Source organism: Narcine bancroftii, chromosome 14 (assembly GCF_036971445.1).
Source record: "Narcine bancroftii isolate sNarBan1 chromosome 14, sNarBan1.hap1, whole genome shotgun sequence".
NCBI lineage: Eukaryota > Metazoa > Chordata > Chondrichthyes > Torpediniformes > Narcinidae > Narcine > Narcine bancroftii.
Window position 1 is genome coordinate 26,917,143 of NC_091482.1, and position 288,358 is coordinate 27,205,500.

The following is a 288,358-nucleotide window of genomic DNA, read 5'->3' on the forward strand; positions in this document are numbered from 1 at the left end:
ACGAACTATTCCGTTGAAGAGTGCAAACTTGCTCAAACTCCGTTTCAAACTTTTATTAAACCAATCTTGCGCCAGGAATCTAACACTGCTCACCAAAAAACAGGTGAAACCCGGACCGTCTCACCAATATCTCAGGGCTTGGGTTTGACCTCCTAACTTGCAGGTGGCTGTTCAACTGTGAATATTAACCCCGCGGTGGTGAGATCCACCTTCACGTGGTGCCCGCGCCCACTGCGGCCAGTGAGCGAGTCCAAGGAGGGGCAGCTCCCTGGCCCCCCACATTGTGGCGAGATGCCCTGCCCTTTGTGATGAGGGCCGGCTATGGGCAAGAAAGCCGCCTCCTCCCGGGCGTTAAAGCCGGGGTTTCACTCGGAGCTGAGAATATTGTCCGGGCCAGCAGAAGGGCGGGGGAGGCGAGCTCGGAGGTGGGGGAAGAAGATGAGCGACGAGGTGTTGCAGAAGGCGTTGCTGAGTATGGGTAAGTCCCCGCACACTTGGCCCTGCTCCCCTAACGTCCAGCGAACACGCCGCTTCAACAGCTCTTTCTTCTCTCTCCTGCTTGGCCGACGCTCCGCCCGATTGCACCTTCCATCTCCACCGGTCGCCGCCTGCTCTCTGTGATCGGACGTCCCAGATTGCGAGGTAAGGGCCAGCTTCCCAACTGGTTTCTTTTGTTGGCGAGTGACGGAGGTTGTTATTACTCCAAGGTCAGGCGGAAATCCCACCCCTGAATATTATTGCAGCGTTAGAGGGGGGGGGGGGGGGGGGAGATGGGACAACGGGCTGGAGGGGAGGGAGGTGGGACAACGGGCTGGAGGTGGGACAACGGGCTGGAGGGGGGGGGGAGGTGGGACAACGGGCTGGAGGGGGGGGGGAGGTGGGACAACGGGCTGGAGGGGAGGGAGGTGGGACAACGGGCTGGAGGGGAGGGAGGTGGGACAACGGGCTGGAGGGGAGGGAGGTGGGACAACGGGCTGGAGGGGGGGAGCGGAAAACGGCCTGGAGGGGCGGAGCGGAAAACGGCCCGGAGGGGAGGGAGGTGGGGCTGGAGGGGGGGGAGGTGGGACAACGGCCTGGAGGGGGGGGGAGGTGGGACAACGGCGGAGGGGGGGTGGGAAAACGGGCTGGAGGGGGGGAGGTGGGAAAACGGGCTGGAGGGGAGGGAGGTGGGAAAACGGGCTGGAGGGGGGAGCGGAAAACGGGCTGGAGGGGGGAGCGGAAAACGGGCTGGAGGGGAGGGAGGTGGGAAAACGGGCTGGAGGGGAGGGAGGTGGGGAAACGGGCTGGAGGGGGGGAGGTGGGAAAACGGGCTGGAGGGGAGGGAGGTGGGAAAACGGGCTGGAGGGGAGGGAGGTGGGAAAACGGGCTGGAGGGGAGGGAGGTGGGAAAACGGGCTGGAGGGGAGGGAGGTGGGAAAACGGGCTGGAGGGGGGGAGGTGGGAAAACGGGCTGGAGGGGGGGAGGTGAGAAAACGGGCTGGAGGGGGGGAGGTGGGAAAACGGGCTGGAGGGGGGGAGGTGAGAAAACGGGCTGGTGGGGGGGGAGGTGGGAAAACGGGCTGGAGGGGAGGGAGGTGGGAAAACGGCCTGGAGGGGAGGGAGGTGGGAAAACGGCCTTAAGGACAGGTGTCCAAGCAGCTCCCACCTTGACCCGACCAAGCTCACAACATCGCCTGCGTTTCCCCGGCACCACGCGTGCCTATTCAGAGGGTGTCGGAATCCACAGGGCGACTGAATCGGGGCGAAAACTCAGAAATGCTTGAGGTCTCTCACCATTCGTAGGAGATGAACCCTCTCCATATAACCGGGGTTTTGCCGGAGTCCTCCTTCAAGGTAGAAAAGGTCCCGAAACGCCAGTTGTCTCGTTTAGCTCCCACGGATGCTGCGAGACCCGCTGACTTGCTACAGTCTGCAGACTTCCGTGTTTCACCCTGATTGTGAAGCTGCAACGTCCCACCACCACCACCAAGAAAAAAAGGTGGAGGGGGGGGTCCATTTCAAACATTGCAGTGCACGCTAACCTGGACTTTGGTGCTGAGCAAGAGCTCCATTTGACAGAAATAATAAAAAAAGATATTTGCTGGAAGACATTCCTCATAATTTAATATTTATAATGATCTTGCAACAATCTGTTTTCCAGTTCTTAAGCCACAGGTGAGCTGAATGAAAAAAAAATACAGAGCTGTAGCAGAACAAGTCACGAAATTTTGCAGCAGAGCCGGTTCCAAACGTTACTATAAAAAAATTAAAATAATAGTGCTTGAAAAGTAAATCTTTGGTCATTCAGGAACCTGGCGGCAGCGGGGAATAAACTGTCCTTGTGCCACTGAGGCCTCTCGTTAGGCTCCTGTACCTTTTCCCCGATGGTAGCAGAGTGATGTTGGTATTTCTTTAAAAAAAAAGTTGGGAAATGTGCTTTTCCATTTTTTTCTCAGCACTTTTTGTTCTGTTATAAATCTTTGAGAATGAATCCTCTGTAATTTTTTAATGGAAAGATCAACTAAATATGTTGAAATCATTGAATAAAAAAATCATGAGGTGCGATAAATGATCAGATAAAATATACATTGTAATTACTTTGTCCAGTGATGTAATGAATCACTACATTACAGTGCTGTTTATTTATCGTGATTTTGCTATATCAGCAAACACCAACCATTATGTTTATTTCATTACATTTATCTCAGACTCGAGCTAATTTTCTGATTGAAGCCACAAGTGCACCTCTGTAAATGAGGATGCTCTCTGAAGTCATTTTAAGTGGATGAGCAGGTTAGCAAAAGCCAAAGGCAAGCATGGAAGTGCGTGGACTCTGAATACTTAGCTGATTACATGGTGAGGGGGAGAGAGTGTGTGGGGGTGGCAGAGATTTTACAGGGTCTGAGGGGCAACCTTTTCGCATAGCGGGTGCTGTGGAGATGGAACAAACTGCCAGAGGTGGTTACAATTGTATATTTTTTTTAAAAATATTGATAGCCAGGGACATGGGAAAGTTTAGAGCAGCATTTCTCATCCTGTGATTTGTTGACCACTGGTGGCCTATTGTTTTGATTCAGATGATCTGCACAATGTGGCGTAGACAAATGTTACTGATAGAAAAGTAATGTGTGTTTAAAAAAAAAGATGTAAATTTGACGATAAAAACAAAAATTCTCAAAATAAAAATCCTGTTTGTGGCTGAGACAAGAGGGATCTCTTTTCACAGTGGGTGGTGAATCTTTGAAGTTCTCTTTATGACAGGACTGTGGAGGTTCTGTTGTTTTCGTTTAAGGATACAGATTGATTTCCTTACTCTTCAGATAGATTTCTGAACAGGAAGGGAATCAATGGATATGGGAATAGAGCAGGGAATATTGGTGATCCCATCATGACTTCACTACCAATGGTCTTTCTTTTGAATGATAGCCGGGTGACCAATGAATTGAATATGAATGTGAATTGGAATTTTTTTTTGTATTCAAGAATGATACCATATACCATATATAATTATGGATAGACCATGTGTGGAACAGGTGACCAGGTGGTTTATGAAAAGAACGGAGTTTGCTGGTCTGGGATATGGTTCATTACCACTTAACTAAGAACATTAAAAGTAGATTAGTACTACATGGCAGTTTGATGTCTATTGCAACTTCTTGATCTTTGCTTGAACCAGCCATTCAAAGACTATGTGCACGAGGAATGGAATACATGGATGTCAAGTGCAGAAAAGTAGTTTACAAAAGGTGGGGCAATGCGAGCTGCATCACTGATGTGCTGTGTAACTTCATGCTCAAGGAATGGGACAAAGTTAATAGAGTCTGTGATAAAATTGCTCAGAAAGTATGTTATCTCTTGGGAAACTGACGGCATGGAGAATGATTTATTGTGGGACACTGATGACGAAGCTGAATCCATCTCATCAGATACAGACTGGGACCCATATGATTGTTTAAACAGTGAGAGTGTGGATGTGCTTCCCACCATCTTTGCTTCAGATGATGATATTGAGAGTGATTTTGAAGTGTTCTAATTGTGTTGTTGTTTTCAATAAAAATCTCAATGAAAATCTGTTGCAGTTGGGGTTTTTTATTGGGGTCGATTTATATGCCAAATTGTTTTTTTTCCCAGGTTGACATGTATGCAGAATTGGCGTGGATTGGATTTTGAGCTGAATTTAAGGTCTCTAAAGTATATCTAGCATATAAGTTGACCCCTATTTTTTGAGAGATTTTTTTTGGGTTTCATGGCTTCACATATGCCAAAATATATGGTAATTAAGCGATACTGGGATTGAGATAGGTTGGGGAATTTTCATTTTCTTTATTTATTGATGGGATGTGAACAAGCTAGACTGTTCTGTATTTAATTGTTCAGAACCACTCTGCATAGTACATTGGAGACAGACATTGGAATAGAAACATAGAAGATAGGAGCAGGAGTAGGTCATTCGACCCTTCGAGCCAGCAACAACGATCTGCTGGAAGAACTCAGGAGGCATGGCAGCATTAGACCTGATGCTATGATTAGCCAGGGAATCAAAGGTTTGTGGAGAAGGCTAGGTAGTGGGGCTGAGTGGGAAAATGGATCAGATCATGACTGAATAGCAGGGAAGACAATGGGCTGAATGGCCTATTTCTGCTCAATGGTCTTTTTATCAATAGAAAAAAAAAGAAATGTTAATGTTTTGGGCTGGAGCCCTTCGTGGATCTTGATGAAGAATTCCGGCCCAAAATGTTGACTTCTTTCTCTCAAACAGATGCTGTTCGACCCCCGAGTTCCCCCAGCACCATGCTTGCTGCTGAATGGTGCATTGTCTTGCTATAAACAAAGGTACTGTCGTAGAGGTAGTAGGGGATTGCAAATGCTGGCATCCCTTGAGCAGACAGCTCACTTTCCACAGTGTACCTCAACAGTCCAAATCAGCTGCTGGTCTTTGAATAGATGAAGCACCATGACATCTAGCTCCCTTGGGGGAGAATTGTGATGATGTGGGTTCTATGACAAGTGCTGATTTTGAAGCTTCATTGATTCGTATATTTTGAGGTAGTCCGAACTTGGAACATTTTTGGGAAGATCTTTTCCAAACTTTATCAACGATTCTTAAGACTAAATTAGAACCATGCCCTTTGATGACTCTTCTCTAGAAGAGGATCTATCTCTGTCCTCGACCCAGAAGAGAATCCTAGCTTTTGCTTCATTGATAGCCAGACGAGCAATTTTGATGAAGTGGAAAGATAACATTTCACCCACTCACATTCAATGGTCACATGATGTCATGTCTTATTTAAGTTTAGATCTAATATTAAAGTTGCAGAGGCTGCTTTCTTAAGACACCACCTCTTGTAATATCCTCAAAGGAGTGAAATCTGGTGCCTGTGATGTCGCAGACCGAGTGAACAATCTTCTGGAGTTTATTCTTGGCCTGAGAGTTGGCACCTTTGTACCAGGCAGTGATGCAACCAGCCAGAATACTCTCCACGGTCCACCGGTAGAGGTTTTTGAGAGTCTTGAGTGACGTACCGAATCTCCTCAAACACCTCATAGAAGTATAGCCGCTGGCGAATTGTGAGTGCATCGACATGGATCTTACAGACTAATCGGAACAGGTCAAACTTCCTTCTCTTCCAGATGACCATTGTATGGAATTTGTATGGGTGTGCATGTTACTTGCCATTTTTCAGCTCAAACCCAAATATTGTTTGACTTGTGTTGCACAACAGGCACGGGGCTATCGCGTGGTGCACGGTGATTGGTTTATTCATAAATTGGAACCTAACAACTGTTGTGAGGTAAAAAGCATCGGAAAGAAACATATTTATTTCTATCAGCTGTTTGTTTCTCTCATAACTTTTCAGATTCCAGTTCAAATTTGAAAGGTTTCCCTTCCATTTATGGAATATATTCTCTGTAAAATTTGCTTGTCAACCAGTTTGCCTTTGGATTTTTTTTAAATTTCAAAGGGTAAGGCTATGTAATTAATTACTTGAGCTATATGTACCATTTGGTTTCACTATCGACATTAATGCTTTGTGTAATCCCTTTCTGAAGAGTGTAAATCTGTATGGGCCTGAAATGCTGGCAATAAGCACTTACATAGATCCCACACAGTATTTAACCCAATGAGATTACAGTGCTCAGAAGGCTCTGATAGCTACCTGGTAGATGAATCCTCAGCTGTTATTTTGCTGATGCTGGAGATGTAATATCTTTGTTTGTCTGAATGGATTCAGCTTGGTGGCAATGGTATTGCAGCTGAGGGAGGTCTGTGGGCTGCTTTCTTCTACCATCTGCTGATGCCATTGTGCATCAAGGTCATGTTAACTGCCGTGGATATAATACTGCTTGCATTGTGCATTGGTTGGTGCTTGGTTTTTATAGCAGTGCTTTATATAATATTTGTATCTTTTTTTTAAAAACCTAGCAAATCAACTCTTTTGTGAGGTTTTGTTATGTAAATGTGGATAATCACTTTGAGAGGGTTATTTTGAAAATCTTTTTGTCTTTAAGGTTTACAATGAGGAATTGATGTTCTCAGTATTTTTGCTGTGGTATGCAGAATATTCTGATCTTTGTTAAGTGTTGTCACAAAATTATAGTCAACGAAACAGTATTTATCTGGATCACCGTGAACACATATACACAGTACTTAGTAATTACATAGAACGTCAGTATAGAAATGCTTTGCGATGCTTTACTCCGTTATAGGATATTGTTCATCGATCTCACATTCTGCGGCGGGAAAAAGCTATTTCTCAGTCTGGAAATTCTGATTTTGATGCTTCTGTTCTTGCTCCTTGATGATAGTGGGTCAAAGATACTGAGTGCTGGATGGAAACTGTCTTTTATAATTGTTTGATGCCTACTGAAGCAAAATTCCCACTAAATGTCATCATTTAAGGAAATGGAATAGTCCAGAAGATCATTTCAACTGAAAAGAGTGGCCTAGATTTTTTTTTCAAAATCCAAAGTTTAGATTTATTGTCAGAGTACACATATGACATCACATACCACCCTGAGATTCTTTTTCCTGCGGACCAAGCAGAATTTCTACTTACTATTTTTTTAAAACTGTACTCAAGAAAATACAGTATATGTATACAAAAGGAAGAAATGTAAACTAGGAAATAAAGATTGTTGAGGAGTCAGATGGTGGAGGGGTAGCAACTGTTCCTGAACCTCGTGGTACGAGTCTCGTGGTACCTTCTTTCCTGATGGCAGCAGCGAGAACGGAGCATGTCCTGGGTGGTGTGGATCCTTGATGATTGCTGCTGTTCTCCAATGGCAACATTCATGCAGATTTTCTCGATGGTGGGGAGAGTTTTGCTTGTAACCTACTGGCCTGTGTCCATTATCTTATGCAGAGCTTTCTGCTCCAAGGTAGTGGTGTCCCCATGCCAGGCAGTGATGCAGCCGGTCAGCACACTTTCCACTACACATCTGCAGAAGTTTTCCAAGGTTTTCAGTGTCATACCAAACCTCAACAAACTCCAAGAAAGTAGAGATGCTGACTTGGTTTCTTTGCAGTGACATTTACGTGTTGGGTCCATGAAAGATCCTCTGAAATAGTGACTCCCAGGAATTTAAATTTGCTAATTTTCTCCACCTCTGATCCCCCAATGATCACGGGATTATACACATATGGTTTTCCCCTCTTGAAGTCCACAATCAGCTTCTTGGTTATGGGGACATTGAGTGCAAGATTGTTGTTAGTCCACACTTCAGTCAAGTTTTCAATCTTCCTCCTGTAAGCTGACTCATTGCCCCCTTTTGTACAACTCACTAACATGGTATCGTCAGCAAATTTGTAGAAGCTGTTATTGTTGCACCAAGTCACACAGTCAGAGGTTTAAAGCAAGTAGAGCAGTGGGCCAAGAGCGTAGTCCTGTGGTGCTCCCATGCTGATGGAGATTGTGAGGGAGATGTTCTTAAAATTCCTCACTGATGTGGTCTGGAGGTGAGGAAATCCAGGATCCAATTACACAGTAGGGTGTTAACTCCCGGGTCTTGGAATTTGCTGATCAGTTTTGAAGGGATAATGGTGTTGAATGCCGAACTGTAGTTGATTAAGAGCATCCTGATGTCTTTGCTGTCCAGGTGCTCCGGGGATTTGTGTAGAGCCAGCAAGATAGCATCTGCCCTGGACCTGTTGCTGCAGTATGCAAATTGGAACAAATCCATGTCATAACCCAATCAGGAGCTGATGTGCTTCAACGTCACCCTTTCAAAGCACTTTATCCCTGTGGATGTGAGTACCAGTGATCGGTAGTCACTGAGGCAGGAGATCAGATGGTTTTTGGAGAAGATGGGACATGGACTCATTGGGATTAGAGTGAAACACAGAAGTCTTCAGACTCTGTAATTGTAGTAAAAGCACAAAATGCTGGAGGAACTCATCAGGTCCCAAATCATCAATAGGAGATAAAGATATATAATCAATGTTTCAGGTTTAAGCCCCTCCAGGTTTCGGGCAAAATGCAGACAGGTATCTGAATAAAACACAGGGGGTGGGGGGTGAGGGAAGAAAGAGCAAGGGGAGGAGTACAAAAATGGAAAGGTGAGAGTTGATCGGGGCAGAGGAGACTCTGTGAATACAGAGATGGAGGAAAGGAGACATAAGGATAGGGTGAAGAAGAGGAGGGAGGGACCATCAGAAACCAGACTGAATATGCAGTTGTTACTCCAATTTGTGGGTGGTGTTAGATTGGCAAACGCTTGAGGCTGTGGACAGACATGTCAGCAAAGGACTGGGGTGGAGAACTGACATAGGAGATGGACTGAGTGAAGATGCTTAACAAAGTGATCACCCAGTCTGCATCCAGTCTCTCCAATGGAGAAGAGACCACAACAGGATACAGTAGATGGCCCATGCATGTTTATAAGTGTTACTCCATCTTGAAAGACCTTTTGGGCCCCTCAGTGGTGGTGAGGGAGGAGGTGTGGGTGTATTCCTTGTGCCAAGGAAGTGACTGGTGGGAAGGGAGGTGTTGTTGACGGAGTCACGGAAGAGCAGTCCACGTGGAAGGTGGAGAGGGGAGGAGAAGGGAAGATGCGTCTGGTGGTGGGAATCACGAAATAGGTGGTAGAAATGACGGAGGATATGTTGGGTCCAGAGGCTGGTGGGGAACTTTGTCCTTGTTGTCTGTGGGGGCAAAGTGGCCAGAGCAGGTGTGCGGGTAATGTAGGATAAGCAAGTTAGGGCTGAGTTGATGGTAGTAGAGGGCAAGCCATGATTTTGTTTTATGAAGAATGAGGTAATCTAGGATGATCTCGCATAGAAGATCTCATCTGGGAGCAGAAATGATGAAGTTGGAAGAATTGCGAGAAATAAATGGAATCCGTCCAGGGGACATGGCACGAAGAGATGTAGTTGTAGGAGTCGGTGGGTTTGATGAAAATGTCTGTTGAGAAAGGGGGTAATGTTGCTAGAGATGGGCCAAGTGAATTTGAGGTTAGGGTGGAAGTTGGCAGCAAAGTGGATAAAGTCAACGAGCTCAGCATGAGGTATCACCAATGTTTTTATCAGTGAATCAGAGGAAGAGTTGAGGGGCCTTGTCTGTGTAAGCTTGTAGCATGGATTGTTCCACATAGCCAACAAAAAGCCAGGCAACAAAAAGCAAGCCTTTGACTTGGAGAAAGTGGGATGAGGCGAAGGAGAAGTAAATGATGGTGAGGGCAAGTTCTGCCAGCGCAGGAGGGTGGTGGTGGAAGGGAATTGGTTGGACCTTTGAGGTATTTGGAATGGTGGAGAATGGATTGGATGTCCATGGTAAAGATGAGGTGGTCAAGTTCAAGGAACTGAAAGTGGTTCAAGTGATGTAAAATATCATGGATGTAGGTAGATACATATTTAGGTTGGAGACAGCAACTGCAAATGGTGCCCAAACAGGTCTCACAAAGGCCTTGTACCATCTTGGAATGATTTCTTTATTCTTGCATTCCTTGCAATTAAAGCTTATACATTATTTGTCTTCCAAATGATCACTGTAGCTCCATTGTGTCTCTTATCCCTCCCAGTATTAATGGGCCCTTTAAGTTCCTCAGCATCAATAGATTTTTTTAAAATGTTTTCTCTTTAAAGAGCTTAACCTTGCACTATTGCAGATTATATTCCACCTGCTGATCACCCAGTACTTATAATGTCTGACAACTTGAAACCAATACATTTATTTCTAAACTTCTCTAGCCTTTAATCAATCTATCATCCTTGTTTACCTTATTTATGTGACAATCCTTTGAGCTTTTCTCTGGTAACTTAAAAAATGGATTTTGAAGATCAAAACATTCCAAACTTCTTCCTTTGATTAAACACCATTAATTTTCTATGATGGATTTTCTAAGTGTTTTTTTTAACTGTCTTTATAGATAACAAGAAACTGATTAGGATATTTCTTTACTGGATGACAGGGGTGCAGTGCTGTGGAAGTTCATGGGAGTGCCCCTGGGTGGGGGGGTGGGGCGGGGGGGCGCTGCTCCAGGCACCTCCTTGTCACTGTTTTCGGTGAACTGGATGGCAGAAAATCTTTTAAAAATATAGAGAAGCTTATGTTCCAAGGTGGGAGACAACATAGCACCGAGATGTAGTTATTAGGAGTTCAAGTGTATGATTTTTACAGAAAGCAAAAGCAGATATAGGAAGTTATAAGGGAAGCTAATGGAATATTATTGTTTATTGCTTGGGGATTGGACAAATTATTGAGAGGTTCTGCTTCGAGGTGTTGGTAAAACCACATCTGGTGCATTGAATGCAGGGTTGTTAAGGATGTTAAGATGTTGTAAGCTGTTCAGAGAAGATTTGGTTCGACTGCTACCTAGAACGAGCAGCTTGCCTTGTGAGAAAATGCTGGGCATTTTAGGTTTCTGCTAGATTTTGGAAAAAAAAATTAGAAGGGACTTGTTTGAAATATTCAACACCGAGTTGTCGAGGAAGGGTGGATGTGTAGAGAATGTTTAATATTATGGTAGAATCTGGAACCAGGGTTCACTGTTTAAAAATAAGAGGACAGAATTATTTATCTTGGAGAGTGGGCGACACATTTTTTTGAATGCTTTTAAGACAGAGATAGGTTCTTGTTAAGAGAGCAAACGCTTATTGAGCTAGGTGGGAATAATGAGTTGAGATTAGAATCAGATGAATGATGATCTTCTTCAAAGATGGAACATGCTTGAGTGGTGTTTGTATGGTTTCAGCATTTGCTGACAGCAGGTTGACTAGTCAACGGATCCCTGTATCTTCTCTTGCTTCTTTTCCATTCAATCTAATCTGCTGAGCCTGTTCCCAAATCTGGGGCGCTTTTTGAAAATCATTGTTAATAAAAACTGCTGAATATCTCTCCAGTTATTCTCTGTTCTTGGAGTGCAGAGTGTTAAATCCTGAAGATTTGTCCAGTTTAGTCCTGCTAATTACTTCAGCACTTTTATGGTGAAGATGGCATTTGGCACGCATGCCTTCATTGTTGCTCAGGGCACGGAGTACAGGATCTGGGACATCATGCTACAACTGTACAGGAGGTTGGTGAGATGGCACCTGGAGTATCATTTGCCATTCTGGTCTATACAGCAATAAGAAACATCATTAAGCTGGAAAGGTTGCAGGAAAGATTTGCATGAATGTAATGGAGTACTGTTGGGCTTGAACTATAGGGAAAGGTCGGATGGGCTGAAGCATTTATACCCTGTGTATAGGAGAGATCTTTTTATAGGAGTTTATAAAATGAAGAGGAGCATCGATAAAGGTAAATAATCAGTCTTTTCCCCAGCGTGAGAGGTCTACTTGGTGCGCCGTTATTTTGTTGGTTTCAGTTTGAGCATCTGAATCTAACAATGTAAGAAGGAGGTGAAGAAATTGACCAGCCCACCCTTCAAATGAGGTCTGTCACTCATCCGTCATGGCTGACTTCTACCTCCCCACTGGTTTTACTATTATTCTCACTTGATTTTATTCCCTGCAAACCAGAAATCTATAGACTTCTCTTATGAATAATGAATATTACAACTACCATTGGGTGGACTATTAGAAAAGAACAGCGTAGTTTTCACTTTTCACTGGGGGTTGGTGGGGGGAAGGATAAGAATTATTGAATGGGAAGATGAGAGGAAGGATAATCCCCAGGAAGGAGAGGTGTTCCTCATGATGGAAGGGGTGGGGGGGGAGGAAGAGGTGTTCCCCATGATGGAGGGAGGGGGAGAGGTGTTCCCCATGATGAAGGGAGGGGGAGAGGTGTTCCCCATTAGGGTGGGAGGCGTGAGAGGTGTTTTCCAGGAGGAAGGGTGGTAGGTGGGAGAGGTATTCCCCATTAGGGAGGGTGAGAGGTGGGAGAGGTGTTCCCCACGAGGGAGGGTGGGAGGTGCTCCCCAGGAGGGAGGGTGGGAGGTGAGAGAGGTATTCCCCATTAGGCAGGGTGGGAGGTGGGAGAGGTGTTCCCCAGGAGGGAGGGTGGGAGGTGTTCCCCAGGAGGGAGGGTGGGAGGTGTTCCCCAGGAGGGAGGGTGGGAGGTGTTCCCCAGGAGGGAGGGTGGGAGGTGTTCCCCAGGAGGGAGGGTGGGAGGTGTTCCCCAGGAGGGAGGGTGGGAGGTGTTCCCCAGGAGGGAGGGTGGGAGGTGTTCCCCAGGAGGGAGGGTGGGAGGTGTTCCCCAGGAGGGAGGGTGGGAGGTGTTCCCCAGGAGGGAGGGTGGGAGGTGTTCCCCAGGAGGGAGGGTGGGAGGTGTTCCCCAGGAGGGAGGGTGGGAGGTGTTCCCCAGGAGGGAGGGTGGGAGGTGTTCCCCAGGAGGGAGGGTGGGAGGTGTTCCCCAGGAGGGAGGGTGGGAGGTGTTCCCCAGGAGGGAGGGTGGGAGGTGGGAGAGGTGTTCGCCAGCAGGGATGGAGGAGAGGAGTTCCTTGGAAATTGTGAGTGGAGAGATATTTCCTTGGAGTGCATGAAAGAGGGAGGAGAGGTGCTGCCTGGGAAGGAAGGAGGAGGGATATTCCGGGAAGGAAGAGGGGAGAGGTTTTTCTCAGGAGAAGGGTAGAAGGAGGGGTGATCCCCGATTGGGTGGGTAGGAGATGTGTTCCCTGAGGGAGGGAAGGGGGAAAGATATGTCCCAGGTAGGAGGGAAGAGAGGTGTTCTCAGGAGAGACAGTAGCAGGACAGGTGTTCACCAGGAGGGGGCAGAGTTGTTCTGATGAACAAAGGAGGGACAAAAAGGTAATTCCCAGGAGGGTGGGAATGAGGAAGGGAAGGGGGAGAGGTGTTCCCTGGGTAGGAGAGAAGAAAGGTATTCCCTGGGTGGGAGGGTAAGAGGTGAGTTGTTCCCCAGGAGGGAGGGAGGAAGGAGAAGAGTTCCCTGGGAGAGAGAGCAGAGAGGTGTTCGCTGGGAGGGAGGGTGTTCCCCAGGAGTGAGGGAAGAGAGGTGTGCTCCTTAGGAGGGAGGGGAGCATAGGTGTACACCGAGGGAGGGTGGAGTATTATTCGCCAGGAGAGAGGGAGGGGGAGGTGTTCCCTCATAGGGAATGTTGGCAAGAGGGAGGTGAGGTATTCCCCAGGTGGGAGTGAGGGAGAATGGGAGGGTGATGAGAGGATAGGTGTTTCCTAGGACAGAGCAATGGTATTCCCAGAGGAAGGTGGAGAGATGTTCCCTATGAGGAAAGCAGGTAGGGATAGTGGGAGGGGTGGTGTTTCCCTTGAGGGAGGGAAGGAAAGAGGTATTCCCCAGGAGCAAGAGAGTGAGTGAGGGAGGTGTTCCTCTGGAGGGTGGGAGCAGATGAGAGGTGTTCTCTGTAGGGAGGAGAGGATTCCCCTTCAGGGAAGGAGGATGGGGAGAGGTATTCCCCTGGAAGGAAGAAATTAGGGGAGGAGGTGTTCTTGGGAAGCAGGGAGGGAGGAGTTGTCACTGCAGGAGGGGAGGGTGGACAGGCATTCCACAGGAGGAAGGGAGATGTTCCCTGGGAGGGAGGTAAGAAAGGAGAAGGGTTTCCCAAGGGGGAGGCAGGAGATTTTTTTTCCCCAGAAGGGAGGGGGGGAAGAGAGGTGTACCCAATAAGGGAGGGTGGAATGCGAGGTGATCTCCGGTCGATCGAGAGGAGGGAACTGTGGTGTTCTTAGGTAGGGAGGGAGGGACAGAGGTAGGAGAGTAGTTCCCTGAGGGAGGAAGGAAAGGTGATCCCCAGGTTTTAGGGAGGAGAGATGTTCCACAAAAGGGACGGAGGGCAAGAGAGGAATGTGACCCCCTAGGATGGAGGTAGGAGAGGAGAAATGATCCCCAGAAAGGAGGGAGGGACAGAAAGGTTTTCCCCGACAGAGGGAGGGAGGGAGGAAACGTGCTTCTTATGAGGGAGGGAGGAGAGGTGTTCTCTAAAAGGGAGGGTGGGAGGAGTGGTGAGGTGTTCCTCAGGAGGTATAGATGAGGGGAGGTGAAATGTATTTCCCAGGGTGTGGGAGAAGGGGAGAGGAGAAGGGGTGTTCTCCAGGAAGGAGTAGTGGAAAGGTATTCACAGGGAGGGAGGGGAGGAGACGTGTTCCTGAGAGGGGGGGAGGAGTGGTGCTCTCCAGGATGGCGGAGAGGATATATGTTCCCTGGAAAGGAGGGAGGAGAGGTGTATCTCAGATGTGAGCAAAGACAGGGGAGGTTTTCTCTGGGACTGAGAGAAGAGAGTGTTCCCAGCGAGAGAGGTGACGCGTTCTTCTGGAGGGAGGTGATGTATTCCCCAGGAGGGAGGGAGGGAGTGAGATGTTCCCAGGAGAGAGGGGAGGAGAAGAGGGGAGGTATTCTTCAGGAGCAATGTTGTTCCCTAGGAAGAATGGGAAAGGAGGAGAGAGGAGAGGTATTTCCCCAGGAGGGCATGGGATGGGGGAAAGAAGAGGTATTTCACTGGAGGGCAGGGAGAGGGAAGAGGTGTTCCCCCAGGAAGGCAGGGGAGGTGGGGGGGGGGGGTAAGAGGTGTTTCCCTGGAGGACAGAAAAGTGGGAAGAGGTGCACCCCTGGCATGCGAGAGAGTCCGAATGTCCTGTCCAGCTGTGCAAATGACAGCTGTGCTGCCTGTTTCACAGTGTGAAGCAGCATGGAGGTGTGTGGTGTTTCACGGAGAGGCCAGACATGATGCAAAATAGAAACAATCCGTCTGGACGGTGAGGTGCACAACTACCCGCTGATGCTTCCTGTCAGGGTTATGCCTTTGCAAGGCAGGGGAGAGTCCCACAGTGCATTGCATCTGTCATCCCCTATAGTACTTCAGCAGGTAATGTTCAAGCAGCTCAGCGTGCTTGCCCTCCTTCACCATGCTTCTACATATTAATGACTATTTATATCACTCCCCTTTGACAAGCGAGGCACTGTCATGTGATCTCAGAGTCTTCCAATAGAACTGTTGCAGGCTGGCTTTATGGTTTATTTCCTCTCTGTGTGTGTGTGTGTGTGTGTGTAGCAAGACTGGGGACTGCAGTTTATATTCAGCATCTCAGCCAAGGAGAGTATCCAAATTCCCTGCATCCTACAGATCTGCTGAAGCGATAGCAGCTGCAACAGTGAAGATCCTGGGCATGGTAAGTGAGGCATTTTGCTCTATTCAGGAGAGAGAAAATTCAGCAAAGACTGTACTTTGTCCAACTTTAATAGGATTCAACAGCATTCAGATGGTCACTGAAAGCCCATTAAATCGGGCATCTTTCAAGAATATTATTGTCGCTCTCCACCCATGGAAAGCGCATTAAAAGCAATCCAATGATGTCGTATTGTTCCAGCCCCTCCCTCCAACCCTCCCTTCCCCTCACTCTCCTCTGTGCAACCCCCCCCCTCCCCACCTGCCCCACTCTCCTTTGCCCTCCCTCTTCACATAAGAAGGGTGTGGAAATTCACTCTTGCAAGAAGCATTGATTGTGATGCTGTGGGGTTACTGCTAGTGGACTCGTTTCTAGGGAATTGGGAACCAGGCAAAAGCTGGTGCTCAGATTGTGACCACATCTCCAAATTACCCTTTTTGCAGTGTGGCTGTAATAACATTTAAAATGTTGATGAAGAATCATTAAAAGAGGGAAGAGGTACACATTTTCCATTGTCCGTCTAGTGATTCTTCTGAGGGCATTTGACTGATGATTCAATAGTTTAGAGGAAGATTACAATTACAGACTTTCCTTGTCAAAACAAAACTGCTGCCAGTTTTCAGTTCCCACATTATATGTGGGTACAGTGGAGAAATATGATGTGTTTAGATTTTGTTAAAATTTTTAAATTGTGTTAGATTTTGCTAAAATAGTGACAGTTGATCATTGCTAACTGTAACTGATATTGGGGAGGAGAAGAGTTTCTTTGAATTATGAATCTCTGGATAAAGACCTATTTCGTGCTCATGGACTTTTAGCTTTGCACAAACATCTCTCCTTAACTTTTTCTGTTGTTTTCCCAAAGTGGCTGCAATGCATCCTACCTGCAGAAAATTGTCCAATTAACAGCATCCATCCTTGGGATTTGAATGTTTTTCACTGCTGAGCTTAATGTCCAAAGAAACAATTTCTCAATCTCTCTCTTTCTCTGTCTCTCGCTCTCTCTCTCTCCCCCCCTTTCTCTCCCTCTCATTCTTTTCTTTTTTTCTTTTCAGACTGCTCTCTCTCGCGCTCTCTCGCGCTCTCTCGCGCTCTCTCGCGCTCTCTCGCGCTCTCTCGCGCTCTCTCGCGCTCTCTCGCGCTCTCTCGCGCTCTCTCGCACTCTCTCATAGTTGTAGGATAGTTAATGAACAGAGCAATAATAAATGGATTTGATCCTGATAAGTGCTAAACTATGCGAACATTGAGGAGCCTATATAAGTTTAAGAACCTGAGTGTGCTTGTGTAAGAAGATAACATAGTGAAGAAGACACACACGCTACTTTAGCCAGAGGAAAGAATAAAAGAACAAGGAGATTATAGTCCAACTTTACGAAACTTTGGTTCGGCTCTAGATGGAGTTCTGATGGCCAAAACCTAGAAAGGCTATGATTGCAAAGGAAATGCTTTAGAGCAGGTTCACCACAATGTTGCCTAGATTGGAGTGTCTTATTTTTGAGAGGACTGGATAGGCTGGAAGCTGAGGGGTAGATTCATAGCACAGAACAGGCCCTTTGGCCCAATTCATCCATGCTAACCATGTTGGCATTCTGAGCTTGTCTTATTTGCCTGCATTTTGTCCATAATCCTTCTGATCCTATCCTATCTGTAGATCCAAATGTCTTCTGAACATCAAAATTGAGGCTGGTTCTACTGCTTCCTTTGACAGCTCATTCCATGCACAAGCTTGCCCTCTGAGCGAAAACTTTGCCCTTCAGGTCCCTCTTAAATCTCTCTCCTCTCACCATAAACCTATGTCTTCTAATTCTAGAATCATCTCATCTCCACTGAGGTAAAAGACTGCGGGCATTCATTTTACCCATGTCCATCATGATTTTATAAACCTTTATCAGGCCACCCTTCAGCCTTCTATGCCCTAGAGAATAAAACCCTGGTTGATTTGACTTCTCTCCCTATGACTCAAGCCCTCTAGTCCTGTCAACATCCTGGTGATTCTCCTTTACACCCGTCTTTGAGGTAGGACCTGAGGGAGGTATACAAAATTATCAGGGACATTGATATGGTAGATAGAAGGTCATTTTTTTTCCCCACAGCTGAGTTATCTAAAATAAAGTGTTTAGGTTTAGTGAGAATTAGAATGGAACTGACGAAAGATTTTGTTTGTCCAAAGAATAGTTGGAACCAGGAAACTATGAGGGGGTAATAGAGGCAGGTGTTTTTCTCAATATCTAAATACTTGGATGAACTATTGAATCATCAAGGCAAAAGACCAAGTGGTGATTGATAAGAATGAGACTTGAGAGTAAACATGGATGTGGGAGGCAAAGAGCATGTTTCTATGCTGTATATTCTATGATACCAACTCGGCCCCAGGGAGAATCAGCACCTTTGGAGACTTTAATTTAGTTGTTGGCTTATTGAAGATAAACCTTGTATCTCCTGAGCCAATGTGGAAAGCAAAATGACATGTGAAACTAGTTTGAGGAAGATATTGGAAAATTCCTGCTACCATTCAAAACATATTGGGGTGTTGTAGGTCAATTGGGTGTAATTGGGCGGTATGGGCCGAAAGGGCCTGTTACTGCACTGAATATCGAAATGTACATTTAAATTTACAATTACAAAATCCTGTGAATGCAAGGTATGTGGGGTAAAAGCACAAAACTCTCATCAGGCTGAGGCATTAACTTTTACCTGCTGCCCAACTTGCTGAGTAATTCCATTCATTTATATTTTTATTTCCAAATAAACAATAAAGTTTTTTTTGAAAATGGGATGGATTCTTGTAAAAAATAACCGCAAAATGCTGGAAAAACTCAAACCTTTTATATAGCAAAGATAAAAATGCATAAATAACGATTTGGGCGTGAGCCCTCCATCAAGGTATGGTTTCTTGTGACATGCTAGCTTTCCAGTTTTCTCTTTTAGGGCTGTACCTTGATGAGTCAATATTTAGGATTGGAAAACCTGCCCTCTCGTGCATGTATCTGGTATAATAAAACTTTTAAGGCCGTGTGATAGTGCATGGCAACAAAACTTAGAAACAAATGGTTTTCATTTAATTTTATCCTTTGCAATTGCTTGTCCCTTGGACTTCCACTGGAGTTCTAAAGGAAATTTTTAAAAAAATCCTGTGTGTAAATTTCAGGTGTTTGCCGAACAAATGTTATTCCACTTTTTTTCAGCTCAAACGTGAAAGTCGAGCATTAAGAAGGACACTGTTTCACAGGGTTAAGCCTCCTCTGGTATCATTCTGCTGTACGGCCAACTCTGCACTGCCAGTCCTCGCTCAGGGAGCCCACCAAAATTTGGCCTTTGTATTATCATCCGGACCACCATGGTCAGTTAAAAAGGATACTGCCCATTCGGAATAAGTATTCTGCTACTCGCTTGGTTAAATTAAAGTGGTGGGTGGTCTAGTCCTGTCAGATACAAGATGTAGGGTTAAGGGTATGAGGTAGGGAAAAATTAGATTGTTGTGACGTAGGTTTACAAAGGTCAGCACAACATTATGGGCTGAAGGGCCTCTGCTGTGCTGTTCTATGTTATATCTGGCTGAATTTAATTACATAGTTACATACGGCTCAAATTGTTCCTCCTCCAACAAAAGATTTGTTAAACAGCGATGTAGTCAGTGTGTTGGAAGCTTATGTCAACTTTGACCATCTGCTGAATTGGGATGCTTCCATTGCTTTTGTTAAGCCTCAAGGAATTTAAGGGCTTATACTCATCCTAGAGGTTTTATTGACCAATAAGCATACACTTCCTGACCTAGAACGGCAAACTATTTATATAATTAATATTGTATTAGTGGACCATTTTCATGGATCTGTGTTTCCATTCCCACAATGTAAATCAAATGTATTAATAATGTAAGAACCTCATAACCAAATAAATTTGGACAGTCAATACGACATATGATATGCTTTTATGCCCCATACTCTCACAAATACTTAGTCTCATTAATCTCATGTCTGGCTGATCTTTATTCTAGTAATTCTGGCATTGTGATTCCCACAATTCTACCTTGTTTTTTTGTTCTTACTGCAATATGAATACCATCCTTTCTAATTCTACCTGATTATTCTTTCCCCCCCCCCACCCCCCACACCACTTCTGACTGTTTGTTTATTCCACCAGTTCCTGCTTGGTAAATCCCTCCTGTTATATTAATATTCAAGCATTTCAAATCCTGCTCTTCCTTGCTGTAATTCCTTATTCAAGCTCTGCCAATCTCACCCCTTCAAATTCTGTCTGTTTAATTAAGGCTGTTCACCTCAGCCCTGTGATGCTCCCAAATCTTAGGCAAGGGCACACAGCAAATTCGTTTTAATAGTAATACATACATCTTTGTTTCTATTATCTTCTGGTTCTTCTTGCACTTTCCAATTTAATCCTAACTGAACAGTACATTTTTTACCAGCTTGGAAGTAAAAACAATCTGTTATTAATCCTGGAAATCTGAAATTTTTTTAAAAAAGCAAAACAAATAGGAAGTATTTGGAAAAGAACATCATCAGAGTTGGAAAATATTAATAAAAGTTAATAATCTGTACGTTTAGCCCTCGTCACCTGTAGTCTCAGCCCTTTGCTTTAATGCCTAAAACTGTCAATTGTAGGAGCTTGCCTAAACTGAGATGCATTACTAATCTGTGGTTATCAGAAATGCTGATCAAAGTATTGGGATTTAATATCCAATTTTAGCTATTCAAAATCTTCCCAATGCCAAATTGTTTATGGTGCTCTTTGAACAAATGTGAACTGCCAGTTGTTCTTCCACATATCTAGACTTTGATGGTGGCTTTACTGCAGAGCATAGTCTTACAATTACTGAGATGTATATTCACCGTACATGAAGCAGGCAAGTGAAGAATCCCAATCTATATGGTTTCTACATCATAACATAGCTATTTCATGGCAACCAACAGAGCAATCCCATTCCCCCATTAATTTTCCCTTTCACCCATTCTCTCCGTATTCCCGGGCTCTTGCATTCACTTGCATACCAGAGCCAATTTACAGGGGGCAATTAAACTACCGACTCATGTCTTTGAAATGTGGAAGGAAATTGAAGCGCCCTGGGGAAACCCGCATGTTCACAGGAGAACGTGAGAGCACTGCATGGGTAGAAGCAGTCAAGGTAGGACTGAATTTGGAGCGCTGGAGAGATGAGGCTGCCCTACCCATGCATCAGCACTTCCCTGGGAGGAGAGATTTCTTGGGTTCACTACTCTCCGAAATACTGTTGCCAATTTTCCTGTGGGACTGCTTTCAGATTCATAATGATCAAGGCTTGGGAGCGGTTCATGTGATGTTGGACCATGGCAAGACAGTCTACCTATTGTACTGAGCACAAATGTACACCAATGCATCAGTAACAGGAAGGAAATGAGCAAACATGTCACCAATGATGGCCAGCAAGCTTTTAGAAGTTTTTAATTATGCAACTTTAGTATGATGTGTTAAACTGGTTTTGGAGCCCTTGTAGACATGTGCATTGAACGTTCGGACAGTGCTGGGATATTTGTGATATTATCAGTATTTTATCTGCTGCACAAGTAAAGGTCGGGTTCGAGAGAGAGAGAGGGAGAAACGGAACTGTTTGTCCACAGATGCTAACTGGCCTGCTGGACCATTGCAGCATTTCCCAGTTAATTTGGCGGACTGATGAGGCTCTGGGATCTCAGGCTCAGTATCTCCCAGACCAAAGGACTGAGGGCTGCATGTCGTGTGGTTTTGCTACCAGATGTAATGCTGTGGACTGTGCATAGAATACCCTGGAACTGCTTGTTGAGTGGAAACCTGCCCATTATATCTTTGGCATTGCTACCCCTGTAACTTTGGGTTATATATGATCGTGGTTAAACAGCTACTCTGGACAGAAATGCCTTTTGATGATGAAAAATTATATCAATGAAAATATATATTTTATAATTATTCATTATACTCTTTCAAAAAATAGAATTACATATCTATAATATGTAATGGGAACTACAGCCCAACACATCTGCAGTAAGAGATAAGCAAGCTGAGGTAGGCAGAGACAAGTTGGGCAAAGGAGGTGTTTCAGAGCTGTGACTCGTTAATGTGACCTGAAACACAAGTCAGTTAATCTTTCCACAGATGCTCGCTGGACTGTGTCCTTTTTCATCAGATTCTGAGGTATTTTGCTTTTGAGAAGAAAATGAAAAGTTTACATGGCATCTCCAATTATATGATGTTGTCCAGGCTTTCGTGCAACCAGCAGTTCGAGGGTATCCATGACCAGTCCACGGCACCTCAGCTTGTGTAGACAGATGTATGCCAAACTGTACTACATGGCGTACCGATCAGCAGCCAGGTTTTTGGGTCCAGCCTGTGTTCAGCCCTTTGGCCCGGCGGACATGGAAACTGTGAATCCAGAGCCTCATCAACCAGCCAAATAAGATGGAAACTGCTGTAATTGTTAGCAGGTCCGTCAGCATCTATGGAGGTGTAAACAGATTTATGTTTCAGATTACATTAACTGATTTTTGCTCAGAGACTCATTGCTTCCAGCACTGATAGAAAAATCTACAGATTAGAGATTTTTTGTGATGTCAATTCCATATATTTCCTAAGAGGATTGATAAGAATTTAATTGATGCAGTTTTTAATTCACAACCTTTTTTATAACAATTCAGTATTTGTGATATGTTGTTGGGAATAAGAGAGGCTCCCTCAGATAAAATTTAAAAAAAAGCCTGGGAACAGGACCTACTGCTTTTAATTACTGAAGAAACTTTAAATGCAATTTTCAAATTGGTTAATACCTTCTCTTTATGTGCTCGCCGCTCTCTCCCACAATTTATAGTAGTCCATAGGACTCACGCCCAAAGTCAAACTACCTCACTTTTATGAGGATGTATCTCCTCATTGTGATAAATGCAACAATGGAGATACTTCATTGGTCATGTCAGAGTCTTGAGAAATATTGGAATGAAGTATTTCAAACTTTCTCTGTACTTTTTAAAGTTAATCTTAAACTTAATCCTTTAACTGCTTTATTTGGTATTGTTGGAGAGAGTGGCATAACTTTCATAGCATCTGATTTGCATGTACTAGCTTTTATTTCTCATGGCTAGGTGGGCGGTGTTACTCAGATGGAGGGACATTGCTCCACCTACTCATGTTCAATGGTTACTTTATGTTATGTCATGTTTAAATTCAGAGAAGATGATCAATTTCCGAGTGGGAACCCTTCTTGAATTATTTTCATAATCTCTGATTTGCTTTGAAGTGTTGACCATTAAGGTAATTTATTACACATTGATAAGAATTCTATCTTTTTTTTCCAAACAGCTTCTCTTTTGATAGAGGGTTTAGGTCTTTTTTCATATAACAAAATATTAATACAATATAATTAGTTTGATTGGCAATGTGGGGTACCTTGAATGAAATGATAGGATTTAAGTGTAATTATCTTTTTGACTTTTAACATCTATTCTTATGTACTCTGTATTTTTTGATGTGCAAATTTCAACGTTTTTTAAAAAATAGAAAAATAAAGAAATAAATAACCAAATATTCAGAGGTGAATCACAGTGAAAAATGCAAGTCTGACAATCGATGGTACCAGGTTTTTTTTTATATTGCTAGCACATTTCTTTTCTAGAATGAAAAAGCCAATGGGGAAAATAAAAAATCACAGAACTCTCTCCATGTTGCAACTGCTTTTCCAGCAGTATAAATTAAACTGGTAGGTGCATGTGTTTGAACCCAGTTTGGAGCAGTTTTGTTGCATTTATTTCATCCTGCTTGTTTCAACTTTTCTTGTTACGAGGGCAGTCTGTTCTGATTGTGCAGCTATTTATTTTTCAGGAATATTTAACTGCTCTTTATCCTCAAACCTTTTTCTTTGTCAGCTTTGATCATTGAATGTAATTATGAGCCTGTTTGAAGGAAAAGTTAAGACTTGGCATTCGAGGGGTTAAAAATGTTTGCTTCCTCGATAATTCAATTCGGATTTAAAGAATCCAGATGCTAACAATGTTCACATCCCAGCCTTACCATAGGGATGTATTCGGATTCTCCAACAGTCTGTGTGGATACACAGACAATGCTGATGGTGGGTGGGAATGATGTTGAGTGACAGCATGTGGAGGATGCAGTCATTGCAGTGTTAGGGAACCAGCAGGCACTGTCTCTGAAGAGTGCCCATTGATTATTGCTGAGATTGACTTGGGATATGGCCTGTCACACAAAGACGCCTGAAACTGCTGAGGTATGAGCCTGTGTTTATGAATTCTCTCTTGTATCACGAGCACTGGCTGTTCTCTAAACATGGGCATGGAACCTCCTGAGGGCAGGATGCAGATATTTCCACTAACCCTCGTAAACCTGGGACAGATTTTTTTTAATTTGTGGTTAATCCTCATCTGCAGTTCCAATTATTTTTAAAAAATCTAATGCACAAAGTGGCAGGATTTAATGGCAAGCACTGATGATCTGACTTTAAGATCTAAAGTTTTGGTTGAGATTTGCTTGGTGTGATATGAGGATTCATTCTGTGTGTTTCTTGCTATTGTGCCCACTTTATAATAATTTGAAACAGTGCAGTATAAGCATGTCTCACAGCTCAGTAATCCTTGAAATACTTGGCAGACACTACTTAAATATTGATCAATTGCTCTTATAAAATCTCTTCCACTTCATCATGAGGCCCTGGCCAGTACTAAACTAACTGGGGTTGCTATTGCTTAACTAATATTACTGCTGGAAACCTAACTGAATGGGCAAATTGAGCTCTTGCGTTGATGCAAGTAGTGCCAAATGATACACGTGCTTTGAACACTTGTCAAACAAGACCATAGTGACTTTGGTAATGTGATCAGCGCTAGGGTGCAAGCTGACATCATTGGGCTAGAAAGATATCAAAGAACTGGAAGCAATTTTCAGAGAGGAAATGTGTACATGTTGAAGAGCTAAACAGGGGATCTGTTTCTTCATTGTGAACTCATTGGGAACTCAATGCACCATTTTTATAGGGTACCAACCATTTTCTTGCAGCAAGGCCCCTGGAACCTGATGGATTAAATTTTTAGTCGCTATTGTTTTGAGTTGTGGAGCGGAAAAGATTAATGAAGTCCAAAGTCTTGCAGGTTCTTGTGTCCATCAAATAGTTGACAAGGACATAATGGGCAGAATCACCTTCTTTCTGACCTGTTTTCTGGGACTGAAGTACTCATGTTCGGCTGATGCCTCCTTCGAGTGAAGGGAGGTTCTAGATAGCATTGTATCTGGAATGAGTTGTTTTGGAACAGGGAAGGTTAATTTCATGGTGTTTTTATGTGGGATTACTGTGGCGGCACAGTTGGCGTAGCGGTTAGCGCAACGCCTTTACAGCGCCAGTGATCAGGGCCAGACTTGGATTCGAATCCCCCGGTGTCTGTAAGGAGTTTGTACGTTCTCCCCATGTCTGCGTGGGTTTTCTCCAGCGGCTCTGGTTTCTTCCCACCCTTCAAAAAAGTACCGGGGGTGTAGGTTAATGGGGGTGTAAATTGGCAGCACGGACTCATAATATTGAGTTGGTCTGTTACAGTGCTGTATGTCTTAATTTTTAAAAAAAATGTATTAATTCTTTGTGTCATAGTTAGCACAGCAATAGGTCCTCCAACCCAACTCATCCAAGATGTCTTCCTGAGCTAGTCCAATTAGCCTGCATTTGGCTATGACCCCCAAAATTTTTGCTGTCCACCTACCTGCCCATATGCTTTTAAAAGTAGTAGTTGTACCCTGCTCTAATACTTTCTTTGGCCGTTCATTCCAAATACCTTCCACTCACTGAGAGTCAAACTTGCCTCTCGTGTCCCCTTTAAATCTTTCCCCTCTCACCTTCACCCTATGCCCTCCCCTGTCCTTGGGGAAGGGGGGGGGGTTTAAAAAAAGACAGTGATCATCATGGTTATCTTAGCTTATGATTTTGTAAACCCCTCAGCTTGCTATATTCCCAGCTAAATAAGTCAAGCCTTGTAACTCGAGCCATCCAGTCCCAGCAACATCTTTTCTGCAACCTCTCTGGGTTGATCGCTCCCTGCTTGTAATATGGCAACCAGAATTGTGCACTATGTTATTTATCCTGGTGCGACGTTGCCAATGTCTTGGCCAGCCGGAATTAGTCTACGTTGTATAATTTTGGTAAAGGTGTTGTGGACATTCAGAGGTCCCATTTGATTAGATTGGAATTCTGACAGGATATAGAAAAGTTGTAATTCAATTAGAGCTGACTTCTGGTGTAAACAAACGAGCTGTCCAGGCTTTGATTGTTCAAGGTGACTTGGTGTTGCCTGACTGCTTCTTGTGATTAATTGAACTGATCTGATTGTGCCATTGGCAACTGTCTCATCAGTTTCATTAAGATGTTGTATCTGACAGCGTTTGTTCATCCTGTCAATAACTCTCCATGTGTTTGATATAACACTGGAAGCATTAAACAGACCAGGCAGGATCTATGGGGAAAGGTAAGTTGGAAGTTCAGATTTATTGTCAGAGTACATACATGACATCACATACAGGCCTAAGATTCTTCTTCCTGGTACTACTTAAGGTGGTGAGGCCACCATTTACAGGCCCGTCCCTGATGATCCTTGTATAGGTGGTGGTAAAACACAGGATTCTGTTGACACCGTGGTTAAGTGAAAAAAAAACACACAAATGCTGGAGAAACACTGCAGGTCAAACAGTGTCTTTATGTCGCAAAAGTAAAGATACATCACCAACGTTTTGGGCTTGAGGCCTTCACCAAGGTGTGGAGGAACATGAGATATGTCTTGTTTTGGTGCGAGTGAGCTGCCTTCTTGAACCAATCAGCCGTTCAGCTGAAGGAGCTCTCATTCTGCTATTGGGTGGGAGTCCCTGGATTAAGTCCCAGCAACAATAAAGGGCTAATGAAATCTTTCCAAGTCGGGATAGTGTACAACTTTGAAATAGTTATGAGGCACTCTCTCTCCATGATACCAAATGTCGAAAACCGATTCTTTACAGAAATAAAGTGTGCTACATACTTCGTTAATCAAGTGCTGGATTTGAGGGCCAACAGAACTTAATTAATGGCAATGTTATATTTATATGTAATATTGGAAACGTTCCTATTGTTCATTATGGACAAAATGAATATTTGTACTATGTTAATCTCCAGGGGGTTTGGGTGCTACGCTGTCTTTGTCACACCAGACGTGTTTGTGTGTAAGTCACAACCTGTAATAGTAAGTTGGGTGGTGTTTTAAGCTCATCTCTTAACACTCATCAGGAGGAATTTAAGTTTTGTTTTGATTTTTTTTTAATAAATAGATATGAAAATATCTACATCTCTATTTCTATATACTCTTCTCTCCAATCTTTTTTATAGGAACTGTCAGTGAATTTGGGTCCAGCAGTGGAGGAAAAAGAGATTTGGATCTCTTGAGGAAGGGGTGTGGATAGATGGGATGAAGGGTAACAGAAATCGAAACAAGGATAATCTGTGATAATGGGAAATGTGGTAAAGTCTGTTAGTATCAATCTTAGTGGTTTAAATAACCCTGTGAAAAGGAAGAGACTACTCTCGCATATTTTTTTTTTTTTAAAAATGGGAGTTGACCTGGCCTGCCTTCAAGAAACACATTTAGTTGATAAGGAACATCAAAAATTAAAAAGGAATTGGGTAGGCCAGGTCCTAGCATCGTCCTTCAATTCTAAAGCAAGAGGAGTAGTGATTTTTAATAATCTTCTTCCAGTTGTAATACAGAATGTTGCAACTAATCTGGCAGGTGGGTATGTGAAGGTACAATGTTCAATATGTTCTGAATCGTGGATATGTTAAATCTATATGCCCCAAATGTAGATGATGAAAGGTTTATCAAGGAAACCTTTTTTTCAATTGGCTGATGCGTATCAAAATGTAATGGGGAGGGGGCAGAATTTTAATTATTTTCTGGATCGCACTCTGGATGAATCAACAAGAGCAGTGGCCAGAACAAAGGTGGCTAGAGCTGAATTTAATAGACATGGAGGAAATTACATCCAAGGCAAAGAGATTGTTCCTTCTACTCTAGTAGATGTGATTCATACTCCAGGATAGGTTTATTATTACTATCAGTGCATTTGCAGTATAGAATTATTGAAACTGAATATAAAGTGATAGTCTTGTCAGACCATTCACTTCTATTATTATCAATTGTTAAGCCTGTTAAGCAGAATAGGGTATATAAATGACATTTCAATCCATTGTTGTGATTTTATTAGAAGATATATTGGATCTTCTGTGAGTCTAATTGCCATTCTACTGCCAATAAATTTATCATATGGGATACTTTAAAGGCATATTTAAGGGGTCAAATAATTAATTGTACCATTGGCAACTGAAAACAGAACAGGTCTCTAGAACAATTAATGCAATTGGAACAGAAGCCACAGGAAATTAATGAGGCCTTTAAAATTATTCTATTCCAAATAATATAAATCTGAGTCTCAAGGGGATAATAAATGATTATTTGTCACAATTGGTCTTCCCGAATTTGGACTTGGTAGAGCAAAGGGAACTCAATGCATCTTTTACTCAAATGGAGATAGAGGAAGCACTGAATTCATTGCATGTTAATAAATCTCCCAGTGAGGATGTTTTTCCACTGGAATTCTATAAAGAATTTAATGATTTGTTAATGTCTCTTTTCATGGAGGTATTAAATTAAGTGGTTGGATCACATACCCTGCCAGAGTCCTTCTCAACAGCAATAACAACAATAATTCCCCAAAAAAAAGATAGAAATACATTGAAACCATCATCATACAGACCAATTTCTTTATTGAAGGCAGACTATAAAATACTATCCAAAGCTTTGGCAAACAGATTGGGAAAATTTTGCCAAAATTAATAAATAAGGATCAAACAGATTTGTTAAGAAAAGGCAATCAGCAGACAATTTAACCAGATTGCTTAATATAATTCATTTGCCCCAGAAAAGAGGTGACTTAAGTGTGGCAGTTGCCTTGGATGCAGAAAAGGCTTTTGATATACTGGAGTAGAATTTTCTATTTAAAGTGCTGGAAAGATTTGGATTCGAGCCCTATACAATGAACCTAAGGTAAGAGTTGTGGCAAATGGGCATATCTGTAGCATTCCCACTGACCAGATCTAGGATGTGGATTATCTCCTGCTCTTTTTATATTGGCTATAGAACCTATAGCGGAAATTATTTGACGAGATCTAGACATCAAAGGGTTCAGGGCTGACCAAGATGACCATAAGATCAGTCTGTTTTCAGATTATGTATTAATATATCTGACAGAACCAGAAACTTCTTTGCAAAAGCTGCATTTGCAACTGGACGATTATGGGAGGATCTCTGGGACAAAAGTAAGATTATGTCATTAATTGATGGCGATTATACAAAATGTCAAAGAAATATATAATGCTGAAGAATGGGATTAAATATTCGGGAATTACATCAGATAATGATTTGAAAAATTTATATAGAATGAACTGTGTCTCCTTGCTTAAAAAGGTTGAAGAAGATTTGAATAAATAGATAACTCTTCCAATAACTTTGATTGGAAGAGTTAATTGTGTCAAAATGAATATATTCCCGCATATACAGTATCTCTTCCAGACTCTTCCAATACCATTACCACAGAAGTTTTTTTCAAAATCTGATTAAATTGGTTAGGAACTTTCTTTGGAAAGGTAAGTTAGTCAGAATCTTCATGGAAATATTAACTTGGAAATACCATATGGGGGATTTGCAACTCCCAAACTTTAAATATTACTATTGTTTGGCCCAAATGAAATTTGTCACTTCCCTCTTAGATGGAAGAGATAAGCCTTCATGGGTGGAATTTAAACTGCACAAAGTCAGAAAGAGAGTAGCAGAAGATCTTGTAATAAATGGGACATTAAATCTATTTCTGGTGGGAAAAGAAACACCTCTAACAAAGCATATTTTGAATATTTGATATAAATTAATTTCAACAAAAAGAAAAGTATTTCCAAAAATGTCCTGGACTCAAAATAAATTAATTCATTTAACGATGGATAATAAGATTCCACATGCCTGGCCCCAGAAAAGGATCAGGTATATAGAAGATGGTTATGTGCAAGGGCAACTTATGTTATTTGAGCAGTTTTTAAAAAAAAGATATTATATTCTTAATTACACAACATTCTGCTACTTTCAATTAAGAGCTTTTTTCAAAGATGAATTAGAACTGGCCATGATGTTATCAAAGTTCAGTGAAATGGAGATTTTAATTCAAAAGGGGATCACAAGGAAGTTTACATCTGCAATGTATTCCTTACTCCAGTCGGGAACTCCCAAGCGGGAGTTAAATAAATCGAAACAAGGCTGAGAATCAAATTGAATATTGATATCTGATAAAAACTGGTCTGATTTATGTCAGGACAGCATGACCAATACAATTAATTTAAGATATAGATTGGTGCAATATAACTTCTTGCATCAGCTATACCTTACCCCGCAGAAATTACATAAATTGAATTCTAATATATTGGATATATGTTTTAGATGCAGTGTAGAAACGGGAACCTTTTAACATTCCACCTGGTCGTGTTCTAAAGTGAAACCATTTTGGGAAAATTTAAGAATTTTATTAGACCAGATTATTGGAAAACAATTGCCACAAAGTCCAGAATCGTTTCTCCTAGGAAATATTGTGGACATAAGATCTAAACTGAAACTGTCCAACTACCAATTAGAATTTCTTAAAATTACATTGGGGTTGGCCAGGAAATGTATCGTGGTTACCAGGAAGTCTGATTCCCCTCTGGATATAGCCTGATGGAATGCAGAAATGTGTTCCCCTGGAGAAAATTACTCAACAATCAAAGGAGAAGTGTAACATGTTTTTGCAGGTATGGCAGCCATAGTTACAGAATGCAGAACTGAATATTTAGGGACACTCAGTCCCTGAGTTCTATATCCTAGTTCTTTCCCCTACTAGAGATTGAGGAAAGAAAAGACATTAGATCCTCTGAAATGGATACCAGATCCCAACACTTCTTCCTCTTTCCTGCTTTTCTGTTTCTTTCTCTTGTCTATTTTCTCCTTCTTTCTTTTCTATTTTTTCTATTATGGTGTTTTTTTGGGGAAGGGGGATGGAGCTGTTTGGAGATGTTTGGAGATGACTTTCTCATTTCAATTTATGTATTTAGCTAATAGTTATTTCTTGATACATGTTTTACCACAAAATTAAAATAATGTATTCAAAAAGACTACATTGATGTCCAGAACTGAGTAGTTGTTGTAAAGATGTTCTCCTTCGAAAGATGTGGGTTTCCCTCTACCATCATCAACTCAGCACTCAACCACATATCCTCCATTACTTGTACATCTACCCTAGACCCTCCACCCCAATGTGCAACAAGGACCGCATTCCACACCCTCACCTACCACTCCACCAGCCTCTGCATCCAGCACATCCTCCTCCACCATTTCCACCACCTACTACGTGATCCCACCACTAGACATGTATTCCCCTCTCCGTCCTCCACAGGGACCACTCCCTCTGTTAATCCCTTATCCATTCCTCACTCCCCATGAATCATTCCCTTAGAACCTACCCCTGTGACTGCAGGAGATGCTCCACTTGCACCCACACTTCCTCCTTCACCACCATTTGGGGCCCCAAACAGTCCTACTAAGTGAAGCAACATTTCACTTGTGAATTTGCAGGGGTCATCTACTGCATCCGGTGCTCCCGATTGGGTTTCCTCTACATCGGAGAGACTGGAAACAGTCTGGGATATTGCTTTGTTGAGCTCTGGATCTCCCAGTAGCCACCCATTTCATTTTCCTGCCCCATTCCTTGCTAACATTTTTGTTAATGGTCTTGTGCGCTGCCGGACTGAGACCATCCCTAAAGTGGAGAAACGACACCCCATCCAATTGGATGGCATTATATATTGACTCTCTGGCTTTCGTTTAAACCCATCCCCTCCTCCTCCTCCCCCATCACCTTTCCCAAGTTCTGTCTCTCCATTCCATCTCCTTTCTCACAAACATAAATTCTTACCTTGCCCCTTATCGTTATCCAATTAACACCTTTTGTTGGATTCCTCCCCCATTGTCTGAATTCTGAGACTCTCTGTGATTTCGTGCTTCTGGCTCCTTTTGCTTATTCCTTGAAGAAGGGCTCAGGCCCGAAACGTTGGTAATATATCTTTGTCTCCTATAGTCGCTGAAAAGACCGGTTGATTCTTCCAGTATTACAGTATGTTTTTAGTAAAATCCACATGTGTGAGTTATTGGTGAGTAAATGGCATTTGTTGAAGACTTTGATGACTGAGAGGAAGCTGATTGGATGGTAATTGGCTAGATTGGATTTGTGCTGCTTCTTGTGAACAGGATTTACCTGAGCAATTTCCCATGTTTCCAGGTAGATGTCAGTATTGCTACTGTATTGAGACATCTTGGTTAGAGGCACAGCTAGTTCTGGAGTGAAAATTTTATACAAAGTACTGGTGTGCAGATCCTGGGTTCTACAGTTAGGAAGCCGTCTGGTCCCACAACCCTTGCTGTAACCAGAGCATTCAGCTGTTTCTTGATATCAGCTGGAGTGAATCAAATTGGCTTTTGTGATACTGAAGATCTTGGAGGGAAATCAAGGTGGCTCATCCATTTGGTGTTCCTAGCAGAACATGGTTGTAAATGCTTCAGTTTTTTAAACTAGCGTGTTAGGCCATACCAACACTGATGGGGATATTCTTGGAGCTGTTGCCTCATTTTGTTTGCTTCATTGTGTCCCACTGATATGGTGGGACAGCAGAGCTTTGATCTGGGGCAGGACACTGGCACAGGAATTCAGGCTGATGCACAGTTCCAGTGACTGTTAGGTCTGCTTTGTTCGAGAATGAGTGAGTTGAAATCAAGGTTCTTTATTACTGGATTGTAACACTTGCAACTAACAGTGTTAGTTGGAGAAGGCGCATTCTCCCGATATCAGCAAGTGGTGTTTTTTTTATACCTCAGGACAAGCACTTAGTAAATTATCATACCATTACATTGTCCAATGAATAAGCTGTTGCTACCCTTCTCTGTTAGTCTGCTGCACATCATCTTGTTATTGCCACATTTATCTTGAGCGTACAAGGTCACACCTGTATCCTGTTACTCCTTAGTACTGGGTGACTCCTTCTCCGGTCCCAACTCATGATGTTTTTACCTTACAGTGACCCAGGCTCACTTCTGGCCTTTATTGTTGTCTGTTCCATGTTCTCCTCTTTCTGCATCGTTTTCTCCCAGGATATCCCAACATACGCCTTGGAATTTAATTGGATGATGTACTTTACTTCTAGAGCTGGTGAATGGCAGAAGATTTGGAAGGAATAGATGGCATGTGAGAGAGATAATAGTTTGCAGGTCAATAGGAGTGATGGGATTACTCTGACAGCCAGCATGAAGTTGAAGAAACATATACCCTCCTTCCATGCTATCAGAAAATGTGAAAATTTAATATAATCTGATTCATTGGATACAAGATTGCTTGGCTTTATTTGTTCCATGCTATATTCTGATGTGTAGCAGGCTCACTGAGCGAGCATATCTCGAATCCCTGAAAAGCCTCAGGACCCTGTGATATCTGTCTCTGAGGGTGTCGACAGAACATCTTTCAAGAGGGTGACCCCTCACAAGGTGTCAGGCCCTGCCGGCATACCTGGCAGGGTACTGAAAATTTGCACCAGCCAACTAGCCAGAGTGTTCACGGACATTTTCAGCCTCCCATTACTGCAGTCAGAGGTTCCCACCAGCTTGAAAAGGGCATTAATCATTCCGGTACCCAAATAAAGTAGTATGAGTGGCCTCAATACTATTTCCCAGTAGCACTAACTTCTACTGTGATGAAATGTTTTTAGAGGCTGGTCATGGCCAAAGTTAACATGTACCTAAGCAAAGATCTGGATCCAGTGCAATTTGCCTATTATCACAACTGTTCCAGAGCAGATGCAATATCGTTGGCTCTCCACTCAGCTCTGGATCAAAAGCAGCAATTCATACATACGGCTGCTCTTCATAGACTACAGCTTGGCCCTCAATACCATTAGTCCCTCACTGCTGGACAAGAAGCTACAAACTCTAGGCCTCTGTACCCCCCTCTGCAACTGGTTCCTTGACTTTCTCATCGCAAGACCACAGTCAGTACAAGTTGGAAACACTGTCTCTTCCTCACTTATTATCAACACAGGTGCACCCCAAGGATGTGTGCTTAGCCCACTGCTCTACTTGTTATCCACCCATGACTGTGCAGCCAGGCACAATTCCAATGCTATCTTCAGTTTTGCCGATGACACCATAATTTGACAGAATCACAAATGGCAATGAGGAAATGAACAGGAGGGAGATGGATCAGCTCGTTGAATGGTATAACGTTAACAACCTTGCTGGTTGACCGTTTTGAGTTTTGTGTGCCCGATGGAGATGTGGGGGGGCTGGTAGTCATGGTGGGGAGCTGGCTGATGGAGGACCTCAGTTTTCTTCAGGCTGACTTCCAGGCCAAACATTTTGGCAGTGCCATTTCATCAGATGCAAGGATCGACAATGAGATAGACAACAGACTCGCCAAGGCAAATAGCGCCTTTGGAAGACTACACAAAAGAGTCTGGAAAAACAACCAACTGAAAAACCTCACAAAGATAAGCGTATACAGAGCCGTTGTCATACCCACACTCCTGTTCGGCTCCGAATCATGGGTCCTCTACCGGCATCACCTACGGCTCCTAGAACGCTTCCACCAGCGTTGTCTCCGCTCCATCCTCAACATCCATTGGAGCGCTCACACCCCTAACGTCGAGGTACTCGAGATGGCAGAGGTCGACAGCATCGAGTCCACGCTGCTGAAGATCCAGCTGCGCTGGATGGGTCACGTCTCCAGAATGGAGGACCATCGCCTTCCCAAGATCGTATTATATGGCGAGCTCTCCACTGGCCACCGTGACAGAGGTGCACCAAAGAAAAGGTACAAGGACTGCCTAAAGAAATCTCTTGGTGCCTGCCACATTGACCACCGCCAGTGGGCTGATAACGCCTCAAACCGTGCATCTTGGCGCCTCACAGTTTGGCGGGCAGCAGCCTCCTTTGAAGAAGACCGCAGAGCCCACCTCACTGACAAAAGGCAAAGGAGGAAAAACCCAACACCCAACCCCAACCAACCAATTTTCCCTTGCAACCGCTGCAATCGTGTCTGCCTGTCCCGCATCGGACTGGTCAGCCACAAACGAGCCTGCAGCTGACGTGGACTTTTTACCCCCTCCATAAATCTTCGTCCGCGAAGCCAAGCCAAAGAAAAAAAAACAACCTTGCACTCAATGTTAGCAAAACCAAGGAGATGATTGTGGACTTCAGAAGGGCTCAGTAATGAAGAGGGGTCAAAAACTTCAAATTCCTGGGTGTCAACATCTTCATGGATCTGTCCTGGAGCCTCCACGTTGAAGCAAAGAAGGCTCACTAGTGGTTAAACTTTGTGAGGTGTCTGAGGAAATTCAGTATATCACTGAAAACATCTACCGGTGAACCGTGGAGAGCATTCTGGCCGATTGCATCACTGTCTGGTATGGAGGCGCCAAATCTCAGGACAAGAATAAATTCCAGAGGGTTGTTAACTCAGCCTGCGACATCACAGGCACCAGACTTCACTCCATCGAGGACATCTACATGAGGCGGTGTCTTAAAAAAGCAGCCTCTATCCTCAAAGACCCCCCTCCACCCAGACCACGCCCTCTTCACTCTGCTACCATCAGGGAAAAGGTGCAGGAGCCTAAAGACGAGCACTCAGTGGCACAAGGACAGCTTTTTCCCCAGTGCCATCAGATTCCTGAATAATCAATGATCCAAAGGCACTGCCTTGCTTTTCATGCACTATTTTTTAAAAATATTTATTGTTATAAAATGATTATAATGTGAATGTTTGCACTTTGATGCTGCGGCAAAACACTGAATTTCATGACTTGTTCATGTTGTTTATGGGTGCCAACATTTGAGCTGCCAGATCTGGTCTGAGTCTGACCCTGTGCTGTTCATTCATCCCTATTTACATTTTCTTTCTTCTGGAGAACAGAATTCTTACTTATTTCCTGGGTGAAGCCTTGTACTCCCTTATTTATCCTACCCCAGGTTTTGTTAATGTGCTTTTTGTCTTTTCTATTACTTAAACAATGGAATACGTCTTTAGTAAAGTGTTTCTTTCTCCCAAATCCCACTTTCTCTGCTCCTTCCCAGTTCTCATACTCAGATTCATTTTGCCTATAGATTGCTCTGATTGATTGTACTACTGGCAGAGCTAATAGAGACTTTCGCCTAGGGTTCGCTATAGATTCGTGAAGCAAATGTTTTTTACCATTAATGGGAATCGTTCCAACTTGATCAATTGTATCCCCTGGGCTTCAATGAGGACTTCCTCTACACTTTATTTAAGCTGCACACAGGCACAACCTCTCAGGCTCTGTGAGAAGTCACCCTTCAGAGCAAGACAAACAACATTCCTTGGAATGGCACGATCTTTGGGTGAGAAAAGAGAGATGTTTCTTAGATATTACATACATTTTCACTATGCTTCAAAAGTTGAAAAATCAGATGCATGTAGGCTTCTGCCGGTTGTTTATTAATGTATAAGATTATTTCCAGGCATGGATGTGTACCAACAGGTTTTTACAGATGGATGTGCATTAGGATTTTGAGTTTATGTGCGCAATATTATATGGTCGATCTGGGAACGTGCTTGGAATGTAGTAAAATGTGCATGTTATTTCAATGAACCTATATGGCAATGTAGTAAATTATACATAGTGTAGCTAAGAGATTGAGTTATGTGGATAAGAGATTGAGTTATGTGGATAAGAGATTGAGTTATGTGGATAAGAGATTGAGCTATGTGGATAAGAGATTGAGCTATGTGGATAAGAGCTATGTGGATAAGAGCTATGTGGATAAGAGCTATGTGGATAAGAGCTATGTGGATAAGAGCTATGTGGATAAGAGCTATGTGGATAAGAGCTATGTGGATAAGAGCTATGTGGATAAGAGCTATGTGGATAAGAGCTATGTGGATAAGAGCTATGTGGATAAGAGCTATGTGGATAAGAGCTATGTGGATAAGAGCTATGTGGATAAGAGCTATGTGGATAAGAGCTATGTGGATAAGAGCTATGTGGATAAGAGCTATGTGGATAAGAGCTATGTGGATAAGAGCTATGTGGATAAGAGCTATGTGGATAAGAGCTATGTGGATAAGAGCTATGTGGATAAGAGCTATGTGGATAAGAGCTATGTGGATAAGAGCTATGTGGATAAGAGCTATGTGGATAAGAGCTATGTGGATAAGAGCTATGTGGATAAGAGCTATGTGGATAAGAGCTATGTGGATAAGAGCTATGTGGATAAGAGCTATGTGGATAAGAGCTATGTGGATAAGAGCTATGTGGATAAGAGCTATGTGGATAAGAGCTATGTGGATAAGAGCTATGTGGATAAGAGCTATGTGGATAAGAGCTATGTGGATAAGAGCTATGTGGATAAGAGCTATGTGGATAAGAGCTATGTGGATAAGAGCTATGTGGATAAGAGCTATGTGGATAAGAGCTATGTGGATAAGAGCTATGTGGATAAGAGCTATGTGGATAAGAGCTATGTGGATAAGAGCTATGTGGATAAGAGCTCGAATTATGTGGATAAGAGCTCGAATTATGTGGATAAGAGCTCGAATTATGTGGATAAGAGCTCGAATTATGTGGATAAGAGCTCGAATTATAATGCTGAAAAATTGAAAGGTGATCAAACGTGGCTGGAAGTAACAAATTGGCCAGTATCTGCAAAGTGATTTCTGATCTTTCATTTCAACTGAAGGGCATTATTATGCATCATAGGTTTTAATCAAGAGAAAATATGGGGGAGGTGAGGAGAAGGGGAGAAGGCAGGTGTACCTCAATGAACAAGCATTGAAACAGCGAGGATCGAGTTTATGATCTGAAATGATCAAGCTCGATGCTTCATTGGGAAGGCAGTGGAACACTCAGCGTTGTAGATAAACATACAGGAGCAAGGAAGTGGGCGAGGATCTGGAAAATTTGGAGTGGGCGCAGAAGAGATTTAGTAAATCGATTCTCAAGACAATGGACTTCAGTTACCTTGATGGACCAAAAAAAATCAGTATGTTCTCTTTGGATCAGTGGATGTGTTAGAGCCATTTAAAATCCTAAAGAAAATGGTGAAGATGGAGAGAAAATTTAGACATCACAGTGACAGGCCCTTTCGGCCCAGAAGCCCAGGCCGCCCAATTACACCTACAATGCCTGGTACATTTTGAAGGGTGGGAGAGCAAAATGTTAAAATTTGCTGATGACTTCTATCTTGGGCATGGTATGGGAGTTAGGTCAATACTAGAAGACTACAGGAGAACACCCAATTGTCAGAATTGAAAAACTAGCAACAGGTGAAATATGATGGGCAAAAGATTGACGAAAATTAGCACTCATTAAATGGCACCGTTCTGTCTGGGGTATGCAGGAGCAGAGGTGATCTATCTGTAGGTTATGATGGGATGGATGTGTTGGCAGGATGTGTTGGGAGCGTGATTAATAATGCTTCATAAAAGTTCATAGTATACAGAACAGGGAGTTTATATTCTGAAGGGTTAATTAGGCTACAACCTGAAGTCTGGTCGCCTCACTTCAGAAAGGATCTCTGGAAAAATTATTTTGGAAATATTCCAGGAATGAAAGATTTCCTCAAAAGAGTGAGACCGGGAGAACCTTGGCGGAAAAAAGGTTGAGGGATGACTTTGGAAACGCAGGCACAAGTTTCCAAATGGGGATTTGATGGATCTAAGAGAAAATAAATTGGAAGGCTGCAGATAAAGAGCGGACGATTTGGGATAATTGGATTTCTGTATGAAGAGCTGGAAAATACTCTCTGAGCCAAATGGCCTCCTGTACCAAAATAATTCTATGAATCTTTGTTGGAATAAAGGCAGTGATAACCTCTAAAGCTGAGAGATTCTGACTTAAAATAATCGCCCCATAACCAACTTATTATTGAGAGGAAACTCTGTTGTACATAGAAAAGCTCTTAGAATAGTCCAAATCAGAATTTATTATCAAGAACATGTCACAAAATTCATTGTTTTGAGGCAGCGTCACAGGTGGAAATTACTATTTTAAACATTAAATAAATTAGTGCAGAAAAGAGGAGAAAGTGAGGCAGTGTCTGTGGTTCATTGTGCATTCAGAAATCTGACAGGAGATGGGAAGAAGTTGTTTTTGTACCTTTGGGTCTTCATCTTCAGGCTCCTTTACCTCCTCCCTGATGGTAGCTGTGAGAAGAGGGCTTGGCTTGGGTGGTGACGGTCCTTGGAGATAGAGGCTACTTTCTTGGAACACAACCTCTTGTAGACTTCCTCAGTGGAGTGAAGATGTTGTATATGCCTGTCCTGTTCATTGGTAACTTCAGTCGAAACAGTAGCCCCTTTCAAACTTGCAAATGGACCTAGAAATTAACGGCTAACCGGCCTAAAAAGGGCCTAGTGTGGAATGAAAATCGTCTCAATGTCAGAGTGAGATGACATCATCTCACGCCGGGGATTGATGGCCTCGATCCCCAGTACCATCCCTGGCATCTGCAGACACCAGCATTATAATCAGGCAAGTGTAGAACAGGCAATTACATTCTAGGACAGAAATGACGCAACTTTTTCCATGAGCACAGGAACATGAAGGAAGAAAAGATTACAGTCAAGGTACGAACTTTGCCGAGGGAAAGTCGCAGCGGGAGAGAGAGAGAGAGAAGTAGGTGCTAGCAATAAATAGCAATAGCAGACAATTTATAAACAGCACGGGAAAGTAAGTCCGTGGGAAAAAAGCAATAACATAACAATTACAGCACGGAAACAGGCCATTAGGCCCATCTAGTCCGCACCGAACCAAACACCCCTTTCAAGTCCCACCTCCCTGCACAATGCCCATCACCCTCCATCTTCTTCTCATCCATATACCTGTCCAACCTTTTCTTAAATAATACAATTGACTCCACCGCCACTATTTCTCCCGGAAGATCATTCCACACAGCTACCACTCTCTGAGTAAAGAAGTTCCCCCTCATGTTACCTCTAAACCTCTGCCCCTTAATTCTTAACTCATGTCCTCTTGTTTTAATCTTTCCTCCTCTTAACGGAAATAGTCTATCCACATCCACTCTGTCTATCCCTTTCATAATCTTAAATACTTCTATCAAATCCCCTCTCAACCTTCTACGCTCCAAAGAATAAAGACCTAATCTGTCCAATCTCTCCCTATACTCTAGATGCTTAAACCCAGGTAACATTCTGGTAAACCTTCTCTGCACTCTCTCCACTCTGTTTATATCCTTCCTATAATTAGGCGACCAGAACTGCACACAGAACTCCAAATTAGGCTGCACCAACGTCTTATACAATCTCAACATCACCTCCCAACTCCTTTATCAATCAATGATTGATAAAGGCCAGCATACTAAAAGCCTTCTTCACCACCCTATTCACGTGAGTTTCTACCTTCAGGAACGATGTACCGTTACTCCTAAATCTTTCTGCTCTTCTGTATTCCTCAATGCTCTCCCATTTACCACGTATGTCCTATTCTGATTCTTCTTACCAAAATGAAGCACCTCACACTTATCAGCATTAAATTCCATTTGCCATTTTTCAGCCCACTTTTCTAAGCAGCCCAAATCCCTCTGCAATCCTTGAAAACCTTCTTCATTATCCACTATTCCACCTATCTTAGTATCGTCTGCATATTTACTAATCCAATTCACCACCCCATCATCTAGATCATTAATGTATATAACGAACAACAATGGGCCCAATACAGATCCTTGAGGCACACCACTGGTCATCGGCCTCCAACCTGACAGACAATTATCCACTACCACTCTCTGGCCTCTCCCTTTCAGCCAATGTTCAATCCATTTGACTATCTTAAAATTTATACCTAAAGACTGCACCTTCCTAACTAATCTTCCATGTGGTACCTTATCGAAGGCCTTACTGAAGTCCATATAGACAACATCCACTGCGCTACCCTCATCCACATTCCTAGTCACCTCTTCAAAAAATTCAATCAGATTGGTCAAACATGACCTTCCTCCCACAAATCCATGTTGAGTGCTCCTGATCAGACCCTGTCTATCCAGATGTTTATAAGTACTATCTCTAAGAATTTTCTCCATTAATTTACCTACCACAGACGTCAAACTTACAGGCCGATAGTTGCCAGGCTTCCTCCTTGAACCCTTTTTAAATAACGGAACCACATGTGCAATGCGCCAATCCTCCGGCACTATCCCCATATCTAATGACATTTGGAAAATTACCGCCAGAGCCTCTGCTATTTCCTCCTTCACTTCTCTCAATGTCCTGGGGAAGATCCCATCTGGTCCCGGAGACTTATCCACCTTTATATTCTTCAAAAGCCTTAAAACTACACCTTTTGTAATCTCTATATTCCCCATATTTACCCAATTTGCTTTTTTTTATCTCACATCTCCCAATATCCTTCTCCTTAGTGAATACCGAAGAAAAGAAACTGTTCAATATCTCCCCCATTTCTCTAGGCTCCACACACAGTTTTCCGCTCTGATTTTCTAAGGGACCAATTTTGTCTCTAGCTTTCCTCTTACCATTAACATATTTGTAGAACTCTTTTGGATTAGTTTTCACCCTGCTTGCCATAGTTTTCTCGTACCTTCTTTTAGCTTTCCTAATTCCTCTCTTAAGATTCCTCTTACATTCAATGTATCTTTCAAACATCTCCTTAACTCCATGCTTCTTATATCTGATGTACGCCTCCCTTTTTCTTCGAACCAAGTTTCCAATATTCCTTGAAAACCATGGCTCTCTCAAACCTTTTGCCCCTCCTTTTAACCTAACAGGAACATAAAGCTTTTGCACTCTCAAAATCTGATCTTTAAAAGACTTCCATCTCTCTACTACATCCTGCCCATAAAACAAATTGTCCCAATGCACACCCTGCAAGTCCTTTTGCATCTCCTCAAATCTAGCTTTTCCCCAATCAAAAACCTCAACCCTTGGCCCTGACTTCTCTCTTTCCATAATGACATTGAAGCTGATGGCATTATGATCACTGGACCCGAAGTGCTCGCCAACACTAACCTCCGTCACTTGACCCATCCCATTTGCCAACAGTAGATATAACACTGCTCCTTCTCTGGTCGGCACCTCTACATATTGTTGTAAAAAACTATCTTGCACACATTTCACTAACTCTAACCCATCCAGTCCTTTCACAGAATGTGTTTCCCAATCTATATGTGGAAAATTAAAATCTCCCATAATTACAACCCTGTGCTTATCACAAATATCTACTATCTCCCTACAGATTTGCTCCTCTAGGTCTCGGTCCCCTCCGGGTGGTCTATAATACATCCCTACAAGTGTAACCTCTCCTTTCCTACTCCTCAGTTCCACCCAAATAGCCTTCGTGGATGTGCCCTCTAATCTATCCTTCCTAGGCACCGCTGTAATATTTTCCCTGACAAGCAATGCAACCCCACCTCCTCTTGCCCCTCCGACTCTATCACACCTAAAACAACGAAACCCAGGGATATTCAGTTGCCAGTCACATCCCTCCTGCAACCATGTCTCACTAATCGCTACCACATCATACTTCCAAGTATTAGTCCACACCTTCAGCTCATCCACCTTTTTTACAATACTCCTGGCATTAAAATATATGAATTTCAGAGATTTCCCAATTTTTAATCCCTGTTTTCCCTCATCGTTAAGAACAACATTATTTACTTTTGCTGCCAATTGCCCTTCATCTTCTTCCAGAGCATTTCCCTTCTCTATCACCTGCCCATCCATATTCAAATACTTACTACAAACTTTCTTTGTTTGCATTCTAACCTTCTCCTTACTGCTCTGTACTATTTTGTTCCCTCCCCCCAACCATTCTAGTTTAAAGGATTCTGAGTAGCCCTAGCAAATACCTCTGCCAGGATTCTGGTCCCCCTGGGATTTAAGTGTAATCCGTCCTTACTGTACAGGTCACATCTCCCCCAAAAAAGGTCCCAGTTATCCCAGAGGCGGACCTGCCATCCCAGAATGCCATGTGGCAGAGAAACCCCTCCATGAATGCTCCATGCATGCTGCACAGCATTTTGGGAGGACAGATCTGCCATTGCTTTTTCCCTCGGTCTTTATAAATTGTGCATGATAACGCAACCAACTTTCCCATGCTGTTTAAAAATTTTCCACTATTGCTATAAAAGTTTGTATAGGTCGACACATCAGCAACAGGGGCGGAAGGGCTCATACTGATCTGTACATAAAGCTTATAATTAGGCATGATTAATTTTGTTCAAATATAAGATCATAATACATTTATCAGGATTTAGGGCAGGTCCATCGTCGCTCGATGCGTCATGACATCACTGGTAGAACGTAGAATAGTCCTAAGCCTGGGGATGGGTCCTTGCAAGTATGAATGCGTTCACTGTCCCAGTTAGGAGTGATCAAGTGTGAACAGCAAAAGTGCCATTCCTACCCCGGGACACTGAATGGCCAATTTAGTGAGATGCAAATGTTAAAGGGGCTAGTGATGCCACCAGTCAGAATGTTCTCCACAGTTCACCTATAGCAACTTGCAAGAGTCTTTGGTGACAAACCAGATCTCCTCAAACTCCTCATGAGGTATAAATGCTGGCCAGCCACCTTTGTGATTGCATTGACCTGGAGACCCCAGGATAGATGTGCAGAGATACTGACACCAAGGAATTTCTTAACCCCTTCCATTACTGATCTCTCAATGAAAACTGGTTTGTCTTCTCCCGATTTCCCACTCCTGAAGTCCACAATCTCTTCCTTAGGTTTGCTCACATTGAATGCAAGGCTATTGTGGCACAATCAATTCCTTAGTGAGGTTCAGAGTGCCCCTGCTCGGGGGAAGTGAATAATTGTTTTTGAGTGAGGTTTGGAAGAAGTCTTGCACCTAACAGGGATGTGTTGATAATTTAAAGGGCAGATTTTATTGCCCTCAAACCTCGTGCTTGTAATTCAGGTGTGCTCATCTTGATTGAGAAACATGGATGATACTTCCATGTGTCTTCTGATAAATATTTAATTAATTTGAAAAGTGGGCCTAGTAAAACAAGAGGGTGTACATTGAAGGTGAGAGAAAGGAATTTTAAATGGAGTTTGAGGTTTTTTTTTTCTGCAGAGTGGCTGATATCTGCAACTCAGTCAGATACAATCACTACCTGAGGAGGCATTGAGGCAGACACTTGAACAGGCGAGTTTTAATGAGGGTAGACGGAATCTTTCTCCCAAAACAAAACAAAAAGTCAGCTACTAATGGACGTGTTTTGGGTGAGGGGAGGAAAGCTTAAAGGAGATGTACAGAGCATGTTCTTTACTCGGGTAGGTGCCTGGAACAGGTTGCTATGAGTAGCGGGTAAAAGCAGATCAAATAATACTGTTTATGAAGCTTAATCTAGATAGGCATGTAAATCCACAGGGAATGGAAGGATATGGATCATGTAGAAGCAGAAGAGGATGCATTTACTCTGGCATCCAAACAGGCTGAAGGGCCTATTCCAGTACTGAGGGATTCATACAGATGGAGAAAAGGAATGGCATGAATAGGTCGGGCTGAAGGGCCTATTTCTCTGTTGTACAAACATGTTATTGGCAGTACTTCTGCCCTGGTAAAGCAACATAATTGGGTGAAGAGCCATTCGATGGCTCTTATTATAATGATGTGGATTAATTTTGCTGAAACTTTTTAATATGCTGCCACCATTGTTTTAACCAGATCTCATTTAATTTTTCTGTTTTTGCATACTCCTTTCCTTTGGCATGTTCCCTTTTGTTCCACTTTCACTGTGCACTTGTTTGCCCCGTGCCCTTGCTTACACTGCACTCTCCTCCTGTGCTGAGATGGCAGAATCTGACATGCCTCAGGCAAACTCTGAAGATGGTGAGCACTCTGGGCATTTGCACACAAAGGATCCCAAGTACAATTACCACCGCATCAGGAGGACAAGCTCCGCGCGGTCCACAGTGGATCAGAAGCAGGTAACAATCATGCGGACTCATCTTGTAATGCCTGGGAATTGATCATTGACTCTTTCACCCTTTCCATGTGCTACACACGGTGGTAATTCCCACTCTATGCCTTGCCCTTACTTTCAGTTAACAATTCCCACTCAATACTTAACCATTGCGATCAATCAGTTGGTTTAAAAAAAATGAGCAGGCATGACTCATGGTAACTGTTATCAGTGCCATTTCCTCCTTTACAAGTCTCGTTGATAGTATTGGATTGTAGTATTTATTTGCTTGTGGTATATTATCACGTAGTTACATATCTTGGATATTTGCACACAATTTTATCTTCTTGTTTTGAACCACTCTTAGATAATATTTTACTAAAGCAAATACTTTGAATGCAATAAAAATCATGAAAAAAAAATCAGAAATATTGGGGAAGCTCCATAGTTTTAAGCAGCCTTTGTCAAGGAAAAAAAAAGTTAATGATTCAAATCACATTTGCTGTTTCTCTCATCACAGATGCTGAATGACCTGGGGGATATTTCCAGCCATTTTTTTTTAAAAGAGTTAATTAACAGTATAGTATTTTGACAAGTTATTTTTCATATGGGAACGTTCTGTGAAATAAAATCCGAGAGTGTAGTTACACGACAGAAAGAGCTTCTATTTAAATTATGGTCTTGTAGCAAGGTCGCTGTGCTACAGCTAGGCTATAGCTCTCGGTTATAAGCGTAAGGCTGTAGCTTGAATCTGCAGGAGAGGAAAGACACACACACCAGTAGAGTTTATTCAGTGGTAGCGCTGCCTATTATAGTCAGCTCAGCAGCGTCACCACTGGGGCGTGGCTGCCGATTGGTTACCTTGGATACCCGGGCCCCGATTGGGCCCCCTGTGATCCACCCGCGGTGACTGGCCAGTTTCACCGCTCTGCCGGCGGCCTATTGGAAACGAGCGTTTCAGCCCACACGATGCTTTGCTGGTCGCCGCAACAGTCGACAGTAATCGCAGGTTGGAAGGGAAAACGTTTATATTGCAGCTTTGTAATTGGTTCACATCACTGCTTCTTGTTTTAGGTCAATTAAAATATTTAAATTAGTCAAATGTTAATGGGCAGAGAGCAGGAGAAGGTGATTGGAGAGATTGAATGGCAAGAAGAATGCTGATACAAAGTAAATGACTCAAAATAAAACAGAGAAACAGAACAGGACCAGAGGAGATGTAACTGGAAATACGATAATCATTATCCAAAGTTGCAGAGATGCTTGAATCTGGCAGGCTCTGATGTTAAAAATGGGCAGTTGTTCATTAAATTGGATTTACAATGGTGCTGGGTGGGAGCTGAGGACCAAGGGATGAACAAGCGAGATGGAGAGAGAATGCGAGAGACTAACACCTTGTCTTTGTATAACCCAGTGATTCTCAACCTTTTTCTTTCCACTCACATACCATTTTAAGTAATCCCTATGCCATAGGTGCTCTGTGATTAGTAAGGGATTGCTTAAGGTGGTATGTGAATGCGAAGGGAAGGTTGAGAACCAATACTCTCGACCCAATTGCTACTGAAATATTTTGCTTGAGAAAAATTGTCATTGGCCCCTTTCCTTTGGAGTTCTGAAACTGTGCACATAACGAGTCAATTAGGTACGATTAAAACGGGGTTTTCAAACTTTTTTCTTTCCACCCACATGAAGAACTGTAAACAGATAACAAATGTAAACCATCTGCGATATCGAGAGAATTAATGAAGTGCACAGGCAAGAATCCTTAAAGGAGTCCCTGATTGAGTTTGTCGTTGAGGAGTCTGGTGGTGGAGGGGCAGCAGCTGTTCCTGAACCTGGTGGTGTGATTGTTAGACTATATATTGCAACCCAACTGCAACTATTATTCCTGCCTGACCACTGTGCATTCTTTCACCATACCTCAATACAATCGATTATGGATGCAAAAAGCCACTTGGCTTTTTTTTATTCATCTATCCAGAAAGGAGCTATTCAGTTCCTACTCCACCATCTGTAGCATCCTATCTTCTATTTAATTATTGTAATGACTTCTATTCATTTAGGGTCTAGAAGTTCATCGATGTTTTCATGTGGAAATATTTCCTGATGTCCTCACTGTAACAAACAAGAAACAGGTGGCCATGCTTTTCTTTCCTCATCTGAACTCATTTATTAAACCAATTACTCAGTTAACTCAGCATTCTGGAAATGATCGTGGAGCATTTGTTGTACATATGTTAATATTTCCCTGATGTTGATTAATGCCAATCATGTGGGGAAATTTAAATGATTAATACTGAAAACTCTTTGAGCCTTCCAGGAAATCCCAGTCTGCACATTCTTAAGCATGAACACAGGTTATGAGATTTATTGAAACTGATTCACATTATCGGGCTTGAATGCTTTATATTATGAAGTTTAAGGTCAGAGTTTTACAATTTTACATTAATTAACAAGTTCATGTTCACATACTGTGGTGGAGGTTGTTTTGCAAGCAGATCAATTAAACATTCAAACATAGTACAACAATCTCATTCAGAGCAGCAGAGAGAGATCCAGGGCAGCGGAGAGAGATCCAGGGCAGCGGAGAGAGATCCGGGGCAGCGGAGAGAGATCCGGGGCAGCGGAGAGAGATCCGGGGCAGCGGAGAGAGATCCGGGGCAGCGGAGAGAGATCCGGGGCAGCGGAGAGAGATCCGGGGCAGCGGAGAGAGATCCGGGGCAGCGGAGAGAGATCCGGGGCAGCGGAGAGAGATCCGGGGCAGCGGAGAGAGCTCCGGGGCAGCGGAGAGAGCTCCGGGGCAGCGGAGAGAGCTCCGGGGCAGCGGCGGGGAGAGAGGGCTCCAGAGCAGCGGCGGGGAGAGGGGGCTCCAGAGCAGCGGCGGGGAGAGGGGGCTCCAGAGCAGCGGCGGGGAGAGGGGGCTCCAGAGCAGCGGCGGGGAGAGGGGGCTCCAGAGCAGCGGCGGGGAGAGGGGGCTCCAGAGCAGCGGCGGGGAGAGGGGGCTCCAGAGCAGCGGCGGGGAGAGGGGGCTCCAGAGCAGCGGCGGGGAGAGGGGGCTCCAGAGCAGCGGCGGGGAGAGGGGGCTCCAGAGCAGCGGCGGGGAGAGGGGGCTCCAGAGCAGCGGCGGGGAGAGGGGGCTCCAGAGCAGCGGCGGGGAGAGGGGGCTCCAGAGCAGCGGCGGGGAGAGGGGGCTCCAGAGCAGCGGCGGGGAGAGGGGGCTCCAGAGCAGCGGCGGGGAGAGGGGGCTCCAGAGGTGCGGCGGGGAGAGGGGGCTCCAGAGCAGCGGCGGGGAGAGGGGGCTCCAGAGCAGCGGCGGGGAGAGGGGGCTCCAGAGCAGCGGCGGGGAGAGGGGGCTCCAGAGCAGCGGCGGGGAGAGGGGGCTCCAGAGCAGCGGCGGGGAGAGGGGGCTCCAGAGCAGCGGCGGGGAGAGGGAGCTCCAGAGCAGCGGCGGGGAGAGGGAGCTCCAGAGCAGCGGCGGGGAGAGGGAGCTCCAGAGCAGCGGCGGGGAGAGGGAGCTCCAGAGCAGCGGCGGGGAGAGGGAGCGATCCAGAGCAGCGGCGGGGAGAGGGAGCGATCCAGAGCAGCGGCGGGGAGAGGGAGAGATCCAGAGCAGCGGCGGGGAGAGGGAGAGATCCAGAGCAGCGGCGGGGAGAGATCCAGAGCAGCGGCGGGGAGAGATCCAGAGCAGCGGCGGGGAGAGATCCAGAGCAGCAGCGGGGAGAGATCCAGAGCAGCAGCGGGGGGAGATCCAGAGCAGCAGCGGGGGGAGATCCAGAGCAGCAGCGGGGGGCGATCCAGAGCAGCAGCGGGGGGAGATCCAGAGCAGCAGCGGGGGGGGGGGAGATCCAGAGCAGCAGCGGGGGGGAGATCCAGAGCAGCAGCGGGGGGAGATCCAGAGCAGCAGCGGGGGGAGATCCAGAGCAGCAGCGGGGGGAGATCCAGAGCAGCAGCGGGGGGAGATCCAGAGCAGCAGCGGGGGGGGGTCTAGAGCAGCAGCGGGGGGGGATCCAGAGCAGCAGCGGGGGGGGATCCAGAGCAGCAGCGGGGGGAGATCCAGAGCAGCAGCGGGGGGAGATCCAGAGCAGCAGCCGGGGGGGGAGATCCAGAGCAGCAGCCGGGGGGGAGATCCAGAGCAGCAGCCGGGGGGGGGGGGAGATCCAGAGCAGCAGCGGGGAGAGATCCAGAGCAGCAGCGGGGAGAGATCCAGAGCAGCAGCGGGGAGAGATCCAGAGCAGCAGCGGGGAGAGATCCAGAGCAGCAGCGGGGAGAGATCCAGAGCAGCAGCGGGGAGAGATCCAGAGCAGCAGCGGGGAGAGATCCAGAGCAGCAGCGGGGAGAGATCCAGAGCAGCAGCAGGGAGAGATCAAAGGCAACATCATTTTACTCTTTTGGGTTTATCAGGGGCCTGATAAAGGTGGGAAAGGGACTTTCTTGATTCTGTGATGCATGATCTCATACTCGTGAATCTTGTTTCAGACGAGAGGAAGGTGAAGAGATTGTGGATGGGGGCGGGGTGGGGGGGTGGGAATGAGAGTCTTTTAATATGTTGGCTGCTTTTCCTAGTGCATGGAAGGGGAAGTGTGCAATAGCCTGAGCCGTGTTTATTAATTGAGAGAATTACTCCTGCTTTAGTGTAACAGTAAGGATCCTGGTGTCACTCCAGAACAACTTACTAAAGATGCTGTCCTTCATTAAAAATAACAATGAGTCTAGTGTTATACTGTACACACCCTGATTCAAGAGGGGCATTGGTCAGGTTTCATGGCAAATGGTCAAATCATTTTGTTTTTTGGCATTATCACATTGTTTATTTATGATTTTGGTTCTATGTCTTAGCTTCTTCCATCCTTTCTCAATTTGCTTTCCTCTCTTTTTTCATAACCTCTCATCATGTGACCATCCATTTTCCTCACTAGCTTGCACATTTTCTGCAAGAAGACTCCGATGACTCGGAAGTAGAATGGATAATGAAAGAGAGTGCCAGTGAAAAGCACCCTGTGTCTGTTATCCAAAGGAATTCTCCAATAAATGTAATCTACCAAGAAAATATAGAAAACAAACCTGGATTGGGAATCGCAGAACAGTTCAGTTCAAGTTCACCAGGAACGTCAGATAGAGAGAAAGGGCAGCTCTGGAAGCAGCCACTCCAAAAACAACAGTGTGATAGCCTGCTTGTTGCTGTGGAGTCGATGCCACATAAATCCACATCCAGGCCAAAAAGTCCGTGGGGGAAATTGGACCCATACGACTCATCTGAGGTAATGTTCAAAGAACAAACATTTTTAGCTATGATTAACATGAATCTGTAGTCAAAGTGTAGGTTCGTGTGTGGATCCAAGTCCAAGCTAATAGCCCCAAAACCCAGCAACTTGGCTCCCTACAATTTTATCTGTGCTGATTTCTTTGAATGGTGTTTGAATGTCTTCTTTTTGCTGATCAGTGCATAGATCAGACTCTAAAATCTATACCCAGAACTTTGAAATAGATACATATAAATTCTAATAAATACTTGCAGCAATAGAATTGTATTTTTTATTGCTGAAAAATGGACTTGAATTTCTAGGTTATTAATTAGTAACAATCTAAAGCCTGCATTAAATAACAATCCTATCTGTATAAGCGTAGTTCTTGCTCACATACAAATGGTTACATGATCATAAAAACATCAGTTCTGTGAGAAGCAGAAGTAGTAACATCCACCAAGAATGTTCGATTTTCTTCTTCGTGTGCCAGATAGACGATATATGGAGTCTTTGAGACCACATGTAGTCTGTAAAACTACAGTGGTTCTCATTGTGTAGCTGTAATTTATTGTCATGAACAAGTCACGAAATTCAGTGTTCTGCCGCACCCATCATAGTGCAAACGTTCACTTTTACAACAATAAATTTTTTTTAAAGTGCATGAAAAGTGAGACAGTCTCTTTTGGTTCATTGATCATTCAGAAATCTGACAGCAGCAGGGAAGAAGCTGTCCTTATGCCGCTGAGTGCTCGTCTTCAGGCCCCTGTACCTTTCTCCTGTTGGTAACAGAGTGAAGAGGTCATGGTCTGGGTGGTGGGGGGTCTTTGAGGATAGAGGCTGCTTTTTTAAGACACTGCCTCATGTAGATGTCCTCGATGGAGTGGTCTGGTGCCTGTGATGTCGCAGGCCTCTGGAGTTTATTCTTGTCCTGGGAATTGGTGCCTCCATACCAGACAGTGACACAACCAGCCAGAATGCTCTCCACGGTATACCGGTAGAAGTTTTCGAGAGTGATGACATACTGAATCTCCTCAAGCACATCACAAAGTATAGCCACTGGTGAGCCTTCTTCATGATTGCATCGACATGGAGGCTCCAGGACAGCTTCTCGGAGATGTTAACACCCAGGAATTTGATCCCTACTGACCTCGCGATGAGGACTCGGTCATGTTCTTCCGACTTCCTCCTGAAGTCCACAGTCATCTCCTTGGTTTTGCTGACGTTGAACGCAATGGTCTGTACACCATTCAACAAGCTGATCCGTCTCCCTCCTGTATGCTTCCTCGTTGCCATTTGTGATTCTGCCAACAACTGTGGTGTCATCGGAATACTTGTAGATAGCATTGGAATTGTGCCTGGCCACACAGTCGTGGATGTATAGTGAACAGAGTAGTGGGCTAAGCCACATCCTTGGGGTGCGCCTATGTTGATAATCAGTGAGGAGACATTGTTTCCAATTTGTACTGACTGTGGTCTTCCAATGAGAAAGTCAAGGATCCAGTTGCAGAGGGGGGTACAGAGGCCTAGAATTCTTGACTAATGCTGAGGAAATAATGGTATTGAAGGCTGAGCTGTTGTCGATGAAGTGCAGCCGAATGCATGTATTGCTGAGTGACATTGCATCTGCTGCGGAGCGATTGTGACGACAGGTGAATTGCAGCGGGTGAAGATCTTTTACTTCTGGCCATGGCCAGCCTCTCAAAGCATTTCATCACAGTGGAAGTTAGTGCTACTGGGCAGTAGTCGTTGAGGCAGCTCCCGCTACTCACAATATATGATACGTCTTGTTGAAATTCATTCATTCATTTTATAAAAAACAAAAGTGAGAATAAATGGGAGGAAAGGCCTGCTTGTTTAATTTCAAAGTTCGGATTTATTGTTAGACGACATACCACCCTGAGATTCTTTTACCTGTGGGCCAGGCAGAATTTCTACTTGTCAGTAGTGGGGACAAAACTGTACACAAGGAAAGATTCATATTTTAAAAAGAGAGAGAAAACAAAGATAAGTACAAACAAACTAACCAGGTAAATACCAAAAAAAACATTCAATAATAAATAATATGCAAAGTAAGAGCCCTTAAATGCGTCTCCAAGTTTGTCGTTGAGGAGTCTGATGGTGGACAGGTAGCAGCTATACCTGGACCTGGTGGTGCAAGTCTTGTGGTGCCTGTACCTCTTTCATGATGGCAGCAGTGAGACCAGAGCCTGTGCTGGGTAGTGTGAGTCTTTGTTGCAGCCCTCTGGCAGCAATGTTCCATATAGATGTTCGCGATGGTGGGGAGGGTTTTGCCTGTGATGTCCTGGGCTGTGACCTCTACCTTTTGCAGGGCTTTCCAGTCTGAGATATTGGTGTCCCCGTAACCAGGCCATAATGCACACCTTCCTCCACACATCTGTAGAAGTTTACCAAGGCTTTCAAGGTCATACCAAACCTTGATAAAGAAATGATATCAAAGTTTTACAGAGATAGGGCAAGTATCCAAAATATTTGTCTAAGGGAGATGTTTCGGACTATCACAAAGGAAATAAGAGGAGGGATTTGGGGAAGGAATTGCAAATCTTGTAGCCTGGGTCATCTAGACATTCTCACTAATAGTATGGAATTAAAATTGGGAATAATGAGACCAGAATTGCAAGAGCCTGGTGTTTCAGGGTTGAAGGAAGGTCGAGGTCGGGTGGAGTTTTGAAGTCTGAGAGACTGCAGGTCAACATACTCCTGAGTAAAAAGGGAAGAGCCAGCAGAATCTTGGATTAATTCAGGTTAATGAAGAGCTCGTGGTAACATGCAGAAAAGAGAAAAGAGGAGCAGTATAAAAAGGCAGGAAGGAAGAGCAGCATGAAAGGTAAACTCTGTACCAGTGAGGGCAGGAGGGCGTGTGTGATTCAAAGAGCCAGGGAAATCCACGGAGATGCCCAACTGCGTGCCCATGAGAAAATAACATGTAATTTAAGAAATAAATGCAATGCTTTTGTCAAAATAGAGCAACCTTATCTAGAGCACTTTGGTGCACAGCTATAATAACAGCCCATAGTTCTAAAAAGCTTACAAAATACATAAAGATAACAGCAGTGAAGCCCCTCGAGGAGTGGAAGTCGATTAGAAAGACGGGCAAGATGTTGAAGTTTTCTTCTTTTTACCATTTTTTGTCACATTTTTTTTAGGTGTTGTTTAATTTTCAAAGTTCTGTGGGGAAGGAGGAAATTGTAAGTTAGCTGACATGGTATTTGTACCTGAGAAGTGAATTACACCAAAAGAAAGTGTAAATTTGTTAAAAAATATTTTTTTTTCAGATGTGATACTATGTTTGTTTTGTAAAAAATTGAAAAATAAAAGAGCCAGGGAGGGAGTTTACCCAGCATTAGCAATACCTTCAAGTGTGGTTCTGGCCATGCAAGGTGTGGGAATTAATGGACACTGTGCGAAAGGGCAAATTCTGAGTACAGGAGGGAAAACACTGTTGGAAGCAAATGGAGCAGGTAAAAAGCGGGAATAAAAAGGTTTGAAAGGTGTATCAAAGGAATGAAATCAGTGATGATGAAAGTTATTGTTAGAGGGTGGGAAGCAAAGAGGTTTGAATGAGGTGTGAACTGAAGGTCAAGCAAAGATTTTAGATACAGGAGAATCAAAGCACTATGTAAATGAAAAGATGACTGGATGTTTGTCAGCACGTGTAGGATTCGATCTCTGTGAATTAGCGAGCAAACTCATCCTGTTTTATTCCACAGGACCAGGAGAAGGAGTACGTCGGTTTTGCGACATTGCCCAGCCAGGTTCACCGTAAGTCTGTCAAGAAAGGATTTGATTTCACACTGTTGGTCGCAGGTAAAAGAACTGTTATTGTTAGATTTTGTTCATTACATCGTTTGTGAATGTTATGATGAATGTAATGTAACATCGAAAATCATCTGTAATCTTGTCCTGTACCTTAGGATGTAAACAAAAAACAAGTTAGGTGATAAATGAACCCGGCCAATGCTGTAAGTACTAAATAAATCTAACATGGGATACGTACCTGACCAGTATAAAGGCCCAAACTGAACTTGATCCACATAACAGTAGACGTAAATCCAACCCATGTAAATAGTTCCCAAACAAACAGAACCTCCGTAAAATATCGATTCCTTGAACTAAGCATTCCTTTTTGCATGCCCTCTTGAACGCTCTCCTGGACCTGTTGCTATGGTCAAGGTTTCATCCTTGTCACAGCCTTGTTAACACCTGTACTGACAGCAGGTGTTTTGTTTGTATCTTTTGAACTAGGTCAACGGCTGCAGCTCCAGCCACACTGCTTCCTTAATTTTCACTTCTGTTGATTCACAGTCACAGAAAACTTGATGAATCCAAACCACTGCATGATGGAACTGTGTGGGTAACCGTCCCCTCCCTTGACGCATCATCATTTAATTATAATTTAAAGATATAGCGCAGCAACGGCCCTTCCAAAGAACGACAAACTCCTTACGGACAGCGTCGGATTCGAACCCAGGTCACTGGCACTAATAGCGCAACTCCACTCCAGTTCAACAGCTGAACTAACATTCTTCATGATGTGGGCATTTAGTGCAGATGCTGGGGCATGAGATCTCTGTGAACCCTTGTCAGTTCCCACATGTCAAGGGACAGATCTTAGTTAGAGTGGGACCGCCCCCTATTGGTTCATTTGTGGCCTCCCTCATTAACAGACCTCCATTACACTTTGACTCTCTCCCTTCATCCCAGGAATAGAGCACTACTAAGAACATGTTCAATTTTTTTCTCCCCCTGCCCTCCCCCCTACACTCCATCACCCCAATGTATTAAATTATTTATATTAATTATATTTTGTTGTATATTTTAGGAAAACACTAACTTCCATTAGCACTAGACATAATGTAACTACTGGAATAGAAATGAAGATAAATTTAAATTATTATGAATAGTGAAAACACTAAACACATCTATTCTCCTCCACACTGAATACACCCACTGACTAAATTCCTGGCTCTAATCACTCTGTGTACACTGCACTTTAAATTGTCCTCTGTGGGACTCACACATTGTGTCATCAAAACCTAATTACAGATGTGCATTCATTAAACTCGTGCAAATTACTCATTTATTCAGCCTTTGATTACAGTAATTACCAGTTAGAACTGGCCATCTGCTTGTTAATCTTCACTGGCATGCATCTTATTTGATATTGACTAAAACTATAAAGAACACTACAATTTCAAAGTTAACATCTAAATACCCAACCAGTCTGAGGCCACTTACTCAACAATTCCTGAGCTAGTTAAATTCCTAACTCTGTTGTACCCTGCATTTTTTTTAATTTTATTTTTAAATTTTTCACACTATGAACCATACTAACCAAGGTACACACAAACATTTCCCTCTTGAAAATACACAGTATCATTTTCTCCCCTTCCCCCCCCCCCCACCCCCACTCAACGTTCAACATTATACAATACAATAAACCAATTAAACAATGTCATCACTCAATGAAAATAAACAAGAAATTTGTGTCATCTAATTTTATACACTGGGTCAGTTCATTTCGTCTTCTTCTCATTCTATCATTTTAGGTGGTGGAGGTCCACGGTAGGACCTCTCTGTTGTGTTCCATGTACGGTTCCCAAATTTGTTTGAATACTGTGATGTTGTTTCTTAAATTATATGTTCTTTTTTCCAATGGAATACATTTATTCATTTCTATGTACCATTGCTCTATTCTCAGGCTATCTTCTAATTTCCAGGTTGACATAATACATTTTTTTGCTACAGCCAAGGCTATCATAATAAATCTTTTTGAACAAATGAAGGACAAATATGGTATAACTCACGGTACAAAGTTTGCATACCACCAACTGAAAATCTACTTGAAGGACAAATTGGGAAGCAGGCTGAGGTTACCAGAAGGAAGCAGCTTTGAATATGTGATTAGAGACACAATGATAATTAAAAGATTTATAACAAACATGTACATCAAACTGCAAGAGAAAGAGAATGAGGAAACAAGCTATAAACCCAAACAAAAATGGGAACAAGATCTAAATATAAAGATAAAGAATTAAACATGGGAAAAACTATGCTCCGGAACTATGAGAAATACAATAAACACAAGGTTACGCATGATGCAATATAATTGGTTGCACAGGCGATACACCACGTCCCAAAAGTTTAAATAAATGGGACCCATCAGTATCAGACAGATGTTTTCGTTGCAAGAAGGAAACGGGAACAACAGTACATGCAATTTGGGCATGTGAGAAAGTGGAAAAGTTTTGGGAAGATCTAAATCAGGTATTAAATAAAATCACAAAAAGCAACATACCAAAAAATCCAGAGATCTTTCTTCTGAGTAATATAACAAGTAAAGAACTTGGACTCGATTTGGATGGAGCACAAAGAAGATTTAGTACCATGCATTCTTTAGGCATTTACTGAGATCCTTGTTGAATTGGTACTAGTTTTGGGCACTGGCATATTTTATGGGAAATAGCAAGAAAGAGAAAGAGAATTCTTTAAATGATGGGCGACATGAAATATCAAAACTTTATTTCAAGCCAAAAATAAGTCAAGTATATACAGGGAAAGGGTCCACAGGACCTGAAAATATACAAATATAACTCTTGCTCCATGGTATTGTCATGAGTGGCATAAAGAAGAACATGAAGATGAGAAAGAATGGTCACTGATAATGGTGTGCGTATACACACATACCATGATCCAGAGAAACACTGTTTAGTCCGTTTGTATGTGCATATCTGATTTAATAATAAACTTGAACTCAAAATTGGTTCTGCATTTGGAGGAGCTTATTCAGATGCAATGGTGTCCATAAATCGGGTATTTTATTACCCTGGAGTGGCCTGCACTACGAAAACTAGTTTTTAACAATATGATTGCCCCAAAACGTGTATCAGTCTGAACTAGTTGCATTTTGGATGACTTTCAGGAGAATCGGGCCTTGGGAAATCAACTCTAGTCAACAGTCTTTTCCTCACAGACTTGTACAAGGAGAAGGACTTCCTCAACACGGAAGGTTGGTGCTAGTCTCTGTCAGGATAAACCATTTATGCTGTTTGTTTTGTGAACTAGATTGATTGAACTTTTACACTCAAAAAATCAATGGGAATGGAAATGTCAGCAGCTTTGGAAATTATCAGTGCTATAAATTATAGCCATGGAGTACAACACAAAAACTGGCCACTTCATCTGACTAAACATTTACTGATGCTAAATTCATTTGCCTGCCTAAGCCTCATATCTATTACCTCCTCTCCTATCAAGTACCTCTTCGAGTGGCTTTTAAACATTGTAATTGTATTTGCCTTTGGCAGCCCATTCCTTATACCTACCAATCTCTCTGATCTCATTTAAATCATCCTCCCCTTCCACGGGGTCAAAGAGAATGATTATCCACTGTCTGTGCCCTTCCTAATTTTATTATAAGGTCATGCCCCTGCCTCCTACACTGCAGAGAGAGAAAAAACCCAGTCTTTCCAAACTCTCCTTGTAACTAAAGCACTCGTGGATGGGGTGAATGGTCCCAGTGGTAATGGAGTCTTAAACTAGGTTTAAAGTGAAGGGGAAAGGGGAAGGTTTGAAGAGGATAGAAAAGGTTCAGAGGGGTATGGGTCTAGCTGAAGGCCCTGTTTCCATGCTGTAAAACTGTCTAGACTCGACAACTAAATTTCAGGCAATGTGCTGGGAATCTCTTCTGCATTCTTTCTAAAGCTACCACATCCTTTCTAAAGTGTGGCTGCCAGAACTGTACCCAATAAATACACTGTGCTGCCAAACTAATGTTATTCAGCATCAATATGACATGCTAACTTGTACTCGATGCCTCAGCCAATACCGAATGCTTTCTTGGGTAGGTTCAGATGCAAAATAAATTTGTCACCACACTGGGCAATTCCTGTTATAAATTGAGAAGAATTTCATTATAAGACTATATTTTCAATTTCCCTAATTTGGACTTTGAGAAAAGTTAGCACTGATTCATTATGATACTGGTTGTATTTTGGAAAGATCCACATTGTACAACAGTGCAAGGAATAGAAAGAGGAATCCCTAAAAATGAATAATAAGGAATTTAGTGGCCAATTCAAATCTATCACAGTTCAAGGGAATATCACCAGCTCTAACGCAGCTTTCGCTTGTGCCCAGAGAGAATCACACAGACAGTTGAGATCACCAAGCATTCTGTGGAAATTGAGGAGAAAGGAATCCGACTTCGTCTCACGATTGTGGACACGCCAGGATTTGGTGATGCGGTCAATAACCAGGAGTGGTATGTGAAACTGGCTGCTCAAGGATAAAACTGTAATTAAATATCCTTGTTAGATGCTGTCTGTGTGAAATTGAAGGTCTGAGTTTTGTTCTTGGATCAGGCTGAGTCCATTGTTCTCACCTAGAACACGTACAAGGGGATCGTGACTGGCCTCAGCAACATTGGTTCAGGAGTAAAAAAAAAATCACTACTGCTCTTAAACAGAATGTGCACATATGGGCATTTGTTTGGGAACCAGGGCAGTCTTCACTATCATGCCTTCCATGCTGGTGTAATGTGCTGGGAGGCCATGACAATCAACTGGGCAAATGAAGTCATTAGAAAAGGAATGGCGCCCCTCTCAAACTGTGACCCAGCAAGAGCCAAAGCATGCAATGGTGAGGGTAATCTGGCCCAGTTTTCCACTCATTCCCCCTCATGTACAGTAAATAAATAATGACGATAGCTATGTGCCGAGGCAAAAATCAGAACCATTACTACACCTGGCCAGCCCCCAATTTGACTTCTGTCAAAGGAATGTTTCCCCCCTCTCCACAAAAAGGGCTTTTGGGAAATCTCCGGCTAGTTCCTAATGCCAGGGCAAGATCTCAGCACTTCGGAGTAGCTGGTGGTTAAATAATGTGTTTTTTTAAAAAATGGAAACTTGGGTCACCCATCCAGCAGAAATGTTGTCAGTGTGGGAAGACAGAACTCGTGATGTTTCTGATGCAAAATTGGTACCAAAACCTTGGTGGGAGAGAGGGGAGGTAAGTGGTGCCCATCATCATGCCCAGATCTAGTAGACTGGGGTGCCGAGGGCTGGGGAGGGGACATGGTCCCACCATTTTCTTTTGTCCTCGTTGAGGGCATAAGCAAACTTTGGAAAATCAACAGAAAGGGGAGGGTGATTGGCAAATTGCCTGTATGTGGGGCATGATGATGTAGGAGATTAAAATCTGTTTGTCCTGAATGAACTTTCAGAGATGAGTCGTCACATTTTGCTGAGGTGTTTTCTGTTTTGAGCGTCACTTATACCCTTCCTCACCAAATGAGGTTGCATCACCCAATGATAGATCATTATCAATGTGACATTGAACTCGTGTGATTATAATTTTTCACTTGCCTTGTCCTGTGGTTATTCACATTTGTATTCTTGTTACCCGTTGAGTAATTTACAAAACTTAAGTTACACGTAATAACCCTTCCATGTCGTTCTCCTTCCTTCGCTACAATGTTATTGATATTTTCAACATTCCACGAGCATGTCCTGATCCTGTGTCACATGACTGAGAGCCACTGACTTTCACTGTCCCCAGTTGGTGCAGTACTATAGATATCCTCTCTCTCTTGTAACAATATCACTCGCCTTTCCCCTTCCTCAGTAAACTAGTGACGCCAGAGGCACTTTCAAATCCACGTGACTGTTAACTTTCCTTCATCCTCAGTCCACAGAATTCTGGGTGTCTTCTATTTCCCTCTCCCACGTCACTCAAGAGATATCGGTCAGATTGTCCAATGTCGCATTTTGTCAATCAATTTCATTTTCTCAGCTGGAAACCAGTTGCAGATTACCTGGACCAACAGTTTGAGCAATACTTCCGTGACGAGAGTGGATTGAACAGGAAAAACATTGTAGACAATCGAGTTCACTGCTGCCTTTACTTCATCTCTTCTTTTGGACATGGGTAAGCAGAAAAATCTTCACAACAAATGTTGGTGTCGTTCAGCTCTTTTTTAATAGGCCTATCACTCTGCTGAGCTAGCTACCATCAGAGAACGAAGCCGACTTCCTGTCCATTATATCTTCTGTGTGTTGGGATGAGGTAATAGAGAAATTAGTTACTTCCCCATTTTGACACGCAAAAGGTAAATTGTGAGTTCATTGTCAAATGGATGTAAAACTAGCAGCATGCAGAAATAGCCAATTCTCTGACTAACTCTGACAGGGCAATGCTCTGTGATAACCCCCAGGTCAGGTATCAGAACTATTTAGTACTAGAACATTCAGATCGTGTGCAGGCATAGATTTCTTGTGGTACAGTGGTGCAGCACATAGCATTATGGCTCTTGGATTTAATTCTGACCTGCAGTGCTGTCTGTGTAGAGTTTTCACGTTCTTTCTGTAACCTGATGGATTTCCTCCAGAAGCAAGTGGAGAGATTCGGGGAAATTTAAGGTTAGGTTAAGTAAATCTGAAGGGTGGGGGACAGGCATAAAAAGTGTCGGGCCACTCAAGGGCAAAGGAGGGAATTTATGCCTGGAGCCAGGGGATGTGCGATATAAAAATGACTATTTGGCATCCGTATTCACCAAGGTAGGGGGTTGAGTTAGCTGCAAAAAGATCGCAAACATTGGCAAAATTGAGATAGGGAATTAAAGGATAGAGAAGTATATAGATCAGATGGAAATTTGGGCAGATGGGCTTGAATACAGGTAAGTGTGAGGTGAAATATTTTGGGAGATGAAATGTATGAGGAAAGCATGCCGTAAGTATCAGGACCTTTCGGAGCCTGGATGGGCAGAAAATCTTGCAGTGCAAAATCTTCTAGCTACTCCTGTTTGGGGAAAAAAGATGCAGGAGTATCAGAGCCAGAGCCACCAGGCTGAGGAACAGCTTCTTCCCACAGGCCATGAGACTCCATGACTCTACTTGTTTTAATATATGTACTGTGTATATTTATTGTTTGTCTGTATGTGTGTGTGATGACATGACTATATGCATGTTTTGCACTGTTCAGCCCCATGAACCAGAGAAAGCTGTTTTGTTAGGTTGCACTGGTACAATCAGATGACAAATAAACTTGAAAGTGGCCACATAGGCTGATTAAGAAGGCATGTGGCATCTTTCCTTCATCAGTCAGGGATATGAATGTAAAAGTTGAGCTCAGGTGAGAACATTTAGACTATTTTGCCCAGTTCTGGTTGCTGCATTACAGAATTAGAGGCTTTGAAGAGATTCACCTGGATATTACTGGAGAGAAGTAACCATGAGGGAAGGTTACACAGACTTGAATTATTTTCTGTGGAGTTTGAGGTTGAGGAGAATCCTGATGGAAGTTTATAAAGATATGAGGCGTACAGAAGTTAGATAGTCTTTTTCCCAGGGTGAAAGTGTCAAATATTAGATGACACAGGTTTAAATTGAGAAGGGGAAGTTTAAAAAAAAAAGATTTTCAAGGATTCCTTTTACACAGAAACACACTGATGGGGAAGAAGATGTGATAACAATGTTTACGAACCATTTAAGCAGGCACATGTACAGTCAGGGCATGGAAGGAAATAGTCAATGTAGAGGTGAAAGAGATTAGTTTAACACCATCGTGATTGGCACAGAGATCATGAGCTAAAGGGCCTGTTCAAGAGCTGAACTCTTTCATGGTCTATGAGTTTTGGCTACTTCCTAACCTCATTACTTACACAAGCAGAAGCTATCAAAACTTCTCACCTTCCTGTGTCAAACAGAGGCCTCTGGGGCACACGGGACGACCACCGAAGCAAGGATGACTCACAGAAAAGAGTTAATGCCCCGTAAGCTTCATCTACTTCACAAGTAAACAACGGTTCCAGTTACCCACCTGCGATATGCCTAGAAATGTACCAATCCAGCCCTTGGCCTTAAACACGTACCCGATATTATGGTCAACAGGTTCACTTCTGTAATACCATAAAATGTGCACAATCCCAAATATTGGAAGCAGTGACCTCACAATACCTGTGGGATCAATCAATATCCCTAGCCAAGTCACGGCCATTAGGAAATACTGTCAGTGCCCTGTAAATTCTTACTTTGAATCAATTATCAGCTCAAACCATTGTGGGCTATGATCAGTGATTTTAATTGACCGATTGATTTATTTACCTAATCAAGTTCATTTGGAAATAGGTTTTACCAGCTGTGTTTACACTTTCGTCCATTTGAAGGCTGCCTTTGAGAAGACTGTAACTAAGGTTTGTGTACCACCCTTGACCTGCGCTTCACATGAGACCGGCACAATTGGCGTAGCGATCAGTGCAACGCGTTTACAGCATGAGTGATTGGGACCAGGGTTCGAATCCCACGCGGTCTGTAAGGAGTTTGTACGTTTTCCCCATGTCTGCGTGGGTTTTCCCAAGGGCTCCAGTTTCCTCCCACTGTCCGAAGCGTACGGGGGTGGGGGGGGGGGGGTGGTATAGGTTAATTGGTTGTAAATTGGCCAGCACGGACTCGTGGGCCAAAATGGCCTGTTACTAAATTTTAAACATTTAAGAAGTTTCCCTTCATCCTCACAAAGGCAAAATAGACAAAAGGCACCAGACGAAAACAGATGTTCCAACCAACCAACTTTGCACTTGCAGGCCTTCCTATTTTGTGATATTAGAGGAATAAGAGTAATTTGGTCAGTGAAGTAAAGTGAGGCTGTGATAGAAGATCAGTCCCGAACCTATTGAAAGGTGCAGTAGGCAAAAAAAATGGCAGTTCTTCTGCTGGTGCGGACTGGTGGGGAGCAAAATCTCGAGAGCTCACCGCTGGGTCCAACCACCTAGTCCGACTGCAATTCACTCTCCACAGCCTTTAAGCGGCCTGTTAAAGGAACCGACGATGGTTTACTTTAAAATCCCGTGACTGCGGGATCTGGCCCAAGATGGCGGTGCCTATGATTGGCAACAGCCCATTGGAGTTGCAGAGGGGACTGGTGCAAGGCACCAGAAAACAGGGGGACCGCAGCCCTCCCCCACCTGTTTGAGAAGAAGAAGCAGAGGAGGCGACCCATTAGAATGGTGACCTTGGTGGTGGTCCAGTGAGGGGCTCAGAGGCTGAAGAACACACTGGAGGTAGGCTCTTGGTGACTTGAGGTGAGGTATCTTTGTAGGATGTGGGCTGCTGGTGACTGAGGTCAAAGGACTCACCCTAGGCTGCCGCCTGCTGGAGATGGGATGAAGGGAACATAGGAACATAGGAAGTAGAAACAGGAGTAGGCCAAAAATGGCCCATCAAGCCTGCTCTGCCATTCAATACGATCATGGTTGATCTAATTTATGACCTAACTCCACCTACCTGCCTTCTCCCCATATCCCCTAATTCCTCTATCATGTAAACATTTATCTAACTGAATTTTAAATATGTTTAATGAGGCAGCCTCAACCACTTCCCTGGTAAGAGAATTCCAAACATTCACTACTCTCTGGGAAAAACTATTTTTCCTCATCTCTGTCCTAAATCTACTCCCCCGAATCTTGAGACTGTGTCCTCTCGTTTTAGTTTCCCCGGCCAGCTCAAAAAACCTTCCTACATCTATCCTATCCATACCCTTCATAATCCTATATGTTTCTATAAGATCTCCTCTCATTCTTCTGAACTCGAGCGAATACAATCCTAGACGATTTAATCTTTCATCATGTCAACCCCTTCATCCCAGGGATCAACCTAATAAACCTCCTCTGGACCGTCTCCAAAGCCAGTATATCCTTCCTCAAATATGGAGACCAGAACTGGACACAGTACTCCAGGTGCGGTCTCACCAGTACCTTATACAGTTGCAACATTACCTCCCTACTCCTGAATTCAATTCCTCTAGCGATGAAGGCCAACATTCCATTTGCCTTCTTAATAACCTGCTGCACCTGCAACCTAACTTTTTGCGATTCATGCACAAGCCCTCCCAAGTCCCTCTGCACAACAGCATGCTGTAGTTTTTCACCCTTTAAATAATATTCAGCTCTTTTATTTTTCTTGCCAAAGTGGATAACCTCACACTTACTAACATTGTACTCCATCTGCCAGACCTTTGCCCACTCATCCAGCTTAACTCTATCCCTCTGCAGACTCTCCACATCCTCATTACAATTTGCTCTTCCATTCAATTTGGTGTCATCTGCAAACTTGGCTACACCACATTTTGTCCCCTCCTCCAAGTCATCATTGTAAATGATGAACAGTTGTGGGCCTAACACCGACCCCTGCGGCACCCCACTTACCACTCTCTGCCAACCTGAAAAACTCCCATTTATCCCGACTCTCTGCCTCCTGTCAGACAACCAATTTTCAATCCAGGCCAATATACTTCCCTGGACTCCACTTGCCTGTAATTTATTGATAAGTCTTTTGTGCAGCACCTTATCAAACACTTTCTGGAAATCCAAATATACAACATCAACCTGTTCACCTCTATCCACCGCACCCATTATATCTTCAAAGAATCCTAACAAGTTTGTCAAACAAGATCTTCCCTTTCTAAAACCATGCTGCGTCTGCCTGATTGAACCCTTACGTTCCAAAAGTTTCACTATTTCATCTTTAATGACGCCTTCAAGCATTTTTCCAACTACAGACGTCAGGCTAATTGGCCGATAATTTCCAGTCTTCTGCCTATATCCCTTCTTAAAAAATGGCGTGACATTTGCTGTCTTCCAGTCTGCCGGGACCTGCCCAGAATCCAAGGAATTTTGGTATATGACTATAACTTCTGCCATTTCCTTCAGAACCCTTGGATGCATATCATCAGGACCAGGTGATTTGTCTGGCTTTAGTCCCATATTAGTTTCTCCATCACTACTTCCTTTGTAACAACTATTTTATTAAGGCCCTCCCCAACATTCGCATCCTTAACTCCTCACTTGGGCATGCTGGACGTGTCTTCCACCGTGAAGACTGAGACAAAATATTGGTTTAATGCCTCGGCCATTTGCTCATTTTTTGCTCCCAGTTTTCCTTTCTCATCCTCCAAGGGTCCTATGTTAACTCTGGCCACCCTCTTCTGTTTTATATATTGATAAAATGTTTTGCTTTCTGTTTTTATATTTTGTGCCAATTTACTTTCATAATCCTTTTTCCCATTTCTTATTACCTGCTTTGTAACCCCTTGTTGTCTCTTAAAGTTTTCCCAATCTTCCAGTTTCCCACTGCTCTTTGCAGCTTTGTACACCTGCGTCTTCAATTTTATACTCTCCTTTATTTCCTTTGTTAACCACGGTTGATTTTTTTCCCTCCCTTGCTGCCCTTTTTCCTGACCGGAATATATTTTTATATTACAAAATATTTCTTTGAAAATCTTCCACTGTTCCTCAACTGTTTCATCAATTAGCCTGTGCTCCCTGTCCACTCTGCCCAATTCCTCCCTCATCCTATGGTAGTCACCCCTGTTTAAGCATAATATATTAATTTTAGATCTCTTCCATCTGAATGAGAAATTCAATCACACTATGATCACTATTTCCCAGATGGTCTCTGACGATTACATCATTTACTCTACCTATCATCGGAGTCAGGACGCGAGAGGGTGCTGGAAGCTCCCTGATTTGTTTCAGAGGTTTGGGTCTGGAATTTGTGCTGCCGATGATTCGGACTGAAGGCTGTGCGGCTGCGGAAGCTGCAGGAATTCTGGAGGCAAAGCCATGGACCTTCAATGACTTTGGGTGGGGGAACTTCCTGCTTCACTTTCCCTGGCTGTAAGGGGCGCTTGGCAATTTTTGCTGATGGTGAACCTTATGGTGAACTTAAGGAAATTTTGTAGAAAATCACATTTTCTGTTTTATTACCTGACAATAAAATAATCTTAAATCTTGAGTAGGTGTGATGGTCAAATACCAATGTTCCCTTTGTTTTTAAGAAGTATTTACTTAAATGAATCGTGCAGTGCGGACTTCTGCACAAACTTTGAGCCCATTATTTTTCGGTGGTTCGTTTCCTGAAGTTGCTTTAATTTTAGTATATTGTCTGGCATACTCTTGGAGATTGAACACCTCACCAGTTTTTCCTTCACCTTGGGCTTCAGTTGTTCCAACATCCATGAGAAGGATTAATGTGTGGACCTGGTTATGTGTACGAGGTTGGAGTGTTTGGTCGAGTGTCAGTTTGTGTGTGTGTGTGTGTGTGTGTGTGTGTGTGTGTGTGTGTGTGTGTGTGTGTGTGTGTGTGTGTGTGTGTTTGTGGGCAGCAGTCCTGTGATAGGGCCATTTCAAGCTGATGGAAGATCTTTGAAGATAAATGAATAGAGATTCTACCACTTAAATGCCAGAAAATGGTGCAGACAAATTTCTAGGCTATTTCGAAGGATGGGACATGTTAATTCAAGTTGTGATAAGTTTTTGTTCTATCTCTTATCAAACACCAAGAGAATGAGTTTTTCTTTTGATTCAGCTTTGTTTGGTTTTGAAGGTTACGTCCATTGGATGTGGAATTTATGAAAGCTGTGCACGACAAGGTGAACATTGTACCGATCCTCGCCAAGGCTGATACGCTGACTCCTGCAGAGGTTAACAAAATGAAAGCAAAGGTGATTGGATTGCACACATTGGTTCCTATATTAGTACATGTCTGCAACATGCCTTGTTTGTGACCATCTCTTCCACTGTTGGTAAAGGCTGACCGGTTTAGATTTTCTCTTGCTAACTATTGAGGAGATGATGCCCCTGGTCCTGGATGTGTGTCAAGCATCAGCCTGCCTTGCTTCTGAGTCAGATGGCTGCAAGCTCAAGATGGTGTTGCCAACACCAGTTTCATCAATTCCTGGAGATCACATTGCTGGAATATTGAGTATCATGAGGTATTTGCACCAAGTTCCCTCTGTGTCAGATGAAACCTGTCCTTTCCCCTTCAGGGACTTATCTGCTTGTTCATTTCAGTTTCTGTTTTATTTAGAATGATAGAATACAACAACATAAGAAAATCAAGGTTCCTTTTATTGTCATGTAATAATACATTAAAAATGTAATCTACATTACATCTAATGGTCAAGTTTTTTGGACTAAATCTTCAGGTCAAATTTGGGGGGACGAGTCAATCTTTTTGAGGGGCTAAAATTCATCAAGAATCCAAAAGTACTGTATAATAGTCGAGATTTGGGGCCCAATTTTCAGATCATATTTGTGTGTGGTACTACTTTTGACCTCGGTAAGTACCTGCGTCGTTCAAGGTGTCGAGTGCAGATAGCCGGGACCATGCAGTAAGTCCTCATCCGGGGTCTTGGGAGCTTGGATGGGTGAGGCCTCGGTGAGTGTCTGTGGCCAGGATGTCGGGAGCTCTGGTTATGGGCAGCTGGGGAGAGGGGCCATGTCAGGAGCTCTGGTGGCTGGGGCAACGGTTCACAGTTAGAGCCTCAGGAGTTCAGGTCGGGGTGGGGGGGGGGGGAGTCTGGACATCAGGAGCTCAGATGGGCTGCTGGTTGAGGCGAGGGTTTGCGGTTGGGGCGTCGAGAGCTTGAGTGGGCAGGCGGTCAGGGCATCTGGAGCTTGGGCAGGCAGGTGGTCAGAGCATTGGGAACTCAGATGTACATGCAGTCAGGGCCAAATATTGGGAGGGGTTGACTTTTATATGGGTCATATTGAAAACACTATTTTAGAGCCAAAAAGAGGATGTCGACTATTATATGAGCATATATGATACATGAGCTTTTGAATGGCATTGCCCAGTGCCCCCAACAATGAGAGAAAGAGAAGCAAAAGGGAGTCCCTTCACAGGCACAGAGTGTCAGTGGATTCCCATCCAGCACTCCTGAAGTCACTGTCCTTCAGACCAGTGGCACCCCAGCTCCAGATCCAAACCTCAACATGATCAGGAGGCCTTCAGCATCCAAGGCCCTTTGGGAGCCCTTCTTGACCTCGACACCCTGTGGAACCCCAGTTCCAATATCCCGTTCCCATGAGCCAGTCTCCAGCAGCCTGCAACCTGTGTGAGTCCTTCAGCCGCTAAGCCCCTTGCTGGTCTACTGCTGTGGTCACCTTCCCTGTAGGGTCATCTCCCATGATCCTCCTTCTTAAAAGGGTCGGTGGGATGGGGTGTTCTCCCTATTTCTCTGCACTGGTCTGCTGCTTCCCTGGTGTCTGCTGAGGCACCGCCACTTTGGGCGCAGACGTCTGAGGCTGAATGATTAAATAAAAAAACCAGTGAAGCCTATATGAAAGCTGCGGGGTCTGGGTAGCAGGGCCCTGCAGAGCACTGCTGTATCTCTCCTCCCTGCTCTCCCAGGTCTGCATCAGCATCAGGGTCGCTGTTACAGCAGCTCTGGCAGGGATACCAATTTTTAAATTTTGGCCCATCAAGTCTGCACTAGCTCATTCGGTCCAATGTCCTTGAAGACCACCTAATATTCCTCTATTAACCAAGGACCGCCAAGTATGATTGTGTTTGCAGAAAATATATTGAAATAAACCTTCAAAACACATACAGGGGTGTAGTTAATGGGGTGTAAATTGGGCGGCACGGACTCAGGGCTGGATTGGCCTGTTACAGTGCTGCTGTACGTCTAAACAAATTTTTTTAAAAATGCAGTCTCTGTTTAGTTAACACAACGGAATGGCTTCTCCACCTCTTTAAAGTATCACTAGTCTGATGGACATTTGGTCACATGGTGAACCCTTTGGTTGGAAGCCACTGCTTTGGACTAAGTCCCACTCTAGAACTTGAACATGTCATTTTAGGTGATAGAGACCAAAACGTGACTGGCCATTTCTCTCAATGCATGCTGCCTCCATGAATGCTGTTCCTCCAGCTCTCTTTCTCACTCAATTTCTGGTGATATTTCAGTGTACTGAAGAGGGAGCCCTACATCACTTGTATTCGACTGTAACACCAAGAGTTGATGACCTCATCATTATTCTCCCTTTTGTAGCCACCAACAAAATAGTTGATGTAACATTTTTGCACTGAATTTAGTTGCTGCACTGACCTCTACCAGTAATTGTAATGTACTTCAAAGAAAGTGGTTGGAAGTGGTGTGTTCCTTGATCAGAATCAGGTTTATTGGATTGAATGTGAAATTTGTTGCTTTGCGACAGCAGTTAATGTCCACTGCAGGCGTAAAAGTGCAATAAATTACAGTTCCGTAAATACCATATTTAAAAATAAATAATTAGTGCAAAAAGAGAAAAAGAGAAAAAAAATGAGGAAGCGCCTATCAGTTCATCGTCTGCTCAGAGATACGATGGCGGAGGTGAAGAAGCTGTTTTTTGAACTGTTGGATGTTCATTTTCAGCCTCCTTCACCTCCTCCCTGATGATAACAATGAAAAAATGGCGTGGGAAACCCCCTCTGTATCTGCGTGTAAATTGTGATGTTCCTTGACAGTTTCCCTATTCCATATTTTTGCATAAACATTATTGCAACACATCACGATAAAGATTTTCACTGGTGAAAATTTAAAATTAGTTAAATCTACTATTAAGACTGGCTATAAAGCTTTGAAGTCAGCTTGACACAGTGAGACAGCGATAAGGTGAGTGTTGCGGTTGGCACAACGCTGCTTCAGCGCCAACAGCCTGGGTTCGAATCTGGCACTGTCTGTAAGGAGTGCGTACATCCTCCCCGTGATTGTCTGGGTTTCCTCTGGGTGCTTTGGTGTCCTCCCACATTCCAAAGACGTATGGGGTTAGTAGGTTAATTGCGCAGCGTGGTCTGGAAGGGCCTGTTACTGTGCTATGCCTCTAAATAAAGTTTAAAAAAAAACGTTTAAATGTTTGGTAAAATAGTCACTGCAGATCACGCATTATTTGTTCCCAAAGATGTTAGTTTGATGCCTTCAACTTGCTTCGGTGGGTCTATTTGGCTTCCGATAGCTCAGTGGGTTAGAGCACTGGTCTTGTAACCCAGGGATCGCAAGTTAGTTCCTCACTGGGGCCTTATTTCTGCGAGGGGCACTGGTCAAAGTGACGACTTCTGTCTTCCTTACGGTAGACAAAATTGAAGAATTTCATGTACGATACATTCTAAATTTAGTGTTGCATGGTAATAATAGAACCTTCACCTTTAACAATAAAATCAGAAGACAGGTACATTTTGGGTGAACATTGTGAGCTGGTTCATCTCTTATCAATACAGAATAAATCCCCTCCTTACTTTATTAGCGTATCCAATTCCTATCATGTCACCAATGTGACATTGCTCTAACCTTTCATTTACAGATCCGTGAAGAAATCAAATCCTACGAGATCAAAATCTATCAATTCCCAGACTGTGACTCTGATGAGGACGAGGAATTTAAGCAGCAGGATCAGGAATTGAAGGTGACCAAGAGCTGTGGTGTAATATGACAAATTTTTATGCGATCTTATCAATACTCTGCAATGAGGGATAAATATGGACACATCAGGCATGAAAGGGGCTATAAATCTCTTTGCATTTAATGCTACCATGCACCAGATGTGTCGATCTATCCTATCACACAACCTGCGCTCATGATATTTTCATTTAAATGATGAACTCCCTGCCGATTCTCCTCCAGGCCTGCCCAACCTAAATAAGCACTGCTCTCATGCTCTCCCTGGTTTTTCTAAAATTAAAACCAAAAATGCTGGAGAGATTGAGCAGCTCAGCAGGCTGCATCTGTGGGAAGAGAAAGACCCTTCATCAGAAATGGGATGGAGGTGATAAAAGCTTGTTGATCTGAAGGTGGGTAGGAGAGGAGCGAGAATTTGTCTTGAGGGGAAGCTGGGGTGACCGGGGATTGAGCTAAGTCAAGGTTGCCAGGTCAGTGAATGAATGGGGGCAGATAGAGGGTGAGAACATTGACCAAGACCACAGATGAAAGAATGTAGAAGCTGTGAAGTGTGGACCAAGAAGGCAGGTTAGGCTGCATGTCCTTCACTTCCAGAGAGAAAAATGGGGTGGGGTGGTGGGAACCCCAATTGCCTGTCAACATCACAGATGGATGATTAATACAGACAAATATTAAGTCATCTGTAACTCTAAGGCTCAAAATTAAATTCGGTTTAAGGAATTTTATGAACAATTATACCAAACTGAGAACGAGGGGAAAAATGATAAAATAGAAGAGTTTTTAGCTAAAATTGAACTGCTGAGATTGCAAGAAGAGGAACAAAACAAACTGATAAAACCATTTGAAATAGAGGAAGTACAGGATATATTAAAAAAAACCTGCCGAACAATAAAACACCAGGAGAGGATGGGTTTCCAATAGAATTCTATAAAACATTTAAAGAGTTATTAATTCCTCCTCTCCTGGAAGTAATGAACCAGATAGAAGAAACACAAAACTTGCCAGATTCATGTAAGACAGCAATAATTACAGTAATACCAAAGACGAAAGGATCCATTAACACCAGCATCATATAGACCAATATCTCTATTTAACTCAGATTATAAGATAATAGCTAAACTATTAGCAGATTGGCCAACTGTGTACCAAAAATAGTAAAACAAGATCAAACTGGATTTATTAAGAAAAGATGGACAGCAGATAATGTCTGTAAACTTATTAATCTAATTCATGCAGTTCAAGGAATTAAGAAACCAACAGTGGCTGTTGCTTTAGATGCAGAAAAAGCCTTTGACAGAGTAGAGTGGAACTATTTATTTAAAGTATTACAGAGGTTCAATCAACCAGAAAAATATATTAATTGGATTAAAGCATTATATAATGGACCGTTGGCGAAGGTAACAGTAAATGGATATGTATCGAGCCAATTTAAATTAAGTAGGTCAACTAGACAGGGATGTTCATTATCAACCAAGGTGGTTTGCAGTTACCAAACTTTAAAAATTATTATAGAGCAGCACAATTGAGGTATTTATCAGACTTTTACCAGACAAGGGAAAAACCAGACTGGACTAAGATAGAACTAGATAAAATAGGGGAGAAGGTACCGGAACACATACTTTATAAGTGGGATGAAAAACTGGTGCAATATAAAAGCTCACCAGTATTGCATCATTAACTTAATATATGGAAGAAGATCCACTTAGAAAGGGAAAAAATGAATTACCAAATACCAAAATTGTTATTGCCACAATACCCATTAATCCCTTTTACAATAGATAACCTTTCGAGAATGGGAGAGAAAAGGAATCAAAAGAATAGAAAATTGTTTTTTTGGGAAATAATTTATTAACATTTGAACAGTTGAAGTACAAATATGGAATAACTCATGGTACAATGTTTGCATATCATCAATTGAAAGCTTATTTAAAGGATAAATTGGGAAACAGATTGAGATTACCAGAAGGAAGCAGCTTTGAATATGTGATTACAGACACAATGATAATTAAAAGATTTATAACTATCATGTATATTAAGCTGCAAGATAAAGAACATGATGAAATAAGCTATAAACCTAAACAAAAGTTGGAAAAGGATTTAAACATAAAGATAAAAATGAAGTATGGGAAAAGTTATATTTTGGAACTATGAAGAATACAATAAACACAAGGTTACGCATGATACAGTATAATTGGTTACACAGGTTATATATCACGCCTCAAAAGTTAAAAGAATGGGATCCAACATTATCAGATAGATGTTTTCGCTGTAAGAAGGAAGTGGGAACAACAATACATGCAATTTGGGCATGTACGAAAGTGAATACGTTTTGGGAAGATCTAAATCATATATTAAATAAAATCACAAAAAATAACATACCAAAAAATCCAGAGATCTTTCTTTTCAGTAACATAAGAAGAAATGAATTAGGCCTCAAATTAGATAAAGTGCAAAAAAGATTCATTATGATAGCCTTAGCAGGAGCAAAAGAAATGAATAATGTTAACTTGGAAAATGGAAGAGAGCCTGAGAATACAGCAATGGTACATGGAAATGAATAAATGTATTCCATTGGAAAAACTAACATATAATTAAAAAAAATAAAGTCACATTATTTGAACAAATTTGGGAACCATACATGGAACATGACAGAGAGAGCTTGCCTCGAACCTCCACCCCCTAAAATGATAAGAAGACAAAACGATTTGATTCAGTGTGTAAAAACAGATGATGCATTTTTCTTGTTTATTTTTCATTGTTTTATGGTTTTATTGTGTTGTATACGTTGAATATTTATTGGTCTTGGAGGGGGGTGGGAAGAGGGGAGGGAGGGTAGGGGGGAAATAAAGGGAGAAAATGCCACTGTGTATATTTAATGAGAAACATTTGTATATATTTTGGTTGATATGGTTCATAGTGTGAAAAATAAAAAATTATTTAAAAAAAATAAATTCGGAAGGCTGAAAGTTGTCCACACACTGACCAGGATGTCTTCCTAAGCTCTTTCCATCTGCCTCCATTTCATTCCTATCCCTCGAAGCCATTCCTATCCATCAACCTCTCCAACTACCTTAAATGGTGTAAATGTGCCTGCTTCTGCTAATTCCTCTGGCAGCTTATTTCCTGAATGCACCACCATCTGTGTAGAGAAACCTTCCCAGGTCCCTTTGAAATCTCAACTCAACGAAAGGTTGTTAGCGCAATGGCTTTAGAGCGCCAGTGATTGGGACTAGGGTTCGAATCCCACACTGCCTGTTTGTACGTTCTATCCATGTCTGCATGGGTTTTCCTGGGGAGGATCCTGGGGTGTAGGTTAATTGGGTGTAAATTGACTCGTGGGTCAAAATTGTCTTTTTCCATGCTGTATGTCTACATTTTTTTAAAAATCAACCTATGCTTTCTACTTATAGGCTCTCCTCCCCTGATTAAAAGATTGTGTCCATCCACCTGATCTGTACCCCCTCATGATTTTATAAACCTCTAGAACAGGGTTTCCAAAACTTGTTTCTTTCCACTCACATACCACCTTAAGTAATCCCTATGCCATAAGTGCTCTGTGATTAGAGGGGGATTGCTTAAGGTGGTGTGTGGGTGGGAAAGAAAGGTTGAGAATTGCTGCCCAATTGTTAATGAAATATTTTGCTTGAGAAAAATTGTCATTGGCCCGCTTCCTTTGGTGTTATGAAACTGTGCACTTAACGAGTCATTTAGGTACGATTAAAACAGTGGTTTTCAAACTTTTTCTTTCCACCCACATACCACCCAACTTAAGCAATCCCTTACTAATCACAGAGCACCTATGGTATTTCTTTTTTTTTTTTCTTTTTTTTTCTTTGGCTTGGCTTCGCGGACGAAGATTTATGGAGGGGGTAAAAAGTCCAGTCAGCTGCAGGCTCGTTTGTGGCTGACCAGTCCGATGCGGGACAGGCAGACACGATTGCAGCGGTTGCAAGGGAAAATTGGTTGGTTGGGGTTGGGTGTTGGGTTTTTCCTCCTTTGCCTTTTGTCAGTGAGGTGGGCTCTGCGGTCTTCTTCAAAGGAGGCTGCTGCCCGCCAAACTGTGAGGCGCCAAGATGCACGGTTTGAGGCGTTATCAGCCCACTGGCGGTGGTCAATGTGGCAGGCACCAAGAGATTTCTTTAGGCAGTCCTTGTACCTTTTCTTTGGTGCACCTCTGTCACGGTGGCCAGTGGAGAGCTCGCCATATAATACGATCTTGGGAAGGCGATGGTCCTCCATTCTGGAGACGTGACCCATCCAGCGCAGCTGGATCTTCAGCAGCGTGGACTCGATGCTGTCGACCTCTGCCATCTCGAGTACCTCGACGTTAGGGGTGTGAGCGCTCCAATGGATGTTGAGGATGGAGCGGAGACAACGCTGGTGGAAGCGTTCTAGGAGCCGTAGGTGGTGCCGGTAGAGGACCCATGATTCGGAGCCGAACAGGAGTGTGGGTATGACAACGGCTCTGTATACGCTTATCTTTGTGAGGTTTTTCAGTTGGTTGTTTTTCCAGACTCTTTTGTGTAGTCTTCCAAAGGCGCTATTTGCCTTGGCGAGTCTGTTGTCTATCTCATTGTCGATCCTTGCATCTGATGAAATGGTGCAGCCGAGATAGGTAAACTGGTTGACCGTTTTGAGTTTTGTGTGCCCGATGGAGATGTGGGGGGGCTGGTAGTCATGGTGGGGAGCTGGCTGATGGAGGACCTCAGTTTTCTTCAGGCTGGTATAAGGAATACTTAAAGTGGTATGTGAGTGGAAAGAGAAAAGTTTGGGAAACCCTGCTCTAGAAGGTCATCCCCAAGTTTTCTTTGCTGCAGGGATAACAGTTGCAGCCTCTCAGCATCCTCTCTAATTACAGGCATGGCTTCAATAGAATTCCATTGAGCATCACTTTGAGAAGACGTGACCTCATGAAAGATGCTCTATAAATGTGTCTTATTTTTAAAATACTTTATTGAAAAAATGTCCATACATGTAGTAATCAAAGGTTTAATATAATAATACTTGTTCCAGAAATAAACATTAAAAATTACATACATTATGGTATTTACCCCACCCCCAACCCCCCTCCCTCAAAATAACCAATATATAAGTATAATATAGTCATATAAAAAAGAGAAAAAGAAAAAAGAATTTTCAAGATCGCACATAGGCATGCCACCTAGCACACTCATTTAAAATATTCATGAACATAATTCAGAGGAGAAATGCAAGTCCTTACCTGCAGACGATGCCTGTCATTCAAGGTAGATTCTGGGTGAAGATCCTGCCAGAACATGTTTCAGTTTTCAGGAGTGGGTGGGTTCAGAGCTCCACATTCCCAGCTGAAAACCTCACCCCTACAAAAATTGGCGTCACTCTTTTTGTTGACTGAGAATTTGTAATACATTTGTCGTCTTCGTGTGACTTTTCCTGCAGCCTGAGCCCAGTTCCCATCCAAAGGATCCTCGATGCTTGGCGTTTGGTTTATCTTAAACTTGATCCTTCCCTCAGTTTTACTTGCTGCTCATTTACCAGTGCTGTAGGTTCCATCTTTGAACAGGTAGCATCACCTTTAATTAATGCACCTTCACCTGGCCTCTGATTACTTACTCCAGGATAGCGTCCCCTTCACCGTGATTGGTAGCAACACTGTGGTTGAAGCCAAAGGAAGGCGGGTTCGAGGGCGAATGTATCCCTGGGGAATTGTGGAAGGTAATGCACAATTGTAGTCTTTTCTATTACTCCTTGAATCTTGGCACTGCCTTGCCCTGTTGGTCTAAAGGTTGTGGGAAGGGAGGTTTTCCCAAATCGATATCTCTGGCGTCAAAGTGTATACAGCTTCAAATTTTGCATTTCCAAATTGGATATGAGCTGTTTCTGAAAACAATGTCATAAAACTCTTCCTCTTTAAAACAAGAAGTCTGATTTGGGGGGGTAAATTGAATGCAAAGCTGTAGATTTTTTTCTCTGCACCTTCAGTATTTACAGATTAATATGGAGGTGGCAGAGTTTCTGGCAACACCATGTTGCCAATCTAAGAAAGATCATTGCGATGAGCACACAGTGTAATTCGAATCCTGGAATCTCGAGCCACCACATTCTGAAATCTTTAATCCAGACCAAAACCACAATGGGGAGCAGCGAGTGGGGGACCCACGGAAGTCTCCTTGACGAAAGGAGGAAAACTTGAATGTCGAAGAGACTTCTCAGTGGAATAGTAAACTGGAGGTGTACAAAAAACTGCAAGTGCTGGTGTGGATGAGGGGTTTCCGCAATGATTATTCAACACCCCCAATATTGACTTTTCTTTATCTCCCACTGATGCTGTTTGACTCACTGAGTTCCTCCAGCGGGACATATAAGCTTCAGATTCCAGAATTTGCATTCTCCTGTATGCCTCCGAGGTTAATTCGCTCTTCGTGAAGTGCTTTGGAGCACGTTGAGTTTTTTTTAAGAAGAGGCTGTTAACCACATTCTTGTCTCCCTCTAGTGGAGAACCCAGCTCACTGTGACTTTGTGAAGCTACGAAACATGTTGATTCGAACACACATGCAGGACCTGAAGGATGTGACCCGTGATGTGCACTATGAAAACTACCGAGCACACTGCATCCAAAGCATGACCAGGAAGGTTGTGAAAGAGAGGAACAGGAAGTAAGTGGAGTCATTTCTGGCTGGTTAAAATTACTATGCGGACATGTGCGTGCACATGCATGAGATTTAGTAAATGCAGAGGGGGTAAGTTCAATACGTCAAGGCAAGGTTTGAAAGTAAGTTCAACAAATTTGATCATCCACCTTGGATGTTGCTGGATTAGCAGACTTTCCAGTCTATTGTATATTCTAGTCCTGTTTTTATTTTTTTTTTGCATGTTACACAGAATTATAATGTTTCCCAGTGAACTCAGAATTTAAAGGAAGTGACAAGATTGATAATATTCTGGTCCATGGCTGCAGCCACAAAACTACCCCATTTCCAGAGCCCCACATGCTCTAGATCCCAACCCCTGCTCAGGCCATGCACTCCGATCCCTGGCCCCAGCTGCACACCCTGCTTGCATTCCAGACCTCCAACCCCAGCTAAAGAATGTGTCAGTTGCTGGACCATCAGAATTTCTGAACAATCATTGAATGGATTGTCGAAAGTTTACTGCACCTGCTGAGGAAGAAAACTGATAGTTCTTACAAAAAAATATATTATCCTTCTATTTGCCATAACTATCGGGACTGGCAGAGTTTCACCTTTCTGTTGAATATGGGTTGGACAATGCTTTGTCCTGTGCCTCGATCTGTTTGCATGATTCCAGTGATTGGAACACATTTCCACAAAGGCAGATCTGTCACTGTTACTCCCCCCACCCCCCCCCCCCCCCACACCTCCATCCTGCAGTCTAATGAAATAAAATGGCCATTCATTGGTGCTTGCTTTGGGCTTGATAATAGCCCTTGGAGTCGCGGCAAAAGCAAGACTGTGGTGGTGTCTGGACACTGGTTATTCACGTCGGAAATTTGTTTTTATCTCACCAAGAGGTCCATAATGTTAGTAGGTGAAAGGAAGAGATTGTTTTTCTCACACTTTCCATCAGGTAGCAGTTGCACTGCTGAGGTCAAGGACAAAATGTTGTAAGTGAGCACAAGGAACAGAATTATTTATCCAAGCCTGGACTTTGAGAACTACAGTATCCAACCAGTGAATTATGACTGTGAGAGAAGTCATTGACTCAAAGAAACTTGTATCATTTCTGCCTTTCTAAAACTGCTGCAGAATTATCTTAAAAGGTCCAAATTCTCACCTCCCATTTCTATAGACTCCAAGGAATTCCAAACATTGTCATTTCTACTTTTGCAGACAGGTTATTGGGGAAAATAGTTTTCATGTGGCATTTAGGTTATTGTTAAGAGAATAAAGATGTCAAATCAGACGCTTGGCCCCTCACCTGTGCTCCATCATTCAATAAGATCAAAGCTAATCGTTTACCCAACTCTTATAATAATTCCATTAAGATTTTAAAGCCTTGAATGCCTGGCCCTTGTTTGAGGCTGTGATCTCTGATTCAAGACATCTACACGGTGAAGCTCTGGAAGAATTTTGTATATTTGAAAGAGCACTACGCCCCCCCCACCCCACCACTCCCCCCCCCACCCCCCCCCAGGAGTGCGTGCTCAGCCCACTGCTGTTCACTCTGTTGACTCATGACTGTGCTGCTAAATGCAGTTCGGACCACATCAAGTTCATGGCCGTGGTGGGCCTTATTAGTACAAATGATGAATCGGCCTACAGAGATGAGGTGCAATCACTAAAGCCAACAACCTGTAACAAAAGAGATGGTTGTCGACTTCAGGAGGCCCCGGGGGATCACTCTCTGCTGAATATTGACGGCTTGACCGTTGAGGTCGTCAAGAGTATCAAGTTCCCTGGAGTGCACTTGGCGGAGAATCTCATCAGGCCCCATAGCCAAGAAAGCCCAGCAGCGCCTCTACTTCCTGCGAAGGCTGAGGAAAGTTCATCTCCCACCCTCCATCCTCACTACATTCTATAGAGGATGTATTGAGAGCATCCTGTGCAACTGCATCACCACCTGGTTTGAAAGCTGTATCACCTTAGACCGTAAAACGCTGCAAATGATAGTGAAGTCCGTGGAAAAAATTAATGGGGTCTTTCTTCCTACCATGACAGATATCTGCAATACATGATGCATGTGGAAAGCAATAAGCATTGTGAAGGACTCCACACACACCTCATGTAAACTCTTCTCCCTTCTTCCATCTGGTAGGAGGTACTGTTGCACCAGGTCCAGATTGGGCAACAGTTTTTTCCCCAGAACATTTGTGGATAGTGTACCATGGACTTTTACTGTATACATCTAAATATTTTATTAAGTTTAACTTCTATTTTAACATATTTATATAAATCTGCTCCGTGGTCCTGAAGAACACTATCTCGTCTTTACCATGTGATGCATGGATTGAATGGCAAATAAAGGTGACCTGACGTGATCTGTTCTTTTAAGTTCAGGAGGTTACAGGCAGACTGTTGTGATAATCATGAAATATCAGGAATCAATCTGGTGAACTTGTAATATAGAGTGCATCGATGCAAAATTGTGAGGCCATCATAATGGAATGTTCCAGATGTAGTCTTATGAGGGATTCATGTGATTGGGACAAAACATCCTTGTTCTTCTCAAATCCTATTGGAATAAAGCTCTTTCTCTTCTAAATGGCTTGCTTTCTCAGTGGCATTTATCGTAGAGTTGCCATATGGGATTGAGACACAGTTAAATTCAAATCAATTAGCTTAGTTGATCTAAAAAGGGCAATTATAGGATTTATGTATCAAATTCACTGAAAACTAAAGTATGAAAGATATCTTCACAAAAAATGGAAAGAGTACAAGCTCCAAAGAGATGAGATCTGAGGCTTGAATTAAGTCTATCATTCAGTGTTCATCTTACAAAATAGTGAGCATCTCAAGCCTCAAATAATTCTCCACCTCTCCCAAGGTCTTGCTCTGAATGATATCCTCAGTAATCTTTGTATGTGGTCATCTGCATGAAGATAATGACTATAATTCCTCTACTAGGAATGGCATAACTGAACCAAGGCTGCTTCCAAGGGCCTGACCCTAAAATCCATTGGAGCTCCAGCAGATATGGCAGCAACTGTAATATTGCCCAAGGAAAGAAGCTACATGCCTTCAGTCAAGGCAAGTTGTTATTTTGCGGAAGGGCAAAGCAATTCTTGATTTTTGTGAAGAAAAGATAGAGAAACAATCCATTACCGAGGACCTGGTTATCTTTTCAAAGCTGATTGCAGGATATTCGGTTGTCCCATGTGACCCTGAATATTGAACTTGCTGCTCTGTAGTCAGTATGTTGTAAATCTCTTTGAAGTTTCCCCAGTGCGTGAAGGAGAATTCAATGCTGAAGACTCCTCTTTTTCACTATTGCTTGAGTTTACCTCTCTTTTGGGATCCAGAGATAAACAAATTGCCTAATTGTCCCAAAAGGCTTCTGTTCCTGGATGTTACAAGGACACACCATATTAGATTATGAATGCTAACAATTACAGGGCACTGTTCTAAGAGGACCTCTCACCAGATGGGCAAGGCTCCACCCCTTAGTATGTGGTGAGGTATTCTCATTCAGTATATGGACCCTGTACACATTTGCTGTCACTTTTTTGATATTTAAAAAATCATAATAAAATGTCAAGCTGCCAGAATGAACAGATGTCATTTAATTTTATTTCCAGAACGATGAGTTGTTGCATTGGCAGAAAGGGTTGGGCAGAGGCCACTTTCTAACAAGTGTGCAGCAACAAGAGTATCGGGATTTGTATCTGGCCACACAAGTTGAGAGGGGAGTTGCCAAACAAATGGGGTCTTTAGCTCCCAGCTTATGTTGGAGAAGCTGGGCTGTTCTCATTGGAACAAAAGAAATACAGGAAGATTTGACTGTGGAACATGAGGCTCTGGTTAATTAAAATAATAGACATAGAACCACAGAACATTGTAGCAGACAGACTAAGAGTTTTCCTACAAGATTCCCATCATATGATGATTAATTACCGAGTTATTTTTGGTTATTTCTCAACTTTCTTTTGGGGATAGAGGGCTTTAGAGGTTAAGGGTTGGGATGTTGGGAAAAGAGGGATTAGTACAAGGGGTTGGGGAGGTGTAAGGGGAGGGTTCTTTTTTCTTCTTTCTTTTTCTTATTATGTTAGCCATGTTTGTTTTTTTTTTTTTTTTATTTTTTTTTTCACACCATAAATCACATTAGCCATGATATACACTTTTTCTTTTTCACACATATACAGTGACTTTTTCTCCCCCCCCCCTCCCTCCTCCCAAGCCACCCCCCCACCCCCCCCCCCCTCATCCATTTTAGGTATACAATCTAGGTTGCATTAAGCCAGTCAGACAATGTTGTCATTCAATAAAAATACACCAGAAATTCTACTGAGTCCATTCTTTTCTTTCTTTCTCCTTCCATCAACTTAGGTAATGTTTGTCCCCGGTAGGTTTTCGCTATTGTATTTAATGTAAGGCTCCCATACTTGTTCGAATATTTCAATGTTATTTCTTAAACTATATGTTATTTTTTCTAATGGAATACATTTATTCATTTCTATATACCATAGTTGTATTTTCAAATTATCTTCCAATTTCCAGGTTGATATAATACATTTTTTTGCTATGGCTAGGGCTATCTTAACAAATCTTTTTTGTGCATCCTCCAAATCAATTCCAAATTCTTTGTTTGTTATGTTACTTAGGAGAAAGATCTCTGGATTCTTTGGTATATTGTTTTCTGTTATTTTATTTAATATCTGACTGAGATCATCCCAAAATTTTTCTACTCTCTCACATGTCCAGATTGCATGAATTGTTGTTCCCATTTCTTTTTTACATCGAAAACATCTATCAGATACTGTTGGGTCCCATTCATTTAACTTTTGCGGTGTAATGTATAGTCTGTGTAACCAATTATATTGTATCATACGTAGCCTCGTATTTATTGTATTTCTCATCGTTCCAGAACATAATTTCTCCCATGTTTCCTTTTTTATCTTTATATTTAAATCTTGTTCCCATTTTTGTTTAGTTTTACCATTTGTTTCCTCATTCTCCTTTTCTTGCAGTTTAATATACATATTTGTTATAAATCTTTTGATTAACATTGTATCTGTAATCACATATTCAAGGTTACTTCCCTCTGGTAAACTCAAATTGCTTCCTAATTTATCTTTCAAGTAGGATCTCAGTTGGTAATATGCCAGCGCTGTATCTCCAGTTATATTGTACTTATCTCTCATTTGTTCAAAGGATAAGAATCTACTTCCTGAAAAACAATTTTCTATTCTTTTAATCCCTTTTTCTCCCCATTTTCTAAAGGAAAGGTTGTCTATTGTAAAAGGGAGTAGTTTATTTTGCGTCAATATTAGTTTTGGTAATTGATAATTTATTTTATTTCTTTCTACATGAATCTTCTTCCAAATATTGAGGAGATGATGTAATACTGGAGAAGTTCTATGTTGTACCAATTTTTCGTCCCATTTATATAATATGTGTTCAGGTATCTTTTCCCCTATTTTATCTAATTCTAATCTCGTCCAGTCTGGTTTTTCCCTTGTTTGATAAAAATCTGATAGGTATCTTAATTGTGCGGCTCTATAATAATTTTTGAAGTTTGGAAATTGTAAGCCTCCTTGTTTATACCATTCTGTTAATTTATCTAGTGCTATCCTCGGTTTCCCCCCTCTCCATAAAAATTTCCTTATTATTTTCTTTAACTCTTTGAAGAATTTTTCTGTCAGTTGTATTGGCAATGCCTGAAATAAGTATAGTATCCTTGGAAAAATGTTCATTTTAATACAGTTTATCCTTCCTATCAGTGTTAGTGGTAGATCTTTCCAATGCTCTAAATCGTCCTGTAATTTTTTCATTAGTGGATTGTAATTGAGTTTATATAATTGGCCTAGATTTTTGTTTATTTGTACACCTAGGTATCTTATTGCCTGCATTTGCCATCTGAATGGAGATTCCTTCTTAAATTTTGTGAAATCCGCATTATTCATAGGCATTGCTTCACTTTTATTTACGTTTATCTTGTAACCCGACACTTCTCCATATTCCTTCAATTTCTTATATAATTCTTTTATTGATAGTTCTGGTTCTGTTAAATACACTATAACATCATCTGCAAATAGACTGATTTTATATTCCCTGTCTTTTATTTTTATTCCTTTTATATTATTATCTATTCTTATCAATTCTGCTAGTGGTTCTATAGCTAGTGCAAACAATAAAGGTGATAGTGGGCATCCCTGCCGCGTTGACCTGCTTAAGTTAAATTCCTTTGATACATGTCCATTTACTGTCACTTTCGCTAACGGTCCTTTATATAATGCTTTAATCCAATTAATATACTTCTCCGGTAAACTGAATTTTTGCAATACTTTGAACAAATAATTCCATTCTACTCTGTCGAAGGCCTTCTCTGCATCTAAAGCAACTGCTACTGTAGGTGCTTTATTCCCTTCTACTGCATGAATTAAGTTACAACAGACAATATTTGTAAATTTATTAGCCATGTTTGTTTTGAAGATGTACTTTGTCTAATTATCTTGTATGTTGTTAAATTTAAATAAAATATTCCAAAAAATAATTTATAAAAAAAAAAAAAAAAAAAATTCTCCTCCAAAATTAGAAGATGTAGGGTTATGTTTTGGGCAAGAGAGAGACAGGCAGACGGGGAATAAGATTTTATGCAGCAAAGCTCATGGCCTCCAATTAATGTCTGTGCTGGAAGTTTGATCAAACTGAATATGGACAAGAGGATAAACCTGCAAGGCTTTGGGTAAAGGTAGAGGACAAATATGGGGCTCTTGAGCCAAGTGGCCTCCTCCTTTTGTCACAATGACTCTACAAGGAGAAACTGAGTGTCTATCAACTGCCGTAGAATGTCCAAAGGGTGAACTGTAAATGCAAGTGTTTCAAAGCTTGTCACTAGATTCAGCCCCCTGGTTCGAAAGATACGCACATAGTCACAGTGCCAGCCTAACAAGCTTTTGGCTTCTGTGTTCATGGTGTGACCCTCAATTGTTACTATAAGGTGATCCAAGAAAACTGAGAGATAACAGACTTTATGCAAGGAAACGTAGTTCTGATTAAGGGTTTCATCCCTGAACCATTGATCCCACCTGACCATATGAGTGTTTCCAGCATTTTCTGCTTTTATATTTATAGTTCATCTGGTCACATTTTTTGATGCTAAATTCCATTAATTTGAGTATGAACCTATTATGTGTTTAAAAATAAATCAGGAAATAGTGCAGATAAAATCAATAAAATGCCAAAAATGCTTGAAGCACTGAGCAGATCAGACAGCATCTATGGAAAGAGAAAGGTCAGAAACAGTTCAACATATTCATTGTTTGCCCGACCTACTACAACAGACTAATCTACTGAATATCAATCCAGTTACAACAGACATAAATACCTTACAGATACAAGCCCACCTCACTGACAAAAGGCAAAGGAGGAAAAACCCAACACCCAACCCCAACCAACCAATTTTCCCCTGCAGCCGCTGCAACCGTGTCTGCCTGTCCCGCATCAGACTTGTCAGCCACAAACGAGCCTGCAGCTGACGTGGACTTTTACCCCCTCCATAAATCTTCGTCCGCGAAGCCAAGCCAAAGAAAGAAAATACCTTACAGATACAAGTTACTTCTCTGCACAGTACAGTAGACAAGACTATGATCGATGCAATCAACCCAGTGTTCAAGAATAACGTGCAGTTGTTCAGAGAACAGTAATTAAGCAAATCCTAATGATAGAGCAGACCCAGGTTTCTGCCGTCCAAGCTGTGGGATTAATCAGTAAATCAGTGGTCAGTTGGAAATGTGGCCGGGGAACTGTAACGATGTAATTGAGGTGCCATGCAATTACAGCTTCAAACTTTGTATGAACACTTTGAGGCAGTGTGATTAAGTATTGAGGCTGATCAAACCCAATGCTGCTTCTTTTCTTGCCTCACCTAAGAACTTGGATGTATTCAGGATTGTTCGTAGTTAGAATGGAAATGTATAAACTTAGCACATAACCACAGTTTTCCTCGGGGAAGCTGGAGACCATTGAGAAAATGGTGATGAGAAATAGCAACTCACTTAAGACATAATGACATTTCACATGACATCAGCCAGTCAGCAAAGTGATATTAGGTAAGTAGACACAATGTCTACTTATGGTTAGCACAACACTGTTACAGCACCAGTGAATGGAACCGGGATTCGAATCTCGCGCTGTCTGTAAGGAGTTGGTACAGTCTCCCCGTGTCTGCGTGGATTTTCTCTGGGGCCTCTGGTTTCCTCCCACTGTTTGAAGTATACTGGGGTGTATAGGGTATTTGGGTGGCACTGGCTTGTGGGCCAAAATGGCCTGTTACCGTGCTGAATGTCTAATTTTTTTTAAATGAAAATTTAATGTGTAAATGTACTAGGAATTGAAAAGTTAAATTAATTGCAACTCCAGGATTCTGCCAGGAGTGATTTTGTTTGGAGTTCATGTGGACATCAAGAAACCAGCTCATTTCTCTAAAATATGCTGATTTTTAAAAAAAATTCTGGAGATGTTCTTGGTTCAAACCTGTTGCTAAATTACTTGGTTGATTGAAAAGAGAAGCTGGAGTGGAGCAAAGATGGCTTGAGCTATATATGGATGGGATCTATGGGCATATTATGCTCTTACTTTGGACACTTACCTCCACACCAATAAGGTCAGCTCCATTACATTACAATAGTAAAATGACACAGTCAAATTCAGTGTGTGAACCAAATTATCATTGATGCCGTCAACCTACTCAGCATGAGAAAGGAGTAAATTAGATAGCACTCCCCCACCCCTCCACATTGATTCAAGGGATTGCACTGCACAGTTGACCTCATGCATTGAGTGGAAAGCCATAAGCTCAACTAAGTGCAAAGACAAGCTGGAGGCTGGGTTAGTTTGGACTCTGCAATTGCTGGATCCAGCGAAACCCAGCCTTCAACTCTAATAAGGGAGAATTGTATTGTCCGATGTAATTAATAGTGGATAGTGGTTGAGTGGATAGTGAACCTTTCATTGAAAATGTGGAAAAATTAGAACAGCTAAGAAGCAGTTTTCTGGCTTGGAGGACTTGGTAGTGAAAATGGAGGCCTTCTCTTTCTCAGGGGATCAAGGGATATGGGGTAAAGGTGAGATATTTGAAAAGATTCAGGTTCAGTGGGTTCACAGAGGGATGAGCCTGGACACCAGTGTTACAATCAAAGGTAACTTTATTGAACACACGGGAGACAAACAGGGGAAGCCGTCAAATGACATTTACTCTCAACTAATTATCTCTATAGACATCCACATCGGACCCAGACTGGACTCAGATACCAGTGGCTACCCATCTTCTATATGTATACACAGTTCACAGACAGGGACCTTCAAACGTTCCAGATTCCCTATACCAACAGGGGTGTAGCACTCTGCAAGCAATAATCTTTTGCAGTACTATGGGCACACCTTATCCATGACTCCTCCAGCAATGTCCACTGTAGGGACCTGGTGTGGACTGATGTCCAGGACTTGGACCATGAGGCAGAGAGAAAGAGATATAGTATCCATCAATGTTTTATACTGTTCTGAACTGGGCATCTGCTCAATGATGACAATGAATCATTTAAATGATGTAAGATGTGGACTAGTGGGTGGCTGGAGTCCAACCTTAATTGGCAGGTGATGAGACTTCCAAAAAAGTTTCAGACATGGAGGCCACATGACACTCCACAATCCACAATGTTTCAGACAGGGAGCCCTGATTGTGGATTCCTCCACAATCCATGTACAATATATATAACTCAGATATGTCATTTGAATGGGAGTGAGGCTGAAAGACCAACTTCGTGTGTGACACTATGGTGCGAGTTCCCCACCACCATTTCTGAAAAGGAAAAGATTTGGAGTCGGCATTCTCAGTTGCACTGGGGAAACCCTGTCTCCACCTTTCACTATTTGGATTAAAAATAAGTGCCTGGAATCTGTAAGTGCCTTAGAATCGATAAAGCATGTTGAAATCAGCATTAAAAACTTAAAAATGTTTCTTGTTCTGTTGCAGGTTGAGATAGGTTGAGTATCCCAGAAATCGTCATTTTTCAGACAAGTTTTACTCAAGAACCTTTAGAGACCGCAACTTGTTCATGTTAAAACCATAAATAAACAAAAGAACTTGATATGAGAGTTTTGTAGTCCCTTAGTTATTTATTCAAAATAGCATCATAGGTTAGCTTTGATTAAATTATTTTGTCATAAGGAAAGTCAGATTCACAGTATGAATCAAAAGCTATAAAATGTATGTTACCCTCAGGATAAGCTGCTCAGGTGTTTTTTTGGTTAGTCTTTTTCCAAATAGAGTAGGTTGGGTAGACTTTTTTTAAAATATAAATAAATAATAATAGAAATAACATTCCCAGTGTAATGGAGGGGGAAACTGCGTTTATACTGTTTGAAGTTTTATCCTGATTATATATATACATTTGTGATATTGTACAGTGAAACCCCAATTTAACGCAAACGCGGATATAATGTGATCAGCCCACGGAACCCTTTTTCCCTCTCTTTCTGAATTGAAATTGTTTTCAGGTCATAATGGAATGCACCATTAGAAGCGAAAAATCTTTTTTCCGTGAAAGATGAGCTTCATGCGCTTGACATGATCAAGAATAAAAGTCAAATCCAAGTTGCGCGAGACCTTGGCGAACCTGAATCAACACTTTGTGGCTGGAAATCTCAGGAAGATAAGTTAGGCCTGTTGCTTTGGAAAGTCGAGGAAGAGGTGGGACTAAAGGCCAAACGCATGAAGACAACCAAAGATGTCAACCTCTGACTCTCTGTATGAGTGGTTCGTTCAAGCGTGTTCAGAAGGCCTTCCGATTTCCGGGTATATTCTCAAAGCTCAAGCTGAGAAGTTTGAGCAACAGAGAAACCTTACAGTTCAAAGCTCGTAATGGATGGGTGAAACGCCATCACAGGATTTCTTAAGAGTTAGTGTCTGGAGAAATTTGCTCAGCTGACGGTGTCGCTGCCAGCGAATTCCCGACAGAACTAAAACTCTCTTAGAAGAAAGTGACTAAGTTGAAGAACAAGTGTACAACTGTGACGAAACAGGCCTCTGCCACAAGATGATCCCAAATCGCACAATGTCTAGCAAAGATGACGCCCATCGACACGAAGGGTTCAAACAACACAAAGATTGTGTGACGTTATTGTTTTGTGTTAACAAGACTGGAACACACAAGTTAAAACCACTCACGATTGGCAAATTCCATTTGCCCCACTATTTCCACCATGTCAACATGAACTCATTACCGTTCAAGTACACACATAACAGCAATGCTTGGATGACCAATGTCATCTTTGAGGATTGGTTTTACCTGCTGTCCATGCTTATTTGTATAAGTAAATACTAGAATCCAAAGCTCTTCTTTTGCTTGACTACTGACCCCCCAGCCTCATAAGCCGCAATGGAAAGCTTCAAGTTTCTTACCTCCCAGAGAACATTACATCTAAGATCCAGCCCCTAGGTCAGGGGATCATCTCTAAGCAGAATTACAAGCGTAAATTAATTTGTAGAATTCTAGACGAATCAACAACGCTGGAAGACTATCTGAAAAGCATGAACTTTAAGGAAGCTTGCCACTTAGGTGGGAAGGGCTGGGCAGCAGACAGCTCTTTGGGTGTGGAAAACTGCTGGGTGAAGAGTCTGGGTTCAGCCTTTTCATCCACCAAGGAAGATGAAGATGATGATGAGTAAGAATTCGACGGCTTCACAGTGAAGAGCTGGGTGAGGCACAGAGACTGTTTCAAATTAGCAGAGAGGATTTTCACCAGTGGTATTCTGCCGATGACGAACACCCGACATATGAGCATCTGACAGACTTCGAGACCATCCGTAACCTTACTATAGCACCAGTTCCCGAACCACAGGAGAGTGACAATAAGGAGCCTTCAGCCCCACCCCCAAAAGAGTCTGAAGCCATTGAGCACCTTGAATCTAGCCTTCGTTGCCTGGAGGCCCTGGATGTAGACAACATAAAAATCCTCCATCTCAGAGGCATTTTGGATTTCGCTCACTGCCGGTGACCTGCTGCGTTCAGGCAACGAACACTCGATTGCTTTTTTTTAAAGACATAAAATGATGATTGTAAGAAATAAAAAGATGATTGCAAATACAGGTATTGTGCATATATTCTTTTTTTTAGAAAAAGCTGTTTCGTGTCCGCAATTTAGTGTGACCCTGCTTTTTCCGCGGTCCAAATTTTTTTGACCCGAACCACCGCATTATAATGGGGTTCCACTGTATTTTCAATTTTGTTTTTCATTGTACTGTATTTATTATAAAAACCAATTTTTAAGAAAGATTGAAAAAGGAAAGGAAGGATTTTACCTGCATTTGAATAATGAAATTACTGCTTCAGATTTAATCCACATTATTCAGTAACAAACCAGATCTTGAAAAGGAATGTGAAATGTTAAAAAAAAACAACTCGTGCACTGTCGTATGACTGAAAAAAATTACATCTAATATATTTTTCAGGAATCGATGTGGAAGTAACATTTTAATCTTGTTAAATCACCCCCTCCCCCTTTTACTGTGATGGTGAGACCATGTTAGAAGCTCAACACCAAATAATTGAAGGATTCAGACTCAAAACATCCAACGTCTGTTTCTCCTGCCTGATACCGTTCAACCCACTGAATTCCTCCAGCAAGCTGTTTTTAACTTTAACCAAAATAACCCAAGGGAACAAGAACTGGCCATTTGATCTTTTGGCCATATGAAGCCCAGATGATCTGCATGTCATTTCCATTTACTTGCTGCAGAAACACATGCCTTGATGTACCAAGCCGATTTAAACCTGCCTCTCGGTCTTGACTAAACACCCTCAGCGTTTGCAGAAGAGAGCCGATCGTGTCCACCTCCACCTCTGTTCTAAAGGTTTTTACACTTTTGAATGGCCTTGCTCTAGTTTTGAGATTGTACTCCTTTATTCTGGATCCCTTCACCATAGAACAACATTATGTCCAAAAGCTGAGCTAATTGAAGTCTTTAAACAGCTTGTCAGCTTTAAAAAAAAACCCCACAAGTAAACAATTTTGGTGTGTGGTATGTTTTTAGATAAAATATTAAGTAAGACCAAGTCTGCCCTTTTGAGGTAAATAAACTATTCAACATTAAAACACAGAGGAGGTTTGCCTTGCCTTCTGGGTGTTCCAGCCAACCAACAACTTACATTACAGCAAGTTAAGTCAGTAATTAAACACTTAGACACACATGCAAGGAACATCATAAGGGGGTGAAGTAAGGCATTAAAGCAAAGGAGAGAACTCCAGTGGTAACCTTTTGGCACCTAAAGACATACCCCAAGTAGTTAGGGAATGATCCAGGGTCTGCAACTGGAGAACAGTGATGTCTCCCCAAAAAATCTTGGAGAATTAGAATCACAGAAATAGGTTATCTTATCATTTTTCTATTTTGTGGGTCCTTTCTGTAACTTGAGTAAGACATTTCAGAAGTATCTTCTTTCCATTTATATAATCTGAGGTCAAGGAAGGTCAACTTAGAAATGCACATTTTTATTTCAAACCTCTCCTCACAAACCTGAACCACCGTAACGTGATGGTCTGTGGAAACGGTGTCTGACAAAGGTCTAAATGTAATTACCTCCCATGTGTTCTGCAACCCTCAAGATAAAAGCCAACATACACAAAATACAATTTTGTGATTTTTAAAAAAAAATATAAATGAGCTTTTCTGGGCACTCAAATCACTTGGTCCCTTGTTTTTAATCCCTGACTATTACAAAAGATTGTTTTAAAATTTGATTACACTGTAAAGGGGGGGAAAAAATAAAAACCTGCAGATGCTGGAATCTTGAGTGATCAAAATGAAGGTTGAGAGACTCAGCAGGGCAGACATCGTCTGTGGGTTCCAGCTTGAAAAGTTGACTATTTCTCTCCATGGAGGCTGCTTGAGCTGGTGAGTCTCTCCATCTTTTCCTTAAATGGAAAATCTTGATTGACTAAACCTTGTGAGGAGTTAACAGAGAGAGTATAAATGTTAATGCAGAATATGTAAATATCTGCATTCTTCATTCAAGTATTGCATTATAACATCAAAAAAAATACAGAATATCTAGTTACTGAGTTCGTCAACATGGATAATCTTTGAGCTGAGATCTGAGAGCAGCTTCCATCATCCAGCAGGTGGTGATGAAGAGTCTGTAGGATCTGTCCACATGTGGAGAATAGTTGCCAGTTTCCATTCATAGCCTACATCACCCTGCTGGCCAGGCCACAGCCCCAAGCCCACACCACAGCAACGGGTAATGGGACGCTTAACCCACTTGCTGCCAGTCATCACGGCCAGTCTCTCCAAACATTGACAAGTGGGGGATTCATTGGCATGTGACCCCGGCAGAGCCCAGGACTTTGTGCCAAATTACCAGCACAGGCATGCACAGTTCATTTGTGAAGTATTGGGAGTTTGGGTGGTCATTCAGGGTCCAAGAGCACTGGAGGGAATCATTGCTCTGTGAGTTGGGGCTTGGTGGGGTGGAGTACCAGTGTACTCAACAACTCAGGAGAAGTGATGGAAGTCAATGATGCCTAGGCACTCTTTAAGCCTTGTTCATTATTCACTTCAACAGACAGAAGTGCTTATCATGCATTTTGTACTTTGATCTGAGCTTGGTGCTCCACCCAGTTTTCTAATTCGTCTTCTCGCCCAGAATCTGACTCAGATTTTTGATCTGTCATTCCATCCAAAATTCAACGTTGTTGTCCTGCCCAGAAACCCAGGCCGTCATCCCACCCAGATTCCCAACCCTTCTTCCTGCCCAGAAACCCAGGCCGTCATCCCGCCCAGATTCCACCCTTCTTCCTGCCCAGAAACCCAGCTGACATCCCTCCCAGATTCCCAACCCTTCTTCCTGCCCAGAAACCCAGGCCGTCATCCTGCCTAGATTCCAAAACTTTCTTCCTGCCCAGAAACCCAGGCCGTCATCCTGCCTAGATTCCCAACCCTTCTTCCTGCCCAGATTTCCAACTCGACATCCACCCCCCCGACCACCCCCCCCCCCCCCCCCCCCCCAGAATCCCGGGCTGTCACCTTGCCCAGATTCTCGCTCTGTCATCCAACCCAGATTCCTGTGACATTGTTCTCCCCGCCTGGGTTTACCTTTCCACTCTTGCTTCTTTCTTATCTTTCTACTTCTGAACTCCCCTCAATTCTGTCCACGTACATATTTTTAAATTTTTAACTATTTATGGAATTGCACCTCATGAGGAGTTGAGGAGTTGTCATGTTTTGGATTCTTCTTTGTGATCTGTGTTCCCACCACTTATTCACTTGCTCCAGCATTTTTGTGTACTGATAACAAATCTCTCTGTATTGAGAAATCACCACACACGGGTGGGATGTTACCTGGACTGCCGAAGGAAGCAAAGTCAGAAATAACAAAGTCCGCCTTGGAAGTGGGAGCAATGGAATGCATATGTTACCCCCCTGTTCACTGCAGGAGTGATGCATAATCCAGTTGACTGCCAATCCACCCTGGGTCAATGGGGAATCTTTTAGTGATGGCTTTCAAATAGAAAATAATTGTAACTTAGATGAATATGTTTTTGTTGATTGTTTTTTTCACTGAAAGTTTTTAGAGGGTTGATGAAACAAAACCAGTTCATGTTGTGGATATGGGCTTTGAAATGATGTACAATAAACATGCACTCAAAACGTCCAACAATTTGTTTCAGCAAACTTACAAGGCAGAGCGGCACAGATTTCCCGATTCCCATTGTATCAGGACTGACGGATAATGAAACCGAGAAAATAATCCGGGAGAAGGATGAGGAGGTAGGAAATTATCTCTACTGCAGTTAACCCCTCTTTTATTGACCGGCTGCATTGAGACCTGCAGGTTCTTCAGGGAAATGTAACCTTGCCCATGGATGGAATGGGTTAAGAGGGATAGGGGCAGGTGGGACCTGTGTGGGTAGGATGAATCCCATGGATGGGATGGGTTTAGAGGGGTAGGGAGGTGGGACCCATGTGGGTGGGATGAATCCATGGATAGGATGGATTTTGAGGGATAAGGGCAGGTGGGACTCATGTGGGTGGGATGAATCCATGGATAGGATGGATTTTGAGGGATAAGGGCAGGTGGGACTCATGTGGGTGGGATGAATCCATGGATAGGATGGGTCTGGAGGGATAGGGGCAGGTGGGACCCATGTGTGTGGGATGAATCCATGGATAGGATGGGTGTTCATTAATGTGTGTTGAGGGAAGTCAGCAGGCTCTCCTTTGGTTTACTTCATCTCTTCACAGAACCCCCCCACCAAGACATTTAGTGAAGATTTTAACAATAGAATAGCGGTATTAAAATGTGGGAGGATGTCGTGAACATCACGAAATTCATTGTTTTTCATCAGCTTCACAGTGCAAACATTTGCAGTGTCCTCCATAATGTTTGTGGCAAAGACACCCTTTTCTTTTATTTCCCCCTGTGCTCCACAGTTTCAAATTTGTGATCAAACAATTCACAGGTAATTAAAGTGCACATTCCAGATTTTATTCATATGTTTATATTTTGGTTTGACCATGTAGAAATTGCAACACTTTTTATACATAGTCCCCTCATTTCAGGGCACCATAATGTTTGGCATCACAGATGAGTACTCAGGTATGTTTATTTGCTTCATTGGTGCAAGTATTTGACTTGATTCTAAGCTTTTGATCACCTTTGGAGTCTAGTTGCCGTTTTTCAACGTGAGGACCAGTTGTGCCAATGAAAGTAAAAGAAGCCATTATGAGACTGAAAAACAAGAATAAAACAGTAAGAGACATCACTCAAACCGATGATTACAAAATTCAACAGTTTGGAACATCATAAAGAAGAAATTGTGTACTGGTGAGCTCATTTATCACAAAGGGTCTGGTGTTCCAAGGAAGACCTCCACTGCTGATGGCAAAAGAATTCTCATCATAATGAAGAAAAATCCCCAAATGTAGGTCCGATAGATTAGAAACACTCTTCAAAAGGCATTAAATTCCATCTGCCATTTTCAGCCCATTTTTGCCAGCTGGTCCAGATCCCTCTGCAAGCTTGGAAAACCTTCTTCACTGTCCACAACACCTCCAACCTTAATGTTATATGCAAACTTGCTGATCCAGTTCACCGCATTATCATCCAGATCATTGATATAGATGACAATCAACACCGATCCCTGAGGCACACCACTAGTTGTAGGCCTCCAGTCTGAGAAACAATCATCCACCACTACTCTCTGGCTTCCCCCATCCAGCCATTTTCGATCCAGTTCATTACTTCACCTTTCCTTCGTCAATTTTCTGGTAACCTCCTTGAAAAACTCTAAAAAAAATTGGTTAAACACAACCTACCATGCATAAAGCCACATTGACTATTCCTAATCAGTTTCTAGATATCCAAATAATTGTATGTCCAATCTCAGAACACCTTCCAATAATTGACCTACTACTGACGTCAGGCTCATTCCCTATAATTTCCAGTGTTTCTTTTGGAGCCTTTTTTAAACAACGGAACAACATGAACTACCCTCCAATCCTTCAGCACCTCACCTGTGGCAAAGGGCATTTTAAATATTTTTGTCAGAGCCCCTGTGATTTCTACACTAGCCTCCCTCAATGACCTTGGGAATATCATGTCAGGTCCTGGGGTCTTATTTGCATTAAGACAGCAAGCATCTCCTCCTCTTTAATCTGTATAGGGCTCATGACCTCACTCCTTGTTTTCTTTACTTCCTACAACTCTGCCTATTTCCTGAGTGAACACTGATGAAGAGAAAACATTTAAGATCTCACCCGTCTCTTTTGGCTCCATTCAAAGCCGACCACTCTGATCTTCTGGGAGACCAATTTTGTCCCCTATCCTTTTGCTCTTAATATAACTGTATAAACCCTTACAATTTTCCTTCACGTGGTCTGCCAGATCAACCTCATGTCATCTTTTAGCCTTCCTGTTTCTTTCTTGAGGTTTTTTTTTGCATTTTTTAATACTCCTCAAGGACCTCATTTTCTCCATGTTGCCTATACCTGCTATACACCTCTCTCTTCTTCCAAACCAGGTCCCCAACATACCCTATGCTTGCTAACCTTGCCCTTAATCGTGACAGGAACATACAAACTCTGTACTTTCAAAATTTTATCTTTTGAAGGTCCTCCACTTGCACATCCTTGCCCGAAAACAACTTAACCCAGTCCACGCATACGTTTGTGGAATTTTCTTCATTTAGATAAGAATTCTTCTGTCCTCTGCATTAGAGGTCTTCTTTGGAATACCCGTCCCTTTGAGATTACTGGGCACACCAGTACGCTCTTTCTCTTAATCATTTTCCAAACTGTTGATTTTGGTATATCAATGGCTTGGATCATATTTCTTACTGTTTTATTCCTTTTTTTTTTTCGGTCATGTAATGGCTTCTTTGACTTTCATTGGCACATCTCTGATTCCAAAGGTGATCAAAAGCTTAGAAGTATGTCTACCTCTCATATACCTTCATATCTTAATAGAGGGTCAAAAGCTCAGTGGTTAGAGAGCTGGTCTTGTAAACCAAGGGCCACGAGTTCTGTGAGGGGCGCTTTACAAAGCGGCGACTTGCTGTCTTTCTTATGGTAGAAAAAACTAAAGGATTTAATGTCAGTTATATTCTAAATGTAGTATTATGGAATCTTTACCTGCACCAATGAAGCAATTAAACATACCCGAGTACTCTCAAACACCTGTGAAGCCAAATGTCTCAAACTTTATGGTGCCATGAAATTGGGATCTATTTATAAAAATTGCTGTAATTTATGCATGGTCAACCCAAAATGTATAAAAATAACTGTGGTGATACACCACTAGCCTACTGAAGGGGGTGATCTCTGTACCTGCAGAAGATCACCGGAGGACAGACCACACCTGGCTGGCTGTCAATCAGCCGACCTGAATAGCCCTAACTCCACCTGGCCAGCTGTCAATCAACCGCCCGGGATATAATCCTGAGCTGGCCCCTCATGAGCCAGTCACTCAGGAGTTACCAGTACAGCTACCATTGTAGCAGAGACTTTTAACTGAATAAAGCCCATTGTACAGTCTTTCTCGAGTTTTGTGTCTGCTTCCTGCTGGAGCAGTGCATCACAATAACCTTGAATAAATCTGGAATGTGCTCTTTAATTACAAGTGATTACAAATTTTAAACTCTGGTGCACAGGGGAAAATAAAGGAAAAAAATGTCTTTGTTCCAAACATTATGGAGGGCAATGTATGTAAACTACATTTCAAAATAAATAAAATAATGTAATAAAAAGTAAAATATAAAGTAAGGCAGTGTCTTTGCTTCGTTGTTTATTCAAGTATCTGATGGCAGAGGGGAAGAAACTGACCTACAGCTGCTAGTGCTCGTCTTCAGACCCCTGAACCTTTTTCCTGATGGTAGTGGTGAAGGGGCCATGGCCTAGGTGATGTGGGTCCATGAGGCTGCTCTTTTAAGATACCACCTCTTGTAGATGTCCTTGATGGAATGGTCTGGTGTCTGTGATGTCGCAGGCTGAGTTAACAACCCTCTGGAGTTTATTCCTGTCCTGAGAGTTGGTACCTCCGTACCAGGCAGTGATGCAGCCAGCGAGAATGCTCTCCATGGTACACCTGTAGAAGTTTTTGAGAGTTTTTTTGGTGGCGTACCGAAACTCCTCACCAAGTATAGCCACTGGCGAGCCTTCTTCATGATTACATCAACGTGGAGGCTCCGGGACAGATCCTCTAAGATGTTGACACCCAGAAATTTGAAGTTCTTGACCTTCTCCACTGCTGACCCCATGATTAAGGACTGGTTCATGTTATCCTGACATCCTCCTGAAGTCCACTATCATCTCCTTGGTTTTGCTCAGGTTGACTCCACTTAACTAGATTTAAAAAGTCGGTGGAACAAACTCCGGATGCTATCATCACTCCTTATCGAAAGTTCAACACCAGTTTGTCACCTTCTAAGTTTCTCAATGGGAAGGGTGAGGGAGGGGGTAGTGTTGAAACATTCCATATCTGTCTCAGCCTCTGGCTCATTGGTTGTAGTGGGGTGTCCTTTGGGTAGATCACGTAATGTCCATATCAAAGGAAACAAGAAAAAATATCATTCAATTCAGTCTGTGAAGCTTGTCTTGTTGGATTACATATAGACTATGATTTGGTCGTGAGGCTTAAACTTTAATCAAAACAGTCTAGCTAGTGTTAAATCTATAAATTTGAATATTATTTTCATAAACTATTTGAATGGAGCTGCTTATCCACACCCGAATGCCAAACCCAGAACAATTGCCTCCCTAATGACCCTAACTAATAAAGAGAACTTGATTTGAAGAACAGGAAGTGGATAGATCAGTGGAAAAAGTTACTCAGTGCAGGCTTCATCAATTTACAATCAATTTTCTAGCTTTCTCCAATCAGTAATGCATGGGCATTCAAGGCACTCTATAAATGAAAGCTATTATTTCCGGTAGCAGAGTGTGACAATTACTCAGCTATCAAATGGAGGGTGAGGGATAAATCAATGTCAAGGATTCTGTCACTCTTTTGTTAAAATAACCTCTGCTGGAAATGGATGTGTGGGTCTACTGGGAAATCCTGGCCATTATGGGCAAGACAGGAGAGAGTTTTCTCTCAGGGGCCTCATCTCCCTTGTAAAATAATGGCATTGTTGCCTCTTTTTTGTATTGCAGTTGCGGAGAATGCAAGAGATGCTCCAGAAGATTCAGCAACAAATGCATGACCAGAATCCTGAAGGATTGTAGCACATGGAGCTCACTGGTCACTTCAGGTTCATTGAGATGTTTACAGTCTTCATCCTTGCTCAAGAGCAGGGAGACTGTTCCTGCAAATAACGCTTTGGCTTGGAGCTCCGCCTGTCTAAATAATTAGCCTCGATATCCCACATATCACTGGGAAGAAATGCATCCAGTTTATTAGTTCCACTAATTCAAAGCATTTAAAAGAGTAGGAAATTAATAACTACAATAAATGTTGGGTGTTGTGTTAATCTGAGCCATTTTCAACATGCTTTAATTATCCAATTTTGCTTTGCTGAAGGCAGGCCTGATCTTTCTTTTCAAAGACAAATAGCTATGATCTATTCCAATGGGAAAAAAATTAATTATACTGTAATTATCTTCGTAGGGTGTCTAATGCGGCTAGATCTAAAACTGCACCAATCTGAACATTCGTGCTCAGTCTTTGTCATAGATAGAACCCAGCAGAGATTTCTACAACACATTGACGGCATAAACGTTCTGTTCATTGACTTAAATTTGAAATTAGTACTGTGACACTAGTGAAGTCAAGAATTCATCCTCACATCTTTAGAGCTTGCTAGGCGATAACTACTGGAAGGTCCAAAGCCCTGAGAAGCTTGCTAATCCAATGGGAATGAAAACAAAAGACGTGCCAGAGTTTGCCACGATGTGGAGCAAAATTAAGGTGAGACTTGCTGGAGGTATGAAAAAATGCCAAAAGTCAGAGACGAGGAGATTAATATTTAAGAGGAAAACAGATACGTAGCAAGTCGGGCAGCATCGGTGTAGAGAGAAACCACCTTCTTCAGAACAAAGACACGTGAAATGGGATGAGCTTTGGAAGACAACTTGATCAGCATGGACAAGTTGGGCCAAGGGCCTGTGGCCATGCTGTGAAACTCTGACTCTAAGATCACATAGCAAAGTAGAGAGCAACTTAAAGTTTCTACTTGAATAATTTTTGTTATTTTTCTGAGATATTAAAAATTATGCATTGTTTAAAATGTTTTTTGAATCCTATTATCTATACTTAAAGTTGTTATTATTATAAGATGTACACAAAGGTTACAATGATCTCCTTCAAAGAGGCATGGACTTGCTTGGCAATAGATTCAGAAATACAGTGGTCCTTGAGAAGGCAAGTAATCCGAGGTTGGGTTAGCCCATTGCTCAGTGGTGAGATGGACAACCTGGTGCGATCCATAACCATGCAGGTTCATTTCTGGATTTTTTTCCACGTTTTCTACTCTCAGTGGGAAAGGGGCTCCTGATTTTAAAAGGAGCACTTTGCCGTTCTTGGATCAGGAGAATTGAGCTGAGGTTTCATTGCATCCTGCTGCAGTGACAGAAATTTGGCCAGGCTCATTTGTTATTCTCAAATTTACTGCCTTTTCTGAAGAATGACTATTTGAATAATCGAGAGCAGCCACTCCCTTTGGAACAGAACTCCATAAGCTAATAACGCAAGGAGAATGAGGACTGATAACTGAGGATAATAAAATATACTGCTTCAAAGGATTACCCGAATGAAATGGTTGTTGGGTGGGAGACATGTTCACAACCAAGCATGTACTAGTCATTAGCTCTATGTGTTGAATTACTGTGTGTTTTTCAATTCAGTGAGATTACTCGCTGGCACATTGCTACAATTTGAATAAATACAGCTGTTAAAATACTGCATTGTTCACATTTGTTCTTTGTTCCTCTTGATTATAAACAACTCTCGGTTACTCAACTGTGATTAGATAAATCAGATCCAGATACAATACTAACCTTGCTATTGGCTATAATCACTAAAACAAGATTATGTTTTGACAAACTCCTCCTTTCTCCCAATTATTAAAATTTTTGAATGATTCGAGATGTCTGAATTTAAATGAACAGACATAATAATTGTTAATTATTGGAAACTCAAACATCTGTTTAAATAGGGTGGCACTGTTAGCGCAATGTCTGTGGGGGTATCCTCTGGGGTCTCTGGTTTCCTCTCACCCTTCAAAAACGTACCAGGTTGTAGGCCAATTGGAAGTAATTGTGCAGTATGTCTAATTTTTTAAAAATTAAATTTAAAAATGTTAAAAAAAAGCATCTCTGGTGATCCAACATTTTTTTAAATTCTCACATTTCAGTCCAAAAAGTTATTCACCCTACGGGGTCCATAACAGTTTCCAGAAAGATCTCATGAATCATATTTGTTTGCATGATGCAAGGTCCTTCATCCAGAACCCCTTGCCCCACAAAGTTTACATCATCACCATGGAGACGTTGCTTTTCCCCCTCCCCCCCAATGAAATGGAAGCAACGTATGTAATTCACTGGGAAAATGCATCATTAAACATGTCCAGTTTGTGTCAGGACTAACTTACAAAATATGTGTTTGGACTATATATTACAACAGCAGTGTTCCTTTATAGAAGAAAACTCATTTAGTCCAATTTAGTACTTCCTAACCCGAATACTACTCCCTTCTCTTGCTCCCCAATGCCCTGTTGCAGAACATATTTTAAATTTAGACATACGGTAACAGGCCCTTCCAGCCCACAAGCCTGTGCCGCCCAATTGACCTTCCACCCTTGTACATTTTGAAGAGTGCGAGGCATCCGGAGGAAGCCCATGTAGAAATGAGGCTCAAACTCCTTACAGACAGCACCTAGGTCATTGGCTCTTTCAAAATGGAATCAGCTATCTAGGCGTTTGTTCCAAGTGTTGAAAATGCTTTGATAAAGTAAGTATTTCATTTTTTTGTTAATTGAACATTTTACCCTTGTTCTTCAGTTTGTTTTATCTAATATTCTAACCTTACTTTTCCTTACACTTAACATCTGATAGACCCAAGAAACCTCCCCCTCTCTCTCACCTGTATCAAAATCCTCTTTTCTCATTTTGTTGACAACGAGAAGTTTTACTGCTTTTTTGATCCGTGTCCAGCATCTGAATCTCTTCCTTGTTTCAGAAACCTGCATTTAATTTCAGTAAAGTACAGTGTGATAGTACAGATTCTATCACCAATGTGTCTATGTACAGATGGTAGTATAGGATGACTGTGATTGGCTGAGAGTGTAGCCACACCTACTGGCAGGTCTTAAAGGATTGCTCCTAGCCAGACCAGGTCATTCTGGACTGGTCAACCTACTTGTGATATGCTCCAGTCTTTTAGTTAATAAAAGCCTGGGTTTGGATCAACAAGTCTTCCATTCTTTTGACGCGCATTACATACAGTCTTAACAACATAATTTCCTCTGACTCATTGTCCCATACCTTGTGCTTTTGTTGTTCATTACTTTTCTGCAGTGACAGAATATGTTAAACAGCGAATAAAATAGAACTTAACATTTCTCTGTTCCAATAATTGCAAAAGGGGATGAAGGCCTTGATGAAGGCCTTGATGATTAGAGACTAATGCAAGGGAGGAACTGAAAGAAATCAACATCTCTAAGGACATGGTCTTGGGGAAATTGATGGGATTGAAGGCAGATAAATCCCAAGGGCCTGATAATCTACATCCTAGGGTACTCAAGGAAGTGGCCATTCAGATAGACTCAGAACTCGATAGACTCAGGATCAGTACCCATGGATTGGAGGGTAGCTAATGTTACCCCACTATTTAAAAAGGGGGGTAGAGAAAAAGCGGGGAATTATCGGCCTGTGAGCCTTACATCAGTAGTGAGCAAAATTATGGAATCCATTATTAAGGATGTAATAGCGGAGCATATGACTAGCAGAGAAGGGATCGGACGGAGTCAACATGGATTTACAAAAGGTAAATCGTGCTTGACAAATCTACTGGAATTCTTTGAGATGGTGACAGGTAAAATAGATGGGGGAGAGCCAGTGGATGTGGTGTACCTGGACTTCCAAAAGGCCTTCGATAAGGTCCCGCATAAACGACTGGCTTCCAAAATCAAGGCTCATGGGATTGGGGGAAAAGTATTCATGTGGATTGAGAACTGGTTGGCAGGTAGAAGACAGAGTTGGGATAAATGGCTCGTTTTCTGAGTGGCAGGCGGTGACCAGTGGGGTACCACAGGGATCTGTACTGGGACCCCAGCTGTTCACAATTTACATTAATGATCTGGATGAGGGGATTGGATGTAATATCTCCAAATTTGCAGATGACACTAAGCTAGGAGGGGTTGTGTGCACGGAAGAGGGGGTCAGGAAGCTCCAGTGTGATTTGGATAAATTGAGGGACTGGGCAGATACATGGCAAATGCATTACAATGTGGATAAATGTGAGGTTATCCACTTTGGTAATACAAACCGGAGGGCAGATTACTATTTGAATGGCAATAGATTAAGAGATGGGGAAGTGCAGAGAGACCTAGGGGTACTTGTACATCAGTCTCTGAAGGCGAGCATGCAGGTACAGCAGGCGGTTAAAAAGGAAAATGGTATGTTGGCCTTCATATCAAGAGGGTTTGAGTCTAGGAACAAGGATACCTTACTGCAGCTGTACAGGGCCTTGGTGAGACCCCACCCGGAGTATTGTGTGCAGTTTTGGTCACCTTATCTAAGGATGTTCTTGCAATGGAGGGAGTGCAGAGGCGATTCACCAGGCTGATACCTGGAATGGCAGGAATGACTTATGAGGAAAGAATGCACAAATTGGGATTGTACTCGCTGGAGTTTAGAAGATTGAGAGGGGATCTCATAGAGACATATAAAATTCTGGCAGGACTGGACAGAGTGGATGCAGATGGGATGTTTCCAATGATGGGAAAATCCAGAACCCGGGGCCATGGTTTGAGGATAATAGGCAAACCATTTAGGACCGAGATGAGGAGGAATTTCTTGACCCAGAGGGTGGTGAATCTGTGGAATTCATTGCCACAGAGGGCAGTGGAGGCAGGTTCATTAAATATATTTAAGAGGGAATGAGATATATTTCTTCAGTATAAGGGTATTAAAGGTTACGGAGAGAAGGCGGGGACGGGGTACTGAACTTTAAGATCAGCCACGATCTCGTTGAATGGCGGAGCAGGCTTGAAGGGTCGAATGACCTACTCCTGCTCCTATCTTCTATGTTTCTATGTTAAGGGCTTGAACCCGAAAGGTTAATATGTATCTTTATCTTTGCTCTATAAAGTATACTGTTTGACCTGCTGAGTTTCTCCAGCTTTGTGTTTTTCCTTTTTTTTTAAATTGCAAAAGGGAATAGTTTTCTTCTTTCTATTTCATATCTTTTTACGAAGCTTTCATCATATATAACTTGTATTTGTGGACTGCATTGTGCAGAATGAAAGATACCAGGGCCCTTCACAAGGGTTAATCCCTTTTCCCTGGGATTAACCAATGTTTATGCTTTGAAAACTCAAAAGAACTGTAGATTATGAAATGTGAGATGCAGAGAAAACTCGGCAGGTAAGATAGCATCTGTGGAGACAGAAGCTGAGTTGTTTCAATAGTCAATAGTTTTGGCTTTGTCGGATTGGAGAGTGTGCAGCAAGTATACAAAATTATATAAATGTATAGAATCATGGACGTGCAATATGAGACTGGAATCACATACATTGGAGCATATGGCAAAGAACTCACAAATTATAGACCTGAGTGCTTTGGGGGAAAAACCTGAAGATACATTGAGCAGAGTATGATTCTGCAATGCAGCATTGCCCTCTGTTGCCCAAGGACAGTAGTATCTCCTTGCGTTCAACATTTTATCCTCAACCGAAAACAATTCTCAACAATATTGTAACAAATTATTACCAGCCAGAGTTGGGTGCACTTCACGTGTCTTTGTAGCCCAGTAGTTGTCGCCTGGAACCATTTTTGTCTGCTAGGCTGTCATTTGGTGCAAGCCCTCAATCGTCACCATAAGAAGGTGAGTTGAAAGAGTGCTATTATGGAAGCATGCTCAAATAGGTGCTGTTGCAGTCATCAAGATTCAGGCAGAGATCTATTTTCATTGTCAAGTTTTTGCTGAACTGTATGCAAGGGAGGTCATCGGATCTTAAATATGATCCCGTGGTGGCCACAGTTGCAAGAAGGGTGCCGAGGAGATGAGGGAATACATTGAGGGAAGGTGGATCGCATAACAATGTCTGTGATTTGCTGCCCTGGTAAGGCACGAAATGCTCAGCGAGGAAGTGATCATTTCATCAAGGGTGGAAGTGATTAACAGCCTTCAAACAGTGAGGGGAGTGGAAAAATATTTTAACAGAAACCAGAAGCACAAAAATTGCAGATGTGGGAAACCTGAACAAACAATAAGCTGCTGAAGGAACTCAGCGGGTCAGGCAGCGTCCTTGAGTGGAAATCATCGGTCAACTAGGTCCTGATCCGAAACATTGACTGGCTGTTTCTCGCCATAGATGCTGGCTGATTCACTGAGTTCCTCCAGAAGCTCATGGTTTGCATAGGAACCAGTGAAATACAATTCTATCAGATGTTTTGATCAACACCTTGATGTCTGAATGAAGGCATTGATTGTGATTGCCTTGTGAGTTGCCTATTTTGTGACTCACACAACCAGTGTTAGCTTGCTCTGCTAACCTCAAGTTTATATTGTAAAGGGAAAAAAATGGGCAATGTCAATTGTGTGAATTAAGTGCATTGGAAAAAGGAATGGTCCCCGAGTTAAACCTTCACACATGTAAAGACGGTGCAAATCACCACCAGAGGAAAGAACATCCTAGATAGGATGTACATGGACAACCCCCTGCGTGGATACTCAGATCATCCATCCTGCTAACCCCAGCATATAGATTGCTGGCAGAATGAACAAAGCCAGTTTGCAGGGAGATCAGGACGTGGCTGGGGTGGGGGGGAGGGGGTGCACAGCAACATTACAGTGGCTTTGAGACCACGAAATGGAGCTGTTTCAGGGAGGAGACCAACAGCAATGGCCATGTAAACATCAAGGAGTACACATGCTCACTGACTGGCTACATTGGCAAGTCTTCGAGGATGTCATGGAGATCGAATGCTACACAACCAGAGCTAAACAGAAACCATGGTTGGGTGCAGACATCTGTGCAAATCTCAGAACTGTGATCCTGCTTTCAGAACAGGAGACAAGATGGCACTAAGATCAGCGAGGACAGAGCAATCTGGAAGGCAAAGCATGGGTATGCACAGAAGATCCATAAACAGCTGTGAGTCACCGGTGACATGAGAGCACGTGGCAAGGGATCCAAACTATAACAATTCAAGACAACTCCGCAAGTCAAAGATAATGGTACCTCCCAGCCAGAATGAACATCTTTTATGCATGATCCGACAAGAAGAACAGATAGGTCCGTGTTCCCCTGATGAATAGGCCCCCTATATAGCCTCATCCCAGGTGAGGAGAACCCTATCCAAGGAGAACCCTATCCAACGGGACCAGACAATCTACCTGGTCAGGTACAGAAGGACTGCGCAGACCAACTGACAGGCCTTTACAGACGTCTTCAACATGGCATTGCAGCAGTGCATTGTCCACATGGGTTTCAAGGCAGCCACCATCATCCCATTACCAAAGATGGCGACAGGTACAGGCCTCAATGACTACTGCCCAGTGGCACCGACTTCCACCATTATGAAATGCTTTTGAGCGTCTGGTGATGGAAAGCATCAAAGCACACCTCCCAAAGACACTGGACCCATTTCAGTTCACCTGCAGATGGAAGTATTCCACTGATGATGCAATAGCATTGTCCCTCCACTCCATCCTGACCCACCTGGAGAACCTTCAGCACGGTGTTTAATTTGATCATTAGCCTGAGGCTGGCATTGAAGCAGTCCTCACTGGGACTCGATACCTTTCTCTGTAACTGGATTCTGGACTTCCGACCGGAAAGACCACAGTCTGTCTGGGGTGGCAGCAGGACACTGTCACAATGAGCACTGGCACGCCTCAGGGCTGGGTGCTCAGCCCACTCCTGTTCACGCTACTGACACACGACTGCATGGCCAGATCCAGCTCCAACTGTGTCATCAAGTTTTCAGGTGATACAACAATAGTTGGCCTCACCTGCAACCACGATAAATCGCACTACTGAGAAGAGGTGGAAAATCTCGTGAAATGGTGCGAAAATAAGATTGAGCCTGTCGGACTCTGGCTTTAACTTACTCTTAATTTTAGTCTATGTGTAGTCTGAGTCCAGCGCGTTCTTTGAATGAAGTGATAGGAGAAGGTATTCGGTTCAACAGTCAATTTATTACACAGCACAAGAATAAAACTTAACAGAGCTCTGGGTCAGTCTGTTAGTTCATAGGTCACCTGCCAGTGAGCTACTCCCCGAGACTGACCCCTATTGTCCAGTTGGCACAGTTTATATAGGTCAATCTTATCACACAGAACAAAAGTTGTTTTCCCTGCTAGATCTTTTTGCATAAGGGTTATCACAAGTCATCTCCTGTTTTGCAGATTTCTGGGGTGTAGCATTCCCATGTTAATCCTCCAGGCCAGACTATCCTGTTGTTTAGATCTGAAATTAATTCATCCCCAGATATTTCTAATCACCATTTGGTCCCTGTCTGGCCAATTTCTGCTGTTCTCTTTAACACCTCCTCGTGCCTTAATCTTCCTCCTAGACTGGTTTTCCATTCCCTTTGATTCTTGTGGGCCATTCTTTGTTCTGATCTGGCCTGTGTCTCCTGTGCTACTTCCCACCTCCTTCAGTTGAGCATTCCTCCTAAATCGTTTTATGCATATCCTCTCCCTGTATCTTGGGAGCAACCAATTTTGTTCAGCCAACTTTGCTCCATGCTGTGACAGCCACTTAGCCACATTCCTCTTTCCCTGACTCATGCAGTACAAATGAACTTATTGATTAATCATTTATTTCTTACTGTTTTAACCCCTAGATTCCATGCAGTAAATATACACTTATTAATTTATCATTTATTTCATACTGTTTTAACCCCTAGATTCCAACAGTCCCCCTTTTGGTCTCATGAAAATGAGACCAATCACCAGTTAATTTATTAGATAGTAAAGAGCCCTTATTGAATTTAACATCATACACTTGTCCATTATGCACACACTTACGTCCTGTGTGAGCCCCCACACAGTGTTCAGGAAAGTTAGTCCAATCAGTAAAGTACTGTTCTTTTTCGTTGTGCGACCCCCAGGCCGAGTGCACACACTTTGTACAGTGGTTTTCTACTCCAGCCCCTTCAAGGGCTCGGAATACCAGTACCCATAGTCCCCACATAGTATTCATCCCTGCTTTTTTCGTTGTTTTGATGCCAATAACTTGATTATGCCGTCAACCACTGATACACAGTCACTGTAGTCCAATAGTCTCTTTAAAAAGGACTTTAAGTGTTCTTAGTCCGTGGTTGCTTCACAGGTTCTCAGTCACCTCCGTTCAAATCTGTTCCAGTGTCCGTGTCGGTGGGTCCGTTGCTGCACACTGACTCCAATGATACCACGTCTCGCCTTTTCCTTGTAGTCGAACCGCGTGGGACGTCCTCTCCACCACTCTGTAGGGTCCTGTCCACCTGGGCTCCGACCACTTTCTTTTGATGACCTTTAGCAGAACCCACTCCGCGACTGAAGGTATCGGTGTTTCCCCTTCTCTGATGGGACTTGTGACCTGTTGTGAAAAATCTGACACCAGAGCCGTTAGTTTTTCATAATAAAGCTTGCATCCCATTGAGCTTACCTCATTCTTCGTTGTCTGAATTCCGGCTCCCGGTCCTGGAAACTGGTGCCCTGTTTGTAGTTCATATGGAGTAAATCCTGTCACAGAACTTACCGAACTCCTTACTGACATTAATGCCAGGGGCAACGCATCCACCCAATTTAGTTTGGTCCGTGCCTGTACTTTCCCGATCTTACTTTTTATTGTTTGGTTCATCCTCTCCACTATTTTCTGCCATGTTAATGCCTTCATGGGTAAACGTAACATTTGGAGCATTCAGGATCTTTTCTAGTCTCGTCTGCCTTAACGAAGTCATTGTAAATGCTGTGGAGCTCACAAATGCTACAATACTATGTGTTGTTAATACTGTCAGGCCATGTCCCATTACTATGTGTGCCACCTTTTGTAGAATCTTTGCTACTCCTGCTGCATGTCTTGTACATGGTGGGTGTCTGTCTTCCGTTGGGTCTAGTGTGATACTCACATACATCAGCACACATCTTCCACCCCCTTTTTTCTGAAAAAGAACACCATCAATTGTGTGTGCTTTTTCAGAAACATCCAAAAAGAAAGGTAGTTTATAATTTGGAATCGCCAAATCTGTAGCTGTTGTAAGAGCTTGCTTCAATAGAATAAAACTCATCTCAGCCTGTGCAGTCCAATCCAGTGTAGCTCCCAGGTTCCTCATCCCCTGCTCATTCACCAAAGTTCGCAGTGGATGTGTTAACTCACCATACGATGGGATAAACTGCCTACTATACCCTGACAAACCCAAAAAGGAAAGCATCTCTTTAACTGTCTTTGGTTTTGGATGATGTAGTATTGCATCTGCCAAATAGGGGTGTAATCTGACAGTTCGAAGGTCATGGAATCAACCTGCTGACAAAGCCCACATCTGCTGATCCCACTGACCACAGGTTCTCAGGGAGAGAGTCTAGCATAGGGGCCGAGTCGGGGTGATCCATCTTCTCCCTACCATGAAATCGTTCAATCTGTCTATGCTCAAGGAGGACTTGATCATGTGTCGGAGACAAAATTCTGTATGCCTGACCAGATGAGGAGAACTGCACTGTCGGTATTTGGGTGTCAGACCAGTCCCTTAGGGACTTCAAGTTCCGACACATCGGTCCCAAATCTTTTGCCTGATGAGTAGTGCCAATTGCAAGGGTGACATGAGGAATGGCCTCACCTGCCATCTCATACCATTCCAGCTGCTCAGATGTCAGTGCCACCGCAGCGGCCACTCCCTCCTTTCCTATCACTATGTAGTCCGAATTAATTTCCCATTGCCTGCCCTCTACCTCTTCATAAAAGGCATGCTGATACATTTCATCCCCATCCCTATCGTAAAAGAGGGTCATATGGGGAGGGTCCGAGGGAGGGGTATACGGGTGTAACGTCTGGATCCACAGCTTCCATTGATTATAAGGCTTTAGCAGCCCTCCCTTCTGTGGGTCCTCAGGTTGCAGCAGCCCCCAATAAATGTCAGCCCATTGTCCCTCAGACGCGGATCCTCCAGCTGCCGCCAACAACATCTGAGAACCGGAATGCAGTGTCGTTAATGAACAGTTCATAGAATATTCATTTGGAAAGGTGACCTCTATTCCGCTGGGTCCACAAAGGATCGATGCTCCGCACTTGACCAACAGGTCTCTGCCCAAGAGATTGGTAGGGCACCTGGCTGACAAAATGTACTGATGTGTAAAAGTCTGTCCTGCCACAGAAGTGACTAGTGGTGTAGAAAACGGCAGATTTTCTGGTGTACCCGAGAACCCTATCAGCTGGACGCTAGAGGATGATGTTTTATCTTGAAATTCAGTGCCAGTGAGTGTTGAAAATCTGGCTCCCGTATCCACTAAAAAGGATACTTCCATGTCCATAACTTTAATCTGCAGGAAAGGGTCTGCCAACCTAGCCTGCTCGTGGGTGCTCGGGCTCCGTCACTGTGGGCAATATTGCTCCTCCTCTGTCAGCAAAGGGAATTGTCTCTTTGGAGCTAAAGCCGCATGGGGTGCCTGATGTACCGGGGGTGGCACTGACGATCTCTGGGACTGGACCCAATGCTCATTTTGTGGTGGTCCATATCCCCTTCCCCCAGTGTCCCGAGGATCCCAAGCCAGGGGGCAGTCTCTCTTCCAGTGTCCTGGCTGACCGCATACAAAACATACGGCTGGCTGCATTCGTGGAGCACTCCGAACTCTCCCTCTTACTCGGAATCCCCCCATTGGACCTCCCATTCTGGCCACATAGGTGGGATCCGGTGCCCAATATGGGGCCGGGTGCCAACTCATATTATTCCCTTGTGGTGGCTGCGTTGGCTGCTGAATCATCTGGTTCGCACCCTTTGAGGAAATCTTTTTTACCTCGTTTGCCTTTTGCCTAGCCTCTGCCAATTGAAGCTTAAGGAGTTGCACTTGTGCCGACTCCATAGTATGTTTGTCCTCCTTTTGCTTAGCCCTGTAACGTTCCATGTGATGGGTCAAATGTTTTTCCCATTGCTCACTCGAGCAGCCAGGAATATCAGGGTTATTCTCTAATGCCTCCCTAACTACAGCTGGCAGTCCACTCGTTACTGCAGCCCTAAAGAGTGTAGTCTGCAAGGGATCTGTGGCTGGGTGTACTCCTGCCTTATCAGTCCAACTCTCCCTACACTGACTCAAAAAAGTCGAGATCTCCTCATCCTCCTTTATGGAAAAGGTAACTGTGTGTTGCAGCTTGTCTGCTAACATTAGCATATGTATCATTGAACTTGTGAGTTGCAGCCTGTCTGTGTACATTAGCATATGTATTAACTCTCTCTCTCTCTGTTACATGTACAATCCTGACTACCATTCTGTCTGTCTTTGTCCCACCATGTCCTTTGTGCTATCGCTTCAAAACTCCTGTCTTTAATACCTGTGTAGGCTAAGATACAAATTAGATGTACTCCACTAAAGCTGTTTAATTCCCCTGGTCCGTATTGGGATCCCTTATATCCCATTATGACTATACATTAAATCTATGCCCTGTCTACATTCTAAAGGAGCTGAATTGCAACCTCTGCTGCCCCTATTCCAGGGGGGCTTAAAACATTAACGAACAATATTCCAAAGAAATTAGTAAACAACAATGAAGAATACCTGTAAGCTCATTAAAATACAATAAGAACTGAATAAAACACAATAAATGTAAAGCTCATTGAAAACTGCAATAAAATGCAAGAAGAACTGAATAAAACCACAATAAATGTAAAGCTCATTGAAAACAGCAATAAAATACACAAAACTGAATAAACCACGATAAATGTAAAGCTCATTGAAAACAGCAATAAAATACACAAAACTGAATAAACCACGATAAATGTAAAGCTCATTGAAAACAGCAATAAAATACACAAAACTGAATAAACCACGATAAATGTAAAGCTCATTGAAAACAGCAATAAAATACACAAAACTGAATAAACCACGATAAATGTAAAGCTCATTGAAAACAGCAATAAAATACACAAAACTGAATAAACCATTAAAAAAACGAATAAAATTGTAACATTATGGCACTTTGTCATTAATTCTTTGAATGTGGGTCCAGCCTTTCTCTCTTGTTCTTACTGCGGTGTCTGTAATTAAAAGTACACAGAAGGGACCATCCCAGGCAGGTTTTAGTTGATCCTCTTGCCATGCTTTTACATATAACCAATCACTAGATTTTAATAAAATGAATAACAATCTGACTTTCCTTTGTGTTAGTGTAAAAATTGTAAAATGAAACACAAACCATATTTGCATGGGTTTTGAATATGTTAGACCTTATTAAAATGCAGTTGGAGCTGCTTGTCTGTATGGGGCACAACCCTCCAATTTGTTAGAGTGAGTACATAACAGACATTGCAGCACAAGAGCCCCTGCAAGAGAACTTGAAACATATTCAACCTTTAGTTCTGCCTTAAGTAAAATGCCTTGTGCCACAGCTCACAGGAGCTGGCCTTATTTAAAACAGTCTGTAAAACAGGCACCAAAAAAAAGTTAAAAGATGTTCTTATGAGGATTGCACACACAATAATTTAAGTACAGGCTAGTTTCTATAATATTCCACTTAAAAGTTCTGCTGCATGAATCCTGGAGCTTGTGGAGTCATTATTGAATCAAGAAATATTGGTGCCATGCCAATCTCATTCTAACATGCCAATTTCTCCAGTCCTTAAGTCAAGATGTACTGAATAGCATCTGGTACAAGATCTGTGAGTTCTTAATGATATTATTATTCTTATGCACCCAATTGTTCTGAACTATGCCACCAATTTAAATCATATTCCACCTATTGCAGTACTCACACAGCACCATAGACCAGTTCGCAGGTTTATTTCTCCATTAAGCTGAATCCAGTCGCGCAGGGTTTACCTCCGTGATTATTTACAATGTAACTTCTGCACGACCGGATTTAAATATAAACCTGATGAATGGGGAAAGTTATCATGAATTAAATAACAGCGGCAATACAGAGAAATTGTGCTGAGGCATTAATTTCACTCCAGAGGAAAATGCACCAGAGAAATGAATGATTAAACTTATAGGAATCCCCAGAGGTATCTTTATTCTCCAGAGGTGGGTGATCTTTAAACTCACGGACCTTGACTGCTGAATGTGTAGAAGAAATGTATTAAATGTGTTGATAGGGCTCCATACCTCTAACTGCAAGACAAGAGCCTGAAGCCTCAATTTCAAGTGCCACAGTGCACTTAAAGGGACATGCACACTCCCCCTTCAACTGGCTGATCCAGCCACTTTACACATCAGATCCTTGTCCTTTTGCCTCATGTTCCTGCACCTCCTTGGCTGCTTCCCTCTCTGCTTCTCCTAAGTACCGTACCAGTCGGATTTTTTCAAATCCTTGTGGCACCTTCCCCTGATTCTGCAGCTCTCTCCATATCTGTTCGTATCGTGCCATAGCCTGTACCTCCTCTCCCTTCGGTACTCCTCCCAGTAATTGATCCCTTGTTTTCTCCCACTGTCGGTTTACAGATAGGGGAACCCCTCTGTCTCCCCCGAGCTCTTGCCCTACATCCCTATTTACTCCTTCCATCTCCGTTCTGATCTTTAACCCTTTAGACTTCGTGATTCTGACACCCTGCAATCTACTTCGTCCCTTCCCACGTTGTATAACCACTAGATGACCAGCAGCTCCCTGAAAACAGGTGTTCCCCTTCAGGGATGATCAGAGAGAGAGCCAGCTGGGGGATTATGTGTCTCGTGGTTGTGTGAAGTGTCTGTTTGTTTTGCGGTTAGCTTGTTAGTTTCCCCCTTTGTGTGAAATGTACATTGTTTGTTTTGCGGTTAGTCTGTGTACACAGGTGCCTCACTGTGTGACTGCCTATCCCCACTGTGTTTCCCTGATCCGTATTCTAAATACCTTGCCTCTATGCCCTCTCTACCCTGTAAAACAGTACAATCTGTAACCTCTGCTACCCCTTCTCCAGAAGTACTTAAAACATCGTGAGTAACACAGTGATATACACAGCAACAATACCAGCGTGCATGAAAAAACAGTTAACTGCCGAACACCTTATACAGATACTTATTACTATTATGGTACACGATTCCTAAACAAATACTTATTATACACTACTATGGTACACGATTCTTAAACAAATACTTATTATACACTACTATGGTACACGATTCTTAAACAAATACTTATTATACACTACTATGGTACACGATTCTTAAACAAATACTTATTATACACTATAGAAACAAATAACTATAACACAATACACCTTATACTACTTGGCCAAGTGTCTAAATCTACCTCTCGAGATTGCTACAAGGGGCTCCAACCCCGTTCTACTAGAGGGACCTCAACCTCCTTAGAGGGATTCCAACCGGACCTCAACCTCCTTAGAGGGATTCCAACCTTTTCCTAGAGGGACCTCAACCTCCGTAGAGGGATTCCAACCTCCTTTTCCTAGAGGGACCTCAACCTCCTTAGAGGGATTCCAACCGGACCTCAACCTCCTTAGAGGGATTCCAACCTTTTCCTAGAGGGACCTCAACCTCCGTAGAGGGATTCCAACCTCCTTTTCTTCGAGGGACCTCAACCTCCGTAGAGGGATTCCAACCTCCTTTTCTTCGAGGGACCTCAACCTCCGTAGAGGGATTCCAACCTCCTTTTCTTCGAGGGACCTCAACCTCCGTAGAGGGATTCCAACCTCCTTTTCTTCGAGGGACCTCAACCTCCGTAGAGGGATTCCAACCTCCTTCTCTTCGAGGGACCTCAACCTCCGTAGAGGGATTCCAACCTCCTTCTACTAGGGGGACTCCAACCCCCTTCTACTAGGGGGACTCCAACCCCCTTTGTTTTATTCTTGTCTTTAACTAGGTCTTTTGCAGAGTAGTGACAACACACAATTGTATCTTTGCCAATAGCAGAACTTCGTTTAAACAGGCGTCTGCTTACCTCCCTTTGTAGAATGGTCACTTGTTGTTATTACCACACCACAATCGACCGGTGTTTCGTATCTTTTTCTTCCGTCACTTCTCCATCTTCATCACGTCGGGGTCACCAAATTGTCGGACTCTGGCTTTAACTTACTCTTAATTTTAGTCTATGTGTAGTCTGAGTCCAGCGCGTTCTTTGAATGAAGTGATAGGAGAAGGTATTCGGTTCAACAGTCAATTTATTACACAGCACAAGAATAAAACTTAACAGAGCTCTGGGTCAGTCTGTTAGTTCATAGGTCACCTGCCAGTGAGCTACTCCCCGAGACTGACCCCTATTGTCCAGTTGGCACAGTTTATATAGGTCAATCTTATCACACAGAACAAAAGTTGTTTTCCCTGCTAGATTTTTTTGCATAAGGGTTATCACAAGTCATCTCCTGTTTTGCAGATTTCTGGGGTGTAGCATTCCCATGTTAATCCTCCAGGCCAGACTATCCTGTTGTTTAGATCTGAAATTAATTCATCCCCAGATATTTCTAATCACCATTTGGTCCCTGTCTGGCCAATTTCTGCTGTTCTCTTTAACACCTCCTCGTGCCTTAATCTTCCTCCTAGACTGGTTTTCCATTCCCTTTGATTCTTGTGGGCCATTCTTTGTTCTGATCTGGCCTGTGTCTCCTGTGCTACTTCCCACCTCCTTCAGTTGAGCATTCCTCCTAAATCGTTTTATGCATATCCTCTCCCTGTATCTTGGGAGCAACCAATTTTGTTCAGCCAACTTTGCTCCATGCTGTGACAGCCACTTAGCCACATTCCTCTTTCCCTGACTCATGCAGTACAAATGAACTTATTGATTAATCATTTATTTCTTACTGTTTTAACCCCTAGATTCCATGCAGTAAATATACACTTATTAATTTATCATTTATTTCATACTGTTTTAACCCCTAGATTCCAACAAGCCTCAACGTGGACAAGTCAAAGGAGATGATTGTCGACTTCAGAAGGATGAGGGATGACCACCCTCAACTACACATTATTAACTTGGTTTTGGCGAGAGTAGAGAGCACCAATTTCCTCAGAATCCTCTGAACCAGTGATCTATCCTGGCTGCACAACATCTCCTTTCTCGTCAGGAAGGCACAACCGTGACTGCATGTCCTGAGAAGTCTGAAGCAAGCAAGGCTACCAGCCACCATTCTGTCAACTATCTATTGAAGCTCCATCGAGAGGCATCCTGGCCAGCTGCATCACAGTTGCTGTAGACCATTGGATCGGAGGTCAATCCACAGGACCATAAAAGAAGCAGAGAAGATCATTGGGGTCTACCCCTCCCCCCATTGATGTGATATAGCGGGATCGATGTCTGAGGAGGGCATGAAAAATCATTGAGGATCCCTATCACGCAGCATCTTCCAGTTTCTCCCGTCAGGAAGCTTCTTACCATGGGCAGTGAGACTTCTGAACGGCTGATGAACTGCTCACACGAACTGTCTGAGACTCAACTATTTATTTGGCAATATTTATTTATTTATTTACAGTGCCCTCCATTATGTTTGGGACACGGACACTTTTTATTTATCCTTTATTTGCCCAAGTGCTCCACAGTTTTAAATTTGTAATCAAACTATTCACGTAATTAAAGTGCACATTCCAGAATTTATTTAAGGTTATTTGAGTACATTTTGCTTTGACTATGTAGAAATTACAGAACATTTTATGCATTCATTCATTCAGGTGCCTTGCCGTTCGGCGTGGGTGATCATGTCTCTCCATCCATCACAATCTCTTGTCCCCATCTTATTCTCTTTTTCTTTCTTTTTTTCTTTGTGGAGGGAGGGGGTAGTATATAGGGAGGATTTCCTTTTCTTTTTATAATCCACATGTATTTGTATTGATTTGAATTATTTTTCATTATGTGGTTCTAAAATTCTAAATAAAATCTTAAAAAAGGATAGAGGCTGCTTTCTTGAGACACCGCCTCTTGTAGAAGTGAAGGCTGGTGCCCATGATGGCGCTGGCCAAGTTCACAACTCTCTGTCATCTTTTCCTGTCCTGTACATTGGCAACTCTATACTAGACAGTGATGCAACCAGTCAGAATGCTCTCTACGGTACACCTGTACAAATTTCCAAGGGTCTTCGGTGACATTCTGAATCTCCTCAAACTCCTCATGAAATATAGCTGCTGGTGAGCTTTCCTCATGATTCCACTGATATGGGGGCAGGATTGATAGACTGCCAGGAATTTGAAGTCATTAACCCTTTTCTCTGCTGACCCTTCAATGCGGACAGGTTTGTGCCCTCCTTTTTTTTGTTCTTTATTTATTTTTTTATTTTTCACACTATGAACCATACTGACCAAAATTCAGAGACATTTTTCTCTTGATTATACACAATATCATTCTCTCCCCTTTTTCCCCCTCCCTTCCCTCCCTCCCTCACCTCCCCCCATTCATACAACGTTCAATCTATATGATACATTAAACCCATTAAACAACGTCGTCACTTAATAAAAATAAACAAGAAATTTGTGTCTTCTACTTTTATATACTGGGTCAGTTCATTTCATTGTCTTCTCCTTCTGTCATTTTAGGTAGTGGAGGTCCGTGGTAGGATTTTTCTATTGTGTTCCATGTATGGTTCCCATATTTGTTCGAATACTGTGATGTTATTTCTTAAATTATGTTATTTTTTCCAATGGAATACATTTATTCATTTCTATGTACCATTGCTGTATTCTCAGGTTATCTTCTAATTTCCAGGTTGACATTATACATTTTTTTGCTACAGCTAGGGCTTTCATAATAAATCTTTTTTGTGCTCCATCCAAATCGAGTCCAAGTTCTTTACTTCTTATATTACTTAGAAGAAAGAACTCTGGATTTTTTGGTATGTTGCTTTTTGTGATTTTATTTAATACCTGGTTTAGATCTTCCCAAAATTTTTCCACTTTCTCACATGGCCAAATTGCATGTACTGCTGTTCCTGTTTCCATCTGACAGCGAAAACATCTGTCTGATACTGTTGGGTCCCATTTATTTAACTTTTGGGGTGTGATGTATAGTCTGTGTAACCAATTATATTGTATCATGCGTAACCCTCGTGTTTATTGTATTTTTCATAGTTCCGGAGCATAGTTTTTCCCATGTTTCATTCTTCATCTTTATGTTTAGATCTTGTTCCCATTTTTGTTTAGGTTTACAGCTTGTTTCCTCGTTCTTCTTTTCTTGCAGTTTGTTGTACATGTTTGTTATAATTTTTTTAAATTATCATTGTGTCTGTAATCACATATTCAAAATTGCTTCCTTCTGGTAACAGGTTTGTGCCCTCCTGATGTCCACAATAAGTTCCTTAGTTTTGTTAATGTTGAATGCAAGGTGGTGGTGACACCATTCAACCAGCTGATCTATCTCACTCCTGTGCACTTCCTCATTGCTGTCTATAATTCAGCTGGCAAATCATTTCACTTGTGCTTCGCCACACAGTCATGGGTGTAGGGTGAGTGGGCTAAGCACTTATCCTTGAGGAGCGCCTGTGTTCATCGTCAGTGAGGAGGAGACTTTGCTACCTATTCGTACAGACAGTGGTCTTCCGACAAGGACAACAAGATGTCAGGTTAGGATCTGAAAGCAAGTTCAGGCAGGATAGATGCACGGGCCTCTCATAATGCTTACGCCCCTCTCCTGGTTTGCAACTGGAAATAGCCACAAGCGGTCTGCCAGAAAGCTGGGAACTTGCACATGTAAAATTTACCAGCATCATACAGCGACAAGTAGCTCATGGTGGAATGTATTAAGAAACATATTTATATTCCATAATATATTGCAATTTAACCATTTAGTGATAAATATACTTTCACTCTCAGAGATGCAGAATAAGGTTAAGAATCTATGAAGTTGCAATCACTTTTCTGACTGCTTTTACAATAGAACCTGAGGCTTTCTTTAGTTGTAAACATTTTTGCCAGTAGAGTTTGACGAGAAGGCTTTCACTTGTTGTAATGGAAGATTCTAACTTTTTTTTTACTTTTGCACCCTTTGCTTCTGCAAGGCTGAGAACCTGCTTGTGTTTTAGAATCAGCAGACATAAGCTAAATTCCACCGAGGGGCCAGAGATGCAGTTATCTGATGAAAGGACATCTGTGTACCAGGAACATTTACTCTTCCTGCTTGTTTTGGTCACAGACTGCCAGAGGCCTAGCCTTGATGCAATATAAACCATTGTATTCAAAGTGATAAGCTGAAAATTATGTTATCGATAGAAGCCTAGCATGCAAGCTTGCTCGCATATCTTTCTTGCTGTGGTGGGAATAGGTGCTTGGGTAAGCAGTTTTTGGGGAATATAAGCCATGGTCCCCCTGCTGAAGTTTGAGACTCTCCGAGAGGTGGCAACATCTCTCAGCAAGAAGAACTTCTAGAGTCCGGCCAACGTCCCGGTCGGGGGAGGTGGAGAAGCTGCTACCGGCGCCCTGACAACCTACTACAAGTGTGCAGTCGTTGCCTCGCTTCGGCAGTTGGGACCAGTCCAGGTGTTGATAAGTAGAGTTGGGAAGGGCTTGCATATTGTAGTTTGAAATCAGCTTTTGAATTTGTAATAAACATTTGTATAAACTGAACTGCTTTCAGTGTGTGTGTCTATTTTCTTTCTGTAGCTCAAACACTGTGACCAATCTAAAACGAGCAAAATGAGAGGTATAAGTTTACCCAAGACACTTGTAAAGATGGATTGGAACTCACCAGAACCTACTGTCTGAAATTGATGGGGGCTTCCACATCAATAAACCTCTGGTGTGGGTGGGTTTAAATGAAACCATCCATAACATTGGCTAGACAATCCTCCTGATGTTTGCCACTTAATTATGGTTTCAAATAGGTGGTCACCAATTCACTGTCATCTGTCCCTCGGTTATACTGCATCCCTTACCTGGCCTCCTATATAAATACACCCAACTCCAGAACCCTGCCTTCCATATGTGACTACATATCATCTCCTGCCCTCGTCACTCAGTGCTCCCCTTAATGTTAAGATGTTCCCCTTGTTCCAAATCCTTCCATTACCTTCCTCCAACACCAACATGTCTCCTTTCTTCTATTTCTGCCCAGGTTTCCTCGCTCCACCATAAGTGACAGTGCTGCCTGCTGCCCAGACTTCCTGTTTTGGAATTTCTTCTCTAAACCTCTCTGTTCTGCCTCTCAATCATCCTTGCTGTCAGTCCTCTCTCTCTCTCTCTCTCTCTCCCTCTCTCTCTCTCTCTCTCTCTCTCTCTCTCTCTCACCAACCACAGAAACATTGTGCCTTCCGGTTTCGGCAGCAAGTGACTCATTTCCTGACACCCCAAAGACCTCTCGCCATCTGCCAGGCACAAGTCAGTGTTACGGAAAACTTTCCACTTGCCTACCCAGCAACACTCAAGAATCTCAATGCCATCCAAGCACAAAGCAGCTTGTTTGATTGGCATCTCATCAACCACGCAGATCACCCATTCTCTCCCCCACTAGTTTACAGTGGTAGCAGAATGTACAATTTACTCCCGAGACTCCATCCCCTTCCACAGAGAGAGGGACAAAAACAAAAAGCACAGGAAGCTGTAGGTTCCCCCTTCAAGGGTGGCACAGTTAGTTTCATGATTAGTCAGTGCCAATGACGTGGGTTCAAATTCAGCGCTGTCTGTAAAGAGTTTCAACATTCTTCCCATGTTTGTGTGGGTTTCCTCCAGGGACTCCGGCTTCTTCCCATGCTGGGTTGTAGGTTAATTGGCAGCATGGGCTTGTGGGTCAGAAGGGCCTGTTATCGTACTGTATGTCTAAAAATTTTTTAAAGTTTCATCACCCTGACTTGTATTTCATGCTGCCTGGTTTTACATGCTGTGCACTGGGACAGTACACTCACTTAGAGAAGGCAGTTCCCCACCATCTTACCAAGGACATTTGGGGATAGGTAAAATACACACCTTATTCTTGCTGAAACCTATTAGTCTTCCAGCACACGAAGATGTCAGTGTGGGAATGATGCCGACTGGAACATTCCAGGCTGCAGGAGTACGTGCTGAGGCTTGGTGCAGCCAACGCGAGGGCACGGTGGGGAAGGTCCACAATCTCGAGTCAGTGTCAGATTAACTTAGTAGCAAAATAGCATATGTTATGGGCCCCACATCTTCAAGGGCCCCGTGCTAAATGCTTGCAAGCTGTTAATTCCGACCAGAGCTCACATTAATGGATTCGAGGGTAGGAGTACTTCGATCACCTTTTACGATGCCCAGAAATGACACCAAGGGTCATGGAGAGCTCAGGGCATGATATGAAATGTAAATAAAAAACCAACTGTTTCTCGTTCCAACATTGCTCAATTACAACAACTTTGTCGAGGCAAATCGTCAAGCTGGCCGACATGGGGCAGGGAATCCTGGGGGAATCAGCTGACTCAGCTCTGACATGCAGCTTTTTCACATCGGAATAGGATGGAGCCAGTGATAGGGACATATCTTTCCATTCCCTGCAAAAACCAGGTGATCATCATGAGGTGATCAAATATGGTCTAAACAAAAAATGAATTCTTCTGCACTTTTTTTAAACTTTGTGATACCTATTGCCTGCTCTCTTTTGAAAGAGGTCATTTTCAAATGACCAAATGCCGTTTTGCACGTGGATGATTATGCAAATAATAATACATCCTATTAAATATTGATAAGGAGCACAACGGTTCTTGTTAAAAGGTAGGATAATAAAGGGAGGTTAAAACAATTGTTATTTTCAACAAAGCGATTCCCCACTCACAGGTGTCATGGCACGAAGCCCCAGCGGCAGCAATCTGCAAGGAAGGCAATGTTATCGCTTGGGGATTAGAAGTGTATGATGATAACTGATTTATCAATTTTATTGAAAATCTCACAGCAATTGGGGAAATGCAATTACATTAGAAGTTCATGGGAAGAGGATAACGTTGCGTTCAGGGAACAAGATCTTTCAGGTCGTGTAGTTAGGTGAAAATAATGTTGATTAAGTGCAAAATAATGACCCTTGCTTCCCTTTATAGCAGTGGTTCTCAAATTTTTGCTTTCCACTCACATACCACTTTGACATCGGTGCTCTGTGATTAGTAAGGGATTGCTCAAGGTGGTACGTGAGGGGGAAGGGAAAGTTGAGAATTACTGCTCTGGACGCAATTGTTAGTGAGAAAATTTGCCTGAGAAAATTTGTCATTGGCCCATTTCCTTTGAAACCATGCACATAACGAGTCAATGAGGTATGATTAAAACAGTGGTTTTCAACCTTTTTCTTTCCACCCACATTCCACCTTAAGCAATCCCTTACTAATCACAGAGCACCAATGGCATATTTAAAGTGGTATGTGAGTGGAAAGAAAAAGGTTGAGAACCACTGCTTTACAAATCCTGATGCTTACCACAAAAGGAAGGAACGGCAGCAAACAAAGGCAGATTAATCTGTAACTAGATTACCTTTTAGTGAGAAGATGGTCTTGACGAGTTAATTAAGCAGCAGCCTGGAAAGCCAATCTATTTGCATAGTAAATCCTGGCCAGTATGGATAATTCTGGATTAAATTACAGCCTCATGAATATACGAATCTAGTTGTGGACTAAAAGGGTTGCCATAGCAACCTTTCTCTGGGTAGCCCTTCTGCAGCCACCCTAAAAATTACGCAGTCTCCCAAGGGAAAACAAGGCGCCTGATACTCTTAAAGCACACGTGCACCCCCTCACCCTGCCATTCCTATAAAAACAATGCACCTAGTTTGCTACGCTGCTGTGTTTAGCAGAGACCACAGCAGATTTTCTCCGAGTTGCCAAAAAGCCGGAGAACCAAGTTCCTCAAGTCACCCACGTAAGTTTGTATCCATTCACAGAATGCGCGAAGCTGCATTGGCAATGATTTATCTCTTTGAGTTTGTCTCTCTTCTCTGAATTGAGCTTCCCCTGGAATTTGGTTGCCCCTTTCATTCTTTCTTTTAAACCACAGAATGTTTTAATATTTATGTCTTTTAAATTTGGGGCATCTTTATAGCATATGCTACAGGCCTGGCAGGAGGTTAATCCAACCCTGTCTAGAGTCCTCTCCAATGACCAGGCAGAGGGGAATCCCCTCAAACAACAGATGAGAGGCGGGAAAGAAACAAGATACCCAGAAATGAATGTAACAATGTCCAATGGTGGAAACATTGGTGGGGGACATTTGAATAGTTTTTGCAGATCATTGATAATGAATTAAGTCTATTTGGGGTAAAGCAGTGGAGATAGCCTCGTCAGATTACCAACAGTGATTTTTGAAACGAACAAGCGCCTGGCCATCCGTGGCAATGTCTGACTGTGCTCCTGCAGCCGGGCTCATGCTCTGACCGACCCACATGCGCCCTTGTGGGTCCGCGGCTCTTCCGTCCGCCGGCCGGCCCCGCTCACTGACTCTGCAGCCCCACCTGCCGGCTCTCGCAGTCCCCGCCCCGGCCGGCTCGGTGTCCTGAGAGGGGGGGGTCCCGGATGCTTGTCTCAGGCATGATCCAGCTCCGCTCCTAACGCCGTGCCGCTCACTTCTCCTGTGGCAGAGCCGCCTGCATTATGTCCCGGGACCGTTTCGGCATCTTCAGCACCAGGCAACTGAAGGATGTGTTGGAGGACGAGGAGAAACTGGCCAGGATGGTGCAACTCAGCCCGCAGGTAAGGGTCCCATTGTCATCGAAATCGCAGCTCGGACAGCGGAGTCGCCTCCACGGCAGGCGGGTGCGGGAACGCGCAGCTCAACGCTATGCGTTTCAAGGGATGCTACTATCTGTCCCAGAGAGGGAGGGGGAGAGGGGAGAGAAAGAAAGGGAGGGGGAGGGGGGAGAGGGGGAGGGGGGAGAGGGTGATGACAGGCCAAGGGGGGAGAGGGAGTGTGATGACAGGCCAAGTGGAGAAGGGATGGTAGCCAGAGGGCTGGGAATTGGGGCAGGTGAACTCTGCGCTTAGTTTGGAACAAAGACTGGTGATTATTACAGATGCTGGCGGAACCTGGTCTTACTGAACACTGATAACAGAAAGGAAACACGGGGGGGTGGGGGGTGGGGGGGTTCCAGTGTGTGTCGCCTGAGGGCCACTTTGGCCCCACAAACTCCTACCAGCAAGAACTGACATTCACTTGTGTCCCAGTGCCTACACCCTCCCCCACATTGTTGCTCCAGCCACATTTGAGGTCTGTCCTGCTTTCATTGTTTGGGTAGGGTTCCCCCCTCTCCCCCCACCACCCCCCAAAAATAGACCCTATTCACAAGAAAGTTACTTGCTAAAAAGATAACGGTTCAAAAGTCTCTTCACGCCCATACGTTCCCATCATTATACATTATTACACCATTACCACCAATGTGGCATCTTGTAGTTACTCCCCCCTCCATTGTTTGAAGGGTTTTCCCTCTCAAGCGAGCCATCTAATTTCAAATTTTGCATCACCTCCATTTTATGTCACATCAATTTTGCATCACACCAAATTTACTTTGCATCAAAATTTGCGTCGCATCAAATTTGTGTCGCATAAGTTTCACTTCATGTTAAATTTTTTGTTGCATCAATTTTCTGATTGTGGTCCTTTGGTCCACATTGGCTGCACCAAGTCTGGATAGGTTTTTTAAAATCAAAACTTGACTTTATTCAGAATAAATTCTTTACAAAAGGAACCCCATTCAAAGTCTCTTCACACCTTCAGTGTCATACCAATACATTTCCATCACTGTACCTTGTTAGATTAATTTGGAGAGAGGATAATTAACAAGAGATCATATCGTGGCGTGAATATTTTCAAAACCCTCTATCAACGGATGTGCTCATTTGTTACCCAATTTCAATTGTTTATTTGTACCCAAGAATGATAAAGGCACTGCAGAAAACATGATTGAAAATTAAAATGCTCAGCACCAATGACTCTCCCAGATAAATTCACCACCCAGACACAGCGGAAGGAGTTGTGGTGAGGGGCTGTGGGGATGTGTCATTGGGGAAGATCATAATCAGTGACAATTTGTGGAGGCTAACATGAAAAGTGGTGTACAAGCGAGCCATCTCATTTCATGGGGTGTATCTGAGTCTATTAGTTTTGATCCAATCTTGCTGTCGACGATCTGACTTGGTCTGGAAAAAAAACACATTTGGATAAATCTGCCAGGATAGTGATGGATGAGGAAGATCATTCTGCACAATGCATCATTCATTCACTCTTAGCAGTTGTGCATTCTCTTCCATTGCTGTATCTTTCTTACACCTTCAGAGGTGCAACTGAAAGACACAAATGTTGGTTCTGTAGGCCACGGTCAATGGTACCTGATCTGTCTGGAGGACATTGAATGAGGGAAGGGAAAGCTCACGATCCCATCTGATGTGTATTTCCAGCATTTCCTATTCAGGTTTCTAGTGTGTATTTGATTCCATTTTTCATTATTATTGTGCTTTGTCCCAGGGTCGTATCCTTCTGCTTACTTCAGCTTTCTTGACTGGTGGTCAAAGTTTCTTCACGTGATCTTTAACCCATGAGCCACATTGGCCTTTTAACTTTGCTTCTGGAAATTGCTGTCCTGAATGGTTCTTCCACTCGTGGTTATTTCTCCTATTTTCTCCCTTGTATCTGGTCCAAATGTCTCTGTGCCCCTTCTTTTGACATCTTCTATTCCTCTGTTAAGTCTCCTCCCGATGCCACTTCCTTCGTCCATGTTCATCACTCAGATTGCAGCTCTGGCGATCACTCTGGGGACCACCCTGCACTTCTCTGTGGCCTGATTACTTCTATAATTCCTCAGTGGTTACAATTGAACATAATGCCCGAGGCATCCAGCAAGACTAACACAGTCAGTAACATCAGAGATATTTGATTATAATGGCTCTAAAATGGATATTTTACAGATTAATTCTGTTAAGTTCTCATTCTTTTTTATTAGACAGCTAATTTATATTGTTGTTTTCATACCTGCTTAATAATAACTCCCCATTAATCAGGTTTGTTGAAAGTGATGTCCTGTGTGTGTATGTGTGTGTTCTTTGGCTTGGCTTCGCGGATGAAGATTTATGGAGGGGGTAAATGTCCACGTCAGCTGGAGGCTCGTTTGTGGCTGACAAGTCCAATGCGGGACAGGCAGACACGGTTGCAGGGGAAAATTGGTTGGTTGGGGTTGGGTGTTGGGTTTTTCCTCCTTTGCCTTTTGTCAGTGAGGTGGGCTCTGCAGTCTTCTTCAAAGGAGGTTGCAGCCCGCCAAACTGTGAGGCGCCAAGATGCACGGTTTGAGGCGATATCAGCCCACTGGCGGTGGTCAATGTGGCAGGCACCAAGAGATTTCTTTAGGCAGTCCTTGTACCTTTTCTTTAGTGCACCTCTGTCACGGTGGCCAGTGGAGAGTTCGCCATATAACACGATCTTGGGAAGGCGATGGTCCTCCATTCTGGAGACGTGACCCACCCAGCGCAGCTGGATCTTCAGCAGCGTGGATATATAGTGGATATAGGCAGCCAGCAAACCCTCTATCGGGTGAGAAGAATGGAGTTTTTGTAATGATGCTCTGATTGCTGACATTGAGATGACATTTCCTATTTGTGATCAATCGGTTTGAAGACAGAAAACATCCAAGCAAAGATCTGTATGTTGCATCCTCCTTCAAGTCTTAAGAAGCTGAAAACCACCATCCACAAAATAAACATGCTCATATTACCTCAAAGACCAAGGACAAGAGTGCAGGAGAACACCAGCACCTGCAGGTTTCCCCTCCATGTGCTATCCTGAGCTGGAAATGCATTGCCATTCTCTTCTGATTGCACTGAAGGATTACCTTTACCAGGACTGCAGTCTTTCCAAGGCAATTGGAGGTGGTGTTTTATTCTGGCTTTGTCAAGGCTTCCCAAAAATGAATTGAACGAATGAAAAAAAAATGGAACTATCCTGCTCTAAATCACGCACGAAGCCTTTTACTGTTTGCCTCTGCGCTTGGCCTGGTCCAAATGGGATGACTCTGGTGGCTGCAGGATTCCTTCTCAGGGGAGGAGCGAGACGAAATTGACAGCAGATAAATATATTCTACACTGCACCTTCGGGGGAAAAAAAAGAGCCTGCTTTCCTCCACGCTCATGTTTGCATGATGTTCATGCTACAGTGATACAATGTTGGCCCTGCCCTGTGAATAATGAACTGTGAGAAATGATCCATGAAGGCCGACAATTGAGAGATTGATATTTTTCTGCCAGACAATGACATTAATAATTAACCAGGCAATTAATTTTTAGTGGAAGGTAAATGCAGCAGGTAATATTATAAATGATGTTAGGAACTGCAGGGTTCCTTTCGCATCTTCTGATAAAAGTCTCAATCCCTTCTCTACAAGAACTGCCTTCCATCTGGTTAAACTTACTGCATTTCCAGGTTGAACTGCTCCATACTTTGGGAATTCTTTGCCCCTGACGTTCCTTACTATTAACTTGTTACAGCATTTTCAGATAGCATTCCTTGGAATTAAAAACCCTTCATTTCAAATGACAGTTGACTAACATCAATTTTACCAATCTTTGTTGATGACACAGTGAGCCTCTTGGAGCTAACTGGGAAGCCATCTGACGAAACACTGCAAATGCTGGAAATCTGAAATAAAGATCTGAAAATATTCAGCAGGTCAGGCAGTGTCTGTAGAGAGAGAATCAGAAATGATGTTCCATCAGAAATGGGAAACATTGGAATGTTTGAGGCTGCAGAGAAAAGGAGAGGTGGGAAGAGCAAAAGTGAACGTCTCCGATAGGAAGGTGGGAAGGAGATTGAATGATCAGTTGGTGGAACTGGTGGGAATAGTGTGGGCAAGGCTGGCGAATAAAGCCAGTTGCTCTTGTGGAGGATGGAAGTAAGAGAAGATGAATAAAATTTCAAGTCAGCAAAAGAGGAAAAATCAAGAAATGACTGCAGTTAATGTGGCTTGAATGGTTATTAATATCGAATTCAGTGTTGAGGCTGAAGGCTGTGATGTGTCCAGTCAATGGCGTACTGTGGCTTAAGCTGATGGTGAGTTTTTAAGGAATAGAGCAATCTAAAGGCTTGGATCAGACTTCTATTTCCTTCTTGTCTTCAGACAGTTCACATCTTCAATGTGTGTCTTGATATTTTTGTTCCCAGTTAATAAAAACATTATTTCCAAAACAGACTTGTTATAACTGAAGTTCATAGTGGTTCAGGACAGGCAACAGGAGGCTCAGGACAGGCAACAGGAGGCTCAGGACAGGCAACAGGGGGTTCAGGTCAGGCAGCAGGGGATTCAGGACAGGCAGCAGGGGGCTCGGGACAGGCAGCAGGGGGCTCGGGACAGGCAGCAGGGGGCTCGGGACAGGCAGCAGGGGGCTCGGGACAGGCAGCAGGGGGCTCGGGACAGGCAGCAGGGGGCTCGGGACAGGCAGCAGGGGGCTCGGGACAGGCAGCAGGGGGCTCGGGACAGGCAGCAGGGGGCTCGGGACAGGCAGCAGGGGGCTCGGGACAGGCAGCAGGGGGCTCGGGACAGGCAGCAGGGGGCTCGGGACAGGCAGCAGGGGGCTCGGAACAGGCAGCAGGGGGCTCGGGACAGGCAGCAGGGGGCTCGGGACGGGCAGCAGGGGGCTCGGGACGGGCAGCAGGGGGCTCGGGACGGGCAGCAGGGGGCTCGGGACGGGCAGCAGGGGGCTCGGGACGGGCAGCAGGGGGCTCGGGACGGGCAGCAGGGGGCTCGGGACGGGCAGCAGGGGGCTCGGGACGGGCAGCAGGGGGCTCGGGACGGGCAGCAGGGGGCTCGGGACGGGCAGCAGGGGGCTCGGGACGGGCAGCAGGGGGCTCGGGACGGGCAGCAGGGGGCTCGGGACGGGCAGCAGGGGGCTCGGGACGGGCAGCAGGGGGCTCGGGACGGGCAGCAGGGGGCTCGGGACGGGCAGCAGGGGGCTCGGGACGGGCAGCAGGGGGCTCGGGACGGGCAGCAGGGGGCTCGGGACGGGCAGCAGGGGGCTCGGGACGGGCAGCAGGGGGCTCGGGACGGGCAGCAGGGGGCTCGGGACGGGCAGCAGGGGGCTCGGGACGGGCAGCAGGGGGCTCGGGACGGGCAGCAGGGGGCTCGGGACGGGCAGCAGGGGGCTCGGGACGGGCAGCAGGGGGCTCGGGACGGGCAGCAGGGGGCTCGGGACGGGCAGCAGGGGGCTCGGGACGGGCAGCAGGGGGCTCGGGACGGGCAGCAGGGGGCTCGGGACGGGCAGCAGGGGGCTCGGGACGGGCAGCAGGGGGCTCGGGACGGGCAGCAGGGGGCTCGGGACGGGCAGCAGGGGGCTCGGGACGGGCAGCAGGGGGCTCGGGACGGGCAGCAGGGGGCTCGGGACGGGCAGCAGGGGGCTCGGGACGGGCAGCAGGGGGCTCGGGACGGGCAGCAGGGGGCTCGGGACGGGCAGCAGGGGGCTCGGGACGGGCAGCAGGGGGCTCGGGACGGGCAGCAGGGGGCTCGGGACGGGCAGCAGGGGGCTCGGGACGGGCAGCAGGGGGCTCGGGACGGGCAGCAGGGGGCTCGGGACGGGCAGCAGGGGGCTCGGGACGGGCAGCAGGGGGCTCGGGACGGGCAGCAGGGGGCTCGGGACGGGCAGCAGGGGGCTCGGGACGGGCAGCAGGGGGCTCGGGACGGGCAGCAGGGGGCTCGGGACGGGCAGCAGGGGGCTCGGGACGGGCAGCAGGGGGCTCGGGACGGGCAGCAGGGGGCTCGGGACGGGCAGCAGGGGGCTCGGGACGGGCAGCAGGGGGCTCGGGACGGGCAGCAGGGGGCTCGGGACGGGCAGCAGGGGGCTCGGGACGGGCAGCAGGGGGCTCGGGACGGGCAGCAGGGGGCTCGGGACGGGCAGCAGGGGGCTCGGGACGGGCAGCAGGGGGCTCGGGACGGGCAGCAGGGGGCTCGGGACGGGCAGCAGGGGGCTCGGGACGGGCAGCAGGGGGCTCGGGACGGGCAGCAGGGGGCTCGGGACGGGCAGCAGGGGGCTCGGGACGGGCAGCAGGGGGCTCGGGACGGGCAGCAGGGGGCTCGGGACGGGCAGCAGGGGGCTCGGGACGGGCAGCAGGGGGCTCGGGACGGGCAGCAGGGGGCTCGGGACGGGCAGCAGGGGGCTCGGGACGGGCAGCAGGGGGCTCGGGACGGGCAGCAGGGGGCTCGGGACGGGCAGCAGGGGGCTCGGGACGGGCAGCAGGGGGCTCGGGACGGGCAGCAGGGGGCTCGGGACGGGCAGCAGGGGGCTCGGGACGGGCAGCAGGGGGCTCGGGACGGGCAGCAGGGGGCTCGGGACGGGCAGCAGGGGGCTCGGGACGGGCAGCAGGGGGCTCGGGACGGGCAGCAGGGGGCTCGGGACGGGCAGCAGGGGGCTCGGGACGGGCAGCAGGGGGCTCGGGACGGGCAGCAGGGGGCTCGGGACGGGCAGCAGGGGGCTCGGGACGGGCAGCAGGGGGCTCGGGACGGGCAGCAGGGGGCTCGGGACGGGCAGCAGGGGGCTCGGGACGGGCAGCAGGGGGCTCGGGACGGGCAGCAGGGGGCTCGGGACGGGCAGCAGGGGGCTCGGGACGGGCAGCAGGGGGCTCGGGACGGGCAGCAGGGGGCTCGGGACGGGCAGCAGGGGGCTCGGGACAGGCAGCAGGGGGCTCGGGACAGGCAGCAGGGGGCTCGGGACAGGCAGCAGGGGGCTCGGGACAGGCAGCAGGGGGCTCGGGACAGGCAGCAGGGGGCTCGGGACAGGCAGCAGGGGGCTCGGGACAGGCAGCAGGGGGCTCGGGACAGGCAGCAGGGGGCTCGGGACAGGCAGCAGGGGGCTCGGGACAGGCAGCAGGGGGCTCGGGACAGGCAGCAGGGGGCTCGGGACAGGCAGCAGGGGGCTCGGGACAGGCAGCAGGGGGCTCGGGACAGGCAGCAGGGGGCTCGGGACAGGCAGCAGGGGGCTCGGGACAGGCAGCAGGGGGCTCGGGACAGGCAGCAGGGGGCTCGGGACAGGCAGCAGGGGGCTCGGGACAGGCAGCAGGGGGCTCGGGACAGGCAGCAGGGGGCTCGGGACAGGCAGCAGGGGGCTCGGGACAGGCAGCAGGGGGCTCGGGACAGGCAGCAGGGGGCTCGGGACAGGCAGCAGGGGGCTCGGGACAGGCAGCAGGGGGCTCGGGACAGGCAGCAGGGGGCTCGGGACAGGCAGCAGGGGGCTCGGGACAGGCAGCAGGGGGCTCGGGACAGGCAGCAGGGGGCTCGGGACAGGCAGCAGGGGGCTCGGGACAGGCAGCAGGGGGCTCGGGACGGGCAGCAGGGGGCTCGGGACGGGCAGCAGGGGGCTCGGGACGGGCAGCAGGGGGCTCGGGACGGGCAGCAGGGGGCTCGGGACGGGCAGCAGGGGGCTCGGGACGGGCAGCAGGGGGCTCGGGACGGGCAGCAGGGGGCTCGGGACGGGCAGCAGGGGGCTCGGGACGGGCAGCAGGGGGCTCGGGACGGGCAGCAGGGGGCTCGGGACGGGCAGCAGGGGGCTCGGGACGGGCAGCAGGGGGCTCGGGACGGGCAGCAGGGGGCTCGGGACGGGCAGCAGGGGGCTCGGGACGGGCAGCAGGGGGCTCGGGACGGGCAGCAGGGGGCTCGGGACAGGCAGCAGGGGGCTCGGGACAGGCAGCAGGGGGCTCGGGACAGGCAGCAGGGGGCTCGGGACAGGCAGCAGGGGGCTCGGGACAGGCAGCAGGGGGCTCGGGACAGGCAGCAGGGGGCTCGGGACAGGCAGCAGGGGGCTCGGGACAGGCAGCAGGGGGCTCGGGACAGGCAGCAGGGGGCTCGGGACAGGCAGCAGGGGGCTCGGGACAGGCAGCAGGGGGCTCGGGACAGGCAGCAGGGGGCTGGTTGGTTGGGGTTGGGTGTTGGGTTTTTCCTCCTTTATCTTTTGTCAGTGAGGTGGGCTCTGCGTTCTTCTTCAAAGGAGGTTGCTGCCCGCCGAACTGTGAGGCGCCAAGATGCACGGTTTGAGGCGATATCAGCCCACTGGCGATGGTCAATGTGGCAAGCACCGAGAGCTTTCTTTAGGGAGTCCTTGTACCTCTTCTTTGGTGCACCTCTGTCTCGGTGGCCAGTGGAGAGCTCGCCATATAACACGATCTTGGGAAGGCGATGGTCCTCCATTCTGGAGACGTGACCTACCCAGCACAGTTTGATCTTCAGCAGTGTGGATTCGATGCTGTCACCTCTGCCATCTCGAGTATTTCGATGTTAGTGATGAAGTCGCTCCAATGAATGTTGAGGATGGAGCGGAGACAACGCTGGTGTAAACGTTCTAGGAGCCGTAGGTGATGCCAGTAAAGGACCCATGATTCTGAGCCGAACAGGAGTGTGGGTATGACAACGGCTCTGTATATGCTAATCTTTGTGAGGTTTTTCAGTTGGTTGTTTTTCCAGACTCTTTTGTGTAGTTTTCCAAAGGCGCTATTTGCCTTGGCGAGTCTGTTGTCTATCTCGTTGTCAATCCTTGCATCCGATGAAATGGTGCAGCCGAGATAGGTAAACTGGTTGACCGTTTTGAGTTTTGTGTGCTCGATTGAGATGTGGGGGGGCTGGTAGTCATGGTGGGGAGCTGGCTGATGGAGGACTTCAGTTTTCTTCAGGCTGACTTCCAGGCCAAACATTTTGGCAGTTTCCGCAAAACAGGACATCAAGCGCTGAAGAGCTGGCTCTTCAGTTAACATCCTGGTAAATCTCCTCTGCACCCTCTCCATAGCTTCCACATGAGGTCAACAGAACTGGACACCATACATTAATGTGGCCTCACCAGAGATTTGTAGAGTTGCGATGACCTCAATCCCCCCATTAATGAAGCCTAGCTTCCCATTGGTTTTCTTAACTATCCTATCAGCCTGCGCAGTCATTGTGGGGGATTATTGATTTGGACCTGAAGGTCCCTCTGTTCATTGACACTCAAGTAATGGAGCATTAACCGTGTACTCAGCCTTCTGGTTTGTCCTTCCAAAATACATCACCTCACACTTATTCGGATTGAACTCCATCTGCCACTTCTCTGCCCAACTCTACATTCTGCTTATATCCTGGTAACCTTCGACAATCACATCTCCAACCATGGTGTTATCAGCAAATTTACTGGCCCATCTTTCCTCCTCTTCATCCAGGTCATTTATAAAAATCGTGAAGAGCAGGGGTCCCAGAACAAATCCTTGTGGTACTCCACTAGTCACTGATCTCCAGGCAGAATACTTTTCTTCCACCACTACTCTCTGCTTTCTACCTGCAAGCCAACTTTTTATCCACACAGCCAAGGTTCCATGCCTCATGACTTTCTGAATGTCTCTCATGGGGGACTGTATTGGAAAGGGTTGTTGCTATAATGTGACAGCACTTCCCCCTACCTAGTTGGAGGACACACCAGCTGCTAATTAATGTTTGGTTCTGCCCCACCCATTAGTGCATAAGTTGTTGTTGAACCCATGTAAATTACTTGGACTAGATTCTCCAGCCTGTCTGTACTTGGTCTTGGACCATTGGGCTGTTGTAATTGGATTAACCCTCCTGGCGCTGAGCCATATTAACCCTGCTAATGACCTGGGCTGGACCCTCCAGGACTATAAATATGCCATGTGTTCTTTGTTCTCTCTCTTTGCCATCTTGGATCTACGCTGCTTCATTCCAGGCCTAGAAATATGGAAGGGTGCTGGCGAAACTGTTGGTAAGATGTGTACTGTTAAAAGAGTTGGGAGCATTTAATGAGTGTCCCTTGTAGCTTAGAGCACACATGTCAAACTCTGGCCCGCGATATAATTATATTTGGCCCGCAAGATCATATTAAATATATATTAGAGTTGGCCCGCTGGCCGCTGCGCCAGTATAGCGCATGCACACTAAAGGTGAAAATGAAGACGCCGGAGGTGTGGAGGGATCTCAGAGTCCCGAATCCCGGGGATTGGAGCGCCGCACTCAGCCCACCCGGCTCCCGGACACACAGACGCGGCTGGAGTTGGGGACCATCCTCGCTGGGTCTGCGCTTCAGCGGCGACGCCGGACCAAACGTCTCGTTGGCGATGCCTTCCCCCTCGCTCCGTGCGCGGCGGACCCTGCCTCCCGCTCCTTTTGTTTGAGATGAGCCCGGCGCCGTGAGATCGCAGTTTAATCCCTCTCCAACCATGGGAGGGGGGTGGGAGCAACGCGCTCTTCTCAGCCAATTCCTCCACCGCCCCGGACGCCATTCCTTGCCCCTTACAACCGGTTGGTGCTTCATCATATACCTGAGACATCTGCTTGCCCTGTTGATGCTTCCTGCCCTTTCCTACTCCTTGGTTTGGAAATGGAGAATGAACAATGTACCAAAGATCTTCTATTGAATTTTTAAACTGATGATGCAAAATAGTTCATAGTGATTTTTTTTTCCTTGATCATTGTGTGTACTAGTTCATTGTTTGTGTGTGTATGTACGTGCATGTATTTTCCACATGTTTGTTATTATCTGCTATTTCTTTCCTACAGCTGCTATAAATTGTGCATGTGTAGGTGTGCATGTGCGCTGCATCAGTTACCATTTCCCACGCTTGCCTTCTCTAAATAAAATCCTTCCCTATCAAAGCTGTTTTCAAAATCCACCAAACCTGTTTCCTCACTCACAACAGGGAGCTTTTCAAATGCTTTGCTAAAATTCATATAGGTCACATCTACCGCCCTACTCTCATCAATGTCTTTTGTTACCTCCCAAAAAACTCAATTAGATTTATGAGATATGACCTCCCTTCACAAAGGCATGCTGACTATCCTTGAGTAGACTGTACTTCTCCAAATGCTCATAGATCCTATCCTCTCCATTAGTTTGCACACCACTGACGTAAGATTCACCGGTCTATAATTCCCAGGATTCTCCCTATTAACTTTTTTTTAAACAAGGGGACTACATTCGCCATCTTCTAATCCTCCGGCTCCTCCTCTGTATCCAAAGAGGACACAAAGATCAAAGCAACTGCTCCAGCTCTCTCTTCCCACTGCAACCTGGAGTATATCGCGTCTGGCCCCAGCGACATCAATCTTGATGTTTTTAAGAAGATCCAACACTTCCTCTTCCTTAATTTCCACAGTGTCCAGCACACAGGCTTGTTCTATTTCAACCTCACCCTGATCAAGCTTCTTTTCTCTTGTGAATACAGAAGCAAAGTATTCATTTAGGAGTTCCCCAACCTCCTCTGCATCCAGGAACATGTTGTCTCCTAGATCCTTTAGCCACCCCACCTTCATTCTCATCATCCTACGGTTCTTCAGATATGCATAGAATGCCTTGGGGTTCTCCTTAATCCTACATGCCAAGGCCTTCTCATGCCCCCTTTGAGCTCTCCTAAGACCCTTCTTAAGCTCCCTCCTGGCTAAATACTTCTCATGAGCCCTTACTGTTTCTGCTTCCTATATCTAATATATGCTTCCTTCTTCCTCTCGACTAGCCATCTCACCTGCTTCGTCAACCACGGTTCCCTTTTCCTACCATTTTTTCCCTGGTCCAGTGGGACAAATATACTCTGAACCCAACGCAAGTGGTCCCAAAATTTCCTCCACATTGGTTCTATGCTTTCACCATTGAACATTTGTTTCCAATTTACTCTCACTAGTTCCAGCCCCATCCAATCATAATGATCCCTTCCCCAATTAAACACATTTCCATGATGTAGAATACCTCACCTGATGATATCCCTTTACATCTTACACCAACCATCAGTCATCACAAATAAACCCTTTCATACCAGCTGGTCCAGCCTCCAGCCTCACTAAAATCCATGCAGAAGCTAAAAAAAATTCTAGTGCTATCAGGCTTTTTAACCTCCCTGCATGGCCACAACCCTAAACATAAACTACTACCAAAAGATCTATTTGCATTATTGAAACATCACATTTTTTGCACAGACTGCAACTATGATTATTTCGTTATCTATCCTTCTGTGTTTATTTTTTCAGTCTTGGCATTTTGTGGTAATTTAATTCATACTAGTGTTCATGTATCTGTGTGACTGCAGCAAGTAATAATTTCGGGGCATCTACACATATATGACATTACACTCTAGTATGCCTGTTCACAAAGATATAGGTGCACACAAGCAAGCTGGAAGCAGTAACCAGTGCCCCTGCCCTGATAACCACTGTACAAAGTGCATCTGCCTGCTTGTCTTACACCTGAAATCAAGGTCCATTCCTTGCCCTTTACAACTGGTTGGTGCTTCATCGTATACCTGAGACATCTGCTTGCCCTGTTGATGCTTCCTGCCCTTTCCTACTCCTTGGTTTGGAAATGGAGAATGAACAATGTACCAAAGATCTTCTATTGAATTCTTAAACTGATGATGCAAAATAGTTCAATGTCCATTTTCAATATCAAGAAGCTACAAACTCTAGGCCTCTGTACCCCCCTCTGCAACTTGGTCCTTGGCTTTCTCATTGGAAGACCACAGTCAGTATGAATTGGAAACAGCATCTCCTCCTCACTGATCATCAACACAGGCCACACCCCAAGGATGCGTGCTTAGCCCTCTACTCTACTCGTTCTACACCCACGACTGTGTGGCCAGGCACAATTCCAAAGCCATCTACAAGTTTGCTGATGACGCCACAGTTGTCGGCAGAATCACAAATGGCAATGAGGAAGCGTACAGGAGGGAGACAGATCAGCTCATTGAATGGTGTACAGACAACAACCTTGCGTTCAACGTCAGCAAAACCAAGGAGATGATTGTGGACTTCAGGAGGAAGTTGGTGGACCACGACCCAATCCTCATCAAGTGCTCAGTCGTGGAGATGGTCAAGAACTTCAAATTCCTGGATATCAGCATCTTTGGGGATCTGTCCTGGAGCCTCCACGCTGATGCAATCACAAAGAAGGCTCGCTAGCAGCTATACTTTATAAGGTGTTTGAGGAGATTCGGTCATCGAAGACTCAGAAACTTCTACAGATGTACCGTGGAGTGCATTCTGGCCGGTTGCATCACTGCTTGGCATGAAGACAAGAATAAACTCCAGAGGGTTGTGGACTCTGCCTGCAACATCACAGGCACCAGACTTCACTCCATCAAGGACATCTACATGAGGCGGTGTCTTAAAAAAGCAGCCTCTATCCTCAAAGACCCCTACCACCCAGCCCTTGCCCTCTTCATTCTGCTACCATCAGGGAAAAGGAACAGGAGCCTAAAGACGAGCATTCAGTAGCACAAGGACAGCTTCTTCCCCACTGCCATCAGATTCCTGAATGATCAATGAACCAAAGGCACTGCCTTACTTTTCATGCACTGTTATTTAAATTTTTTTACAGTAATATTGTAAGGTAGTTAAAATAATGTTTACACTGCCACAAAACACCAAATTTCATGGCTTGTTCATGACAATAAATTGTGATTCTTTTAGGGATTCTCTCTCTCTCTCTCTCTCTCTCTCTCTCTCTCTCTCTCTCTCTCTCTCTCTCTCTCTCTCTCTCTCTCTCTCTTCCCCCCCCCCCCCCTCCCTCACCCAAATAGAGACCAGAGAGGTTATTGTTAACAGGGTCTTGCATTGAGCAAAAGCACCCCGAAGCAATAAGCCAAGTACTATTCTGAAAATTATAAGTCGGTGGTTAATGTTTTATCATTAATATAATAATGTAGCTTGGAGAAACAAAGTAATCACCTTTGAGTATGCAGACTGATATTTGTCTCTAAGAGTGTCACCCACTGCAGATAGCATGTTGTGTCAAAGGGCACTAAGAAAACTTTGCAGGGAGCCTACATCCTCTGCCTGAGCCGTTAATGCACCATCGGGGCTAACGCGTGTGTTTCTGATCCAGTTACAGGCACTGCAGCTGGAGCGGGAGATGATGGTGGCCAATAATCGGAGGATGGCAGAAGGGAACCTCAGCATGCAGCCTTGGCTTGACAGCCGCAAGCTGAGCTTGGCCAGGAAGTACCAAGAGTTGCAGGAGGTGTCTGAAGTTTATTGGGAGAAGAAAAGGAAATTGGGTAAGAAGCATTGCTATAATACCTGGGTATGATCATTTGATCAAAGCTCTGCTTTTTCCTGTTTAATCCTGACTCAAGTCTACGTCATTGGAAAATAGAAACAAGTAGAAGAGTAGAACATTTCCTTTCTCCTTGTGATAATGAAATCTCACAGGAATCAAAGGTTTAGATTATTTGGTCCATACCCTCGACTATTTATTGTCATCTCTGTCACCTCACTGATGAATGGTGACCCTCTTACAACGAGAGCAGCCAGGAGCTACATTCAAATTTCAACATTTGAGTACGGTAGTGGTGCAGCATTTAAATCGCCAGACTAGTAATCCAGGGGCCTGAGTTAGGTTCAACCATGCTACTGCGAAATTTAAATCAATGATCTGGAATTTGGAAATAACAACCAGTCTTATCAAAAAAAGCTGCAGGTGGTGAAAACCTGAAATGGAAGTAGGAAGTGATGGAAACAGCATGTGTGGAGAGAGGAGTCGAATAAAACGTTTCTGTTTGACAGAACTGGGAAGGAGAGAGAACAAGTTAGTATTCCGTGGGGGAGAAGATCATTTAAAAAAAAATTTAGACATACAACACAGTATCAGGCCATTTCAGCCTACGTGTTGTGCCACCCAATTAACCTACCCCCCCCTCCCCCCAGAATGTTTTGAATGTTGGGAGGAAACTTGAAGCCCCTAGAGAAAATCCACAAAGACACGGGATTTGAACCCTGCTCCCAGTCACCGGTGCCATAAAGGTGTTGTGCTAACTGCTACGCCAACCTTGCTGCCTTAGGAGAGGGAAGAGTATAACAAAGGAAACATCTCTGATAGGATGAGACCAGATGCCTAAATGTAGCAGTTGTATTGCAGATAAATATCGGATAGAGCTAATTTGTCTGTGGTGTAATGTGTTACTGAAGATAAATTTGTGAAATATGCCCAGCAGGCTAAACTGAAAGAAGATCTGAGCCAAATTTATGACTGGCAGAAATGACCAATTTGATACTGACAGAAGAAAAGAATGAGTTGGAAAATTTGATGTCAAATTCTGAAGGTTGAACTAGTTTTAACAACTACCTTAGTAATGATGTCGGCAAAAATTATCTGATTCTTATTCACAAATATACTTCAAAGGAGGAAATTCCCATTCTTGATTAATCTGTTTTATGGGTGAACTCAGTCTTGACCAATGTAGTGGACTGTTAAATGGCTGAATAATCCAAGGTTAATAATAATTAGAATCAGTGTTGTATGAATCGATAAGGCCAGTGGCTCTCAACCTTTTTCTTTCCACTTTAAGTAATCCCTATGCCATAGGTGCTCTGTGATTAGTAAGGGATTGCTTAAGGTGGTATGTGAATGGGAATGGAAGGCTGAGAATCACTGCTCTAGACCCGTGTTAGTGAAATATTTTTCTTAAGAAAAGTGGTCATTAGCCCTTTTCCTTTGGAGCTATGAAACCATGCATATAATGAGTCAATTAGGTACAATTAAAACAGTAGTTTTCAAACTTTTTCTTTCTACCCACATACCACCTTAAGCAATCCCTTACTAGTCAAGGAGCACCTATGGCATTGGGAATACTTAGGGTGCTATGTGAATGGAAAGAAAAAGGTTAAGGACCACTGGTTTAGGGAAAGTCATCGTAGATTTATTAAAGAACAGCTATATTCAACTAATTTGGTAAAGGTTTTGGTGAGGATCAAGTGCTATGGATGCAATGTACATTGACTTTCATAAAGCTTTTGATAATGTGCCGCATCATATATTTTTCATTGAGATTGAAGTTCGTGGAATGAAAAGGCACTGGCAGCACTGTACAGAATTTGTGGAGTAACTGGAGGCAGGGCAGTCAATAGCTGTTCTTCAGACTGGCAGGGAATGTGCACTCATGATCCCCAGCTAATACTACATTTTCTTAATAAATGTTAACAGTGTGCTCAGGTTCACAGAACTTTCCAAATCTTCAAGTGATGAAGACTTGAAGGCAGTGAACTGTGAGATTGTTTGCTATAGATTTCAAGGGGATTTTGATGGGATAGGTGATGCAGAAATAGAATGTTGTATTTCAACAGGAGAGGCACTATGAAATCAAGGTCACAGTTCTGAAAACAGTGCAGGAAAAGGGAGATTATGTTTGAGTTGTCGGTCACGTCAAGGGCAGGTTGAGAAAACTTTTTTTTTCATCTGAGCTTCATAAATGGGGGCATTTATGAAGTACTATTTTAGTCAAAGTTGGAGTATTTTGTCCACCCCTGAACATCAAACTTTAGGAAAAATATGAAGGTCTCAGGAAGGGCGCAGAAGAGATGGACGGGAATAATCCCAGAAAAGAAGAACTTGGTTCACAAGCAGGGACTGTGGAAGCTGATGCTGAGATGGGATTTGGTGGAAGGCTTTAAAATAATGAATGGTCGAAACCGAAGCAAAAGGAATATTTTTTTATTGTGTGGATTGAATACTAGAAATACATCTTTATTGGTACTTGAAAGGAAACAAAAACGGCAAAGCTACAGAGAGATGGCGAGGGACTAACTCCCGGATTGCTTCTGGATACAGCCAGCACTAATTTAATGGCCAAATGGTCTTCCATGTCATAGCCTCTCAGTAACCCTGATTAACATATAACCCACAAGGTTAGCACCTTCTGAGGATGGTAATGGGGAAATTCTTTCCTTCAAGTAGACCGTAAATATAGTTGACTGCTGAAAGCAACTGGTGGAAACTTTTTAAGAGCCATTGCAGGAATGAATATTTAAACCACGTGCTGACCGCCACATTGCTGCTTAGCCTTAGGCCACAGTGTGGGAGGTTGATCCGAATCATCGACATGCATCATAACGAGACCAAGTGAAGGTCAGATCCTTGCCACCAGCAAAGTCTCCTTTGGGACAGGTAAGAATGACATTGAGAGAGCTGTGAACTAGCACTGTTCCTACCTGATATGATCCAATAACGCTAGGGCATCTTTATAGTGTTAAAACAGCACATTTCACGCTGTCAGAGTATTTAGTAATAAGATGGCACTCTGGGGCACGTGGACATGTGGGCACATTTTCAATCATGTCACAAAGGAGGAAAGAGAAGGGGGAGAGATATTGGGTCTTTCTGTTCTTTGAACCTACTATTGAGTGAGACCTGACTGCTCTTCGACCTTAACTTGCCTTCCTGCACCATTTTCCTCAATGGATCTGTCTTTTAAGGCTGAAAATCCCCAGCCCTTGGTGAATGAGAATTGAAAGGGAATATGTCTCTATTGACTGATGAAGTTTCTTCCTCAAGTGGCTAGCTCCCTTGTTCTGAGACCATAAATCCTGGCTCGAAATTCCCCAACCAGGGAAAGCATTTTCCCAGTAGTCATGCCATATCCCTCAACAACTTTTATTTCAATTCAGTCAGTTCTTGTTCTTTTTTTTTTGTGCAGCCATTCTCTTTATTCTCTCTTCAAAAAGACAAATTCCTTACAAGAAACAGGAAGATGCAACCCTATTGGAAGATTATTCCTGTTCTACTATTAAATAACATCCCGGTGATCTTTGACCTTAGTGCATTAACTTCATATCCCTGCGAGACCTTAATGTCCAAACTCCCACTGATCTCTCTTTGGCAGAAAATTCCAAACCTTCAGTGCCCCCCTGAGTGAAGAAGATTCTTCTTATTTCAGTCTGAAATGGACAACCCATTATTTTGATTCAAGGCTGTCTTGTCATGGAGAAACATCATCCCCCGCATCTACCCTATCAAGTTGAGGTAGCACAGTTCGTGTAGCGGCTAGCGTAACGCTGTTACAGCGCCAGTGACTCAGGTTCGAATCCAGCACTGTCTGTAAGGAGTTTGTATGTTCTCCCCAATGTTTTAATAAAATTAAAAGCCCCAGAGTTGAATGAGATAACCTCATTTTCCCAAATTCAAAGGCATAGGACAAAGTCTCCATAATCTTCCCTTGTAGCACGAACCCTCGTACCAGAAATCGGTCTGGTGAACCTTCGCTGGACAGCTCTATCATTAGCTCTTCCTTCCTTCCTCCAGTAAGAAGACCAGTTCTAGGCATGATCTCATCTGGGCATTATACAGCCTCCTGAATTTGCTCCACTGGGCTTCAATGCTACTTGCCTGCCTTTTGTTTCCAGAATCATTAACTCCCCTATGAATCCAAAACATGTCCATCATTCCCAGCAATGTCCATCATGAGTCTTGGTTAAAGTACCACTAAGGCAAGTGTACCCTTCCATCAGTAAAGAGACCAAAATTTTATTTATTGCTTTGTGTGTTTCTGCATTCAAATGCATTTTCAATAAAACCTAACTTCCTTTCATTTACCCCTATGTTCTATTGTGGCTGACAAGTCCGATGCGGGACAGGCAGACACAGGGGAAAATTGGTGGGTTGGGGTTGGGTTTTTCCTCCTTTGTCTTTTGTCAGTGAGGTGGGCTCTGCGGTCTTCTTCAAAGGAGGTTGCCGCCCGCCGAACTGTGAGGCGCCAGGATGCACGGTTTGAGGCGAGATCAGCCCACTGGCGGTGGTCAATGGGGCAGGCACCAAGAGATTTCTTTGGTACCTCTTCTTTGGTGCACCTCTGGAGAGGTGGAGAGCTCGCCATAGAACACGATCTTGGGATGTTAGTGATTTGGAAAGTTCACTCTAAAAAAAACCTGTAGTAATAATGAAATAATTCCAATGATTAATACATTCCTATTTCTCCAGATTATGTTCCATTTGCCAGGTTCCTGCCAATATATTTAATCTGCACCACTGACATTCAAAAAAATGCAAGGTGGGAAATCTGAAATTAAAATTGAAAATACCGCAAACACTCAGCATCTGTGAAGAGAGATAACATTTCCATAATAATGAAATGGGAACAGACTTTCTTTAATAAGATTCCCCATTCAATAAATCCTTGTTGATTCTGCTTATTATTTCTCTCCGAAGCCTCATGACAATGGTCCTAACAATTTTCCTTACCACTGAAATGTGACCCCTTTTTTCTCTCATCATTCTCTCTGGAACAAAAATGTCCCACTTAGTACTTTACAATTCATGAGTATCATCTTCCAAAGACTCTCTGATGTTGGGTGAGAGGACCTGTGATCAAATTTTTTTGGTTACATCTATCACTTTTTATAACAAATTTTAATTCTGGAGTTAAAATAAATTTAATATATTTGCCAATTATTTATTCTCCATTTTTGTAAGGGACTTGTATTAACTTTTATTTATCTCTTACTTTTTGCATGTCTATAGAATAGGGTGGCCATTCCAAAAGGAGGATGTCTCACACACACACACACACACACACACATTGTTTTTAAAAATAATCTTTTTTAATAAGAATTAAATGGTATTGTGAAAACAACATATGCAAACACACTGTGTGTGTGAATACATATACACATACACATACAATCTCTCTCTCTCTCTCTCTATATATATATATGTCCTCCAAAAGCCTAGATTTCTTAAAATGCATCGTTATCAGCCTCTTTCATTTAATGTTATCTTTAACTTGATTCACTTTTCCCATGATTTTTTATCCTTTGAAGGAATGAACATTTGTTCCAAGTTATAAATGATTTACTTGTTTGTCATTTCATTCTTATCCACCTCGTAGTTTACTTTGTGCAGTCTTTCAGATTCCAAGTTTAATCTAAAATTCTATCTTGCTTTCATTTGCACTTCCCCTGAGACCCTTTACCACAGTTATTAATTAATGAGATCTCATTGCACTCCATGAGATAGTATTTAGCCAGATCCTTTATTTATTCCTCCAAATACTTGAGAAGAAATGTATTCTGCAACTCATCCAACGTATTATGACTATAAATCAAAAATGGAGCACAAAATGCTGAGGGTTCACCATTTTGGCAGCTTCTGTGGAGAGAGAGAAAGACCTCCCGTCAATTATGTTTCATCGAGAGTTGAATTGAAACAGTGACAAATGTCCCAGCAGTTTTCTTGATGTCATACAGGTTTCCTTGATATGGTTGTAGATCCTGGATTTTTGATCCAGATTCTATTGTTCAGGAAATAAAATGTGCTGGGCACGTCCATAGTGACTTTATGCGGCATGAAGTATAATGGAGAATTGCCATGGGCATGTCTACGAGGCATACCAGGAACTGTCCTGTCCCATTTCCTGTTGGGAATTCTCCATCTCAGGATTAGCCATAATCACCCTCCCCAGCTGGTCTAGATGTGATGGCAATTAAACTGTTTATTAATACATTTATACAATTACTAAGGCAACCACTTGGCCAGCCTGGAGTCAAATTAAAATCCAAACAAAGACAGCAGGTTTCTCACCCCACTGCCTCTCCCCCACCTTACCTAAAGGAAATCAGGTAGACTTTAACAGCTATTCTATAGTTTCGTGGTCTCTCTGCTTGTTACATCATTTTTTAAAATTAGGGTTTTACAATTTAATTCAAAATCTCAAAACGCCAACGTTTATTTTTCAATTTCAATGGACTTTACTGAATTACTGATCCAATATCTTAATGATTCTCTCACAGTTTTATAGGCAAGATACATTATTTATTTCCCATTAATTCAGTAATATAACTAGGAGTCCAGGTCCATAAACAGACATTCTTTTTCCCTAATCCTTCAGTGATCCCAGTTTTCTTTCATTCTACTCACATTTTCATCAATTCCACCCTCTCCCCCAGGCTCAACCTAGAAGTCGTGTTGCAGCTGTATAAAAGTTGGTGAGGACATATTTGGAAGTATTGTGTGTAATTCTGGTTGCCGTATTGCAGGAAGGACGTGGAGACTTTAGAAAGGGGGCCGAAAAGGCTCACCAGGATGCTGCCGATATTAGGGAATTTTAGATGTCAGGAGTTTGGACAAACTTGGATTATTTTTTGCTGGATGCCAGAGGCTGAGGGGAGATTTATAAATTAGAAAGAGTAGAGATTCAGATTTCCCCCCCTTGGGTAGAAATGTCAAGTGAGAGGGGAAATGTGAATTGGTGCAGATATTGTGGAGTAAAACATCTACTTCTGTGCTGTAATGTATATATAAATGAGGAGAATTTAAAGTGGTCATTTAACCTAACAACTTGCATGTCTTTGCGACTGGGAGCCAACTGGAGTACAGGAGGAAAGCCCACGGTGTCACAGGAAGGATCTATAAACTCCAAACAGACAGCACTGAGGTCAAGATTGAACCCAGTTCATCCTTCTGATAGCTGTGCCACCAAATGATATCTTTGTACATTATCCTTTGTTGATGGACCAGTGCAGCCATGAAAATGGAGTGACCTAAATCATAGAGCAACTCTCTGAACAAAGCTGAGGATTGACCCACTCCATAAGGTTTCCCTGGAGCCAAGAGGGAACTACTGACACTGGCATCACCTCACGCAGATTTGTGGAAGAGGCAGGGAATGCTGATTGGAATGAGAACACGTGACTGAAGAGATTACATTCAGTTTACTGTGGGTGCAGCAGCAAATGGGTGAGGTCAGGGAAGCAGATGGCTGTCATGGTGGAGCTCATTTTGTGGCCACTTTGTGGGATTTCCCCTGTGCATTAGAGTGAGTGCATAAGCCCAAGCTCATTATCTCTTCATTGCTTAACTCCTGCTCGATAGTTACTCCCATCTGCTCTTATCCCAGCTGCAGGTGCCTCCAAATCCAGTGCTCACAGAGCTGTTCCTGCAGGTGGCACTCAGAAGATCTATTTTCATGCGATTCTGCAGTTTCTAATCTTAGTTTGGGAACAGCTGTGTAACTAACGGGTTTAAAAGTCTCCTAAAATTAAATTCAAATTCGTGCTGATGTGGAGTGGCGGGAACAGAAAACCAGGATAATCTAATAATCACAAGTATCAAAAGCTCGTCAGATCAGAGTTATCAGATCAGAACCCTGAAAGGAGCAGACAGTGTGACGTGGATGGAATAGGTGCTGAGGGTTTAACATCTGAGGACTGAATGGTGCAGCAGCCACGTTGTTAAATCTTTAGGTGAATGTGTTCCTGCTGTGCTCCTCAAATGTTCTTCGTTTCAGCCTGTCTGCTGGGATTTGGCTATTTGTCATTATGAGTAATGTGGCTGGATCAGTTTCTCGCAAATAATACAGATCACACTGGTCTTTTTTTTCCAAAGGAAGAAGCTCCATCAGTATTTTTTCTTTGGAAATTGTTTGTAGTATCTGAAATCACCAACCCCTCACCAACCCAGACTACTCATGACTACAAATAGGGTCTAATTAGTGCCAGAGAACCAACCTGCACTCTGCTTGTCTCACTGTAACCCACTCCAGTTGAATTTGTTCAATCATTAATTAATAGGACTTTGTTTGCATTTTGACTAAACTTTTGGTAAACAGGAGCAAAAGGTGCACTTCAAAACAATTCCATGGTTTTGCAACCTTTTTGGTATATTTCAGGGTGTGAAGAAATGCTAATTGTTTTTGCTTTTCATCAGTTATCTGATACATCATTGTTATAGCGGTGACGTTCAGCACTGCTTGGTTGTTCTGAGCTCTTCCTCAGCCTTGCTGAATGATTGTCTGCTTCATTCATGACACCATCTATCACTGGGATATAGGTAGCATGAATGCCGACTGGGTTCACTGCTCAGACCTTGCCCATGATCTGATGGCTTCGAAGTTCATTCACACATCAACTGAAATGGCACAGCACAAAGGGCCTACCAACTCATTCATGTACACACCCAATGGAAAGGTTCAAGTACTTAAGAGGTGACAGTCACAACCTCCTTCTCGTTTGCACAGACTGAACGTGAGTATTTTTGGAAGTGGGAAATTTGAAATAAAATGCAGTAAAAACTCAGCACGTTGGGCAGCATCTGTGGAAGGAGAAACATTACATTTCAGCTCTGAGGCTCTTCATCAGACTGAGAAAGAGCTGGCAGAGGAAGTGGGGAAGGGTCATGGACAGAGAAAGGGAGTTTCTCTGATGGGGCAAACTGATGCAGTCACCAAAAGGCAGTGAGCTGCTTTGTGTAATGTGCTGTTAATATTGTAACGTCTGTGTGATGTTGCAATGAAAGAGAGAGGAAAAAAATTGATGGCATGAAAAGTGACTATTACTGATACAAAGAATAAGAAAGCCAATTATCTAAAGTTCGAGTCATCATTATCGAGTCCTGCAGGCTGCAATGTGCCCTGACAAAAGATAAAAAGGTTGTTCCACAATCTTGCATTGGGCACTCCTGCATTGGGCACTCCTGCATTGGGCACTCCTGCATTGGGCACTCCTGCATTGGGCACTCCTGCATTGGGCACTCCTGCATTGGGCACTCCTGCATTGGGCACTCCTGCATTGGGCACTCCTGCATTGGGCACTCCTGCATTGGGCACTCCTGCATTGGGCACTCCTGCATTGGGCACTCCTGCATTGGGCACTCCTGCATTGGGCACTCCTGCATTGGGCACTCCTGCATTGGGCACTCCTGCATTGGGCACTCCTGCATTGGGCACTCCTGCATTGGGCACTCCTGCATTGGGCACTCCTGCATTGGGCACTCCTGCATTGGGCACTCCTGCATTGGGCATTCAGAAAGGTCAGAGAGTGAGATGGCAAATTAAAGTAGCAGGCAACGAGAAGCACACAACATGTCCTTTTACCTCCTCTCTTGCCAGTGATCCAAACAATTTTTCCAGATAAGGCGACAATTCGTGAGCACTTCTTAAAATTTAGTGTCTGGCATTTGATGTTCACAATGTAGGTCCTTTGATCTGGATAAAACAAACCCAGATTGGGTAATTGCCTTGGAGAGCACCTGCACTCAGCCCACAGGATTGATCCTGACCTTCAGGTTGCCTACAACCTTGCGCCTTGCGTCTCCGACACACTTTCATGAACTCTGCAGAGAGAGAATTCAATCCAAAGTGTCCTTGTTAAATCACACTTTCAAACCAATTATTGTTGAATGAAGGCTAATGATCACATTTGGGGATTTTCAAATGTAAATTGGACAACAATTTTTTTAAATTTAAATTTTAAATGTAAATTTAAATTTAGATATACAGCAAGGAAACAGGCCATTTTGGCCAATGAGTCTGCACCACTCAATTAACTACAACCCTGGTACGTTTTGAATGGTGGGAGGAAACCAGAGTTCCCAGGGAAAACACGCAGACACAGGAAGACACGTACAGATTCTTTAAAGAGAGTGTGGGATTCGAACCCCAGTCCCAATCCAGGGCACTGTAAAGGCTTTGAGCTAACTGCTACATTAACTGTGCTGCCCCAAAAAGGTTTGCTTCCTGGAAAAAAAATTGGGGATTAGAATAGGCAACATTAAGTTACACTCAAAGATCATTTCAAATTTGCTGCATTACGTAGGAAGTTGTAGAAACATTAAATTCACTTTTATTGACTTAGCAGGTTTAATCGCGTAATGATACTGACACATTGCGGTAGTTCAACCGATCTAAAAATATTTTGCCACTGATTTTAGTTTGTACTCCGCTTCTGATGCCTCTTGTATCAGTGTCCAACAATAGTTGACCAGCATTGATGGAGTCCAGTTGGCCTGAGACCACTTTTCCATGGTCGCAATGTCCTGGCGAAACCTTTCACCATGTTCGGCTCTGACTGCACCAAGATCAGCGGGGAAGAAGCCCAAGTGTGAATGCAGAGAATGAAATTTCAATGACACGTTGCCCTTCAAGGTTTTGTGTGCTTGAAACAGACTTAAAATATGACAGGAAATCACAAAAATAGGTTATATCTTTATTTAAAAAAAAAGGTATGTAATAGGAAATATTTAAGGTGGTTTTTGTGATCAGCTGCCTAAAATCCATAACGTACACCCAAAAGTGTTTAGGAAGGACACTCTTCGTTGCCCAGTGTTATCTTAGTGATTTTTTTCTCACCATTATGTTTCTTAGTCATTCGAAGTGTGAAGTTATAATTTTGTTCCCACTCCAGTAAAATCAGACTCTGGAGGGGGAGTAGGTGAAGCCTCTTTACATAAGGACTTGATTGACTGACTGGACCCTGCTTCTGCCTCCACAGCCGAGTATCTGGAGAGACACAGCCCCAAGTCTGCACTTGAGCTCCTGCAAAAAGACATGCTGAAAAAAGAAAAGGAATCTGAGGTGAGGCCTTGACCAACCCTTGCATTTCTTTCTCTGATGAACCTCAACCCTACGACTCTATCTGTGACCTTTGAAATATTTATGGTTTTGTGAATATTCAGTCAATTTTGTCTGTTTTATCCATTGTAATTATAGTGATGTACAAATGTTGAAAAGCCCGTGTAAGGAAAATTTCAATTCTAACCCAATCACAAATTTAGAAAGTGGTAAAAGAGGAAACAGAGGTTGTTTTGCAGGCCACTGCTCTCTGCAGATAATTACTGGGTTAAACTATAGTCTGCAGGCGCCGTGAATGTGGTGCAATGCACAAAAGTGCTGGAGAACCTAGCAAGTCACGTAGCGTCTATAGGAAGCAAAAGACTAAAACCACCATTTTGGCCCTGAGCCCTTCCTCAAAGTATGAGCAGAAAGCAGGGCAGAGTGTGGGGGTGGAGGGGGGGGGTAGGGGAGAAGCACAGGCCAATGGCAAGAGGTGGATGAGGGTGAGAGGGGAGAAGAGGGGAAAAAAAAAGCTGGAAAGAGATGTTTGGAAGAGGGATAGCTCTCTGAATAGAGAGGGCAGGGGTGGGGAACTGGAGGAAAGAGAAGGGAGAATCTGGAGAAATGGATGTTAATGCTATCTGGTTGGAGAGCATCCAGGAGGGATATTGACTCCAATTTGCAGGTGTTCTCGGTTTGGCAGTGCATGAAGCAGTACATGTCAGTGTGGAAATGGGGTGAAAGATTAAAATGGTTGGCCTCTGGGAGGTTGCTGTTACTACTGGGATGCTTAACAAAATGATCTCACAGGACATCCCAGGTGTCCTCCTCTTTAAAAAAATGTGGCTTACTCTCTACTGCCATCAAAGTAGAACTTACCTGCATCTCCTCTATTTCCAACACATGTGCCTTGCACCCCTCCATCCTAGATGGAACAAGGACAGGATTCCCCTTGACCTCACCTACCACCCCACCATCTGCATCCAACTTATTATCCTCCACAATTTCTACCATCTGCCACATAATCCCACCACCAGACATAACTTCAACTCTCCTCCCCTCTCGCTTTCTGCAGGGTCTGCTCCCTCTGTGTCTCTTTCGACTGCTCATCCCTTCCCACTAAACGTCCCCTCTGTGCCTACCCCTATGACCATAGGAAAAGCTCCACTTGCGCTCACATGTCCTCCCTCACCACCTTTTGGGGCCCCAAACAGTCCTTCCAAAGTGAAGCCACACTTCACTTGGTAAATCTGCAGGGGTCATCTACTGCAATCCACACTCCTGTTGTGGCCTCCTCAACTTCGGAGAGACTGGACACAGTCTGGGAGATCATTTGATTGAGCATCTTCGCTCTGTCCATTACAATAATGGGGACTTCCCAGAGGCCAACTATTTCAGTTCCGTGCCCCACACTGACATGTCTGTTCATGAGTTCTTGCATTGCCACACCGAGGTGAGTTGTAAATTGAAGAAACGACACCTAAAGTCCTGTCTAGGCACTCTCCAATCAGATAGCATTATCCTTTACTTCTCTGGGTTCCATTAGACCCCTCCCCTGTCTGTGTCTCTCTTTTCCCCCCACCCACTTCTGTCTCCTTCCCTCCAGATCCCCACTCTCTTTGCTCTCCATTCAGAAAGCTAAACCCCCTCCCTATCACTTCTAAGCATTTTTTCTTCTGCCCTCCAACCTCTCACCTTGTTGGTGTGTGCTCCTTACTTCTTCCCTGACCTCTTCCCTCCTCCCTAAGCCTCCACCTGCTTTTTGTTCATATCTTAACAAAAGGCTCAGGTAGTCTGTATGGTGGGGGGTTTTTAAGGAACAATTGTTATGCATCCGTTCTGGGTATCTTGCTGCGGGAAGGCAGCTTTGTAATCACCAGGATTAAGGAGGTGGGTGGGGAACGACTCCTCATGGTGAATCTAAAGTACCACAACACACCACTCCAGATGATCAATGTGTACGCCTCACCCATGCAGAGTGAGAGTCTGGCGATCTCCAGGCTGGTGATTTCAACTGCATCATTGATGTGGCTGGGCGACTCGGCAGTGCCGACAGCAGACAGGATAGCTCCTCCTGACTCCTGGTGGAGACAGTAAAGGAGATACAGCTGAGTTATGCCTTCAGCAACCCTGCAGGTGGAGCATGGCCGCAGCTCACCCTGTCGAATTCGGACACCTCAATCCAGTCTCAGATAGAATTAGTCTTCGTGTCACAGGCCTTCGCAGTCATGACCACCAATGCCATGTTGGTGTTCTTCTCTGACCACTGCCTCCTTCACAGCTCCTGTCACCTGCAGGAGGACCAGAATATGGGCCAGGGTACGTGGAAGCTGAATGTGAAGTTGCTATGTGAAGAGAACATAGCAGAACTAAATAAGGAGTATGCTGGTTGGAGAATTGTGAAATGCTTCTTTGACTCTCTTATGAACTGGTGAGAAGCAACCAAGGAGAACATCAAGAGGTTCTTTTTCCTCAAGGGTCTTCAGAAAGCAAGACAGAGGGAGAGGGAACTGAGCTAACTTCAGACTGACCTGCAACAACTCCTCCTTCTGCAGTCAAGAAAGGTAGATGTGAGAGAGGAACTCCAAGAGGTGAAGAGCCAGCATGCCACGCTATTTACCCATGTCCTCCAGGACAATCTTCCAATCCATAGTCCACACAGTGGAGCAAGATGAGACATGCTCATGTTTCTTCTTCCAGAAGGTTTACAGAGGGAGCTCTGTAATCTACAGCCTTAAGGAAGAGTTTGGCTCAGTCACATCCTTGCAGAAGGGCATACAGAGGATCATCCGAACTGCAGCACCCTCAGACTACAGACAGAATGGCCTTCCAAAACTTCCTGTTCTCTATCACAAAGGTCTTGGACAACAGCAAGTGGGAGCGTCTGGATTGGGTTTCTTTTAAAAAGTTGGCCATTTCCATTTGCTTCTTACAGATACTGCGTGACCTGATGTTCTCCAGCTCTTTTGTGTATTACATTTGTTGGTCCATCTGATTATGATGCTTGAAGAGAGCAAATTAAACACATCACAAACCAAAATCCATAGCCAGAGAATGTGTTTAATTTGTTTTCAAACTGTTCGATCAAACCTCTTGAGAGTTCAGTACTTACTCTTTTGAATCTGAGACAAAATGTTGCCAGTTCAAGATCTTCCTTGGATCAGAGTGCACAATGTCTGTTGCTGCTTCAGTCTGCAATGCTGAAGGAGAGTTTAAGCTTAGACTCAGCTGCCTTTTTATATTGCATGACTTCATGGCCATTCATAGAAGGGGAAGGTTCTCTTCTGATATCCTGGCCACTCAAATCAATAACTACCGGTAGTGATCTATCTCATTCCCATCAGAGAAATACTTCCTCTCCTCTTCACGCCACACCCCCCCCCCACCCCACCCCCATGTGCAATAAGGGACACCATTTCAAAGCTGTTTCTGATCTCAGGGCTTCACACTCTCCCATGAGGTAAAATGTTCTTTTGGGATGATTATTCATTATCACAAGGTGAGGTTAACAACTGCAGTGGACATTTAAGAACTGACTTTAATTGTTCCCTTTGGTGGCTGTGCCTTTAGCTGAATGGGGTTTGAATTCTGGCTTTCACCACTTCTCTTTCCTCCTCTAAAATATTCCTTGCAGATGGCCTGAGACTAAGCCGTTGTCTGATTATTGTGTTAACATTGTGACTTTAAGCATGTTGTGCTGGTTACTCGATGGATGGCTTTGACCCTCTTGAGAAAAATATTCCCTCTTCTTTGCCTTAAATTGTTATTCCAGATATTCCAGGGCAGTGGTTTTCAAACGTTTTCTTTCCACTCACCTACCACTTTAAATAATCCCTGTACCATCTGTGCTCTGTGATTAATAGGTGATTACTTGAGTGGAAAGGAAATGTTTGAAAACCACTGTTTTAATAGTACTTAATTGACTCGTTAGGTGCACGGTTTCAGAACCCCAAAGGAAATGGGCCAATACCAATTTTTCTCAATCAAAATATTTCAGTAACAATTGGGACTAGTGATTCTCAACCTTCCCTTCCCACTCACCTACCAGCTTAAGTCTTCCCTAACTAATTACAGAGCACCGATGGCGTGGGGAATACTTAAAGTGGTATATGAGTGGAAAGAAAAAGGTTGAGAACCACTGAACTAGAAGAAGCGTCTTCTGCATATCCACCATCAGGATCCTGTATGTTCTTGCTGTTCTAACTCTCATGGGTAGGAGCCTTCCCAGTCCAAGCTTTCCTCATAATCCAGTAAACATTCTCTCAACTACTTGCAATATATTAACGTACTTCCTTAAATGCAACCAATACTGTACTTGGTACTCCAAATGTGATTTCACTAATGCCCAATATGACTGAAACGTAGCCTCATGACTTTTGTGTTCAATTCTCTTCCCATGACTTGCTGTACCTGCACGCTAGGCCTTCTGAAAATCACGCACTTGGTTACCCAGATTCCTCTACTTCTCAAAACTCTCCAATCTCACCATTTCAATAATTTTTTTTTCATTTTTCTTGACAAAATAGGTAATTTCATATGTGTTCAGAATAGGTTCGAATGGGTTCAAAGAGAATTAAGGCTGGACATGTTATTAACAAACAGTGAACTACATGCACAGGGGAACCTCACAAAAGGGCACACAATCAAAGACACATATGGCAACAAATACACAAATTACTACACTCTGGGTGCAAATAAATCACTGCTAAACATTCTCTTGATTGGGAATGCAAGAGTTAAACACACAATGCACAGCAAACTAATGAACAGTAAATTAATGACAACAGACAGGTACATCAAATGAATCTGATTTCCAGCATTGACCATGGCTCGGGACCATGGCCCGTTGCAGTCAGTCCTCCGGTGCCCACTCATGGCTGGCAGCCTGTACTTTAGCGATGGGCTCAAAACAGCAGCAAAATGAGGCCAAGTAGGCTACACATGTGGCTTTTCATTGCAGGGCCCATTCACATGACCTGCTTAGACCAAACCTGCATCAGCCTCATCTGTGGGCAAATCTAACAATTGATTGACACCTGGAGGACTAATCACATGCCAGCTACAAAAGCCAATCACACATCAGCCTCACAGGTGGGCAGATCTAATTCTTGATTGGCAGGTGAGGCCAATCTCTGCCACAATCCACACTCCCACCAAGTTCCAGACAGAGAAGCCACATGGCCCTCCCCAATCTTCAGACCAGGTTCCAGCCAGAGATCACATGACTCTCCACAATGCACACCACACCATATAATACTGCATTTGCCAGATCTTTGCCTACTCGTTTAATTTATGAATGTCCATTTATTGCCTCTTGCAAAACCATAGAACACTACAGCATAAAAAAGGCCATTCAGCCTTCTAGTCTGTGCTGAAACATCATTATGCTAATCCCACTGAGTTGCACTCATTCCATAACCCTCCGGAATTTAGAACCATAGAGACAATTAGGCCAATAAAATTGTTTCATAATCTTATACCACCCAAGGTTACAATCTGGTGGCCAACTGGTGGTCTCCACTTCCTCATCAACATGCCATCCTTGAAATAATAGCCAACTAGCACTTCATCAGAGAGAACCTTATCTGTCACTTCAGTAAGATCAGGATCCCTGTTCTGCCCTGCTATAAACTCTCTTCAGGATAACAACAAATCCTTACATTCATGTTGAACACCAGAACTCTGGTCCAATAAAAGAAGGAGTTAAAAGCTTTGGCAGGTCATTACAACCTGATTGCAGTTTTGTACTATCACAAATTCCGGTCCCTGTGAAATCAATTTGCACAGGACCGTCTGCACTGGCAAGCTGTTCAGCCATACTGCGAGTCACTATGCAGGCTGGATATATATTAGAATCTGTCTTTATCTCAGCAATGACTGGTTTAGCTGTTAACCTCACCGCAGGAATAATTTTACCCTTTGCAAGGTCATTTGCTAATAACAACAAAACTCCCTCCATTGGTAAACTTGATCGTAACAGGTCCATCAACTAATGCCGATTCCAACACTATCCTGTCCAGAGGTATCGACTCTGGATCACCCCCCAGACCTGAAATCAAATTTATTTCATCCGTACCAGTCTCATCGCCAAACTCCAAAACACTGTTCAACATGAGCGACTGGGCAGCCCCAGTATCTCGAAGGATTTTCACTTGCACTAGTGGTGACCCTTCCTTTAATATAAAATATTTGAATTCATCCCTAATGTTATCAGCAGTTCTGGAACCTTTTTGATTTCTCTGTGTTTTATCTCTTTGAATACATGCATCTGGCGCTGCCAGCTTTTTCTTTCTTTTTTCTCAGCATGGAACAATGTGTTATCACGTGACTAGGTTTCTTACAATAGTGGCAAAGGGGACCCGAGGGTTTTTCTGTTACTTGCTTCCCTTCTTTACCCCAAGATGATTTATTTTCTAACTTACTTGGATAGCCAATATTACACTTTTGAAAGGTTCTACTAGGTACAAACTTAACCTTGTGGGTTAAAGCATACTCATCCACTAATTTAGAAGATTCTGCCAAGTTTCCACACATTATTTCACCTAAATATGCTTTTATGCCATTAAGAACGTACATTTTAATTTCCCCAATTAACTCCAGCTCTTTGTCTGTTAAGCCCCCCCAGCTCATAATTTTTCATCCTCTGAAAGCCCACAAGAGGATGGTGATTTCAAAAACTCATCAATATCCATTGCTGCTATTTTCCCACACACCCACAAGCCTTTTAATTGGATTTCAAAATGGAATTTAATCAATTAATCAATCAGTAAACTCAAATTTTTGTCATAACCCAGATGAGACCCCAATTTGTTATGTCGCAGACCAGCAGCAATGGAAATTCACCAAGGCAGTGTTATTGATTTTCTTTCTTTTTAAGCATTATATTTGTTAATAACTATTAATAATATAACAAATTAGTCAAATCAAGCCCAACTATGTGCAAATGTACATTTGTGTGTGTGGGAGAGATACCAAACCATGACAGTTTAGGCACAGTTCTGGAAAGTCATTCCAAAGTTCAGTCTTAGAAATCCATTGTTGAAACACTGACTTTTAAACTCATTGAGTTTCTTCCAGAGAAATTTTTTTTTTCATATGAATGGTTGCCACAACTCCCTTTTTCCTTGCGTAGGAGAAACAAAACACGTGACTACCATGATGCTTCCAAAACAGGTCAATCCAAGTGACCTTTCCTTTGGTCACAGTGGGGTTCACTAATTCCCCTGACATGGAGAATCAGCCAAATTGTCCATTATCAAACAAAGTCATTCCTGCTCCATATTCGATGAGATGGCCGCTGGTCAATGTGCTGTTTCTTCAGTGTTGCACACACATGACACTGCTCACCACTTGTGACCCTGGAACAAATGTCCTTTCTCCTCTTAAAAGTCATGAATTTGGGTACAACCTGTACTAGCTGTTGCCACCCAGTCTCTTCAAAGCTGTGAATGGTTGCAGCCTGTACTAGCCCTTAAAGTGGTACTTGGGCTAAATAAAACGGGAGCTCATAATACTTTCCAAAATGTAACAACTCATACTTGTGTGCATTAAATTCCATCTGCCATTTTTCCACCTGGTCCAGATCCCTCTTCAGGATTTAAAAACCTTTTTCGCTGTCCAGAACATTTCCAATCAGTGTCATTTGAAAACTTGCTGATCCAATTTACCACATTATCATCCAGATCATTGATATACCTGTATATGACAAGCAACAATGGTCCCAACACTGATCCCTGAGACACACCACTAGACACAGGCCTCCAATCTATGAAGCAGTCTTCTACCACTACTCTCTGGCTTCTTGTGTCCAGCCATTGTCGAATCCAGTCCACTACTTCACCATGAATACCTAACATCTATCTTAACCTCCCATGTGGGACCTTGTCAAAGGCCTTACTAAAGTCCATGTAGACAACACCACAGCCTTTCCTTCATCAACCTTCCTGGGAAACGCCTCCAAAAACTCTACAAGATTGTTAAACATGACCTACCACACACAAAACCATGTTGATTATCCCTTAACAGTTTCTGGTTATCCAAATAATTGTATATCCGATCTCTTGGAACACCTTCAAATAATTTACCTACTACTGATGTCAGACTCTCCAGCCTATAATTTGAGGGTTACTTTTGGAGCCTTTTTTAATCAACATAACAACCCTCCAATCCTCTAGCACCACACCCTTGGCTGAGGACACTTTAAATATTTCTACACTAGCCTCCCTCATGGTCTGAGGGAATATCATTTCAGGCCCTGGGGATTTATCCACCCCTATTTGCTTTAAGACACCAAGCACTTCCTCCTCTTTAATCTGTATAGGTTCCATGACCTCACTGCTTGTTTTCCTTACTTCCCATGACTCTGTGCCTGTTTCCTGAGTGAATACTGATGGGGAAAAAAAAACATTTAAGATCTCCTCATCTCTTGTGGCTCCATACAAAGCTGACCATTCTGATCTTCAAGGGGACCAATTTTGTCCCTTACTATCCTTTTGCTCTTTATATACCTGTAGAAACCCTGAGCATTTTCCTTTACATTATCTGCCAAAGCAACCTCATGTCTATTTTTCAGCCTTCCTGATTTTTTTTTTTATGGTTTTTCTTGCATTTTTTACACACCTCAAGTACATCATTTACTCCATGTTGCCTATACCTGCCTCTCTCTTCCAAACTAGATCCCCAATATCCCTTGAAAACTAACGTTCCCTATGACTGTGAATTTTGCCTTTAATCATGACAGGAACGAACAAACTGTCCTCTCAAAGCTTTACCTTTGAAGATCCTCCAATTACCTCACACATCCTTTCCAGAAATAAACATCCCAATCCACATATAATAATTCCTTTCACATTTCCTCAAAATTAGCCTTTCTCCAACAGATAATAATGTACCAAATGGATCATTTGTTTTTTTTTTAAAAAGGTTCTTATCTGACCAGTTGAAATTATTTTTATAAAAGTTAGTTTGCATTATTTCTCCACATATTACATCAGGGATTATGACAGACAACTTCAAGATGAACACAAAGATAATTTCAGAATATCACGTAGGAAGTTGGAGAAACATTAAATTAACTTTTATTAAATGTAGTATGTTTAATTGCATAATGATGCTACACTGCGTTAGTTCCACTGACCCAAAAATGTTTTGCCATTGATTTTTGTTTGGACTCAGCATCTGATGCCTCTCATGTCAGTGTCCAATAATAGTCACCAGCATTGATGGATTCCAGTTGCCCTGATACCACATTCCCAATGTCTTGGTGAAACCTTTCACCATGTTCCTCACTGTCAGCAGGGAAGACATCCAAGACTGAATGCAGAAAATGAATTTTCAACAACATGCTGCACTTCATAGTTTTGGATTCCTGGTGGGGATTTGATAGAGGTATTTAAAATTATAAGGGAGATTGATAGGCTCTTCCCCTTGAGGATAGGTGAGATTGGTAAAAGAGGTCATGAGTGAAGGGTTAGGGGGGAAGAAAGTTTAGAAGTAACATGAGAGGGAGCTTCTTCACTCAGAGAGAGGTGGCTGAGTGGAATGACCTTCCGGAAGAGGTGGTTGCAGCAGGGTCAATTTTTTCATTTAAGAAAAAGTGCATGGATGTGATGGGATTGGAGGGTTATGGGCAGGGTGCAGGCAAGTGGGACTAGAGGAGATCACTTAAATTGTAGTGACTAGAGAGGCCAAAATGGCCTGTTTCTGTACTGTAATTGTTATATATGAAACAGACTTAAAATAAGACAGGAATCACAAAAATGAGTTATATCTAAAAGAAACAGTATGTGATCGGAAAATATTAAGGTGATTTTCAGCCCAAAATCCATTAAAATATACCAAAAATGTTCATGAAGTAAAATCTTTGTTGTGCAGTGTTATTAGTCTTACACTGACCAACAATTCATTTTATTATTCTCTTTTCATCTCCTAACTGTGAAACTATAAAAATCGGAATAAAAGTTCTGCGTATCCATATCCATGCCTGAACCCTGAATTCGGTGACCAATCCTCTACAACATTCCAAATTTCCTTGTGTCATAAACAGCAAAGCTAGTTTCACACGTTGAGCATTTTCTCCTTCAGCTTTCTTCAATGCCTGTTTGTAAACGTTCAATTTGGAGCCCTGATAGTTGCTCATACTAGACCAGTCTAATATCTTATAGTGAGTGCTGCACAACAGCTTGTGGGGAAAAAATCATACCTAAAATCTGGAAAACCAACCTTTCCTTATTCCAAGTACATTAAAATGTAAAGTACAGACAGTCTGCTAAAACGAAATATCAAAGCTGGGCGTCAGGGAAAGGTTATCTCCGAGCCCCAGGAGGATTCAGAACAGCTGGTATGTGTGGTTTCTCACCAGTTCTGGGTGAAAGAGCATACTGAACATTTATATACAAAGCAGAAGAAAGGGAATGATACCCAACTCCACTAAAAATCATGAAATGAGTTGAGAGGTGATGAGGGTGTTGTTGAAGAGGCATACTGCTTTTCCAAGGACGTAACTGTGTTTAACCAAGAAGAATTTGCAACATGTAACATCCTGTTCGGACTTGGCGCTCACTTTATATTGTCAGGATATTGATGAATGTGGGAGCCATTTGCACACATATGTGATCCAAACAAACACGTCCATTATTTTTGTTTTATTGGTATTTGCTGGGGGAAATATATTGGCTGAAACACTGCAGGAAACACATCTTTCAAATTGTGCTTTGGCAACTCACAGCTAATTAATTTTAACAGTTGTCCAACAACATCATTGTTTTTGAACCTGATTCAGTGTATTTTTGCTTCCAAGTAGAAGATTATAAGGGCATTCCAGGATTATATAATTTGTTTAGTTGACACTCTACTATGTCTGTTGGAGAAGCTGTCTAGGACAGGGTGTTAACCTAAAGGACAATAACCGAGCATTCAATCCACCGCCAGCTTCGTTCAGAGGCAGATTATTCCATAAAGGTGGCACAGTGGTACTGCTAGTCGAACTGGTGCCACACAGTTCCAGTGACCCAGGTTCAATTCTGAACCCTAATGCTGTGAATGTTGAGTTTGGATGTTTTCCCTATATGGGTTTCCTCCAGGAGTCTTGATTTGTTCTCACATCCCAAAGACCTGTGCATTGACATCTCTAGATAGCCCCTGGGGAGTAGGTGAGTGGAAGGATCTGGGAAGAATTTATAAGAGTGAGGGGATAGGATAATTATATATGGATGTTTGATGCTCAGTGGGACTCTTTCTGTGCTGTATACCTCTGTGGTCTAAACCACGAAAAAATGGTAAACAATAATTTCATCATAGTTTGTGGGATCCTGTTATTCAAATTTCCGATTGCCTCATCATATTAGCTATAAAACGTTTGGCACTGTGAAAGGTATTCAATAAATTTTTAATTTAGATATACAGCATGGATACAGGCCCATCCGGCCCATGAGCCCGTGCCGCCCAATTACACCAATTAACCTACAACCCCCGCACATTTTGAGTGGGAGGAAATGGGAGCATCGAGAGGAAACCCACAAAGACACAAATCCCTCACAGACAGTGCCAGATTCGCACCCAGGTGGTTGACACTGTAATTACGTTGCACTAACTGTGCCGCCCAAAAAGCTGATATTAGAGGCATTATGAGGTGATTAGTCTATGGTCATTCATGCTTTCAGCTCTCCCACAGCTCCAAATGCACTTGACAAAAGTAAAGCGAGATATTCCCTATGACTGACTCGGGTTCAATTTCATTGCGCAATCCATTGAACCTGTATGTGGTCTCCTCCTGATAGCTCTTATGCTAAATGGTTAGCTGCCACTTGGTTCCACTTTAACTAGAGCCTAAACATGCAGCTTGGGTGTGTTTTTGTATCTTCCTCTTCTTCACTATATTACTGAAATCAACTTTCAGATGTACTTCCACATGTAATTGATAACAGGTAGGTCTACCTCTCCAACCTCGTACTGCCTACATGATGTCAGACCAGTTGTTCACTGTCCAATTTGTTGACAACCATTTCAACTGACCTGACACTCTACCCTGACAAATGTAAACTCCCATTCCCCCAATATTTTAACTGTTGCTACCTTTCATTTTCTAAATCCCTTCATGGCTTGTCACCTACTCCAGCCATACAATCTACTTCCCTCGCCCAATCCTCCAGTCTTTGGGCATCTTGCTTGTCTGCCTCTCTTCACCCCAGCATCGACTATGTCGTCAGGTCCCATACCTTGTAGCTCTTTTCCTAAAGCCGTCTGCTTCTCTAATTCCCCACTTCAAATTCTCCTTCAAATCCACTCCTTCATCAAGATTTTGTCACCATTCCTAACTTCTCTCTTTGGCTTAATGCCCCTTACCCCTCAGGAAAGGACATGAGGTATTTCCAAGTATCCCATGCACCAAGTCAAATGTAAGGCTACTGCCCATCAGTCACACAGTGATAGAGCTGAGCTATTGTACAGTCCAGTTCTGCATATTCCCAGCTTCTGCGTCAACCATAGACACTGTGAGGTGCCTGTACTTGCCTCGAGCTCTTTAATTTTGAGAAGCAAATGTTTATTGATGGCCCAATATGCTGGATAATTATTTGTGTGTTGTGGAAGTTCAATAAGAAAAAGTGAAACTTGCTTAAAATACATTAGGTTCCTTAATCTTTGAAATATTAAAAATGACAAAAGGAGTTTTCAAGCATTTTGTTTGTAGTTGTAGTTTGTCATTTTGTCATAGTTTGCAATGCATCTTTAAACATTTCTGTTCTTTGCTCAAACATTGATCCTGAATGAACAGTATTGTCTACCTGTGCCTCAATTATGTAACAATGTCAGCCACATTAAGTTTGCGAGTTTAAATCTGCTCCTTTACAATTAAACATTTTCATGGGGTTATGCATTTATGAAAACATCACCCAGTTAAAGTCTATAGAGCGTGGCATTCAAAGAAAACAATCTACACTAATGCACTCTGGAGTTAGATAGCCCAATCTGGCTTTTATGGTTCGCATAGCAGTTGCAGTGCCAGCGACCCTAGGTTCCTATCCCGCGCTGTCTGTACATTCTCCCTGTGTCTGTGTGAGTTTCCTCTGTGTGCTCTGATTTCCTCTCACCCTTCAAAATGTACATGGGGTTGTACGTTAATTGGATGTAATTGGACAGCACAGGCTTGTGGGGCGGAAGGCCTGTTACCGTGCTGTATGTCTAAATTTAAATTTACATTGGTTGCTGGTCCCTTTCAATTAACTTATTTTTAACATTTCCTTCAGTGAATTCTAATGAAGTGGAAGAACCCACTTCACAGCAAATGGCAGCAACATCTTTTATGAGGCAGCTAAGTCCTTAATTCCAACGATTAGAAATTAAGGTAGATGAAGCTCAGTACTGAAGTTGAAAACTGAAGGATAATGAATGGAATAAGCAAAGTTCTGCTGTTTTTAACAGACTTTGAGAACATACTCAACAGTATTTCGGTTTACATAAAAAAATCTCGCAATATTTCACTTTGATTAGAGAAACACGAGGATGTAGCGCATGAGGAGGATAAAGATCGGCAGCTGGTGCTTCATTAACTCAGAAAGTTGCGGTCCACACAAACGTACTCAGTATGTGAGTGCTGTTCTTCACCGGAGGTCACATAGGTTGCATTTCTGAGCATTGCATGCAATTCGATTTGTACCTTGCATCATGTTTAACACAGGAAACCTTTTATCCTCCCCCAATTTGCTTGACTTGCATTGTGAAACGCTGTTTGAAAGGAAGCAAAAGCTGAACAAAGTCAACCGGACATCGACCAGACAACCCTAAACATTTGACACAGACTTAAAATGTCACTGCAAGAGATGTGGCATTAGAGGAAACCTTTGTCTTACATAGTCTGCTTGAGGCTTAAACACAGGCCAGTTGACTCCAAATTATTATATACTATATCTTAATACACTGCCATATAAAAACACATGAATTAAACTGGGCTGGCCGCCTGATAGAGACCAACCAGCAGTGGCCTGCATTGGGCCCAGACAAGATAAAGATACACCCACGGCTGATCATGAACAAAAAGGGGCTTTTGTACAAAGTGTGGCAACTATCTCAGAGTGGCAGATTTTACATGGATGTGCAAAGTGGCACATTTTGATAGGAAGAATAAGGTAATGCAGTGTGGTCAAATTCTAAAAAAAATGGTGAGAGACTGATAAATGTGGGTGTATACTGTTACGAGCCCAGAGGACTGCAAAACCCAGCAGCAATAGATATTCACCAAGACAAATGGTTACTTAAACAAAAGTTGCTTTTAATTATCTTTAAACATGAAAATAGAATCACATTTTAACTTATCACTATTGACTTACTTAACCTAACAACCCCCTTCTAATTCTAAGCGGATGTGTATGTAATGTGTGTGTGTGTGTGTGTGTGTGTGTGTGTGTGTGTGTGTGTGTGTGTGTGTGTGTGTGTGAGTTCAGAAAAGTTCTTTGGTTCACAGTCCAACCTCACTTCTCATTCCTCCAAGTTCACTGGTTGCAGGCAATGCTTATACTATGCACAGAGTTTAACATTTATAAAGTTCACCAGGGTTTGGTGCATGAAAGATAAATGGTTACTGCTCAGGAAGGTTCTTATCAGTTTTCAGAGAGAGATTTGTTGTTCACTGGTTTGCTGACGAAACTTTCCCCCTCAGGGTTCTCCAGATGATAACCTCTTTCTTTCAGGTCATCACAGAGTGCCTTTTCTGCTTCTCTTATTTCAAGTGAAACATTGGACAGCCAGTCGTCTCCTCTTGCATGAACCACAAGGGCTTTGACCAGGCTGAACCAAGAACTCACACAACCTGTCTTCCAAATGGGGTTTTCCACAAGCTTCCCAGCTTGTCCTGTTCCAGGCTTCACTGCTGTTGCTGACTATAACACTGTAGAACTGATCTCTCTCATGTACGCGCATGCACACACACACTCTCACACACACAAAGCCTGCTTTTACCTCTGCTTGCAAAACCACATGACCCTCTTAGAACAGCAAGTTCCACTTCAGACAATATGCAGCTCCAACAAGCTCTTTCATCTGTTGCCTTTTTGTAAACAACAATCCATTAGTGAAGTCTCTTGGGCACTCTCCAAAGCTTTTGCAAAGGCTCTGAGGCCCCAACATGTCTAGCATGAGCAGAGCTCCAGTATTTAAAATAAGATCTGTTTTAAAGTGTTTGTATGAGAGCTACACTAACAAACCTGCCCCAATTTATCTCCCAAAAACATATCTATATACTCTGTCACAATACATGTTTAATGTTCAATGTGGCAAGTCAGTTTAAGAAAATATGTGGGATCCTGGGCTTCACAAAGAGAGGCAGAGGGTATAAAACAAAAAGGTTCAGTTGAACCTCTATAAATATTGATTTATATTCTGAGCACTTTAGCTACAACAGGGAGGTCTTGGAGAAACTTGAGAAAAGATTTGCTGGAATGTTCGGGAGAGGTTGGGGAATCTTGGATCATTTCCCCTGGAGCAAAGATGAGAGGAAATTTGAAAGACAAAATCTTGACAGATTTACTTGGAATAAATGGATGAAAAATGTTCCCATTATTGGAGGGGGAAAGGACCAAAAGATACAGATCTAAACAATACAAAGTATGAGAAAACCTTTCTTTAAAAAAACATAAATAATTGACTGAAAGCAAAGTGGATGCAACTTCAGCTGAAGATTTGATATAAATGTAACTAGTTTAAACCAGTTCCTTATCTGGTTAAACATTCAAATTTTTAAAAATAGCTGCAGGGAGAGAAGATGGAGATGGGGCTGTTTTGATTGCTCTGGGATGTAATGATGCCTGCCATTGGCTTCCCCACAGGACTCTTCTGTGTCACCAACTCCTTTACCATAGTCTCTGAGTCATCATTAATGATGATTAGAGCATTTGCCATCAACACAAGGCACTAACAGCTGGAGATCAACACAATGTGAATCAGGAGGGAACATGCAGAAGAATAACATGGGGATTGTCACAAATCAATTCATGAAAGTGGGTAAGAGTTTTTTCATCACTCACACTGGACATTACAATTTTTCAAAAGGTTTTCTTCCTGACAACAAATTAGGAATTATGATAGACAACCTCAAGCTGAACATAACAATAATTTCAGATGTGCTGTATCACAGAGGAAGTTGGAGAAACATTAAATTTACTTTTATTGAATTTAGCATGTTTAATCGCAGAATGATACTGACACATTGCATTAGTTCAACTGACCTAAAAGTATTTTGCCACTGATTTTCATTTGCACCCTGCATCTGATGCCTCTCATGTCAGTGTCCCACAATAGGGTGGCATGGTTGATTCAACATGCATCAACACCTTTACAGCACCAGCGATCGGGACTGGACCGGGGCTTGAATCCCATGCAGTCTTTAAGGAGTTTATATGTTCTCCTTGTGTCTGCATTGGTTTTCTCTGGTGGGGGGAGGGGGGAGTGGTCTGATTTCCTCCCACTGTTCAAAACATACTGGGAGTGTAGCTCAATGGGGTGTAAATTGGGTGGCACGGACTCAGGCTGAAATGGCCTGTTACCGTGCTGTAAGTCTAAATTCTTTTACAATTTTTTTTTTGTTTTCATATATACAAAACACATTGGTAAATATAAATAAATAAGTTAAGGGGGTTTAACTACAGATTACAGATCATATCACAGAACAACATGATCACATCAGATAAGGATAAAATATCTTGTATAAGGGAATTTTACGTGTACTATTTGTATAATTTTTATATTCAGTATTATTTTTGGACATAATATGAGTTGTGATTTATTGCTTAATTATTAGAATTAGAGAATTTTATGTCCTGAATGAAATGTTATGTAATAATTATCATTTTGCTTCTAATTTGCAATTGATGTGCAATATGTATCTGATATGATTTGATTTATCATTAGTTTACCTTGTGTAAAAGGTTTTTGTTAAACTCGATAAAAATATTTTAAAAATAAAAGAAAATAGATAGGGACATATAGTAATAATATTAAAATAAGTTAATATCTAGTTACATGTATCAAATAACGATAAACAAGGTACAAATGAACCAACGTTATTAAATAGAGAAAAAGTAAAAGAGAAAAAACATATTCTAAACTAAATATCAATCCGCACTCCATGAGGCTTGCTGGCCAAGTTAAGGAGTCCACTACTAATAATAATAAGTATTATTAGTAATAATAACAGAGATTATTCATTTCTGCTTCTTTTCATGTATATCTAAATTTTTAAAAAATAAATAAATAAAAATAATTTGCCAACTTTGATGGATTCCAGTTGCCCTAATACCTATTTTCTATGGTCACAATGTCCTGTTGAAACCTCTCACCATGTTCGACACTGACTGTGCCAAGATCAGCAGGGAAGAAGTCCAAGTTTGAATGCAGAAAAATAATTTTCAATGACATGGTTTTATCTGCTTGATGCTGGATGCATTCATAAAAATAGATTATATCTAATAAAACAGTACATGATAAGAAAATGTTGAAGGTGATTTTCGTGATCAGCAGCCCAAAACCATAAAATACACCCAAAACTATTCAGGAAGCAAAAGCTTCGTTGACCAGTGCAATTAGTAAAGTTTATTTCCTTGTTCACCAATATATTTGAAAGGCATATCAGTAGAGAGATACTGAGACAGATGGTAACATTGTTTTGTTTCCCCATAGCAGTGCAGTATCCTAAATATGACTTTTAAAGCACCATTGCTACTTGTCTCTCCTGCTAATGGGAGAGAACTTACTCAGAGGGCCATTAGCGGGGTTGCAAGCCTCCAATGTTAACTCTAGACCTATCCCAAACCCATGGTGCTTCATGGCATGAGATCAAACACAAGCAAGAGAGTCTCCTGCAGGGGAAGCTGCTTAACATCACGATGAATCCATACTCCATTCTGGTGGATGCCATTTGGAAGAAACTCTGAGAGTAGCAAAGGCACAGGATATGCACAAAGTAGAGGACCTCAACGACCATCATCTCAAGTAGCTCAGCAGAACCATCGCTGGCTGAAACAGAAAACTCAGAGCATGTCAGGCAGCATCTGTGGAAGAAGAAATTATTATTATTTCAGGTCCAGGACCTTTCATAAGAACTGGGAAAGAGAGAAAGGCAAGTCAGCTTTCTATTTGTTCAATTTTAAAGCTAACTTTTAATTTCTCTTTTCCATTTCAATTCTGAAATGTTAACAAATAATGTCTGCCTCAGAAAATGCCATTTCCAGAGTTTTCAGTTTTGTTTTGCCTTTTCCACATCTGCTGATTTTGGATTTCCTTTCAACACTGAACAAGTCCTAAAGAGCATAGTATTTGGGCTTCTATGTTTAGTTGCTGCGAGTTTGATTATTGTGGTGGTTTGGGTGCGAGGCTGAGATATACCCAGTAGGGGGCCACAGAGGAAGGGTCTGCCACTGGTTTGTAGAGTGGTTGGCTGTTGGAAGTGGGAAAGGACTGTGTGGAACCATAGATGTTGGTGAGTTGGTATTGCTTGGAATGCGGGTTACGTATTCGCTGTAGATTGAGCATCTCATTACAGTGAAGTAAATTGTTGGTACGCTGGAGAATTATTAACCGATTCTGCTCATTATATGATGAGATGCCTCGCTGTTTATGGATTAGCTCGTTGTGACTGGCTAATAATCAGGTTAGACTCAAATATTTCGAGCTGGGAAATAGAAAAATAAAATTTAGATTGGCATCCATATATCAGTCTGTGCTCTGTGGATTAGACGTAGACTTCCTGGCAATAACATTTGCCATAACACTCACTGATACCGACAGCTGAAGAACAGTACAATGTGAATCAATGGAAAATATGCAGAAATAAAACATGGGGATTGTCACAAATCATAACCATATAACCATTTACGGAGCGGAAACAGGCCATGTTGGCCTTTCGAGTCTGCACCGGTTCACTGATTTTGTGCGCCTTCTTCAGGCATTGGTCAGATTGGCTGTCTGTGTACCAAAAATAGTAAAACCAATTCATGAAATTGCACAAGAGTTTCTTCATCAGTAATTTGTAAACTTCAACTATTTATTTGTTAACCAATCTATCTGAAAGGCATATTGGCAAAGAGGTACTGAGACAGATGGAAACATTGTTTTGTTCCCCCATAGCAGTGCAGTATCCTAAATTAATGATTAAATCTCACCAAGGCAGGTGCAGGATTTAATCCCATTAACCTTAGAATCACAGAGCTAGCATCAGGAGTAGTAACCATGTAGCTCCCATTGTAAAACCACATTTGGTTCACTCATGTCGAACCTACCAATCTCAGACTACATGTGACTCCAGACCCACAGTCGTGGTCTGAGTCTTAACTTTACACAGTTAGGAAGGCCAGTGAAATATGAGCTTGTCTGTGATGTGCAGATAAAAGGTAAATTCACCAGAGGATAAAATAATTAGTGGCACTCAGTTGATTTATATATATTCTTTCCAATCAGATAAGCCAAGTTACATTCTGCCTTGTACCCCAGTGACAGCATGTGGAAAGCAACCTTACTGCCAGAAAACACAACACCTTAAGCAACACTTATGTTGCACATAACACAACATTTTGGCCTAGAGTTAGCCCAAATACTGAATCTATAAACTTCAAACTGATGATTCTGAGCTTTTATTGGCAAATTTTTAGATGAGATTTGCTGAGACATCGGTTTGCATACAATTTTGTTATACTGCAAAATTCTGACACAGTACAAGTATCCCGCGCTTTTCAAAAATTCATTTTACGCCACTTTACTTTTACTAAAGACTTAAATTAGTTTGCTAACTGAAAGAAATCCAGAGGATTTTCGCTTTTATGAAAAAAGCCGAAAGAGCATTCAGTGTTTGTTTTGCAGCGAGCTGTTATGGAGGCAGCGCACACCCTGAGCAGTGAGAGTGGCGCCACAAAGCTCCTTCCCTGGGAGCTGCACTCAGCATCACGCCACCATAGCTTTGAACTGTGTCTGTGAGCATCTGTGCTTTTCCTCGATTTATTTTATGCATCTATTAGCATGATGTGCCGTAAGGTATCAGAAAAGCCTAAGAGAACTCGTAAAGGTGTAATGCTTAACGTAAAACTGGACTGGGAACACTCAAAAATGTTCCCATATAAATGAATGGTAATTAATTCTTCGCTTGACGCCATTTCAGCTTACACATGTTTTCATAGGAACGCTCTACTTTCGGATAGCGGGGGAGACCTGTATTAGGACTTGACCTCTCTCTGACCCGCAGGGCTTCAAAGGATGGGGCAGAGTTCCTGGAAAGCTTTTCTGTAGAGCATTGTGTGTGCTTTGGGGCATTGTCTTGAGCTTCCCAGTGACAAGATCAAAGTGTATAATTAGATTATTTTTCTTTATAGGAAATCACTGACACGTTTTTGGCTGGTAAGGTGTCATTGGAGAGCTTCCTGCAGAGGTTCCACAGGATGAGAAAACTTTGCCATGTGAGAAAAACGCAAGTGGAGAAGCTGCAAGAACTGACCAAAAAGAACAAATGGAGTCAGCAGCAACGAGCAAGCTCACGCAAAGTCGCTCCCAACCTCAGAAATGGACCTGTGATCTACGGGTTACACCAGCGTCAGATCATCATAGCCCCACGTCCGTTCCCTGCACCTTCACCTCCTCCTCAGAGCAAGAACCTGCCTCCACTCAGCTTGCGTGAGCACCAACCTGCAGTTTCACAGCCTCACACTCCACTTAAGTCCCAGGCACTTCGCTCGGGCCTGTGCTTGCTTGGCCATCTTCCAATATGGACTCCTAGGCCATTTAAGCTTCAGCGGGAGTACGCGGTCCAGAAGCGACCTCCCTATCGATAAGACATTGCCCAGACCCTTCGTCTACTGCTTTGTGCAAATCACTGAAGGTGGGGAGCAATGGAAGAACACATTGTAGGCAAAAATCACATCCAAAATATGGTGGGAAAGGAAGGAGAGAAGAGAATGGGTGATAAAGTGAAAGACATTTTGTTTAATGAAACGTCAGTGGAGGAGAAATGAATTTACAAGTTGGGATCTCAGTTCCTTTATTTGTAAAACAAAAGGTGGAAACCTACTTGGCATTGAATGCCAAAGGATTGGCACGATCTGACCAAATGAATGACGTCTCTTCATAACTGGTTAATTCTAAGATTTACCATGAATATATCAAACTCCCTTTTTACAACAAAGGATATTTTACTTTTATTTTTAGAGGATCATTCTCTACAAATCGATCGACTTTCTATGAAGATTGCACTCATTAGCTGGACTGAACAAGTCACGTTCAGTCCAGAGCATCAGAAAGAACATCTGGGAGATTTGATGGATTTTTTTCAATTATCCATCTTCTGACGTAGCCCAATGAAATAAGTAGGCCTTAAAAATGACTGACCTTGCTTAGAAAATGGACAACCTCCCTTAGATCCAATTGGATCAATGATGCTTTATCTCAGCTCATTTCAGAATGGGTCTGGAACTGTTCCTGATCACAGCTGATGAACGTCCAAATGTTACTCTAAATGAACTGACAGAAATCAAGGCACTGATATGAAATATATAAGCAGCTATAATTTCCCTTGTGCATGACTTCAGCAAAATCCAAGATCCACATTAACCATCAAATGCCTGTTTAGACTAGCTCTGGTAGATGGACCAAATTAGCAGTCAGATTTTACATCTTTTCTTCACGCAGTAGAGTCCTTTGAGAAATGTCAAGCGGGATCATTCTAAATAAAATTAAGGCAGCCGTGCCATGCCAATTTTGATATTGGCTTTATATAAAATTAATAATTTGAGGAATTACATTGATGCAGCTGCCCCATAGCTCTGTATCAGCTGGTGTCGAGAGTACAGATATGAAATTCCATCTGCTTCCTTCTTGTACCCCAAGTTATTCCCACTGGGCTGAGCATTAAGCTTTCTCATACTGGCCTTTGACCCAATGGATTGAAGGTATTTAAATCTTTCTATCACCTCCATTGGCAGACATGGTGCTGATAATTCATGAACAGAATTCATTTATGACACATTGCCACTTGAGTAAAAGGTTGTGGAATCCCAGGAAGCAAGATATTAATCTGCATTGTCGAATACTAGTTGTTTCAGGAATATGCCCTAACCCTTCCCAGTCTGCTGTGATAATGTCAGCCAACTTATACAAGCTTCACTCCTCAAACGCAACATCATAAACAACCAGGTGATGTACTTGGTAGTACGCTGAGAATGCCATTGCTTACCCTCAGACGCATTTCATGTTCAGCACCTCCTCAAAAAGGCAGCTTCACAGACCATGTAGAAGCACTGCAGAGAACGTGAAGGGAGAATGTGTACTCAGGACTAGTATGAAGGTTTAACCATTAGTTTTTCAACTCATCAATAAGAATGCCATCAACCAAGGCAAACTGCCATTTCAAAACGATAAATATATGGTTTTCAAGACCGATAACATTTAATTTGTATTTGGGTTTACTTTGAGGGATGCTTTTGAATTTAGAGTCACTAGGTCATAACCCATTAATCTTCTGGAATTCTTTGAGGAGGGAATTACTGAACCAAACCGACAGGGAAATCTAATATAAATTTTTAGGAGCTGCTTGATGGCGTGAGCACCAACCTGCAGTTTCACAGCCTCACACTCCACTTAAGTCCCAGGCACTTCGCTCAGGCCTGTGCTTGCTTGGCCATCTTCCAATATGGACTCCTAGGCCATTTAAGCTTCAGCGGGAGTACGCGGTCCAGTAGCAACCTCCCTAGAAGGAGTTAAGCATCATGGAAATTAGCTTTGGAATAGGGTGGTAAGGAATGGAAAATGCCAGCATTTCTGGATGGAGGAGTTTCTCTGGAAGCAGTCACCCCATTATGAGTTTCTGACACTTGCAGCTGACAGACATCAAGCTAACAATATCAGGGAGATAAATAGCCTTCAAAAAGATTGGAAGCACTTAAAATATGATTCAGTCACATGTAATTTGTCATTTATTCCTTAGGACTTCCTTTTACAATCATCAAATCTAGATCCAAGGGCATTATAATGATTGGGATAATCCATATCCATTGGTTTCATTACAATCAGGGATCAATTCTCCTCAGATCATTTGTGCACACGTCAGTTCTTGCTGTCCTCAAATCCTATTTCTTTTCATTGGGTCACTTCATGGATGAAGGTTGGGCGGGTAGATTTTAATGCAAACTTGCCATTTTCCAGTGAACCAACACTGACCAAAAGCTAAACATTAGAATGCCTACAACTAGACTAATATGTGCAACATTGAACTAAAGCTGGACTTCAGAAAATATTTTTGTGTATCCTTACTTAAAAAAATCCCTTTCCACATCCCCTCCCCCAGGGTTGAACGCAAAGGTTAGGCTTTTCTTTTCATGATCAGCTGATGACATGCTAATTAACTCGCAAAATAAACCATTTTGAACATTGGAGTAGAAGACAGGTTATGGTGAAGGTTAGGTTATGATGCTCAGATGATTCATTGGGCAAAAATTTTATGTGTGCGAAGGAGGGCTGAGGAGTTGTAGGGGTCAGGAAAAGGCAACAACTCAGTAAGTGGTGTGGATGGTAAATTTGTGAGGGTAGATGGCTTTTTTGGAATTTTGCTTGATTATTCCAGGCTACAAAAATAGTTAAGGCCTGAATAGTATCAGGCTCTTTTTTTTTGCCATGAACATCATTCCTTTAAGTTCTGAAAACAAAGTTGTTTTAACTACCTTCAGGGCCTCAAAATGAGACAGTCTTAATTTATAAATCAGCCATTACAGAAGATTGGATAGCATGTTGTTATTTGGAAACCAGGGGAAAAGTTCATTGATATCAAGGGGCTTAGATAGAGAAAGTTATGAAAGAACTATTTCACACAATGGAGATCAGTGGAAGCGTCAAAAAGTTGAGAAATGTTTTCACTTTTCTTTTGGCCTAGTTCTAGAATTAATTGTGTGGAAAGGTACATTTACAGAACCTTCAATACATTGAAAAAGTTTGTGAAAGCTTTGTTTTAAATCATCCTCTCAGGACTGAGGGCAACTTGGTGCTGTTGCAACTCACCAAGTTCTGATGAAGGCAAAGTGGAATCCAAACACTACAACAGGTGCTTGCTGAAGGCAGAGTGTGGAGTTTTTTGGGGGCACGGCAAACTCCTTCTGTCATTGTTTTTTTCTGAGCTTCCACGTGCTCCCAAAGAAATAATTCAAGATTCTCAGTGGCACCCCAGATACTGCTTCACCATTTCAAGTGATGATTGGCGAGGGGTCTCAGTGGAGTTGGTGGAGAAGTTACATTTTCCCATGGAAGATTTGAGAAAAGCCGCTGATTATTTCTCCTATCCTTTTTGCAGTAAAAGAGCTTGAAGTGCTGTTTAGGTAACTTGGTGATGGCTTCAGAACTGGCTTAGAGCTGTTCAAGAAAGTTGTTGGCATGGACATTACTTATTCTGCCTTTGGATTTGGAGGATTTTTGCAGAAACAGTAGTGGCAGTATCCCTTCCAGGTGTTGTAGATGCATCATATATATGTGAAGCATACAAGAGAGTGGGAATCACTACTCACCAGCAGACCATGAGATTTACATCAGGTTTGAGGTCTGGAGCTTTGATCATTCTTTTCCTCAGAAATGAAAAGGCTCTGCTAGTGCGGTGGAAATAGTAATGAATGTTGTCGTGACAGCTCCCGCTGCAGAATGGTGACTTCTGAGATTTGGGAAGCAGTCCACATTTCCTGTGGTTTCTTCATGGACTTCTGTCAGGGAGCAGTGTGGTGCAGCAGTGTAGTCTTGTGTAACAAGTGGGAAGAGGATTTCCAGTCTAACTTCCATTCTCTGGATTTCTTCAGAGTCTTCGCCTCTGAAATATATATACACATCTCTGCTCAATAACTGACGTCTTTGGAATGAAGGTGACACTTCAACAGTGTCTTTTCATGCTCTCCAGCAGGAAGCTTGTTGAAAGTGAGGTATAATGTTCAACAAAAAATGTTGAGAGGGTTAGGGTGGCTCAATTGGCATGGTGGTTTACACAATGCCTTTACAGCACCAGCGAATCCTGCACTGTCTGTAAGGAGTTGGTACATTCTGCCTGTGTCCGCAATGGTTTTCCCTGGGGGCTGCAGTTTCCTCCCATTGTTCACAACGTACCGGGGTATAGGTTAATTGGGCTAAATTTAAAATATTTTAATTTAAAATGACCATGTCATGTTTGACCTTGGTAATGTTGAATCCTTTGCTTTGAATTTTAGCTTGCATGCCACATGTAGCAGATGTAGAATGAAGATGCATTTTTGAGGGCAGTTGAATTTGAGAGGAATACTGCACAGTCTCAGTTGACCTGAACATTCGCATGATGACTGAAGCTAAGACCTGAGAGGTGGGATTGCACTGGTGAAACATGTAGTCTCAGCCAGCATTGGGCAAATGGCCAACTGACCTCATTCTGTGCCATAAATTTCCATAATTCTATAAAGATTTTCTGAACCTCAGTGATCTTAACATAACTGCCATTCCTCAGGGTAGTGGGTAAATTCGCGCCCAAGTGTAATTGCAAAAGTTGCTATGGAGATTGTAACTGTTTAAATCTGTGAGAGTAGTTAGTTTAGTTTGCTATTAACATGAAGGTAATTTCTTTGAGATTCGAGTCACATTCTTTCTTACCACATTTCCAAAATAGCAACAGTCACTCAAAAATAAGTATTGGTTGTGATAATCATATGTCCTTGGGTGAAGGTCACCAAGTATATGTAAATAAATTTGTACAGGTTCTGCCTGATTCAGATAACTCCATTTTTTAGTTTAGACTCCAATAATTTTGTTCATTTGTTCTTGAATGCATTCTTCTGGTTTATCAATTGTTGGCTTCATTCCTGTTTGGCCAATATCACAGGAGTCACTGCCTCATTCTCATGTTTCCTTCTATTACTCCATCCTCTGGAAAGCTAGATGCCTCATTCATGTGACACCACAGGACACATTTCCAAGAGCTCCTCTTGTCCCATGTCTCACACACTTGTTTCTCACTTCTTCACTTTTCCCACATCACCTGCTTCATTTTTTCGTTCAGCTTCTTTGTTACTTTGTTCAACATTCAAATGCTTGCAAATAATTATCTGAGACTTTTCAGATGAGAGGTTATGGAAAAAAATAAGTAAGATTCCAAACTTTCCATGGGCACTGTGAATAAATAGGGGGCACCTTGTGAATGGCAGTGTCCCTGGCAATAAGCGAAGTCACAGTTTCAGTGTGATTTTTTTTAAAATAACTGTGAAGGATCTCATCATGTACACCAAACTATTTTGTACATGATTTCAATAAAAGACCTTTTGTTAACAAAAAATGCAGCAATGGTGTTTTATTTGGTATCCCAAAACCTTTTCTCATTGCCTTAAGATTGTGAGTTTTGCCTGAAGGATAGAAGGTTCCCTTTATTTGCAATATTTCTAAAGATAGCACATCAATTATTGATTCTGTTGAGAACCATTCTTGAAAACCCTTCTGAATTATTTCATCATCCACTATTTTAATGAAGAACTTTGACAAGTTTAAATAGGTAGGTTAAAGCCAATGTGAAAAGAAGTTGGATCTAAATGTGTGGCAGGTTGAGCCAAAATGTGTTGACATGTGAATTTGACAAATGCCTCAATTTATTCCATGGATTAGCAGAAAGAAGAGGTTCCTAGAAACTCTCACCTTCATCCACACATGAGAGCAATGCAAAGGGGCAAGGCAGAAGGATTGCAATCTGGGTGCTGCAGATGATCTACATCAGTCTGCAGGGGGAGGCCCCACCATTACAAATATTAATCTGACAATTCTTTACCAGTTTTGGAGGACTGGTTTCAGTAAAAGGCTCTCGTCTAATGTTGGACTTGGTCTATAAATGTCAGCTCCTCAAGGAGAGTTGGAAAAATGCTTATGTTTCTGTAGCATTGCACCAGTTCTGAACGTGTTCCTTGTCATCCGTTGATTTCTAAAATCATGCTACGGTTTTTAAAGCCAACATCAGAATTTGTTTTCTCTACCTCCTCAACCAGGTAAGTGCTCTTTGGTGAATATTGTAGATTTTTTCCTTTCCTTCAATGCTAGAACTGATTGATGTGAGATACATATTTAATGTGTGCTGGATATCTAAATCAGAGGAGATATTGGTATTGTATTGTTATACACAGTTCTGGAGGAACTCGGTAGGTTATGCAACATCTGTGGAAATAGGCAGTCAATGTTTTGGGCCAGAATCCTTCAGGTGAGGAGGGGAAGGGGGAGGACCACAGGCTTGCAGGAGATGGGTCGACACAGGTAGAAAGGGGAAAAAGCAAAGGGAGCTAAGAGGGGGAAGGGGAAGAGGGCTGAGGAAGATGTGTGGTGCTGGAGGAAGGAAGGTGATGGAAAGGAATCAGAGGGCTGAGGAAAACAATGGTGCGTTCCAAAAACTGCAGATCAAAATCAATGAAATATAAGGTGTTGTTCTTCTGATTTATGCGTGGCCTCAATGTGATAGTATTTTTGAGGCCATGGGCAGACACATCAATAGGGTATGAAACTGAAGTGGCTGGGTACTGAGAGGTCCTTGCTGTTGTAGCAGGCAGAACAATGATGTTCAATGAAGCAATTTTCCCCAATGTGGAGGAGGCCACATCAGGAGCGCTTGGGTAAGAGTGACAGCTAGGAGTTATTCTCTTCAAAGCAGTGGACATTGAGTCTCACCCCTTCAGGACAATGGCAGTCCCAGTACAGCTTCCTTAGCACCCAACCATGTCTTCATCACGTGTACAGAGAAAGGAAGTATAACATGGAAAACAAGCTCTCAGATATTATGAATTTAAATCAGCAGGTTCATTTTTTTTTTGTTCATTGATAAGATTTAAGACAGTTTGTGAAAAAGTTAACTGTAGTCAATAAAAGCATACAATAGCTGACCAGATTTGTATACTGTCTCTCCTTTTAAAATGCAGATGCTTGTGGTAAAATTGGTTCAAAGATGTGCTTGCTGTCTTGAGGCAAATAAAGGTGGATAAATCCTTGGCCCTGACAAGATATTCCTTCAGACCTTGAGAGAAGCATGTGCAGGAGTTGTAGGGGCCCTAGCAGAGGTACAGTATTTTAAACATCCTTAGCCACAGAGCCGTTGTCATACCCACACTCCTGTTCGGCTCCGAATCATGGGTCCTCTACCGGCACCACCTACAGCTCCTAGAACGCTTCCACCAGCGTTGTCTCCGCTCCATCCTCAACATCCATTGGAGCGCTCACACCCCTAACGTCGAGGTACTCGAGATGGCAGAGGTCGACAGCATCGAGTCCACGCTGCTGAAGATCCAGCTGCGCTGGATGGGTCACGTCTCCAGAATGGAGGACCATCGCCTTCCCAAGATCGTATTATATGGCGAGCTCTCCACTGGCCACCGTGACAGAGGTGCACCAAAGAAAAGGTACAAGGACTGCCTAAAGAAATCTCTTGGTGCCTGCCACATTGACCACCGCCAGTGGGCTGATAACGCCTCAAACCGTGCATCTTGGCGCCTCACAGTTTGGCGGGCAGCAGCCTCCTTTGAAGAAGACCGCAGAGCCCACCTCACTGACAAAAGGCAAAGGAGGAAAAACCCAACACCCAACCCCAACCAACCAATTTTCCCTTGCAACCGCTGCAATCGTGTCTGCCTGTCCCGCATCGGACTGGTCAGCCACAAACGAGCCTGCAGCTGACGTGGACTTTTTACCCCCTCCATAAATCTTCGTCCGCGAAGCCAAGCCAAAGAAAGCCACAGGTGAGGTGCCAGAGGATTGGCAAATAGCTAATGTTATTCCGTTGTTTAAGAAAGACTCTTAAGAAAAATCCAGGTAGGTATAGGCTAGTGAGCCTGAGATTAGTATTGGGTAAATTGTTGGGTTTCTCAAGAGACTGGATATTCAAGTACTTGGAGAGACGAAGATTGATTAGGGATAGATAACATGGCTTTCTGCATGGTAGTTCACATCTAATCAATCTTGTAAGGTTTTTTGAGGAGGTTACCAGGAAAGGTCCCACATAGGTAGTTGGTCAAGAAGATTCTGTCACTCAGTACTGAGGATGAAGTCGTAAACTGGATTAAATATGGCTTTGAGGGAAGAAGCAAAAGAGTACTAGTTGATTGCCTCTCTCTCTCACTGGAGACTTGTGGTACACCACAGGGAACGCTACTGGACCCATTGATGTTTGTCCATCTTGTCATCTACATTAATGATCTGAATGATAATGTGGTCAATTGGATCAGCATGTTTGCAGATGATACTAATATTGAATTAAAGTGGACCGTGAGGAAGGCTTTCAAAGCTTGCAGCGGAATCTGGACCAGCTGGAAAAATGGACTGTAAAATAGTAGATGGAATTTAATGGTGTGAGATGTTGCACTTTGGGAGGACAAACCTTGGTAGGACTTGCACGGTAAATAGAAGGGCACTGTGGAGTGCAGTAGAATAGAGGGATCTGGGAATACTGACATATAGTTCATTGAAGGTGACATCACAGGTAGATAGGATAATAAAACAAGCTTTTGGCATGTTGGCTTTCATAATTCAAAGAATTGTGTATAGGAGTTGAGGTATTATATTGAAGTTGGATAAGACATTGGTGAGGCCAAAGTTGGAGAATTGTGTGCAGTTTTGGTCGCTTCTTACAGAAAAGATATTAGTAAGATTGAAAGAGGGCAAAAAAATTTACAAAGATGTTGCTGAGACATGAAAACCTGAGTTATACGGAAAAGTTGAATAGGTTTGGATTTTATTCCCTGGAGCATTGGAGAATGAGGAATGATTTGATTGAGCTACATAAAATTATTTTTAATCACGAGGGGAATAGATAAACACAAGCAGGCTTTTTCCACCAAGGTTGTGTGAGAAAGAAAGAAAGGACATGGGTTAAAAGTGAAAAGTTTTAGGAGAACTTCTTCACTCAGAGGGTAGTGAGAGTGTGGAGTGAGCTGCCAGTAGAAATGGTGGATGTGGGTTCAATTTCAACATTGAAGAGACATTTGGATGAGTACATGGATGGGAGGGATATGGATGAAGGTCGATGGGACAAGGCACAAAAATAGTTTGAACCAGACTTGATGGGCCAAACAGCTTTCGGTGCTGTAATTTTCTGTGGTTTTATGGTTCTGCAGAGGAATCGCATAGTACTATGAAAAAGGAAATATGATGTAGCTTATCCAGAACTGCAAAATGCTCAAAATCTGTAACTGAAATTATGATTGAGCAACTACTTTGATTGCTCAATATCCAGATTGAAGAAAATGCATATAATGCAGAGGTGTTGAATTATAAAGGTTACAACAGGTTCAGGATTCACCCACAAATGACTAGTTTAAACCTCCAGTTAGATCACACACAATGAGTGACTGGCAAGTATTCTGTCTTGCGCTGCAATTTCAACCCGTTTGTTGTTGCCTGTATTATCTCTGCTTTTTCTATTGTTTCCATGGGGTAGAGTTTCTCCTTTCATCTCTTCGCTCAACACCTAAAGTTTTGGTTCTGGTTCTGGCTGAAGGGAGAAATAGACTATTTAAAATTTCATGATGATATATTGCTGAATAAATAGTAATGAGTTGTAGTGTGTGAGTGTGTGAGATGGGAAGGTAATTTGTAATGGGAGAACTGGAGGTACTTATATTGTGACTAAACATTCCTGATTATGTTTCAGGCCTGAAAGGAGTGATCTCATCATTTGGGTTCCTCTCAATGACATGCTTCTTCAATTTAAAATTTATTCGATTTAAAATTTATGTTTATGATATGGCCAAGGCCATTCATGTGATTATCATGTACATCAGTTTTTTTTAATTAAACTCAATTAAAATATTTTTTAAAAGACATGTTTCTTCAAAATACAGGTACATAATCTTTTGTCTGAAACCCTTGGGACCAGACACTTTTTGGAATTTGGAATTCTTTGGATAATGGGATAATAGTAACACGGTACTATCTTAATGGTATCCAATTAAGAAAAGGGGAGATGCAAAGAGACCTAGGTGTCGCTGTGCATCAGTCATTAAAAGTGGGCAGGCAGGTGCAGCAAGCAGTAAAAAAGGCGAATGGTATGTTGGCGTTCATATCAAGAGGATTCGAGTACAGGAGCAGGGAGGTATTGATGCAGTTGTATAGGGCCTTGGTGAGACCTCACCTGGAGTATTGTGTTCAGTTTTGGTCTCCTTATCTGAGGAAGGACATCATTGCTATGGAAAGAGTGCGGAAAAGGTTGACCAGATTGATACCAGGGATGGCGGGACTTGCATATGAAGAAAAGCTAGAACGACTGGGATTGTACTCGCTGGAGTTTAGACGATTAAGAGGAGATTTAATACAAACATTCAAAATTCTTAAGGGATTTGACAGGCTAGATACAGGAAGATTGTTCCCAATGTTGAGCAAGTCTAGAACCAGGGGTCACAGTTTAAGGATAAAGGGGAAGTCCTTTAGGACTGAGATGAGGAAGAATTTTTTCACTCAGAGGGTGGTGAATTTATGGAATTCTCTGCTACAGGAAGTGATTGAGGCCGGTTCCATAGCTATATTTAAGAGAGAGTTAGATTTAGTACTTGTGACTAGGGGAATCAGGGGGTATGGAGAGAGAGCTGGAACAGGGTACTGAGTGGATGATCAGCCATGATCAAAATGAATGGTGGTGTAGGCTTGAAGGGCCAAATGGCCTACTCCTACACCTATTTTCTATGTTTCTATATTAAACTATTGCGCTGATTTCAGATTTGTGCGAAACAAAAACACACTCCAACTAGAAGGTTCTCTGAACAGACATGGGGTGGGGGGGGGGGTTGTAGTGGCACTGAACGGAGGAGGGTTGCAGTGGTGCTGGACAGGGGGTGGCGGTGGCGCTGGACTGGGGGGGGGGGGGGGGGTTGTGGCTGTGATGGACGGTAAATGAAGTGAGATAAAGATTAGTAAATAAAGGTACCGGTTTGTGCACTATTGACACATGCTGAGCAGAAAGATTCTGGACTGTACTTAGCATAGTGGGAGTTAGAGGTTACAAATTAACTCAGTAGAATTGGATAGTTAGAGAGAGATCTGACTTTCTGATGATTCAAATCACTTTCTGGAGATTTTTCATTGTTAACCATTGATTTGCATTCAATGCCAAGAGGCAGCAGATAAATTTCTAATGACTCAAGATTACTATTAAGGGGATAACGGTAACAATCACCCTTTACTGGATCTTTTTCTGTTCATCTGATTCTGTTATTCACACTTCTATGACTGTTGCACTTCCAGCATCAAACACATCTCAAATAGAAAACTATTTTCGGAGCATTGCCAGGGGAATTAAACCACACTGTTTTGAGAGGGTCATTCATGGATTCATTGCACATTACTGGACCAGGACTCCACCTTCTATTCTTCAGCTCACCTCCACCCACTAATCTCAGCCCTGGGCCCCCCTTTTCACCACCAACCAGCTCAAGCTTCAAATGGTTGATTTCCTGATTGAAAAGCCAACCATCTCTGACTCAATCATGGAAACCATACCATCTCTCCAGGAACTAATCTTCAGATTCTCCCTAATCCTGTTGGAGGATGACCCGCCAACCTTGAATCCTGACCCTGTCTCCCACCCACTCTCTGGATCTAATCTCTTGCCCTGGATGGTAACATTTCTTTGGCATTGTAGAAATTGAATGAGGAAATGTAAAAATTGATCAGTGTTGAAGTTTTTGGTGCAAAGTTCATAATCGGAATGTTGTCTCTCTTGGCTAGGCCAATGAATTATAATTTCCAGGCTATAAACTTCTAAGATGGCCTTTTATTAGCTGATGCTAATATAACCTGCACGAAATCTTGATTTGGGAACAGATATCCAGGATAGATTTGGATTAGGCAAGAGAAGAAAATTTATTAATTAGGGGGCTGTAATTCCTTAGAATTCTCTACTTGAGAGAGCTGCAGGTGCTTAGTCATGTCCATTCAGTGCTGAGATCAATAGATTTTGGAATTGGAAGTTTTGAGGATGCAGTTAAAAGTTATTTAGGTCATGATCTAACTGAATGGTGAAGCAAACCCAAGGCACATTAGATATTACACTCTCTTCTGTTATTAATCCTTATATTCTGATCGCAATCCAAGAATTCCAAAGTACCATGCAGGGACGGACTCTTGATTGGAACACTGTCTTCTAATTAAAATCTAGGAACTCTTAAGGATCATGTAGCATTTCCAGTTCTCTATTCCATGACTGATGACCACTATCCAAGGAATTTCAGTGGAAGATATATTGATGGCCCTACAATTTAATTCACTTGCTAACATCCACTGGACCACTCTTGTCTTATTCATAAAGAATGGCCAGACATACTACCTAGTGACTGCATTTGTACCCAATCAAGAGGGAAGCCTTGAATTTATTGGAAATAACATTAATGCAGGAAAAATGCACTGCAGCTTGATGCCAACCTGGGAATAGTTCATCTGTTCATTGATGGGGAATCACTGTTCTATGTTGTGTCTTTCAAATTTGATTGGGTTTTTTGAGGCAATAATAAAGGCAATAGTGGATGTTGTCTATATGCATTTTAGTAAGGCATTTGACATAGTTCCTAATGGTAGGCTGATCCAGAAGGTACAGGTGCAGGGGATCCATGGTGAATTGATAGCCTGGATTCGGGAGTTGGCTGTTCCATAGAAGAGGGTAGAGGTGGAAGGGTGATATTCTAGCTGGAGGTCCATTACCAGTGGTGCTCTACAGGGTAGGTGGGTGGATTAGTAAATTTACACTAAGATTGATGGAGTTGTGGACAGCATAATCAGTGAGAGATGCAACAGAGAAATGCATACGAGGCTTAATGCAGACAAGAATGAGGTGCGGCACTTTGGGAGGTCAAATGTTAGAGGAATGAAACAGTTAAATTTCCTTTTATTGTCATGTAATAATTTAACTTTTGCCCACCATGGCAAAGATCACCATTAGTATTGCACAGCACTCCTTACAGTATGAAGCAAAAGAGAGTCCCTTCAGATTCACTGAATGTCTGTGGATTTACCTCCAGAGCTCCCACAGCCCCTGCATCCTCACAGACTCCTGTTCAATTCATTGGCATCCTGAGCTCCAGATCCAGACCTCCGACACAATCAGGAAGCCTTCAGCACCCGTCCCCTTTGCGAACCCCTCACCCTGAGTGACCTTTTTGCCCTGCTCCGACACCCGGTTCCCATGAGCCAGTCTCCAGCAACCCACAGCCCATGTGTATCCCCCAATTGGATGTCACCCACTGCCTATGTGGATCCTTGTGCCACTGAGCCTCTTGCTGGTCCCCCAGCCAGGGTCGCCATCCTGTGGGGTCATCTCCCATGCTTCTCTTTCTCAACAGGCAGTGTTCTCGCAACTCCTGGTGTCCTGCTTCTCTCCCAAAGCCTACAACCCCTCATCTTGTGGACTGCTGCTGAGCACAGGCACCACCATCTTTAGGACAGACCTTGTGATTGCGGGATTTTACTTGCAGCCACTATCCGCTCCTTTATCAGGCCGTTTAAAGCTGCCAGCATTAGGACCAGGTGGTTTGAACCCTTCAGAGCAGCGCTGTGTCTCTGCCTTCGGTTCTCCTGGGCCCACACCAGTGGCACCACTGCTGTTACAACATCTCTGGCAGCAGCACCATTTTCTGGTTAATAGCAGGGACGTGCGAGGGATCAGGGGCTTCAGGTCCATGGCTCCTTGAAAGCAGGCATACAAGTAAATAGGATGGAAAAGAAGGCATATAGTGTATCTGACTTAATTAGATGGGGCATCCTTTGCTCCATGAACATCGAAGTACTCGAGATGGCAGAGGCCGACAGCATCGAATCCACGCTGCTGAAGATCAAACTGCGCTGGGTCGGTCACATCTCCAGAATGGAGGACCATCGCCTTCCCAAGATCATGTTATATGGCGAGCTCTCCACTGGCCACCGTGACAGAGGTGCACCAAAGAAGAGGTACAAGGACTGCCTAAAGAAATCTCTTGGTGCCTGTCACATTGACCACCGCCAGTGGGCTGATCTCGCCTCAAACCGTGCATCTTGGCGCCTCACAGTTTGGCGGGCGGCAACCTCCTTTGAAGAAGACCGCAGAGCCCACCTCACTGACAAAAGGCAAAGGAGGAAAAACCCAACACCCAACCCCAACCCACCAATTTTCCCCTGCAACCGCTGCAACCGTGTCTGCCTGTCCCGTATCGGACTTGTCAGCCACAAACGAGCCTGCAGCTGACCTGGACATTAACCCTCCATAAATCTTCGTCCGCGAAGCCAAGCCAAAGAGAAGAGATGAAGAGATGGGGCATCAAGTATAAGAATAAGCAAATTGTGTTGCTGCTGTATAATATTTTGATTAGGCCACATGCAATTCTAGTTACCCCATTACAGGATGGATGTGAAGGCTTTGGAAAGAGTAAAGGGATTTAACAGATTGTTGCCTAATTCTGATGGTATGTGTTGTTGAAAGAAGTGGGTTGTTTTCTCTGGAGCGTCAAGGGCTGAAAGGAGACCTGATAGAAGTTAATAAAATTATGAGAGGGATTGAAAGGATAGACAGTCAGAAACTTTCACCCAGGGTAAAATTGCCAATACTAGTGAAATGCATTTAAGGTGAAGAAGGTAAAGTTTAAAGGCGATGTGCCGGGAAAGAGACTGATAGGTGCCTAGAGTGGGCTGCCAGGACTAATGGTGAAAACAGATACAACAGAGGCATTTAAGAGGCTTCTAGAATATGCTGAGAATAAAGGGAAGTAGTGGAAGTTATAGCACAGTTACCCCTCTGCTGTAACCTTTCACTGACAAGGCAGGCAGTCACAGTACTCGTATCTTGTGCAAGTAGTGGAACCTTAATTTGAGCATCATGGTTGGTGGGTCAAAGGACCTGTTCCTTTGCTGGACTGTTCGATGATATGAGTACTGTGACTGACTGACTTGTCAGTGAAGGGTTACAGCAGAGGGGTACCTGTGCCATTATAACGAGTGCGTGTCTCATTTCCTGTGTGATTATCAGAGGCCTTGTTCCGAGGTCTGGCTGGAGTAGATTCAGTCAGAGAAAGTGTTGAGGTTTACAAGGAACAGTTTCCAGCAGTTCCCATGTTGCTAAGCCTGCAAATATACCAGTGAAGCTGAAACCACAAAGCTGACAAAATCAGAATTTCTATATCAGAAGTATTTCATCAAAATATGACATGATTCACCCAGCCTATAAACTTGAAGGCAACTATACATTGATGTGAAACTCAGAATTCAGACTTTGAACAACTATATAATCTTCAAGTACTCTGCATCTGTCAGATATCAAAAGTAAAGTCCATATAAGATGATTCACTACAGTGCCTCAGTAGAGTCTGTCACTCATTATTATCAGGCACATGGAGTTCTGCACTACGAATGAGAACAGGGAAGCTGTCATTTACTGATAGACACCGTGAAACACAGAATAAAATAGAAATTATGGCATTTGCTGACGAGGGACCTGATTATTCATTCATCGGGGGGGGGGGGGAGAGAGAGAGAGAGACTGTGCCACTCAGAGACAAAGGATAAGAGATCAGTAATGAGGGGGAAGAGTGAAGAGTGTCACCCATTGACAGGGAGGAGAATTTGTCCCTCACTAATGGGTGGAAGACCACAATATTTGCTATTAACAATATAGACTGACTGGCATTTCCTGAATGTGCAGTATTGTCTGTGATCCTGTGCTTAACCCTAGGTGAGAAGCCTATTTAAATAGGAATTTTACAAGGAGTAAAAATCAATGGAGGGAACAAATTCTTCATGACTAATTCCACATTTTACCCAATAGGATTGACCAGCAGGTTAAGCTCATGCCAGTCTTCTCCATTAAAGTCTTTGTGTTAACTACTTCTGCAGCTATATTGGGATGGAGACAATATTGTTGAGGGTTGTCCTCTCATCAATTTCAGGTTGGCATAATAACCTTCAGCTTAGCAAATGAGGAAGTTGTTGCTTGGAACTCTTGGCTGAAAGACATATTTTTCCCTGCAGCCATCAGGCTCCTGAATTAACCCCATGGCCATTTGAATATTAGAGATCATCTGTTGGACTGTTTATTAAAGAACCCTTCTCATAATACTAAGTATAATTGGACAAATAAATATAAACTTACACCACATATGCTAATAAACAGCTCTTTACTCCATTCCTATATTGTGAGCCAGGAACAGACAAATCACATCCCCCACCCCTTCACAAAGTGAACATAAATATAATTCTTTTGTCATATCTATGTTTTGGAATTATTTCTGGAGATTTACCTTGTTATAAAGTTATCACACGGCAGATAAAGATATGATCAAGTGAAACCTACTTAGCAATAGAACTAAAATATAAATGTCATCTGTTGCCATGGTGTATTTGCTATGAAGGGGAATTCCACAGTTAACAGACAGGAAGGTGACCTTTAATAAGGAGGGGGACCAAGAAGAACATGACGAGCGGACTGACTGTGAAGCCAGTTGACAGGGAGTGAGGTTTCCCTATCTCCCCCTGCACCCCCTCCCTCAAGGCTCCAGTATATGCTTGTATCACTGGTTCACCTCATCAGAGAGATGGAGTTTAATGGCCGTATTTGTGCTTTTGTGTAAAAACTGGATAAATTGCTATTGTTCAAAAGCGCAGAGCTGACCATTTTAGCACAGCCACAGGCCCATTTAATCCCAGATATTATAATAGAGTGGTTGACTGCAATTTTTATAAATTGGAAAATAATATATTTGTACATATTGAATGAAAAGAAAATAAATGTCTGGATAAGGTCAATCGTTTTAACATTGACTCAGTGAACTAGGTGACCATTGTATATTAATTACCCAGTTTGTATAAATATTCCTCCTTCCCTTTCTAAGGAAATGAAACCCTTGTTCAGATACAGAGCTTCTGGCCTCCCTCCAGAAACCAAAAATAATTTCTGGTACTTACCCAGGCCATGAGCATACATAGATTTCTCAATTACTCATCCCATCAGAGAGATTTGCATTCATCCAGGACATGTTATCAGTGTGTCCCAGTGACAGCAAATGAGTTACTGAATTATTTTTTGATGTTGTTTCTGTTGCAGGGAATGCAGCAACTATTTTTTTTTGGAAATTGTATTAAAAGGAACATGATAATAAAAAGATCATTTGTTTAAGGTGAAATATTAAGGGAGAGCACCACTGACCTTCAGTCATTACATCCTCCCAAGAGATTTATTAAAGTCTCATTCAACATATCCAGCATGCAGCCACAGACATTTCTAAGAAGGATGGTTGGATAAGGGTCATCAACAGAAACATTATCATCATTAATTCACCTGAGACTATTCACAACAAAAGGCACATAATAAAAATTCAGTCTTAAGAGTGAAGGAGATAACACAGCAGTGAGAGAAATTAAGATAAAAATGACTGCTCTAAAGTGGTAGTGCAAAGTATTGTACACTTTTCTGGAATTATATACATCTGTTTAAATTAGGTTTTAGGGATTCTATTTACAGATCATACTCAAGTAAAGACTGTCAACAATGAGAACATGAGTAGACTGACCTTTTTTTTTTGAAATGCAAAGAGTATGTATTAGAAAGGAAAGCCCAGATTACTGGTACTTGATGGGAAGTTGTGGAAGACTGCAGATGAACTACAAGTTCTCATGGTAAAAATACACCATTCCTTGGAAGTTATTGTAATTGTGAGTACCCTTGTTTACAAAAAAAAATTGGATGACACTGGAAGTGAGAAATTATAACTAGACGGCGAGATATGAAAGAATGAGACTTTCTTCTCTAATTGAAAAAGAAATGTTGGAGATCATTTAGAACATTTTTCTTACATTGTTTTGATTCGGGAGGGGTAGAAGCTGAATATTTAATTTACTAGTCAGTTAATGATGAAAACACAGCTGGAGAGAAGCTTATGTTGGTGAAGAAAATCTTTCATCTTTTGCCGCAGCCAGAGACTATTACAGTTGTTAGGGTCCAGGGGAGTTGTATATACTCTCAGAGGCTATAATGTAAGATGAGTATGGACACTAAGATCTGGGGATGGGGTGCAGGGGGAATAAATTACATTGTAATCATGTTCATAAATTAATGTTTAAAATTTGCTACATTACTATTGTTTTTATCATTGAGATTGTGCTCATATCCTTTAAACTAATTCCAAAATGACATTACAAAAAGAAGACAAAGTTTGATGTAAAGGCTGTCGAACCTCTCCTAGACCCTGGTGTTGAGGCAGCCCGTCATGTACAGGATGTAAGTTCACAAGAAAGACACCAACTGCAGGTTACCACAATCAGCTCACCCACTGCCTGCTGCTCTCTCGGTTGCTAAAGACAGTAAAATATGCAATTTTCAAGCAAGTAAATTGTTTGGAATTTCCCTTCCTTCAGGATATGTGTTTGTTGGGTGGCAGCCAACAGCAACTGCTCCTTGATAAAAATGAAATGACAGAACACAGATAGGTGGGCTCGTTTTTTTTTTAAATTATTTTTTTTTCACACCATAAACCACATTGACCATGATACATACTTTTTCCTTTTCAAATATATACAGTGCCATTTTCTCCCCCCACCCCCCCCCCCCCCCCCGTCCATTTAAAGTACAAAATCTAGGATACATTAAACCAGTCAAACAATGTTGTCATTCAATAAAAATAAACAAGAAATTCCACTGAGTCAATTCTTTTCATTTCCTTCTCCTTTCGTTAATTTAGGTAGTGAATGTCCCCGGTAGGTTTTCTCTATTGTGTTTCATGTAAGGCTCCCATATTTGTTCAAATATTTCAATATTATTTCTTAAACTATATGTCATTTTTTCTAATGGAATACATTTATTCATTTCTATATACCATTGTTGTATTTTCAAATTATCTTCCAATTTCCAGGTTGACATAATACATTTTTTTGCTACGGCTAGAGCTATCTTAACAAATCTTTTTTGTGCACCATCCAAATCAATTCCAAATTCTTTGTTTTTTTATGTTACTTAGGAGGAAGATCTCTGGATTTTTTGGTATATTGTTTTCTGTAATTTTATTTAATATTTGGTTTAGATCTTCCCAAAATTTTTCTACTTTCTCACATGTCCAGATTGCATGATAGGTGGGCTCATTGTGAACATAGTGGATGAGTGTGAAATGTGGGGAATGATTGGGTTTTGAAATGGCCAAAAACTGGCAGGGATACCCTTACAATTTCTTTCCCTTCCCTACCACAGTGGCAGTCACCCCTCAAGCTATCATAATTATTGTCTGTAAGTAAAACTAGGCAGAACAAATCCCAACCTAGTACAAAGAAAGTGAAACTGAGACACTGGAACATCTGTAAAACACTTAGAAACAGCAAGGGAAGGAGGGGAATTTCACCTAAAGTCGAATTGAAGTAAGGGTTTTGAATGTTAATTCCTTGCTTTTTCCATCATGTTCCTGCTGTTACTTTTCTGGTACAGAGGTTTGTGTGATATGAGCACATGCCTTCCAGTCGTTGTTAGGAGGATACATACGTGTGGAACCATGCAGCACAAACCCAGCTCACATTAATGGACACAGCTAGTGCTGAATTCGGGGGTGGGGGTGAAGGAAAAAGGGCCAGGTCTTCCAGTGCAGAAGGGCAATAATGGGGAAATTTGGCAATTGTTTGCATTTACAGTAAGAAGTAGGCTGAGAATTTAAAATATTACCTATCCAATATTGTATCTATACATAGCTAAGAAATTGGAATAGCATTGCAAGGAACTTGCATTTTAATTATTCTGTGCTCATAATTTTGGATTACCAGCTGATAAAAAGCCCAAAATGAAAACAGAAAATGTTGTAAAGTAGTAATATGTGTGGAAAATGAAATGTGTCAGGCCTCGGACCTTCGATCAGAACCCTTCCAGATTTCAGCAAATGCAGTGTTTTTTTTATAATCTTCAAGCCCAACATGTTTTGGTGACTTTTAAAATTCTAGGCATCATCCATTTACTTTCTACAATACTGCATGGGGGACCCTCCAGTGGATTTAATAGGTAATTGTTCACTTTGATTACAGTTCAATTAATCCAGCTGAAAATTGCATAGATGCAAGAGCATCGAATTGGCTTCGGAAGCGATGGTCATTGTGCTCATATGCCTCCTGCTTAAGTCTACAAAAGATGAATGAGCACATCAATGATGCAGTCACTGTGCACACTATTACAAATCCATTGCTGTCTGTAAGGAGTTTGTACATTCTCCCAGTGACTGCATGGGTTTCCTCTGGGTGCTCCAGTTTCCTCATGGGGGCATATTTGGGCAGTGTGGGCTGATGTACTTGAAGGGCCTGTAACCATGCTATTTCTCTAAATTGACGATTAATTAGAACAGGGAGGACCAAAGTCACCATAATGCATGCTGAAGTGCCACCTGCTGGCTATTAGAATAGAATTAAAGTATTTCTCTGGAAGTACTTGAGAAGTTCCACAATGTTATTTCATTCAGCCAAATGAACATGAAAATCTTTTTTTTCCAGGTAGAAAATGCCAACTATTTCTAAATAATTTTGTGTCACTCCAGATATTTGACAGACACTTGCTGGTTGTGATTTCCACATCTGGAACAGGTGTGTTGATGGTATTCTTCATGTTGCACACTTATTTAGAACACTGGAAGTTTGAATTCATTGTCCTGGAGATGCACAGTGCTGGGCACTGCCAGAGCAATGTGGACACAAAATTGCAGTGCCAAATGAGGAGATATACAAGTGAAATACTTCCATAAATCCTGCATGCTTCCAACAAAATGCCACCAATCATCATTCTATTCCCTAATCTGTCATCCACTAATCACATAACCACTCATCTTTGCTACATTCTGCCAATAATCTGATCTTCCACTCTGCCTTTTGCACTCACTGCCCCACATTACACCAGGGAATATAAATACTCCCTCTAATAAACTCCTGTCCAATCAACAAGGTACCCAGCTCCTCCTCCGATAACTATCTGCTATTCTCTGTCTGCTTTCCCAACCCAACACTCTTGCTGCAAATCTAAACACACTCAGATGTCCTCCTTAGCTTTTTTAAATAACTTTATATGGCACGGTAACAGGCCATTTTGGCCCACGAGCCCGTGCCGCCCAATTACACCCAATTCACCTACAAGCCTGGTACGTTTCAAATGGTGGGAGGAAACTGGAGCCCTCAGGAAAAAGCTAGACACGGGGAGAACTTACCAGCTCCTTAGTGTGGGATTTGAACCCTTGTCCCGATTGCTGGTGCTGTAACTAACCACTACGCTAACCGAATCACAGTGCGGCTTTCACGCAAACAGAGGAACTACTGACATGCTCTTTGCCCTCAGACAGCTCCAAGAAAAGTGCAGAGAACAAAACAAAGGACTCTAAATCACCTTTGTTGACCTCACCAAAGCCTTCGACACCGTGAGTAGGAAAGAGCTTTGGCAAATACTAGAGCGCCTTGGATGCCCCCCAAAGTTCCTCAACATGGTTATCCAACTGCACGAAAACCAACAAGGTCGGGTCAGATACAGCAATGAGCTCTCTGAACCCTTCTCCATTAACAATGGCGTGAAGCAAGGCTGCGTTCTCGCACCAACCCTCTTTACTATCTTCTTCAGGAATGAAGTTGAAACAAGCCATGAAAGACCTCAACAATGAAGACGCTGTTTACATCCGGTACTGCACGGATGGCAGTCTCTTCAATCCGAGGCACCTGCAAGCTCACACCAAGATACAAGAGCAACTTTTCCGTGAACTACTCTTTGCAGACGATGCCATTTTAGTTGCCCATTCAGAGCCAGCTCTTCAGCGCTTGACATCCTGTTTTGGGGAAACTGCCAAAATGTTTGGCCTGGAAGTCAGCCTGAAGAAAACTGAGGTCCTCCATCAGCCAGCTCCCCACCATGACTACCAGCCCCCCCCACATCTCCATCGGGCACACAAAACTCAAAACGGTCAACCAGTTTACCTATCTCGGCTGCACCATTTCATCGGATGCAAGGATCCACAACTAGATAGACAACAGACTCGCCAAGGCAAATAGCGCCTTTGGAAGACTACATAAAAGTCTGGAAAAACTAACTGAAAAACCTCACAAAGATCAGCGTGTACAGAGCCGTTGTCATACCCACACTCCTGTTCGGCTCCGAATCATGGGTCCTTTATCGGCATCACCTACGGCCCCTAGAACGCTTCCACCAGCGTTGTCTCCGCTCCATCCTCAACATTCATTGGAGCGACTTTATCTCCATCATCGAAGTACTCGAGAGGGCAGAGGCTGACAGCATCGAATCCATGCTGCTGAAGATCCAACTGCGCTGGGCAGGTCACATCTCCAGAATGGAGGTCCATCGCCTTCCCAAGATCGTGTTATATGGCGAGCTCTCCACTGGCCACTGTGACAGAGGTGCACCAAAGAAGAGGTACAAGGACTGCCTAAAGAAATCTCTTGGTGCCTGCCACATTGATCACCACCAGTGGGCTGATATCGCCTCAAACCGTGCATCTTGGCGCCTCACAGTTTGGCAGGCAGCAACCTCCTTTGAAGAAGTCCACAGAGCCCACCTCACTGACAAAAGACAAAGGAGGAAAAACCCAACACCCAACCCCAACCAACCAATTTTCCCCTGCAACCGTGTCTGCCTGTCCCACATCGGACTTGTCAGTCACCAACAAGCCAGCAGCTGACGTGGACATTTACCCCCTCCATAAATCTTCGTCCACGAAGCCAAGCCAAAGAAAGACAGCACCAACAACCAGAATTTGAATCTTTTCCGTTCTCCCTATGGGCTTCTTCTGTGCTCGTGGTTTCCTCCCACACTCCAATAATGTTTAGGGTTTGTAGGTTAATTCATATGTTTGGGCAGCATGGTTAGTGTAGCGTTCAGCGTGATGCTAATGGAGCACCAGTGACTCAGGTTTGAATCCAACACTATAAGAAGTTTGTTCATTCTCTCCATGTCCAAGTGGCTTTCCTTTAGTTGCTCTGGTTTCCTCCCACCCTCTAAAAACAAGTATGGGGTTCGTACATTAATTTGGTTTTTTGGGTGGCATGGGCTCATGGGTGGAAGGGCCTGATACCATCCTGTATTTCCCAATTAAAATTAAATTGCTGGGTCCTTCAGATTTATTTTCAGAATACATACATGACATCACATACAACCGAGATTCCTTTTTCCTGCGGGAACAGCAGAATTACAGCGCAAGACATGTAAACAAGAACTCTAAACAAACTGTGTGCAATACAGAGAGAATAAAAAGAAAACCAATAAAGTGCACAAGTAAGAGTCCTTAAATAAGTCTCTGATTGAATTTATCATTGAGGAGTCTGATGGTGGAGGAGTTGATGGAAGACATGGGTGTCTGGGCCAAAAGATCTGTTTCTGTGCTATGACAATCTTTTCAGTTAACCTTGTTGCATCATTTCTGGCAATGCAGTAATGATCTCAAATCTAAACTTGCTACTAATTCATTAATTTTGTTTCAAATCCTGCACATTTTGCATAAACATCTTTTAATTTGACATTACAATTCTTGTTTGAAGGTGAACTATGAGTGTGTTCTGTACTTTCATGTTCCTCTTAATGCACAATCTACAAGATTGTAGTTTTATCTTGTTCTACATTTCCCCTTGTTTGAACAAGGAGTTTAAGAAAATTGGAAGACCTATAGACAAATCCAGCAGTATCTGCTGGAAGTAAAGGGTAACCAACGTTTCGGGCCTGAGCCCTTAGTGAAGGTATAAGCTGACAGGTGCCTGAATAAAAAGGTGGGAGGAGGGAAAAATGGGCAAACAAGTAAGGTCATGGGTGGTTATGGATAGGAGGGTGGAAGAGAAAAAAGATGAGGTGAGAAGGGGACGGGTTGGTTCTCTGAATGGAGAGGTTAGGGGTTGGGGAGCTGGAGAAAAGGAAATAGAGTGATAAGGAGAGAGAGAATCAAGCTAAGGGTTTAACAGAAACTGGAGAAATTGATGTTAATGCCACCTAGTTGGAGTGCCCAGACAGAATGTTAGGTGTTGTTCCTCCAATTTGCAGATAGCCTTGATATGGCAGTGCACGAGACCATGAATAGACATGTCAGTGTGAGAATGTCATGTGGAATTAAAATGGTCGGCCTCTGGAAGGTTCCTGTTTATGCAGCGGACAGAGATAAGATGCTCAATGAAACAATCTCCCAGTTGTGTCAAGTGTCTCCGAAGTACAGGAGGCCACAATGGGAGCACCAAATGCAGTAGGTGGCCCTTGCAGATTCACAGGTGTTTCTTCACTTGGAAGGACTGTTTGGGGGATCAAATGGTGGTGAGGGAGCATTTCCTGCAGTCACTGGAGTAGGTGCCGAGGAGATGATTAGTGGGAAGGGATGAGTGGAAGGAGTGGTCCCTGAAGAAACTGGAGAGTAGAAAAAAGCAGGAATCCAATAATAATAATCCTTTTAATTCAGCCACACACGATGAAGTATGGAGATAGTACAAACAGATTGTGCAGGGGGTAAAGAGAGTTTCAGATCTGGATATTGTGACTAATTCTTGGAGAGGTGGGACATGCAAGTTCAATGGATTGCTTCTTCACTGGTCTGGGATGATTATCCTCATGGGAATATTTTCTGTATCAATAAGTAGAGTTTAAAGTAACTTGACAAATGATATCATAGCTACTGTGAAAACACCGATTAAGGAAAGTCAGGAATAACAACTAAAATTCCTTTTAACATGGTTTTCAAATGAAGTAGGGAGAGCAATAAAATTGTAAGCTATATTCATGAAAGAACAATGGACAATCAGATTTATTTGCCTTTCACATTGGACACCAGAACAAGTCCTGAAAAAAGCATAACAATCACTGTAATCTCAATTAGCTTTTGAAGATTCAATCTTTTATCAAAATTTTCCCTGCTTTTGCGAAGCTGCATCCTTCTCCAGCGTATTAACTGCTCCATCTCCAATTGTTTTCCGTAGTGAGCCTTGAAGAACTCATCAAAATTGAACTTTGATTTCCTCTCATCTGAATAATCTTCTGAACTTTTGGCCTGTGTTCGTTTTACTGTTGAAACTTGGGGCTTGTCCGAAGGTCTTTTACCAATATGCAAATCTGCAGGTGTTAGAATTCCTCGGTCATATTTTTTCCTTAGACTCACGCTGCCCAACACAGAATATGCTTCACTGATTTGAGTAAATCTCACTGCTGCCTCGTCACTACCCGCATTTCTGTCTGGATGATAAATTAGCGACTGCTTGTAGTAAGCAGACTTGATCTGACTATGTGTGGCTTTGGGAGAGACCTTCAAAATATCATAGTATACCGTGTTGCTCTCCAGTGGAGGTAGAATATGATCAAAATAACCCTTTTCATTCTTGAAGTGGCCATACATTCTGCGTTGCTGGAGTGCTCCGATGCCAGAAAACCGATAATGGTGTTGTTTACTGTCCTGAAACAGTGTGGAGGCATTTGAGTTGATTAACTGTTGAAATGTCTGGATCCAAAGCCTACTGTGGACTTTGTCATGCAGCCCCTGAAGAAACAAGGCATTCCAACCATTCCCGCAGCTGGTAAGCCCTTGAGATGTGTCAGTATCACTGTCACCAAAGGTCTCAACCCAAGGGGCACAGTTGCCAGTCGAGAGAAAGTTAGTCCTCCCACCCACTGCACTGCACTTCAGTGATGACCATCCTCTGCTCAGGGTCCCGGCTGAGGAATCGTGCTCAGGTTTTAGTGGTGGACAGTAAAAGGGCAGCACGCCCAGGATTTGGGAGAGGCGGCCCACTGCCCGTCCCCGCCTGGCACTGCTCCTGTCAGGAAAGCACGGCCGCAGGTTTGCAGCCAGCGCCCTGCGCTGCCCCAGTGCCGGGGGGCAAGGTGGAGCGGGCGCGCCCCCAGCACCGCGCGCCCCCGGCCCGTCGGCTTCCGAACGGCCACCCGGCCCCTGCGGAACATCAGCTTCGGAGGAGCCCAAGTTACTCCCCTGAGCCCGGCCGCCACCAGCAATTACTTTCCTCGTCCAGTCCTTCCCATTCCGGCCTCGGTGTACCATCTGACTGCGACCTCCACTCAACGCCGCCATCTCGCCGGTCCCGCATCGGGAATGTTCAACCTATCGCAGATGGAAGGTGCTCATGCGTCATCGTACGAGGAGGCCAATGAGAGTGCAGGGCTTGCGCCACTCCCGCCCACGTTGTCCCTCGAATTGACAGCTCGCCCTCCCAGGAAACGGTATGAGCCCTTGATCATCCTGGAACGTTTCTCTCTGCAAAGATAGTCTCTTTGCTCTGGCCCAAAACGTCGGTGATTGATCTTTTACCTCTTATGGGCGCTGCCAGACAGGCTGACTTTCTCCAGCACTTCTGTGTGTGTTTTACTACAGTCACAGCGTCTGCAGACTTCCGAACTTACATATATTTTAAGTACAGTTGGGGAAACTACATTATATATCTTACTTTTATACCCTTTTTTGTTCCTTTTTATTACTATATCTGGGCCCCTATGTGGTCCAGGTATGACTACCAGACCTTTACAAAAGTGTCATATTTATCTTTATGTGATTTTTTTCCATAGTTAGACAGCTGTTCATTTCTGCAGTCCATCATGCTGTAAGGAGAGGGGAGTCAGACTTTCAAGTGATTGCAATACATTTTTTTGCTACTGCCAGTGCTATTGTTATAAATGAGATTTGAGATTTGGTCAATTTGTCGCTTATTTCCAAGAAATTACCTATTAGACATAGCTCTGGGTCACCCGTGAAGGCCACTCCTGCTTTCCTGGTCAATTTCTTGCCAAAATGGCCTCACTTTCTCGCACGACCATCTGGCATGTAGAAAGGTTCCTGATTCAGCCCCACATATGAAACACATCTCTGAAATTTCAGCTTTTGATCTGTGTAACTTTTCATTCAGGGAACCTGCCCTGCACTTTGCTCGGGACCTTGGCATCAGCTACTCTCCAGCAATGCAAACTGATGCTCAGACAATTTTGCAGGGAGGTGGCGGCGATGACGTCGACCAATCACGTGACCGCGCGACGTCACAGTGACGCGGGCGCATGCGTCCGGCCGGGCCGGGGGTGGGATCGGAGCGCGTTTGTCCGGAAAGCGAATAAAGTTTTTTTTCCGCCCATAAAAGCACGGATGCAACGATGTCGGGCCGGTCGGTCAGAGCAGAGACTCGAAGCCGAGCCAAAGATGACATCAAAAAGGTGATGGCAGCGATAGAGAAAGTCCGAAAATGGTAAGGCGCTCTCCGACAAATACTTTTCTTTTGGGGGGCCAGATGAGCACGGGCGGGAGCGTAGCGACAGCGGAAGTGAGGTGTGGGTTGTTGACGTTTCATTCCTCCAATGAGAAGGGGCGGTGGAGTTTGGTTCCTATGGCAACCGCGTCGCAGTGCTAACCGGAGGGGGCGGGATTTCCTGTCGCTCTGACCGGTTCGGGGGGGGCGGGTGCGGTTGAGGAGCATCGATGGTGTAGTGAGAGTCCCGCAGGCTGGCAGGTGTCCGCAGCAGGTGGAGCGGGCCAGCCGCTGGAAGGGTGCAGGAGTCCCGTTCCTCGCCGCCTTTCAATCCCGCTGGAAACGTCCGACAGTGTGCTTCAGACTGATGGCCAGCCACAAGAGTTGGTGTCTTCAGAAAGCAGCCTCTCCCCTCAAAGACCATCGGGGAAAGAACCTGAAGACGAGACCCTCAGCAGCACAAGGACAACTTCTTCCCCTCTGCCATCAGCTTCCTGAAGAAGCGAAGACGCTGCCTTACTTTGACTTTTTGTGCACAGTTTTTATTTATTGGTGGTTCATAGAGATGTTTGCACTGTGATGTTGCTGCAAAACAACGAATTTTGTGATTTGATTATGACAGTAAATTCTGATTCTGGACCAGTTGTGTAGGACGGTTTCTCTGTTATGTGAGGCATACTTTTTCCTGAATAACTGGCTTTAAAAATGTTGAATGCTCGAAACCAAAGAGTAAAACAGGAAATGCTGCAAACACTCACCAGGCAAGCCAGGTCTGTGGAGTGTGCCCAGCATTCCCTGATTTTATTATTTTTTCTATATATGTTTCAAATCTTTCATTACCAAAGTCCGTCGATCTAGAAATTCCAATTCATTTGTTGTTTGTAGGACAACCTTGAGCCTCCTCTGTATTTACTAACTTTATTCTCAAATGGCTAGGTGTAATTTTATCAGTTTCCTTTTAGTTCACTTAAAACATTTTCTAACTTAGTTGCAGGGAAAAAAAATCTTAGTGTTTGCAGTTGTTTAGCATGATGTAATGAAATCCATGTATTATTCTGGTCATTTAACAACCTTGTTCTTAATTTGAGTGAACTTCAATATTTTTGCAATACTTTTCCCTTTTCCCTTAAATTGTGTGATAGGAGCCATATGTCACATGGCCTTGCTTTCCACTATTTTCTGCTACTTTAAAAAATTTTGATGAATCACTTTTTTACTTTTTCCCTCAGATAAGGGGCAGTATTCCTTTGAACAAGCTTATAGCAAAATCTTTTGTGAATCTGTGTATCTTGTGACATTGAGTTACAAGCTTTTGTAGTGGAATCTGAATAAAAGCTCCTTGTTGAATTTGTGCCTGCATTTCATTGCTTTTGAGTATTTGTACAAATAATGTTTATGAAGAAACATCAGTTTGTGTGTCTGAAATTCACTGTGCCTAATTCAAGGCTCAGATATTTACTTTCTTGCTCCTTTTTTAAATTTTATCTTCTCTCCCTCCAATACCCTTAACATGATGCAAATATCTCATTCTGCAGACTGGCTTCACAATACTTTTGGATAACAATTTATCTTTTTTTTATCTGGTGCATCTAAGGTACCTAAATATTCAAAGAAATGCTTGTGTATGCTGCTGAGATGTTGAGGCAAGTGATTACATTTCAGTATGGAGTAAAGGGAAAGTGTGCTGACAATGCAAGTAGCCACCCACTAAATCACATTTTTAATCATAATCCTGATTTACAGATTGTACCAAGAGCCCCGACTACCCTATGTATCTCTTGGTTTCATTTGTGTCGTTGTTAAAAATTGAGCTATCTACATTGTAGGCAAAGAGCTTTTGTCAGTTTCACATGGCAGATATTAGAGTTTGTACAGTTGTGACTTTTGATGTAGCAAAGCTTTCTGTTATACTGCCCCAGATGGACTCTGATGTCCTTGGGATTCTTGCAAGGTCTTCGATAGCTATGTGATGTTGCACAATTTAAACATTTGAGAAGGCATGAGAGGGAAAAATAGTATAAATTCAAACTCTTGGCTTGTTATAAATTACTTTTACCTTGTGTTGATGAAGGTGTGAATGTATTGTTATCACTATAGTTCCAAGAAAATGAATTTTTTGAAATGTCTAGTCATTGTATGGCATTGCTTTTCATATTGGGGTTTCAAGCCAACTTGATGGTCTGCTGTGTCCATACTAATTCAACCTGGTTCTCTAGAAAATATTGTTTGTGTTGTTTGGTGTTTTTTTTTTACTGGCCATGATTTTAGTTTCCATGAATTTAAAATAAGATTGTACATTTCCTAACTGTCCATCTTGGTATTATATTTGTTCACACAGGGCCCTAATTAAGATGACATTCAGATCGTCACATCCATGTACAATTGAGAATCAGGTTTATTGTCACGAACATGTGTGATGTAATTTGTTATGGTGCAGAACAAGGTGCAAAAATGATTATAAAATTACTATTAAATAAGTAGTTCAAAAAAAAGTGAATTAGTGTCCATCAGAAATCTGGTGGCAGAGGGAAGAAGTTATTGTAGTAATGTTGAGTGTTTTTTCTCAGGCTCCTGTACCTTTGATGGTAGCGTGAGAAAAGGGCATGGCCTGGGTGGTGTAAGGTAAAACATCATGAGATGGGAATGTGTAGGGAGTTACCCTGTACAGGGCAGTAACAAGAAGGGGAGGTGTCCTTGTACTCCTGTTAGGTAAAACATCATGAGATGGGACCGGAGAAGGAGTCACCCAGTACTAAGGAGTAACAGAATGCATCCTTGTACTTACAAGATAAGAGAGACATTGATGGATTGAGAGGCAGGAAGCTAGCAGGGAAAGGATAGCAACAGTTTTAGTCATTGGACAAGTAATGATATGATGATGTTCTAAGCATGTATCCAAGGGTATAAAAAATCACCATTTTGCTGATAACGGCAGAATGCATTCTCCGACTAACATGGTTAGTCGCAAGTGTTACAATCCGGTAATAAAGAACAAAGAACCCTGATTTCGACTCAGCCTGGTGTTTGTCTCACTCATTCATGAACAAAGCAGACCTAACAGTGGTGAAGGTCCCTGCTGCTTTTGTGAGGCACTGCCTCTAAAAGATGTCATTAATGGAGGGAAGACTAATACCAATTATGGCATTGGTGTCTGCAGCCTCTTCCTGTCCTGTGATTGGCACATCCATTCCAGGCAACAGATCTTTGGTGACATACCAAATCTCTTCAAACTCCTCATGAACTATAGCTGCTAGTGAGTCACTTTCATAATTGCATCAACATGGAGGCCCCAGGTCAGATTTTGTCATCCAGGAATGTGAAATTCTTAACCCTTTTCACTACTGAACCCTCTGAGGACTGGTTTGTGTTCTTCTGATTGCTCCCTCCTGAAGTCCACAATCCATTCTGTAATTTTTCCTAATGCTGGGTTCAAGGTTGTTGTTACACCACTTAACCAGCTGTTCCATCTCACTCCTGTACACTTACTGAACCAGAGCAATATTCGGTTTCTTGCATCAAATAATGTGACCTGAAAGGTTGGCAGCTTTTTTAAATTTCTGTGAATGTCACATGACCTGTTGAGTTGGTCCAGCATTTTTGTATACTGCACTGGACCTCCGCATTTGCAGGTTTTTAAAAAAATCTCCATATAGGTCTGTGATTTGATCTCCATCTGCAGAGCTAAATGTTATTTTGTGCTTGTAGACATAGAGGTGCAATGTTTTGGCATAGAATCAGGCTCTTTGGTTCATCTAGTCCAAACATCTGATGACCATTCTATTAGTTTCTCAGTTGTCATTTTGTTGAGAGTAGAGAATTAGCCATCTTGGAAAGCTTCCCAGTTTTTTGGGTAAGAATGAATCGAGAACACAGGACCTCAACATCTGCTGTTTGATGGTAAATAAACATTTGCAATGTTAATTCCCTTCTGCTTTAACTGCTAAGATGTCCATTCTAGTGTTGTCATTTTTTTTTTTTAAGATCTATATTCGTACTTGACTTACTTGGCATCCAGAATATAGGCCATAAGGTAATATTGATAATGTTTGAATTCAATGTCCTGGATGATACAACACAGAAAAAAAAATATGATGTCCATGCAGATCAGGAAGCAGCAGGTTGCCATAAATTCTATCCACTATTTTACCTCTCCATTGCAATTCCCCTCAAATTCGACTACTCACCTACACATAATGATTTGCTGACTGGTTGGTTAATTGGCCACTAAACTCTTCTAACCAACCAATCATTATGATGTGGGAGGAAACTGGATAACTTGGAAGGTTTCAAACCTGTTTCTTTAAATCGTATTATAATTTTCAATTTTGGGTTGATTATTATATTAGAAGCATGACTGCATTTGCTGTGTGCGTTGCCCAAGCTTGAGTACAAATACTTGTATTTTTCTTTTCGTGTGTATCGCTTGATCTCATTTGACATTTTACCCAGCAAGTTGAATGTTTTGAAATAAAACTTTTTTTCACTGGGATTGTATTTAAACTTTTCTGGTCCCTTAGTAGGCTTCAGTGTGTAACTACCATAAATAAGCAATGAAGTAAGGGTTGCAGATTAAGCAGGAGGCAGAAACTTGGAAGCACTGGCTTTCTTTAACCTTTTAGTTACTGATTGATATCAGTATCAAATGGCTGGGATTTTTTTCTTGTTTTTTTAATTAGTCATTTGATATTTTTCCTTAAATGTGGCAAATTTTGTAATGTTGCTTTGGGAAACTTTGATTTCTTAAGGTTGTGTACTGTTGCCTGTGTTGGGTTGTTACAGCTACTACGTGCTCTTTGGAACTTCTCAGTGAATTGGAACCTTTTTTTAAACTGAAGCCTAGCACCCTTAAAAATTTGAGCTAATTTACTATTCTATCTGAACTTCCACAGGGAGAAGAAGTGGGTGACAGTGGGTGACACATCACTACGGATATTTAAATGGGTGCCAGTGACTGACCCCAAAGAAGTAAGTGGAGTTGGAAAGTCATCCATTTATATCTTGTCATTAATCGTTGCAAACATTTAAATATAAAGGTCATTTGATAGCTGGTTTTGGTATCTCACTTAATTTACTATTGGGTTCAACCAACAGTATGCATAAAGTGCCATGATGCATTTTGGGTTTGAAACCCAGTAGAAAGCATTATATAGTAGATGCATCTCTGCTCTTCATTTCCAGCATTGGGTTGGTTTACTCCATTTTGTCTTGTTCTGGAACTCCTTAAAGTTAATTACTAAAGTCATACCTGCACTTCAGTAAATGATAGACATTTATCACCATCCTTGACTCCTATTTTTCTCTTTTTTTACCAAAGGATGTCCGAGCTCCCCGAATGACTCAGTTGGTAAGTGCACTGCTTGTTATGGATTGAGGATTTACCTATCTGTTCTGTTTTAGGGTTTTTTGGCCTAGGTCCTTCCAGTTGTACTACAATTGATCTTGGTTTCCTTGCACTTGTGCATTAGATTTTGTATTGATTCAATGTTCAGTGTCCTACTTCTAAGATGTGACTTGATAAGAGCAGAGCCTTACTTGGCTGTTCTTCAAGTTGGTTGAGCACCTCCTTCCTCAATCCTGGCACATAAGTGGAATGGTTGTTTAGTGGCACCATACTTCAAAATGAGGTAGCTTTGATGAGAAAGAAGAGGCAAGCTGACAGATGAAAAACTTTTTGCATTATGACACAACCAACAATAAATTAAACATGATCATAGAATGGTCCTTGACTTATTGCCTTATCCTTTGCCTGTCAATCTGCATTGTTTTTATTTAAAAACCCTGTTGAAAGTAGAAATGTACTTGCCTTTAAGATGCTTTTATTAATAATTTATTAACATTTGAATAATTGAGGTACAAATATGGAATAACTCATAGTACAATGTTTGCATATCACCAACTGAAAGCTTATTTAAAGGATAAATTGAGAAACAGATTGAGATTACCAGAAGGAAGCAGAACATGTAACTTAAGTTGGAAGATAAGGAAAATGATGAAATAAGCTATAAACCTAAGCAAAAGTGGGAAAAGGATTTAAACATAAAGATAAAAAATGAAGCATGGGAAAAGTTATGTTCTGGAACTATCTTCTCTCTTTCTTCTTTGGCTTGGCTTCGCGGACGAAGATTTATGGAGGGGGTAAAAGTCCACGTCAGCTGCAGGCTCGATTGTGGCTGACAAGTCCGATGCGGGACAGGCAGACACGGTTGCAGCGGTTGCAGGGGAAAATTGGTGGGTTGGGGTTGGGTGTTGGGTTTTTCCTCCTTTGTCTTTTGTCAGTGAGGTGGGATAAACGCAAGGTTGTGCATGATATAGTATAATTGGTTACACAGGTTATATATCACTCCTCAAAAATTAAAAGAATGGGATCCAACATTATCAAGTAGATGTTTTCGCTGTAAGAAGGAAATGGGAACAACAATACATACAATTTGGGCATGTACAAAAGTGAATACGTTTTGGGAAGATGTAAATCAGATATTAAATAAAATCACAAAAAATAGCATACCAAAAAATCCAGAGATCTTTCTTTTCAGTAACATAAGTAGTAATGAATTAGGCCTCAAATTGGATAAAGTGCAAAATGATTCATTATGATAGCCTTAGCAGTAGCAAAAAAGTGTATAATGTTAACTTGGAAAATGGAAGAGAGCCTGAGAATACAGCAATGGTACATGGAAATGAATAAATGTATTCCATTGGAAAAAATAACATATAATTTAAAAAATAAAGCCACATTATTTGAACAAATTTGGGAACCATACATGGAACATAACAGGGAGAGCTTGCCTCTGACCTCCACCCCCTAAAATGATAAGAAGACAAAATGATTTGATTCAGTGTGTAAAAATAGATGATGCATTTTTCTTGTTATTTTTCATTGTGTGAAGGCATTGTTTTACGATTGTATTGTATATGTTGAATATTTATTGGTCTTGGAAGGGGTGGGGGTGGGAAAGGGGGAGGGAGGGTAGGGGGGAAAAATGGTAGAAAATGCCACTGTATATTTAATGAGAAACGTTTGTATATATTTTGGTTGATGTGGTTCACAGTGTGAAAAATAAAAAAATTATTAAAAAAAGATGCTTTTATTGTCATAATAATTGTCATGTAATCTTGCATGAAATTGACAAAGATTCGCCCTCAGCAGAAATTGCATGGTGCCTCTTACAGTGAGAGAAACAAAAGAGAGTCCCTTCAGAGTTACTGAATGTCCATGGATTCTCCTCCAGCACTCCCATAACCTCTCCAGCCACACAAATTCAGTCCAAACCATTGGCAACCCGAGCTCCAGATCCAAAATGATCAGGAAGCATTGAGCAAACTCATCACCTTCTTGTATCCCGGTATCCTTTTAGCCAGTTTCCAGTAGTCCACAGCCCAGTGTGTCTCCATCAACTGCAGTCACCAGCAGCCCTTAGTCTGTGTGGGTTCCATGCTTCGAGCACAATCTTGGACCCAGACTCTGCAGCTGCAGGATTTTAATATAAGCTACTGTTGGCTCCTTTAACAGTTTGTTTGAAGCCTGCACAGAGCTGTCAGTAGTTGGACTGGGTGATGGAACCCTTCAGAGCAACACTGTGTCTCTGCTCTCTCCTGATTTGCACCAGTGGCATTGTTGCCATTGCAGTACCTCCATGGTTTTTCACCCTTCAAGAATTGTATTCCCGTAACTAGCAGTGATCTTTATTTTTTTGCAGTGAGCATTTCTTTTGCCAGCAAATTAATGCTTTATTGATCAGTCATGCACCAGCAATGATTTGAACACAATTGTCCTCTATTCTGCTACACCCTACAAAATTGTTCTTGGTAATTTATAGCGTTGTTCTTCTTAGCAAAATGTATAACTTCACATGTGGCTGTTTTTAATCTTTATCTTCCACAATCTATAAGGCTATCTACCAGTTTTCTCTGCAGATTTTGTGCCTATAATATTTTGAAATTTGATTTTTGTATCTTGAAAATGCCACTGTTTCCTCCAGTCTGTGAATACCTATTGAATGTGAATCTGATTTGCTTCTTGAAGACATTTTGTCATCTCTCTTCTCCTGCTGCTTGTTCTGTGTGTTTAACCTAGGTAAAAAGCCAATTATGTGGCACTCTCATATGCACCTCTTGAACACTCACATTGCTTGATGATTAATCTGTACTCATTAAACACTTGTTAGGATTTTCCCATGAATGTCAATTCTGAATGCTTTCTAGCACCGGTTAAACCGTTGAGGTTGAAGAGTGTGTTTATTTAATTTTCTGTTCCTCTGGTATTATCTTGAATGTAAAGATGAATGGAAATTCAAGTTGTTTGGCTATTTTTACACTTGTTCCTTACAGCATCCAAGTATGGATTCTAGATGAACCTGTGAATTGAACTACAAATACAACTAGCATTTCCATCCTTTCAGAAATCTCCTTGTTCTCTTTACCCATCCTTGTTCTGCATCTTTTTTAAAATGTTCCTTTTTTTTTTCTGGTCATTGTTTTAACATTTCTCTCACTGTTGATGCTGCCTACCTGCCAAATATTTTCAAATTTTTATTTTCCACCCTTTCTAGTACCTTTAGTCAATTGTAGCAACGGTACCATCTCCTTTTTAGTGGAGCCAGATGCATGGTACTCAATACCTCAGTCAAGCCCTCTGCCTCTATTTTGATCTTTAATGCATCCCATCCTTCTTGTAGCCTGTTCACTATTTGTTCGCTGATGAAAGACTGTAAAGTTGCTTTTTGTGTTTGCACTCGGGGGGCGTGGCAAGATGGCGTAGGGAGCGGACGTGCATTCCCGGTCTCCCCCAGGCAGTTATAGAAATACCCGTTTTAAGAATATTTATTTTCTGTTAAAAGTCTTTGTTTTGTTTATCAATTGTTTTTAGTTTAAAATGGCAACAAAGATTAAGGAAAATAGAGTTCAAATACAGAACAAAACTACACTCTCCGACTTTGGAAGAAACTCGGCCTACTTGCCCAGACAGAACCACGGAGTCAAGGCTGGAATTTTCTTAAGAACGGAGCTCATTAATTGGACTGTCGGATAAGCTGGCCTTGGACACCCCTCTGAAAGATGGTGATCAATATTGATTTGAAATGTTTTATGAAGATAAATTGCAGTAATTGCCATTGGTTGCCCGTGAGTTTTAAAAATCCAGATAACATTAAAGTTTATTAGTGATTTTTTTTGGATGGAATATCGGAAGGATGAATTTATTATCTATAAATACAGAACAAAATTACATTCTTTGACTTTGGAAGAAATTTGACCTATTTGCCCAGACAGAGCTGGAGTTGGTGCTGGAATTTTCTCAAGAACAGAACTTATTAAAGTTGATTTCGGACTCCTTTTTGAAAGATGGCGACGAATGTTGATTTGAAATATTTGAAATATTTTCTGAAGATAAACATATATATGGAACTCCTTGACTTGCAATAAGGTTTATTAGTGATTTTTTTTTTTTGGATGGAATATTGGAAGAGTGAATTTATTATCTGTGAGTATGCATACATTGCAAACAGATTTTAATAGTTTTGAAAAGGTTTTTTTTAAACTAAACAACAAGATCAGTTTAATATTGAGAAAATTGGAAAAAACGGAAACTTTATTATTAAATTTGGAAATTCAGTAGAAAGAAACTATGAACAAGATTGATGATTTATAAAATTAAAGTCGAAGGAGCAATGTCCAAGAAGAGTTAAAAATTTTGAATAAGTTTTTCTTGAAAATAAACAATAATTTCAACTTAGCATTGAGAAGATTGACAAAGTGGAAAATTTGGTATTAAATTGGGAAACACAGAAGAAAGAACTTGTGAATAACATTGATGCTTTAGAAGATCAAGACCGAAGGAATTATGTTCAAGAAAATTTTAAAAGATTTGAAAAAAAAACTTTTTTTGAAAGTAAGCTACAAATTCAACTTGAGACGGAGAAGAATGGAAGATTCGGTGTTGAACTGGAATGTTCAGAGGTGTTTTAATTCAGTGGATGAAATTCAGGAAGACTTGAAAAAAAAATTAAAAAAAAAAACTTTTATTGATTGTAAACAATGTTTAACTCAGTGTTGGGAGGGTGGAAAGGGTGTAAAATTTAATATCAAGTTTGGATTTTCAAAAAAAGAGTTTATGAATAAGATTGGTTAAATTGATGGACCGGGGTTTTATGGATATAAGAAATGATGATTTTTCGGTTTATACGTGTATTTTGTCTGCCTGGGGGGGGGCGGGGGAGGAGGGAGTGGTACTTCTGCTCCCGAAAGTCATATGCCACTTGTGGTTTATACCACACCCATTTGGGTTTTTGGGAATTAACCACCACAAGGTGGTTTCCTAAGGGGTTAGGGGAGGTGGGGGGGGGGGGGGTGAAAATTTGAAAATTATTTAGTATCTATTATGTAATATTATACTAAGTCAATTTGAAATGAATGTATGGAGATACTATAAATAAATTTAAAAAAAAGAAACCCAGACTCTTTTTTTTCTCCTTTGCCCTCAGATTTTGATCTTCAGCATTATTTTCATGTTTTGTCATCTTCCCTCGTTTTCTCCTTCATCTTTAATCATTTTTATCCATGGATCTCTGACTTTGTTTCCTTGTGCCAGATAACCTAGTCTGTATTGCTTTAATTACAATTTTTTTACTCTTTAAATTATCTGTGCTACATTTTCAACTCTCATATTTGCCCTTCTTTGTTCATCCATTGTTATTTTCTCAACGTCGAAACGGAGTTCTAAATTTCACCGCACTAGGGTTAGGGTTAGTCCAACTGGACTATTTTCAGTTTCAAGAAACTGATCCAAAAACATCTTTCTTCCTTTGGGCAGGAGAATATGGTTGGATGATCAAGAACACAAGAAATTCTTCATCTTTTATTACTTGATTAAGTTGACATTGGGACATTTGAAGTCCCTGTGAGCCCAACTCTGGTTCTTGAACATAAAAATTCTCCTCAAATTTATCCTATTGCTTATCATATCCTTCCCATTTCAAATTTCATTTGAGGTTGAACTTTACCAATTTAAATTTAAATGTGGGCAATTCTGTTGGTGTGCTGGTGTGCAGAAAACTGACTAAAGTAGGAAATAGATTAAAGGGCAAAGCAGATCACCAGAGGTGGATAATTAAGGACCCATTTCATAAATCTCAGCAGCACTATGTCCTTTTTCACTCTTTAAATTATCTGTGCTGCATTTTCAACTCTCATATTTGCCCTTTGTTCATCCCATTGTTATTTTCTCAACGGAGTTCTAAATTTCACCCACTGATGATGTTCTACATGACTATTTTCAGTTTCAAGATTAAGTTTGGTATTGAGAAAACATCTCGTGTGTAACAGAGGATGGTGTCCATTTGGGGGAAAGATAATTGCAATATTGTGATGAGTGGTAGGTCAGAGCAATTTAGAAACTAGCAAAGCGGTTTTTTTTTTAAAAAAAAAAGGGGAAGATGGAGCATGAGACTAAATTTCAAATGTTATAAAAGTGAACAGTAAGAGCTTTGGAGGAAGACTCCAGGGGAATTACTAATTGTAAATGGTGAAATGGCAAAGATCTGTCTAGTGCTAGAAACTAAAAGTATTCTGTTAATCAAAAGGCTCTGGGGAGGAAGGATGTTTTTTGACAATTCAAGGTAAAAAATTTTTCAGTGGCAAAAGCCCATCAACCATGTCAGCTGAAGGACAACTGTGTGCTCTGCTTCACTGAGACATGACTCACACTGCTATACCTCTGGAGGGCTAAATCCATCAGAAGGGGCCAGCAAAAGACTGATGTCTGCTTCTTCACCAAAAAGCATCTGCTTGCTTCTTGGATGTGGCAGTCCTGGCGAGCTTTCATAAACTGGATGTGGAATACTTAACTGTGAAATGCTGTCCCTGCAATGGGAATGCATGGCAGCGACTGTCTGCATCCTACTCCAGGTGAAAGTGAAGCTGGCATTAGCTGATCTATTCATCTCCATCAACAACATTGAAATGAACTATCTTGAAGCTGTGTTTTTTGTAGCTGGGCACTTCAACCAAACCAAATTAAACCTTGGTCACTACTGCAGATGTCTGAATGGAAAGTGAACTGGCAGAAAACAACTGGACATGTCCTTCCTGCTTGTACAGACCAGCTGGTGGGAGTATTCACTGGTATTTTCAACCTCTCCCTGTTGCAGGCAAAAACACCCATCTGCTTCAAGAAGGCCATTATCCATCATCCCAGTACCGAAGAAGAGGATAGAGATGGGCCAAAATGATTTTTAGAATTCATCTCATCTGTTCCTTGAGTTCCAGAAACCATTTTTACGCAATGTGCCATCTCTCTTTCATTTTATCATCATTTCAAAATCTATTTGAATGTGGAGTCAGTTGGTTCACAAACAAATCTGAGGTTTGATGCTCTGGTCTGATGAAGCTGCGGGTGAGGAAGTTTAATAAAACCCAAGTGTTTGAGTCAGGAATACTTTTTATCAACTTTAAAATCACCACATTTTCTCTGAATACTGTTTATTAAGACAAAATTCACTTCTCATTAGCCTTCCTGGTTGAATGACAGTGACAGGTTTGAAGGGGTGGGGGGGAGGGGAGGGGGAAGAAGGAGATGAGAGCAGTAATAAAGTGCTTTGTTTTGCCATGCTACTGTTTTTTTTTCTTTTGTGGCATCCTCTAGGAAAAGTCAAAATCAAAGAGCAATCTTGAATCAAAAGGTACAAAGGGAGATAAAGGCTTCCCACTCCTGCCTGTGTCTGACAATAGTTCCTCTCCTATTCTCCTGGAGCTAAACGGTGAGTGTATACTCAGAACTTCTTTGATGCTCTGAGAATTATAGGGGAGGGGGAATTTGTTTGATTTGTATTTCCTTGGGGTTTGGGTAATATTTACGAAGTTGGATTTTGTGTTAGCCGAAGGGTAAAATATTTTCTGAGAGCTTTGAGAAAGACTTGTGTAGTGAGGTTAGACTTGGCCAGTATATTGGTGTCTTCACATGGGAAAAAAAAACTAAAAAGATTCCTTTTCACCAGCTAAGATTTTTCATGTTTTTTTTTCCACCCCCCACTCCCCAGAGATTGGCTCAAAAACGGAGTTTATTGAATTTCTTCTTGCCTGAGGGAATTTGAATTTTTGATTAGTTCAACTTTTATACAGCTGGTGCTAAATGGTTTAAAACAGAGCAACCATTTTCTATTTCTGTGTTGCTGTTTGGGAGCATTTCAAAGTTCTTGTTCCCACATAACAATGTTCCAGGTCTTGATCAGTATGGCAGCACCAAAATGTACAAAAAGCTCTGGAGCAGGTAACTAGGAAAATTTGTGAAATTAAGCCTGTGCTCTTGAGGCAGAAGAGGCCATATCATTGAAAAGAAAGATTAAAGCATGGATTTCTCTGGGAGTAGTAACACATTGGCTGCCTATTTGTAGAGCAATATGGATAGAAGAGCTTGAAATAATTCAAAAGTTGCATAAATAACTGGAAAACTAGGGTCACTAACCTCTGAATCAACTAGTGCAAAGACCTTTGTTGTTTGCTTGTAATACCTTTTCCAATTGCAACATTTTGGAACTTGGTGAGTAAATCAACTGAAAACCATTGACATTGGATTTAACCTTTTTTTTTTGTTGCCTAATTAGTACAGGAGGTGTCAAGGTAGGCTGCTGTATTTGGTCATGGGGGAAGAAAATTTGAGAGATAACTATTTTACCTTCAACGTACCAGAGTCATTTGTAAAATCAGATTACAAGTGCCAACCTCCTCCCAACGTGTTTTTTGAGGAAGATTTGAAGTTTGAGCATCAAGAAACATTGTATTCTGGGCTGCTGACATGTACGATCTGTTTGTGAAACCATCTCCAAACTTGAGTCCCCATAGTGGAGGCAATTGGGCTGCATAACATTTGATGAGAACTGTGCAACAGAGCAAGGCAATCCAGCAGGTACCAAGTAGAATTCCAAGTAAATCTTGAAGTACTTGATCTGAGTTTTCAGTTTTTGGGCAATGGGAGAAGATGTATTTTGTCAGGTAGAGAATAGAATTAGGTTTGCATCTTATGTCTTGCAGTGTTGAATTGACATTTTCAGTCTAAATCTGTATTGAATGATCAGTAGAGTTGCTTGGATCATATCCAAACTGATGTTGCTTCTATGGAGTAGGGATAAAAGCCAGGGAAGGGTATTGAAATACTTATAAATGATGCCAATTGATAAACATGATACTGTCTGATTTTTTTTTCCTGTTTGTGATCCTTTTTGTCTCATCCTAAATGTATTTTATTTTTTCAGATGAGACCAGTAATCAGAGTTCCCTGTCAGATGCTTACCAGGTAAAAGTGGACAGCAGTACAAACTCGAGTCCCAGCCCAGAGCAAAGTGAGCCTGTCAGCCCAACGCTTCTGTCTGATTTTAAAGCTGATGACTCTCAACCTCCCATGCTTGGGCAGGAAATTCTGGAAGGTATGAAGAGCATTGGGAATTGTTGTTTTTGATAATGTGTAATTGTGATCTTTCAGAGTATTAAATGGGTGTTTAATGTGATAAGATACTTCGGAAAGGTGTGGTGAATTGGCAGAGGTGCATATATTCGGTTAAGACAGTTGAAGTCCAGAAATTTGGATGCTAGAGACCACCCAAGTATTTGGACTTTTCAAAAACTCAAAACTTAAAAAAAAAAAAAAAATTTTGCGTGTGTGTGATTTAATTTTATCTTAAAACAGCTTGTTTTCCTAAATGAAGCAAACAGTATTAGCGAATGAACAAATCTTCAAAATTTACCCCTTTTTCTCTTTATTCCTCATTAAATTTGAATTTTAAAAGTACACCCTGAGAATCCCCAAGCAGTCTGAATTTTTGGACTTGTACCTGTGGATATTTATTTGCTTGTGGAGAAGAAATTTCTTGTGATCTGGTCAATATTGTTTCCTCAGCTGTTTTATAGTAAATGGGATGTTGAGCAGGATCGCTACAGTCATAGCGGGCGAGCCGCCCCGGGTCCGGGCGGGCGAGCCGCCCCGGGTCCGGGCGGGCGAGCCGCCCCGGGTCCGGGCGGGCGAGCCGCCCCGGGTCCGGGCGGGCGAGCCGCCCCGGGTCCGGGCGGGCGAGCCGCCCCGGGTCCGGGCGGGCGAGCCGGGCCTATGTTGGATAAACTTTTTTTCAGATAAATAGTCTTTTTTTAAAAACCCAGTAACAACAACAAATCACTTGTATCAGTGTTTAAACATCAACAAACAAGGGAAGGTTTTTAAGTATTAAAATGTTTAATTCTCACCCATAAATATGCGGGATGCTGCTGATCACTGAGGCAAACCCAACGTGGCCACGGATCACTGAGACCACCCAACCGCCACTGCTGATCCCCGACATGAACCCAGCACTGACATTGATTCCTGGAGAGGCTTCCTGGCCGGTGGAACAGTCACTGGCGAGTTGGTGGGCTCTTGTCTCCCTGGTCACTGAAGCTTCCTAAACTGGGGAAGTGGGCTGAGAGGAGGATTCAGAGTTGGCGTTCAGTGTGCTTAGGAGAAGAGGGAATGCCACGGAGCCCGGGATACCCGGTCCTGCCTGGCAGCCCAAGGTCCTGCTCTCCTTGATGACGCTGGGAGACAGTGGCATGCCGATTAAGAGGGAGAGTTGGAGAGAAAAGTCAATAGGGGGTTGGTAAAGAAGAAATGAAAAGAGAGAGGGGAGGGAGTTATCTGAAACGAGGACAATCTTCAGATAGATGAGGATTTCTGATTTGTTTCTGATATCCTAATTTTTTTAAAATTTCAGAGAATCCGATTTTAGATAATCGGAGTTTTAGTGTATTAAAAACAGAACTAGCTAGAAAGCTACTCTTACCATTAATACGAAGACAGATGGAAATATTAGATTTCCAAGGTATTAGTTGAGCAAATGGATTTCAGCAAAGATAAATGTATTCTGGTAGAATATTCCACAGATGACTGTAGCCTGGGGGTGATGATTTATTGCCTTGTGACTGCACTGGTGAGAAAGTTATTTTGAGAAAGTTAAAGGGATTTGATGGTGATCTTTCAAACGTTCAGGCAGACTAAGCAATTAGAACATTTTCCCCTGGTTAAAAGAGCACCATAAAACAAAGTATTTCTTTTTTGGGAATTGGCAAAAGAGGATCACGAGGGTTTTTGTTGCATTCATTTTTTTAGTTTAAGATGCGTTCTTTGAGGATGATTTCCTCAGTATCTGCTCAGAACGCAATGTTCTATTCCAGTGAAGATCAGCTAACTTGTCACAGGCTGTTAGGTTATTCCATTATGCAAGAATCACTAGATAGGAAATAGTTATGTGCCCTTGGCTGGTTACCCTTCCCTCCATATTCTATCAATTCCTGTGGTAACCTTTGTCCAAGCATGGATATAGTAATTCTCTTTCAGTCAAGCATGGTTTCCATTTATTAAAATGCTTTAATATTTATGGATTTGGAATTATCTTTTTTTTTAAAAAAAACTTTTGGAAGCAATTGGCATTTCTAATTTTCAAGTTATTTGGGTCAAAACTTGCACTGTTCCCTTGCTCCTCTTAATGGTTCCACTATTTATTTCTTTTGTGCAGCAAGTGGACAGTGTGGTTAAAGCAGTTATAATTTCTTAATTCTCTCTCACAGAACCTTCCCTTCCTTCCTCAGAAGTAGGAGATGATCCCCCAATGCTCACAAAGGAAGAATTGGTTCCCTTGCAGCCTCAGGTAAGCCAGAAGGATGTTGTGTGAATATACATTCATGTTGGACTGAGTTTGTATGCACTTTAATGTACTGTATATGTTGGTGTATAAGGCAACTGTAGGAACAGCTCAGTACAAGACGACCCCAAGAATTTCCACTTAAAATGTAGGTTTTGAGCTATACTCATTTTATAAGGCTTCCCCAAGTCTGGCACTTACTGCTGAGTGCTTACTACAACAATGGTCCTTTAATTAACAATCCCATTGACCAATGAAGTGATGGATTAAGCACACTACTAAACAACACAGTCTTGGTTATTTAAAATTTAGCCAATTCATTTCGAGTTATGGCAGAATATTGTCAATTACCTACTGTAATATGCATTAAATGTTCCCAGCTGGTGTAACACAAGCTCTAGTGACATCACTTAGGCATTGGTTCTTTTACGTGCTTCTCTGGCATTGGCCAGTGTGCAATGGCAACTGTTAGCTTCATTTGCAGTGCTGTTATTTTAAGGTATGTTAGACAGGTTTATAATACATTTTTATTCTAATGTAGCTTTACTATTAGCCTCCCAAACGTTAGATTCAGTAGAAAAATATTTAGTGGTAGGACCATAGGAGTTATGTGAGTGTTTTAAGCTGTTCTCTGTTGCCATGGGGGACACTAAACCACAGGATATTAAGGTTTGGATTTTGTGCTTGGTGTACAAGATGACCCCTGGTTTTGGTGTGAAATATTTAAGGTTCAAATTCTGTCTTTTACACCGACATGTCGGTAATTAAAGTGAAATATTCAGTGGGTACCAAATTCAATTTTGGACACTTAATTGAAAGATGTCTGTAATTTGGCTTTTGTTGGAAATATTAAAGTTAAAACACACAGACTAATGAACTTTAGGAAATTGCATGGACCAGGGAACAAAGGACAGGCATTACCATAGTCTCTATGCACACTGATATTTTTGAAACCTGTTTTAGAAAGCCACAGTGGATGGGATATAATTAAATACTGAACAAATTCTTATTTTCAATACCATGTGCTGTGAGGACATTGGTTGGTAAATTATAATGGGTAAAATCAACACCTCTACAGTTTAAAAGAATGTTGAAGCGCGGTAGGAACGGCGCGGTAGGAACGGCGCGGTAGGAACGGCGCGGTAGGAACGGCGCGGTAGGAACGGCGCGGTAGGAACGGCGCGGTAGGAACGGCGCGGTAGGAACGGCGCGGTAGGAACGGCGCGGTAGGAACGGCGCGGTAGGAACGGCGCGGTAGGAACGGCGCGGTAGGAACGGCGCGGTAGGAACGGCGCGGTAGGAACGGCGCGGTAGGAACGGCGCGGTAGGAACGGCGCGGTAGGAACGGCGCGGTAGGAACGGCGCGGTAGGAACGGCGCGGTAGGAACGGCGCGGTAGGAACGGCGCGGTAGGAACGGCGCGGTAGGAACGGCGCGGTAGGAACGGCGCGGTAGGAACGGCGCGGTAGGAACGGCGCGGTAGGAACGGCGCGGTAGGAACGGCGCGGTAGGAACGGCGCGGTAGGAACGGCGCGGTAGGAACGGCGCGGTAGGAACGGCGCGGTAGGAACGGCGCGGTAGGAACGGCGCGGTAGGAACGGCGCGGTAGGAACGGCGCGGTAGGAACGGCGCGGTAGGAACGGCGCGGTAGGAACGGCGCGGTAGGAACGGCGCGGTAGGAACGGCGCGGTAGGAACGGCGCGGTAGGAACGGCGCGGTAGGAACGGCGCGGTAGGAACGGCGCGGTAGGAACGGCGCGGTAGGAACGGCGCGGTAGGAACGGCGCGGTAGGAACGGCGCGGTAGGAACGGCGCGGTAGGAACGGCGCGGTAGGAACGGCGCGGTAGGAACGGCGCGGTAGGAACGGCGCGGTAGGAACGGCGCGGTAGGAACGGCGCGGTAGGAACGGCGCGGTAGGAACGGCGCGGTAGGAACGGCGCGGTAGGAACGGCGCGGTAGGAACGGCGCGGTAGGAACGGCGCGGTAGGAACGGCGCGGTAGGAACGGCGCGGTAGGAACGGCGCGGTAGGAACGGCGCGGTAGGAACGGCGCGGTAGGAACGGCGCGGTAGGAACGGCGCGGTAGGAACGGCGCGGTAGGAACGGCGCGGTAGGAACGGCGCGGTAGGAACGGCGCGGTAGGAACGGCGCGGTAGGAACGGCGCGGTAGGAACGGCGCGGTAGGAACGGCGCGGTAGGAACGGCGCGGTAGGAACGGCGCGGTAGGAACGGCGCGGTAGGAACGGCGCGGTAGGAACGGCGCGGTAGGAACGGCGCGGTAGGAACGGCGCGGTAGGAACGGCGCGGTAGGAACGGCGCGGTAGGAACGGCGCGGTAGGAACGGCGCGGTAGGAACGGCGCGGTAGGAACGGCGCGGTAGGAACGGCGCGGTAGGAACGGCGCGGTAGGAACGGCGCGGTAGGAACGGCGCGGTAGGAACGGCGCGGTAGGAACGGCGCGGTAGGAACGGCGCGGTAGGAACGGCGCGGTAGGAACGGCGCGGTAGGAACGGCGCGGTAGGAACGGCGCGGTAGGAACGGCGCGGTAGGAACGGCGCGGTAGGAACGGCGCGGTAGGAACGGCGCGGTAGGAACGGCGCGGTAGGAACGGCGCGGTAGGAACGGCGCGGTAGGAACGGCGCGGTAGGAACGGCGCGGTAGGAACGGCGCGGTAGGAACGGCGCGGTAGGAACGGCGCGGTAGGAACGGCGCGGTAGGAACGGCGCGGTAGGAACGGCGCGGTAGGAACGGCGCGGTAGGAACGGCGCGGTAGGAACGGCGCGGTAGGAACGGCGCGGTAGGAACGGCGCGGTAGGAACGGCGCGGTAGGAACGGCGCGGTAGGAACGGCGCGGTAGGAACGGCGCGGTAGGAACGGCGCGGTAGGAACGGCGCGGTAGGAACGGCGCGGTAGGAACGGCGCGGTAGGAACGGCGCGGTAGGAACGGCGCGGTAGGAACGGCGCGGTAGGAACGGCGCGGTAGGAACGGCGCGGTAGGAACGGCGCGGTAGGAACGGCGCGGTAGGAACGGCGCGGTAGGAACGGCGCGGTAGGAACGGCGCGGTAGGAACGGCGCGGTAGGAACGGCGCGGTAGGAACGGCGCGGTAGGAACGGCGCGGTAGGAACGGCGCGGTAGGAACGGCGCGGTAGGAACGGCGCGGTAGGAACGGCGCGGTAGGAACGGCGCGGTAGGAACGGCGCGGTAGGAACGGCGCGGTAGGAACGGCGCGGTAGGAACGGCGCGGTAGGAACGGCGCGGTAGGAACGGCGCGGTAGGAACGGCGCGGTAGGAACGGCGCGGTAGGAACGGCGCGGTAGGAACGGCGCGGTAGGAACGGCGCGGTAGGAACGGCGCGGTAGGAACGGCGCGGTAGGAACGGCGCGGTAGGAACGGCGCGGTAGGAACGGCGCGGTAGGAACGGCGCGGTAGGAACGGCGCGGTAGGAACGGCGCGGTAGGAACGGCGCGGTAGGAACGGCGCGGTAGGAACGGCGCGGTAGGAACGGCGCGGTAGGAACGGCGCGGTAGGAACGGCGCGGTAGGAACGGCGCGGTAGGAACGGCGCGGTAGGAACGGCGCGGTAGGAACGGCGCGGTAGGAACGGCGCGGTAGGAACGGCGCGGTAGGAACGGCGCGGTAGGAACGGCGCGGAGTGGTTTCCTTCACATGTAGTTCTTGGACTTTTAAACCCATTGTCCAAGAAGATGGAGAGCTTTGCAGAGCAGAGACATGTTTGGCTCATTCCTTGTGGACTTGGCTCACCTGGGGTATTTGTAAACCGCAGCTGAACTCTGGAAATTCAGAAATTAATGGCTAAAATTTGCTGAAATCTTTCTTCTAGCCTTTGTTGGAAAACAAGTATAGACTGAATAAAATGGTCAGGTTCAAGTATGCTCTGTGGCTCTCTGTGACTGCGATATTCCAGAAAGTGACCAGCAGAATCAGTGACAATTAAAGAATGGTTGAATTTTGAAAAGTAAAAACTATCTGCAACTTTGATCCACGGGGCTAAATTCAAATAAAATCAGAAAATGTTGGAAGCACTCAGCAGGTCAGGCAAGATTTGTGGAAAAATAAAAGTTAATGCTTCATTTCTTGAACACCATCAAAACTAGGAAAGGGAGAAGGAAAATTAGTTTTCGAGAACAATCCCTTTAATGCTGGGAAGGGAGAGTAATAGATCCTAAATCAGAAACTTTTTCCACTGTCTGGCTGGCTAAGTATTTCAGATTTCTAACATCTGCTGTTCTTTGCTATTTATCAGCAGTTTTATTTTCTTTAATATTGCAGAAGGTCTAAATAAAATGTTAAGAATGTATATTAAAAAAAAAAAAAAAAAGCTCATCTTGCCCAAAATGAAGATTGTGCCAGTAACTTTCAGTTTGTGACTGGACAGAGTTGAATTGTGATTTTTAAATCAGAATATTGGTAATGAAGACTGGCTTTCGAAAAGTTCTTTTTGACTTTTGTCCTTTACTCCTATGTTTGATAGGTAGTTGAAGAGGAGGACGATGAATATTCAGGTGCACCACCACTGAAGAGGGTTTGCACAGGACAGAATGCTGTTACTCAGCCGGTAACTGAAAGCTAACCCAGACTCAAGGCTGGCTTTCCCATGGTACCCTCTGACTTACCATCACTGACTGACTCAAAAGAATGTGCTATTTATTTTCTACTTGTGATGAATTGTGATGCTTGAGATTTGGGTGTCTGAATTTAAAATATTTCTGTATTTCAGGATGATGTCCCTTTTTGTTAATCAACAGGAATGGGTATGGTCTATGGCTCCATTGGGCCTTCCTAGTTGAAGACACTTTTATATTGATAGTGTCAAAAGTAGCACTAATATAAAGGAAGTGTCCTGCTCACCTCTTGGTCCAGCACCAGCCTTTTCCTGGGTCATGAGCACCCATTGGAAGAAAAGATGGGGCTCTGTATTGACCTTCAATAGAAACCAGCTGCAAACTGGTATAGTACAAAATGATGGATTTAAGATCTATATCCCTGCTTGAGGGCTGCTCTTCTAGAATCTCAGCATCAATATGAAAGTGCCTTGATACTGAAGTGCCTCTAAATTTTTACCAATGTTTAAGTGGGCTGACTGAAGACTGATTTGTGTGCTGTCATTTTTTTTGACTATACATAAATATGCAGTCTTCATGATTGTTTTATCCAAGATATAAAGTTAGATTCTTGTCTGCTTTCAAGGAAGGTAAACTAGAATACAATTTCTAAAAATAAAAACTATTGAAGTTGAAAACCATCTTTTGTTTGAAAATAAAATCTGTGGCTCCTGATTTTCTGATTATTGAAAAATCTAAGATGGTGTTGGCACCTTTTGATGTATAGGTATCAATCCTATTGAATACCTATTATTGTACTTGCATTATCTTTTGCAGAGCACTTGCAGCTGATCAAAATGTTTTGGAGAGAAATTGATCTAATTAACTCCTAATAGAAACTAGATTAAATCATAGTCTGGTTTTATATTGCAGGTTAAGAAAACATGAACAAACCAGCAACTGTGGTGATTTTGTAGAAATGGCTGTGATTCTAGTGTATTATACTAGTAAATATGTTGCAAACATTTCAGTATTTAAATATCACTGTTTACCATTTGTTATTAGCTGGGGCATATCCAATGCATGAGTAATTTGCAGAAGTACATTCAATTCACAGATATACAAAAATTGCTTAAATGTGTCCCAGAGGAATATTTGTATCCATAATCTCACTGACCCCCTCAAGAGACAAAGCCTCGAATTACCATAAGAAAATGTGCAAAATACATTTTCTGACTTCAATTTCAATTCAACTCCAGCATCTGCATTTTCTTAAATGATTTTCTGTATGCGTTACTTGTTGATTCTTTAAACATGAGGGCAAGAAATTTGTATAATTAAAAACAAAAATGCTGGCTATACTCAGCAGGATCAGGCACAATAGGAGTTTCACTTTAATATATCCTGATGAATGCCATTTTTAACACCTTTGTATTGCCTACTTCAATACCATTATTCTGATTTCAAGCTCACACCTGCTCTAATGGAGGCTTCTTCCTTGCATGTTGTTCTTGTTCTTGCCAAAACAGTTTTTCTGTCCTTGGCAATTTACATAAAAGTGAATGTTCTCATGGTATTTCCCCAGTTAACTTCTGCATTGACACATGTATGTGGTACCCGCAGCTAACCCAGGTAGCAGTGTTTAGTTTTTTTAAAAATTCTGAATTGATGTTGTACTCATTAATTTCAAACTTTGTATTGCATCATTCCTTATTTTGATCAACTTGTCTGCAAACATTCTCACATCGTCTCTAACTTGGGTAGAATTTAATAATTTTCATTTCTGCTCATTTTAAGAGGTTATCATTTTGTTCTTGGCTAGTTGAAAGATAAAATTATCCCCAATAACCAGAACTCTGTTTTATCATATAACACCTTTTGTCTTCTCTTCAGTCCTTGTATTTTATGTTGTCATTGGAAGTTTCATCTGATGTTATTTTTTATTACTAACTTTCCATTTTTTAACTTGTCCTCTGTTCGAAGTGTGCTTCATTAGTTTATTGCAATCTTATCTTTGAAAAGTTAAATATTTTATAATGAAAAATTTGGATCTTTTAATTTTGTTTGTTCTAGTAGAGTTTCAATATTGCTGCTCTGAGGAGCAAATCTTTTAACTAATGGGTCATCTTTCAGAATCTATGAAGTTGAGGGATTTCCTAGTTACAATATGGACACCTTTTTCATGGAAGTAAAGCCAGAACAATGTGAACAAATGTTAAATTTTGTATTTTCTGACGAAAATGCGTAGGTATATTTTTGAATACAAAAATTAAATGAATCCATTCGTATGCCAATATTTTTCTTTGTAATTCCACTTAGCTTTCTTCGAAATGCATGGAAAGTTGAGGAGTGGAAATCAATGTTCCAGACTGTCCATAGAAATGTTTGATGGGCAACAATTTATTCTGTTTAAGACATAACGGTCGTTCCTTGTTTGGAAACACAATTTCTTTTGACAATCTCCGACAATGAGGAACATAAATGAGGAATTCTAAACATCTGTATGAAAAGCCCAGATCACTGTTAGAGCAGTGGAATGGTAAACAAAGTTTCTACACATAACAATTAATTCACGATTCTATACGCTTTGATTATTTAAATAGTATTAATTTTTAAATCTTCATTGGCTTTTTGGCACATTATTATGTGCCTCCTAAATTTCCCCGCAGTGAAAACTAATTTTAATCTTATCACGCCTTAGTTCCAATGAAGTATAATTTGAAGTGTGTATTGATTCTTGGGAGGATCTTGATACCTGGACTATGGAACAGTTTACATGCATGACTTGGGGAGCACTCAACAAAAGGCAAGTTTGGTTCTATTGTATAGCCTAAAATTTAAACAAAAGATTTTCATTTGTTTGTTTTAAGATGCTGCATATTCTTTAAAATTTTTAATAGGTAAGCACCAATCATACAGGCACATAAGCAGATTTTTTTAAGTGTTAATGTATTGTGGCAATCTGCATGCTTTGCATACTGGAATAAAGCACCTGTGAAAGTTTAAATTCTGATATATTACTGGGACACTCCAGAATAGGTGCTGATTCTCTATTATTGCCTTTACTGTGTTAAATATTGTAAAATCTGACTTCTGTCTGTGAATATAAACAGAAGCAAATAACATCAATCACAGTGTGCTTCAGTGATTAAAACTTCAAATGAACTTCATACCTCAGAGATTAAGTGTTGCCTTTCAAATTGTAAAACTAGAATTATTATTTGGGGATTGTTATTCAAAATGCTTGTGAAAATAAAGTTTTGGAATGAATTGAAACATTTGTTTGCTTTTTATACTATGGCAAACTTGCAGCAGTAATTTGTGGGCCAGGAAAGACCACACCTCTTCCCAACCTCTCCTTCCAACTGTCAGAAGGCAGCCACAAAATTGAAAGTAATACGATAGTGATCAGGGTAATATAATAACGGGTTAGTGCCGGCATCCCATAGGTCGTCTTAACTATCCCATCAACCTGAGGATTTAACTAGCTATTTGGATTAATAAAATGGGGAATGGATTTGTGTTCCACAGGGATAGGATAGGTGCTGTAATCTTTTATTTACTTTAATGATTTGCATCAAATTGGTGTGAGGATTTAATTTTTTGGGGGAAGGGCCAGTGTGGTCAGCTTTATTAGCACCCTTAATTGGCCTTGAGAGGTGATGGTACGAGAACATCTTGAACCACTCTAGCCGTTCTGATATTGTGTGGAGTGAATTGAACAGGTTAAAATTTGTGCTGGTGAGTGTTTCACACATTTTGTTTTAGAACATACAATACATTACAGGCCCTTGATTTGCTGACCTCTATTTTAAAAAAAAAAGTACTAAACCCTTCCTACCACGTAACCATTTTTCTTGCATCCATGTGTCTAAGAGTCTCTTAAATACCCCCAATGTTTCATCCTCCACCGCCATCCCCACAAGGCATTCCAGGTACCCACAATTGTGTAAATTAAAAAAAAACCTTACCCCTGATGTCTCCCCTAAACTTCCCTCGCTTAACCATGTACATACATCCTCTGGTGTTTGCTGATCCTGCTGTGGGAAACGGGTGCTGGCTGTCCACCCTATGTATGCCTCTCATAATCCTGTAGACCTCTAAGTCTCCTCTCATCATTCTCCATTCCAAAGAGAAAAGTCCCAGCTCTGCTAACCTAGCCTCATAAGACTTGTTTCCCAATCCAGGCAATATCCTGGTAAATCTCCTCTGTACCCTCTCCATTGCTTCACCTCCTTCCCATAATGAGGTGACCAGAATTCTCCAAGTGTGGTCTTACCAAAGATTTGTAGAGTTACTACTCCTGAACTCAGTCCCCCTATTAAGGAAGCCTGTTATATATTCTAGGTTTAGGAATACACTGCACATGGAGATGTGATACTTCATTCATTGTTTAATGCAAATCTAATATATATTAGTGATGAAGTCATTGTGCCAGCATCCCATAGGTCGTCTTCTATCATCCTGAGCGGCTACCTTGAGGGATGCATGGATTTGAACCCAAGTCCCTCTCTTCATCCACATTCAAAAGTAAATGACCATTAACCCTGTACCCACCCAGCCTTCTGGTTTGTCCTTCCAAAATGCATCACCTCGCTCTTCTCTGGATTGAACACCATCTGCCACTTTTCTGCCCAACTCTGCATCCTGTCATATCCTCTTGTAATCTTCAGCCCCATCAACAACTCCTCCAACCTTTGTGTCATCCACAAACTTACTGACCCATCCTTCCCCCCTCTTTTAGGTCATTTATGAAAATCACAAAAAGCAGGGGTCCCCTAGTCACTGACCTCCAGACAGAATGCTTTCATGGAGCTTTATTTGTATTAGTTATTTGAATGTCCATGAAATTTATCCAATAACTAGAAATGCAGTGTTTTGGCCCTCTGCATCAGTTATGGGATCCTATAACTTGTGAGCTGCTTCTAGTCTTAATTGTGATGGTGAATAGATTCAAATTTATTGTTGGAGTACATACAACCCTGAGATTCTTTATTCTGCAGGCCAGGCAGAATTACTACTTATTGGGAGTGCAAAAAAAACTACAAAATGTACACATGTAAACAAATAATTTAAACAAACTGCAATGCAGAGAGAAAAAAAATGATAAAATGCAAAAGACCTTAAATAAGTCCCTGATTGAGTTTGTTGTTGAGGATCTGATGCTGGAGGGGTAGCAGCTGTTCCTGAACCTGGTGGTGCATGTCTTATGGTACCTAGACCTCATCCCTGATGGTAGCAAGCTGAACAGAGCGTGTGCTGAATGGCATGGATCCTCGATGATTGCTGCTGCTCTACCTGTAGATGTTCTCGATGGTGGGGAAGGATTGGCTTATGAGGTCCTGCCTGCGTCCATTACCTTCTGCAGGGCTACACGTACACGGGCATTGGTGTCCCCAGACTGAGAGAGTGTTAAGTTTGTACATAAATTTGAAAATAGTGTTGGAATACAATTCCTGTTAAAGTGTTCATTATCACGTGCACCAAGATACAGTGAAAAGCTTTATTTCAAGTGCTATCCAGACTAGAGAACCGACCCTGAAGTATGGTAAGTTATGCAATAATGAAAGTTAAGGGGTTATTGTCACAGTAAGTCAATGCACGGTGTAGAATCGTACGATAGATTGGACTTTAACGTAGGACTGGACTGTTGCATCAAGAGTCACAGATAAAAGCAGGAAAAATTCTCGGGTTGATCCCATGCGTTTCCTCCCCCTTCCCACGTGGCTGGGCGGGACGGGGGGCGTGGCTACGTCCGCTCGGTTGCCATAGGAACCCCTGCTCGTCGCCCCTGCAAATCCAGGCCCACGTCCCGGTCGCCTGTGGACGGTTGATGGCGGCCGTCCGTGGGAGTGAGACCGGGGCAGCGGCGATCTACCGCACTCTGGACCCCGTACAAAACCTCCGTATCCGGTAAGAGTAGGGGAGTGTCCGGAGCGAAGGCGATGTGGCTGCGGCGGAGCGGGGGGAGAACGGAAAAGGGGATCGAGTCGGATCAGGGCGGACTGGGGTCAGTGGAGGGGTTAGGGGAGAGTGGGATCAATGCAAAGGTTAGGAGACGGTGGGATTGGTGCATGGGTTAAGGGAGGGTGGGTTTAATGCATGGGTTAGGGGAGAGTGGGATTAATGCAAACGGTTAGGGGAGAGTGGGATTAATGCAAACGGTTAGGGGAGAGTGGGATTAATGCAAAGGTTAGGAGACGGTGGGATTGGTGCATGGGTTAAGGGAGGGTGGGTTTAATGCATGGGTTAGGGGAGAGTGGGATTAATGCAAAGGGTTAGGGGAGAGTGGGATTAATGCAAAGGTTAGGAGACGGTGGGATTGGTGCATGGGTTAAGGGAGGGTGGGTTTAATGCATGGGTTAGGGAAGAATGGGATTAATGCAAAGGGTTAGGGGAGAGTGGGATTAATGCAAAGGTTAGGAGACGGTGGGATTGGTGCATGGGTTAAGGGAGGGTGGGTTTAATGCATGGGTTAGGGGAGAGTGGGATTAATGCAAACGGTTAGGGGAGAGTGGGATTAATGCAAACGGTTAGGGGAGAGTGGGATTAATGCAAAGGATTAGGGGAGGGTGGGATTAATGCAAACGGTTAGGGGAGGGTGGGATTAATGCAAAGGGTTAGGGGAGAGTGGGATTGATGCAAAGGTTAGGGGAGGGTGGGATTAATGCAAAGGATTAGGGGAGAGTGGGATTAATGCAAAGGGTTAGGGGAGAGTGGGATTAATGCAAAGGGTTAGGGGAGAGTGTGATTAATGCAAAGGTTAGGAGACGGTGGGATTGGTGCATGGGTTAAGGGAGGGTGGGTTTAATGCAAGGGTTAGGGGAGAGTGGGATTAATGCAAACAGTTAGGGGAGAGTGGGATTAATGCAAACAGTTAGGGGAGAGTGGGATTAATGCAAAAGGTTAGGGGAGAGTGGGATTAATGCAAAAGATTAGGGAAGGGTGGGATTAATGCAAAGGATTAGGGGAGGTTGGGATTAATGCAAAGGATTAGGTGAGAGTGGGATTAATGCAAAGGATTAGGGGAGGGTGGGATTAATGCAAAGGGTTAGGGGAAAGTGGGATTAATGCAAAGGGTTAGGGGAGAGTGGGATTAATGCAAAGGATTAGGGGAGAGTGGGATTAATGCAAAGGGTTAGGGGAGAGTGGGATTAATGCAAAGGATTAGGAGAGAGTGGGATTAAAGCAAAGGATTAGGGGAGAGTGGGATTAATGCAAGGAGTTAGGGGAGAGTGGGATTAATGCAAAGGATTAGGGGAGAGTGGTATTAATGCAAACGGTTAGGGGAGGGTGGGATTAATGCAAAGGATTAGGGGAGGGTGGGATTAATGCAAACGGTTAGGGGAGGGTGGGATTAATGCAAAGGGTTAGGGGAAAGTGGGATTAATGCAAAGGGTTAGGGGAGAGTGGGATTAATGCAAAGGATTAGGGGAGAGTGGGATTAATGCAAAGGGTTAGGGGAGAGTGGGATTAATGCAAAGGATTAGGGGAGGGTGGGATTAATGCAAACGGTTAGGGGAGGGTGGGATTAATGCAAACGGTTAGGGGAGAGTGGGATTAATGCAAAGGATTAGGGGAGGGTGGGATTAATGCAAACGGTTAGGGGAGAGTGGGATTAATGCAAAGGATTAGGGGAGAGTGGGATTAATGCAAAGGATTAGGGGAGAGTGGGATTAATGCAAAGGATTAGGGGAGAGTGGGATTAATGCAAAGGATTAGGGGAGGGTGAGATTGATGCAAAGGTTAGGGGAGGGTGGGATTGGTGCATAGGTTAAGGGAGGGTGGGTTTAATGCAAGGGTTAGGGGAGAGTGGGGTTACTGCAAATGATTAGGGGAGAGTGGGATTAATGCAAAGGATTACGGGAGGGTGGGATTGATGCAAAGGTTAGGGGAGGGTGGGATTGGTGCATAGGTTATGGGAAGGTGGGTTTAATGCAAACGGTTAGGGGAGAGTGGGATTAATGCATGCGGTTAGGGGAGAGTGGGATTAATGCAAACGGTTAGGGGAGAGTGGGATTAATGCAAATGTTTAGGGGAGGATGGGATTGATGAAAAGGATTGGGGAGGGTGGGATTGATGCAAAGGTTAGGGGAGAGTGGGATTAATGCAAAGGGTTAGGGGAGAGTGGGATTAATGCAAAGGATTAGGAGAGAGTGGGATTAAAGCAAAGGATTAGGGGAGAGTGGGATTAATGCAAAGGGTTCGGGGAGAGTGGGATTAATGCAAAGTATTAGGGGAGAGTGGTATTAATGCAAATGGTTAGGGGAGGGTGGGATTAATGCAAACGGTTAGGGGAGGGTGGGATTAATGCAAACGGTTAGGGGAGGGTGGGATTAATGCAAACGGTTAGGGGAGAGTGGGATTAATGCAAAGGATTAGGGGAGAGTGGGATTATTGCAAAGGATTAGGGGAGGGTGGGATTGATGCAAAGGTTAGGGGAGGGTGGGATTGGTGCATAGGTTAAGGGAGGGTGGGTTTAATGCAAGGGTTAGGGGAGAGTGGGATTAATGCAAAGGATTAGGGGAGGGTGGGATTGATGCAAAGGTTAGGGGAGGGTGGGATTGGTGCATAGGTTATGGGAAGGTGGGTTTAATGCAAGGGTTAGGCGAGAGTGGGATTAATGCAAACGGTTGGGGAAAGTGGGATTAATGCAAACGGTTAGGGGAGAGTTGGATTAATGCAAACGTTTAGGGGAGGATGGGATTGATGCAAAGGATTAGGGGAGGGTGGGATTGATGCAAAGGTTAGGAGAGGGTGGGATTGATGCAAAGGTTAGGGGAGGGTGGGATTGATGCAAAGGTTAGGGGAGGGTGGGATTGATGCAAAGGTTAGGGGAGGGTGGGATAGGTGCATAGGTTAAGGGAGGGTGGGTTTAATACAAGGGTTATGGGAGAGTGGGATTAATGCAAAAGGTTAGGGGAGAGTGGGATTAATGCAAACAGTTAGGGGAGAGTGGGATTAATGCAAAGGATTACGGGAGGGTGGTATTGATGCAAAGGTTAGGGGTGGGTGGGATTGGTGCATAGGTTAAGAGAGGGTGGGTTTAATGCAAACGGTTAGGGGAGAGTGGGATTAATGCAAATGGTTAGGGGAGAGTGAGATTAATGCAAACGGTTAGGGAAGAGTGGGATTAATGCAAATGGTTAGGGGAGAGTGGGATTAAAGCAAAGGATTAGGGGAGGGTGGGGTTGATGCAAAGGTTAGGGGAGGGTGGGATTGGTGCATAGGTTAAGGGAGGGTGCGTTTAATGCAAGGGTTAGGGGAGAGTGGGATTAATGCAAAAGGTTAGGGGAGAGTGGGATTCATGCAAAGGATTAGGGGAGAGTGGGATTGATGCAAAGTTTAGGGGAGGGTGGGATTGGTGCATAGGTTAAGGGAGGGTGGGTTTAATGCAAGGGTTAGGGGAGAGTGGGATTAATGCAAATGGTTAGGGTAGAGTGGGATTAATGCAAAGGATTAGGGGAGAGTGGGATTGTTGCAAGGGTTAGGGGAGAATGGGATCAATGCAAAGGTTAGGTGATGGTGGGATTGGTGCATGGGTTATGGGAGGGTGTGATCAATGCAAGGGTTAGGGGAGAGTGGGATTGATGCAAAGGGTTAGGGGAGAATGGGATCAATGCAAAGGTTATGGGACAGTGGGATTGGTGCATGGGTTAAGGGAGGGTGGGATTGATGCAAGGGTTAGGGGAGAGTGGGATTGATGCAAGGGTTTGGGAGACAGTGGGATTGATGAAAGGGTTAGGGCACAGTGGGTTTGATGCAAGGGTTAGGGCACAGTGGGATTGATGCAAGGGTTAGGGCACAGTGGGATTGATGCAAGGGTTAGGGCACAGTGGGATTGATGCAAGGGTTAGGGCACAGTGGGATTGATGCAAGGGTTAGGGCACAGTGGGATTGATGCAAGGGTTAGGGCACAGTGGGATTGATGCAAGGGTTAGGGCACAGTGGGATTGATGCAAGGGTTAGGGCACAGTGGGATTGATGCAAGGGTTAGGGCACAGTGGGATTGATGCAGGACTTAGGGCACAGTGGGATTGATGCAGGGTTGAGAGCACAGTGGAACTGATGCAGGGTTGAGAGCACAGTGGAACTGATGCAGGGGTTGGGTGAATGTGGCATTAATGCAGGGGTTGGGGCAGAGTGGGATTAATGAAGGGATTGGGGGAAGAGCAGGATTTGAGCAGGTGTTGGGGCAAAGTAGGATTGATCCAGGGGTGAGGGAAGAATAGGATTAATGCAGGTGTCAGGGCACAGTGGCAATAATGCAGGGGTTGGGGCACAGTATGATTATTGTAGTGTTTGGGGCAGAGTGGGATTAGAGCAGAGGTTGGAGCAGAGTGGGATTATTGTAATGATTGGGGCAGAAGGATTAGTGCAGGGTTTGGGGCATAGTGCGGTTGGAGCAGAGTGGGACTAGTGCAGTGATTGGGGTCAGAATGGGATTAGTGCAGCGTTTTGGGATAGTGGGATTAGAGTAGGGGTTGGAGGAGATTGGTATTAATGCAGGATTTGGGGGAGTGATATTAATCCAGGGCTTGGCTATTAGGATTAATGCAGGAGTTGAGGAGTGAGATTAATGCAGCGGTTAGGGGAGTGGGATTAAGGCTGTGATTTGGGCAGTGAATTTTGCACAAGGATTGGGGCATATTAGGATCTATAAAGTTGAAGAAAGTGATTTAGCATTCATTAAAATAAAAGGTAAAAATGCTTGAAACATTTGGATGGTCAGTAATATTCATGGAGAGATGGCATTGATATTCCTGGATTTTGCTTGATCTGGAGCCACACTATATTTTCTCCCTAATAACTCAAAATCTCTGCTCCATCACTGATGTTTCGAAGGTCTGCACTTAGCATACTCCTTGATAATCAAAGAGATTTTAAATAGTTGGGATTTGTTTGAATGAGCAGAAAACTACTTATTTAATTAAAACAGTGAAATAAAATAAGATTCTACAGCTCTGACCAGAGTAAAGATTAGTGCCAGATGAAATGTGGATCTGGCCCTTCATTCTCACTAAACTGCAGAATGTCCCAAGACTCGATGGTGAGTGGAGGGAATGTTCCTCCATCTAATTTCAGGCAATCCCATTTTTCAGTGCTGCAGTGTGGAGAAGTGAAAGCCTGGAACAAGCTGACATGCATGTTGCAACTTTTGGGCAGCTTTCTTTGGAACTGCGGAGTAGCTAGCCAGCGTGATCGATCCCATTTCATCAGACAGATACTGACGTGAAATTTTAACTCTGTTCCTCTCTCTCCCAGATTCTGCCTGACCTCTATCGTGTATTTACTGTAGTGTTTTTGTTAATAGACCACACAGCATTTTTTTTATTATTGGAGAATGAAATTAATGTACCTGGTATAGATTATAGGGATTGTTGTAGGGTCTGAGGGAGGAACAATTTAGAATGATTTTGGCTCAAATCTTGCTGGAAAATACCAGAATTCTATGGAAAATTGATGGAATGTATCCATTTGTGAATGCTTGCTGTTTCTATGTAAATTTTTAAAATATATAATTTAAAAAAATTAAAATCTCGTGCTCTGGTACATGTCGAGCACATGAACTTGATGTTCATGCTGCACTTGCTTTCTCCAACTTATTTCTCAATACAGGATCGAGAACTCTTCATTTAATGAGAAATTTACACCTACAAAGTAGAAGTATAAGAATAACTTTTTAAATTGGGCTAAGTTTTAAATCTATTTTAAAATAGTTCATTTTTGTTAGTCTTTGAATGCTTCCATAAGTGGAGGGGGGGGGGGGGGGGCATTTTGAAAGATCAACAGAGAACAGTGTTTGCTGTAAAAAGGGGTTTCCTTCGTAGTTTTATGGGTGGAACACATTGTGGCCAACCATTTACATCACTAATACGTTGCAAAGTTCATGCCAGGGAGAGTTTTGCTAATTGAACATGGAGAGTGAGAGACAAATTGACATCTGAGCAGTGACTGCAGGTGGAGGGCCCCATTTGGCAAGATCTATAGGGATATTTATCATTATCAATTAGGTACTTTTAACTTGCAGCCAGAGTTATTAGGCAGGCCACCAGTTTCATGAGAGTTAAACAAATTTTAAAAAAACCAAGTTTCATCAATGTGAGTTGTATATCTTTATTGACATTTGATGATTAATTATGAGCTTGGGCGCTGATAATATTTCTCTTTTTGTTCACCTGAGTGATTAGTTGGACATTTTAACTTCTTTTTGAAAAGGCGGGAACTCCAAAAGTACGGCATTTCCAGAGCCCACCTAGTCTCAGCAGTGAGGGACTTGCATAATTTGATTTGAGATGAGACTGTTACTAATGCCCCAGTGGTTATGAAGATTAATGGTCAAGACCAATGGTCAAAGGTTAAGCGGACAATAGTTGTGTTATGCCCCTTGACAGTGGAAAACTTGAGAAGACTGTTTTGGGGTGGCATCTTACTTGAGGTACTGGAAATGGCAAAAGCTGATCCATTAAATTATGCCTTAGTGGAAGAAGAGAATGTAGTTCTGGAAGGGAGTGGGAGGGTAGGGTCAGAGCACAAGTGACTAAAATGGAACATGTGTGGGTAAGGGCCCTTTTAACAAGGGTGAAGTCATTGATTGAGATCAGAGGGAGATATGTTGGAAGTCCTGGCATTTGTTAGTGGTACATTAAGTATTCAATATTGTTCTTAATTCTAAAATTGTCCAAAGTGTAGAGCATGGGACCTATTTCTGGAATTCAAATCAGCTTAATTCTTTTTATTTGTTGGTTTCAATTGTAAAAGCTGAAGTGGGAGAGGGGTGTCGTGAGCAGAAGAGGTTCTGTGACTGATGAGGATTGAAAATACTTTTCTTGGGATTGTTGTATATACAGTCTTCTTTGGCTTGGCTTCACGGACGAAGATTTATGGAGGGGGTAAATGTCCACGTCAGCTGCAGGCTCGTTTGTGGCTGACAAGTCCGATGCGGGACAGGCAGACACGGTTGCAGCGGTTGCAGGGGAAAATTGGTTGGTTGGGGTTGAGTGTTGGGTTTTTCCTCCTTTGCCTTTTGTCAGTGAGGTGGGCTCTGCGGTCTTCTTCAAAGGAGGTTGCTGCCCGCCAAACTGTGAGGCGCCAAGATGCACGGTTTGAGGCGATATCAGCCCACTGGCAGTGGTCAATGTGGCAGGCACCAAGAGATTTCTTCAGGCAGTCCTTGTACCTTTTCTTTGGTGCACCTCTGTCACGGTGGCCAGTGGAGAGCTCGCCATATAACACGATCTTGGGAAGGCGATGGTCCTCCATTCTGGAGACGTGACCCACCCAGCGCAGCTAAGTCACAAAGACCAGATCTGTAGCTTTTGACTCGGGTATCATATCATGTAGTCCATAAAGCGAAAAAGTTTACACAATCTCATCTTGTATGATAAAGGAGACATTGCTTTCATGCATCAGCACAAAGGAGACAGGTTTAATCTTGCCTATAAATTATGCAAGAGTGAGACAGGAACAGAAAGAGAAGTTGGCCAGGTCACTGGACATGTGAAAGTATACTGATGGGAAGATGGAATGACGAGAGCAATTTGTGCAAACAACTCTCCATCTGATTTTATGCCTTTTTCCATTTTTGGTTTATCCTGCCTCTTGGTAGGTTTGGATGGGGTTAACTTCTGTAATAAATTTGGATTAATCAAAAGATTAAGGGCTTTACATAGCGAGGCATTTAATCATACTTTTATTTTTTTCTTATAAAGTATATGGCTTCAGCGGGTCACCCCAACAGCACTCTTCCCTCAACATGTTTTGCATCCTGATTCTACCCCCAAGCAAAATGTCATCGAGATGTCTACGTTGAACACCTTGACGTCAGAAAATGTCTCTGGTAAGTTGCAGCCTGATATGGTTTGCTCTGAAATTGGCTACAGCGTGGGAGTATAAAGTAATCAGACATTCAATCTAGTGAAATAAAAGTAGAAAATATTGGAAATTGTTGGTTATGCAGAATCTGTAGTGAGAAAGAAAGTGCTGCAGGAGGATGAGGCTTTATCAGAACTTGGAAAAAGTTGGGAATGCAGAGGAAGAAAAAATATGGCCCGTGGAGGGCAAGTGGGTGGCACAGTGTAGCAGAGTGTTTAGTGAAACACCATTACAGAGCCAGCGACCCAGGTTGGAATACAGTGTTGTTTGTAAGTTCTCCCTATGACTGCATGGGTTTCCTCCCACCCTTCAAAACATGCAGCATTGTAGGTTAATTTGGGTGTAATTGTCAGCTCAGGTTTAAATGGCTGGAATTAGTTTCTACCGTGTTGTAAATAAAAATGTTATCATTTTAAAAATAGTGATGGGGTAAGGCTAAGTAAAGAACTAAAAATAGTCTAGTGGACGTTTAAACAGAATTGACCAAAATTAATTCCAAAAAGCTGTAACATTTCTCATCTAAATATTGGGTGACTTTGTTTGAGGTGGGCATGGTGATGAGAGGGTGAATTAAAATGATGGGTGGTTGTGATATTGAATGGAGGTGCCATGCAAAGAAAGGTGGCAAATATGCATTTGTTTCTCGAATGTAAGAGCCAAATATAATACTTCAAAAATTGCATGCAAGTAAGGTATATTTGACATCCTTCATTCTTTGCATGGCCACACTGAAGTATTTTATATAAATCTCTCATTGTCCTTAGTAAAAAAATTTTTTCTCAATCTTGCAGATAATTTTCGGACAGACGACCAAGAAGAGGTTGTAGTGGGTTGGCAGGAGAAGTTATTCAGTCAGGTAGCTTGTTCTTCAAACTCCCATGAGCAGGGGTGATTATTTCTGACACATCTCTTTCAGACATAATGCAAAATACTTGAGTTTATACCTTAGTCTGTTGAATAATTTTTAAAAGCAAATGACCGTAGCTCTCTTATTTGGGGTAGCCCAATCAAACCTCCAGGTGCACAAAAATCAAATGGCACAAACCATACAACTCTTGGTAATAGTTAAATAATTTGTCTGCAGTGTAGAAACTCATGTTATAGGTGCCAGTAAAATGATGTTTTATTACGGGCAGAATGAAGATAATTTTGGTGGCCTTTTCTATCTAAAGAGTTTTGTAACCATTCTACCAATGGTGTTGAACAGTGGAAATAGAAATAGATTTGTTTCAACGGCTTCTGTGAAGCTAATTTAAAAACCTTTCTTTACCTGTACATGGCTGCTAATTTCATCACATGGCCAGAAAGCAGAAATGCTAGGAGGTCCTCAGCTGGAGAATATTGGAGAGAAGGAAGGATTGGCTTGTGGACGAAAACCTAAAATAACTACTTTTAATTCTAGTTTGAAATTGACCTGTTCAGGAATGAACATGCCTGCCAGAGTCCACTGGACTATCAATACCGTAACGAGATCCTACGCCTGGAGGAATCCGAAGAGAGGAGGAATCGCAGGATCTTTACCTACACTGACTTTGACCGCTACACCAACACTGAAGAGGTACTAAATCTGATCACTCTCTTTCTTACATTAAACAAAAACCTGCGCTATACGCTGGAGAAACTCAGAAGATCACGCAGCAACCTTAGGAAGTAAAAGGAAACCAATAGCCCTTTTTATAGTGGTTTTTAAAAAAAAGCGAATGTAAAGGCAGATATTCTCCACCTTCACATTGCTGCACCTACCTTTGTAAAAACGCCAATGGTGAATGCTGGATGTGGACTCTGATCCTTCTAAGGGGGGTAGTCCCATAGGTGGAGAGAGTCGCTTTACCTCACTCCATAAAGGCTCGTGGTGACATCATCAACCCATGACCTAAGAGCACCAATAGGGCTCCCACAGTGATTGGTGCTTGGGTTAGGGCTCCCTCCTGCCATCCAGAAGTGTCCTCTTTCTGCTCCCCCTCTGCCCCTGGCTCCTTCTTCGAGCCGAGCTGGAAGGAGGCAGACAAGGGTGCGGCAGAGCCTGGCTGGGTGACTCTTTTGTTTTAATGCAGGACCAATGACCGTCTTCATTTCCTATAATCCCCCATACAGCTGGAACCACTCTGTGTTTCCCAGAGCGGTTCCTGCTGCGTGGGGGATTATGAATAACGAAGACGCCCATTGTTTGGCGCGAATGTTTGACCTCATGGCGACGGCTGGTGCCACTGCACCACTCGCCCTGTCTCCCTCAGCTCCAGAGGACGCTCCTGAAGCCGCTCTCCATAAAAGCAATGCTCCTTGTGGGCCTTCTCCATAAAAGGTAGGTCTGCCGCTTTTTACCTCATTCAGCCAGCTGCAACGCGGCGTCGCTCCATAAAAAGGACTAGTGTTTTGGGCCTGAGCCCTTCATCTGGAAAAGCAGGTAGATAGCTGAATAACAAAGAGGTAGAGGGAGGGGAGTGGTGGAGAGGAGAAGGGGAGAAGCACAGGTTAAAAGGTAAGAGATGTGGATGGATTCAGGTAGGTGGGTAGAGGGGAAAAAGGCTGAGATATGATGGGGAGAGGTCAGAGGTCTATCAAGGCTAGTACTCTGATTAGACAAAGAAGGGAAGGGGGTGGGAAAGGAAATAGAGAGACTGCAGGAGGACTTTAACAGAAATTGGAGGTCGCTATTTGTGCTGTCTGGTTAGAGATCGCCAAGACAGAATATAGGGCAGGGTGGCCAATCATTTTTGGTTGGCCACACACAGAAAGATATAAGGAGACTCATGGGCCAAATAATATTAAGCTTGGCAGTAATATGTGCTCACATATTACAGTAAGCATTTTTGTATCTGCTGCTCTTAAATTTAAATGAATACAATAAAACTCCCATTCAAAAAGCAGCGCAAAGGAAAAAGCTGGGTGCAAAATAAGAACAGGAGAAGAGATCAAGAAAGGGACGAGGCTGTCTCCAACATTCCTCCACATCTCTCAGTGAATGCAGTTCGTGGTCCAAGTGTCCACCTTAATGATTACGATGCAATGTGTAAATCTGGAGATAGGTCATTAAAGTTAACAGATTCCTTGCAGATCAAACAAACACACTTCCCCTTGACTTCTGTGAAAAAAATATTCATTTTCCAATGTGTCTGAAATTTTCGACACTCTCTTGCTATTTTCCATTTTTTTTCAGTTCTGCCATGTTTAATCAACTGAGGTAAACATTTTCATTGATTAGTAACCTATCAACAGTCAATCTAATAGTTGTTCAAAATTGCAATGGCATCTAGTGTTGAAACTAAGAGGAGCTATTTAGTTGCCCTGGAGACCATAGTTTAGCCACCACTGATGTAGGGTGTTCCTCCAATTTGCAGGTGACCTCAGTTTGGCAGTACATGAGGCCATGGATTGTTTTGCTGCATCAAATACCAGATTCTTTATTCAAACACACACTAGTGAACTGGTGCGGACTCGAAAGGCCGACATGGCCTGTTTCCGCTCCGTAAATGGTTATATGGTTGCAGCAGACAGAGCCAAGGTGCTCTCCTTCTTGCTGTTTAAACTTTCAAGGAAGACTTTAATTGGAGTCTTGAACTTCCTGTTCTTTACAAACCACAATTGAATGCCTGCAGATCTGGGAACCTGTGGGTTTGCTGCTCCTTAGGAGGACAAGAACAGTAGCTTCAGAAAGGCCAATTAATTGGGTCCATGCTCAGCTCAGACACCAGTACTGTCTACTGGACAGTAGACCAGTGGTTCTCAATCTTTTTCTTGCCACTCACATTCCACCTTAAGCAATCCCTATGGCATGGGGATTACTTAAAGTGGTATGTGAGTGGCAAGAAAAAGGCTGAGAACCACTGCAGACTATCTAGTTATGAAGTTAATGATCAATTATTATTGTGTTAAATAGTGAACTTTTCAGCAATTGTAAATAAATACAGAAATATTTATTGTGGTCTTGTTCCTGGGTAACATGTGCATTTATTAGTGCATGAAGTAGGTAAAAGAGGGAAGGAAGATATTGACAATAAGGAAGCTAGGGAAGGGTGGATGGAAAAAAGTCTGACAAGAAAATTTTTTTTATTCCCATCAAAGTTTCTGATTTAAAATAAACTCTAGCAGAGTCTGCACTGGTGTTTATCCTTCATTCAAGTTGGCTGCTGTCTTTCTTCATTCAAGGTTATCAAAAATTATAAATTAATTGGAAGACATGCGACCACAGGTGCTGGAGTCTAGAGAATAGCACAAACTGTTGGGGGGACTCGGCATTTCAACAGTATTCATGGAAGGTGCCTGGCCCACTGAGTTCCTCAAGCAGTTTTTTGTTTTTGTTTTAGTACTTTGCTGTCTTCAGTAAAAATTTGGCTTGGAAATGAGGAAATGTTGAAATCCTCGATTTGCTTTCTTCTAGTCTCTGAGTGAAGAAATTTCTCCTGAATTCCCAATTGAGTTTATTCTGGACAAGCTTAGTTTTTAAGACCTGCTTCTGCTCTTTCCCACAGATGAAAACATTGATGCTACAAAACCCTATAACATAGTTTAACACTTTTATAGGATAACCTCAATCCTTTCTGAAGAAAATATTCCAGCCTTGTCGGTCTTTATTCATAATTTTTCAATTCTGCTATTAGTTAAGTATGCTTTTTTTGTGCTTCCTTGAGAGCATTTATAACAATGTTTATCTTGTGGAGACCAAAATGGTTTGTTTTTATTTCATTTATTTGATTGATGTTCCATAAATTTAACATAGCTTTTAAATTTGGCTTTTAGAGAAAAGAACTTCAGTTTTTTTTTGTTAAGGGATCATATTGATCCATTTTGGCAGACTCCCTTTTGTCCTCTACATTTTGTTCTCTAGTATGTCTTGCTCTGTTAGGTTATTGATGACCCTGCTGCCATCTATTACTGGAACAAGCAGTTTATTTTGCGTTGAGATTGGATGGGCTTTTCCCTAAATCTACCTTGATGGACCTGGCTTAAAGCATGCTTTTCTGGATGCAAAGAGAATGTGTGTTTGCCGAATCCATTGCCAGATAGTGTTGCAGTTTCAATTAAGTATCTCCATTCTACAGCACTCCAAAATGGTTACCACTTCAGCGAAGGAGCCTCCATCGTACCTGACCAAGAGAATGTCACATGTTCATTGCAGGAGGCAGGAGAGCAGAGTTATGTAAGTGGGGTGGGAGGGAAGAACAATAATATATAGAATCTTCTTGTTATTCTCGTTCATTTGAAATTCCATAAAATGTGGAGTGATTTGTCTTCGCTTGACAATATATTGCACAATATTTTTTATAAATTATTTTCGATGTTTAACTGTGTGTGTGTTACTGCTGAGAACAAGAATATAAGAAATAGGAGCCATCTGACAAATAAAACCTGCTCTGTCATTTAAAATGGCTGTAGACTCAGCTCCATTTATCTGTAACCCTTAATTCCTTTACTGTTCAAAAATCTACCTATCTATGTCTTAAATACATTTGATAAGGCAGCCTCTGTTGCTTCATGGGGCAAACAATTTCATCGATTCACTACTCTAGCCAAAACAGTTCTCTGTCTTAACTTTACTCCCCTGATTGTTGACTCCAGGAAAGGTATACAATCCAGTGATCATTGGGGGATCAGGGATGGAGAGGGTGAGCAGCTTTTAGTTCTTGGGATTTTTCCTGGAGTCAACATATTAATAGGATTGTGAAGAAAGCACATCAGTGCCTCAACCCTTTGGGAATTAAGACTAGAATCGTATAAAAAAAGGAATAAAAGTTTAGGTAAAATAATCATTTTAATAGAGTTAATACGACCAACTAATGAAATTGAGAAAGGTAACAATCTGGACAATGTCTGCTTAAATTGTTTTAATAAATTAAGAAATTTTGCCTTAAATAAATGTTTGTGGTGTTTAGTGACTATAATTCCTAGGTAAGTAAATTGATTCTTAACAACCTTGTAAGGGATATTGGCACAAATAGGCACCAAAGTATTCAAGGGGGAAAAGTTCACTCTTGTGTAAGTTTAGTTTATACCCTGAAAAGTGACTGAATTGTGATAGTAAAGGAATAGATAAGAGGAATAGATACTTCCGGATTTGAGACAAATAACAGAAGGTTGTCCGCTCCAACTATTATTAGATAGTAAATTCAAACTGTAATACTTCCTAGGCTTAAAAAAAAATAATCCTTTTAGTTTTTTACTAATCATGGGTTTGTGCCTTCTGTAAAAGGGTTTAAATCAGTGGTTCTCAACCTTTTTCTTTCCACTCACATACCACTTTAAGTAATCCCCATACCATCAGTGCTCTGTGATTAGTAAGGGATTGCTTAAGGAGGGATGTGAGTGGGAAAGGAAGGTTGAGAATCACTGCTCTAGACCCAATTGTTACTGAAATATTTTGCTTGAGGAAAATTGTCACTGGCCCATTTCCTTTGGAGTTCTGAAACCGCGCACATAATTAGGTACGATTAAAACACTGGTTTTCAAACTTTTTCTTTCCACCCACATACCACCTTAAGCAATCCCTTACTAATCACAGAGCACCTATGGCATGGGGATTACTTAAAGGTATGTGAATGAAAAGAAAAATGTTGAGAACCACTGCTCTACTTCCTCAGGAGTTTGTGGGTTTGGAATGACACTAGAAACACTGGGAAATTTCTAGATGTGTGGTGGAAAGTGAGCTGACCGGCTGCATCACGATCTGGTGTGGGGAAACCAACACACCTGAGCGTAAAGCTGTCCAAAAAGTAGTGTACACAGCCCAAGACATCATGGCAAAACCCTCCCCACCATTGAGAACGCTGTCATTCAAGAGCAGCAGCAATCATTAAGGATCCACACCACCCAGCAAACTGTTCTCACTGTTGCCATCAGGGAAGAGGTATCGGTGCCACAAGACTTGCACCACTCGGTTCAGGTACTGCTGCTACCCCTCCACCATCAGACCCCTCAATAACAAACTTACGCACTCTATCGACTTTTTTTATTCTCTGGTTTTTTTCTTTTGCACTGCCAATGTGGTAATTCTGTTGCACCCACAGGAAAAAAGAAAAAGTATCTCAGGGTTGTATGTACCCTGACAATAAATCTGAAATCTGATCCTCAATGCTATGTTCTGAGTTCTAGTCTCATCTGTCAGTGAAAAACAACTTCCCTGGTTATATCTGATGTAATCCTTTCAGAAGTTTATATTTCTCTCAGATTTCCCCAATCATTCTAAACTAATGAATGTTGTCCCAGGTTACTCAATTTCTCCTCATTAGCTAACCCCCCCCCCCCCCCCCGCCTCATTTTCAGAATCAACCTGGCCTCAAAGACCAGCATATCTTTTCTCAAGCAGGCAACCAGAATTGCAAACTCTATTCCAGGTACAGCCTTGCCGGTTTTAGCAGAACCTCCCAGCTCTTAAATTTAGGTCCTCTAGCAAGGAAGGCCATTGATGTTTAATAAGAGTTCGGCATTAGAAAATAATTCTTCATGCAGAGGGAAATGAATTTTCAGAATTTTTTTGAGGGATGTGGAGACTCAGTTATTGAGTATCTTCGCAGGTATTGTTAGATTTTTAAATATTGTTAATCAAGATTTTGAAGTGCGAATGTGCATGATCAGCTGTGATCCCATTGAATAGCAGAGTGGTCATTTGGGCTGAATGGCCTGTTCCTGCTTCCATTTCTTCTGTTGTTATCCTCTTTTACTAATGCTGCTGTTCTTTCCATTTACTTTCCCTTGACAGCCTTTTCCCTCTGGTACTCACTCACATGTGATGGCAGCACTCAATTTAGACTGGGAGCGAGAAAGACATTGGGTTCGCCTGATCGTGCTTTTTGGAGCAGAGGAGTGACATTTGGAGGAAACACTTTATTTAGCATGAAATTGTTGGACTTGTGTCTGACGATGTGCAAACAACATGGCACAGCTCCAGTCTAGAAGATCACGGTTTCCTCAATTCCCTTCCCCAACCCATTCCATCAATATGCTGCATTTCCCATCGCATAATTTTTTTTTAAATCAAATTACTGGCCCATGTTGCATGATAGGCTAAAATGGAAAGGTTTCAATCTATTTCTCCTGCAGGTGGTTTAGAGTCCTGGAGGTAAAAGGCTAGTTTCCATATAGTTGCCTCACCTGGTTTCCTGGTGAGGACCAAATAGTATGCTATTTTTTTTTGGGGGGGGGTGGAATTCATACCCAGGTAACATTGAATCTAATGTAACCCACATTGAGATTAGCCTGATCAAGCTTCATGTTAACTTTGCAGGGAAGGGAAGATTCCAAAATCACGGATCATCAACTGGGAGCCTACGGAAGAGTTTGTGAGAAGCAACCATGTCCTGAGCACTCCAGTACAAACTATGTACATCATGGGAGATCTGGGGCCCTATGGAAAGTAGGTGTTTCATCTTGAGCTCCATTTTAAATTGTAGTTGGCAAAATCAATTGCAGTTGTAACCATATTTCAATGGTGACTTATGTTCTGCATATTCAGACAGGGACACCGTGAAGATGAGTATATATTGTGTACAATAAAGATGGACAGCAATGGAGTTCTCTCCATTAAACCAGACTTCAGTGATTCTAAAGCAGTCTACAGGCAAGTATGATGCTAAGACCAGTGTGTTATACCACTGGTCATCAATGTTGAATTTTCTTACCGTTTGTTTTTTACAACCATCACAGTGATTTATTTTCAAAACATATCTATTAGCAAGCTCTCGGTCTTGGCCTTTTGTTCTGTAGGAAATACAATATTCTCTGTTTCAATCTTGTTGGTTCCTATTGATTTATAATAGTTGTCATAGGGTCTCGACTTGAAACGCTGACTCTTCGATTCTCTCCACAGATGCTGCCTGACCTGATGAATTCCTCCAGTAACTCGTATTTTTGCTGCAAAGTTTTATAGCATAAGTAATAGAAGCAGGAGTTGGTCATCTGACCTGTCGAACTTGTTCTGCCATTCATTAAGATCATAGCTTATGTGGCCATGGATCAGCTCCATGACATCCCTGCTTCACCCCATAACCTGTAATTCTCCAATTATTCAATAAAATCTACCTGCCTGTGTCTTAAATTCATTTAGTGAGGCTGTCTCACCTGTTTCATTAGGCAGAGAATTCCACTCTCTCTGGGAGATGCATTTCTTGAAATCTCTGTCTTAAATCTATTCCCCCGAATCTTGAGGCTGTGCCCCATAGTTCCAGTTTCAATGGCTAGTGAAAACAACCACCCTCCTTCTATAGTATATTCATTTAATAATTTTATGTTGTTTTAGAATTTTGCCCCCCCCCCCCCCGCGGGCCCCCAGATATAAAACTTCCAGTGAGTGTAGTCCTAAGGCTACTCAATCTCTCCTCATCTGGTCAACCCCACATTTCTAGAATCAATTTGGTGAACTTGATCTGCACTGGCTCTAAAGCTAATGTCTCCTTTCTCTAATAAGGAGATCAGAATTGCACTGCACACAGAACTCCAGGTGTGGCCTCACCAGTGCCCTTTACAGACGCAGCAGAACCTCCCTGCTCTTTAGCTCAGTCCCTCAAGCATTGAAGGGCCACATCCCATTTGCACCTGGCCTGCAAGCTAACCTTTTGTCAATGTACGTTGCATCACTTACATTGCAATGCTGAAACTGGAACCTAAAACACTGGATGGGTTCTAAAAGATGCTATGCAACTGAAGTGTAACTCTTCCCCTTTGATATTCATCACAATTGATATTTATAAACCTGGACATCTAACTCTCTTTTTCCCCCCTCCTTAACTCATAATTTTTTTCAAAATTTAAAAATGATCTTGAGTAAAAATATGAACTTCCAACTTTACACTGGAAAAATGCAGATCGTTCAGGAACTATAGGAGACAGACTAAAATTTGGTGAAATGTCCTTTAAAAGTATCTCAATTAGCTTGAGGAGTGAATATCTTTGCACAGGACTGTCTGGAATGAAAGGCAGACGACAAGTAGTAGTCATGGAATTGAGCGACATCAATGACTTCTACAGACTATGGAACCATTCAAATATTGAAATAGTTGCTAAATACTTTATGCTGAACAGAGACCAGCCTATTCAGTTATACTCCCTGCTGAACAGGTGTCATTTCTGACGATCCAATTTCTGTGGTAATTGCCACATAAAACCCTGCAAGAGATGGTTTCTATACAGTGGATATCTCTTCCTGTTCTAAAATCAAGCAGCCAGATTGCAACAACATAACTTACATTGATTTATATCGCATTTTCAATGAAAATGTATTTTTGAATTTTTAGAGGAAAGCGATAGTATAAGAGGACAAAGAAATAGAGACTATGGTGTCTTTGTTTTGCTTGCCATTCAAATGCAACTTGTTTAATTTAATTGAAACTTACTTTCTTTTCATTATTCTTGTTTGGAATATACTGTTTTTTGTAATAGACGGTAAACATTGATTGATAAATCCTAAATTAACTGTCACAATCAACTAGTCTCTAAGGATATATTCAACAGCAGAAGTTTGCATTCTGTGCTCAGCAATAAGACTTGAATATTGCAGCAGGATTTCTCATTCAGATGCCAATTGCCATAATATTCATTTTTAATATAATTTTGAAGTTTTGATCAGTTTTCACCTTTTCTTCTTTCTTGTTAACCTTTTTTTTCCCTCTCTCTTCCTCCTGCCCCACCATTTCCTCTCTTCCCCCGCCCTACATTCAACAATGTCTGCATATTTATCTGGAAAGCCCTTTGAAGAAGTGGCTCAGTTAGGCTGAGGATGCACCTTATACAGCCTTGATCTATAACCCTTTATTGCATTCTTTTGTTTTTCCACATTCTTGCCGAGACCAGAATTGAGACTGAGGGAGAGAAGAGGGATCTGTGGTTTTACACTATTAACAATGTTTCTGTTGATGTCCAACCAGAAGAACAGAACAGAGAGAAAAATCTCTTCAAAGATGTAAGGAAAAAAAATATTTATTGCTGTTGAAACTTGTTTTCTTCTAATATCTTCCAAGCAAATTAATTTTGGATTAGGATACTGAAAAATAGTGAAGGTGTGCCTAATGAACATGAGCTAAACCAGTTGAAGAGTGTGACTTTGAGTCATAGTTTCAACTACCCTTATCTCAATGACCCCACTTCCTTCATTTGTGAGCCTAAGTTAAAGCATCGGAAGCCCTGCTGGTAAGAAAAGGCCAGGCCCTGCCTTGCACATAAAAAATCAGGACCACTGGAATAAATGATCAGTGTATTGTGCCAGCTAACTCCATGTAAACGGGAGTGAAGCAGGATCAGCTTATTTTTCCTTTCTTACACCATGGCATCTGTATTTATTGATTTTTTTTTTTCCTCACAATTTCATTATTGCTGGTGCACCAGTGTTTTGGGCTATCCCTAATTCCATTGAGAAGATGCTGCTGAGCCATCTGACCCATTGACCAACTACAGACCTTGTGGCATTGGCACTCCCACAGCACTGCTGCAAACAAAGTTGTAAGATGTTGTGCTTCAGTTGATGAAGGATGTGGCGTATTTCCATCAAGATAGCATTGGATTTGGAGGGGATCGTGTAGGTGGTGGTGATCCCAAGGACCTGATCCCTTCTTTTCGATTGATGGTTCAGATTGTGGGCTTTGGAGGTGCTGTTGAAATAGTTTAGGCATGTCACTGGAATGCAGTTCAGCAGATGGTAAATGTTACAACTACTGTGTCTTGGTAGTAAAGGAGATGAATGTTGAAGATGGTTGATGAGATACTAATCAAGTAGCTTGCTGTGTCTTGAATGCTGCTGAGTTTGAGTACTTTTGGAGCTGCACATCCAGCCAAATGGAGCTTGTGGTTTGTGCCTTCAGGGCATTATGATGTGAGTCATTCACTACACCATACCTAGCTTCTAACCTGCTCTTGACATCAAAATATTTTGTCAGTCTAGGTCCAATTCAGTTTCAGATCATTGGGGATTCTAAACTTTTTTCACATTGCACAAAATCTCTGAATCAGAGCCGATAACTGCCTGCATCCAAGGTATGACTATCTCTTTGTGGAACTGTCCTTGTTTTAGTCCTTTTCAGGCCTCCACACTCTCCTCTTGGCAGCACCTTGATTATATTGGTAATGCTTCCCACTCTCATATAGGGCTCAAAGGTGTCATCACTTTTGTGCTGACTTCTACCCTGCTCTCTCCTTCACTCAGGGCACATCTGTTCCATCCTGTACCTTTTTTGAAATATAGATATTTATGACTAAAGTTTAAATCCAGCATTCTATTTTCCATTTTAAAATAATCAGGTCAGGCAAGATCTTCTGTGGAAAAACTGACTACATCCACGTCTTCTAAGTCCAGCCCTGTAGTCCCACGCCAGCCACTCCATCCCCATAGTCACGCGCCGGGGGACTGTCAGGCAGTGGGAAGTTGGGTCGCCAGCTGACTGTCATCAGCCCGCCCCCTGCTAGGCTCCTGAAAGCTGCTAGCAGCTTTGCCTGGTGCTGCTTTCAGGTGTAACGGGGGATTCTTGGAGCAGGATATTATACCTACAGGAGAAAGGTTACGTGGGTAAACCTCCTGGCCGGGTTCTCCACTTTCAGGTGGCCACCCGACAGCCGCATAGGAATACAATAGGCTGCTTTACAGTCGGGTATTGTGGCCACCTGAAAGTGGCTTAAGTGTCCAAAATGTATCTGTCTAGCTTCCCTCCTTTAACTTTCCCCCTCTTCATCCATGTATCCTATGGATTCAAAAGCATCCTTGGGGAGAATAAAGAATCAAATTACAACGACGAAGCAGAGTCTAACATGATGTGTTTGTCATTAAGGAGCTGTGAGCACGTTCCTTTGTGACAGTACTGATCCCCTCCCCTGTCCCACTCTTCCACCAGTTCACAATGAAAAGAATTGAAACTGGATTTAAGGTCAATTGTGCTTGAATGAATGTGTTGCTCATACTATGGGAATATTCCAATATTTTGTGTGCATTGCCTTATATTTCAATTTACATATTTTTGATTATTTATTTCCTGCCCTTTTTGATGATAGCTGTACAACAGACACAAAGAGTATCTTACTACATTGGTTGGAAATGAATTTGAAACTGTAAGTATATATTTTTTCTTTCTAGATTTCATTGAGGAGGAACACTATTAAATGAAACTATGTTAAAATTGCCTTAATACTCAAACATGTGTTGAAAAAGATTCTCATTATTTGCAGGCAGTTCGGAGCTGATTGTTGGACTTGGCTGTGGTATCATCAGTTGAGATACAGATTGATCAGCATTTGCTGTTGGCATGGTCAAATTCCTTGCTCCTCTCCCTCTTATCCTTTTGGGTGGCCCTTGCAAAACCGCATTAACCATAGAACAGTACAGCGTAGTAACAGGCCCTTCTCGCCCACAAGCCCCTGCTGCCCAAATACCCCAATTAACCTCCAACCCCTGTACATTTTGAAGGGTAGAAAATTGGAGCAACCGGAAGAAACCCATGCAGATATGGGGAGGATGTACAAACTCCATCCAGACAGTGCCAGATTTGAACCAGAGTCATTGTGCTAACTGCTGTGCTAAACCATGCCGCTCCTCTTAAGATCTTTCTCGCAATCATAACTTTTTTTTCCCTTTTTGTAACCTTTTTCAACGAATTAAGTCTGCATCATTGTTATCCACATCTGCTACTGAAAAGTTGTTGCTTATTTTTCCCCCCTCAATATTCTCCAATTAAGATATTTTTGGCAAATCCTTCGCTCCGCTTTCATTGTTTAATCTTGTTTCATTAATTGACCTTGATGTGACTTTCCTGCTTTTATAAGGTACCCCTATAAGCAAAGGATCCTAAATGATTTTTCAGAGGTCATCTTCATCTGTTCTGCCGCATAAAAATAAAGCCCTGTATATGATCCCTTTTAAAAATTGCATTTTTTTAATTTTGGGGGTTGCCCTGTGATGTCTATTTTGTATCAGCTGAAAACTTTGAAATCTACCAAATCTTGGATCACTAATTCCCAACAAAGCACTGGTCTGAAAATGTTAACTTGGAGAAAATCTCTACGCTCTCCATTTCATTCTGGGAATTAACCACTGCTGTCCACCTTCTTGCCCTTGGCTACTTTGCTTGTCAACATCTTCCTATGGGCTTCAAGTTTGTGAATGTTTCAAAGGAAATGTCTTTGTTGAACCAAGTATAATTATCAAATTAATGCTGTTTATGCTTTTACTTTGTGGCATTTCCTGTTGCAAGGTACTTTCATCCCATGGGAAGGTCAAATGGGATGTATTTCTTTATCATTGCCTTGGATACTGCTAAGAAGACACAGAAACTATATAATTTAGCAACAAAGAACAGGATAGATGCACCGTCGTAGGCAATTGTTACAATTTTAATAATGGGTTTTATGATACAATCTCACAATGGATATAATTTTTTTTGTTCATCTGGTTTACCTTGAATTGATCAGATTAGCTATCTGTTCTAAAACTGGTGATATGAAATTTGAGAATTCATACACTTTTCTGCAGAGTTGTCTTGTGGTGAACAGGTTTCTGTGTCTTCTGCCTCTCATCTAGAAGGTGCCATTCTCACATGCAGCTCCAGTGGATTCAAGGACAGTTTCTTCCCCTCTGTGTTCAAAGTATTGAACAAACATAAAATAATGCTTTTCTTGCAGTGTTTTAATTAAAAATTTCTCTGTAACACTATAGTCTGTACTTTTGTTTCTTTTGAATTCAAGAATAGGTTGACTTGCCTAGATAGCACATTTTTCACTCTATCTTGATGTACATGGCAATCAATATTAAAAATGTTTGAGTCTGTGTCCACCTCCCTTTGCTGCGATTTCTCCCAGACTGATGCCACTCACTGCACGGAAGGGATTCTCCTCATGCCAGCCCCAATCATTTTGCAGCCAACTCCTTTGGTTCTTTTCCCTTGTATCAAATGGGAATTTCTCTGCAATGTCCACAACCTACAACAGGATCCCACCACCAGACACACCTTTCCCCTCCCCTCTCTGCAGGGACCGTTCCCTCTGCGAGTCCCTCGCTTGCTCGGCCCTTCCTACTAACTTCCCCCCTCCCGAGTGGCAATCCTGTGACTGCACCAAATGCTGCACCCACATCTCCTGGCTCGACAATAAATAACTCCGTTTAATTCTGCTTCCATTGGAAAATTCCACTGAGTATTTCCTCACGTACAGCAGGTGTGCTGTTTTGCGTGCATCCCATGGCCCAGTAAGTTGCATCTCTGCCCTTGTCAGAACATAACAGTGCTGCAAAAGGAGAACGAGAATTTGTGGGAAGATTACGGAGGATATTGGAGAAGGTGAAGGAAGAAAGAGAAATTCTGATTTCTTAGCAAGAGTATAAAAATTTGTTCAATTTCTTTAAGCTTTATCAGCTCGTAAAGACCAGAAGACCCAGCAAGTGTTTATCTTAATCAGAAATGAGTCGACCCTTCATCCCTTTGAAGACACTGAATAATACTTTCAATGGATGCTGAAACGCAGCATTTTGGTGCATTTTTATCATAGTCACCATTCTCCAGTCCTTGGTACAAAAACATGTGAACACACATAGACAAATGATACATCTGCAGTAATTATTAACACATGCAAAAATAAATAAATAGTTTCGTGGGGTTGGAGTGAGCAGTTCATCCACTTTTTAACTACTTTTATGTCTGATAGTCTTACCTAACAAAAGTATAACTCATTTGTAAAAGGACCAGTTGTCCTTGGAACTTCAGATACAGATTCAATTACCCTTTGTCAGGAGAAAGTACTTCTTGACTACCAAATGGGCTCACGGCAATATTATTTTGCCTGTTACACCTTTAGCACTTTAAGGAAAGGGAGACAACTCCTCAGTCTTTTTAAACAAGTCACCAGTGGCGAGATTCTCCCTCACTCTACCTCCTTCTTCATGAAGAATCATGTTGGAGAGTGCGAGCAGCGGACGGTTCTCATCTGAGGGAAGAGCGATCGGGCGCGGGGGGGGGGGGGGGAGAATTAAAAGAAAAAAATTAAAAAGAATCATGTTGGATATGTTCATATTGTGGTTAACACATTTCATCCTTATTTTTCAGCCTCCTCCAGGTTTTCTTCAGGTATTTGTGAATGGTGAAGTTGGTAAGTTAGATTTGTAGAGTAGAAACCGATTGTCTTTCCTACCTACAGCCTCTGTGTCATCTGCAGACTTACATCCAGGAGCTGTCTGGTCTTGACCTGTCAGATTGCCCCACAAGTTTAGTAAGTCAGGTGATGGATCCAAATTGATAAGTGGATTTTCTGCCTCCTGATCAATAGTACCTGCTCATTTGTCCAAAAAATGCACGATTCATTTTGATTTTGTGAAATGTCCTGGGGATCAGGTCAGAGGGATTGAAGGTCTGCAAGATTTTGCATATGCAACATGATGTAAAGTACTGTGAGTGGCTTGGCCATGCCTGCAGTTTGTTAACCCAATCAGGATATGAGGGAAGCTCGTTCTGTATCCTTCACTGTGGATAACACTGACTACCCAATAGCAAGTTTCCCCTTGACCTGAGTGGAGGGACAATTTCCAACCTACTTGTCTCATTCCTATATTGAATGGATTTCCTCAAGAGTTCTTGCATATTCGGAAGTGAGCAGATAATTGTCCGACACTGGTCTGCCAAGGTCATGTGGATTAAGTTCAGCTCCAAATTTCTTTTAAAAAAAATCTTGCTGCTGCCTTACTTGAGGTGAGAATGTTGAAATCTGACTCTGACTTTTGGAAACTTGGAGAGAGTCATTGATTGCACTGCTCTTCATACCAGACAGTCCAACAGAGTTTGGTAGTGGTAGAAATGGGCATTTCTGTCAGGCAATGTAGAAGAAGTAACCACAGATGAATCTTCCCCTGAGAGTGCATAGTGTAACAGTACAGTACATGAATTAGCTAGTCTGTTTCTAGAAATTTGTGCAATAACATGTTTGATTTTACTTTGATTTTTCAGTGTCAGCTCATGGCTTTGAATATGACAACCTCTATGTACATTTCTTCCTTGAACTTCCAGACGGTGAGTATGCCATTTTCCTTGCTGTCTTCTTCCTTCCACAGAACAATTGTGGCAGCTCACCACAAGACAGGCGAACCAACCCCGCTTGTAAGCCACGCGGCGGGGCAGCCGGCCAAAATGGTGCAGTCGGTGGGGGGGGGTTCCCTTCCTTCCTTCCTTCCAGCTCGGGGCTCAGAAACCTGTGCTTGGGGACCACATGATGCCCAGGTGACGTCAGCGCAGTTCTCAGCCAGGTCTGGGCTGGGAGTATAAGTGCAGCCCAGCAGCCTGCAGAAAACTAGTCTGCTCACTGAGCTCAATCTGTCTGGTTGTGTGTGTTATTGCAGGAGCAGAGTAGCCGCCGTGATTCTTAAGCAGCAGTATGAGTGGAAATTATCCACTAGCATGAGTGAAGGGAGGTTTCTGACAACTATCCCTTCTTTGTTGGAGTCTTAAGAGTAACAATGACAAACCTTACTGCTCTTGGCACAGAAGTGTGAGAGCAGGTCAGAAACAGGCAATCTAGTGGCAAACAGTTAATTTATTATCTACTAGCAGAATACCCAGCATTACCCAGGAAATAAAACATTCAATTGTTGACTACATGGTTGAAACAAATACCCAAAAAACATCATGGTAAATGGTAATTCTGTGTGTGTGTTTTTTAAAAATAAATAAATAAATAAATGTTTCCTGCTGCTTTGTTTGTCTGGAGGCCTGAGCAGGTCTGGGTTACACTAATGCACCTGTTCTGTTTCCTGCTGCCTGCTCCTTGCATGTCTGGAAGCATTAACAGTGAGGCAAGGATGATGTTCCTCTGCTGTCTCTTGCTTTCTCCTTTGTCTAAGTCTACGGGCTTGTGAAGAGCTTCTGCCAATTTTGCCTCTTTTTTTTGGCCCCATATTGAACTGGTTTTGGTTTCTGAATGTACATTGATGCATAGCACTGTACCGAATTGAGGTGTCCCTGGTGCAAGTTCAATTTTTAAAAAACCTTTGAATGTCATATGTCCTTAAAGGTTAAATTCAATGTGGACATGACATTCAGCATCAATTGTTACCCCTACTGAACCTCCTTGGACATTTCTAGAGTCCTCCATATTGATTTGCATGGAGAACAGACATACATGCCCAAATATATGTTACATTTCCTTGCTGTTTGCATTAGCTTCTTTAATTTCCATCATCTTAAATAATTGTATAATTTCTTAACTTTTCCTCAGAATCTGACACATTGTTATCCTTTACAGAATGATTACATTTTACAGAATTTATTTCTATGTAGTCTTGCCTAAGCTGTTTCCTTATATCAGCCAATTTCCTGCAGTATTGTTCATTGAGAAGTGAGATAAATGATAAATTAATCTATATTTGCTGGTCAGGACCTCCAGAAAACTTACCTCTTATTCAAATTGTGTTTTCGGACCTTTGTAATTTTCTGAAATGGATGTTGTTTTAACATCTTGACTGCAAATAAGTAATGCAGGAACTCTTTTCAGTGATCCTCTGATCTTGGGTCTATAATGATGGAATGAAAAACATTTGTGATCTTTTGCTTGAGTTCCACAGTTGAACTAGAACTGATTGTTTAGAACTAGTTGCTAGGGTGGTTTAGCTGCTTGTAAATGTCGAGTTCTCTCGAGATTAAAATAAACCTGCAGAAGGGTACTTTGTTAAAAATATTTGAAACAGTAAAAGGGTATGCATTAGGTTGTTAGGACTGGAATCTACTTGGAGGCGAGAAGCCCATGCAAGCACTGCCAAGGTTTAAACATAACAGGATGTTGAAAGTTAGGGATAGTGATAGATTTGCATGCAACAGATGAATGAACCTTGCATCTGAGAGCAACATCAGAAACAATCGGAGGACAGTCATCAACTTACTGCCCTTTTGCTATGATGGTTTCCAGGAATTATTTTTCAACACAAAAGTGGGGAATGTTTTCGTTGTTTAAAACTTTCTAAGTGCTTACGCTATCATTAGAAACATGCAGTATGTGCTTTAAATAACTAACATGTTCTAGCTATTTGTTGGGAAACCTGTTGGACTACAAGGAAGTGTAAAGGTCAAAAAATGGATGCTTTATTTTGTCATGCATAATGTATTACACTTAGCAATAGATGCCAATAGCCCCTCTTACACGCATCCCACTAAATTGGCTATTCAGTGTCCTGGGATAGGAATGGGGATTTGGTTTTTCACACTTGACCACTCCTAACTGGGACAGTGAACGCTTTCACACTTGCAAGGAGCCATCCGCTGGGTTAGGACTGTTCTACCTTCTACCGGTGACGTCATGATGCATTGAGCAATGGTGGATCTGCCCTAAATCCTGATCAATGTATTATGATTTTGTATTTGAATAAAATTAATCATGCCTAATTATAACATAATTAAGCTTTATGTACAGCACAGTATGAGCCCTTCAGCCCCTGTTGTTGATGTGCCAACCTATATAAAATTTTATAAGAGTCCATGGTAAAGTGCTAGCAATAAATAGCAATGGCAGACAATTTTTAAACAGCATGGGAAAGTGGGTAGTGCTGTAGCGCAAAATTTATAAAGACTGTGGGGAAAAAGCTACCCATTTTCCCACGCTGTATAAATTGTGTGCTATAGCGCTACCCACTTTTCCACGCTGTTTAAAAACTGTCCGCCATTACTATTTATTACTTTTTTATTTCCTCTCTCTCCTGCTGCGACTTTCCTGCGGCAAAGTTTATACCTTTTAATCTTCCTTCATGTTCCTGCACTCACCCAAAAACTTGGGTCATTTCAATCCCACAATACAATTACCTGTTCTACACTTGCCTGATTTCAGTGCCAGCATTATGCAGACGGCCAGGGCCGTCAATCCCTAGCGTGAAATGACGTCATCTGACACCGGGGTTGAGCTGATTTTGCTTTCAGGCCGTTAATTCCTGGGATCACTTGCAAGAGTGAAAGGGGCTAAAGATTTGGTCTGATTTGTACAATAGGTTGCACTGTCATATTATGTGTTTTTTTTTAAATAACATTGAAGTAAATGAGTAGGCAAGTTCTTCCTTGTAATAACTATGGTATGTTCATATTGTTGAAGTGTTTGCCATCTTTTGTATAATGTAATTTGAGTCTAATGTCGATTGAATGGTGTACATCATCACCACATTGCCTTTTTCTTGTAGAGCTTAAACAACATCTCCATTTGTTGATGTCTAGATTGGACCTGTCCTCTAAACCAGCAGTTATCTGGGGTGACACAGACTTGTGCAACCAAGGTAGATGATCAGGTAAGTAGCCTTTGATAGTATGTTGGAAATACACAAGTCAGGCTACATCTGTGGGAAGAGAAACAGAGTTAGCAGGTTGTTGGGATAGTAATGGGAATAAAATTCAGTGTCTGGAAAATCTAACGAAGTCCTGAGTATGCTAGATTAGAGGATACTGGGCTGCAATAACAAATGAAAATGTTGTATACATTTTGTTTTACGTGACATGTGGATATATGTACCCACGCTCCTGTTCGGCTCCGAATCATGGGTCCTCTACCGGCATCACCTACGGCTCCTAGAACGCTTCCATCAGCGCTGTCTCCGCTCCATCCTCAACATTCATTGGAGTGACTTCATCACCAACATCGAAGTACTCGAGCTGGCAGAGTCCGCAAGGATCGAATCCACGCTGCTGAAGACCCATCTGCGCTGGGTGGGTCACATCTCCAGAATGGAGGACCATTGCCTTCCCAAGATCGTGTTGTATGGTGAGCTCTCCACTGGCCACCGAGACAGAGGTGCACCAAAGAAGAGGTACAAGGACTGCTTAAAGAAATCTCTTGGTGCCTGCCACATTGACCACCGCCAGTGGGCTGATTTCGCCTCCAACCATGCATCTTGGCGCCTCACAGTTCGGCGGGTAGGAACCTTCTTTGAAGAAGACCGCAGAGCCCACCTCACTGGCAAAAGACAAAGGAGGAAAAACCCAACCCCAACCAACCAATTTTCCCTTCCAACCGCTGCAACCATGCCTGGCTGTCCTGCATCGGACTTGTCAGTCACCAACGAGCCTGCAGAAGATGTGGACATACCCCTCCATAAATCTTCGTGCGCGAAGCCAAGCCAAAGAGAAGAATGCACCATTGTCTATAGAAAAGTTATTTCATTTAATTTTATATTTGTACAATCTGATGACAAATAAGAACTTGAAATGGACCTGACTCCACAGCTAGATGCTGCCAAGTTCTTATTGGATGGTGGAGCAGGCTGGATGGGCCCAATGGCCCATTTCGGCTCCTATTTCTGATGTAAGTCTCTGGAATAACCTGAAATCACAAAGGTTTTAGAGGATGGTAGCGTTGCAACCGTTTTGAAAATGGATTTAAGAAAGCAAATTAGTGCCGCAACTTGGAAAATTATAAATGGAAAATAATTGTCATAAGATTCCAATGTACTTTCATTGTTACACAGCTTAGAATGCATTTCTAGGAGCAAGTCCTAAAAAAAAAGCAGCCCTAAAGTGGGCCACTAACTACAACATGTGTTGCTGAATAGTGCTTTTCGTTTGGGCCTTGGTGATAACCCTTCTTGCTGTTGCATTCAGTTCTGCTGGCAACCTATGTGCCTATCTTGGTATAGTAGTGAGACTGGTGTTGATGAGGCTGGAGCAAAGAGTAGGGGCTCTAGGGCCATACAGTCAGTGCAGGCATTGCTGAAGGCATTAGCAGCTACATTTTCCATAGGCCTCTTCATACCTGTGTGGGTAGTTCTTTGCCGTGGGAGTACCAGCAGAGGGTAGGGGTTTGTCTCACATTCCCTAGCACAGTAGCAGACAGCTTGTACCCTATGCTTACCCTTTCCACCTCATGTTGGTTATGATGGAAACTGGTGTCTTCTCTCTTGCTGGGCTTTACAAGGCACAAGACCTGCGAGTACCGTAATTGTATTCATCAGCATGAAACAGGCCCTTCAGCCCTACGTCCATGCTGACTAAATTGGCACTGGATTAGTCCCATTTGAGTCCATTTCCTTCTAAATTCTTCCTAACAATGTGTTGTCTTTTGAATGTTTTTAAATTTTAAATTTAGACATACAGCACTGTAACACAGGCCAATTTGGCCCTATGAGACCATACCGCTCAATTTACACCCCATTAACCTACACGCCGGTATGTTTTTAAAAAAATATTTTATTTAATCTTGGTACACTTTTGAAGGGTGGGAGGAAGCCAGAACCTCCAGAGAAAAGCCCCCACAGAACTAGAGAGAACATACAAACAGTGCAGGCTTCAAACCCAGGTCTGGTCCTGATCGCTGGAGCTGTAAAGGCGTTGTGCTGACCGCTACACTAACTGTGCTGCCACTGTTGTATCTGCTTCTATAGTTTCCTCTGGTACCTCATTCAGATATGGACTATCCTCTGAGTGAAAATGTTGCCCCCCACCCCCTCAGGTTCCCCTTTAAATCTCTCTCCTGTCACCTTAAATCGATGGGCTATAATCTTGGAAATTGTCAACCCTGGGAAAAAGACTGAACATTCACTTTATCCATGTCCCTCATTCTCCAGACAATAAAGACCGAGACTATCTAACCTCTCCTGACATCTTCAACCTCCCAGTCCTGGCAACATTCTGGTGAATTTTCACTGCATCCCTTCCAACATATCAATATCTAAGAGTTTGTTACCAAAGAGAAATCACTAGGCTGGGAAGAATTGTGCAGCAACATAAAGACGGGGGGGTGGGATGGGGTAGGGGAGGATGCCAGCTTCCATCACTTCAACTGGGTGACCTGTCAACACATGGAGCAGATGTTGCTGGTCGCTGCATAGCTTCTCCTGACCCACATAATACCAGCCCATACTGGCAGCCTTCCAGACCAGTGTGAGTTCTTTGCCAAGAGTGCATCAGCAGAGGGTTGGAGTTCACGGCAGGGTCCTGGCACATGCCAAGCATGTCTCTGTAGGTAACCTGTGGGATTTTAGACTGAAGAGCCAATAATACAAGAAGGAACGATATTACTGTTAACTGGGTTACAAATGTATTGATGATTTTCAAAAAAATCTTACGATTCTACAGTAAAACAGTTGTTTTAAACCGTATCAATGTTTTGGCTTTTTGTAATTTCTGGTATTATTTTAAATAGGAGAATGTTGCATATTTTTCATATCCATTCAACTTTGAAATGTCCGTAAGAAGCGAAGATCAGCCTGAAGGTGAGTATTCCTCTCAGATTTCCAGGTACGCCATTGTGCAGAGCAATCTCTTACCATTTCACCTGAGGATGTCTCTTCCAAGCTGCTTGTTCACATTTGCAGTAGGTTGTATCTTGTTCCCATGTTAGTGCAATGTGTGTGGTTCTCTCCCAGTCCCCAATGAATTCTCTTTACATTGTGAACTTTGAATGCCTAAGGTGATGTCTGAAACTTTGCTGTAGTTGCAAAATTTTTCTTTCCATGGAACTTTGATCTGGACAGGACTATGATCAGGAAAGGGAAGGTGTAGCCATGATCCGGAGTTTTAGATTTTAATTGCATTTTGGAATTGTATTTATTTTGTATCTTTTGCTGTGACGTGCTTCATCAGAATAATGATGGAGGAAAAACAGGAGGGCTTTGGCTTCTGTTGGTCCTGTCTGCTATCTTGTTAACAGAGCCTTGCTAAGCTGCTCGTTAAACCCTGACAATGTAGATGGGGGCAGGTGACATTGAGACCAACATAGAAAGCATTCCAATTCAGTATTGATTGTGGAGGAGCACATTCTGCAGTCATTGATCATATTTCCCCAACAGTTACTTGCTCTGCTGCAACCTTGCAATGTCACAAGCATTGAAACCATCCTGATGCAAATCCAGTTGAGCTTCATTTAATCCAAATGTATGCAACATTTGGATTATATGTTTGACTTATTTTCTTTTTATTTTTGCCGCTAACCCGTAATTGTAGTAATCTCCCCATTCCCCAATGTTAGGGCAGAAACTGTTGCTGAAACTAAATAGGAAACCTATCCAATAAACCTTAATTACTCTAGGGCAAAGATCATATGCTGTATAATTGGCAACTTTCTGCAATGCTTCAGATAATCTGCCTGGTCCCAATTGCAGTATTACCCTCTGGATAAGATTATCTCAGTAGCTGCATGGATTTTTCAGTTTCTTCTATAATGTATTTTTGCCAAACAGATAAAAATTCAGTTAGATTGTTTAAGCAAATACGTGGGGGAATTAAAAACAGTAAAACCCCTAGTATCTGGTGCCTACGGGATTGGTAGACCCGGATATGAGTATTTTCCGGTTGCTTGAGAATGCATGTTGCATGAATGGAGAACTAACGGCAAGGTGCGCCAATTTTAAACTTCATATTTTTTTACCCATTTATTTTCTGCATTTTCTTTTTTGCCAGTTGCTTGAGGTTACCGGTTAATTCCAGACAACAGGGATTTTACTATTAAATTTGTAACATTAAATCAATTTGGGCTAATTTGTACAGGGCATTTAAATAAAGGAATGAAAAGTATTTCCGAGACTCACCACTTCATCACTTGTACCTAGTTTGGTACCTCAAACTCTGAGCTTTTGAGTTTTTAGACAAAAGTTTTCAACTTTAAACTTTTAGGTGTAGAGGGCATAAGTTAAAAGAAATATGTTGGTTTCTAAATGGTAGAATTTTTTTTGTCAGATTGATAAATACTGTTATCTGGTGTCGGACTCTGGCTTTACCCTCCCCTCAATTTGGTCTATGTGTCATCTGAGTCCAGCGTGCTCTTTGAATGATGTGATAGGAGAAGGTATTCGATTTCACAATCAGTTTATTACATAGTACAAGAATAAAGCTTAACAGAGCTCTGGTTCAGTCGTTAGTTCATAGGTCACCTGCTCGGTGAGATATTCCCCAAGACTGACTCCTACTGTTCAGTCTCTTCTGTTTATATAGATCAACATTGTAACATTGACCACAAGTTGGCTTTCTTTGATAAACTCCTTGCATAAAATTTATCTCAAGCAATTTCCTGCTCTGCACTTATCAATGGTGTAGACCTCCTATCTTAATTCCCAAGGCCAGAATATCCTGTTGTTTTGATCAGAAGTCAATTCATACCCCAGATATTTCTAATTATTTCTTTGTTCTCGTCTGGCCATAGTCATCTGTTCTAATCAACACCTCCCTTGTATCCTTATGACTTAATTATTCCTACTAAATTGGTTTATCCATTTTGTTTGTCTCTGACATTCTCTTATCACTTATCCTTGCAATCCACTTATCTTCCTGTCACTGGCCTGTTTATTTTAAATTTTCTTATTTTTCACACTATAAACCACATTGATCAAGATACATACATTTTTCTTTTCAAATATATAGTGTCGTTTTCTCCCCCCCTTCCCTCTTCCCATCCCACCCTCCCTACCTCCCCTCCCATTCATTTAAAGTTCAGAATCTAAGATACATTAAACCCGTCAAACAATGTGGTCACTCAATAAAAACAAACAAGAATTTCCACTGAGTCAATTCTTTTCATTCCCTTCTCCTTCTGTCATTTTAGGTGGTAGATGTCCCCTGATGGTTTTCTCTATTGTGTTTCATGCATGGCTTCCATATTTGTTCAAATATTGTAATATTATTTCTTAAATTATATGTTATTTTTTCTAATGGAATACATTTATTCATTTCTATATACCATGGTATTCTCAATTTATCTTCTAATTTCCAGGCTGACATAATACATTTTTTTGCTACAGCTAGGGCTATCCTAACAAATCGTTTTTGTGCACCATCCAAATAAAGTCCACATTCTTTGTTTTTTATGTTACTTAGGAGGAAGATCTCTGGGTTTTTTGGTATATTGCTTTTTGTGATTTTATTTAATATCTGGTTTAGATCTTCCCAAAATTTTTTCACTTTCTCACATGTCCAAATTGCATGAATTGTTGTTCCCATTTCCTTTTTACATCAAAAACATCTGTCAGATACTGTTGAGTCCCATTTATTTAACTTTTGAGGTGTAATGTATAGCCTGTGTATCCAGTTATATTGTATCATATGTAACTTCGTGTTTATTGTATTTCTCATAGTTACAGAGCATAACTTTTCCCATGTTTCCTTCTTTATCTTTATGTTTAAATCTTGTTCCCATTTTTGTTTAGTTTTACTATTTGTTTCCTCGTTCTCCTTTTCTTGTAGTTTAATATACATGTTTGTTATAAATCTTTTGATTATCATTGTGTCTGTAATCACATATTCAAAATTACTTCCCTCTGGTAACCTCAGACTGCTTCGCAATTTGTCCTTCAAGTAGGATTTCAGGTGGTAGTATGCCAACACTGTATTGTGAGTTATATTATATTTATCCTTCATTTGTTCAAAGGATAATAATTTATTTCCTGAAAAGCAATTTTCTATTCTTTTGGTCCCTTTTTTCTCCCATTCTCTAAAGGAAAGGTTATCTATTGTAAAAGGGATTAGCTGATTTTGCGTCAGTATTAGTTTTGGTAGTTCGTAATTTGTTTTATTCCTTTCTACATGAATCTTCTTACAAATGTTGAGCAGATGATGCAATACCGGAGAATTCCTACGTTGTACCAATTTTTCATCCCATTTATATAATATATGTTCAGGTATCTTCTCCCCTATTTTATCTAGTTCTAATCTAGTCCAATCTGGCTTTTCCCTTGTTCGATAAAAATCTGATAGTTATCTTAATTGTGCGGCCCTATAATAATTTTTAAAGTTTGGTAGTTGTAAGCTTCCTTGTTTATACCATTCTGTTAATTTATCTAGTGCTATCCTCGGTTTCCCCCCTTTCCTAAAAATTTCCTTATTATTTTCTTTAACTCCTTGAAGAATTTCTCTGTCAAGTGTATTGGCGATGCCTGGAATAGGTATTGTATCCTTGGGAAAATGTTCATTTTAATACAGTTTATCCTTCCTATTAGTGTTAGTGGTAAGTCTTTCCAATGCTCTAAGTCGTCCTGTAATTTTTTCATTAGTGGATAATAATTGAGTTTATATAGATGGCCGAGGTTTTTATTTATTTGTATACCTAGGTATCGTATTGCTTGCATTTGACATCTGAATGGTGATTCTTTCTTAAATTTTGAGAAATCCGCATTATTCATTGGCATTGCTTCACTTTTATTTGCGTTGATCTTGTATCTCGACACTTCTCCATATTCCTTCAATTTCTTTTGTAATTCTTTTATTGATATTTCTGGTTCTGTTATACTATAACGTCATCTGCAAATAAACTGATTTTATATTCCTTGTCTTTTATTTTTATCCCTTTTATTTTATTTTCTGTTCTTATCAGTTCTAGTGGTTCTATGGCTAACGCAAACAATAAGGGAGATAGTGGGCATCCCTGCCTTGTTGATCTGCTTAAGTTAAATTGTTTTGATATATATCCATTTACTGTCACTTTCGCCAATGGCCCCTTATATAATGCTTTAATCCAATTAATATATTTCTCTGGTAAACTGAATTTTTGTAGTACTTTGAATAAATAATTCCATTCTGTCAAAGGCCTTCTCTGCGTCTAAAGCAACCTCTACTGTTGGAGCTTTATTTCCTTCTACTGCATGAATTAAGTTAATAAATTTACAAATATTGTTTGTTGTTCGTCTTTTTTTAATAAATCCAGTTTGGTCTAGATTTACTATTTTTGGTACAAAGTCGGCTAATCTGTTTGCTAATAGTTTAGCTATTATCTTATAATCTATGTTAAGTAAAGATATTGGTCTATATGACGCTGGTGCGAGTGGATCTTTCCCTGTCTTTGGTATTACTGTAATTATTGTTGTTTTGCATGAATCTGGTAGGCTTTGTGTTTTATCAATCTGGTTGATTACTTCCAGGAGGGGAGGAATTAATAAATCTTTATATGTTTTATAGAATTCTATTGGGAATCCATCCTCTCCTGGTGTTTTATTATTCGGTAGTTTTTTTTATTATCTCTTGTATTTCTACTATTTCAAATGGTTCTGTTAATTTATTTTGTAACTCTATTTGTAATTTTGATAGTTCAATTTTAGTTAAAAATTCATCTATTTTGTCTTCTTTCCCTTCGTTTTCAGTTTGGTATAATTGTTCGTAGAACTCTCTGAAGTTTTCATTAATCTCTGTTGGATTATATGTGATTTGTTTGTCTTTTTTCCTTGATGCCAATACCATTCTCTTAGTTTGTTCTGTCTTAAGCTGCCATGCTAGAATTTTGTGCGTTTTTTCCTCATAGTTCATAATATGTCTGTTTTGTCTTCATTATGTTCTTCTCCACCTTATATGTTTGTAGTGTTTCATATTTTATTTTTTTATCTGCCAATTCTCTTCTTTTCGTTGTGTCTTCCTTCATTGCTAATTCTTTTTCTATATTTGCTATTTCCCTTTCCAACTGCTCTGTTTCCTGATTGTAGTCCTTCTTCATCTTAGTTACATAACTTATTATTTGCCCTCTGATGAACGCTTTCATTGCATCCCATAGTATAAACTTATCTTTCACTGATTCCGTATTTAATTCAAAGTACATTTTAATTTGTCTTTCAATGCATTCTCTAAAATCCTGCCTTTTAAGTAGCATGGAATTTAATCTCCATCTGTACATTCTTGGAGCGATGTCCTCTAACTCTATTGTCAATATCAGGGGTGAGTGGTCCGATAATATTCTAGCTTTATATTCTGTTTTTCTAACTCTGTCTTGCATGTGAGCTGATAACAGGAATAGGTCTATTCTTGAGTATGTTTTATGTCTACCCGAATAATATGAATATTCCATATCCTTTGGGTGTTGTTTCTTCCATATATCCAAAAGTTGCATTTCTTGCATCGATTTAATTATATATTTGGTTACTTTGTTCTTTCTGTTAATTTTTTTTCCCAGTTTTATCCATGTTTGAATCCAAATTAAGGTTGAAATCCCCTCCTATTTGTATGTTCCCTTGCATGCCTGCTATCTCCAAAAAGATATCTTGCATAAATTTTTGATCTTCTTCGTTAGGTGAATATACATTGAGTAAATTCCAAATCTCCGAATATATCTGACATTTTATCATTACATATCTCCCTGCTGGATCTATTATTTCCTCTTCTATTTTAATTGGTACATTTTTACTGATTAATATAGCTACTCCTCTAGGTTTTGAATTATATGACGCTGCTGTTACATGTCCTATCCAATCTCTCTTTAATTTCTTGTGCTCCATTTCAGTTAAGTGTGTTTCTTCAACGAATGCTATATCAATTTTTTTCTTTTTTTTCAGTAAATTTAGCAGTTTCTTCCTTTTGATTTGGTTATGTATTCCGTTAATATTTAAAGTCATATAGTTCAACATAGCCATTTCATACTTTGTTTATCTTTCCTTTCCGTTTCCTCATCATCACCTTTCCTTCTTATCCATTTCAGCTTTCTTGTTTTGAACACTTTATAAGACAAACATTTCCCTTATTCTCCTATCTAAAATTTCTTTAACCCCACTATCCCCTCCCCTTCCTGAGTTGCCCTTTATCCCTTGTCAGGCAACCACATCTCCCCTCTCCATTTGGATTTGCGAATTCACTCGCAAGCGTCAACTGATTTTGCAGTGATCGTAACTCTTCCCCACCCAGCCCACCCCAGTAAAGATTCCAATTTTCATATACAACAAAGGTCACTCTCTTAATTCCCTCCTTACTTCCTCTCTTCCCTTTCTTTCCCTTATTAATTCTTATCTATACTCTATATATTTTCCTTTAAATACGCATACACTCATGTACACACATATATACATACACACACATGTATACACCCATATACACACTTACATATAGTTCGTGATCATTTTTGCTCTCGTTACATGTCTTCATTTCTCTGTCTGTCTTGTAGTTGTTCTGCAAATTTTCATGCTTCCTCCGGATCCGAGAATAGTCTGTTTTGCTGCCCTGGAATAACTATTTTAAGTACCGCTGGGTACTTTAGCATAAATTTATATCCTTTTTTCCATAGGATCGCTTTTGCTGTATTACGCTCCTTTCTCTTCTTCAGGAGTTCAAAACTTATGTCTGGATAGAAAAAAATTTTTGACCTTTGTATTCCAGTGGCTTTTTGTCTTCTCTTATTTTCTTCATTGCTTTCTCCAATATATTTTCTCTCATTGTATATCTTAGGAATTTTACTAAAATGGATCTTGGTTTTTGTTGTGGCTGTGGTTTAGGGGCTAATTTTCTGTGTGCCCTTTCTATTTCCATTTCTTCCTGTAATTCTGGTCTTCCTAGGACCCTGGGGATCCAGTCTTTTATAAATTCTCTCATATTCTTGCCTTCTTCATCTTCCTTAAGGCCCACTATCTTTATATTATTTCTTCTATTATAATTTTCCATTATATCTATCTTCTGAGCTAACAGCTCTTGTGTCTCTTTAATTTTTTTATTAGATTCTTCTAATGTCTCTTTTAAGTCCTCTACTTCCATTTCTACGGCTGTTTCTCGTTCTTCCACCTTGTCCACTCTTTTTCCTATATCTGACATGACCATCTCTAATCTATTCATTTTTTCTTCTGTACTTTTAATTCTTCTTTTTATTTCACTAAATTGTTGTGATTGCCATTCTTTTACTGATTCCATATATTCTTTAAAAAAAAATATCCATTGTCTTGCCTTTCCCTTCTTCTTCCATTTCTCTGTGTTCTTCTTCTTCTTCTTCTTCCTCTGGGTTGGTCATCTGTTGTTTCCTTGATTTCTTTTTACTCTCTTCTTTCTTGTTCTCATTGTTTTCTATGTTCTCTTCTTGCTGCTATGCTGTGGCTGTCATTCTCAGCTGTGGAGATCGACTCCTCATCTGGTCCCCCCTCCCTTCAGCATTTTTTTTGTCTTGCACGGTTGCGCACTTTTGCTTGGCTCCGCGAGCCATTTTTGTAGTCCCGAGCTCGGGACTTCGACTGACCTGAGGGAGCGGGCTTCTCTCTCCACAGCGGGTCTCCTTGGACAGGTAAGGCCTTCACCTTCTTCTTCCAATGTCTTTTCTTCTTCTCTTCTTCCCGTTGCTTTCGACTTTTCTTTCTTCGCTGCCATTTTCTTCCCACCTTTACTTTCACTTTATTTTAATTTTTGTGTTTGTGCCTTTGTGTTTTCTGTGTTTTTTTAAAACTTTTCCGGAGAGTGCTGGAGTTCACCGACCGGCCACTACTCCATCACGTGACTTCTCCGAGTAGGTGGATCTGTTGCTGCACACTGACTCCAGTGATACCAAGTCTCTTTTTCCTTGTAGTCGAACTGCATGGGACATTCTTTCCACCACTCTGTAGGGCCTTGTCCACCTGGGCGCCGACCACTTTCTCTTGATCACCTTTAGCAGAACCCACTCAGCAACGAAAGGTATCAGGGTTTCACCTTTTCGTTCAGTACTTGCAACCTGTTGTGAAAAATCTGATACCAGAGCCGTTAGTTTATCATAATAAAGCTTACATCTCCTTGGGCTTACCTCTTCCTTTGTGTTCTGAATCCCGGCTCCAGGTCCCGGAAACTGGTGCCCCGTTTGTAGTTCATACGGAGTAAATCCTGTCACAGAACTTATCGAACTCCTTATTGACATCAATGCCAGGGGCAGCGCATCCACCCAATTTAATTTTGTCCGTGCCTGAACTTTCCCAATCTTACCTTTTATTGTTTGGTTCATTCTCTCCACTTTCCCTTAGGATTGTGGATGATACACCATTCCAAAGGCATGTTTTAACCCCAACATCGCTTCTACTTCCTGTAAATCTTTACTCTTAAAATGACTCCCATTATCTGACCTGATCTTCCTAGGAAATCCATGTATAGGAATGTACTGGTTGATTAGGAACTTAATTACCGTCTTTGCATCTTCTCTTTTGGCAGGGATTGCCTCTGGCCAAATTGTGTACACATCTACTGTTACTAAGAGATATTGATATCCCCTTGCCCTCTCTATCATGTCCGTGTAATCAATTACAATTTCCTGCCCTGGTAACTTAGGCAACAGAAACTGTCCTCCGTGAGATTTCACAGTCGCCTTGACATTATATGTCATACATACCTTACACTCTCTGATATGATTCTCCTCCATCGCCGGCAGGAAGGGGTGCCACCAATGTATCAAATACCTTATCATCTGTTTCTTCCCACACTGGGTTAACCCATGCGCCTCCTCCAGGAGGGATTTCATGAGTCCAGATGGCTCCACACCTGACCAACAGATCTCTGCCCAAAAGATTAGTAGGGCACATCGCCGACAGAATATATTGGTGTGTGAAAGTGTCCGGCCACAGAAGTGATTGGTGGCTTAGAAAATGGCGGATTTCCTGGTGTACCCGAGAACCCTATCAACTGGACGCTAGAGGATGATTTTTTAGATTGAAACTCAGCGCCAGTAAGTGTTGAAAATCTGGCACCCGTATCTACTAAAAAAGATACTTCCATGTCCATCACTTTTATTTGCAGGAAGGGGTCTGCCAACCCAGCCTGCTACTGGGTGCTCGGGACCCGTCACTGCTGGCACCATTGCTCCGCCTCCTTTAGCAATGGGAATTGTCCTGTCAGAGCTATAGCTGCATGGGGTGCTTGATGTACTGGGGTTGGCACTGACGATCACTGGGGCTGGACCCAAGGCTCATATTGTAGTGGTCCATACCCCCTTCCGCATATTAGGGGGCACTCTCTTTTCTAGTGTCCTGGCTGACCACATCCAAAACATACGGCTGGCAGCATTCGTGGAACACCCCGACCTCTCCCTCTTCCTCGGAATTCCCCCTTTGGACCCCCAGTCCTGTTCCCATAGGTGGAACCCGGTGCCCAATTTGGGGCCGGGTGCCAATACGTATTATTCCCTTGTGGTGGCTGCTGAACCATCTGGTTTGCACCCTTTGAGGGATTATTTTTTGCCTCATTGGCCTTTTTCCTAGCCTCTTCCAATTGGAGCTTAAGTAGCTGCACTTGTGCAGACTCCATACTTTGTTTGTCCTCCTCTTGCTTGGCCCTATAACGCTTCATGTGATGGGTCAAATGTTTTTCCCATTGCTCAGTCGAGCAACCAGGAATATCAGGGTTATTCTCTAACGCCTCCCTGACTACAGCTGGCAATCCGTTCATTACGGCAGATCTAAACAGTGTAGTTTGCAAGGGTCCTGTGGCAGGGTGTACTCCGGCTTTATCTGTCCAAGTCTCTTTACACTGAAACAAAAAGTTCGAGACCTCCTCGTCCACCTTAATGGAAAATGTCAGGGACTGCATGACACTGGGGTGAACGGGAAACTTATCCCGCATTACACCTCTTAGTGCCTTAGCATGTTTTGCAAATGGTTCGGCATCAGGGCACATAGTGGTTCCTGCGACCATTTCTACCTGCTGTATTTCCCACAGCCCAAGCTGTTTGCCTAACAATGCTCTCTAGTCTCCCATGGCTATCTTATGTCTCATCGTATGTTGGCAGAACTTTCCCATCCACGCTCCGCCTCCCTCAGTAGGAGGTGGCATTTTATCCAAAACACAATTCATATCCGCGAACGAGAAGGGTTGATACCTTTCCCCAACTTGCGGTCCCTTATAAATTAGCGGCATCTGTCTATACCTTTCTGGAGGACGTAATTCCTCCCAGTCTCGCAACCCATATCCCGAAGGGGAGCGAGCTCTTCCCTGACCCTGTCCTTTATGTGTAGTCATTTTCCCCCTAATCGTTATTTGATGCTCCATATCTTCATCCTCACTTTCACACTCTCACTTGCACTTTCACTTTCCTCGTCCCGGGGGGAGTCACGTGATGGAGCAGTGGCCGGTCGGGGAACTCCAGCCCTCTCCGGAAAAGTTTTTTAAAAAAAACAGAAAAAACAAAGGCACAAACACAAAAACTAAAATAAAGTGAAAATAAAGGTGTGGAGAAGATGGCAGTGAAGAAAGAAAAACCAAAAGCAACGGGAAGAAGAGAAGAAGAAAAGACATCGGAAGAAGAAGGTGAAGGCCTTACCGGTCCGAGGAGGCCCTCTGTGGAGAGAGAAGCCCGCTCCCTCAGGTCAGTTGAAGCCCCGAGCTCGGGACTACAAAAATGGCTCGCGGAGCCAAACAAAAGTGCGCAACCGCGCATGCGCGAAGACAAAAAGAACACTGACGGGAGGGGGGACCAGCTGAGGAGTCGATCTCCACAGCTGAAATTGACAACCACAACAAAGCAGTAAGAGGAAAACATAGAAAATAACGAGAACAAGAAAGAAGAGAGTAAAAAGAAATCAAAGAAACAACAGATGACCCAGAGGAAGAAGACCAGCAACAAGACACTTCTAATAAAAAAATAAGAAGACCAAAAATACTCAACAAGATAAAACAAACAACCCAACAAGAAAACCAGAAGAGACAGAGGTAAAGGACACAGATCCTGGAGTGGACTCAGAAGAAGAAGAGGAAGAACACAGAGAAATGGAAGAAGAAGGGAAGGGCAAGTACATGGATATATTTTTTTTTAAAGAATATATGGAATCAATAAAAGAATGGCAATCACAAGAATTCAGTGAAATAAAAAGAAGAGTAAAACGTACCGAAGAAAAAATGAATAGATTAGAGATGATCATGTCAGATATAGGAAAAAGAGTGGACAAGGTGGAAGAACAAGAAACAGCCATAGAAATGGAAGTAGATGACTTAAAAAAGAAATTAGAAGAATCTAATAAAATCTAATAAAACAGACACAAGAGCTGTTAGCTCAGAAGATAGATCTAATGGAAAATTATAATAGAAGAAACAATATAAAGATAGTGGGCCTTAAGGAAGATGAAGAAGGCAAGAATATGAGAGAATTTATAAAAGAATGGATCCCCAGGGTCCTAGGAAGACCAGAATTACAGGAAGAAATGGAAATAGGGCACATAGAACATTAGCCCCTAAACAACAACCACAACAAAAACCAGATCCATTCTAGTAAAATTCCTAAGATGTACAACAAGAGAAAATATATTGGAGAAAGCAATGAGGAAAATAAGAGAAGACAAAAAACCACTGGAATACAAAGGTCAAAAAAATTTTTTCTATCCAGATATAAGTTTTGAACTCCTGATACAGCAAAAACGATCCTATGGAAAAAGGATATAAATTTATGCTAAAGTACCCAGCGGTTCTTAAAATAGTTATTCCAGGGCAGCAAAACAAACTATTCTTGGATCTGGAGGAAGCACGAAAATTTGCAGAACAACTACAAAACAGACAGAGCGATGAAGACACACATGTGTATGTATATTTAAAAAAATATAGAGTATAGATAAGAACTAAGAAGGGAAAGTAAGGGAAGAAAGGAAGTAAGGAGGGAATTAAGAGAGTGACCTTTGTTATATATGAAGATTAAAATCTTTTCTTGGGGGGGCTGGGTGGGGAAGAATTACGGTCACTGCAAAATCAGTTGACGCTTGCGAGTGATTTCGCAAATCCAAATGGAGAGGGGAGATGTGGTTGCCTGACAAGGGACAAAGGGCAACTCAGGAAGGGGAGGGTATAGTGGGGTTAAAGGAATTTTAAATAGGAGAATAATGGAAATATTTTATGTTTTGGAAATGTTGTCTTATAATGTGTTCAAAAAAAGAAAGCAGAAATGGATAAGAAGGAAAGGTGATGATGAGGAAACAGAAAGGAAAGGTAAACAAAGTATGAAATGGCTATGTTGAACTATATGACTTTAAATATTAATGGAATACATAACCAAATCAAAAGGAAGAAACTGTTAAATTTACTGAAAAAAGAAAAAATTGATATAGCATTCATACAAGAGACACACTTAACTGAAGTGGAACACAAGAAATTAAAGAGATATTGGATAGGACATGTAACAGCAGCATCATATAATTCAAAAGCTAGAGGAGTAGCTATATAAATCAGTAAAAATGTACCAATCAAAATAGAAGAGGAAATAATAGATCCAGCAGGGAGATATGTAATGATAAAATGTCAGATATATTCATAGTTTTGGAATTTACTCAATGTATATTCACCTAATGAAGAAGATCAAAAATTTATGAAAGATATATTTTTCAAGATAGCAGACACGCAAGGGAACATACTAATAGGAGGGGATTTCAATCTTAATTTGGATTCAAACATGGATAAAACTGGAAAAAAAATTAATAGAAAGAACAAAGTAACCAAATATATAATTAAATCGATGCAAGAAATGCAACTTTTGGATATATGAAGGAAACAACACCCAAAGGAAAAGGAATATTCATATTATTCAGGCAGGCATAAAACATACTCAAGAATAGACCTATTCCTGTTATCAGCTCACATGCAAGAGAGAGTTAGGAAAACGGAATATAAAATATTATCGGACCATTCACCCCTGTTATTGACAATAGAGTTAGAGGACATCCCACCAAAAATGTATAGATGGAGATTAAACTCCATGCAACTTAAAAGCCAGGATTTTAGAGAATTCATTGAACGACAAATTAAAATGTACTTTGAAATAAATACGGAATCAGTGAAAGATAAGTTTATACTATGGGACGCAATGAAAGTGTTCATCAGAGGGCAAATAATAAGTTATGTAACTAAGATGAAGAAGGACTACAACCAGGAACCAGAACAGTTGGAAAGGGAAATAGCAAATATAGAAAAAGAATTAGCAATGAAGGAAGACACAACTAAAAGAAGAGAATTGGCAGATAAAAAAATAAAATATGAAACACTACAAACATATAAGGTGGAGAAGAACATAATGAAGACAAAACAGAAATATTATGAACTAGGAGAAAAAACGCACAAAATTCTAGCATGGCAGCTTAAGACAGAACAAACTAAGAGAATGGTATTGGCATTATGGAAAAAAGACAAGCAAATCACATATAATCCAACGGAGATTAATGAAAATTTCAGAGAATTCTACGAACAATTATATCAAACTGAAAATGGAAAGAAGATAAAATAGATCAATTTTTAACTAAAATTGAACTACCGAAATTACAAACAGAGGAACAAAATAAATTAACAAAACCATTTGAAATAGAAGAAATCCAGGAGATAATAAAAAAACTACCGAACAATAAAACACCAGGAGAGGATGGATTCCCAATAGAATTCTATAAAACATTTAAAGATTTATTAATTCCTCCCCTTCTGGAAGTAATCAACCAGATTGATAAAACACAAAGCTTACCAGAGTCATGTAAAACAGCAATAATTACAGTAATACCAAAGACAGGGAAAGATCCACTTACACCAGTGTCATATAGACCAATATCTTTACTTAACACAGATTATAAGATAATAGCTAAACTATTAGCAAACAGATTAGCCGACTATGTACCAAAAATAGTAAATCTAGACCAAACTGGATTTATTAAAGAAAGACGAACAACAGACAATATCTGTAAATTTATTAATTTAATTCATGCAGTAGAAGGAAATAAAACTCCAACAGTAGCGGTTGCTTTAGACGCAGAGAAGGCCTTTGACAGAGTAGAATTGAATTATTTATTCAAAGTACTACAAAAATTCAGCTTACCAGAGAAATATATTAATTGGATTAAAGCATTATATAAGGGGCCATTGGCGAAAGTGACAGTAAATGGATATATATCAAAACAATTTAACTTAAGCAGATCAACAAGGCAGGGATGCCCACTATCTCCTTTATTGTTCGCATTAGCCATAGAACCACTAGCAGGACTGATAAGAACAGAAAATAAAATAAAAGGGATAAAAATAAAAGACAAGGAATATAAAATCAGTTTATTTGCAGATGACATTATAATATACTTAGCAGAACCAGAAATATCAATAAAAGAATTACATAGGAAATTGAAGGAATATGGAGAAGTGTCGGGGTACAAGATTAACGCAAATAAAAGAGAAGCAATGCCAATGAATAATGCGGATTTCTCAAAATTTAAGAAAGAATCACCATTCAGATGGCAAATGCAAGCAATGCGATATCTAGGTATACAAATAAATAAAAACCTCGGCCATCTATATAAATTCAATTATTTTCCACTAATGAAAAAATTACAAGACGACTTAGAGCATTGGAAAGATTTACCACTAACACTGATAGGAAGGATAAACTGTATTAAAATGAACATTTTCCCAAGGATACAATACCTATTTCAGACATTACCAATACGCTTAACAGAGAAATTTTTCAAGGATTTAAAGAAAATAATAAGGAAATTTTTATGGAAAGGGGGGAAACCGTGGATAAGCACTAGATAAATTAACAGAATGGTATAAACTAGGAGGCTTACAACTACCAAACTTTAAAAATTATTATAGAGCCGCACAATTACGATACCTATCAGATTTTTATCAAACAAGGGAAAAGCCAGATTGGACTAGATTAGAACTAGATAAAATAGGGGAGAAGATACCTGAACATATATTATATAAATGGGATGAAAAATTGGTACAACGTAGGAATTCTCTGGTATTGCATCATCTGCTCAACATTTGGAAGAAGATTCATGTAGAAAGGAATAAAACAAATTACGAACTACCAAAACTAATACTGACGCAAAATCAGCTAATCCCTTTTACAATAGATAACCTTTCCTTTAGAGAATGGGAGAAAAAAGGGATCAAAAGAATAGAAAACTGTTTTTCGGGAAATAAACTATTATCCTTTGAACAATTGAAGGTTAAATATAATATAACTTACGATACAATGTTGGCATACTACCAACTGAAATGCTACTTGAAGGACAAATTTGGAAACAGTCTGAGGTTACCAGAAGGAAGTAATTTTGAATATGTGATTACAGACACAATGATAATCAAAAAATTTATAACCAACATGTATATTAAACTACAAGAAAAGGAGAACGAGGAAACAAATGGTAAAACCAAACAAAAATGGGAACAAGATCTAAGCATAAAGATAAAGAATGAAACATGGGAGAAGCTATGCTCCGGAACCATGAGAAATACAATAAACACGAGGTTACGTATGATACTATATAACTGGATACACTTTCCTCTTCCCAAACTCTTTCCCACTGCCATCTTACACTCACTGGGTCCCCTCCCCTCCCTGTCTCCTCGACTCCCTGTTGTTTGTTGTGAGGAGTGGGGGTGGCGTGATCCTCTGACATTCCTAACGAGAAGGCATTCTCAAGTGTCTGTTCTTGCTCTCTCTCCATTCGCATACTAGTTTCCCTCACTTTACATACATTGTCCTGTATTCCCTTCATCAATTCCTTTATTGTCTCCACACTTTCCTGCACAACTACTTTAAGTCTCTTTCACCTCCTGGAGTTCTTGTCCTGTTAGTTCAGTGACATTCACTATTCCCTCATTTATCTGCATCACTGGCATCTGGGGAATCGGATAAGGTGGTGGCAACGTCTCTGGTAACTTTGGATAAAGCGGGGCTGATGGCTTAACCTCCCCTGTCACCTCCTGCCCCTTTTTCTCCTTTGTGATAGGGAATCCCTTTTTAGTAGCTTGCTGAAGGTTTGTTTCCACAGCCATGCAAGCTAATGTCATATTATGTAAATTTGCCCTCCCCTGTTCCTTCGCTTCCTTCTGTTGTTTAAATTTTCTTCTATTCAAGGTAGACCCTTGTCCCTTATTCTCATGTTCCCGTACCTCCTTTGCTGCCTCCCTTTCGGCTTCTCCTAGATACAATACAAGCCTGATTTTTTTCTAATCCTAGCGGTACCTTCCCCTGACTCTGCAGCTCTTTCCACATCTGATCGTACCGTTTCATAACCTTTCCTTCCTCCCACCAATTGACTCCTTGTTTTTTCCCACTGCTGGTTCACAGATGGAGGAATCCATTCACATCCCCCATACTCCTGACATTCATCCCCAAATTTTCCTTCCATCTTTCGTTTCTATTTTTTTCCCTTCAGACATCGTAATTCAATGAGTCTCTCACCTGGTAGGATTTTGCCACCCATCAACCAACTTTGAACCTTCACATTTTCTTATAAACACAAAAGGAAAAGTTAGCACAATACTCAAACAAATAACTCTTATACAATACTAAAACAAATAGCTGTTATACAATACTAAAACAAATAACTATTATACAATATGTTAACTAAATGGCCAAGAACTTTAACTTTTATGTCTATGTCTCTACTAGGGGACTCTATCCCCTATTCCTCTAGGGGGACTCTAACCCCCGGATTTTTCTCCAGGGGACTCTAACCCCTGGACTTTTCTCCAGGGGACTCTAACCCCCCCCCCCCCACCCCCGGATTTTTCTCCAGGGGACTCTAACCCCCGGATTTTTTAAGCTTTATTCATTGGCTTCTACTAGGACTTTTGCAGAGTAGTGACAACACAATTCTATTGTTGCCAACAGCAGAACTTCGTTTAAACAAGTGTCTGCTTACCTCCTTTTGTTGAGTGGCCACTTGTTGTTATCACCACACCACAATCGACCGTTGTTTCGTCTCTTTCTCTTCCGTCACTTCTCCATCTTCATCACGTTGGGGTCACCAAATTGTCGGACTCTGGCTTTACCCTCCCCTCAATTTGGTCTGTGTGTCATCTGAGTCCAGTGTGCTCGTTGAATGAAGTGATAGGAGAAGGTATTTGGTTTCACGATCAGTTTATTACATAGTACAAGAATAAAGCTTAACAGAGCTCTGGTTCAGTCGTTAGTTCATAGACTGACTCCTACTGTCCAGTCTCTTCTGTTTATATAGATCAACATTGTTACATTGACCACGAGTTGGCTTTTTTTGATAAACTCCTTGCATAAAATTTATCTCAGCAATTTCCTGCTCTACACTTATCGATGGTGTAGACCTCCTATCTTAATCCCCAAGGCCAGAACACCCTGTTGTTTTGATCAGAAGTCAATTCATACCCCAGATATTTCTAATTATTTCTTTGTTCTCGTCTGGCCATAGTCTTTTGTTCTAATTAACACCTCCTGTGTATCCTTATGACTTGATTATTCCTACTAAATTGGTTTATCCATTTTGTTTGTCTCTGACATTCTCAGTCATGGTACTCTTATCACTTATCCTTGCAATCCACTTATCTTCCTGTCACTGGCCTGTTTCAGAATAAATCACTGTCCCTATGGTTCCTCCAACCTCATCCTGTCTATCCTTTTTCTCCCATGTGTGCTTTACAATTAGCAGTGTAACCTTGGGGATGAAAGTATTCTCTCTCTTTGTATTTGGAGGCAGTAAATTCTACACATACTATAATCAGCCAACTTTTCTGCATACTGTGGCTGTTCCTTAATTGCATTAATATTTACCTTAAACAGTATAATTGAAGTAAATAGTAAATTGTTACATCTTTCTCTTTGGCTTGGCTTCGCGGACAAAGATTTATGGAGGGGTAATGTCCACGTCAGCTGCAGGCTCGATTGTGGCTGACAAGTCCGATGCGGGACAGGCAGACACGGTTGCAGCGGCTGCAGGGGAAAATTGGTTGGTTGGGGTTGGGTGTTGGGTTTTTCCTCCTTTGTCTTTTGTCAGTGAGGTGGGCTCTGCGGTCTTCCTCAAAGGAGGTTGCTGCCCGCCAAACTGTGAGGCGCCAAGATGCACGGTTTGAGGCGTATCAGCCCACTGGCGGTGGTCAATGTGGCAGGCACCAAGAGATTTCTTTAGGCAGTCCTTGTACCTCTTCTTTGGTGCACCTCTGTCACGGTGGCCAGTGGAGAGCTCGCCATATAACACGATCTTGGGAAGGCGATGGTCCTCCATTCTGGAAATGTGACCCACCCAGCGCAGCTGGATCTTCAGCAGCGTGGACTCGATGCTGTCGGCCTCTGCCATCTTGAGTACTTCGATGTTAGGGATGAAGGCGCTCCAATGGATGTTGAGGATGGAGCGGAGACAATGCTGGTGGAAGCGTTCTAGGAGCCGTAGGTGATGCCGGTAGAGGACCCATGATTTGGAGCCGAACAGGAGTGTGGGTATGACAACAGCTCAGTATACGCTTATCTTTGTGAGGTTTTTCAGTTGGTTGTTTTTCCAGACTCTTTGTGTAGTCTTCCAAAGGTGCTATTTGCCTTGGCGAGTCTGTTGTCTATCTCGTTGTCGATCCTTGCATCTGATGAAATGGTGCAGCCGAGATAGGTAAACTGGTTGACCGTTTTGAGTTTTGTGTGCCCGATGGAGATGTGGGGGGGCTGGTAGTCATGGTGGGGAGCTGGCTGATGGAGGACCTCAGTTTTCTTCAGGCTGACTTCCAGGCCAAACATTTTGGCAGTTTCCGCAAAACAGGATGTCAAGCGCTGAAGAGCTGGCTCTGAATGGGCAACTAAAGCGGCATCGTCTGCAAAGAGTAGTTCACGGACAAGTTTCTCTTGTGCCTTGGTGTGAGCTTGCAGGCGCCTCAAATTGAAGAGACTGCCATCCGTGCGGTACCAGATGTAAACAGCGTCTTCATTATTGAGGTCTTTCATGGCTTGGTTCAGCATCATGTGAAGAAGATTGAAAAGAGGGTTGGTGCGAGAACACAGCCTTGCTTCACGCCATTGTTAATGGAGAAGGGTTCAGAGAGCTCATTGCTGTATCTGACCCGACCTTGTTGGTTTTCGTGCAGTTGGATAACCATGTTGAGGAACTTTGGGCCGATGCCAAAGCCCTTTCCTGCTCACAGTGTCAAAGACTTTGGTGAGGTCAACAAAGGTGATGTAGAATCCTTTGTTTTGTTCTCTGCACTTGTCTTGGAGCTGTCTGAGGGCAAAGACCATGTCAGTAGTTCCTCTGTTTGCGCGAAAGCCGCACTGTGATTCTGGGAGAATATTCTCGGCGACACTAGGTATTATTCTATTTAGGAGAATCCTAGCGAAGATTTTGCCTGCAATGGAGAGCAGCAAGTTAATCTCCTGCAATTAACACCCAATCACTTCCCCCAGATGTGTCAATTGTCCATTATATAGATGATATCCTGCTGCAACGAACATTAGCACGCTTTGGAGAGGAATCAATTAAATAGATGGAAGACAGGCTTTAATTCTAATGTTGTCTCAAATCAGGGCACTTGATATGTTAATCTCCTCCCTCAGGGACAGGTCTGGGCAATTAACATTGATAAGATGCAGTTCTCTCGCCAGAATGCCCTGTTTATAGGATTATTATGGGATTCAGTTCAAAGAGATATTCCCAAAATCAAAATTTCCCACACCCACTATAAATTGTGCACATTCTTTCAATGCTGCTATTACATTCCCATGCTTACTATAAATTGCTGGTTTGACTTCCCCACAACTGCCATTAATTGTGGATGTTCTTTCAACATGTAAAAATATTCGTGTATAATGCACAGGGGGGTGGGCCTGGTTTTTAAAATAGGCATATAACACACATGTTATATGTGTAAAAATAGGGTAATATATATGCATATAAAAATAACAAAATATTGTTGAATAAATGGTAAAATTCCAGAGGGTTTGTCTGAGTTTTTCAGGTTTATATCACTTGTGTATTTTGCCTTTGCAATTTTGTCATTCTTTTTCTTTCCCTCCTCATGTCAGTCCTGACCTTGCATATTTCTGTTTGCTCTAGTCCCCTTTAATGTAAAATATTGCACTAAGATTTAACTTTATTGTATGTAACCAGATATGCGACAGCGATAATAATTATTTGGAGCAGCACCAATGGTGCCAAAGTGATACTTGGCTCAATACTACATTTCTTTCATTTGCCAGTTCACAATATAAACAAAATGGATGGCATCTTTTTCTCGTTGCATTTTTCTTTTCTGGATTGCCATATTCCTCAGTCTCCTGGCCATGTGCATTTCCGTGCACCCTCATCTCTGGTGAAAATATCTGAAAAAGATTTCTTATCGATATTATGTCAGTGACAATGAGCACTGTTCATGTCTTGTTCTGTTTTTTGGATTTTACAGGTTTGCTGCAGTGGCCTATGCTTTATTTTGGGGTCTACTCTCGTGATTTCTGGCAGCGATACCGAATTGAGGGCTATGGCTACCTAAGCATTCCTGACAGTCCAGGTTAGCAAAAATACTAATCTCCCAAAATTTAATTAACACTTTTGTAACACTTGAATTAATCATCAGCTCTTGAGAGAACAATGCTGTCAAAAGATTAATCCTGGTATTAACTGATCTGCTGAATGTCTTCAACATTTTCTTATCTGTTTCTTTTTAAAACATTTTTATTGAGTTTAATATATAAATTAAACTCATCTAATAACAAACAGGTCATATCACATATTAAACATATAAATTAAAAACCAATCCATAATTGGTTATTTGACTTGTTTCTTTGAGAAATCAAATTCTATAAATATATTATTTAACAGTTTATCCCTTTCTCATAATATATCCCAGTGTGGCGGACTGAGCGGCTGCAGAGCTGGACAGGCAGAATTGCCACACCGAGCGGCCGGCACAGAATGGTGTGGGCTCTCCTTCTTTGCCCAGGAGAAGCCCGCGTTTGTAGACTCATGTGGGTTGACGAAGTGTGTTGCTTCCTTGGTGGCATGTTGCCAGGGAGACAATGACTGCAGCGCGCTAACTTCACTCCCCTTTATGAAGCGCACTGATGTCACTCCCCTTTGTGAAGCGAGCTGACATCATTTCCCTTTATGAAGCACGCTGACATCACTCCCCTTGTGAGGCGCGCTGACATCACTCGCCTTTGTAACATCGCTCCCCTTTGTGAGGCGCGCTGACATCACTCCCCTTTATAAGGTGCACGATTGTTTAAAATAAAACAGTTGGTAGTTGACTCTTCTCTGGTAGCTGTGTTTCTTGAGCTCTGCACTTAGTCCCACTAAATTGGTGACCCCCGACGGGTGCTCAATGTCTTTTGAGCCCCAACAGTGAAACATACTGAGAAAGCCTGCAGAATGGATGCCACTACTGGTTTGCACGCGGTGGCTGTGAAACTGCCCACCTTCTGGCCTCACAGACCACGTCCATGGTTCCAGCAGGCCAAGGCTCTTTTCCACATTAGGAACAAAACAAATGAAGCCACCAAATTCTGGCATGTACTTGCCTCACTGGATGAAGATCCTGCTGCCAAGGTAGATGATTTTCATTAACAACCTGCCTGAGAAGGATCAATACGATGCTTTTAAGGCACACTTCCTCGTGACTTTCGGCATGTCTGACCTGGAAAGAAGCACACGCTTACTCCACCTCGACAATTTGGGGTACAGAAGGCTGTCAGAACTGAAGAATTAAATGCTTGCGTTAGCAGGCGGCCATTTCAACTGCTTAATGTTCAAGGCAGCCTTCTTGGAATGACCCCTTCGTGACATCGCCCTGCTGCTCTCTTCTGCTGACTTCTCCAAACCAAGGGAAGTGGCGAGGGAGGCAGACAGACTTCACAGGGTACCGCAGCCTCCCGTGCCAAAGTTTCAGCAGGTCACCTTGGACAGTCAAGTCAACGCAACCGCCAGTTCTCCAGCCTTCCACAAGCTACCGAGGAAGAAAAGCCATTGGAGAACTGTCGGTGTTTCTACCACAGAAAGTGGAATGCGCCACCGTGCAGTTACAGTATCTTCCCGCCATCATCTTATGAACGGGAATCTCGAGTGCCTCAAGCCGACTTGTGTGCCACCAATGGCACTACGATTAGCAGTTATGGTACCAAGTCACTACAACTGGTATTAGGTGACACACCTTACCACTGGACTTTCACACTAGCGGCTGTAGGACAGCCCATTTTGGGAGCAAAGTTCCTGAGGGCACATGACTTGTTGATAGACTTGAAAGGGCGCCATTTGGTCCCCGCCACCACATTTCACATATGCCCACTTTCTTCAGGTCATCGGCTGGCAACACTGCTATGTGTGCAAACACTCGCCACTGATGATTTTTTGAACTTATTAGGAGAGTTTCCTGAACTACTTCCACCAGATTTCCATTCAGTCTCTCCATGTCATGGAGTTCAGCACTACTTAACCATCATTCGCCGTCCCCTACATTCCAAGGCACGCAGACTTCTTCCTGACTGGCTACTACAGGCCTAAAAAGAGTTCAAAACTATGGAGGAACTAGGCATCATCTAAAGGTCTGATAGTCCTTGGGCATCACCACTCCACATTGTTGCCCAAAGCATCTGGCAACCTAAGACCTTGTGGAGATTACTGACGCCTCAACGGCGCAACTGTGCCGGTTAGGTATTCAATACCACATATTCAAGATTTCACTGCCAACCTCTATGGCAAACGCATCTTCTCGAAGGTAGACTTAGTAAAAGATTATCACCAAATCCCTGTCCACCTGGAGGACATCCCTAAAACAGCAGCCATTATTACTCCATTTGGTCTATTTGAGTTTCTGAGGATGCCTTTCGGCCTTAAGAACGTGGCTCAGATGTTCCAACATTTAATGGACGACATCACAAGAGATTTGCCTTTCCTCTTCATCTACCTCAATGACATCTTAGTGTCCAACGACTTAACACAAGAACACAGACAACACCTGCGACAATTGTAGAGGCTTCGTGATTTCGGCCTTTCGATCAACCTTGCGAAGATGGCGCTTGGCAATCATACAATTGAATTTTTGGGACCCAGGATTTTGAACACAGGCGCAAACCCGCTTCCAAAGAATCAGCCATTCGGGCCTTACCAAAGCCCACTACAGTTAAAGGGCTACAAGAATTCCTGGGAATGGTTAACTTTTATAACAGGTTCATCCCAGCAGCTACCAGGATCATGAAGTCCTTGTTCCACATCCTCACCAGCAAACCTAAAAAAACTGCTCTGGACTACAAAGGCCACAGAAGCATTGGACAAAGCAAAAGAGGTGCTTTCAAAGGTAATCATGTTGGCCCACCCTCATATACACGCCCCGCTTGCGCTCACGTCAGACGCATCGAACATTGCTGTGGGGGTGGTCCTAGAACAGAAAATCAACGGTCACTGGCAACACCTGGCATTTTTCAGCTGCCACCTATCCCCGCCTGAATTAAAGTTCAGCGTTTTCGACCGGGAGCTGTTAGCACTTTATCTGGCCATCAAAAACTTCAGATATTTTCTTGAAGGCAGGCATTTTACTGCGTTTACTGACCATAAGCTTCTATCGTTTGCCCTTGCCAAGATTACGGATCCCTGGTCGGCATGTCAACAGAGGCATCTTGCCTATATTTCTGAATTTACCTCTAATGTGCGGCATTTGTCTGGTAAAAACAATATTGTAGCTGATGCCTTGTCCAGGCCAGAGGTCGATGCAATTACAGGAGGGCTGGATCTCCATGCTCTCTCAATAGCCCAACAAGAGGACCAGGAGGTACAAACTTTCCATACAACTATGACGGTCCTGCTCTTAGCCGATGCTCTGTTGGGCCCCGACCAGATGAACATACTTTGGTTGTAGGTGGCCGGTTGAAGTATCACAATCATCCCAGTGTCTTGGCAGAGGAAACTTTTCGACCACATTCAAGGCCTGTCCCATCCATCTGTCCGCACAACCATCAAGCTTATGTCCTCAAACTATGTCTGGCATGGCTTAAGGAAGCAGGTCACTGGGCATGAACATGTCATGAACCAGGCAGCTAAGGACCAACGGCACACCCAAGCACTGCTTCAACAATTTCCACCTACAATGTTGTCTTATAAAGAGTTGAAAATAAGAAAACAGAAATGGAAAAGGAGGAAAGGTAATGATGGAAAAACGGAAAGAGAAGATAAACAAAATATAAAAGGGCTACGCTGAACTATATGTCTTTAAATATTAATGGAATACATAACCAAATTAAAAGGAATAAACTACCAAATTTAAATGAATAAATGTATTCCATTAGAAAAAATAACATATTGGTTAAGAAATAATATTGAAATATTCAAACAAGTATAGGAGCCTTACATTAAATACAATAGCGAAAACCTACCGGGGACAAACATTACCTAAGTTGATGGAAGGAGAAGGAAAGAAAAGAATGGACTCAGTAGAATTTCTGGTGTAATTTTGTTGAATGACAACATTGTCTGACTGGCTTAATGCAACCTAGATTGTATACCTAAAATGGATGAGAGGGGGGGGTGGGGGGGTGGTTTGGGAGGAAAGGGAGGGGGGGGGGGGAGAAAAAGTCACTGTATATGTGTGAAAAAGAAATTGTGTATATCATGGCTAATGTGATTTATGGTGTGAAAAATAAAAAAATTAAAAAAAAGAAAAAGGAACAATTTCCACCTACGACTCAAAGGTTTCAGCATGTGCACATAGACATTGTGGGCCCGCTGCCCATGTCCAGAGGTCAAAGGTATATACTAACAATGGCTGACTATTTTACCCGCTGGCTGGAAGCTACACCAGTGATGGATATCACGACTGAAATGTGCGCTTCGACTTTACTCTCGACCTGGGTTGCTCGATTCAGAGTACCGGTCCATCTAACCTCTGACAGGGGAACTCATTTTACTTCAACCTTGTGGGCAAACCTGGTGAGACTTTGCGGTATGCAATTACACCATACCAACCGCAGGCTAATGGGCTAGTGGAACATTTCCTCTGGCATCTGAAACAAGCCTTGCGGGCAAGACTTAACAGGCCTCAGTGAGCAGATGGATTACCGTTGGTGCTGTTGGGTATTAGAACGGCACCTAAGGATGACCTGAAGACCGCTTCAGCAGAATTAGTTACAGCGCTGAATTCCTAGTACCGGCAGACATCCCTCCTCCAGCCAAAGATAAATCCTCGGTTAAAGAGGAATTACAAGAACTAAGAAACAAGATGGGTTCTCTGGTTCCAGCAACTCATCATGGATCACCGCCTACACACGTTCCTGCTGCTTTCGACTCTACTTCTTAAGACTTTGTTCAACGTCCATCCCACGCTACACTCCTGCAGCAACCTTACGAGGAGCCTTATAAAGTGCGATTGGACATTGGTGGTTGACCAAATTTTTTTACACAAGACAGACTGAAGCCTGCGCACATGGACATTGCTGAACCTGTGCATGTCCCATCTCCCAAGCGACAGGGACACCCTTCTAAAATACCCGAAGTTGTGACATTGCAGCCATGCAATGATTCTGAGGAGGGGAGTGATGTGGCAGACCAAGCGGGCACATAGCTGGACAGGCAGAATTGCCGCACCCAGCAGCCATCACAGAATGGTGCAGGCTCCACTTTTTTGCCAGTAGAAGCCCATGTTTGCAGTCCCACGTGGGTTGGTGAAGTGCGTTGCTTCCCTGCTGGCATGTTGCCAGAGACAATGACTCTGCAGTGCGCTGACATCACTCCCCTTTATGAGACACGCTGATATCACTCCCCTTTGTGAGGCGCGCTGACATCACTCCCCGTTGTGAGGCGCGCTGACATCACTCCCGTTGTGAGGCGCGCTGACATCACTCCCGTTGTGAGGCGCGCTGACATCACTCCCGTTGTGAGGCGCGCTGACATCACTCCCGTTGTGAGGCGCGCTGACATCACTCCCGTTGTGAGGCGCGCTGACATCACTCCCGTTGTGAGGCGCGCTGACATCACTCCCGTTGTGAGGCGCGCTGACATCACTCCCGTTGTGAGGCGCGCTGACATCACTCCCGTTGTGAGGCGCGCTGACATCACTCCCGTTGTGAGGCGCGCTGACATCACTCCCGTTGTGAGGCGCGCTGACATCACTCCCTTTGTGAGGCGCGCTGACATCACTCCCTTTGTGAGGCGCGCTGACATCACTCCCTTTGTGAGCCCTTTGTGAGGCGCGCTGACATCACTCCCCTTTGTGAGGCGCGCTGACATCACTCCCCTTTGTGAGGCGCGCTGACATCACTCCCCTTTGTGAGGCGCGCTGACATCACTCCCTTTGTGAGGCGCGCTGACATCACTCCTTTTGTGAGCCCTTTGTGAGGCGCGCTGACATCACTCCCTTTGTGAGGCGCGCTGACATCACTCCCCTTTGTGAGGCGCGCTGACATCACTCCCTTTGTGAGGCGCGCTGACATCACTCCCTTTGTGAGGCGCGCTGACATCACTCCCTTTGTGAGGCGCGCTGACATCACTCCCTTTGTGAGGCGCGCTGACATCACTCCCTTTGTGAGGCGCGCTGACATCACTCCCTTTGTGAGGCGCGCTGACATCACTCCCTTTGTGAGCCCTTTGTGAGGCGCGCTGACATCACTCCCCTTTGTGAGGCGCGCTGACATCACTCCCCTTTGTGAGGCGCGCTGACATCACTCCCCTTTGTGAGGCGCACTGACATCACTCCCTTTGTGAGGCGCGCTGACATCACTCCTTTTGTGAGCCCTTTGTGAGGCGCGCTGACATCACTCCCTTTGTGAGGCGCGCTGACATCACTCCCCTTTGTGAGGCGCACTGACATCACTCCCTTTGTGAGGCGCGCTGACATCACTCCTTTTGTGAGGCGCGCTGACATCACTCCCTTTGTGAGGCGCGCTGACATCACTCCCTTTGTGAGGCGCGCTGACATCACTCCCTTTGTGAGGCGCGCTGACATCACTCCCTTTGTGAGGCGCGCTGACATCACTCCCTTTGTGAGGCGCGCTGACATCACTCCCTTTGTGAGGCATGCTGGCATCACTCCCATTTATGAGGTGCACTGGCATCACTCCCTTTGTGAGCCCTTTGTGAGGCGCGCTGACATCACTCCCTTTGTGAGGCGCGCTGACATCACCCCTTTGTGAGGCGCACTGACATCACTCCCTTTATGAGGCGCGCTGACATCACTCCCTTTGTGAGCCCTTTGTGAGGCGCGCTGACATCACTCCCTTTGTGAGGCGCGCTGACATCACTCCCCTTTGTGAGGCGCACTGACATCACTCCCTTTGTGAGGCGCGCTGACATCACTCCTTTTGTGAGGCGCGCTGACATCACTCCCTTTGTGAGGCGCACTGACATCACTCCCTTTATGAGGCGCGCTGACATCACTCCCTTTGTGAGCCCTTTGTGAGGCGCGCTGACATCACTCCCTTTGTGAGGCGCGCTGACATCACTCCCCTTTGTGAGGCGCACTGACATCACTCCCTTTGTGAGGCGCGCTGACATCACTCCTTTTGTGAGGCGCGCTGACATCACTCCCTTTGTGAGGCGCGCTGACATCACTCCCTTTGTGAGGCGCGCTGACATCACTCCCTTTGTGAGGCGCGCTGACATCACTCCCTTTGTGAGGCGCGCTGACATCACTCCCTTTGTGAGGCATGCTGGCATCACTCCCATTTGTGAGGCGCACTGGCATCACTCCCTTTGTGAGGCGCGCTGACATCACTCCCTTTGTGAGGCATGCTGGCATCACTCCCTTTGTGAGGCATGCTGGCATCACTCCCTTTGTGAGGCGCGCTGACATCACTCCCCTTTGTGAAGTGCGCGGTTGTTTAAAATAAAAAAACATGGTCGTTGACTCTGGTAGCTGTATTTCTTGAGCTCTGCACTTAGTACCACTAAACTAGTATAATTTTGGATAGAAAATAGGTAAGATAAAATTAAACAATCCCTTTATATAGACAAAGGGTAAGTTCTATCAATTAATGATATGATCTATGATAAACGATATTTAAACCTGTTTAACCTAAAAAAATTTTAAAAAAAACAAAAATCCTCTGACTAATCTAACCCCCTCCCTCTAACCAAGGTTAACGTAAAATTTTAAAGCGATGGATCGAAAAGTGACCTTCAGACACCAGACAGAAGTCAATCTTCCAATTATAATAGTAATCTATGAATGGGCCCCACATCTTTTCAAATTGAAACTTTATATCTTTAATGTTGTATCTAATTTTCTCCAAGCTTAAGACGAGACATAACATCATGTAACCAGTGGGTTACATTGATAGCTTGTCAAGCTATCAATGAGGTAAAAGCTAAAATTCTCTCATGTTTCATGAGAAGTATTTACTCTTTTTATTTACCAGAGTTTTCTCTCCTCCAGTTAGTGGACTACCAGAGTCCATGAATACTCAATGTGTTCTTCTATTATGGAGCCCACATGATGATTGTAATGTGAGCCTAGACAATGACTATTATGCAGCTACTTGCGGATTAGAGTGTGTAATCTGGACTCTACATTACATCCATAAACAGCATGTGTATAGGCATTTTTTCATGCTCCAGTTGGGATTGCCATTATGTGAATCTTTTCTTCTGGTAAATAGGGCTTGAGTCCACACTGGGCATGGATTTCTTCTCTTTGTTATCCTCATGACATTGCACTTTCCTCTTTATCATCCCCACATAGAATATTATACTGATGTTTTTGGATAGGTAGCACTCAAGGAAGTGTCATGTTTCCAACTCTGTACAGCCCATGGTGTCATACTGTGTTCACATCCTGTGATTCTCCACAATGTTGCCATGTTGAGAGCATGATCTTAATATGCTGAAAACAAAGGTCTGTAAGTATTACAGAGCAAATTTTATTTGTTTAATAGAGTTAAATCTAAGACTGCAAGTTGAGTATTTTTCCATTGTTTTTGCTTTAAACTTTCAGTTTTATTTGATGTGCCATCTCATCATTCTAATTCTCTGCCACAACTGAAACTAGATTCCAGGTTAATGACTAACCTACTTCCTTCCTGCCCAGGTATTTGTTTTTGTCTAACCTGTATTGGAAGGTGAAATATTTTTGCTGACAGGTAGCTATACAAAGGAATGTCAGACTTGGCGACCAGTCTTGCCTGGATCAACAGCAGAAATGTGGAGATTCTTTGTTGGTGGTGCACTTGAGCTTGAAGATATGACTTATATCTGCATCCCAAGCACGTTCAAGGTATTATGAAAACTGCTGATCAGAATGTGAATTGATTGAGGCATTAAGGTGACAGAACTACATCTGGCTCCTGATTCAACCAGTTTACAAACTTTTATCTTGGTCTTTCATTCCCTGCTGTCCAGCTGCTCCACACTGATTCCATTTATAAAGCCCGTACCCCCCATTTCCATTTCCCGCAGTTCCACCCTCCCCCACCTGGCCCCGAGAACAAGAAGGACAGAGTTCCTTTTGTCCTCACTTTCTACTCCACCACCCTCTGCATCTGACAAATGATCCTCTGTCACTTCCACCAACCTTAATGCGAGTCATCCTAGCACAAGCTGCATCTTCCTCTTCCTACCCCAATCTGCTTTTCAAACAGGTAAGAATCCTGAATGAATCTCGCAATGATAACGTTATGTTGCCTTTGCTCTGTACTAACTGATCTCACTCTGTAAACACTTCTGTTTTACTTAGTGTACTACATATGCCCAGGTGGACTGCTTGCAACAATGAGTTTCTCCCTACATCTTGGTACATCTGACAGTAAACAACTTAGAAAATTACTGAAATTGGGTCTGCTGTTGGTTAAGACTCTGGCCAGTAATTGGCAATGTTATAGCTGTCTTGGAGCAATTTGGTAGAGGCTTGGCTTGTTCTGAAGTGACGCAGCCAGCAGTTTCCTACCATTGCGTGGATGCGGTCAATTGCTGGTTTCAGTGATAGCCTTAGGAGGTGGCCAGGATGGATCAGATCCTGAGTGAAAGATGGTTGCAAGTACCTGGCTTTGGCTTTTGCTTTCAAACATTGGCCTTTGCTTGGAATGTTTCAGCATTGATGTAATTCTGGATTGTAACTTGGTCAAGAATGCATGATATTGTTTGGAAAGAGAGCTGAAAAAGACAAGAAGTTGTAATTTGCTATACTGTGCAGGTGCTTCTCAGCTGTTTCAGCCACGTAGCTATCTGCTGGCGTGCACTTGGGCCAACTAAATCTGAATATTTGGTCATTAACTCACTATTGTCAGGATCTGACATCTGCAGGATTATGACAACTGCCAATATCAAATATACCAGATTTGAGTGCAAAACACTCAACTTTGTTGTGGGAAGAAATAATCCTGAGGAAAATATCTTTCTGTCATTTTACATTTAAGTAATAAATTTTTGACCCTTTCCAAACTAATCACCTTAAAATGTATGGAGTTGAATCTTTCAACGGAATTTCTCAAGACACAGATCTTTCTGGAAATTACCTTCGCACATAAATGGAATGTTTAATTCCTCCCTTCAATCACTAATATAGTAGAAGGATTTGGTAAAAAGCTGGTGTGGAGAAGGAAAAGAGTATGAAACCAGCAAAGAATAAGAAGAGTTGTATACAGGAAGCTTACTGTGAGTGATGGCATTCACTGACTGAGAATTGTTTTTCAGAAGGTAATACATTACCTAGTTAAATGACTGGGATGTAGTATTTCTCCTTCTCAATGCCACTTTAAAAGATTTTACTTTATCCACACCCCCTTTTCCTTTTCTAAATATTGTTACAACTTCACAAGCTAAACCCCATTACCACCTAGAGATTCACCTTTCTCATGCCGTCTCTCCTTCACTTCTCACCTTGTAATGGAAAGGATGGTTAGGTAAATACAACGTTTTATTTCAATTGAGCTTGCTTTAATGTACTGTCAGATCTAGAAAGGCACGAAATTTGTTGTTTTGCAACAGGATCACACTGAAAACATTTATCTCAACCACCTTACAAAAAAAATAAAAAAAAAATGCAAGAAAAAGTCAAAGTAAAGCAGTGTCTTGGTTCATTATTAATTTGGAAATCTGATGACAGGGGAAGAAGCTGCCCTTGTGCCACTGAGTGCCCCTCTTCAGGCTGTTGTACCTTTTTCCCAATGGTAGCAGAGTGAAGAGGTGGGGGATCTTTGAGCTCCGGCTCTTGTAGATGCCCTCAGTGGAGGGATGTCTGGTGCCCATGATGTTGAGGCCAAGTTAACAACCCTCTGGAGGTTTTTCTTGAGTATTGGCACCTCCATACCAAACAGTGATGCAACCAGCCAGAGTGAGCATCTTCAGAATACCAGGTGCTCTGGTGGCTTTTGCTGGCAGCAAGTTGCCTGATGCTTCCTCCCCTATTTCATTTATTGTTAAAACTCCTATCCACATCATTGTAATTTTTCAGTGTCGTCCTGGCCAACCATTCCCACTTCCACATCATCTTTTCTCTGCTATCTTATCTAAACTTTTAGCAGAAGTTACTAACCCAACATTCTACAACATAAACTTTAATAACCTTCCTTTGGCTGAGTTCCTGAATTTTAAAATTCACACCCTTACTTTAATTCCCTTTGTGTTCTCAGCCTCCCCATCCATCCACTACCTGAACTTAACATTTCAAATTGCTCATTTCTATGATCTAGGGTGACATTTTTGGCTTAATCCTTGTTGTTTCTTCACCTTTGAAGTGCTTTGCTTTTTGTTTTACTTTATAAACTTGAACTAAACTTTTGTTTTACTATGCAGATAGTCCTTGACTTCCGATCTATGTAAGTTACGTCCACCCACATATACGACCAAATTTTTAAAAAAAGAAATCTTTATCGAACTACTGTAGAAGTACATATTTTGTATTAAAAGTACTGTCGGCAGCCCGAGGTCCCCATTCCCCGACTTATGACCAAACCCCAAGTTACAACCAAACCATTGGTCCCCATTACAATCATAAGTCGGGGACTATCTGTAAAAACTTAGCTTAAGAGGGGAAGGGAAGGAAATAAGTTCTGAACCATTGATATGCTAAGAGTTTGTGGAATGTGAAGGAAGTATCGGACTGGGTGGTGGAAGGATATACCGTAGATTATGATCTGCGAATAGATGAAGCTATTAAATTATTTTCCTTGCTTTCAGGGAGACAAGCTGAGTCGCTTCGGTTTCAGAACAGAAACCACAGGAAATGTAACCTTCAAGTTTCATTGCATGCAGCAATGCAGGTGTGTAAATCCATGGCCTGACTGTTGAGCAAAGTAGTGAGGTCTATCTATATCAACAATAGTGATGTTTGTGGAGGGAGAGATAGTATCCCTTATTACCAGATTAAGAATGACCTGGGAAGTCACTGACTTAAGTGCAGAGCACATGAACTTGAGTAACCATTCAGCAACCTAAGTGAATAATCAAGGACTCATTGGTTGTTGATGAGCGGAATGGACTGGATGCAATCGTTGTTTGAAGATTGTGGTGGGAAGTGCTCCTCCTTTATTCACACAAAAAAAAATGCAAAATTGAGAGCGGTTGGTCCAAAGCTTTTACCTTAACAAAAAAAAAACTCTTCTTAAGATTTTCTGTATGTTTCATGTACTCATGTAATGCCTGAGCCATGCACACAGGGCCGCAGACAGGCACAGTTAGAGACCTGGGTTTCAAATCTGACCTTGGGTGCTGAATGCGTGGAATTTGCTCATTCTCCCTGTGATCTTGTGGATTTTTTTTGGAGGTACTCTGGTTTCCTCCCACATCAGAAAGACTGATGAGTTGGTTGATTATTGACCACTATAATTTCCCTGGTATGTGGGTCAGTGGTAGAATATTGGGGGGGGGGGGGTGAAGATGGGATTAAGTTAATTAGATGGTTAATGGTTAGTGTGGGATTGGTCCAAAGGCCTGATTTCTCAGACTTTATGACTATATTAGGTGAACTTTTTGCTCTAAGCCATTTCAGTTCAACTAACACTGGACAACAATTTTTTTTCCTGAAGGTTTTCTTCCTGTAAAAACTGAATACAAAGATACTTTCATATTTGTTGTATAACGTAGGAAGTTGGAGAAACATTAACTTTCATATAATTTAACAGGTTTAATAACAAAATGATGCTGACACATTGCATTAATTCAACTGACCTAAAATGTTTTGCCACTGATTTTCATTTGGACTCAGCATTTGATACCCCTCGTGTCAGTGTTCAACAGTAGTCGGCCAGCATTGATGGATGTCAATTGCCCTGATACCACTTTTCCATGGTTGCAATATCTTGGTGAAACCTTTCACCATGTTCAGCGCTGACTGCAGGAAGATCAACAGGGAAGAAGTCCAAGTGGGAATGCAGAAAATGAAATTTCAATGACACGTTGCCCTTCATGGTTTTGTATGCTTGAAGTAGACTTAAAATATGGCAGGAAATCACAAAAATAGGTTAAATCTAAAAAAAATTATGTAATAGAAAAGTTTAAGGTGATTTTCGTGATCAGCAGCCCAAAACCCATAAAATACACTCATAAGTGTTCAGGAAAGAAAATCTTTATCGTCCAGCGTAGCAAATTCTTGCAGGAAATTTGAGCCTGTTGAATTATAATTCAGCAAATTCTTGCAGGAAATTTGAGCCTGTTGAATTATAATTCAGCAAATTCTTGCAGGAAATTTGAGCCTGTTGAATTATAATTCAGCAAATTCTTGCAGGAAATTTGAGCCTGTTGAATTATAATTCAGCAAATTCTTGCAGGAAATTTGAGCCTGTTGAATTATAATTCAGCAAATTCTTGCAGGAAATTTGAGCCTGTTAAATTATAATTCAGCAAATTCTTGCAGGAAATTTGAGCCTGTTGAATTATAATTCAGCAAATTCTTGCAGGAAATTTGAGCCTGTTGAATTATAATTCAGCAAATTCTTGCAGGAAATTTGAGCCTGTTGAATTATAGTTCAGCAAGGATCAAATTGCAGGATGATAATCTGTCTGATTACCAAGTTGTCAGACTGCCTGAATTTAGTGGGCACCAGAAATCCATAAAATTAAAAACGGTTAGCATAGGAATTTGCGCAATGCTTTTAGAGTGACAGCAGCCCAGGTTCATATCTGGCGTGGTCTGTAAGGAATTTGTATCTTCTTCCTGTGTCTGCATGGGTTTCCATTGTTCAAAACCATATGGGGTTTGTAGGTTGATTGATATATTTGGGGGCACGGCTCATGAGCCGGAAGCGTTCTGTTACTGTGCTGTATGTTGCAGATACTGAAAATCTGAAATTATGCAGAAGATGCGGAAACACTCGACAGATTAAGCAGCATTTGCAGAAAGAGAAACAACTAATAATTCAGGTTGAAGAGTCTCCCCACCTCTGCAGATTGAAACGTTAACTCTGTTTCTCTTTTCACAGATGCTATTTAACCTGTTGAATGTTTCTGTCTTTATCCCAGAAGCTTTATAAGGAAGAAACAATTTAATCTGGTGGTATTTAAATTTAAAAAAAAACACAATTTCCAAACTTTTCCTTCTAATATTTTCCTTGCTT

The 288,358-nt window shown here is 42.7% G+C and overlaps 5 protein-coding genes and 1 long non-coding RNA gene across 17 annotated transcripts in view; 4 read left to right on the forward strand and 2 right to left on the reverse strand.

The window, feature by feature from the left end:
• Window positions 1-219: 219 nt before the first annotated feature.
• On the forward strand, window positions 220-99,059 carry LOC138749722 (septin-4-like). Of its 8 annotated transcripts, none has more exons than XM_069911484.1 (14): window positions 220-642; window positions 35,745-35,999; window positions 44,432-44,562; window positions 49,454-49,795; window positions 53,509-53,605; window positions 56,721-56,807; window positions 57,938-58,061; window positions 59,591-59,725; window positions 66,175-66,292; window positions 69,915-70,016; window positions 75,607-75,703; window positions 76,482-76,644; window positions 92,335-92,434; window positions 97,316-99,059. In XM_069911484.1, exons 2-14 carry the CDS (start codon window positions 35,822-35,824, stop codon window positions 97,385-97,387), a joined length of 1,746 nt encoding a protein of 581 aa, XP_069767585.1. In that variant the 5' UTR covers window positions 220-642; window positions 35,745-35,821; the 3' UTR covers window positions 97,388-99,059. The 8 variants fall into 8 exon arrangements, 7 of the variants coding, with proteins under 7 accessions (XP_069767585.1, XP_069767587.1, XP_069767588.1 ...); XR_011348844.1 differs by lacking the exons at window positions 92,335-92,434; window positions 97,316-99,059 and adding exons at window positions 79,573-79,695; window positions 86,639-86,760 and having other exon boundaries at window positions 223-642; XM_069911486.1 differs by lacking the exon at window positions 35,745-35,999.
• Window positions 90,348-118,539, reverse strand: LOC138749723 (uncharacterized). Its single transcript, XR_011348845.1, has 2 exons — window positions 118,435-118,539; window positions 90,348-90,608 (listed from the first exon to the last, which is right to left on the reverse strand). It is a non-coding gene; the product is annotated as an uncharacterized lncRNA (long non-coding RNA).
• Window positions 118,540-121,821: 3,282 nt separating this feature from the next.
• On the forward strand, window positions 121,822-173,667 carry vps37d (VPS37D subunit of ESCRT-I). The gene is made up of 4 exons (XM_069912114.1): window positions 121,822-122,044; window positions 136,163-136,334; window positions 147,313-147,395; window positions 167,723-173,667. Exons 1-4 carry the CDS (start codon window positions 121,946-121,948, stop codon window positions 168,176-168,178), a joined length of 810 nt encoding a protein of 269 aa, XP_069768215.1. The 5' UTR covers window positions 121,822-121,945; the 3' UTR covers window positions 168,179-173,667.
• Window positions 173,668-193,047: 19,380 nt separating this feature from the next.
• On the reverse strand, window positions 193,048-194,485 carry LOC138749724 (uncharacterized). Its single transcript, XM_069911492.1, has one exon. It carries the CDS (start codon window positions 194,363-194,365, stop codon window positions 193,091-193,093), a length of 1,275 nt encoding a protein of 424 aa, XP_069767593.1. The 5' UTR covers window positions 194,366-194,485; the 3' UTR covers window positions 193,048-193,090.
• Window positions 194,486-195,326: 841 nt separating this feature from the next.
• LOC138749725 (B-cell CLL/lymphoma 7 protein family member B-like) lies at window positions 195,327-220,015 on the forward strand. Of its 3 annotated transcripts, XR_011348846.1 has the most exons (8): window positions 195,327-195,524; window positions 200,414-200,489; window positions 200,839-200,868; window positions 208,162-208,276; window positions 209,768-209,938; window positions 212,106-212,185; window positions 216,670-219,278; window positions 219,441-220,015. XR_011348846.1 is itself a non-coding variant. In XM_069911493.1 (7 exons), exons 1-7 carry the CDS (start codon window positions 195,433-195,435, stop codon window positions 216,766-216,768), a joined length of 663 nt encoding a protein of 220 aa, XP_069767594.1. In that variant the 5' UTR covers window positions 195,327-195,432; the 3' UTR covers window positions 216,769-220,015. The 3 variants fall into 3 exon arrangements, 2 of the variants coding, with proteins under 2 accessions (XP_069767594.1, XP_069767595.1); XM_069911493.1 differs by having other exon boundaries at window positions 216,670-220,015; XM_069911494.1 differs by having other exon boundaries at window positions 212,127-212,185; window positions 216,670-220,015.
• Window positions 220,016-222,512: 2,497 nt separating this feature from the next.
• The window catches only part of mks1 (MKS transition zone complex subunit 1), a 72,736-nt gene continuing 6,890 nt past the window's right edge, over window positions 222,513-288,358 (forward strand). Inside the window, exons 1-16 of one of the 3 annotated variants that reach the window (XM_069911522.1) lie at window positions 222,513-222,652; window positions 230,452-230,579; window positions 231,406-231,470; window positions 232,017-232,172; window positions 235,654-235,751; window positions 238,833-238,961; window positions 239,061-239,165; window positions 241,394-241,502; window positions 243,578-243,634; window positions 246,616-246,658; window positions 247,510-247,572; window positions 250,750-250,820; window positions 253,667-253,736; window positions 274,297-274,401; window positions 282,950-283,083; window positions 285,984-286,066. In XM_069911522.1, coding sequence (XP_069767623.1) covers window positions 222,573-222,652; window positions 230,452-230,579; window positions 231,406-231,470; window positions 232,017-232,172; window positions 235,654-235,751; window positions 238,833-238,961; window positions 239,061-239,165; window positions 241,394-241,502; window positions 243,578-243,634; window positions 246,616-246,658; window positions 247,510-247,572; window positions 250,750-250,820; window positions 253,667-253,736; window positions 274,297-274,401; window positions 282,950-283,083; window positions 285,984-286,066 — 1,496 coding nt within the window. In that variant the 5' untranslated portion in view covers window positions 222,513-222,572. Of the gene's footprint in view, window positions 222,653-230,451; window positions 230,580-231,405; window positions 231,471-232,016; window positions 232,173-235,653; window positions 235,752-238,832; window positions 238,962-239,060; window positions 239,166-241,393; window positions 241,503-243,577; window positions 243,635-246,615; window positions 246,659-247,509; window positions 247,573-250,749; window positions 250,821-253,666; window positions 253,737-274,296; window positions 274,402-274,740; window positions 278,388-282,949; window positions 283,084-285,983; window positions 286,067-288,358 lie in introns of those variants that run through there. The other 2 variants (XM_069911523.1, XM_069911524.1) reach the window with 2 other exon arrangements.

What these genes read in the sequence shown, in the direction of transcription:
- LOC138749724 (XM_069911492.1), bottom strand. Translation starts at nt 194,365, where the DNA reads ATGGCGGCGTTGAGTGGAGGTCGCAGTCAGATGGTACACCGAGGCCGG.
- LOC138749725 (XM_069911493.1), top strand. Translation starts at nt 195,433, where the DNA reads ATGTCGGGCCGGTCGGTCAGAGCAGAGACTCGAAGCCGAGCCAAAGAT. An exon ending in ATAGAGAAAGTCCGAAAATG is followed by an intron (nt 195,525 to 200,413) that starts GTAAGGCGCTCT and finishes GAACTTCCACAG; the next exon opens with GGAGAAGAAGTGGGTGACAG. An exon ending in TGGTTCCCTTGCAGCCTCAG is followed by an intron (nt 212,186 to 216,669) that starts GTAAGCCAGAAG and finishes TATGTTTGATAG; the next exon opens with GTAGTTGAAGAGGAGGACGA.
- LOC138749722 (XM_069911484.1), top strand. Translation starts at nt 35,822, where the DNA reads ATGTTTTTTACCATTAATGGGAATCGTTCCAACTTGATCAATTGTATC. An exon ending in ATCTCTTCTTTTGGACATGG is followed by an intron (nt 59,726 to 66,174) that starts GTAAGCAGAAAA and finishes TTGGTTTTGAAG; the next exon opens with GTTACGTCCATTGGATGTGG. An exon ending in TCCGGGAGAAGGATGAGGAG is followed by an intron (nt 92,435 to 97,315) that starts GTAGGAAATTAT and finishes TTTGTATTGCAG; the next exon opens with TTGCGGAGAATGCAAGAGAT.
- vps37d (XM_069912114.1), top strand. Translation starts at nt 121,946, where the DNA reads ATGTCCCGGGACCGTTTCGGCATCTTCAGCACCAGGCAACTGAAGGAT. An exon ending in GGAGAAGAAAAGGAAATTGG is followed by an intron (nt 136,335 to 147,312) that starts GTAAGAAGCATT and finishes CTGCCTCCACAG; the next exon opens with CCGAGTATCTGGAGAGACAC. An exon ending in AAAAAGAAAAGGAATCTGAG is followed by an intron (nt 147,396 to 167,722) that starts GTGAGGCCTTGA and finishes TTTTCTTTATAG; the next exon opens with GAAATCACTGACACGTTTTT.